This window comes from Stegodyphus dumicola, chromosome 2 (genome assembly GCF_044657685.1).
Source record: "Stegodyphus dumicola isolate Sdum_Otavi_A_Nest chromosome 2, ASM4465768v1".
NCBI lineage: Eukaryota > Metazoa > Arthropoda > Arachnida > Araneae > Eresidae > Stegodyphus > Stegodyphus dumicola.
This window is the reverse complement of record NC_140769.1, coordinates 126,574,134-126,862,491: the sequence shown is the minus strand read 5'-3', so window position 1 is coordinate 126,862,491 and position 288,358 is coordinate 126,574,134. Positions and strand designations below refer to the sequence as shown.

The following is a 288,358-nucleotide window of genomic DNA, read 5'->3' as shown; positions in this document are numbered from 1 at the left end:
GTATAGTATTTAGCTATCTGAATGTTTTGCTTCATTCAGGTTTCATATTTTTTCTCACTCAGATTACTTTATGTCAATTAAATTTAGCTTTATTTTATTCATTCTTAATTTTAGGCCTATTTCTTTTATGTGATTTATTTAGGCCATTGGCCTTTCAGTTTTACACGATTATATTTATTTATTTTTCTCGCAATTAAAAAACTTTTCTGTATTCTTTTTTTTAATTCTTACTTAATCGGTTTTTGATTATTTTCTCATAAATAAACGCCTCTCCTCACAATTTTTACGTAAAACACTTTTTATGCATTTGTTATACAAGAGTTGTTTTTGATGTTTTAAAAATTCTGCTTTGCCTTTGGTTCGAAATTTCATTAATATTTGTTTAGCACATTGCTTACGTTTACGGAATGGTTTTTCTGGTTTCTTACTCGACAATTCTTTTGCAAACATTTATGTTTATTAATATATGTTTAGCACTATAATTTTAATTTACCCAACAGATTTCTGGTTTATTATCCCAGAAACATAATGTAATTAATGTTTAATTAAAATTTTTAACAGGTAGCTTATGATTTATCAAATGTTATTCTAGTTTCTTACTCGAGAATTGTTTTTATAATTCTCTTAAAATGTTTATAGGTTTTCTGGGAGTCAGGTTATAGCTTAATGATTAGTTAAATTAGAAATTTCTTTTAAAAATATACGTTTTTTACAATTTTAAAGCACTTTAATTAATTTGAATTAAATTTGCCCCCAGTTTCATGGACTAATTTTGATTTAATGATTATCACTTCATTAGTTAATTGATTTCGCAGCATACTGTGCTACTTTGATAATATATATCATCTTAATTAAAAAATTTCTGAACTTTTGTGTATATACATATACACAAAAGTTCAGAAATTTATATATATATATATATACTTGAAACTGCAAATTGAAAGACAGCTGTAAATTAAGCAGAAATTCCAATGGCGAGATTTATAAATATTCGTAATAAAATTTTCGGCTAATTCAAATTTTTTTATACTAGTAATATCGAAACCAACGATACAGATTATATGGATAAAGCAAAAAAATAAAATTCCTTTCTAAATTTATAAAAGGGTGAGCATGATCAGCGAGTTTCATTCCATTTGACTTCAAAAGTTTTCTTATACAGGTGCTATGTAAATGTTTGGGTTCCAGAAAACAATAAAATGCACCATGCATCTACAATTAATCACTTAACAAAGTTAAATATGCTGTTAGGTCAATGGAAAAATTAACTTATGTCTAACGGTGTTTTCGTTTTGTAGTTGTTTCAAAATTAATTTACTTTCAATGTATAAGTTACTGAATGTGTTAATATAAGGTAATACTAAATAAATATGCTTATAGCCTTTTTGAGGGTCACATCAGGGCAGGGTATATCTTCATGATTAATTCTATTATATTTAAAAAATAAATTACTTTATTGCACGTTTAAAGCATTTTTATTAGTTTTCAGATTTTTCTGTCAACATCACCAACAGCATTATATTTCTTAAATCTTTTTAAAAGGGTCGTCATCAATCAGTAAGTGTACATACCAAAAATTATTTGCGCTAGCGATGATAGTTATATTTCTAAAAGCTGTTTAAAAGGATAAAAGAGAAAATAGCTAATGTAAATTTTAAAATTTAGCAGGAAACGAAACCGTAGTTTGGCGCAGGTTTTAAATAAAACACTGTTGATATAAATTTTCAAGTAAAAAATAAGTTTTAAGGATAGAGAAAATATAATTTTTTTATATGCAAAGCAAAACAAGCAATTCAAAAAAGAGCAGCGAATAGAAAATATAGAGCCATTAGGTCTCGGAATGAATTAAAAAAATACAAAATATCTCAGATATTATAGTTTTGAAAGCGCTGAGATAAAATGAGTTGGTATGAGTGTCGTTAACTAAAGAAGACATATTGCTTAATTTGGAAGTCTTCAAGGGAATCCACTTGAGAGCTTAAGGAAGCTTTTTGGATAATTTTCGCAGAAATAAAGACCGGGGACTAGTGCCAAAGTGTAATTAACTATCAAATAATCATTTATTTCTTCTTTCTGAACATACAGTTTGCGCTCTTTGATGTAAAATAAATGCATATTTAGTTTGGTCAATAAATGTGTAAACGCTCTGAGAAGACATGCTTCAGATTTTGCAGGAATTGAAGTCAAGTAGAGGGAATCTTTAAGAATGTACAATTTTAATGGTAGTTGAGACACTGACCTGAAATTTGAACCTATGGAGAAACTGCCAGTCTTATAACTCATGGAGGATGAGATTTTATGCTGAAAATGCTTTTAGGGTTTTAGTTATCATAGCGGTGTTATTGATTTTCTTTTTTTATTGAAAACTCATTCTGGTAGGGAATTGTAGGTGGCAAACAAGAGAATAAAGCAAAGTGTTTCAAAATTTAAAAAATTACTATTAGAGAATTAAAATAATACATACACATTATAGAGGTACGAGTACAAGGAAGCAACTTTTAGCTTAGCAGGCTGATATATCTAGAGAGGGAACCATGTCATCAGAAAAAGATTTAAAATGACGGTAATGCTGACGTCACACTAATTGCGGTTAATGCCAGGAATAAGGGGAGAATTTTTATATTCAGTTTCATAAGTTAACTGGATTAGTCGATTTCATAACAGAGCAAGTCTTTGGTTAATCTTATCTATTATCTTTGGAATGCGGGAAAATGTAATCAGCATAGAGATACCAGAATCGAAAAGGAATACTTTTTTCTAGTAATTTGATCTTAAAATATTGCATGTAAATCTCTAATTACTAATATTGTGGGGAGATAACTATAATTAATTCTCCAATTTGTCTACAGTGTATACAAAATCTATGCGAGTCTAAAATTGCTTTTCTGTATATAATTTTGATTATCAAAAATTAAGATATTAGTTATTTAGAGCGTGTTTAGGCAAAAATGTAAATTCATAATCCTGAATTAACGGAATCAGCATCTTTTGTAAGGTAAATATCTTAAAACTTGTTTTAATTTCCGAAATTTGTTGGGTATAGTTTAATAATATAATTTATCCACGTTTAGGAATGTGAATTTCATTTTTCATTTCAGCTGCCCTTCTATATGCATTTTTAATACTTTGTTCTGGCTTTTCTCCTTTTTTAATATTAAGAAATTCATTTTCCTCTATGTTATTTTCTCCACTTATAAAAATATCCTTGTTATATTATAGAAAAACATTTTGCTTAAAAATCAGGTTATAGGTAATAAATATAATATTAAAGGGTTGTTGTTTTCATTTTTCAAGTGTACCAGATAATAATGGTTATGAGTAGTATGAAATAATTCCTTTATTATTTATTTTATCCTCTGTAATTTTAACTACAGTAGAGAGTTATAACAGCCTATATAAATTACAGTTAATTTTATATTAAATTGTTTTCCAGTCCTTCCGTTTTATCGATAAAGTTATTTTTCCAACTCATTCACTTTTTGATATTAAAAATAATACTACTGACGGTATTCATATGATAAGAAACCAAGAAAAATAGTTTAACAGTTTTTGTATGTCTTTTCAGAAAAAAAAAATTTCTTTATTTCACGTTTAATCGTCTGGAAAAACTAAAATTATACTTAAGAGTATAAAAATTATAATCTCCTATCTAGTGTATAAGTAGGTATGCGTAAATATGAAGCCACGTACATCAATTGATGTATGTGGGCAATTCATATTTTATGAATCTTAATAATCTTCCCATTATTGTTGTTGAGTCCAAAAAATACACTAAATAATGATACATTTCTCACTTCAGACGACCACATTTATATAGGGGTAATATAAAGCTCAGCGCGGTGACAGTTAAAAAAAATCTTTATTCATTAACTCCACCCTATTACCGTAAAACTTCCTTTGGTTTAATATTTTTATTAAAAGCCCCTTTAAATCTATTTAAACGCCATCTGTTGCAGAATTAATGAATTGAATAATAAAATGTAGTAGCGAACCGTAAAAAATACAGATAAATAATAAAAAAGCATAAAAATATAGCGTTCGTTAGTGAGTTATAGCTTACAATAGAATTCAAAGTTGCCTTTCAATGCTTTTCAAGGAACAGCTTTTCACTAGATTTCAGCTATTTTATATTCTTTTTTTTTAGTTTTGATTTCCAAGTTCATATTAAAACTTTAATTTTGAGCCAGCAAGTTATTGATTTTCTTTTTTTATCTCCTTCTCATTTGCATAATAAGGGACTTCGATAAGTAACTCCATCCTGTACTTCAGAAATAAGGATAATGTAAAGAAACTTCATTACTTAGAGTTAAAATTCTCGTGTCTCAGAATGCTTGGAGATTTCAGGTAACAGCTTTTGCTTTCAAATTGCAAACTTTTTGGACATTTCTCATTCTATTAACTTGCAGTTTTTAAAGCAATATTGAAATGCAAATTCTTGTAGTTTCGCTGCACAACTGACGCCACGCTTTTAAGGGAAGTTAGTAGATCAGCTACTTTATTTTCCCTTTTTTAAAATAAAAATCTGTTTCATTTGTATGAACCAAAAATCACATTCAATAAAATCAAATTACGTATAATTACGTGAAAATATAACTCACTAATGTAAAATTAATTTTCAACAGATATTAATAAGCAACATTATTGAAGAACAAATATCTTTCCCAATTTCTCTTGAAAAAAATAGAAAGAATATAAAATATACTTTTAAATAAAGCAAGCTGTGTTTATTTTTACTATTAATTAATTAAAACTTTTAGAGTTTAAATATATCCTAAAACTAGATGGAATTCAATATGCTGGATGCCAGTGATCACAGAATTTCTATAACATTTATTGCTTGAAAGTTTTGTAATTAAATTTGACGCAATACAGGCTTTTTAAATTATAAATGCATGTTCCATCATATTTGCATACGTCTACACATGCACTGGAGAGGAAATTTTAATTGTTATACTTTTTAACTATGAATATTTCCAGATGAAAAAAGAATTACAAAAACTGTTCAGTTCTCTTCTCAGTTTCCTAGTACAGTGGGCGCTCATTAATTCGAATTCGGTTAATTCGAACTAATCCAAAGGCACCCAAGAACTTGTATTGGAATTAATATTAAAGATATCTCATTAAATCGAACTAAAATTTCATCAATTCGGTTAATTAATAAGTGAAAATTTGACAAAAAAAATCTTTTTCCTCGTTTAACTGAGAAAATACACGCTGTATTTATTAATTTTTGTGTCAAAAATCATCTATACTTCTTCTGTGTGAAGAGACATATGGCTGCATTCTTAGATTATTGCATTTCAGCTGAACGTGTCCTGTCCACCTTTTATTCGGGCATAACGAAAAAAGCTTCCTGGGCTAATATGTTTATTCAGAACCCTTTATTAATGGCTCGGGTTAGGGAAAGAAACATTTGTTTATTTGTTATCAATTTCCTTAGAATTTCAGAAAAACGGTCATTGCTACAGATTCTAGAGTCAGTTATGCCTGCAGTGCAGACAGGTTAATGTGCTGTAATTTTCTTCCTCAGTGTGTGATAAGAATGTTATGTTATGTTATGTTAGGGCGGATTTCTACACGTGGAAAGTAAAAACTCTAGGTTTGAAGACAAAGGTAGAAATTTTAAAGAAAGTGAAGAATGGCGAAAGTAATAAACGTTTAGCAGCTGATTACATAATTAAAAATATACCTTGTAAATGTTTAAAAAACAGAGAATAAATTTTAGATTCATGGGAAAAATTTACATTTGTTAGAAAATGAAATGCATCAAAAATGCGCCTCTTGAAAAAGGTCTACTGCTTTGTTTACAGGAGGCTAGATCTCGAATTTTCCGATAAATAGATCCCTATTACAGACGAAGGCTAATGAATCGAGTGGATACTGAAGATTTTAAATGTAGTGACAGATGTTCTCGATTTATATCAAGGCACAATATTTCTTATCAAACTGTACGTGGCCAAATCTCTGATGTAAACGAACATGTACGCAGTAATTTCAGCAACAAACTGTCAGGGCTTTTCTCTACTTACCTGCCGAAAGATAGTTTTAATGCGGAAGAAACTGCATTTTTTTTATAAACTCTTGCCAAACAAGACATTAATGGTGAAATCTACGACATTACTCTGCTGATAGCTATAAATGACCCATATGTGTCGTGGAAAGCTGAGAGACGATGACATTGTAAGAACTATCTGAGAAGATGGAAAAGAAGAGACCTTATCCGAGTCAGAAGAGAATGCAGAGACTGGTAAGCGTCCTAATGAACTCTATAAAACACTGAAAGCATCTATTCAGATTGAACCTTCCTGAAATGAAGTGAAAGATTTACGAATCGAGTAACTGGCTGAAACGTTTATTCATACTGAACAAAATCAAACGTCCATTTTACTGTTTTTCCAAAAGGTGTAATTCATATTTTTAATAAAAGTTTACTGCACATTTTCTGCTTCATTTTATGATTGATGCAAGACTTCATTGCTTTTTAATATGTTTAAATTAAATAGCATAATATAATACATTTTCTGGGACTACACCATACTAGGAGATTTTTTTTTCTTCTTCAGTGATACACATTTAAAAATATATTTGCTCTTATTATCGGATAATTCGAAGTCTTTCTAAGAATCTTTGAGTTCGAATTAACGAACGTCCACTGTAGTATACTTATACATAATTAACGACAGTTCTCACTTTATGATTAATATTCCCTTCAGTGAACAGAAAAATAAACTAGGATTACAAGGAAATGCGAGAAACATAAACTAATTGAGTACTTAAATGTATCTTTACACATTTTTTTCTGAACACATATTGAACACAAATTCTTGGTTTCTATAAAACGTCACCATCATATGAAAATATCACTTTTTAAAATTTCCTCTTATTATTTTATTTCTTCGAAACTCATGATATCTGCTTTCCAAACACTATATAATCCTATTTAACAATGCAGTAAGTTTGTTTTTTTAATTTACTTAAATTTATATTAAAACAGCAAATTTACTGTTATTAAAAAAAAATCCTCTTCTTGTATTAAGTAACATGATTATTGTTTTATGTTTTCAATAGATAAGCATTTAGTAGTGCATTGGTAATATTTTAAAGGAAATATCAAAAAGAAGATTGGTATTTGAGATCAGATATATTACTTCGGAGTTATAGTTCCTTCTCAGAAGGAAATAAAGGTGATATATTATTATTTGCGGTAAATAATAAATAATATATTGAGCAAAGTTGATTCTGGATTCTTGTGTAAACGGCGAAGACGAAATATAAAGTTTCGCAAAAATATAATGATTTAGTTGTTTTCTGAAGGCACATAAATTCAAGAATTTTATGAATAAGAAACGAATATAAGATTTTTGAGAACCATAAATCACATTACATAATAATATTTTATTTGCTTCGTATAGATCCTACGATAAGGAGGAATTATAGATTTAATTTTAACCAACAGTTATAAAGCGAAGCACTTTTATTCAAACAAGTATGCTTAGCCTGATTTTGAGTACCTAATGTAGCTAATGGTTGGTTTGTTTTCTATAATAAATTTAAAAAAGGAAAAAAGAAAAATAATTTAAAAATGAAAAAAAAAAAAAAAAAAAATCAAAACTTAAATGTAACATTTTAATTTTTTCTCCCTTTGAAGACAAGATAGGTTTAGGCTGTTTTATTTACTGAGAATAAAAACTGGATAACGGTAATACAATCGTTGGTTGTCTAAATAAAGGAAGCAATGCTTTATTGGAACAGTTTCTATGAGAAAGTGTTTTATACGAAAAAATTCTGATTAGAAATTCAGCGATTCACAAGATAAGAGTTATTTAAGCCATCTTTGTGGTACGAGGGAAATGATTATAATTAAAGATCTGTTCGACATGTGTAACGTAAAAGGAGATGACAAATCCGACGTCTTTTCCTCTCCATCACAGAGAGGAAAAGATATGTGTTGTAGTGCTGTGTTTGTACATACTTCTACGACAGATCGTGAAATTAGATCTGTTGTAGCCGCAGGTAGTCTGTGGTGGTCAATTCAGTGTGCTATTATCGATCATCAGTGCTCAATAGGCGACATGAATGCATAGAACAAACAGAAAGAAAACATACTAACCACCCAGTAAGCGATGAGTATTGTATGTCATATCCATTAAGGCACTTTCTGTTGGTAACCAGGAAGATCCTGCCTGTAATGGTAAAAACAGCTTGAAAGAATTTAATAATGCAAAGGTGTCTCTTCAACATACAAGGAATACTTACTAGTTGCAAATAGAATTCAAATAAAATGGCACTCTATACTATTACATCGTGTACAGGATTTGTGAAGAAATGCAGTATTCACTTTTTTAAGCCAGTTCTTCTAAAAAACAGTTGTGACAATCAATCTGGTGTAGACAGAAACAGGATTCTTCGCAAAAAGACGAGCTGCAAGGTTATTCATCTATTCACGACACAACACCGCAGCAGTCACAAATGCTTTGTTCAGTCGAAGCCAACTAAAGCGATGATTGCCTTACAGAAATTTTGTCATTGTTGCAGACGGCGAGGCGGCTTTGAACTTATGCACAGAGAAAGCGTATTCCTTTCCTATTTAAGGACGTTACATGAATTCTGATTTATAGAATTAATTGATAACATGCTTTCGCATCTGGAACAAAGAGCAGTTAGTTAATATTTTTTATATTCTTACGTTCAGACCACAAGTGGTTGGTCTCTGTATTCCGAAGTCCGGAAATCATTGTAAAGAGAGAAAAATAAAGGGTTTCGTATACCCTTCCTGTGTATCTTGTCTACTTCCCACATTTATTGAACATAGCTTTAGTAAGCTCCCTGTTCCGAGTCAGGTCATTTAATGTTCCCAAAGCAAGTAAGGAGGAACACTGAACCTGATAGTGGCGCCCGACGAAGAAGAATAACTATGGCCGAGTTTCAAGAAGAACCTGTGCTGCCTGCAGAAGCGGCTCAAAATCCAGAAATGCCAGCTGCCGCCCTGGAAGGATTTGGTTACATCGTCCAGACCATGCGCGCATCGATGAAAACAGAAGCAACATTTAATGGAAACTCACCGGTAACCAGTTTTTTGGAAAAATTGGAGGACCACTTCATGATGTATCCCGTGCATGAGTTCCAGAAAGTCACCTTAGCTATCAGCGATTTGAGAGGCCAAGCGCTTAATTGGTTCAAATGTATAGGCAGAAGCCTCTTGGGTCAAGCGGGAAGTCCCACCTATGCTTACGAAAATTTCAAGACTGCATTAGCCTTCCTGTCGTAAGGGATCGTGCAAAATTAGAAGCGGAACTTTTCAGCATATATCAGCAACGAATCGAAAATCTTTCCACCTTTATTTTAAGAAAAATTCACGTCTTCAAACTCTTGTATGTAAACCGTCCGGATCCTGAGATAATTCAAGTGATTTTGCCGAGGTTACTTCCCGAAGTACAAGACTTTATTGAATTAAGGAATCCGACTGCACTGGAAAAGTTATTTGAGCTAGCAATCCAGTTTGAAAGTAGAAGAACGCGGACATTGAAAGAAGACGCCAGTATGAACAACGAAACCAATTTGGTGCACCAAGACCACAGCAAAGTCAAGAACACGGCTACGGAAGCAAAGCGAATCAGTGGCCAAGGAAAGCCGAGTATCCAAAAACAACCGGCGAACGTCGACAGTTTAATAGTAATCCAGGAAAAAGTCTGAAGGCCAGTGGAAAAAGAAGGAAAGCACGGAAAGGAAAAAACAAGATTTAAACTAAAACGGATTTCTGCTGACGGGAGCGGGCGGAAATAAGAAGGCCAAGAAAACCGATCTTCCTTCAAGTTAAATACAGTGATGGTGAAAAATTTGACTCTTCCAGAGATTAAAGTGTTGGTGAATAACGTCCCAGCCACCGCACTACTGGATACAGGCGCGCAGTGTTCCTGTGTGGCAGAAGATTTTTTAGGAAGTATTTTCGTAAATACCGCATATATAATTCGGATAATACGACGGTGTTACCTGCGCAGGGAGAAAGATGGAAGTGCATAGGTAAATTACCGCTATACGTTCGTATCAAGGACGAACAAGTAAAGATTATGTTTTTTATAGTAAAGAATTTGCTAGCACATATCATCTTAGGGATAGATTTTCTTTCAGAGGCAGAAGCAACGCTGGATTTTAACGAAGCGTCCCTTAAGCTGACGATGAAACCAGTTCGAGAATGAAAAACAGAACCACCAATGTTCAACCTTGACCACCTGCCTAAGGAAGACAACAAAAAATCCGACAAGTGGTAAGTGAATTTGCTTCGTTATTTAGTGATATTCCAGGATTTACTGAAGTTACTAAACATAGTATTGACACCGGAGATGCATTGCCAGTTGGCCACAAACCATACCGATATGATAAGAATAAAGAAAAAATTATAGAGTGGCACATTAGAGACATGTTACGTAAAAAGGTCATAACGCCCATCTCAAGTAGTTATGCTAGCCCAGTTGTTTTATGTAAGAAAAACAATGACTATCCAGTAACACATCCAAAAATGTGGCGTTTTGCGATTGACTATCGTAAATTAAACTCCATGATTAAATATCCGGTATATCCGTTACCTATTATTGAAGAAATTCCAAGGAATATAACTTCTACCAAATACATGACGACTTTAGACTTAACGACTGGTTATTTTCAAATAGGGGTTAGACCGGAGGACGTGCCTAAGACTGCTTTTATAACCAAGTCTGGCACTTATGCATTCCTGCGTATGCCGTTTGGCCTTTCAGGGGCACCGGCAACATTTCAGCGATGTATGGACATTGTGCTAAGGCCTGTTTTTGGAAAGTCCACATTTATCTATTTAGATGATATCATTATTACTAGTGATAATCTGGACAAACATGTACAGGATTTAAGACAGGTGTTTTCATTATTAAATGAGGCCGGTCTAAAAGTTAATGTCGAAAAGTGCAAATTTCCAGCCCCTGAATTAAAATACTTAGGTTACAAAATATCTCAGAAAGGAATCGAGACAGATGAATCAAAAATAATCGCTGTGCAAAGGTATCCGCCGCCAAATACGAAGAAGAAGCTCTCTTCTTTTCTAGGACTTTGTTCATATTATAGGTCCTTTATAAAAGATTTTGCAGCTATTACTGAAGCATTGTTAAAATTAAAAAGGAAAAAGGCAAGATTCTCGTGGACGGCCGAGGCCAATAGTGCTTTCGAAAAATTAAAGCAAGTATTAACGCAAGTCCCTATTTTGAAATTTCCTGAAAAGGATGAGAATTTAGAAATTTCAGCGGATGCTTCGGGTTATGCGGTAGGAGCGGTACTTTCGCAAAATCAGCAGCCCGTGGCATTTTTTAGTTGAACTTTAAATCAAACACAAAGAAATTATTCCGCGACCGAGAGAGAGGCACTTGCAGTTCTGTTAGCAGTGCAAAAGTTCCGAATCTATTTTGGAAAGGCGCCGATAACAGTGTACTCTGATCATGCGGCGGTAACTGGATTGTACTCAGGGAAAAACTTATCCCCAAGGTTAATAAAATGGCCATTCAAGTTACAAGAATATAATCTGGTAATCAAGCACACCCCCGGAAAGGAAAATATCGTAGCAGATGCCCAATCCAGAATAAAAATAGATGAAGAAGGTAATATTGTAAAGGTGGCAATGCTCACAGCATGTACAATAATTTCCCGAGAAACTGTAATAACCGAACTGGGTAAGGATCCTGAATTTAGAAACATTTATGAGTATTTAAAGGATCCTGAAAATTTTAGCCACCAAGATATTGTGGCGATAAGAAATAGGGCGACCCATTACGAACTAATAGATGGTCTATTATTTTATACAAAAACTACGAATTCCAACAACGAATTTCGACCTGTTATCCCAGCTAGTCTTAGATTAAATATCCTGCAGGAGTTGCATGACAGCCCTTCAGCTTCTCATGCTGGTATTCGAAAAAACTATACAACGCGTACGCGAGGCAGTCTATTTTCCTGAACTGCAAAAGTTAACAAGGGCGTATGTCCAGTCCTCCCCAACATGTCAAGCAGTTAATTATATTAATTTCCGCCCGGCCGGGTTTCTAAATAGTATTAAATCCGAATTTCCAAATGAAATAATTGGCATCGATTTATTGGGCCCTTTCCCAAAAAGTCAGTTAAATAAAAGCGCTATCACCTTGTTATGGTTGATCATTTTAGTAAGTGGACCGAAATTGTTCCCTTAAAACGAGCCTCCGCGAAATTAGTTACTGATTCTATTTTAAATAAATATATTTTAAAATACGGAGCGCACCTAAAAGTTATATCGGATAATGATCCTCAATTTGTAAGTAATATATTTGAAGACACGTGCCAAAACCTGGGCATACGTCATTTAAAAATGGTCCCGTATCGGCCGCAATCAAATATAGCAGAACGGGCCAATAGAAATATAGTGAAAATTATACGTAGTTATGTTAAAAATTTTCATGAAAGCTGGGATAACTATGTCAATGAATTAGCTTTCGCCGTTAGGACCGCAAAACATGATGCAACGGAGAAAGATTATAACGCCGTTAGATAAATTATTTTATGTTCAAAAAAGAGCCCCAGAATTTAAAATGGGTGATATAGAAAAATAAATTATAGAAGCAAAAAAGAACACTGAAATAGCACAGAGAAAACAGAAACTGTATTACGATATGAAACGACGGAGAGTAACTTATAAGGTAGGAGATGAAGTATTAAAAATTAAGCATTCACTTTCTTCGGCACCAGAAGATAAAACCGCCAAATTTTTTCCACGATTTGAAGGACCATATGTCATAGAAAAAATAACTCAGGCTGTAGTGGTGTTAAAAGCCAGGAATGGTGAAACATGCTCCGCAAACATTGACCATATAAAACCATTCTATGACCGTAATAAAATGCAAATATTTAAAGATCTTTTGCAGGATCCGGCACGGCAGGCACAAGCTCCAGAGATGGAACAACGACAACCACAAGGGCAAGCCGTTAGGAGGCAGGAGCAATTGAAAAGAAAGTTTCCCCGTTCAAACCGCCAAATTTTTTCCACGATTTGAAGGACCATATGTCATAGAAAAAATAACTCAGGCTGTAGTGGTGTTAAAAGCCAGGAATGGTGAAACATGCTCCGCAAACATTGACCATATAAAACCATTCTATGACCGTAATAAAATGCAAATATTTAAAGATCTTTTGCAGGATCCGGCACGGCAGGCACAAGCTCCAGAGATGGAACAACGACAATCACAAGGGCAAGCCGTTAGGAGGCAGGAGCAATTGAAAAGAAAGTTTCCCCGTTCAAAAATTGAAGGTAAGAAGAAAAAGAAGCTGTTCCACCGACCAGAAAAGAGAGACACGACCACCCCCAGGATGAAGAAGGGAGAAGTGCGACGAATGCAAAGAGAGCCAGGAGAAATAACGGCAACTATAACCCGGCTCCCAAACGGAAGATCGGACAGGAGTCTACGCAGCAAATGTCGACGAATTGCGGAAGGAACACCAGCTGCGGAGGCAAAGAAACAAGGAAAATTTGAACGGCCAGCAACGAGATCCAAGCAGGAACGAGAGAGAAGTGTCCCGGTTCCGCCAAGACCAGCTGCCATCAAACGGCAAAGACCACAGGCAGAGGCTAAAAAGAAGTCTTCAAGGGTGACCGAACTGGCAGGAAAAGAAAGCTCATAGAGGAAGGAACTGAAGGGCGAACCCACACAAGAAGGAAGATAAACCAAACGCTAATCTTTGCTACCTTCCAGGACTGGGCATAAAAAAGGATGTCCGAATATCACAAAGAATAAATGTTTGGAAGGAACCAGCTTTCAACTAAGAGCTCCTGTTTAGATGAAGTACAGATGAAAAGTAATTGTCCATGGAATTGATAATGTAAAAACGATTTTTTTTAAATTTCTAGTATCTAGTGAGAAATGTTTGTAAAAGATTGGCCTCGCGTTAGATTCTAGAGCTAAAAGTTTTCAACAAGGTCGTTTTAGACCTCAGTTTCAAACTAATTAACTCTGGCGGGAAGTATGTAAGGATCTTAAGTTTTACTAACGTTTATTTTATTTTAAATCTTTACTATTACTTCTTATTTTCTACTTCCGCCCAGAATTAAAAGCTTTAACTTATTTATGCAAATTTGTCTTGCGAACGCCAAGTACTTAAGTTGTGGCTTTTTGCCAAGCAAGAGAGAGGAAGGAGCTATTAGGAGCAGGCCTCTTGCCATAGCAGTTTTACTCGGTTGCTGGTTGCCTTCAAGGCCAGTGGTTTAATCCTCTTGATAATTTTAAACGTATCGTAGTGTTAACAGTTCTCTGTACTACATACGGCCTTTCTGTTAATATACGGCCAATCTTCAAGTAGACACTTGTTTATTAATCCAAAGTTAGTTTAGTTAGAATTTAGTTAATATTTCTTACGTTCAGGTCACAAGTGGTTGGTCTCTGTATTCCGAAGTCCGGAAATCATTGTAAGGAGAGAAAAATAAAGGGTTTCGTATACCCTTCCTGTGTATCTTGTCTACTTCCCACATTTGTTGAACATAGCTTTAGTAAGCTCCCTGTTCCGAGTCAGGTCATTTAATGTTCCCAAAGCAAGGAAGGAGGAACACTGAACCTGATAACTGTTATAACATATTTTCTTTTTTTTTTTTTTTTTTTTTCGTTTGTCAAATATATTACTTAACATTTTTTTAATATACCTTGCCTTAATGACACAGCAACTCGCTTTAATGTACTTTCAATATTTTATACTATCTTTAATAATCATCGTTTTCAATTATGCTAGGTTAGGTCATTGAGTAAGGGGGTATCGGCCTGAGAAGAGGCACTTAGGGCTAAGCACTTTCTAAAAAACGTCTTTGTTGCATCACTTATATCGACCGATTCGTCAAACTGAAGGGAAATGCAAGAACGTCTATTAATGTCGTTAAGTATCTGGTCTCTTATATCTTATATTTTCATTCAATTTCTCAATCCGGCGAATCAAAGTATCAGGTTTGCAAGAAAATAATTTCGGTTTTTTAGAATGAAATAACTTGAAATATTTCTACAGAAAAGTGAAATTGAATCAGTCACCATTACGTTCGATGATCTTTTGCAATCTTTCTGGTAACTTCATGATTTTAAACTCATAGAACTTCTAGCCTTCACCAGAAAGAAAAGCAACTAAGTGTGATACCAGGTCATTGTTATTACTGAAATTTTGAACATTTGAGAAATTTTGTAAATTTTGAAATAAATGATAATACGATGATGCCAGGTCGGTGCTATATTGAAGATGCGACATCATTCCCCAATCAAGCTCTAAACATTTCGTGATGTTGCTAAAGATATATGGTTTCGCATTGTCCTGGTGGAACACGTTGCGTTTTCAATTTGCCAATTCTGGACTTTTCTCTTTGACTGATTTCTCCAATTTCGTAAGTTCTTGCCGAAAACAACTAAGTTGAACATTTGGTTGTTTGGAAACAACTCAAAATACACAACATTCCGTAATCCTATCTATCAAATAATACATTGCATCTATTAAATAATAGGATAATCAAAGTTCATGTAAATAGTAGGAAAATACAGCAAATAAACAAAATTCAGTGTATGTTGAACATTACAAAATTTAAAAAGTACGATTTTTTTTTAATTTTTTTTTTATCTGAAAGTTTCAGATTTTACACTACACTCGAAGGAGCGTTTTTTTAATGTTCTGTGTGTTACCTTTATTTATTAAATATCATGTTTTTCGCACTTAAACCATAAAACTCATTTCAAGAGCAATATCGCAATATCGGAAAATAATTTTAAAATCAGTATATCGTTAGAATTTCCGATACAGAGCGCTGGAGATCTTTTTTTCTGTATAACGTTGCCATTGCTCGCTTTGATATCCTTGAGTTTTTTTTTTTTTTTTAATAAAATGTTCGTTAAAGGTTTACAAAATATGAAAAATATAAACTATATTCTAAATTCCAAATTTGGTGTCCCAGATGCCCATATTCGGAGGAGGATTACGTTATTCAAAATTTGATGGCTCTAGGTACCGTTGTTTTATCACAATGCGAGAAACATACCTACATTTATGCAGAGTCTTCATTATTTAATTTCTTCAAATATAATATAATACAGTGCGATAGTATTTGGTGGCAACAGTTTGAAAAGTGAAGCGGACATTCACAGTGATTCGAAGCAGAATCGTAAAACAAAAACAACAGTCAATCTGGGCAAAACCTCTTTGGTCTGAAAAGAAAAAAAGAAATCTAAAGGGTTTCAGATTTTTAAATTACGTCCAAAGGGGCGTCTTTTTACGTTTTGTATGCTACCTTTATTTATTAAGTATTATGCTGCACGTACGCAAACCATAAAATTCAGTTCAACAGCAATATAGCAAAATAATTGTAAAATGAATATATCAGTAAAATTTCCGATACAGAGTCTCGCGCGCTGGAGGTAAAAATGTTCTTTTTTCGTAAAGTGTTGCTATTGCTCGCTTTGAAATCGTTTAGTTTTTTAATGAAAAACTCACTGTAGTTTTACAAAATATGAAATCGATAAAAAATTTCAAATTCAAATTAAAGCTTCCACATGCCCGTATTTTGTGGAAGATTATGTTATTCAAATTTTGATGGATCTAAGTACCGTTGTTTTATCACAATGCGAGAAACACACATACATTTATTCAGATTCTTCATTATTTAATTTCGCCGTTTATAGTTTTCTATGCAAAATGTCAAAACGAAATTAATATGCCTTCAGGGCAAATTGCCCCTTTAAACTTATTAAAAGTTAAATTTTCATCTAAAACAATAAAATAAAAATGTGTATATTTAAATAATTACCTTATAAAATGTAACACATATATTAGCATTGAGACTATGCTAGAAATTACTAGAGCGTATGAAAAAATCTATATAAAATTAAATAAAGCATTAAAAAGTGGTAACGGTAAGTATTAAAATTTAGGAAAATAAATACATCATTAAAAACAAAAAATAAGTTAAATGCAAAGTATGATGAAAATTGCAGCGTTTAAAATGTATGGGAATTTTTTTAAAAAAAATAATATCTAAAAAAATTCATGCGAAGAAAAATTAAGGTCGGAAATAAGAACTTGATGAAAACTGCTAACTATAAATATGAATGGGGATTAATAACTATGCAGGAAAATGGTTAAAACGCGACGAAAAATACAATGGCCGAAATTGTAAAAATTAAATTAAAGGCACTAAAGGAAATTACCGGTGAAAAAAAAAGTATTTTTAACACCTAATCTCTTACTAATTTCCAGTTTATCAGCTAGCTGACTCTTGCTGGCTTGCACCGAATGCTGCCTCTTGGCGGTGAGATCGGGATTTCATATTCTAACTTTGCTTGAAACTATGTCGAGAATTAAGTAACATTTCTAAGCAGAGAAAAATTTCAGTTCCATATCAGATTAAATTACTCCTAAATCTACTGTTACGAGTATCTGGATTTCAAACAAACGGTAAATCATTAACAATATGCAAAGCTTTTAAACGTTCTCATGAGTCATTGATGAGGGAATAGAAAATATACCAATTCATTATTGCACGATAAAGTAAGGCAAGTAAGGCCTTATCGAGAGGACTGAAGACAAAAGAATTCGGTATTGTAATAAATCTACCTCGTTTTTCGAAATTAAATCGAAACTTCTGTGCTTGTTTCCTTAGCTGAAAAATAAACAAGCTGTGTTGCATCATTTCTGATCAGTTTTGTTCCATCTTTTATCTAATGTAAATTTATTGCAGCACTCTTGGTTTCAGGAATTTAAAAAGAGAATCAAAATGTTAAATACTTACTAGTTGGAATGCTGCTGCATGAGTGGAATGGTGCAAAAGGGATATCTGAAACTGCAGTGTAAGTAATAGGGGGACCGGAAAGAATGCCGTTTCTGCGCATTTCGACAAAAACATGTTAAGGGCAGAAGTGGAAGCAAATCCATGTCAAACTTAGATTTGACATGGAAGTGCGGGAGCAGCTGTAAACAGTCGTTTCTCCGCATGTCTACAACAACATGCTAAAGGCAGAAGTGGAAGCAACTCCATGTCAAACACTCTTTTAACCAACCTTGGTCGACCATCCAAGAACATTTAAAGCAGAATGGAAAAATAAGCAAAGGTGTTTGTGTCCCCCATAATCTGTCCGAAGAGAACAAAGAGCTAACCGATCCATCACATGCAACGTATTGCTTCAACGGCACCATACACAACCGTTTTTTGATCATTTGATTACTGGACACGAAAAATAGGTCTTATATGATAATCCAAAACGCAAAAGGCAGTTTTAATAGGGCTTACAAAGGGTTTAATCCCGAAAAAGGCGCTTTGCGTGTTTGGTAGAGTATTCGGGGAATTGTTCATTTTGACTCGCTGAAACCTGGACAAACTGTTAATGCAGATCTTTATTGTGAACAATTGGATCGAGTGAACCAATATTTAATCGAAAAATATCCGGCGATTGTCAATAGTAAAGGCATCATTCTGCAACACGACATTGCAAGACGGACACTGGAAAAAATGAATGAATTGGGATGGGAGGTGCTGCATCACCTGCCATACTCGCCCGATATCGTAGCCTCGGATTTCCATTTATTCCGATCCCTACAACATTTTCTTAATGCCAAAAAAATTGAAAATTTGAATGATGTCCAAAATGCCATCTTGAGATATTTTACTCAAAAACGAATTCATTTATATCGGTCCGGGGATTGAAAATCTGCACACTAGATGGCAAAAGGTTGTTGATAACGAGGGTGATTACATTATTGATTAAAAATAAAAACGTGTTAAAAATTTATTCGTGTGAATTTAATGTAAGAAAGCGACATTACTTTCCGGTACCCCTATTATTTACATTAAAAATAACTCAAATGTTTAATCAATACTATCAAACGAAAGAAAACAGTTTTACTGCAGGTGAAAGACAGCAATACCTGTAGTGATAAGTTAATAATTTTAATATTAATACTAAAATGTAAGAATTATAAACTGGCGAAATGACATGAAAGATAAAATTGATAAATAAGATCAACCTGAGATAAAATTGTATTTCAATATAATTTTGGGTAAACCTATAAGAATTTTAAGTTTTACTAACGTTTATTTTATTATGACACTTTACTGTCCCCTCTTAGTTACTTCTTCCGGCCAGAATAAACGTGGTTAGTTTTAGTATGCAAATTGAGCCAAACTGTTAGGTATTCAAGTTGTGGCTTTTAGCCAAGAAGGAGTTAGAGGGAGAGACGTCTCGCCAACTTTTTTCACGCGCGCTTTTCAGTCAGTTGCTGTCCGCCTTGAAGGCCAGAAATTTAGTCCTCTTGATATTGAAGACGTAACTGTAGTTTTCCTCATTTATGCGTATTACATACGTAAAGATTAAAACGCCCATTCTCGCAATAATAATCTTTGTAAAGCCTTTGAATTTAGTTGTTACTTAATTTAGTTAATTTGTAGTTCTTATTTTTTTACGTTCAGACCACTAGTACTGGTCTTTGTATCCCGAAGTGCGGGAGCAGCTGTAAACTGTGAAAAATAAAAGGGCAATTAAGCCCTTCCTATCTGTGTTGTATCTTCTGCAATTTCAAAGAACACTGTAGTTTTTAGTAAACTCACCGTTCTACATCAGGACACCACCATGTTTGCCAAAATGATTAGAAGAAATAGTAGTCCTGATAAAACTTGTAAAGATACATTTAATTTATATAACAGTTAACTTTTATTTTTAAAGCAACTTTCTTTGCATTTTAAACCCACGCTTTCTTGCCAAAATGTTAATAAGCTTTCGCTCGTGTAGCCTGCTTGGAGGCCACGTTGCTATCTTGAAATACATGTTTTTTCGAAGCGCCGACACTAGTTTGTCTTTTTTGGACATTGGCTACCCCTAAAGCCAGAAGTGGTAACCATTTTACTGTGGAGGCACCTAATAGTCGGCCACCGTTACCTCCTATGAAGGGACGGACAGTTACAACTATAACCTTGTCCAGGATTCGAACCCGAGCCTTTTGGTATCGTAGTCGGCTCCTCTAACCGCTATACCATCTGAGCGGCTATATTGAAAATATAGATTAGACCTCTGTGGTACTGAACGCTTCTAGCCATTATACTTGTTTGCGCCGACTTCTATGTCTCAGAGCCTTCCTGCGCGTTACATTATCCTGTGTGTCGTTAGGATAAACATCCTGTATTTAATTTTTAATTAATAGTTACCTGTTTTAGTTAAGCCAAAAGTTTTGACTTTTTTGTATGAAGTCGTCTGTGAAATTATATTGAGTAAATAAAGAGTTCTCAACACCCTTCTTCTGACTTTTGTCGAAATTAAGACCTGAGGATAATTCCCTAGTTGTTTATGCTACCCAAGAAAACGAGATTCTATTAACTCTTTAATTCAATGTTGTGTTTACTATGTGAAGCGTTACTGTCAAAATCTGTGTGAAATTTCAAGCAATAGTTGGTATGATAAGTTTATTCAGTTATGATGCACCAAAGTTATTTAACAACTTTTAGTTTCAAAACAAATGAATGGAAAACTATTACCTAAGGAAAGTAAGCATATATCTCATAATTTTCAGCAATGGGACTAATATCATGGTTTATTGTTGATAAAACAACTACGAGACTTAAAGTGTAATCCAGAAGTTAAATATTGTTTTCTAACTAAAATTTACATCGCATCTAAAATTTGCGACATCATAAATTTTAAGCAGTGTTGTCGAGAACTAAAACTTCTGCTTACAAAGAGCGTCTTGGAACACAATGAAGCTTGAAATAATATACAATATTTTCGTTTTATCGCTGGAATATAATTTATTTAGGAAATGGGTGTTAAAATTCTAAAGAAGCAGTCATTGTAACATCAACACTGCGACCAAATAATATCTATGGCTTGAGCCATCTAATGAGCAAACTAGTTAATTGGTTACAGTATCCATCTTCAAACAATAAAAAAGGACCGAAGAAACAAAGTAACCCAATTACTGTATCCTAAAGTTTCATGGCGATAGGCCAAAAACTGATTAGATCAAAATAATGAAACTAACTAGAAAAAGTAATCATGTAGGAGAGGGAAGATTAAAAAATATCATAAAGATAAATCTCTGGAAGAGAACTAACTATAAAAGAAGTTTCATGGTAAAATTTCTTAACGACTATAAAACATTTAAAAAATCGGCTATTCAACAATTTTATGAAAGATACTAGATACTGTATTTTAAAACTAAATTTGTTCACTAATTCATTTTGAAGCTGATTACGAAAATGTTGACAGGAATAATAAATGAGATACGAATGAGTTTAAAACAGAACTCACAAATGACGATGTAAGTATTGCTGAATACATTAAATGAAAAAATAAACAAGACTGGATTGATAATTTGTAAAAATCAAAGCTAGCTCAGCATTTTACGTAATTTTTAATCGTATAAAACGTCAAAGTAATTTCGCATAGAAAAGACCTTTCTCCTTTGCCTTTCTTTTGAAAGATTAAGTAATCCTCTTCAGATACCATGAGCAAAGTTGTTTTGTCAAACTTAAGATCCTGTATATATTTAAATGCGTATAGATCTGAGTATAAGGTAGACACCTATGTGTGTGTATGTTTATAGATGTGAGTATAAGTTACACAATTATTTTAAAATATCTATTATTATGTGATATCGGAAGTGAAATAAGTCAATATAAATTTTATAATTCAGTCAAAAAAGCAGTTTTAGATTAGATTAAATTTTGAATAAACCTATCAATTTCAAGGACAGTCAAGTTAAGATAAGTTAATTTTCTTAAACTGCATCCGGAGCAGATTATATACTCATTTTTATTTCAATAATCATTTTGCGGCTACAAACAAATTGGCATCTGTAGCTTGTAGTAATTTTGGCAATAAGAAAGCGATTAATGTAGCAGTCGTAGTGGGGACAGTGACAGGGAATAGCTTAAAACTGTTGCGCAGGTGGAATTTTGGGGAGGGAAAAAAACATAAATAACTTAATAATCACAGGTTAACTTTTTTGGGGGCGACTAGACATAGCTTCTTGATTGGCACAGCATAATGAGAGTAATCTCCAGCCAACAATTTCATATATGCCGGTTATGTTTAAAATAATAGAAGATAGCTCTAGCGAAGAGTCATGGGTTATTCAGGCAAAGCAAGCAGTAAAAGAGATTGCGTCTATGAAAGCAGGAATACCTGTAAACTTGGCTCCTTTGTTTGAATTTTGAATAACGATTTGAAAAAAGCTTACAGCAATGCGGATTATTGCAGATAACTAATGTTGTTAGTGAGGCAGTAGAAGTGTTTTGAAGGAGATTGTATTTAAGTCAAAATTAGATTAAAATGGCTATTGCCCCATAAATTAGTAATTTTTTTAATAATTTTCCTTAATACTTTTTAATCTTGTATATATATATGGACTTGATGCAAATCTCAGCAATACCACCAATAGACAGTCAGAAGAGTCTATATATGGACAATTCAGATTTTTTAGTACTGTAACTCCCAGAGGTACAAAAGACGGAAATTCTAACCACCAAAAAAGTATTCTCCGCACAAGATCTGGAATTAATTATTAAAAATCAAAATTCCTTCCTTGGAATCAAAATTCCTTTCGCAAAAAATGCCATTAAACTTCTGCATACTTTTAAAAATGTCACCTTATGGAATCTTATTAAAAAACTCCATTAACTAATGTTACCAAATAGTCAAAGATCTAATAATAGACTTTTGCAATTTTAAATTAAAGAATAGTAATTTTTATCACAAAAATATATTTTGTACTGTACAATTCAAGCCCCCTTATTATGATTAGTTAAAAATTCCATGCATGTTCAAAAAATGTCAATAATTGCTCCCTGACCAACAACTTCATGTTAAAACCTGTTTTAAATTTGAAAAGACTATAGGTCAACTGATAATTAACCACCACAATGCAATAGATGATAGCATATGAAATTACCAGTTTCCTGTTTAAAATAAATTTGTAGATCCGTTTCACCAACATATTATCACAGGAGATCTCAATATCGTTGAAGATGTGCAACTGCGAGAACTATTGCAACTAGGTACCAAATTCCGTCCAACTTTCAGTATTAATAAGCCCTTTTGCCTAAAACAATTCAGTAATGATCTTGATAAATTTATTATTTTAGCTAGTAATAGCACCAACTTGCCTACGACTATTTTTCTTGAACGGAAAGCAGCTCTTATTAAAGAATTTCAACTTATGCTTTTCAAGTTACCCAGTTTCAATCATATCCACAATAAAAGTCATCTAGAAACTCTTATTCAGAAACTGCAAGATAACTTTATCATAACTAAGATTGACAAAGCTAGCACCAATTTCAGTGTCATTTGTAAAAAAATTTATTTCGACATTATGCATAAGGAATTGCATAGCACTTGCACCTATCAAACAATCTCTACCAGCTCTAAGATACTTTTCAATAAGTTTAATGCACTTCATAAAAAACTTTATCAGGTTCAATGTTCCTTCTAACCTTCTTCGGGAACATACAAGGACCTGACTCGGAACAGAGAGCTTACTAAAGCTATGTTCACTAATTGTGGTAAGTAGACAGGATACAGACGAAGGGTATACAAAACCCTTTATTTTTCTCTATATACAATAACTTCCGTACTTCGGAATACACTGACCCTCCACTCGGGGTCTAACGTAAAAAAGTATAAAAATAAAACTAAACTCTAATTTAACTTTAGAATAATACACGTGGAAGATTGGCCTTATAATAACAGGAAGCGTATGTAGCACAGAGACTGTGAACACTACAATACGTTTAATTTATCAAGAGGATTAAAACCTCTGGCCTGGAAGGCAAATAGCAACTGCGTAACTTCTAAGGTAAGCGGCCTGCTTCGAACTCACTGCTTCCTCTCTCCTTGCTTGGCAAAAAGCCACAACTTAAGTACTTGGCGTTCGCCAGACAAACTTTGCATAAAAACCTTCACGCTTATAATTCTGGCCGGAAGTAGAAAATAAGAAGTGATAGTAAAGATTTAAAATAAAATAAACGTTAGTAAAACTTAAGATCCTTACAACTTAAAATCCATCCTTGCAAATATAATAACAGGTTTGCTAATCTTTATGCACTTCCAAAATTTCATAAGACTCCTGTTAAGTTTAGATTCATAGCAAATATTACCAGAAGTTATTTAAAGGAGATAGATTATCTCTTTGCACAAAACTTCATCTTATACGAGACGTCATCAATAATTATGATTTTATAGATCAGCATTGCAACTGGATGATATCAAGCAACGAACAAATTCTTAAAACCTTAAATTCACTTAAAATAGAACATATTCAATGCTACGACTTTGAGAACCTCTATACTACTTAACCACTTGAAGAAATTTATAGCAGTTTACTTACTCTTCCAAAATTGTTTCCCCAAATTTCTACAATATTAAATGCTGAAAAAATGGCAACTTTTTCTTTCAAACGTACTTTTTAATAATTATATTCAATTTAACAACAACATCTTCAAACAAATACAGGGAATACCTAAGGGGGTAATTTTTCAACTGAAATCTGTGAATTATTCCTTTTTACACAAGAATTTACTTTTGTACTTTCGCTAAATAGCGAAGATCATAAATATTACCAACACATCTTTCGTTGTATTGATAATGTAATAGCCTTCAACAACTTCAACAAAATAGAAAAAGCTAATATCTATCCTTCCTGCATACAACTTAATACTACAAATACAGTGCAACATGATACAGTTTACCTTGATTTGCAAATTATAGATTACAATTTTTTTGAAAATCAATAAACGAAGAGATTTCAGCTTTCCTACACTTAAATTAACCAACTGGAATTCCAATATTTCTAAAAGAGTCGTCCTCAATACAATTTCCGCACAACTGCTTAGAATTAAAAGAATCTGCAATACCACAAAACACCTCCAAGAAGAAGCATACTTGGTAACAATCTTGAAGAACAACCTAATTCCTACAAAAGTAATTAAAAATGCGTTAAAAAAAGCTGGCATTAAATTTATCTTTTAGATTTTTTGAGTTAGATAATGAAATTTTATGCTTAAAGCCCTATGGGACGGTGTAAAATGGATGGCTGATTCAGAAGATCTAATGTATAAATGCAAAATTAATTCCTCTCACAGCTTCATGTTTTACTCTTAAAATTTGGCACAGTACTTTTAATTCTATTCTTAAATAGATTTTAAGCATTTTCTAGCCATTTCTTTCCTGTTATTTACTTATGGGCCATTTCGTTTCTGGAAGCTTGATCGCCCTCTAGCTTGAAGAATTACGACTTTCATTAACAGTTTACTATTTTTCCTTATTTCTTCTTACTTTTGTGGCCATATTTTTAACATATTGTTGAATTAGACATTTCTTCTTTCACTCGCGCCCAAATTTCTTCAAATTCGCAGAGCAAGACGCCATCTTGAACAGTTTTTGCATTCTTTAACACATTGCCTCCCCCTTTCACTGAGTTAGGTTTATGCCAACGGTCAGTCACTTTTCATTGGCTCTTTCCTCATGTCGCTTCTTCCGCCTTTTTACATCATAGTGCCTAGTTGGTTAGCAACGTACTAGCTCGAGGCTTTCTCCCCATATTTCAGTTTGCATCGTTACTGCAATGAAGACAGCGGCGATCCAGGTCTGATATTAAAAAATATTTTTTTTTCTCTTGTATTGATTTTTGGTCTTAGCAAGACCCTTTCAGAAATTTATTTTTTATTATAATTTTAAATTTTAAATTTAATTTTTGGTACTTTCACAAAGTTCAAACTCTTTAAGCTAGTTGGTACTCAGGGCCGGCGGAAGCGGGCCCGCAAGGCCTTCTTCGCAGGCGGGCGCCGACTAAGGGAGGGGCGCCGATCAGCGAACGACACAGAGCTTTTTTTTAATGAAAAAGAATGTGCACTTATCGGGGAAGAAGAAAAATATTCCTTGAATGCTTACACAGGACAGGGACCATGGGAGTTCGCGCCCCCTCCCAACACCTGACAGAAGGTGTTAGGAGGTGTTTCCCTCCCCACCTTTCCTCTCCAGCTCATCCATCAATGCCTTGTCACCCATCCGTCAATCGTCATGGATAGTATCATACAAAGAAGTTCGAGTTGGGAATTCACGCTGTGAGCAAGTTTAAATCTAGGTAATACCCTCAGACGTTGTTCATTACTCACAATGACCCTTCTGCGCATCTAGTAACAGATAACGGTCATTTTCAATGTGTCTAGAAAGCCACGTGTTATACACCATCTACACATTCCATTTTCGTATTTACTTAATATCACTGAGTGGTTGGCGAAGAAAATTTTAGATGCACAATAACCTTACTACCATTGGAAAAGAAAAGTCCATTTGATGAAGTGCGTTCTTATTTTATTTTACTTAATGTAATTTCTATTTATCCTTATTTTATCGATTTTATTATATTTTTATTTAAAATGTATACAGTGAACTACAGCGTTTTTTTTCTTGAAAATTTCTGTGAGGGTGGGAAGGGGGGAACGGATTAGCCCTTTCTATCAGGGAAAATTTGCCGTTTTGCCATATGTAAGAATGAACACAGGCACCAACTTTTCATATTTTCACGGGAGTTGGAAGGGAGGGCAAGATTTGCATGGACGAAAACGCAAAAGTCTATAGAGAAGTGCTTCTCAAACTTTTTTGGTCCGCTGACCGGTAAAACTTACGAAAAAATTTTGCGGACCAGTGTGATTTTTCCCTCCCCCCCAAAAAAACTTTACAAAGTATTCAAGAATTACTACATAAGTTAATTGTAATATTCTTATTACCATTTGCCTACAATCATATTTAAATATATGTGCCTTTCGTTTCATTCTTACTCATCCTGGTTACTGATTTTTAATCTACCTATAGTTAAAGAAATAATAGTTATAGCACAGTATTAAATTCCATGGTTATTAAAAACTTACGCTGATGTATAGTTTTCAGTTGTCCAAGCATGCAGAAGAATGTAAGCAAGATAAAAAGCGAAACCTGACCTAAGACGCCTTAAACACTGCGATAGACATTCATCGTTCAAGTAATCAGCGATACTCAAGGCAAACAGGAGCACACTAACTGGTGTACTAAGTGTACGGCACGGCAATTCATAAAAGACGATTAGGTACATAGTTGCCAGGTTGTTATATTTTTCATCACCGATCATACACTGACTACCAATAAGTATTTGGACACCTATGCAAATGACGATATCTGCGGTCCCCAGATACGCCACGGACTCCGCCGGTATATATCGTGTAGGAAACAGCATCGGCCTTAGTCGCATGCAAGATGGTTCGGAGCTCTCTGATTTCAAGAAAGGTATAATTATCGGATATCACTAATGTGGCCGATCCTTAAGGGACATATCTAGCGATCTAAAGTATCCAATATCGACAGTGGCCTATGTGATTAAGAAGTGGAAGGTGAGCGGTGATTGTCGGAATGTGCCCCGAGTCGGCAGACCAACGAAACTGGGGGATAGAGACCGACGAGTGCTGTTCAGAGAAATTCGGAAGCACCACACCCAACCAATAGCCCTCATCCGCGAGGAGTTTCAACAGGCATCCGGGAGTATTATTTCAATGAATACCATCCGTAAGGAAGCACATCTACTTGGTTTTCATGGTCGTGCTGCTGCCCATAAGCCTTTGATCACAAAGTCCAACCGTGCTGCTCGGTTAATGTGGGGAAAAGCACATCGAAATTGGACCGTAGATCAGTGGAAATGGGTTCTTTGGAGTGACGAATCAAGGTTCACCCTTTACCTTTTGGATGGCAGAGCCTGGGTCTGGCGTCTACCTGGAGAACGTTTCCTGCCAGAATGCATTGTGACAACAGTCAAGTTCGGCTGAGGTGGAATTACCTCTGGGACGAGTTGCATCGCCGAATTCCGGGGTGCACTACTCGTGCAAAATCGGTGAAGGAACTTCTATGTCTTCTCCAAGCCGAGTGGAAGAAAATACCACTAGCTGTCATACAAATACTTGTGGAAAGTATACCCTGGAGGGTCCACGCTGTAATTACCCCTCGTGGAGGCTCTACCAACTATTGATTTTGAATAAAGTTAGTTTTTTTTCTATCACAGGTGTCCAAATACTTATTGGTAGTCAGTGTATTTATTTTATAAACTAGTAAACTATTTTTATTGTAATGTTGCGTGCGTACGGGTTTGTTACGAAATGAATGCACAAGTCCAATAAAAAATGAAGAAAATTTATTATTGTCACAACAAATATGATTAAATATCCTCAAATAATCGCGCAGTATCACAATATATCACAGTAGTATCTTCTAACTACTCAAACGTTCAAGAGAACTTAATTCAAAACAGCTAAAGAAAGCTAATCCGCGAATTTGCTACAATCAACAAGAACAGTTGCTACAATCAACAAGAACAATCAACAAGAACAGTATTCAAACGTTCAAGAGAACTTAATTCAAAACAGCTAAAGAAAGCTAATCCGCGAATTTGCTACAATCAACAAGAACAGTTTTCTAAACAAACTCTTAAAACAACAACAAACTAACTAACTCTCGAATTGAGAGGTTTTCCTCCTATTTATATGATTTTAAAATCGCGCGCGAGAATTTTCTAGTACTTTCTCGAAATCAAAAAGAGATATTTATTAAATGTTACATGCACGCGCTCTTGTATTTTCAATTTTTCGACTTAGCTTTCTTTTAATATTCGTCACGCGCTGCACTGCGCGGGAAATAAAACCATTTAATTTACAATTCAACTAACATTAGCTATTTAAATACCAAATCCGTAACACTGCCTCCTTCCCAAGGACTGCACGTGGGACGTGCAATCCCTGGACAGGAAGCCAAACTTACAACTGTTGCATAAATACAATAAACGACATAAACACTAAATGCAATAACTAATTTAAACAAATCAAAGGCTAACTACAAGTCAAATCAAATACTAAATACAATTCAAATCAAATACAAAATACAAAACAAATACTAAATACACATTTAGAAAGAAAAAGGACCATGGTCTTACACTATTTACAATTGTTTACATTGGTTACGACAGGTTAGCTCATTACTATGGCCATAGTAATGAGCTAACCTGTCGTAACGAACGGCTTTAGGTTTAGAGTTTTAGAGTTCGAAGACTTACGGATCCGAACCACGACGTCATTCAGCCTGTTTAGGACTGTGTACGGACCATCCCAAGATGACTGTAATTTCGGACAGAGTCCCTTCCGTCGAGCCGGATTCCACAACCAAATCTTGTCTCCATCGTGGAATTGATGTTCAGTAGCTCTTGTGTCGTATCGGGTCTTCATTTTCTCCGTCGCCAAGTTGACTCGCTCTCGTGCAAATTTGTGCATCACTTTAAACCGGACCTGGAGATCTTGAAAATATTCCTCAGGCGATGAAGGAGCATCCGGAGGACGACCAAACAAGAGATCACAAGGCAGACGAAGGTCACGACCAAAGAGCATCTGTGATGGAGAATAGCCGGTAGTCTCATGAACAGCACTGCGGTAAGCCAGTAAAAACAGTGGTAATTTCTTGTCCCAGTCCTGTTGGTTTCTGGAAACCACTAATGAGAGGTTATTAAGGATGGTTCGCTTGAACCTCTCTACCATGCCGTCCGACAGGGGATGTAATGGCGTCGTTTGAGTTTTGTCAATGCCGAGTAGTTTGCAGAGTTCTTTGATTACTGCCGACGTAAAATTCCTTCTTTGATATCAACTAGGACCCTTTAAGATATCAACCCTTTAAGATATCAACTAGGAGAAATCTATGATGCTCTCTTTGAAATATCCGAAGATGAATGCTTTTCAAACGAAGTGCAACATGAAGCACGAAGTCTGTGTACCAAAATCAAGGATTATAAATTTATTTGTTCCTTGATAGTTTGGCACGATTTGCTTAACAGAATTAATTCTGTCAGCGAACAATTGCAAGAAAAGGGTTTGAGTGTTACAGTAGCCTTAAAGGCCATAAGTAACTTGAAACATTCATTGTAGAATATAGAAGTGATATCAATTACAAAAGTATTCTTGAGAAAGCCAAAGAATTTAGTGAAGAAGTGGATGGCGAGCTACAATTTAAAACTGTTGAAGAAGTCCGAAGAAGGAAAAAGAAATGTCACTTCGATTACGAACATGCTGACGAATTTGCTCAATGTCCAGAAGAGAAGTTTAGGGCAAATGTCTTTTTTAGAATTTTGGATACTGCTTGGACATCATTAAACGAAAGATTTGATTCAATGAAAAATCACTACGATAATTTTAGTTTCTTGGGTAATTTATCAGAAATCGATAACGCAAATTTGAAAATAAAATGTGATAAATTAGAAAAATTGTTACAGTGTGGTGACAATAAAGATATTAACGCAGAACTCTATGACGAAACAGTAGCTTCGAAAGGAATTTATACAGCCGGTTTTAATGACCCATTCGATATTTTGAACTTAATTGTGTCAAATAATTTGTGCTTCCCGAACTTGAAGATCGTACTGAGAATACTACTTAGCATTCCTGTTAGTGTTGCTAGTAGCGAAAGATCATTCTCCAAATTAAAATTGATCAAGACATATTTACGTTCAAGTATATCACAGGAAAGACTCATATATTTAGCTTTGATTGCCACTGAAAATGAAATCTGTCAAGAACTAGATGCGAAAGAAATTATAGAAAAATTTGTAAATATGAAATGCAGAAAAATAAATTATTCTCAATAAATTATTAAAATCAATTTCAACAAATGCTTTCTTCAAAACTTCCTTCTCCTATACAAAAATTTAGAAAAAGGGGGGCGACTTCAGGTATTTTGCAGGCGGGCGCCGGATAACCTTGCGCCGGCGCTGTTGGTACTCCCATAAAATCTTGTACATTTTGACTGAAAGCAAATAGCTATTTATTTTATTTTGTACATTGACATTACCAGTCCATTATCTATAGTTATTATTACACCTTAATGTGTTTCTTCAAGCGGACGCGTCGGGAAATCGGAACAGAGAATTGAGACAAAAGTTTATGGCGAAGGTTTTTCAATTAATTTATAAAAAGTGTTTAGTATACAGTTTCAATTGTCTGTTTCCGCAAAACGCGATATGGAGTTAGCTGGATTCAAAAATCATTAAAATTATTTTCCCTGAATAGCCTTCATGGGATTCGAATTGGGCTAATCTACCATTTACCGCTTCTTTGTTTTTGTATTTTTACTTTTGTCGCACTTTAATTTTAATGTTTAAATTATGCCTTACTTTGATCAGCATATTGCTTGCAATTAGTATTGAATTGTATTTGTAAATATTCAAGTGTTTATAATGTTTATTTAATCTTTTTTACACATTTCATTGCACTTTGTTTTACTTATGTTAATATTTTCACGGAACCACAGTATCTAAGCAACTTTTTAGCGTACGAACTAGGAATTTTCTTTTTAACCTTTTCCTACATTTTGCAGCTCAGTGCGCAAAGTTTTTGACCACATAGGACTTTTATAGTTTGTTAGTTTGTTATCTTTTCTTTAATTATATATATATATATATATATATAAACTTAAAGCATCTAAATTAATTAGTAATTGGAATGAAAGCAAGACAATTCCTCTATTTGAATTTACTAATTAATTTAGATGCTTTAAGTTTATCCTATTTCAATCTTGCAGCTGTAGCGCAGGACGGGTTTAAATTTTTTTTCAATTTTTAATTCGAATTTTTCGCCTATTCATATATTTCTTTATATATATAGTATATATATAAATTCCGTTTTATAGCTAATGCTATTAAAAATTGAAAAAAAAATCCTTTTTACAGCTAATAGTACTAAAAGTTACAAAAAAGGACGCCGTTTTATAGATAATGGCACTAAAAGTTAAAAAACGAATTCTGTTTTTTAACTTATAGTACTATAAAGTACAAAAAGGATTCCATTTAAAAGCTAATGGTACTAAAATCTACAAAAAGGCAACAGACAACATTTTTGCTCTATAATTTACAAAATTTGTTCCATTAGTTTTGAAGCAGTTAATTAAGAATACGGTTAAAACTGAATTATAAATAATAACATTGCTGTTCTTGAAAACTTAAAAATTTGAAATAAAAGAAATTGTTACAATTTTGAAAATCTATACGCCTCTTTTCCACGTGCTGAGATTTATCATAATTTGCTTTCACTAACTAAACTTTGCCCTAAAATTCTTATAATTTTTTTCAGAAGAAAACTGGAAAATTCACCTTAATTGTGAGTTTTTAATAATTTTCAATAACGGGATTCCTATGGGAACATCGTTCTCCACTTTTGTCTGCAACCTTTCCCTTTTCATCAAAGAATTTAACTTCCAGCAAACCATTAAACAAAACGATAGAATTGACTCAAAACATTTTTAGGTGTATAGACGATTAACCAACTGGAACTTGGGCTTCTTGGTATGCCCATGCTGAAGAGTTTTCGTAACACATTCAAGATAGAGTATTTCAGTAGTCAGAGTTATCAGGTTCAGTTTTTCTCCTTACTTGCTTGGGGAACATTCAAGAACCTGACTCGCAACAGGAAGCTTACTAAAGCTATGTTCAATAAATGTGGGAAGTAGACAAGATACACAGGAAGGGTATATGAAACCATTTATTTTTCCCTCTTTACAATAATTTCCGGACTTCGGAATACAGAGACCAACCACTTGTGGTCTGAACGTAAGAATATAAAAATATTAACTAAACTCTAACTTAACTTAATAAACAAATAATAACAAAGGAATAATAAACAAAGGCCTACGTGGAAGATTGGCCGTATATTAACAGGAAGCCGTATGTAGTACTGTTAACACTACAATACGTTTAAAATTATTAAGAGGATTAAACCTCTGACCTGGAAGACAACCAGCAACCGAGTAAAAACTGCTAAGGCAAGCGGCCTGCTTCTACTAACTCCTTCCTCTCTCTAGCTTGGCAAAAAGCCACAACTTAAGTACTTGGCGTTCGCCAGACAAATTTGCATAAATAAGTTAAAGCTTTTAATTCTGGCCGGAAGTAGAAAATAAGAAGTGATAGTAAAGATTTAAAATAAAATAAACGTTAGTAAAACTTAAGATCCCGCCATACTTCCCGCCAGAGTTAATTAGTTTGAAACTGAGGTCTAAAACGACCTTGTTGATACCTTTTAGCTCTAGAATCTAACGCGAGGCCAATCTTTTACAAACATTTCTCACTAGAAACTAGAAATTAAAAAAAAAAATGTTTTTACATTATCAGCTCCATGGACAATTACTTTTCATCTGTACTGCATCTAAACAGGAGCGTTTAGTTGAAATCTGGTTCCTTCCAGAGATCTGGAAGGAAAACTAGTTTAATGAAATGTTACACAATTTAATGGAAAGTCACATGAATATTTATATTTCTCCTAACATTCTTATTTCATTCATGACTTTATTTAATTCTCTTCCCGTGCTCTCTGACATCTGTTGTAAAAGAAAACACCAAACACGAATGTGTTTATGTATAAGTATTCAACACTGCCGCCTACAATCAAAACAGTAACGTGTTAAAATTCAACATAACAAGATTTCGTAACACACCTTATCCTCATCTCTAAACCCTAAGGTACTATTCTGAAAGTGGCTAACTCTAAAGTGTAGCGTTAGAGAGATTAACTACATTCATTCAACCTTTAACACATATTCACAATACTTTTCTCTTTTTTTCAGTCACACGAATAAGTTTAAAATTTTTGGCATTACTTTCACTTTTACCATATCACAGTATTTCTTAACATTTAAAATAACAGATCACATTGTATATAAGAACATAATAACATGCCGTTAATTTTACGCAATTTAAAACATACATTACTAGTACATTGTTAACTTCTATTCTTTTCCAAGCAAGTGCCAATTCTTCTACATTGAAACACTACATTTCAAAAGTCTTTCAGACTAAAATTTCTTTCTTGCCAGAATCTTTTAAATAAAATTTTATACAATAACTTTTACAATATTCAAGTATTTACACATTACTATTATACATCAACTTTAGTTTTACTCGCGAGTAATTGAAAAACATAATACCAAAATAGGTAACAACTCATTTCTCGCCTTTTTGGCGATAAAGGTAGACCTCACATGAGGTAAAACGTCTTGAAATCTGCCACTTGCAGTAAGAAGGAAAGATTAACTTAAGTTTGCAAAGTAACATAAAATTTTACTTATCTTTGTGATATTCGGACATTCTTTTCTCTGCCCAGTCGTGGAAGGTAGCGAAGATTCGTTATTGATTTATCCTCCTTCTTGTGCGGGCTCGCCCTTCAGGGCCTTTCTCTAGGAGCTTTCTTTTCCCTCCAGTTCGGTCACCCTTGAATACCTTCTTTTTCGCCTCTGCCTGTGTTCTTGGCCGTTTGATGGCCGCTGGTCTTGGCGGAACCGGGACACTTCTCTCTCGTTCCTGCTTGGACCTCGTTGCTGGCCGTTCAAATTTTCCTTGTATCTTTTCCTCCGCCGGTGGTGGTCCTTCCGCAATTCGGCGACATTTGCTGCGCAGAGTGCTGTCCGATGAGTAGATCTTCCGTTTGGGAGCCGGGTTTAGTTGCCGTTATTTCTCCTGGCTCTCTTTGCATTCGTCGTACTTCTCCCTTCTTCATTCTGGGGGTGGTCGGGCGCTCTCTTTTGTGGTCGGTGGAACGACTTCTTTTTCTTGTTACCTTCAATTTTCCAACAGAGAAACTTTCTTTTCAAATGCTCCTGCCTCCTAATGGCTTTTCCTTATGCTTGTGGTTGTTCCATCTCTGGAGCTTGTGCCTGCAGTGCCTGCCGTGCCGGATCCTGCAAAAGATCTTTAAATATTTGCATTTTATTACGGTCATAGTATGGTTTTATTTGGTCAATGTCTGCGGAGCATGTTTCACCATTCCTGGCTTTTAACACCAGTACAGGGTGAGTTATATTTTCTATGACATATGGTCCTTCAAATCGTGGAAAAAATTTGGCGGTTTTATCTTTTGGTGCTGAAGAAAGTGAATGCTTAATTTTTAATACTTCATCTCCTACTTTATAAGTTACTCCCCGTCGTTTCATATCATAATAGAGCTTCTGTTTTCTTTGTGCTACTTCAGTGTTCTTTTTTGCTTCTTTAATTAATTTTTCTATATCACCCATTTTAAATTCTGGGGCTCTTTGTTGAACATAAAATAATTGATCTAACGGCGTTATAATCTTTCTGCCTAAAAATAACTCAGCAGGAGTTTTGCCCGTTGTATCATGTTTTGCGGTCCGAAGGGCGAAAGCAAATTCTTTGACATAGTTATCACAGCTTTTATGAAAAATTTAACATAACTACGGATAATTTTCACTATATTTCTATTGACCCGTTCCGCTATATTTGATTGCGGAAGATACGGGACCATGTTTAAATGACGTATGCCCAGTTTTTGGCACATATCTTCAAATATATTACTTACAAATTGAGGACCATTATCCGATATAACTTTTAGTGGCACCCCGTATTTTAAAATATATTTATTTAAAATAGAATCAGTAACTAATTTCGCGGAGGCTCGTTTTAAGGGAACAATTTCGGTCCACTTACTAAAATGATCAACCATAACAAGGAGATACCGACTTTTATTTAACTGACTTTTTGGGAAAGGGCCCAATAAAACGATGCCAATTATTTCATTTGGAAAATCGGATTTAATACTATTTAGAAACCCGGCCGGGCGGAAATTAATATAATTAACTGCTTGACATGTTGGGCAGGACTGGACATACGCCCTTGTTAACTTTTGCAGTTCAGGAAAATAGACTGCCTCGCGTACGCGTTGGATAGTTTTTCGAATACCAGCAGGAGAAGCTAAAGGGCTGTCATGTAACTCCTGAAGGATATTTAATCTAAGACTAGCTGGGATAACAGGTCGAAATTCGTTGTTGGAATTTGTAGTTTTTGTATAAAATAATAGACCATCTATTAGTTCGTAATGGGCCGCCCTATTTCTTATCTCCACAATATCTTGGTGGCTAAAAGTTTCAGGATCCTTTAAATACTCATAAATGTTTCCAAACTCAGGATCCTTACCCAGTTCGGTTATTACAGTTTCTCGGCAATTTATTGTACATGCTGTGAGCATTGCCACCTTTACAGTATTACCTTCTTCATCTATTTTTATTCTGGATAGGGCATCTGCTACGATATATTCCTTTCCGGGGGTATGCTTGATTACCAGATTATATTCTTCTAGCTTGAGTGCGCATCTTATTAAACTTGGGGATAAGTTTTTCCCTGAGTACAATCTAGTTACCGCCGCATGATCAGAGTATACTGTTATTGGCGCCCTTCCAAAATAGACTCGGAAATTTTGCACTGCTAACAGAACTGCAAGTGCCTCTCTCTCAGTCGCGGAATAATTTCTTTGTGTTTGATTTAAAGTTCGACTAAACAATGCTACGGGCTGCTGATTTTGCGAAAGTACCGCTCCTACCGCATAATCCGAAGCATCCGGTGAAATTTTTAAATTCTCATCCTTTTCAGGAAATTTCAACACAGGGGCTTGCGTTAATGCTTGCTTTAATTTTTCGAAAGCACTATTGGCTTCGGCCGTCCACGAGAATCTTGCCTTTTTTCCTTTTTAATTTTAACAATGCTTCAGCAATAGCTGCAAAATCTTTTATAAAGGCCCTATAATATGAACAAAGTCCTAGAAAGGAAGAGAGCTTCTTCGCCGTATTTGGCGGCGGATACTTTTGTACAGCGATTATTTTTGATTCGTCTGTCTCGATTCCTTTCTGAGATATTTTGTAACCTAACTATTTTAATTCAGGGGCTGGAAATTTGCACTTTTCGACATTAACTTTTAGACCGGCCTCATTTAATAATGAAAACACCTGTCTTAAATCCTGTACATGTTGGGCCAGATTATCACTAGTAATAATGATATCGTCTAAATAGATAAATGTGTACTTTCCAAGAACAGGCCTTAGCACAATGTCCATACATCGCTGAAATGTTGCCGGTGCCTCTGAAATGCCAAACGGCATACGCAGGAATGCATAAGTGCCAGACTTGGTTATAAAAGCAGTCTTAGGCACGTCCTCCGGTCTAACCCCTATTTGAAAATAACCAGTCGTTAAGTCTAAAGTCGTCATATATTTGGTAGACGTTATGTTCCTTAGAATTTCTTCAATAATAGGTAACGGATATACCGGATATTTAGTTATGGAGTTTAATTTAAGATAGTCAATCGCGAAACGCCACCTTTTTGGATGTGTTAATGGATAGTCATTGTTTTTCTTACATAAAACCACCGGGCTAGCGTAACTACTTGAGATGGGCGTTATGATCTTTTTCCGTAACATATCTCTAATGTCCCATTCTATAATTTTTTCTTTATTCTTATCATACCGGTATGCTTTGTGCCGAATTGGCATTGAATCTCCGGTGTCAATACTATGGTTAGTAACTTGAGTAAATCCTGGAATATCACTAAATAACGAAGCAAATTCACTTACCACTTGTCGGATTCTTTGTTGCTCTTCCTTAGGCAGATGGTTAAGGTTTAACATTGGCGGTTCCGTTTTTTCTTCTCGAACTGGTGTCATCGTCAGCTTAAGGGACGCTTCGTTAAAATCCAGCGTTGCTTCTGCCTCTGAAAGAAAATCTACCCCTAAGATAAAATGTGCTTGCAGATTCTTTACTATAAAAAACATAACCTTTACTTGTTCGTCCTTGATACGAACGTATAGCGGTAATTTACCTATGCACTTGCATCTTTCTCCTTGCGCAGCTAACACTGTCGTATTATCTGAATTATATATGCGATATTTACGAAAATACTTCCTAAAAAAATCTTCTGCCACACAGGAACACTGCGCGCCTGTATCCAGGAGTGCGGTGGCTGGGATGTTATTCACCAACACTTCAATCTTCGGAAGAGTCAAATTTTTCACCATTACTGTATTTAAATTGAAGGAAGAGGGGTTTTCTTGGCCTTCGGATTTCCGCACCCTCCCGTCATCAGAAATCCGCTTTAGTTTAAATCTTTTTTTCTTTCCATGCTTTCCTTCTTTTTCCACTGGCCTTGAGACTTTTTTCCTGGATTGCTATTGAACTGTCGACGTTCCCCGGCTGTTTTTGGATGCTCGGGTTTCCTTGCCCACTGATTCGGTTTGCTTCCGTAGCCGTGTGCTTGACTTTGCTGTGGTCTTGGCTCACCAAATTGGTTTCGTTGTTGACATTGGCGTCTTCTTTCAATGTCCGCCGTTCTTCGACTTTCAAACTGGATTGCTAGCTCAAATAACGTTTCCAGTGTAGTCGGATTCCTTAATTCAATAAAGTCTTGTACTTGGGGAAGTAACCTCGGCAAAATCACTTGAACTATTTCAGGATCCGGACGGTTTCCATACAAGAGTTTGAAGACGTGAATGTTTCTTAAAATAAAGGTGGAAAGATTTTCGATTCTTTGCTGGTATATGCTGAAATGTTCCGTTTCTTATTTCGCACGATCCCTTACGACAGGGAAGGCTTTTACTAGAGCAGTCTTGAGATTTTAGTAAGTATAGGTGGGACTTCCTGCTTGGCCCAAGAGGCTTCTGCCTATGCATTTGAACCAATTAAGCGCTTGGCCCCTCAAAGCGCTGGTAGCTAAGGTGACATTTTGGAACTCATGCACGGGATACATCATGAAGTGGTCCTCCAATTTTTCCAAAAAACTGGTTACCGGTGAGTTTCCATTAAATGTTGCTTCTGGTTTCATCGAAGCGAGCATGGTCTGGACGATGTAACCAAATCCTTCCAGGGCGGCAGCTGGCATTTCTGGATTCTGAGCCGCTTCTGCAGGCAGCACAGGTTCTTCTTGAAACTCGGCCATGGTTATTCTTCTTCGTCGGGCGCCACTATCAGGTTCAGTTTTTCTCCTTACTTGCTTGGGGAACATTCATGAACCTGACTCGGAACAGGGAGCTTACTAAAGCTATGTTCAATAAATGTGGGAAGTAGACAAGATACACAGGAAGGTTATACGAAACCATTTATTTTTCACTCTTCACAATAATTTTCGGACTTCGGAATACAGAAACCAACCACTTGTGGTCTGAACGTAAGAATATAAAAATATTAACTAAACTCTAACTTAACTTTGGAATAATAAACAAGGGCCTACGTGGAAGATTGGCCGTATATTAACAGGAAGCCGTATGTATACAGAGAGCTGTTAACACTAGAATACGTTTAAAATTATTAAGAGCATTAAACCTCTGGCCTGGAAGGCAACCAGCAACCGAGTAAAAACTGCTAAGGCAAGCGGCTTGCTTCTACTAACTCCTTCCTCTCTCTAGCTTGGCAAAATCCACAACTTAAGTATTTGGCGTTCGCCAGACAAATTTGCATAAATAAGTTAAAGCTTTTAATTCTGGCCGGAAGTAGAAAATAAGAAGTGATAGTAAAGATTTAAAATAAAATAAACGTTAGTAAAACTTAAGATCCTTACAGAGTAAACTAGATATCCTTGTAGGATAGGAAAATTTAAGGGACTAGCCTCATTACTGCTAATATATCTCCCCAGTTGGCAATGACTCATTTTACACATCGTATTTTCTTCGGCCATGTCACTGCCTTTGATAACATACTTGCAGATGTATTTAATCGTTTTAAACATTTCAGCGCCGGTAAATAAAAGAATTTAAACTGCGGTAAAATTTTGTATGAATTGTAAATTATGGTGATTTAAAACCCAAAACTGATCAAAAAATATATAGTAAAATCCTGAATTTTGAAGGACGGTATCTATTACCACTGCTCCTGTAAGAGATTTTTTTCCACATAGCTGTCAATTGTTATTTTTTGTAACTAATCTGCTTTCCATACTTTTGATATGTATCTATAGAAATGGGTGCTTAAATGTATTTATTTAAGTTTGGGGTCAAAAAATTATAAAATTTCTGTAGAAATTTTAAATTTTAGATATAAAATTTACGTCTTTAGCCACATTGATGGCACCACTGAGTTGAACATACTTACATAAAATACTTGAAAAAAACATTTGAAAATGAATAATACATAAAAAGAACCTACTTCTTGCTATGATACCAAAAACTCACTCCTCACAGTTTCGATCATTTTGCCCCCGTGCCCCTTAAATAATTTTTGTAAAATAACATTTAAGATGTAATTTTGTTCAGGAAGAAAAGCCGTTAAACGATTTTATAGCTAAGACATCTCGAAGCCCTTGTTTCGAATTTCAGGGCCTTTGGCCGCCTAGGGAGCCTTTTTAATTTTTGCATAAATAATGTAGTAATATATGATTTTGCTCATTAAAAATATCTCTTCCCATATTATTTTTAACACACGAGCAAGTTTTTGGATATTCTTCGCACAACTTAAATTCTGATATGAATCTGACTCATATAAGATGTACTCCACTTCTTTGTTTTTTGATGAACATTTTTCATCATAAGTGTCAGATACTGCAAGATCGGATACATCAGGAGGAAGCTTTACGCAAAGTAATGATGAATGTAGCTGACAATTTGGTTATACTTTCTATATCGGCAACATTCCGGTCATTTGCTTCAGCATCCCATAAGTTAAAAGGATTGTCAAGATGCAGCTTGTGCTGATTTAGCTTTATGTGACGAGGTTTATTATCTTCATCCTTCTCGTATATTGTATCCAAGATTTATTGATGAAACAACTAGTGATTTTACAAGATGTGGTTTGAGGTTCCTTCTTACTGCGGTACTCATAAAAATTTACAGAAGACTATTTCTTTTATCACAGTGCTTCCTGATCAAGAATCAGTTTTCATGAAGTTAATGTGTTAAACATCTTAAGAAGTTTAGCAGATACTGCAGAGTGTCGTAAGAGCTCTGTATTTCTGGATTCTTCAGCAATCTTTTTCTTAGTTTCTGAATTATTATGACACGACAATCGTACTTTTCAAGACCAACAATGACTGTAGCTACATCGTTCAAGATTGGGGTGTTAAAATGTAGTACATGTCCATTAGATGACCACTTGTCTGATTACACGATTGATTTCTACTAGTCTCTAGGTATCCTTTTTGAACATTCTCACCATGGGTTTTGAGACTAAACTAATCTTTGTAGTTGTGAACGATGTGTTTTTTCACGCCAAGTATATAATTACATCATTGGCCAACCTAAGCGTTTTAATCTCCCATGAAGTAAACTTGTAGAAATTTTGGACTTCTGTCAGAAAAAGGAAGTATTGAACCAGCTTTTTGGTAAACACAGATTTGTATCTTAAGCATGAAACCATAGTCTTGAACTCACCAAAATTTGTCATTTGAAGTCTTGAGTGGCATAACCTTATAATTTAAAAAATGCTTTGAATCTGCTGTGGTGGCAGTTAAGTAATCTATTAGTGGCTCCGGAGATCCAAAAGTAGCAATAGCTTTACATATGACATTCTTCCGCGCTGTTAGGACTTTATCATGATTATGATAATCGTAATCTGAATGGAATTAAATGCTAATAATTTTAGGGCTGAATCGATTCATTATACTCTATTGCTATGCTGATCTTATTGTACATGCTGCTGTCTCTTTATCGAAGTTTCTCTTGCCCTAGACGTAGAATCCCTCACACGTCGATTTCGGCAATCTTGCCGATTTAGGCTAAATGAAAAAGCGTTTTTTGCTCACATTAGCCCTTCTGAGCTTGGGATGGCCATTAAGAAATTTTTTTTGCGTGCATGTTCCTAAAATTATTCATTTATATAGTATCGTTTCTTATATCAGAAACCATTCGAACCATAAAATTAATCCTAACTGACAATCTGCTTCGATGGAAGTTGTCCACGCCTCCGCTGTTTACCCCCACAGCCACACCTAAATCTGAGAAGCACAATATAATGCCCAAAGTATCCATCTTTGAAAGAGCATGAATGTCTAAATGGAGTAGACAGAGTAAGTTTTTCAAGGTCTAACATTTTCCTTTCCAACTTCCATTGTTTGCCGATATCATTGAGTTTGTTCATTCTACTTGATCCGGTGTTTAAGATTATACTTAAGATTATACTTTAAGATTATAGTTTAAGATTATACTTTAGAAACTATTATGAAGAAAAGAGAAAGAGGGCTGACTGAAAGAAATATGAAAATTTCTTAAAAGGCTCATGAACTAATATATTATACAACATTAGAAGAGTTAGAACAATAATGCAAACTACTGAAATAAAAAATTATCTTCTATGGAATATTTCCTACCGATTTGGGAGTTTCTGTTATAAAAATGTTGTCCTAATTTTACTAATATAGTAAAGCATCCTTATGCAGTAAATCATAATCTTTTAGTAAAGCTATGACATTGAAAAAAAAGGTGTGGTCAGCACATGAGCTTCTGCCACTTTCATGTTAGAGATGGAAATTCCGACATACAGTCAGCGTTATTTAAACTATTACTTTTGCTGAAAGTTTGTAAATAATATATAATTTGTTTATAAACAATCATAACTATACATATTCATATACACAACAATTCCCATAATTTGATTGGAAAATAACATCACCAGTCAATCTGATTTGACTTCAAGTGTATTATGACATCAAAAAATTAGGCATTGTGAGCTGTGGTAGAAGCACCAGCTCGGCTGTCCATGGATAAAAGTAGCTGGCCAAGAAAGAACTGATTAGTGTTAAATTTGTTTCGAAGAGTAAAACAGACTTTTAACTCTGAAAACCTGCCTACCAGAGATAGTAAGTATATCTCATTACGTGCAAAAAACAGGAATAGCACAGGTGACATAATTATATCTTGTCAAGATCCAGTGAACGCCATGCATGCGCACATAAGGAGCCCATCCGACAACAGCATTCGCCCCACTGCCACGCGATACCGAGTCAGAACAAGCATAACAATAAGTGCATGCCATGAAAAATGCTTATGAAGTCCAGCTCCAAACCAGGAGAATCTTATTAGCTTTATGGAAATTGTAAGGATCCTAAGTTTTGCTAAAGTTTATTTTATTTTAAATCTTTACTATCACTTCTTATTTTCTACTTCCGATCAGAATTAAAAGCTTTAACTTATTTATGCAAATTTCTCTTGCTAACGCCAAGTACTTAAGTTGTGGCTTTTTGCCAAGCAAGAGAGAGGAAGGAGTTATTAGAAACAGGCCGCTTGCCATAGTAGTTTACTCGGTTGCTGGTTGCCTTCAAGGCCAGAGGTTTAATCCTCTTGATAATTTTAAACGTATCGTAGTTTTAGCAGCTCTCTGTACTACATACGGATTTTGTTAAATAACGGCCAATCTTGAAGTTAGGCACTTGTATATTAATCCAAAGTTAGTTTTAGTTAGAGTTTTTAGTTAGTATTTTTATATTCTTACGTTCAGACCAGAAGTGGTTGGTCTCTGTATTCCGAAGTTCCGGAAATCGCTGTAAAGATAGAAAAATAAAGGGTTTTGTATACCCTTCCTGTGTGTATTGTCTACTTCACAATTTATTGAACATAACTTAAGTAAGCTCCCTGTTCCGAGTCAGGACTGTTCATGTTTCCAAAGCAAGTAAAGAGGAATACAAGTCCTGATAAAATAAGATCCGTTTCTTTATTTGTGTTGAAAATGAATTTAGTGCTTATTTGCGCGTTACAGGCATAATATAATTCTCTCTCTCAGATTATGAATGTCATTCAAACTTTCGGACAGGTTGTAAATTTAAACGCTTATGCATGTATGAATTAATAAAGAGGTCTTTCCGACCAAATCTTTCGTTAAGAATTTTAAGCACTCCGTCATAATTCTCTGGGGATAATAAAAATCATTCGACGGTTTTTAAAACTCCACCACCTAATAAATTAAGTAAATAATTTAACTTATCAAATTTATCTAAGTGCTGTCTTGTACCGCGTATGTATGATTTATGGAGTTACCCATATGTATATGTTCATACGCCAAGAACCTACAAAATATAATGGAAGTCTAACAGTGTGCAAGAAGTGGCATATTGGTGATGAATTACGTCTGTTGCAGTAAATTCTAAGTGATTCGTCAGAAAAGTAAGAAGTATTTCGTTGTTTGTTTTGGCGAAAACTGAAATTTGATCATAACAGAAATAGCTGAAGCAAAAGGTATAGAAGAGCAAATAGAAGATTGAAAAATAATTGCTGTTTCTTTGAAAGCGATAGATGAAAAAATTTCATATTTAACTGATATAAACGGCACTGAAATTGAAACCGAAAGTCCCTTAGATTCGAAGAAAAGATTATAAAATTAATTATCTGAGACACAAAATTTATAAAAGAAACAGGAAATGTTAACAATTCACTAGTTTCTAAAGATTCTTTTCATGATAATACTAATGTATCTACAAGAAATATTTGTTTTGTTATTAATAGGAGCTCTAATTACAACCCTAAATTGCCAAAAATTACGATTCATAAATTCTATGGAAATGTTGAAATGCGTCAAACATTTTACCATACTTTTGATACGGTAATAAATAAAAACGAAAACTTATATAAATTTGATAAGTTAAATTATTTACTTAATTTATTAGGTAGTGGAGTTTTAAAAACCGTCGAATGATTTTTATTATCCCCAGAGAATTATGACGGAGTGCTTAAAATTCTTAACGAAAGATTTGGTCGGAAAGACCTCTTTATTAATTCATACATGCATAAGCGTTTAAATTTACAACCTGTCCGAAAGTTTGAATGACATTCATAATCTGAGAGAGAGAATTATATTATGCCTGTAACGCGCAAATAAGCACTAAATTCATTAGAAATCAAAAATGAACCTACGGAAATTTACGTTGTTGATGAAATGTTTTTTTTAGTGACTTAGCGCTTGATTTTAAGAGTCAGAAAAAATGATGAAATTTTAATGTAGAAGATCTCATGAAATTTCTATAACGGGAAACGTTTTCATATTGGAATTTTCATATTGGAAAATATTGTCGCCAGTAACGATACTGGCGACCATAATTCCAATAAATTAAACAAAATTTCAGCTACTTGACATTTTTCTTGTTTGTCCTGTAGAAGCGAAGATTAAATTTGGTACTTTTCCGTTTTGCCGGCGCAAGCGATAAAGTCGCTAATAATGGTGCAACCGATGCCAAACGGCATATTCTCGCTGGTAACCTTTTACACCTCATTTTCAAAACAAGTCGCAGCTTCTTCTTATCAGATTGATTGTTTCTTTCAATACTGACATATAATTACATATAATTTTTATCAGATAGTTCAGTTTTATGTCCAAGGCCATTTTCGATAATTAAGTCAATTAGGATGTAATCACAGCGCTTACCCGAAGCCGAAAATATAGAAAAGGTAAAGTCAAGAGTTAAATTCATCAATTCTAATGAGAATGCATTAGCGAAGTAAAGTACTGCAGTTTTACATAATTTCTGAGTAAGCTATTCGTACGAATTGAAATATTTCTTGCATTTAAACTTGTGTTCCAAATTAAGATTTAACTTGAAATTAATGTAGATAATTACTGAGAGCATTAGATTTTTGTAGAGAGTAGTTTACGTGAGATGAGATCGCTTGGGGTTACGTGATATGAACCGGCGAATCAGGATGCTGAACCATGAAAGCGTAGTAAATTCTTAAATTAATGTCTTTTTACAAATTTATTGTCTTTATTTATCGGTTTTTTATAAAATTTTAAGCGATATTAAAATGTTTATGCCTTTAAAAAAAGAATTCTTAAAACTAACATTTTTTTAAATATTTTTTATGTGTATACTGTATGTTGTCGCCAATAAAGTCTGCTTGGCGAGATTTGCGCCGGCGAAACGGAAAAGTACTTTAAATTTCAGGCAAATATGTTATGTAAACGTAAGAGAAGAAAACGGGTTTAAAAAATTCTAACAGGTCATTTCTTTATTCCAAAATGACCTGCAGAACTAGAAATTGCTCTTCTCAACTGATATGTTCAAAGCGTAATTCTAGGTATAATAATATATTGATGCATGTATATAAGAAAAAACAATTATGAGGAAGAAATTAAGAATAATTATAATTTTCTATATTGGCCAAAAATTCATCTAAATATTTTAATATAAATCAAGAAACTAAAAGTGAATTAATCGATGACATACCGACTGCTAAGTTTATTTGTGATGGTAAATTAGTGCAGTGGCAAATACAGACATGCTATTAACTGCTGTTAAGGCTGATATTGTACTACAAAGGTATCATACGCCATATGGAACTGTTATGTTCAGGCGTCAACATTCGGACCAGTTTTAAATGCTCCTCTCAATAAATTACATTTATCGAAATACTCTAAAGATGCTAAACTTACGTCATCTGTTTTTATAACATGTGAAAGCGTTGATAAGTTATGAAGTGATTTACCCTTTTAAGTGCTTTTAATTAAGTAAATGGAGATGATAAGCGACAATTTAATTTTAAATGCAGAATTGCAAACATTAGTAATGATAGTATGGTTGAACGACTTTTTATGAAACCGGAAATTTTGGCGAAATATTTAAACATGATAGGAAAATGTAAACATGTAAGGGAACTGTTAAAAACACAATAGAATGTTGTGCGCTGCTACATGAAAAGACAGGTAAGGATGATTATTAAGATATCATGAGAAAAAAAATGGTTGTTTTTCGGATTCAGAAGTGTTTCGGGTTCAACAAATAAATAACCCATCTTTACAAACGTACTGGCATGATGCTAAGAACGAAAGTAATAATTTCATTGTTATTGACAATTCTTTATGCCTTAAAGATAAGATTTTAGGAGAAAGATTTCACCAATTAGCTGTTCCCAATGTGGCAAGAAAACACATTTTGTATTAGGTCATTCTAGCTTGTCGAGTGATCATTTGGAAAAAACTAAACCTGCTAAACGATTGAGATATTCCTCTTATTGGCCTGAATAAAACAAAAATGTGAATGAATAGCGAAACACTTGTACGCCCTGTCACCTTCAAGCTAAAAAGGTCTTTTTGATGAAGTTCCTATTAGGCCATTGCACTTCTTTACAAACCTTTTCATATCATTTGTGTGGATATGATCGGACCTGCGGAACCAAGATACTGAGGTTAGAAATATTTGCTGCGTGCTGTCAACCAGCCAAGAGATGGCCAGACGCTGAACCATTGAAGAATCTTAAAACAAAATCGACATGTGGTGCATAGTTGCAGACACGCACTGGATTCTCTTGACAAAGCAATACTGCGTCACTGACTCCAGAGTTTCTGGAAACGATCGGATTTTCACGAGGGTTCTACTCTTTAGCACCCAAGTGAAACGGCCTTGTAGAAATATTTAATGCTGTTTTGAAGGGAATGATACATCACAGCTTCACAGAATTTCGGAAAGAGTGGGAGAGAGATTTACCATACTTACTTCTGGCCTACGGGGAAGTCCCTAATGCTACGACTGCTGTTAGTTTTTTGAGATGCTGTAGGGAATATATCCTTATGGCCCAATCATATATCTTTAACACGTCATGGACTAATGGAACCCCTTTTCCTCTCCGCAGCTAAGCTTACTGAGTGATTAAAATTAAGACAAAGCTGCCGATGACGATATAGTGATAATTTCGAGTTCGCCGAATCTAGGATTTGGATTGGGCATGCACAAGGTAAAATGCATGAAGTACATGATTGTTGCACTAAATGGAGTACAAGAATTAATATTTAAAATTCCAAACTGTTGCTCATCGGCCTAAGCAGAAGGAGGAATAATGGCAAATAAATCGCGCTTTTTAAAAAGACAGTTCCCAAAGTCCTCAGGGCCACATGTACACGAGTGAGGTTCAATACCACATTTACGTGGAAACCACAAGTATCGGTTGCAATAGGCAAGCCATTTAAATTGCTCTAAAAGTAAATTTTCTCCTCAAAATTTAATTTCCACTTTACCTTGTACGAAAAAAGCAAATTTATACAGGTATTCTAAGACTCATTATGACGTATGCTTTGACTGCATGGAGCGCTGTGTTCAAACACATATTTTATATCAGAACAATAATATCACTCGCGCACCTTAGTTTGCTTGCAATAAACAACAACACAGTGATCTCAAAACTAAAGACTTAAAGATATTTATCAACGTTACGTCAGTTCCTTCAAGTTCATTGTTCACGTCAATTTCTTCACATTCTGTCAGTTCTTTCATATATAAGTTACGTCAATTTCTTCACAAAAGCAATCAGAAATAATTCAGTAAATTTTGCTGACAACTTCAAATACGAATTAATAGATACTAACGCGAGTTTAAGATCCTACAACCCCACCTCCTCTACATAACATCTATTAAGTTTCAAACCATTTTATGTCTTATTTTACCATTTTCTATAGGTAGCGCTGATCTTGCGCTACATGCTTATTATTGTGTATGTATTTTATTTTATTTTTGTTTTCGTTTTCGTGCCAACAGATATGAAACCAGGAGTTCAGCATTCAGTTAAAACGTAAGCGTGTGAAAGTTCTGCTAGCTCAATATAAAAGCTTACATCATATTTATTTTGTGCCCTTTTTATCGTGTCAAATGTCAGGTATAAGTAATTAATTATAAGTGTAAAAATTCAAGGTAAAATAATTAATAATTATTCAACTTACAAGCATGCAACACTTAAATTAGAATCTGCTTCATGTTCCATTCGTTTTAAGCCAACCAATGGCAGAGCGGTAAAATCCCTGAACACTGGTAGTTCCGACCTGTACTCGATTACAGGCAAACGGGCTGGCTGCATGGGCATTTTCGTGATTTTCCTCGTGTGTATATTCTCATTATAAAGTCTCAAAGAAGGCGTCTTTGCCCTTAGGCAGACAGGCAGCACTTGCTTTGCCATAATTAAATAAACCAATCAAACCAAACACATTATTTGTTTTAACTTACATAGATATTAAAGTATGTTCACATATATTTCCACACTGTACCAGTATCAGAGAATTTTTGAGTACCATATCACACAGCGCACGAAAAACTGACATAGGATAGCAACTATATTTTTACCTACACCAAATCAACCCTTAGGGTCCTACCCACAAAGGTTTCTTCGTGGGGTCTTCCCTAATCGAGGTACCTTTAGGTGCTAGCTGCAGCGAATAATCTTAACTCGCTGAAACTAACATACATAAAAAGTACCTATCAAAGATGGGTTCATGTTATTAGACACTCTCAAGAATGTCTGAGATTTTAAAGAAAGATAAGCAGCGCTTTTATTACGTTGTCAACAATAAAATTTATGAGATTCCGCGCCATTGTACTGTACGAAAGTTTTCGTTTACTAAGTAGAGGGATTTCACTTATAGCTAACAAAAGGTTTCAAGGCTTAAAATTAAACTGGAATAAGAAAAATCGCTTGTTTGTAGCACAGAGTAAATTAATTAATTACATTTAAAAATATTCGTGTGTTAATCTATGCTATATGTGCTTTTGTGTGTGCATTAATATACTAATTATGAATTGTTTGTACCTTATGTTTCTTCTTCTGAGCTGTGTGAACTATAACAATATCTGAAACAAAAATGTTCACTCTTCTCCGGCTGACCTGAAAAATGTGCTATTCGAAAGTTGTACTACGTACACTTAATAATACGCTCGTGTCTACATGTACTACGCTGAGAAAAGCAAACCACTTCAACCATTTCTTCTACACAGAGAGTATTATATTTTATAATATTTATATTATATTATTATATTTTATAATATTGTTACGAATTTTGTACATCGATACATGATTTTAGTGCAAATGTGAAATTTATTTTTCTATGCAATGTAATGCGAAAAATTTAAAGAGAGAAGAACACAGATGCAAGTAAATTTACTGTTGAGTAAATGAGTATCTCGGTAATTTGGAAAGATATCTCCAAGCTGGCAATGGTCTTATTTTGTCGCCAAATTTGGCGAGAAAGAGCGAAAACTCCCCGAATTTAGCAATTATTTGGCGACATTTAGGTCTGGTCTCTATATCACCATAATAGGTATTGTAATTGAATAAATGTAGTTGATCACAATATTAGCTGCAAATGTTATTCGAACCTCATATTGGTTTCTAGTAATTTCGAGAAGCAGAACGTACTAGAAATATCTCGGCGGCCTGTTGAAAACGGAGAGAGCATTTGTTCTCAGTAGTTGTTTAATTATGGTTGTCGCCAGTTGTTTGTTTGGTATAAACTGAGTTTTGTCCGGGTTAGCTTTCTCTGTAGGTGCACTTTGCATTACGTTGTGTTTATTGTTCTTAGTAGTTTCACGTGTAACTACTGATTGTACTCCGTGATACTGCGAGCACCTGTACGAGTATTCCTGTGAAAAATTACAGAATGTTGAAGTGTTTCGTTTAATAAAATAAAATTTTACTTACCTATCATCGGACCTGTGTGCATTCAATCTATTGCGAACCCGTACGCATACAACAATATTTATTTCTTAACATATTTTATTTTTTTCTATATTATTGTAATAACCTGATTCATTTACACCAGATTTCATGTCAGTAAAATAACTTTTCTGTGATATATCTGAACAAAGAATTATAAATAATGGATAGTTTTTAACTCATTTCGTAAATGATGTAATTTTAGGGCATGGTGAAAATTCATGTTTCCGGATATCAATTCAGTATATCAATTGTATTAATGATTGTATAATCGATTGTAATTAATGATTAGCAATGTAACTAATGATGAAGCAATGTAATTAATGTTTAAACAAAGTATTAATGTTTAATAAACAATGTAATTAATGGTTTTTAAGATGATCAACTTAGAAACAAAAGCAAAAGCATTTATTTCCATTCAACAAAAGACTTTATTAGTCACAATAATATTTTACACAACTTTAGGTGAGAAATCCCTTTCATAATAAACAGTTTACTCTCTTATACTATAATATACAGAGCTAAGAGTAAAAAACATCAGATGCAATCGTATATTTACAGATAATATTTAAATTTGTACAATTCTAATTTTTTTCTAATTTAGTATTCCTATTTGAATAAACACTGAGCAAGTCTAATGTGAGCATTATGTTTGCCATAAATTTATTTACATTATTTTTATTTTCAATTCATAGCTGACAGCCAGATTTTTAGAAAATTATATTCGAATGCAAATAAATAATTTGAGAAGTCTTGGAAGGAATTAGAATTTAGTATATTATTACACTAAGTAACTCTTAAAAGATTTCGTAACTAAACTATACATATTCAAGTGAATCACGTTTGAGTATTTTGTACTGAAATGTTTGATGTTAGAGCAATAGGGTAGGTTACTTGCATACTTCATTACATAATTTCTTTATTAAAATTGTCATATATTAGGAAATGTTAGTATAATTTAACTTGAATTTCCTCAATACCATTTCATTAATTACTTTTCTTTTCATATTCTATAAACCAAACTAATACGAATTTCCTCAACTACATTCCTTTTTTCCCTTTTCTTTCCACATGTTGTATATACCGGTACATTAATTGCAAATATGATTATAGTTGCTGGAATTTTAATTAGTTTGAAACAGTAGTTTTAGAAATGTATTCCGTAGAACTAGGAAAGTTCCAAACACTTCCTCTAAGAGTTCCGGAAATAAAAATTCAAATTCGAAAGAATTTTCGAGTACCACGCTGACAGAAAATTTGAATATCTAAAATATTTTTTTTTTAGTTCTTTCTGTTGTAAATTATACATTTATTTGAGTTGTTCTGTTTATTATCGTTGTCTAAAATAACACAGAGTGAATTTGTTTTTATACGTAAAATTATAATGAAATAACGTCTTTTCATTTCCCATATAATGTGCATGCAATATTAATATTTTTCATAGCTATTTTAACATTTACTTTTCTGAGGGTAGGACAAATTTTTTTTCAAAAAAGTGTATTTTCCAGATTTCCATGAAACAGTGAAAAAAGGGTATAGTTTTCAATATTCCACAAAAGGAAACTACTGTTTTACAGGTCTCCTAATCGCCAAAGTTTTAAGACCACTGATTTTTATGACATAAATTTAATACTTTGAAATCTTTACATACAATTCTGCATTTATAACTTTACCTATTGCTATCTTTAACTTTGTGTATCAATAATAAAAATCATAGCTTTAATTATGAAAAACATGCTTCAAATTATGAGGAAAATATACTAAAATCCTAAAGGTAAAAATAACAGTCTTTAAAAATGGGCATTTGTTACTATGTATAGGAATTCCAAAATCAGATATCCTTGAAAAATTCAGGAATTGATAAATTTGCTACATTAGAAATTTAATTGTCACTTATTAGATAATATATGTAAAACTTAACGGCGCATTCTTGACTACATTTGTTACATCACGCTTAATATAGATAATAGCACCAAATAATGCAATTAATTCGAGCTTAATAGTTCATGTAAACATTTCTGGTTATATTTAGCAAAAAAAGCTTGAAATGTAAAGAAGTAAATGCATGATGCCGGGTTTTGTTTCCTTAAGTTGTAAATATTTTTGGCAAGATAATAATTAGCTGTAAATGAGCTTTAAGCATCATAATACACTATTTCGTTTAGCTACAAATCTGTAAATTTCAATGCTGTGAAACACGTACATCTTGCGAAAAAAATAGTTCTGTATCTTCCGCTCTACTGTCGATTGTCGAAATTTAACTTGCGGTTTCCATGTCTCGAAAGCGCAACTTTGAATATTTATCAGATTTATATGTAGCATTGCTCTAATATAGGTATTTAGATACAAATTCGGACACTTTTCATAAAATAGTATCCCAGTTTTTTCCATATTTCGATTCTACGATGCAGATTGTGCCAAGATGTTAAATTCGGTAATTTTTGGTGCGAAATTTATGAAGAAATTAAAAAATTTATCTTGAGGCATATTTTTCAGTTTGCGCCAAGAGTAATTCGCTAGGCGAACTTCTTAATTTATAGCAACTTATTTACCTTTCTTTTTTCTCATTGTACACCAGCGGAAAAAAAAGTTCATCGTTCATACTTTCAAATAAACTTAACAAAGTGGCATAAACCACATTTGGCGTTATTATCGCTTATAATAAATATGCGAAATTAGAAAACGCGCTAATACGTAAATTCAAGTATATCTTAAGAAATCTTGAATAAAAACTCTAATTATTTGCAGGTATGCTTAGAAATACCTGCTACTTTAAGATTTTATAATTCAATTTTTTCGAGAAATTTGTAATAATTATATTAAAATACAACTTTAAAAATATATCATAAAAAATGGGCGAATTTTATTATTTGGTATGAACCTAAATTTCGAAATGTGAAAGGAAGAATCAAATAAGTTTAATAAAAGAGAGATACTAATAAATATATACCAAATTCAACTATCATGGGGAAGCCAAAATTTTTAGAGTTGATTTTTTTAAAACATATTCATGCGAGTTTTACAAACTTGGCAACTGGCATAATTTGAGTCGTAGAATAAAAATATGGAAAACAATTGGCACATTATTTCAGAATCAGATTTTGTGTCAAAATACATATGTTAGAACAAAGCATTATATAAATCTAATGTACACTGCGAAAAAAAATGGGGTAGTTCTGTATTTCCCGATCTAATGGGCCGGTTGAAGAAATTCAAATTACGTTTTTCATGACTCGAAAGCGCGCGCGTCTTAGATCATGTATTAGATTTACATATAGTATTATTCTAACATATGTATTCGGACACAAAATTGGACTTTTCTGAAATAAAAAATAAGTTTCTCCCCAAATTTCGATTCTATAACTCAAATTATTCCTAGATATTAAATTTTGTAATTTTTAGTGTGAAATTTTTGCGAAATTAAAAGTTTACTTTAGTGAATATTTTTCAGTTTACACCAAGAATAATTCACTTGACTGAATTAATTTATATTAGCCTACTAACTTTCCTTTTTTCTCCATTGATGCACGAGAGGAAAAAAAGGTCCATCATTCATTCTTTAAAATAATTTTAACAAAGAACGTAACCCAAATTTTCGTTATTATCGCTTCTATTGAAAACGCGCCAACATGTGAATTCACGTATATCTTATCAAATTTTGAATAAAAAATTCTAATTATTTGCTGGTATGCTTAGAAATACATCTACTTCAAGTAGATGTTAAAAATGTTATAGGCTTTGATACAAACATTTTTTTCGAAATTTTTATAAAAAAATATTAAAAATATAAATTTAAAAAATAAATCATAAAAAAAAAATTGGTGAATTTTATTTGGAATGAACCTAAATTTCGAATTCTGGAAGAAGGAATCAAGTAAGTTTAATAAAAAAGAGATATTAATAAATATATATCGAATTCAATTAACTTTGAGAAGCTAAAATTTTGAGAGCTGATTTTTTAAAAAATATTTGTGCGAATTTCTGAAAACGTCGATGTTTTTTCATAATTTGAGTCGTAGAATCGAAATATGGGAAAAAATTGGCATGTCATTTCAGAAAAAGTTCGATTTTGTGTCGAAATACCTATATCAGAATAATGCTAAATATAAATCTAATACGTATTTCTAAGTTGCGCTTTCGAGAGAAACTTAAATTAAATTTCGTCAATCGGCCCAGTAGAGCGGGAAGCACATAAGCATTCTATACCGCTCCACACAAACAGGAAAAATCCATCCTCGTGATTGGATGCGGCTTCCGATGACATCATTTTCTCTATGCTAAGGAATGCCTTTGCTTGGGCTCGAAAACACACCTTCATCCAGTTTATTTACATTTTGATAGCAGTACCGAAAAGATTACTATCGTTAATAACGTGCGTTGAATTTTTGTTGGGAATTACTCTTATTACGGCACTGTACTATGATGAATTTAATGTAAAAAATGTAGCGCTTTTCTTTCATAGAGAGGAAAATCAGTATTTCTTCTAGTACGCTAGCTCTGTAAATGTGTGCATTATATGTGCATATTATGTGCAGAGGTTTTTAATAAATGTATTCTTAATTTAAAATCTTTCATATGAAAGGTTTTGTGATTATTAATTCATTGTTTCATGTTCATTAAATGTAGATTCTTTGCAGATGCAATCTCCGGAATCAAGAGACAAGTCAATTTTCGCAAACAGCAAAAACAGTGGAAGCTAACATAATACACAGCTAATCCCCGATATTTGTAGTCAGTTTGAAAAAGTAAAATTTATTTTTGAAGTTAGACTACTACAGATTTGGGACACAGAGATAACTATGTATAAACTGAATATTTCCCATAAACATGTGCTTTATTGCCCATTTTAATGCGTAATAGCTTTTGTATCTTTGTATAAAAATAGTGTTTATCAGAGAAGAATGTTTCTTATACGCGTGTATTCAGCGAATATACTGAATGCGCTTTTTTCTTTCATTTAAGGCAATAGAATATTAGAAGTGTAAAAGACATGAACATTAACATGCAAATAACATATACTGTTGCAAAGGAAATATTTTCTACAATGTAAAAGGAACAGAATGCAACAAAATTTTAATAATAATATATTTACTAATACATATACCTTTACATTTGAGTCGAGATTTTCGTGTAATCTAATGTGTTTTGCTTTTTGCACTAAATTTATGAACTCATTTTTTATATAATCTAAGCATTTGAGATTGCGTCTGATATTAACAGCATCTTTGAAGGATTTTATAATTTTATTATTTCATAAACAGGATGCCATCTGCAGAAGGATGAATGTCAACTTTTACGTCTGGCATTATTATTCAAGGAATGCAAACAATAATGTTCATGCTTCCTTATCACTCATGCGCATCATTCAATAAAACTGTAAGAATTCCTACTAGACGTCATTACACCAAGAGAAAATGATGTCCTCGGAAAGTATGCCCAATAATAAGTACGGATTTTCCCTAATGCACGTGATGCGATACAGAATGCTTATATGCGAATAGGAAATATAGAACTGTCCCATTTTTTTCCCTCATTGATCATGGAACCATTCCCGTAAATGATGGATTCTGCGTGTACTTTTCTTTTTCTCTTTTGTGCATTGTACACCCCAGGTCGCGCTTTCAAGAAATGGAAAACGCAGACTAAATTTCGACAATCGGTCCAACAGAACGGGAGATAGAGAACTGTCCCATTTGTTTTCAAAGTGTAAATACCGTCTGTTTTACAGATAAAACAGCTTAGCATCGAATACATCATGAGTTTTCAACACTTAGCAGAGCATTGCAATGGCAAATAATTCTAATGATAAATTTTGGTATTTCCTTTTATTATACCAAAACTGGTTCAACGACTATCATAATGGGCAATTCTTAAAAAAAAAAAAAAAAAAAAAAAAAAAAAAAATCCGAAGTATGAATGTAAACGCAAGTTTATTCGCAAAGTTAAGATAAATTTAGAGAAATTGTCCGTAAGTAAGTTTCAAATAATACAATGACAGGGTCAAGAGATACGCTGTTTTAAAATTTAAGATCCAAGTTACATAACGTGAAATATATATGTAATAGAAATTAGGAAAAAGAAAGTCTTTGTTTCTTTTCGTTATCAGTGTTTATGAATGCGCTTAATTTTTTATGCCTTTGTTTGAATTTTTTGTCAAAAGGAATGTTTTAAAAATATATATGCCATAACAATCAAAAATATCGAAAACAATATTAAACTTAAAATCATAAGTTAGAAACATGTAAAACCAGTTACAGTTCAAAATCCACAAAGTAAGTTCTGATTTGTTAAAATCTTGTGAATTATAGGAAGCGTTGTTTGAAATTACACAGTCGAGTCTTTAAGAAAACTGTAAAACATGAGTTAAAACCTAATTTTGCTGCCAGTTGAAATTAATTAGTAAAATTCTTGAAGTTTCACTCATAGTTACAACATCATTAAGATTTCTACGACACTCATCATACTTATTAGAACGGGCAAATTCGTGCGTGTCACGATGTTGCCTCCTGTAAAAGAAAATGAAAGAATTAATTTTTGTTTTTAGTTATATAACTTAAATACAGAATCAAATTACATTTCAGTAAACTAAACTAAAACATATTAATTAAATTTGATTGGCTAAACAACCAACTCAAAACCCAGAGTTTCTAGAGTAAGAAAAGAAATAAAAGCAGAATTTCATGTAATCTCCGAAAATAAAAACATGTAATCTCCTAAGTTCTAGCCAAAAATGGCTGTGAAAATTTTATTTACGTTACTAATTTATATCTTCACTAGAAACAACTGGGTAATTTTCAAGCGTTTGAACTGATTTCTGTTGTACGTAGATTTCTGATGGTAAAGTGCAGTGCAGCATGATGAGAAATAAATAGGGAGAAAATTATTTTTTTAAATCGAAAATAAAAGTTATATACATTTTATACCCATAAGATTTAAACTGTTCCTAATAAGTTGACGCAATGACATATTAATTTAGGTTATATGAATATATAAGAGAAAATGAAGAGCTGAAATTAATTACCAGACTAAAAAGTAGATAGTTGAGAGAACTAAATGAAATTGTTCGCCCAGGACCCCTATTCACCGTGGCCGTCGAAGCAGGTCGTTTCGACGCCGACTGTTCGATGCCAAAGTTTCGACGCCGGGGCAGTTCGACGCCGTACGTTTCGACCCGGGGGCAGTTTGACACCATATTTTTTTTCGTATTTTTATTTATTTTTAGAATAAATAAGAAGTAATATAAATAAGAAGTATGACTGATTTTTTTATTTATTGAATTAGCGATTGTTTGCATGCATATTTGAAATAAATTATATGTGTGTATATGTGTGAAAGTGTTCTAGATGTTTTTTTTTTTTTTTTTTCCGTCCCAGATTAGTGAGAAGCCCCCTCACCAACGTCAAGGCCCCGGGATATGGAGGACATTTGCATCAAAAAGGCAAAATACAGAAATGGTAAATAAACATATGGTTACAAAGTTATATTGCAGACAAATATAATTACAGATAAATAAGATTACACATAAATAAGATTACAGATAAATAAATTACACATAAATAAGATTAGAGATAAATAAGATTACATCACAGAACTGTTATTATACTAATCCATTGCAAAATTATGCGCCACACCTTTCAGGTATTCCATTATCTCTTAATTTTCAAAATCTTCAACTATTACTTTAGTTCTCATATCATTTTTCAGATACCTATTCCGCTTGTGCGGCGGTTCATCTCCACGTACAAATTGTTCATAACATTGATCAATTGATTTTTGAACACGTCTGAGACCATCTATGAATTTCCATAATGTGGGGTGTGAAACACCAAATTCGGACTATAGACGTCTGTGCGCTGCTTCCGCGAAATTATTGGTGCGTCCTTCGTTATTTAAGGTTCTAGCATAACATGACCACATTTCTAGTTTAAACGTAGGAAGACGGCGACGATTATTTCTTTGAATCTTTGCAACGTAATAATTGTGGAGCAATTCATAACGGAGGCGATGAGGCTGTACAACTCCGACGTTAGTTTCCCCCCTCACCCCCGCTAACTGTGATTGGACTTGATCCCCCCCAAAAAAAAAGAAAAGAAAAAAAAAGAAAAAGGAAAAGGAAAAGAAAAAAAAAAAAAAAAAAAAAAAAAGAAGGAGAACATTCTCTCCTTGTATGACTCACTTCTCGCGTTATGCAATGGACAGTAAACAACGCTTGTAATCATCGCTATATTTTTTTTCTTCATATACCTAATAAATAAGTTATTTTTGTGTTTGCTATTATAATGATCGTGTTCCTTACATCGGCAGCTTGGATTACACTTTATTAAGGTAAGAACTTTAATTCTGTTTTATTCATCTGCTCGTCTCGATTTAGCGAAGTTGTAACAGTAAACAAACATGAACCACGAATACCTTCAACAAAAGATTATGAAACCGAAAATATGTTTACTTCAACTAAACGCATAAAATATGTCGAAACAAGCCATTAAGAATAAAAAAACAGAAAAGATACTTTACGATAAATTATCGCTGGATAATCCGAAAAAGGAAAAGCCAAGTCTGTCTTCAAAAGCGAAACAAAACTGCATAGTTGCGTACTGCGCATTCGAAATACAAAAGCAGAAATGGCTACTAGCTGCGAAAATAAATATTCGATCATGAAACTAAACAATAACAACTATCAAATATGGAAATACAAACTTGAAATGATACTGAAATAGAAAAATTTATGGGATTTAATAGCAGATGATACATCAAAAGAAATAAACGTCGAATGGAGAAAACAAGATGAACAAGCACAAGCTACCAGTAGTTTACTCGTAGAAGACAACCAAATTGTACACATAAGAAATAAAACGACAGCCAAAAAAATATGGAATGAATTAAAGAAAATACATGAAAGAAAGACTCTTTCCAGTAAACTTTACCTTCTAGAAAGCTGTATACGTTAAAAGCAGAAAACGAATACAAACTCGAAGAACACGTCAACAAAATGCTAGAAATCGTAGACGAACTGCGAGGAATCGGTGAAGAAATAAAGGACAGTCACATTGCAGCGCTCTTACTAAGCGGCTTACCAAAAAGCTACGAAAATCTCATTACAGCTTTAAAAGCACGCCCAGAAGAAGAACTAACGCTGGAATACGTAAAAACGAAACTCATCGACGAATGCCTGAGAAGAAAGGAAGTAACGCGAGCAGAAGAAACGACTGCCTTCAAAACGAATTTTAACACAAAATTCAAGCATTTAAATCAACGAAGATGCAATTATTGAAAAAAAAAAAAAAAAAAAAAAAAAAAGACACTTAGAAAAAGAGTGCAGATTCTTAAATAACCACAAAGAAAAAGATAAAAACGAAAGTAACTCATTTTTCAAGAATGAAAAGCAAACAAACAAAGGAAATTATGGAAATAAACAGAAAACGAAAATTGCTGTAAACGAGGATACACATAAAGATGAAATCGAAAATAAGAATCATGAGAAGACTGAGAATTACACGTTCGAAGTCACCAGAGAAAGAAAATCTCAAAACTCAAACTGGTCAGTTGACTCAGGTGTACTTGTCATATGAGCGATAACAAACTTTTTTACGAAATTGGATAGAAGCAAAACTGAGCAGATAAGAATTGCTAACGGCACGCAGATGAAGTCCGAAGGTATAGGAGAAGGATACTTATACTGTACAGACGACGAAGATAACGAAATAGAAGAGAGACTCGTAGATGTTCTGTACGTTCCTGACCTAGAAGGAGGATTGATATCCGTATGAAAAATTACAAAGAAAGGATTGACAGTTGAATTTAAAGAAGATATTTGCAGAATAAAGAAGAAAAATAAAACCATAGGAATTGCTAAAGCAGAAGGAAATTTATATACCGTAGTTGAATCGCAAAGAAGAAAAGCCACAATTGCAACTGCAGAAAGAAGAGAAAATAGTATAGATCTTTGGCATAGAAGGCTAGGACATAGAAATTATGAAGCAATCAAGAGGCTAAAGAATGATGACCTGGCAACCGGAATAAGAATTGACGGAGAATCCAAAAAGGAAAAAGAATGCGAATGCTGTATCAGAGGGAAAATGACTGAATTGCCGTATCCCAAGCTAAACAAGTATAGAGCGAAATCAGTTCTAGACTTGATACACTCAGATATCTGTGGGCCAATCGGTACAACATCACTAGGAGGAAAGAAGTACTTCATAACATTCATCGACGATCATTCGAGATACACAACGATCTATCTGCTAGCTACAAAAGATGAAGCTATCTCCAAGTTAAAACAATTTGTAACTATGACGAAGAACAAATTTGGAAAGAAGCCAAAAGTCTTAAGAACAGACAATGGAGGAGAATATACAAGCAAAGAGATTGAAGACTATCTTAAGGAAGAGGGAATCGAACATCAAACCTCCGTAGCATATTCACCGCAACAGAACGGTAGAGCAGAAAGAAAAAATCGATACTTAATACAAATGACAAGATGCCTGCTACTCGATTCAGGACTCAAAAGAGAATTTTGGGGTGAAGCCGTAATGACAGCCACCTATCTACAATGAACTATGGAATAATAAGAAGCCGAACCTAAGTCATATCAGAGTTTTCGGCAGCACAGCTTATTGTCGAGTTCCAAAGCAGAAAAAAAGCAAACTAGACGAAAGAGCAGAAAAGGACTTCTTGTTGGATATAGTGATCGTACTAAAGGATATAGAATTTACACGCCACATGCAAACAACGTCGTGATCAGAAGAAGCGTAATATTCGATGAAAACAAAAAAGAAGAAATGCCTTGTCAATTAAATGATCAGCATGCGGAAATAGAATGGCCTTTTAAAGAAAATAAATTGACAGAACCACGTCCAAATGCTATTACAGAGGAAGTAATTGAAACAGAAGAAATACCCCCATTACCGAGAAGATCCCACAGAACGACTAAAGAAATCCCACCAAACAGATTCTCATACATGGCTAAGAATGAAGAAATCAAAGTTCCTAAAGACTGGGAAGAACTTCAAACTTTTCCTACCAAAGAAAAGGAACTGTGGTTAAAAGCTACGAAAGAAGAAATGGAAGCCCTGAAGAGGAACAAAACATGGGAACTAGTCGATCTTCCAAAAGGAAAGATAGCAATTGGAAGCAAATGGACAGTTAAAACAAAATCCGACGCTTCAGGAAATATTATCAGATATAAAGCTCGTTTAGTAGCTAAAGGATATTGCAAAAAATTTGGGCACGACTACGACGAAACATTCGCGCCAGTCGTAAAGTATACAATAATAAGGACCATCTTGGCAATAGCAGCTCAAAAGAAAATGCACGTAAATCACTTCGATGTAAAAACAGCTTTTCTATATGGAGATCTCAAAGAAGATATATATATGAAGCAACCAGAAGGCTACATCTCTACTTCAGAAGCAAATAAAGTCTGTAAACTGTATAAAAGTATCTATGAAGCAACCAGAAGGCTACATCTCTACTTCAGAAGCAAATAAAGTGTGTATACTGAATAAAAGTATCTACGGACTAAAACAGGCAGCCAGAAACTGGAATCACAAGATAGCTGAAATCCTGCACAAACAAGGATACGTTCAAGGAAATGCTGATCCATGTTCCTTCACACTAATCGAGAAAAACGCAAGAACTTACATAATAGTTTACGTTGATGACATATTAGTCGCGAGCGACAAGTGTGAATCAATTCAAGAAGTTGAAAGAATTCTCAAATAATATTTCGATATTCGAAATCTTGGAGAAGTGTCTACATAATCTAGGAATTGAAATCGAAAGAGAAAAGGACGGAAGCTTTAAACTTCATCAAGCTAACAAGATTAAGAGTATGATCGAAAAATTCGACGGAGTGTCACCAAAGAAACTAAGTTATACACCCATGACTGCGAATTTTACGAAGAATCAAAACAACCAGGATGACGCTTTTCCCGATAATCGGAAGTATAGGGAAACAGTGGGAGCACTTTTATATTTAGCAACAGTATCAAGACCTGACATAGCAAATTCTGTTGGAATACTTAGCAGAAAAGTAGAAAATCCATCAACATCGGACTGGAACGGTATCATTAAAATCATACGATATTTGAGAGCGACAATTAATTACAAATTACATCTAAAATCCAATGGTGCCCCAGTTATCAAAGCTTACAGTGACGCTGATTGGGTAGGAGATACCTCTGACAGAAAATCCACAACCGGATATATATTTCAAATAGGAAATAGTACGGTATCATGGGGAAGCAAGAAACAAAACTGTGTCGCCCTATCTTCGACAGAAGCCGAATACATCGCTCTAGCCTTAACATTGCAGGAGCTACAATGGATTAGACAACTGATGGGAGATTTAGGTTTCGCTCAACAGGAAGCTAACATCGTATTCGAGGACAATATATCATGCATAAATCTTTCCAGAAAAGAGAAAGGAAGCAGTTACACCAAACACATCGATGTGAAATATCACTACGTATGTGATCTAAAAAATCAAGGGATTGTTAAATTAATACACTGCAACAGTAAAATGATGTATGCAGACATGTTCACAAAACCTTTGCCCAGACAACAGCTGGAGTTTTTATTGAAAGGAATCGGGCTTACTGTGGACAAAACAGCTCATCGAGTGGGAGATTGTGGAGCAATTCATAAGAGGCGATGAGGCTGTACAACTCCGACGTTAGTTTCCCCCCCTCACCCCCGCTAACTGTGATTGGACTTGATCCATAAAAAAAGAAGAAAAAAGAAGGAGAAACATTCTCTCCTTGTATGACTCACTTCTCGCGTTATGCTGTAAGGTTTATATTTATTTTAACTAACATTTATTTTAAGTTTAAACTATCTTTCCTGTCAAGCCTTACTTTCCCCTGGAACTGCCAATGCCAGAGTATGTAAATTTTAGTAGAACGCGCAAGGATTCAAATTATCAGCGGAAGTATTCTGAGTTAAATAGAAAGGAAACGAGTTCGAAGTGTGCTTTCTTGCTTCACGAGTGTGGAGGTGGCTAGTTAGAAATTAAAGAACCACGCGTTTCGGCCTGTGTGCTTGCCTCGGCAAATTGTTAATCTTTCAACGTAATATTCAGAGTTTGCTGAATTATCAGCGGTATTGTAAAACGCGGTGAGGTTAGTTACGTTTAGAGAGCCTCGTAGTTAGTTACTTGTTAGTATATCTTTTTAGTTTCTTATTTTTATTTTACCGCCGGGTCGGCGTAGTTTGTGAGCGTCAAGAGAACTCAAATGTAATTTCTAAAGTTAAATAAAAAGGGACTTAAACCCTTCTCAAGTCACTGTCTAATTTCCAGTTTTCAGCAGTCACCACTTTGTTGCGTGCAGGTTGGAGGCGCGCAACTCTACATTGGCGCCGGAACACTTATCGAACTGAAATGGCCGAAAATCGGATGGAAGCCGCGGGACAACACCAAGAAATGGCAAGCCAATTGGAAGGATTTGGATACCTGGTCCAGACTTTGAGAGCGTCAATCAAGCCAAACGTCAATTTCGACGGAAAAAATTCGGTGGCGATATATCTAGAAGGCCTAGAAAATCACTTTCAGGTCTACCCTGTGCCTGAAAGACAAAAAGTTGCCATCGCCACAACCGCACTAAGAGGACAGGCCGCGCTATGGTGGAAGAATATAGGCAAATTTTTATTAGGGGAATTTGGAAGCCAGACATATACATTTGAAAATTTCAAAAAATCGTTAGTAAAGGCCTTCCCCATATTGAAAGATCGAGCAAGGCTGGAAGACGAACTATATAGTTTCTATCAACGGGATATAGAAGAGTTGACGGACTTTATTCTACGAAAAATTAAGCTGACGGATATGCCGTATGGGAAGAAACCCGACGCGGAGATTATTGAAATAATCTTACCAAGATTGTTACCTGCTGTTCAAGACTACTTCGAAATTAGAAACCCAAGCACATTGCAGGAGCTCTTCGAATTGGCGGTGAATTTCAAAATCGCAGAATAGCGGAAAAAGCTAGAGGGGCATCGTATCCTCAAAGTTCCCGAAGGAAATCTTCAAATGAGCAAACCAGAAATGCAAACCGCTCTTATGGGGGAAAGAGCTATCAAGCTAACTCATCGAACCTCGAAGGTCAAGGCCCAAAACGAAAATTCGATAACAATTATCCGCATACCCAGAAGGCAGAATTTGAAAGGAAACCTTTAAACGAGTAGAGGGACCTGTGAAAGCGAGGGTCCAGACCCCGGAAGTTTTTAAAAAACCCTCAAAAAGACATTTAAATACGGTCATCGTAAAATACTTACATCTACCAATTATACAAATCCTGGTTGGCGATGTACCAGTAGAAGCCCTCATCGATACAGGAGCAGAATGAAATTTTATGAGCGAAACATTCTTCAAAAAGAATTTTTATAGGGTACGATTATTTAAAACCAAAAATACCGAAATTATAGCGGCGCAAGGAAAAACCTGTCACTGCATCGGGAAATTATCATTAAACATACAGGTAAAAGAGGAAAGCCTCAAAGTATTAATTTTTGTAGTGAAGAATCTGCAAAATCCTCTTATTTTAGGCATGGAGTTTTTAATGGCCGCGAGGGCCAAATTGAATTTTCAAGACAGTTTCGTTGTGCTGGAGATGGACCAGAGGGTGGTGGAACCTGTGGAACAACCGCAAGTGGACCTTAGCCATCTGAATGACCATGAAAGTCAAACCATCCAGCAAGTGGTGAGTAATTTTTCTAACTTGTTTTCAGAAAAGCCTGGTAGTTGTCAAATAGTTACGCATCAGATACAATTAACTGCCGAAAAATTTTGTAGGACTAAACCATATCGTTATGACAAACAAAAAGACGTAATCATCGAAGAACATATTCAGGAGATGTTAAAGAATAAAATAATAACGCCCATAAATAGTGAGTACGCGAGTCCAGTCGTACTATGTAGGAAAAAGGACGAGTTTCCTCCTTCGGATAAGAGGGCTTGGAGGTTTGCTATCGATTAGAGAAAACTAAATAGCATTACTAAATTCCTCCCAGTTTACCCTTTGCCGGTTATGGAGGAAATTATTAGAAAGATCAAATCTACAAGATACATGTCTACTTTGGACTTAACGTCTGGCTACTATCAAATAGCTATGAGACCCGAAGACATACATAAAACCGCGTTTATAACAAAATCGGGCACTTATGCATTTTTACGCATGCCCTTTGAGTTGTGTGGGGCCTCATCAACATTCCACAGAGCTATGGACATTGTTCTAAAGCCTGTCCTAGGAAAATCGACTTTAATCTATCTAGATGATATAATTATAACGAGTAGTACGTTGGAACTACACATTAAAGATCTAGAAGTAGTTTTTAAATTATTAAAAGAGGCCGGTCTTACAATTAACGCCTCAAAATGAAAGTTCGCAACTAAAGAACTTAAATATCTTGGTTATAAAATTTCGCAAAAGGGTATAGAAACGCAAGATTCAAAAATAAAAGCAATCAAGAATTTCCCACCGCCCAACACCGCCAAGAAACTTTCTTCTTTCCTTGGGTTATGTTCTTACTATCGGTCTTTCATAAAAGATTTCGCTAATATTGTTGAACCACTCTTAGTAATTATTATCGATTAAGCATTTTGAAGGAATTCCACGACGCGAAAACAGCGGGTCATTTAGGGGTCAGAAAGACTTTAAAAAGGGTACGCGAGGCTGTATATTTTCCGCAATTATACAAAATAGTAACTGCGTATGTCAGGTCCTACAATCAATGTCAGTTAATAAATGATATTAATTACAGCCCGGCCTGGTACTTAAATAGCATTCGCACTACATTTCTGAATGAAATTTTAGGCATAGATCTTCTTGGTCCCTTTCCCCAGAGCGAGTTAAATAAAAATCGTTTTCTTTTAGTAATAGTAGATCATTTTTCAAAATGGACAGAAATTGTTCCACTTAAACGCGCGTCAGCCACAACAGTCGCAGATGCATTCTTACACAGATACATTTTAAAATACAGTGCACCGATAAAAGTCATTAGCGATAACGGAAAACAATTCATTAGTCAAATATTTGAAAACATATGCAATGGACTTGGCATACGCCATATCAGAATGCTTCCGTATAGACCACAGGCAAACATAGCAGAAAGTGTGAATAAAAACATCGTAAAAATAATTCGCAGTTACGTTAGCACACATCACAAGCGCTGGGATGGCTACATAATTGAATTAGCTTATGCTTTAAGAACGGCAAATCACGATACTACGGGAAAACCCCCAGCAGAATTATTTTTAGGCCGAAAGTTAATTACGCCTTTAGATAAATTATTCTTTGTGCAACAAAGAGAGCAAGAGTTTAAACAGAAAAATGTGCAAAAACTTATTGATCAGGCGATTAAAAGCTCGGATACGGCAAGAAATAAGCAAAAAGTGTATTACGATAGAAAACGCCGTGAAGCAGATTTTAAAGTTGGGGATAAAGTATTCAAGCGGAAATTTTCTTTATCAAGTGCCCCAGACAATTTTACTGCAAAGTTTGCTCCAAAATTTGAAGGCCCCTACGTAATTCAGGAAATCAAAGGAGTCGTATTGTACCTTAAGAACGAGAGAGGGGAGATCAGTAAAGCAAGTCCCGACCAGGTGAAAAAATACTATAATCCAAATGATTTTGAAATCCTTAAAAGTTTCTTGCAGGACTCAAGTCTAAAAGAAGTAGAAGGTCCAGAAATAACGACAACTGTTCCACCACCCAAGAAGCAAAGAACTGAAGAGAGACCTATCCCTTCTACAACCCAGACGACGGTACCAAAAAGAAAAAATGAAAACTTTTAAACTCCAGCATTTAAGAAAAACAAGAATGCAGATCCACCGCGTAAAGAAACCTTGGTAAAGAGGAAAACCCCACCTACAACGTATCGCAGTAGAAATTATACCCAGAAGGCAGAATTTGAAATGAAACCTTTAAACGAGTAGAGGGACCTGTGATAGCGAGGGTCCAGACCCCGGAAGTTTTTAAAAAAACCCTCAAAAAGACATTTAAATACAGTCATCGTAAAATACTTACATCTACCAATTATACAAATCCTGGTTGGCGATGTACCAGTAGAAGCCCTCATCGATACAGGAGCAGAATGAAATTTTATGAGCGAAACATTCTTCAAAAAGAATTTTTATAGGGTACGATTATTTAAAACCAAAAATACCGAAATTATAGCGGCGCAAAGAAAAACCTTTCACTGCATCGAAGAGATGCTCCAGGGCCGAAGAGTCAGGTACAAACAAGGCCGCCGTTCCGGAAACTGAAAAGACAGCAGGAGAAACGAAAATACCAGGAACAACAGAAGAAATTCAAGAAGGACTCCAGACCGGAGGACGTCAAGACCAGCCGTCCAATGGAAAAACGAAAACGACATCAACCCGACGATTACTCCGCCAAGAGGCCAGCATGCAGAGGACGCAAAAGAAAAACTAATGTGGACGACACTCGGAGGTCAGTAAGGAGAAGATTGACGTCCATGAAACCTATAACGTGGGAACAATTTTGCCAGAAAAGAATGACGGAGTTTCAATCATCGAAAACTCAAAGATAAGTTAAAATCTTCTATAAAATTTTTCTTTTGTTCCGAAATGTTATGCATAAGTACGAAGTTCTATGTTTTGACGAAAGTCAATATGTCTCGGTTGAGACTTAGTTTTGTTTTACTTTATTTAGCTAAGGCAAAAGTATTATTTTCTTTAAGTATAAAAGCTAAGAACAAGCATTTTCTGTTGGTCGAAAGACTAATTCTGTTATGTTAAAGCCAAAATTTGGCCGAAGATAAAAATAACTTCGTATTCTTGTATTAAAAAGAATTTTAGTTTCAGTGCCGCCAGCTTGGCGAAGAATGAGTAAAGTAAAAATTTATTTTCTCTTATTCATTTTATGGTAAATTGTAAAAATCATATGTATTAAAATTTTGTAAATATACGTAAATACTTGAAAGTTATGTAAAAGTAAAATTTAGTCTAGAAGCATAAAATTTTAGATGCTAAAAGTAAATACTTAAAGCAATGAATTCAAAATTTAAGTATTAAACTGTAGATAAAATCATGCTTTAGAGCGAAAGCCTGCATGTCTAAAGATGAATGAGGGGGAAGTTAGAATGAATGTGTTTTGTAGGGTTCTCCACCTACACTTGAATTATTAAGAATGTTAAAGTAGCTCATCGAGTTATAGAATGTCGAGTAAGGTGTGTCTATTTGGTCGTTGAATTCTAACAAATCATGGTGGTTAGGGGAAGTGTTGTAAGACTAAAACACGAATATTCCCGTTTGACACTACACATGGTGGAGAGCCAGGGTAAAGTTAAATTAATGTTTGAATAATTGAATGAATGTGAATTAAGCAGTAACTAAGGAAAACGAATCGTTTAAAAACAAAAATTTATTCAGTGTCAAGAAAGTGTAAATTTTAATGTATTTAGAAAGATACTGGTACTTATTCCTTCCAGATGCTGGAAGGAAAAGAACAAGATTGATTGATGAAGTCCAGGAAAAGTTGCTGTAAGAAGAGAGATTTATATAAGTATCGACAGAAATTTAGTATACATTTTGTTACATAAGATTTTTTTTGTGTAAACGAGGCTCTTGAGAGTTAGTTCAGAATTATAGAAACTTTACAGCAGGTCGTTTGTAGGACCTGCTTCCAAGTTTTCCAAATTCTGGCAGCGGCAAATGTAGGGTTTATATTTATTTTAACTAACATTTATTTTAATTTTAATCTATCTTTCCTGTCAAGCCTTACATTCCCCTCGAACTGCCAATGCCAGAGTATGTAAATTTTAGTAGAACGCGCAAGAATTCAAATTATCAGCGGAAGTATTCTGTTAAATAGAAAGGAAACGAGTTCGAAGTGTGCTGTTGTTATTTCACGAGCGCGGAGGTAGTTAGCCAGAAATTGAAGAACCCCGCGTTTCGGCCTGTGTGCTTGCCTCGGAGAATTGTTAATCGTTCAACGTGATATTCAAAGTTTGCTGAATTAGCAGCGGTATTGTAAAACGCGGTGAGGTTAGTTACTTTTAGAGAACCTCGTAGTTAGAGTCTTGTTATTATTTCTTTTCAGGTTCTTATTTTTTATTTTACCGCCGGGTCGGCGTAGTTTGTGAGCGTCAAGAGCACGCAATTGTAATGTCTTAAGTTGAATAAAAAGGGACTTAAACCCTTAGCAAGACTCTGTCTATTTTCCAGTTTCAACAGTCACCTCTTGGTTGCGTGCAGGTGTGAGGCGCGCAACTCTACAATGCAATGGACAGTAAACAACGCTTGTAATCATCGCTATATTTTTTTCTTCATATACCTAATAAATATGTTATTTTTGTGTTTGCTATTATAATGATCGTGTTCCTTACATCGGCAGCTTGGATTAAACTTTATTAAGGTAAGAACTTTAAGTCTGTTTTATTCATCTGCTCGTCTCGATTTAGCGAAGTTGTAACAGTAAACAAAAATGAACCACGAATACCTTCAACAATAATCTCCAAAGTAATCTAAAATTTGGGTTAACTCATTAGGTAAATTCTCTCTCAAAACTTCTAAAGCATTTTCAACTTCTTCGATAGGAGCAAAACTTAACGTAGGAATCCATACGTACATAGAGTGCAAAACCAGTATCGGTATTATACCGTTGCATTAAATGAAATTCTGCTAATTTGCGCTTCATATTTTTCACAAGGTGGAACAAGCACCCTTGAATTTCTGCGTTTGGAAATTTGCTTGAAAAGGTGTTAATTAAGGCAATTGCAAAATCTAAAGAAATTTGTTTCGGCTTAAAAAGTGGCCAGTTGTCTTGAATCATTTCAATCATGAGTGTATATGTTTTTTCCGCCTTGTCGGGTAAGAGAACATAAATGATTGGCAATAAAAAACCTTCACGTTCGGCCATAATAACAAAATCTGGGAAAAAAAAGGAAAAAAGATGTGGTGCTAGACTAAAAGTTTCATCAACGTAAATTATTGTTACGCGGTGAATCCAATCGCTGACACTGTCTTTTCCGAAAATTAAAATTCGGTCTGGATCACCCGATCCCGAATCGCCGATAACAAAATTTTTATTATTTTTTCCGTAATATTTATAATTTTTTGGCAGTTCAATGGAAGCCTTGTCAATTGGTTGCGACGGGGCTGCATTTATGTCTTTTCTACGTCGTTTAATAACTAATCTTACAGCTTCTCCACTTGGAAACTGTCCTAGTGCTCTAACAGACAGCTCTTGCGTTTCTTCAATGCGAATTACTGCGGGAGTTTCTTGTGTTTCAACAGACCTTCACTTTATTGATGTTAAAGTGCGGACAACTTCCATGCATGCTGCATTTCCTTCATGAGACGGATTGCGAACACGTTTTAAAAATTCACCTGTAAATGAATCAGTGTAAATTCTTCCTTTACATTTATTGTTTTTGGAAAATTCAACTTCACAACACCACGATTTTGTTTGCTCCATTTTATATATATTTATCAAAACAGTATAAATGTCCATCGTGCTCATACTTTTCTTTGCCTCTCTTAGTCATATATTTTCCGCTTCCAGACATTTCTACCGCTGCAAGTGCTAACATTGAATTAAAAAATGTCCACTGGCGTCCAAATAGATTACGGGCTCTTTAGAGAAAATAAGAAATGCGCATGCGTTGATAATCGGCAATAGATAACGACAAATCTGAACGATTTCATAACCCCCCCTAATTGACACATACAAGTATCAGTAGCCTGACACATACGAGTCGATCCACGGGGAGGGTGATTTAACAATAGCTTCATACTCAGAGTGAGGGATTATATACTTAAGATGACAAATGTTTACTTACAAGTTAGGCACGCAATATTGTCAAGCGCATTTCCAATTCTGTAGTATGTTTGAGCAGGGAAAATGAATTATGTATCTTTCTCAAAAAAATCTATTATAATATATATTTTATCAGGCATATCGCATTTATTTGAATTATGATGCAAAGTTAATCTAAAAACAAATAAAAATACGAAAAGTATGGCGTCGAACTGACGCCGCGTCGAAACGACCTCGTGTCGAATTGACCACGCGTCGAAACGACCTCGTGTCGAATTGACCACGCGTCGAAACGCTGGCGTCGAACCGTTGGCGTCGAACTGACCTGTACCGGTGGCCATTTCGCCGTCGGGACGTTTCGCCGTCGAGACATTTCGTCGTCGGGATATTTCGCCGTCAATACATATTTTTTTCCTTACATGACTGTATTATATCTTGAAGTATTATATTAAGTTGATTTAGTTTACTAATTCTATTTATATATTGTATATTTAAGAGATATTTTTCTTTATAACCTTTATTTTTACTTATCACATTATATTATCAAGTTTATTTAATTTAATAATTTTATTTACCTATTGTTTACCTCTGGCTGTCTTAAATTGTAAAAGAAAAAAAATTGCAATTTCTTGCAAGTACTTTAAACAAATCGCATAAAACAACTTTCTAAATTTTTGCGATTTAAAGAACCAGATAGTTTGTCAACATTTACAGTTTGACATATTCCTCGTATTAAAAGCTTTTGAATAATATATAAAATGTTTTTGTATACAATTTTATACAAATACACTGTTACGCATTACATATTAAATTTAAGACAGTAATGTGCTGACAAGATACCTATATAATTCCGTTTCCAGATTTCATAAAAATGTTAATTTCCTGCTTGCATGAGGGTTTCTCTTAACTACCGATTAAAATTTCAAGAAATTTTGACTAATCCTGTAAAAGTTGTACCTGCATAATTTTAAATCGATAATATAACTTCTATTATATCGGAGGTTTAGCTTGAGTTCTCTTTGATACTAACATAATTTTCTAACTAACTATGTGCATTTTCTATATATCGCATATTTTGTTAACAATTATATGCCATTTCTTTATGTCTCATATTTTATAAGCAACCTTTATTACGTATACAAAAAGTAAACACAATTATTAAACTAAATATATTTAATACGAGTACAATACGGCGAGATATAACGCAGTCATGTAAAGAAGAATATATCTTGACTGCGAATCGGCCCGACGGCGAAACGGCCACGGTAAAATGGCGACGGCGAAAATTTCTAGATCCTTTGCCCACAGGTCTATTATTTTCGTTATGGCATTTTGCGTTGGTTCACCATAAATGTCGTTAACTTTTCAAATTGTTGCCACCAAACATTAGAGCCCCTCATTATATTTAAAGATATTGAATAATGAAGAATCTACATGAATGTATGTATGTTTCTCTCGCTGCGGAAAAACAACGCTACGTAGAGACATCAAATTTTCAATAAGTTGTCCTCCACTAGATTATGGGTATCTTGAAGCACAAAATTGGAATTTGGAGTTTGTTCTATTATCTATTTCACATTTTTAAAAATTTTAGCGAATTTTTGATTAAGAAACTCAACGATTTAAAAGCGAGCAATGGCAACACTGCACAAAAATAAGAAAAAACATTTTTATTTCCAGAGCGCGCGATTTAATATCGAAAATTCTAAAGATATGCTAATTTTAAAATTATTTTTCGATATTGCTATTGAATTGAATTTTACGGTTTTTTGCGATGAGCGTAATATTTAATAAATAAAGGTAACACACAAAATGTTAAATAAGCGCCCCTTTGGGCTAATATAAAATCTGAAAGCTTTCAGAATTTTTCTTTTACTATAATGCTCTATTTCAATGAAAGAGTGCGATTTGTAAAAAAATGAAAAATAACGGAAATTTTAGTTAGAACATCGTGTTTATTGTTTTCTGGAAGAAAATAACCTTACCTGAAAATATTTTATTGGCAAACACAGCTAACAAATTATTTCCAGATAAAAATCAAAGGAATACATGGGACGGGAGAAAACAGCCAACTAAAATATAAGCATAAGAAGAGAAAACTGACTAGGAGAAAAATTAAGATACGAAGCAATTGCTTGACTTATTTCTTCGAGGAGGATTTAATTAGATGAAGTTGAACCATAGAAGTGACGTAGTTTGGGTTGAAAAATGAATGGTCACATATGTGAAATGTTAATTTAGAGAAAAGCAAAGTATCGCGATTTTAAAGTTACTTATTCGCCCAGTTCGCAGGAATAATAGGAATTGAATTAAATATTAGTTACAGATCGTGAAATCAACACATATTTTTCGAAAAGATGGGTTTTAAGGTGAGGCTATTTCGTTAACTCGCTAGGCTATTTCTTTACTCGTTAGGCTATTCGTTACTCATTAGTCTCGACTCATTAGGCTATTTAGTTAGGCCATTTCGTTAGGCTATTTCGTTAGGCTATTTCGCTATTTTGTTAGGCCATTTCATTAGGCTATTTCATTAGGCCATTTCGTTAGGCTATTTCATTAGGCTATTTCGTCAAAGGGCGCTATTTCGTTAACAACGCATATTTCTGACAACATTTCGCTAAATCATTAAAGAAAAGTATTCTAATTTGTAGGGTTTTATTTGCTAATATTAGTTTGCCAGGTATTTTTTATAGTAGAACAGGTGTTCCGTTCCCTCTAGGGGAGAATTCTACAGTGTATAATTTGTGAGAGAATTTTACAGTGTATAGTTAGTGCCCAGCTTTTTATTTAAGTTAAGGTTGCGCAAGTCATCCTCACTCAGAAAAAATACATATAATTCGTAGTATCTTTGAACAGAAAAACAAAAATTATGAGTGGTAATAATATCTTGTGTTGCTGTTGCTGATACTTAATAAAATCCCATACAATTCTAAAGACCTTATTTTGTACTAATCAGTAATTTTGTATTTTAACAAAGCTTCCTTTCCCTTCCAATTTCAATTTCCTGCCAGAAGCCAGATTTAAATAACGTATATGCGAATTTAAATGAGTTCGGAAATAATATTTAAGTAGCAGAATTTAAGACTGTGCGGTAGAAGGAGCGCCACTTGTAGAGTCTCATTTTTTTGAAGAGCATAAAATGTAGTCCCTCCGAAGACGAAGTAGCGAATTCTCGCTATGTCTCAGCCTTTTATAACAGCCTTTTCATTTTAAATAAACTGAACAGAACCTGCACTTGCTTGGTGTTCCTAATTTAACCCCCCTTGTGGCTAGGTAACTTAACACAAAATAGCATATACAGTCAGAATGAATTAAATTTTAATTACTCAACAGGCTCCTACTTCAATCTAACCTGATTTATCGGCTGCACACAGCAAAGCCGAGGGCATAAACACGTAGCTAACTCTTCTACCGCGAACTCTTAAATACTGCTACCTAAATACTACTTCCGAACTCATTTAGATTCACCTATACGTCATTTAAATTTGCATTCTGGCAGAAAACTGGAATGAGAAGGGAAAGAAAAGTTTCTTAAAATAAAAAAAATAATTGATTAGTACAAAATAAGGTTTTTACACCGACTGCTTTCTGTTATAAAATTCATAAAATGTATGAACACGAACTTAGACAAGCACTTAGACAAGCAACTTAGACAAGCAACCGACTTAAACAGGCAATATTCTAAGATGTACGTACTATCTATAGCTTATAATATAACTTTTTTTTCCCAATTAATGTATTTATATATTTAATTACAAAAATTATCACAAAGAATTTTTTTCATTTAATTTTTAACTTCAGCTCATAAGTCGTGTACCCATTCCTTGTATTTTAGGCACTGAATCATATAATCTTCGCGATCTTCCTCACTAGTATTACATACGGATGAACACGAATTGAAACAATATGCTTGGCTAGGGGGTAACTCGTTTTTTCGGAACAGGCGCAGTTGGAGTGATGGCATGGTATTACGATTAATATTTAAATGGTGCGACTTACGCGGTGGTACGACTTCCGCAACTTTAGCCTACCTCTTAAGCCAAGACCGAAAACAAAATCCATGGTTCGATTCTTAAAGATTCGAATCTTGGAACTCAATTCTTCTATCAATAAAGTCCATATGGTTCAATTCTTAAGGATTCCATTTTTGACTTTAATTTTTGGGTAATTTGTAGCACACGCTATCAGTGTGGTTTGAGATACATCGGCAAAACTAAAGGAAAGTAAAAGTTTCGTATAACAAAACATTAATCTTTTATAAAAAAAAAAAAAAAAAAAAAAAAGGCGAAATTAACATAATTTCGATAGCTAATCATAGTTGGAAATTTAATCACAGTTTAATTTAATCACTTGCAAAAATTATCCCAAAAGGCTCTTTCCTTATTGAATTGAATTTTCTTTAATCTTTTCATACTCACAAAGTTTTGTTTTGTTTAATTAATGATTTAATTCAAATCCTGTTCTTCCTAATACTTTTAAGATGCGATTAGCTTAATTTTTCATGTTTCTGGACTATTTTCACCGACAGATGGCGCTACGTTCTCGTTCATTTTACTGCTTTTAGGTATAGATACAACCACCGCTTTGCCTTCGCTGCAGATTGCTTTGCTTCTGATGAAGACGGGCCCTTGAAATCGAAAGATTTTTGAATAAATCTACGCTAAATGCAAGGTTGTTGCTTTGTCTAATTTTATATTTTATGCCTGTTAAATATTAAGTTTTATTTTATGAGTATAAAAACTGCTTTTATTTACGCTTTCCGACTTATCAACATTTCCTACACCTTCTTTTATTTAACACATAAAGCTCATTAAAAATAATTTAAATTGAAATAAATGTATATGCATTTTTCGAGTTTGTGAAAGGGGGACAATGATCATCTAGCAATGGTTGGAAAGGGTGTCTGAGAAAGAAAAATCAGAGATATGCTGCTGTAGAGGTTTCAAAGTATTCACCCTTAATTTCCTATTACAATAAAATGCCATTTCTCACATTTCTTCTATTACAATTAACATGCCATTTCTGTGAAATTTCTATGTTTTTTATAAAAGTCGAACTATTTAAAAAGAAGAAAAGTTAATGAAATAGCGTGTGGGAATATTAGACAGTCATTACTTTTTCTTGTTTCAGTACAACAAAAAATACTCCACATTTTCTTTTATAATGTATCATATTTCGCAGTTTTATAAAACAGTTATTAGGGTCATAATTCCAATTTTGGATTTATCTGTTGTTTCTACATAGATCCTATGCCTTTGTCTTTTTAATTCCATCTTATTAAAAAAGACAATTTTAATAATAATATTGTAATACAAAAATCAAAAAACTGTTTAACATTTATTTCTTATGAATTTTAATAGAGAGAAATTCAAAATCAGTTAATAGGCATCGCTAGATTTGGCCTTCAAAGACAACATTTATTCTAAAAATCTATACTACATCGAATTAGATAACATAGAACATTCCCGAATAATATCTACGTTTTGTGAATGGTAATAACACAAAGACTACTACAAGTAATTATAAACCGATTAGAAGCTGCAATATCTTCACTAAGCATATGTCATCGCATGTATAGCCTTTTTGTTGCTGCATTCAGTTTAGTAATTTAAGCTCCATTCTGTTTTGTCGCAACCCGCCAAGAGGTAAGCATTAATTAAGAGCATACAATAAAACAAGAGGTAAGCGCATACAATAAAACGCCGAACAAATACTAATTCAGAAGTCAAACAACAAGAATCAGCGTTACATTTTCAATATTTTCACAGGGCTAGTTTCGATGGTTTTACCGAACCACCATCCTCGGCTGCAAAACCGCAAATGAACAAAAGAAAAAAAAAAAAAAAAAAAAAAAAAAGGGGGGGCGCATTTTTTTTTATTTGCGGTTCTGAATTAGGTAAGCATTAGTTTATACTAAATATCAGATATGAATATGCGATGCGAACACGTACGAGATGCAAACGCGTACGAGATGTAAACACGATAGAGGTCAAAATGAACAATCTGCCACAGACACGCGTAGGGTTTATGTAATGATGTGATGTGCCTTGAAGAGGGAAAAATCTGTGTGTTATTTAAAATGATGCAGGAACTAAGGAATAACAACGTATGAAATATGAAGGTGATGTTACAAGCTTTTATCTGTACGTCACAAAGTCACCCATGAAGGAGGACATACCATTGAAACTATCTATGTTTTCCTGCGTGTTGATCACACCCACTTTCGTCAACTTATGTAGCTATTCAGAAGATGTATTGCTGCCAATGTTTGTTATTCTGAGCACTTTTGTTATTGCTACCAATTTCATTTGTGTAATAATGGTCAGCATAAGTCCTTGACATTCATCGTGGCTAGGACTCAAATGCACCTGTCATTCGCAAGAGCCTTGAGCACAATGCATGTGACGGCAAGACTTTAGCTCAGTTTCGCCCCCCCCCCAATTTTGAAAGAAAGCACCCCCGTAAGGACGGGTTCGACATACTTCCTTATATAAATGTTGAGAGTCTTCCACCCATCTACCTCTACCGCTGAACTCTCGAGGGGACATTCGGATCGACACATATTTAGAGTGCCCCCTGCCGCACAGACACTATGCATTTACAAGCATCCATGCCTTGTCTGGGATTCGAACCCGGGCGCTTTGATACGACAGTCAGAGTTACTAATCACTATCCAGGTTGGGCAGCTGAACACTTCTAAATGTAGATACGTGATACCAAAATGTAATGTTTATTTATGACTTACGTTTACGTTCTAGTCTTTAGTTAACGTTCAAAGAGCTTGATCAAAATTTTGGAACACTCTATACTACATAACTTATATTACTACGAATACTAACTTAATATGCAGCATAAACATAAAGAGAAAAAAAAATCTTGATGTAAGACATGAAAAGTAGCTGTAAATGGAAAAACATAAATAGGAACATTAACTTAAATTTGTAAATTTGGTGAATGCTGAAAGATTCAAAGAAACGCTTACTATCACTTGAAGATATTGTCTTAATTTTTAGCAGAAAAACAAATGAAAAGTTGCTGACTAAAATTCACACTGATTAGAGATATGTGATTCGTTTTTAATCCTAAGGTTGTTTTATCAACGAATGCAAATGTTCAAAATTTTCTTTTTCGTCGAAACAGAGTTTACATGTTTCCTTCGTAAAAAGTTCAAAAAAGTTCGTAAAAGGTATTGTTACAATCAAAACGAATGAATTGTTGAATTTAAAACATTGCGCATTTTCTGACATTACAATATTTGGACTACAGATCTTAACTTCTAAAAGACAAATAAGTTATGATGCTTGAAAATAGCCGTTCGATTTTTAACTGCTCAAATTAATTAAAATTGTTAATTAAACTTCATTTATATAAGAAGTACTAAACTGAAATCAGCATTTTATTGATTAAATGTCTTTGGTGAAAGAACAAATCAGTTTGCCTCATATTTCGAAAATGAACAAAACGAATGGAGATTAAAAATTGTAATCATCGACCTAGTTCACTGTGTCATTATACATCACAACTGATGTCCATAATTAATCGAAAATTAATGAAAGATTGAGAATTAATTAACTACACAATTCTGAAAAAAATCAGTAATTGTCTATCTTTAATTGCCTTTATCCATTTTAATTTGTAATTGTTTTTGATTGCAAAGTAATTTTTTTTGGTGCCTGCGGCAATAAAATTGCTTTTATCTAATAAAACATTTATCTGATATCGATCCTCAAAAGACATAAGAATAAGGCAAACATTGCTACTGTATAAATTCAAAGAAAATCATTAGTATTAGTACAGAAAGAGAAAATATTACAACACTTATAATTTGCCTTCGAAAAACGATAGCTAGCGAAGCCAAACACATCACGGCTTTTTAATTTAACAGAAAAAAAAATCATACCTAATATAAGTTTTATCAATGTTTTCAATACATCGTTGTCTAAAATTCTTATTTAAAACTTAATTTTTATAAAGCGCAGATTTAAAGATTTTGAAAAATTTTTAATCAAAAACTTTTATATGTAAGGTTATTAGGTTTATTTTTGAAGCGAAAGATCTAAAAATGTGCACTAGCATCGAAGGGACTCGAATACGGACTTCTCAAATACACGCCGAGTGTGCTACCATTACACCTCGAAGGCATGTTGGCAGGAGGGAGAAAATACCTTATATATTCCCTCTTTTAAAGGCATGGAGGTAAGATACGAAGGAGTGGCCAAACCGGCACTGGAAGTGAAGCACTGCTCCGAAGCTTCTGTCGCAAGATTTTTTTTTTTTTTTTTTTGTTTGTTTGTTTACATTCAGAAGCTCGCTTGACAGCGCTCTGATAGTATTTCGACACACGACAGTTCCATACAAATCGAAAAAAAGGGACACTTTCGCATAAAAGAAACATTCCTAGTATGATGGATAATAGCAATTTATATAGTTTAGCGATATTTACTCAAAAATCACATCTTGGTTATTTTTCGATAACTAACAACAGCGATTTTGATTATGAATTTGTTTTATAAAATTCTAAGCTGTTGAACTACAAAAATATAGAGTTTAGCAAAAAAATTTTGCTTAAAGAATAAAAAATACCTCACCGTACCTTTAAAATTGTTTACATTTTTCGTACGTAATCTCACCTGTAAAATGTTCAAGGCCCATGCCAATGACAAACATAATCTTGCACTCTTTACCATGAAACATTTGTGGACTTTCTCTGATTAGGTCAGATAAGTGAGACAAGCCGAAACAGGTTAAGATTTCATTTAGGGAACAGTGTAATGTATTGCTGTTACAGACATTGCGTGTACACAGTTTTTAATGTATAATCCCGGCCAGCGATGTAAATGCCCCGTCCGCCCCAAGTCCGAACATAAGACGGGGCAACTGGTGACACCGTCAGTGGTGGCAAAGCATGTGATATCGATTGAACTAAACAAAGTAGCACCTCCGCACCAGAACGTCGTCACTTTTAGCCCAACGAAAGGCGATGTTAATCTGAATAGCTAGTGAAAGGGTCTTTTACCTGCTTACTCAAGGTAAACAGTAGGTGGCAGCTGCACCTGACTTATGAAGGATTCGAAATTTAAAAGACTGAAGAGCCTTTTAAGATTTGGATTCAAGAAAATTTAAGATTCATCCCATTTCCAAAAACGCTAATTTCAACAGCTGTTTCTATAAGTTATACGGATAAATGTCTTTGTATTAAAGCCATTACGAAATAGGAAAAAAAATAGGAATTAAGAAAGGTCTCTTCACAATGAGGCAGAAATAGCAGTGATTATTTTTTCATGCTCTCCTTTTATTAGGATCAACATAAAATGAGAAATATTTAGCTGTTAGATATTTGTGTTTGAAATACTGTCTACTTTGCAACAGATGAAACTTGTTTGTATTATTTATAAACATACTGCAAATTAAGCATTCGTTTTTATATCTTAATCTGCTGGGTTTCCCTTATTTTACATAACAAATCATTTTAAGTTTGGTACCTTTCCTAAACCTCTCATCTTTTCCTCGCATTTCCTCGCCAGGATGCAAATTTAAAATAAGGTGAAAAGAGTATTTTAAACGGACGAATTTTGTAGTTTCTTCAGAGCCTGATTTTGCTACCCAGTGCACGTTACTAGTTTATCCTTGTCGTGCTGAGTTGCTGATACGCTCTTTTGGCCATTTAATAAGTGTTAGTCGGGTAGGTTGTTGAGTCAGCCCAGCTAGCCTTAAATTAGATTGTTAGTCCAGCACTACTCTTTATCCTTGAGTTTATTGTGAAATTATTCTTAAGTTCCACCGCAATTCATCCGTATTTTTGTAAGCACGAAGTACGTGCATTTGGCGAATAATTAAAGGGTTATTTTACCCTTCTTCTAAGATGGTTTTCTTTTACGCCTGTGCGAGAATTGCCGGGTTTCCTTAGTGAGATTATTATAGGATAGCAAAGACAAGCTTGAATTCATAAATACACATGAATCTTGAAGAAATTTGTTAATATGAGATGAATGAGGAAATTGAAACTACAGGTGTTTATATTCTCTCTAATCACTTTAATAGGATTATAACTATCAAAATTAATTACACTATAAGATTATTTTCTGATATAAATACCGTCATTATCCAAGGATTTATCAAGTATGCGAACACGGTTTCCTCTTCTCGCATCATAACAATCTCTGGTCTGCTGTTTTAAGATAGCTTTTCATTTCATCTTTTCATAATCGTCGAATGTTTACCAATGAAATATTTCTTGAGATGAAGAATGATGTGAAAATCGCTAGACTGTAAATATGAGTTGCATGGCGTGGACTTCAAAATCTCCTATGTGTGTGCGTTTTAATTTCCTTCCCAGTATTTGCTCATGCACAGTCGTGCAGCGGATAAACACCACGTGTCAATATTTCGTTCCCGTCTGTTAGGATTGTTCATCAAAATCGTTGGACGTTTCCTGTAAGTCGGCATAAATTATTATTCTGTTAAGAATGAACTCAACAAGATCTCACTGGTTCTCTAAAAAAATAATAAATAAATAAATTTATAGGAAGAACATTGAGGATTTCATTTCGGGAGGGTGAGGCAAGATTAAATTAGATGTCTTTGAAGTTATTTTCTCAGATTAAGGCGTATGGCCAAAAAGCTAAACTTCATCTTCGGTTAAGATGTACTGCTTTTTTACTACGGAGTGCAGACCGGATTAACTGTTTTTTTCCTGCTCAGCGCGTGAAGAAGTTGGTGGCATAATCATCGTTTTCTCCTTAACTTTTAAATTGCCTGCTATACTTCCTCTTAAAAGATGCACGGTAAATGCAGCAGCGATTTTCTATATTCTAATTCTTCACTCATGGTCAAAATGTTCAAGATCTGAAGAAAATTGAATGCAAGGTTTCATGGCATCAGACAGCTTTACTAGATATTTCCTCCTTAGTTTTCTGCCGACAGTTCTCAGATATTAAAGATCCCTCCCCATTTATCTCATCATAAAAATCAACTACTCTTGGAATTCACTACTTCACCAGAATCAGGCATACTTTACATCCCTGAAAAGCTGTCGAACTCAAAATGCCACCATTAAAAAAACAATTTCCTATGAATTTTCTGTGGTTTGTGAAGTTTGGGGAGTTAAAAAACATGTATTGATATATCCGTAAATTTAGTGAGAACGTTTTTTGAACGTTCTGTGTGTTATCATGTTCTTTGCACTGAAACTATAAAATTTAGTTCAATAGCAATGTCGCAAAATAATTTTCAAGTGAGCATATCTTTAGAAGTTCCGTTACACAGTTCCGCGCGCTGGAGATAAAAAGGTCTTTTTTCCCCCCGTAGAGTGTTGCCATTACTCGCTTTTAAATCTTTGAGTTTGTTACTCAAAAATTCGTTAAAATGTTAGAAAATATGAAATCGATAATAAAACAAATTCAGAATTTTAAATTTGGTCTTCCACATGCCATATTCGTAGGAGGATTACGTCATTCAAAATTCGATGACTCTATGTACCGTTGTTTTATCACAATGCAACAAATATACATACATTTATGCATATTTTTCATTATTTAATTTCTTCAAATATAATGCAAGTTTATAACAGTTCGTGGCAACAGTTTGAAATGTGAAACGGACATTTATAGCGATTCAACGCAAAAACGAAAACAATAGTCCTTCAGGGACAAAGCCCCTTTGGAATAATAAGATAACATCCTAAGCTGAAACTTAAAAACAGATAAAACAGTCTGTACAAAATTAATAAACCGTTCAGTTATATACTTGAAAAATAAATGTCATAAATGATTTTACAATTTTGAAGATAAATAAATATTTTGAGCATATTTTGCAATTATAATTGCTCAATCATACTTTTTCATTTTAATCACTAGATGTACATTTTGTTCTTTTATTGGAACAATTTTCTTTAACCCATATTTCCTCATTGTCTTAAAAATAGGACAGCACACATAAATTGTCTTTGTATGAAATCTTTGAAATAATTTAATTCAAATTAAAGACGATTTATTATTTAAGACTCATTTAACTGTGCATTTGTCTTTATGGCAAGTTAGAATTAATTTAGATATTTTTTATAAAGTTTTTAAAATGGGGATTTTTGCAGAGATTTTTCTTTGTTTTCAACGTACATATTTTGTAAAGTTTTTAAGCTCCAAAAAACATATATATAAATTTATTGAGATAATATTCTATACTTTTATACCAGTAAAAATCATTGTCAAAACATTTTACCTAAAAGTCAAATTTTCCCTGCATTTTTAACTGTCCTAAAAATAGGATGACGGTAAAATCCACTACTACATAATACCCATTAGTTTGTAATGGAGATAATCCTCACTTTCTCTGTTACATTCCAAACATTGCTGTTCTAGAACTAAACCAAGCACTTTAATCCAGCTAGCAAGTGCACGTCAATTCACAGACAATGTGGAGTGTGGGGAAGGCGGGTTGAATAAATGTTTCAAACACTGACTCATGAAGTCAGTTTGTATTCTCAAATTCATCGATGTAGACTACATTTCTCTCGTTTTTACATGCTTCAATTTTGCGTTTTATTTTGAAAAATTATTTTGATGTTAGTATTATGTTGCGCACATTTTTAACTGGGCAGAAAGTTTTGGATTTTTTATAGACTTTAGATCTCTGTGTTTTACTTGACATAGATAATGAAATAGAGCTTTCCTCCCGGACCCCGATGCACTGAGTAACACAAAGAAGATTGATGATTTATCTACAAGAGAGATGGAAGAATATATAATGAAGGAAGACCTAAAGAAGTTGCCGATTGAAATTTTAGTTTCAAATAGCAATGGGGAACATGATATAAATCCCAAATGGCTAAAATGTGAACCCAAGTTCGAATGCATTCCGAAGGCTTTTCCTGATGAGACAGCATTTATTGCTTCATGAAAGCTCAAACGCTTATTTAGTGATGATAGTATCAGCCTGCTTGAGTTTCGAAAACGCATAACAGTTGCCTATTTGGGACTTTCTATTTCAAGAAAACCATCTTGAAGGAAATTGAGTGTTTAACAGGTTAAAGAAAATTTTCTAAATCTTCAACGTCAACATGTTATTGTAAAAAGTATGGAAATTAATTGGGACATTTTTTTTTAATTCTAAGCATCTCAAATAGTATAATCATTAGAAGACTTCTCGTTTCCTTTAAAATATTGTAATTCTCACAGCGTTAGTAGAAAATATAAACACTTCTTTTTGTTTTCTTATGTAATTTTATTTTGGAAAAATAATCCAGCAGCGTAAGATATCCTTCTTTTAGCTATAGAATTTTTCCTACTTATATGAACCATATTTGCTATCAAGATTTTTAAAATAATTTAATTTACCGTAATTTGTTTTACTTTCAGATCATGGGAATAATTTCTACTGCATTAAAGAAAATTAAAGCGTAACATTCTAAATAATAATGTAATGTATATTTGGCAACTCCTGCTGGAAGGCTTAGTTTTGGCAAAAGAAACATATTTAAATGCAAATGGCTACGCTATTATAAATACCTCATTTATAGCTTAAAGGTAGTATGTGGATGGTTCATTTACCTCCATACTGGAGATGTATGTGCTTTGCAAGTAAATTAAATATTCCTGTAAAACCTTCAAATTTTTCAAATTTATTCAGAACTTCCTTCAAAATACAGTAGAATAAATTAAAGAATGAAGAATCCTTTTTTTACTTATGTTCCAGAGCAAAATATTTTGTCTGCAACGTATTATTAGAGTGATAAAGTTCGTTTTCGAGGTATTATTAAATCAAAAGTCTTTGTTTTTGGCAGTACAAAAAAAGGAATATAGAATCAGATTTCATGTACTGTTCAAAAAACATGTACTGTTAAGTGTATTTATCCATTTTATGTTTGATTTAATAAAGAAATTACTCCAGATTTACCAAACTTCTAACATAAGGCAAGTTACGTAAACTTGCCTTATGTTAGAAGTTTGGTAAATCCAGGTAAATCTAACTTAACTAAGTAAACGTAACTTGCCTTATTTTTGAAATATATGAGGAAACCAAGTAAATACTAACAAGTATATTTAGAACTAAAATGATATTAACTTAAAACACTAGATTACTTTCATACCATTATCTGGAGAACCTTGTAAGGGTCTGCTTGGCATGGTGTCATCCAGAGTACCAGATTCTGGTATTGATGATCGCAAGTTTTTTTCTAGAAGATAAATGTCATTTATTCATTTTATAACTTATCAATTATTCATCATAAAATATTTTATTTAAGTAAAAGGTCATGCATCATCATAAACTATACTAGAGAGATCTTGTAGAGACATTAGGTATTTTTGGAAGCAGGAGTCATGAAAAATTAACAAGGCCTTCGTCGGAAATCGAACCGCGGACCTCTCAATTACGCGCTGAGCGTGCAGACCATTACACCACGAAAGCTCGCTAAGAAGGCGAGAGAAATACCTTATAATCTATACGAATGAATCTTGAGTCACTGATAATAGGCTGGTGAGCACTGTGCTCGGATATACCAACTGCCCTGTTAGTGGAATAAAGTAAAGTAAATTATTCATACCTATAAAATATAGGTTTATTTTATCTTTAAGCTGACTAATTCTTTTCTTCTAGAAATCTTCTGCAGTTATGGTTAACCATATATCATGTATTTGGTTTCATGTTTATTGGTGTATTTGGTGTATTTAATTATGGCAAAGCACACTAGGGCTATCTGCCTAAGAGGAGGGATGCCTTTCGTGGAGGACTTTCTAAGGGAAACTGGCTCGTATACACGTTACACATGGGGAAAACCACGAAAACACCCATGCAGCCAGCCCGTTCGCGGGATTCGAACCTCGGACCGAACTACCAGTGTTCAGCGACTTTACCGCTCGGCCGCTGATGGGCTCATGTTTATTGGAAGAACATGTTCAGTATCTTAACATCACCAAAAAGATTTTTAATAAATAAAATTTAGTTTATCTGTAGTTATCATTAAATGAATGCGTGGTTAATAACCATGTATTCACCAGCAAGTTCTTTATTGTCGTCATACACACTCCTGTACAATGATTGCATCATTACGTGGATGTCTATAAATGAATTAAAACCTTGTCAGTTTGAACATAAGTTTACAGTTCTTATATAAATATCTGACAGACTAATGATCCCTTATGCTTAATGAGATTGGATATCACATTACGCTAAGGTAAAGATTTTTTTATTTTGGCTTTTGTATCATATTAATATTTTATACAATTTATAACATATTATTTCAATTTGAATAGGTTATTAAGTTCCCTGACAAAGGGACATGGTATTTCTGAATAGGGAATAATAGTGGATAGATGGTTATTTAGGAGCTTCTCAAATTCATAATTTTGCTAAGAGGAAATAAGAACTCAGCCTAAGTACGAAGGAAATGCAAATGTAGCGATTTTTAGTTAAATATGAACAGTGTGTTACAATACTTAGAATAATTTTTAATGAAAAGGGTATATTTTAAAATTTTACTCAAAACTAGAAGCATGCCTTGCGAAACTGTTTACAACGTGTGTCATATTCTTCTTTTTCTTGGGCGTGTAGTTTCTGGATATGTATATACTTCCTACCGTAGACGTAGCGTATTGTGTGCGTTGCATAAAACAGCCATTTTAACGGCACAAAACTTTATTAACACACAAATAAAAATAATAAGTACAAACGATGAACACACAAGTATCACTTCGTTTCTTGCATCTAAGCTGACATACAACACATTTCCTTCGTTACTTCGCTACTACCTACTAACTACTCTTCTCTAGTCAGTTTCATGAGAGAGAGGCGTTGCAGGCCGTTCGGCTAAACTGCGCATGCGTGGTCATCACGTCATGACACCTCCCCTCGAAAAGATTTGATTGCGTCTTTCAATGACCTGTCAAATCCACATATATAAACATTTCTTGAAACAAAATAAAATAACATTCATGAAATTTTCGAACTTAATTAACTAATTCTTACCATTTTAAATTAAAATTACTTCAACATAAATTCAGTAATCCTATTCATTTAAAAGGATGTAACATTCAATTAACATTTCAAACTTAAATCTTTCACATAATCATAATCATATAAGCAGTTATCATATAAACGAGACAATACAAATCAATCATTAACATTAAACATAATACTTTAGCAAACCCTAGCTAAATCTTTAAACAGATTACCTAACGTTAAAACAAAAAATTTAGCATTTTAGCTAAAAAAAAATCAAACTAAACAGTCAAAATGTCTTATAGTTCATAGTTCATAACTTCAGTCATGGTTCACTCACTAGAAAATATAATCATGTCATTTTAAGTCACGTCATCAATAAACTCAGCATGGTCTTTTAGTCTGCACATAATGTTACTGTTCCATTTTGTTAACGCATAAATTACTGGATGCACATATTCACTTTCTGATTCACCGATTAGCTTTAGCTGTAAAAGCTTATCTATTTGACGATCAGCTTCATTTCTTAGAACTTCAGGTATTCGATACGGTTTCTGCTTCCTTGGCATACTTCCAGGTTTCAGTTTGATGCTGTGTTCTCCCACATTGGCGATTTTCGGAATACCAGTTCTTAGGTTCTTATGCCATCTTAAAATCTCCATAAGTTCTTTCTTCTTATGCGGTTCAAGGTGTGTAAAAGCACATTCCTCATTAGAATAGGGTTCTTTTGCTTTCCGTGGAACAATTCTTGGAACGTTTTCAACTTCGCCGAAATCAATATCTGTATCATATATCACACCGACATTATTCACAGCGGTATTGAACTCTCGTATCTTGTTTGCGTGAACGTGCTTCGATGAATTGTCAGACATTTGTACTATGTAACTATAATCAGTATGCTTTTTGATGATCGTAGCAGGTCCCGTCCATCTGGCATAAACTTTGTTTTGGCTATCAGGGATTAAAACTATAACCCTGTCACCTTCCTTGAATTCTTTATGACGAGTCTTTCGGTTACGGTAGAATGCATAAGCTTGTGGCTTTCCAACATCTGTAAGTCCTGCGTATTCAGCAGCTTTTTCCAATTTCGTCTTCAAATCCTTCAGATAATCGGTAACTGAACTTAACTGTCCATGAGGAACAAGAGTTTCATTAGTCCATGACGATTTCAAAATAGACAACGGGCCATTAGGACGTCTTCCATAAAGCATTTGGAACGGACTAACACCAGTCGTAGCATTAGGAACTTCTCGGTAAGCCCAAAGTAAATACGGTAGATGTTTCTCCCAATCTTTCGAATGTTCTCTAACGGTATGATGTATCATTCCCTTTAAAACAGCATTAAATCTTTCTACCAGGCCATTTGAACTTGGATGATAAGGAGTCGAGAACCTTGGAGACGATCCGATCCTTTTCAAAAACTCTTGGGTCAACGAAGCAGTAAAATTAGTTCCTTGATCTGAAGCAACAATTTGAGGAATTCCTGTACGTGAAAAGATTTGCAACAATGCCTCGCATGTTGCTTTGGCATTCAAATTCTTCAATGGCACCGCTTCGGGCCACCTTGTACATTGATCAACAGCACACAAAACATATTTGTAACCTCTACAGCTTGGCTCTACAGGTCCTAGGATATCCACATTAATTACCTGGAATGGTTCTTTAGGACGTGTTACTGGCGTAATCGGAACTTCATCAAAGGGACGCTTTTTCGGTTGAAGTTGACAAGAAATACAAGCACTGCAGTATTCATTTACATCTTTCTTGATTTCAGGCCAATAGAACGAATATCTCAAACGTTCAGCTGTCTTCTTGGTTCGCAGGTGACTTCCCCACAAGCTAGAATGAGCTAAGTCCAAAATCTGTTTTCTTCTTTCTTTTGGTACGACTAACTGGTAAACTCTTTCTCCTAGAACTTTATCTTTATGATACAAAAAGTTGTCAATAACAGTAAAGTTATTACTTCCGTTCTTAACATTTTGCCAGCATGTTTTTAAAGATGGGTCATTCATTTGTTGCACTCGAAACAGTTCTGAATCCGAAGCATATTGATCGTGTCCCGTGCTACCTTTGGAATCATCTTTACCTGTATCTTCATATACAAGAGCACAACATTCTATTATCTTCTTAACAGTTTCATTACATTTTTCATTAATTAGGTTTTCCCTATCATGGTTAAGTATTTCGTCAAAATTTTCAGTTTCATGAAAAGGCATTTCACCGAAACTATCAGTAGCAATGTTTACATTTTTACATTCAAAATTAAACTTCCTTTTATCACCTCCCCTTAACTTATTAAAAGCACTTAACGACAAGAGTAAATCATTACATAACTTATCCACCATTGCACATGTTATAAAAATAGGTGACATAAATTTATCATTTTCAGAACATATTACTAAAGGTAGGTTAATGAGAGGAGATTTTAAAGCTTGCCCGAAAGCTGACGTGAGGATAACACTTCCATGTGGCGTACGGTATTTTTCTGGTACAATGTCGGTCTTGACAACGGTCAACTGCGTGCCGGTATCTGCTACTGCATTAATTAATTTACCATCACATATAAGTTTAACGGTTGGCAAGTCATCTATTAATTCTTTAACCTCTTGATTCGCAGTAAAATATTTAGAAGAAATCTTTGCAGTTACGGCGTTAGAATTATTCTTAATTTCTTCTTTATCAACCCTTTCCTTATCTTCATGCAACAATATATTATGATACTTAGAATTACATTTTGAACATTTTAATTGAGAAGGGCAAATTTTTATTCTACAATTCCTTTCGAAACAAAGAAAGCATCGATTAGAAGCCCTTAAACTCTTTTTCCTTTCTTCCGGAGACATAATGCATTTTTCCGAAGCATGATTTTCGCTTTCGCAAAATAAGCAAGGGAAAGTTCGAACTGCTATTTTGCTTACATTAGGGGAATAGCTAGCGCCAAATTTGTTGGCGTTGAATGAATTCCGAGTGTGGAAGTTGTTTCGCTTTTCATTTGGTTGTGAATGCCTTCCAAGAGAATTAGCGTCACTCTTAGAATAAAATAGATTTAATGAAGTTCGTTTGCGACTTTCAATTTCCCGTTTTAGAAATTTCATGAGGTTCTCGACATTAAAAGTTTCCTCATCTGCGTTTTGACGAGCAAAATCAAGCGTTATATCCTGAGGTATGCATTTCATTAACAAAGGGTATAGTAACTTTCCATACGATTCGGTCTTGACCCCTATCGAATTTAGTGACCTTACTTGTACGTTGCAGGTATCATATAATTCCCTCAAAGAATTAATGTCATTAGAACTTCGGACAGGCCGTAAATTTAAAAGTTTATGCATGTAAGAATTAATAAGGAGATCTTTTCGACCATACCTCTCCTTGAGAATTTTAAAAGCTTCGTCGTAGTTTTCTGGAGATAAAGAAAAGCCTTCTATTGTTTTTAAAGCTGCACCGCCTAACAGGCTAAGCAAGTAATTAAACTTATCTACTTTAGATAGTTTTACGTTTTGATTTATTGCCGTATCAAAAGAATTGTAAAATGTCTGCCACATTTCAGCATTTCCATAAAATTTATCAATCATAATCTTCGGCAATTTAACATTATAATCAGAACTTTTATCGACACCAGAAATAGATAAATTGTTACTATCATTAGAAGAACCATTAGAAACTAGCGAATTATTGCTATTTCTTTTTTCTTTCAATAATTTTGTGCCTCTAAAGCTCCATTTCGAAATTTTTTCTTCGTATTCCAAGGCACTTTCGATTTCGGTTTCAATGTCATTAACATCAGTCAAAGTTTTAATTTTTTCGTCTAACGCTTTCAAAGAAATAGCTTTTACTTTTAAACTTTCCAGTGATTCTTCAAGGTCTTCAAGGTTACCGGCTGCAATTAATGATTCAATAGCATTTGTTACTTTAGTAATGGCTGAACGCATAACTTTCCGTTCTTTCTTAGATTTCGTTAGCTCTTCAGCCATTTTTGTAACCTTGAATTCCACTTTACCACAAAATAAATTGAACAAATTTCTTACCTTTCTGAAGACTCACTTACGCATTTAACCGTGAACTTTGCAGAATGACATATCCTCCTGTTCTGACACCACTGTCATATTCTTCTTTTTCTTGGGCGTGTAGTTTCTGGATATGTATATACTTCCTACCGTAGACGTAGCGTATTGTGTGCGTTGCATAAAACAGCCAATTTAACGGCACAAAATTTTATTAACACACAAATAAAAATAATAAGTACAAACGATGAACACACAAGTATCACTTCGTTTCTTGCATCTAAGCTGACATACAACACATTTCCTTCGTTACTTCGCTACTACCTACTAACTACTCTTCTCTAGTCAGTTTCATGAGAGAGAGGCGTTGCAGGCCGTTCGGCTAAACTGCGCATGCGTGGTCATCACGTCATGACAACGTGTATTGCATTTTCGTTTATATAGTGATATGACAGGTCTTCTTATGTCATTTATGGTTGCTGTGAAAGTGACTCCAACTGATGCAAATAAAATTTCAAAAAGCACAGGTTATTCACTTCTATTAACATATCACAATTAGGAAAAATACCATTTCAGTTTTCAAAACTAAGCACGCCAAATGTTAATATATACCGGTTAGATAGTAGAGATCGTGTTCATAATTAATTAGTTCTAATTTCTCAATTCTCACTCCACAGACATTTTCCTTAAACATTTCTATCAAAACTTGTTATGAAAACAATAATTAAAATGTCTGATGTGTCCACCACATGACTTCTATGTAGGGAAATATAATTATACGGATTTATTTCCTGTATTTCATTTAAACTCATTTTCTCGAATTACATTAGATACATTTCTTATTCAATTATTTCCGTTCCCACTTCGCGGCAAGGCAAAAATACATAAAAACACAAAGCAAATGTTTTACTAAAAATGGAAAGATATAGAAAAACATAAAACACCAAATACAGTTAAAACGATTAAAAAAAACAATTTTATCAATTGAAATTAACGTTTCTACGCAAAATAAAGCAATTCGGCCAGCAAGCATCAAGGCAGATTTTTCAGTGAACAAAACTAAGCTTCCTTTTAGTCCCACTCGGCAAAAAGGCACTGAAGGTGCAGAAAGACTTACTTCACTATTCAACTAAGTTCCAAATGTAAGCAAATATGGCAGCTACAGCAAAACAAAATAGGCTTAGCAGCACTTACACAGCTTTCAAATTACTAATAATTCTAGAACTATTGCATACAGATTAATTAATGGCCTAAAACCCTTAAACGGAAGATAAGAACAATGTAATTCAATCGTTTTCAAAGCAAAAAATGCACAATTTTCCAACATATGAGAATAAAAAGAAATAAATCATTTCACTGAGTAGAAAAAAAGAGTGGGCATATATGTATATATATATATGCATGCATATTTTTGGTGTGGCCCGATCGCAACCCAAAAGGGAGGTGCACAACTACATATTATAGCAGTCATATATAGAAAATTTAAACATTCTGAGGCTACTCGTTTTTAAGTTATGTGAGATACATACATAAATACGTACCTACGTACAGGCGCCACGAAAAAAATCTCTTCTGAATCCATTTTAAATCAGTTTTATAATTCGTTTGGGAAAAAAAGAGTCTTTTATTCTGTCCTAATGGACAAATATCATGCAAAAACATCGTTAAACTTCATTCGATAGCGGTCAAAATGGATATTTTCGCTGAAATATGATACGACGAATTTTAATAAGGGCGAATAAAAACAAACGTAGATGAACAAAAGAGGAAAAATTATATTTATTAATATTACTTTAACACAGAACTAAAGCAGTTTTACTGAAATTCGGTGTGCTTGTTAGATAAGAGATTGGATATTTTCGCTGAAATATGATACCCGAAAATTTTCGAGATTGCAATACTTCCTTTACTTCGTACAAGGAATTAAAAAAGCAGGAATTGCAGTTTGAACCATGATTGCAAAAGTATTGAAAAAGAAAGAATATTTGAACTAATTTAAGTTTCATGTTATATAACGTTCAAAGCACTAGAACTGTTTACAAAATCTAAACCAACAAACAGCTGAGGAAATTATTGAAAGCCAGGTGTTATTAATAACACATGGTTGTAGCTTAACGCATTATTTGCATGTTAATTCACTCTGCAGTTATGTTTTTCAAATTTTTGAAGTGCAGTAAAAACTGCATGCTTAAATATACGATAATAATAAAATAATATAGACAACAAAATTATACAAAAAAAAAAAAAAATTAAAATCTGCAAGCTTCAGATTTTACGTTCCGCCCAAAGGGAGAGTTTTGTCAAAGTTTGGTGTTACTTTTATGTATTAAATATGATGTTCTCCGCACTTAAACCATAAAATTAAGTTCAAGAACAATAGCGCTAAATGATTTTTAAATGAATTCCGATACGCAGTCTCACACGCGGGTGATATAATTCTTTCCCCCGCAGATTGTTGTCATTGCTCGCTTTTAAATCGTTGAGTTTGTTAATCAAAAATTCGTTAACGTTTTACAGAATATGAAATAGATAATTAAACAAATTCCAAATTTTGGCTTCCAGACGGCCATATTCGGGTGGAAACGTATATGTTATTCAAAATTTGATGGTTCTAGGTACCTTTGCTTTATCACAATGCGAGAAACATGCATGATTCTTCGTTATTTAATTTCTTTAAACATAATACATGGCGATAATATTTGGTGGCAACAATTTGAAAAGTGAACCGACATTTATACTGAACCAAAGCAATATGCCAAAACGAAATAAACAGTCCTTCTGGGCAAAATTGGCCCTTTGTACTAATTACTGTTCATTAAAATGTATTCATTAACAAAAGAGCATATTAGCAAAGAAAATAAATCTCTCTTCATAACTAGAATCTGCCGATAGTTTTCAGATGTTACACAAAAGATTGTTGTGCAAAAGGAGGTGAAAGTATAATGGATGATAAGAGAAGGAGGTAAAAGACTTATTTAAACACTACAAAAATAAGGTAGACGAATTTTAATAAGGGCGAATAAAAACAAACGTAGATGAACAAAAGAGGAAAAATTATATTTATTAATATTACTTTAACACAGAACTAAAGCAGTTTTACTGAAATTCGGTGTGCTTGTTAGATAAGAGAACACCTTTCAGTATCAGCATATCAGACTTTTCGAAATCTTATGCAGGAAGACGATAAATGAAGAAAATGTTTCAGAAATAAACAATCCCTAATAGTATTTTTTTTAAGAAGTATATAAGAATTTACTTGTAGATCGCTCTATTAGCACACAACTCTTCTTTCGGAGTCAATGTAAACAACACAGTAGCAGCAACCGATGGATGAAATGAAACATTATGTAAATGCATGAGATCGAATAGTTGGAATCAAGGAAAAACTATTAAACACTCAAATTCGTTTAACTTGGAGTATAGTAAAAATGTATATTTAGGCTTTTTATAATTTTTGCAGCTAAAATAACATATCGTTAACCTCGTATTTTTTATCATCACTATAATCAAATATTTGCCTCAGAAAACTGCTAGAATAAATCACTTAAATAACTTTATTAATGTAATTATCCTTATGATCGTCATATCATCAACCTCGTCATTGTCTTTCACAAGGTTTAAATAATTTACTTTTAATATACCTCATATCTTCGGTTCTAAGAGATACCTTTGAATTTCAACTCCACAAAGAAAGAATAGGCACTGAAGCTCCGAACATAAGGAAATAAATCTAACGCTTTAAACCTGTAGCAAATATTTTTTCCAATAACTGAATTTAATTTATTAACAACAAGGCGTTAATATTTAAGTAGCAATTTGGAAACATTTATTACAATAAATAATAATAATGATTAATTATAAAAATTATTACTTCGGGAATGTCGATGGTTCTAACAAAGAATCTCTAAGGAAACTCTCTCTAATCCTTAGAGATTCTTTGGTTCTAAGCTATCATCAGTTCCAGGGTCACTACTTTTGCTACGCTTATATGGGAAAAGGGATACGTCTTCATTTCGAAGAAATATGGTACATTGACGAAGGTTTTGATTATCGATTGAAAAAAAAAATGTGTTAGAAGTATTTTTTTAAATCATGTGGTTATGAGACTAAGAATAGTTTCTATATTTTTATTTATTAGACATAATTTCTTCTTTCTCTTTATTAATTAAAACTCAATAATATGCTATACTTTTACTTTTATACAATACTTTATAAATTCACTACATAATAAAACATTAGTAACCAATAACAGTTAAATTTTCTTTTTAACCAATAACAATTACATTTTCTCCCAAGCTGAAATTTCGAGCTTTATGTCTTTAAGGGTTTATTCAGTCTACCGACTAATGTGAAATAATATACATATTGTTAACTCTAATGCCATCTCCTAGTAAACCACAGAATATACGACGAAGCTTACACAATTATAGCACCAATAGTTTAAGTAAATACATCTAGAATAGCATTGCAAATGGGCAAAATTTATTATTCGATTAATTTCCGGGGGCTTTATTTAATAGCCATTAGCCTTGCGCTTTAGGACCCGAAAGTGGTAGCCACCGTTCCCTCTTATGAAGGGACGGGTAGTTACAACCATGCCTTCTCCGGGATTCGAACACCGGCACATCGCTACGGCAGTCATAGTTACTAACCACTATACCAACTTGGTGTCGGGGTAAAAATTAAAAAAAATAATAATAAAGGAAATAAAATAAAATAAGAAGAACTCAATAACCTAAATTGAGAAATTCCGAAAAGCAGAAATTGTTCAAAAATGTTCAGAAAAAATTGGCGATCAAGATACTGACAAGTGCCTCACAGTTGCCTGAAGTTGCTGTGTATGATGCTGGACATGATGAACGCACTCAAGAAGAAAATACTTAACATCTTCGTCTTCGACATCGTAGCCGCAAATAGAACTTGAAGAAATTCCAGATCGCTTTAAATAGCTCTTAAAATTACCTTGTCGAATCAAAAATTGAGTTACTTTAAAAAACCTGTTGAAAAGTGGTAAATTTTTTTCTGCGAAAAAAATGAAGGAAAAAAAACCTTTTGGTACATTGCGATTTTGATAAGGCCAGATATTCTCTGCTTCAAATACAGCATAAAAGTGCTTTCAGTGAGAAGCAGGAACACGGAGATTTAAATCAATCTGAAGTTTTGTGGCTCCCTTTGCTACAGCATCAATTTTCTCAATTCCAAAATTTCCACAGTGTCCACGAACATAAGCAAAATGAATGTCGATATCAAGGTCTTTCGAGGTCGTAATAATAACCTGAATTTCAACAACAAGTTTCTCTGTATCACTAATTTTCCGTAATAATTGTAGCGAAGAAATCGAATCAAATATTTCTTCGATGACATTTTCAATTAAAGTTCATGAATGTTCTAAATCAACTGATGCTGTAATATTTCACTAAATATGTCACCGAAACAAAACCAGTAAATGTAGGCATTTTAAGTTTATAAGTGATTTAAATTTTCATTTATATTTATTAAAATATTTCTTTGAGACATGATTGCTCAAATTGCTATGAAAGAAACTGCAGAAGCAGTTCTTAAAAGGGAAATAGCTAAATCACGCAATTAATCAGGACCGGGATTTATTGATTTGAGGCCATTGAAATTATAACTTAAATGTTAACGAATGAAACTATTCGTTATAATAACCAAAATTAAAAAGATATCCTTTAACTGATTCACTTACACAATAACGCAATTATTTGTTTAAGGCACCAAATGGGTTGGCAATGAAAAGTTACATTTTTAAGAATAAATGCAAAAGGGAACAATCTAACATTGTTACCCAGCCGCCTTAAAAAATATATATAAGATGTATTATTCCAGAATTTCGAAAAATCCGAATTAGACTTGGGTTGTGATCTTCGTTTGATTTATAGATAAATATTACTTTAGTATCATTCATATGCTGAAAGAAACAAATCCTCTAATGTCTCTTGTGCATATATTTAGTGTGAATGTTATGCGATTACAGCAAAACCTCGTGGGTTATCTGCTTAAATAGAGGGATGCCTTCGTGGAGGACTTTCTAAGTGAAACTGCCTGGTATACATGTTACACATAGGGAAAACCACAAAAATGCCCATGCAGCCAGTCCATTCGGGGGATTCGAACCTCGGACCGAACTATCAGTGTTCAGCAACTTTACCGCTCGACCGTTAGTGGACCTTTCGCATACATAATGGTAATAAAACATATGCATCTCAGAACCATAAGCTAGAAACCGCTTTATATTTACGGTCAGATTAAAGGTGTTGATAAGTTAATCATCTGCATGCCCCATTAGCAGATGCTACTTAATCTCTAAATGAGATAGAAAAAGTAGCCCTGAGATTTGTTATAGATTATTTGCAGTTGAAGCATAAATCCATTTAACTTATTTAGACACAAAATCTGTCTTACGTAAAGGATACAAAAACTCTTCAGTCCCCTTTAATTTCTTTAAGAGACAATAAGGGGATCAACCGAAAGTACGTGGCACTTGAAAATTGCAAACCATGTACCTAAGATTGAAGAAATCAGTTTAAAAGTCATAAATATTAATATCGCTGCAAGGACAAGCACAGACAAATACGAAATATTTCGAAATTGCATGCCGGTAAATAATAGTTAAAGAAATCGGGCAATATTCGTCGTCCACAAAATTCGTCGTGCCAAGGAGAGCATGATTGTGTCTGTCGTTGACAAGAGCCATGAGCACTATACAGACGACGGTACGAATCTGTTCAGTTTCGCCGCCAATTTTGATGTAAAACACCTCGGACGGGTTTGAGAGTCACCTACCTATCTTCCCCTACCCTCAACCTATCCAGAGGACTTTCGTCTCGTCAGGCTCGTCATATATTTAGAGTGTTCCCATGACGCAAAGACACTATACATTTACAAACATACATGCCTTCACCCAAAATGGAACCTGGGCCGTTCGGTACCGCATCAGGCTCCCCTAATCACTATACCGTTTGTGCGGCACTCATAGGGTGGTAATTTTATTAAATAAAAGATGTTAATTCTGAGTTAAATAAATGTAATTAATACAGAAAACTGACTTTCAGGCACGATACTACAGTATATTAACCTAGAAGGCTAACGATCGATTTTGAAAACTGTTGTAGTTCCCAAAAATTAATATTCAGATTACAAATGCTGGAAGATATTTAATAAGAGTAATTTCAACTAACAATCATCTTATTTCATAACGTGATTATTTTACTAAATAAAGGCACATGATTCTGAATAAAATAAAAGGAGTTAGTGCATGAGGTATTTCTCCCACCTTCTTGACGTGCCTTCGTGGTGTAGTGGTCAGCACATTGAGCCGGTATTTCAGAGGTTCGTGGTTCGATTCCCGGCGAAGGCGATTGCTCACTTTTCATCTCTCCGGCTTTTACAATTAACCAAATGTCTCTACAAGTGAAGATGAGCTGAACTTTAGTCACGATACTACAATATATTATACGAGAAAGCTAACGATCGATTTTGAAACCTGCTTTACTTTGAAAAACTTAATATTCAAAAGAAACAAACAGTGAATAATATTCAATCAAGATAAATTCTGATCTAAAATTTACTTTACAATCTTTGATCCTAAAACATTGTTTGTTATAATAATTAGTAATTAAGTAAGTAAAAAACAAAATTTCTGCTTCAAAATGAAGTCTATAGATACTAATACGGTAGGGAATAAGGGAACAGCATACAAAGAACAATATGAGTTGTTCCCAATTTTCTTTCATTCGACGAAACCAAAGAAGAGAAGAAACTCCAACTTATTTGAACTAGATGAATAATTTTACAACGTAAAATCAAAATAACTTGATTTAAATTTAGAAAATCTTGAAAGGAAAAAAATACTCGTAAGTATAATACTTGTCTCAACGGGGATTCAAGTTTTACAGAAAACTCTCAAACAAGTTGATTAACAAAACGGAAAGGCGAACTCCAAACCTGAGAGGGACTCTTGCGATTCATCCATTAGTGTATTAGTTGCTGGGGAATTCTTTCTTAGAGAAGAACTGCCATTGTGGTGTAAATGTTCTGGAAAAAAAAAAAAAAGATCTGTGTGTTAAACGCAAAGGGAAGAAAAAGTCAATGGTTAACAAAGTTAAGAATAAATAAATATATCTGAAGTTAATTTAATAAAATAAAACTTAAAGGAAAATTCGATATTTTTCCCATGCTAAAACAAATGAATGCAGACTATATACAACTACTAATTAGTGAATATATATTATGTATATCCTTTTAAAAATAAAGAATTTGGGCTGAAAATGTGAAAAATTGTAAAAAGAGCCAGATATCAAAGGGCATCGCATGTGAACTCAGGCAGTAGGTGATATTGAAGTAGAAGACATGAAAAATGAGCAGTGCCCTCACCAGGACTCGAACCTCGGACTTCTCGATACGCGCCGAACGTGCTGACCATAACACCACGAAGGCATGCTAAGAAGAAAGGAGAAATACATTATGTGCTCCCCCTTTTAAAGGGCGACTGGGGATTAGGGGACCCAATAGCAAAATCCTGGTGGTGGGTAATCAGCACCCACAACCCTTAAGTTCGGACGCCACTATAGAGATATTAGGTTATTTAGAAGCAAGAGACATGAAAAATGAGCAATGACCTAGCTAGGACTCGAACCTCGGTCCTCTCGATACGCGCCCAGCGTGTTGTCCATTACACCACGAAGTCATGCTAAGGAGGCGGAAGAATTACATTAGAAACCCATATCTTATAACTCGCCAACTAGTTAACAATAGCATGAAATATTACGTTCACTATTTTATCTATCCATTCTTCGATATCTACATATCCATTGTTGTAGGGAATTGGCCTTTTGCTTCAATTTTCACTACAGTTTAATTAGAATGTATTTTTCTTTGCCATTTATTTCTAATATTTATGTTTAATTCTTATTTTTTGGGTTAAACGCTTTTATCGAGTCAACCACCTGTGGATGAAGAAATTTAATACTTTTGAAACTACGTTTTCGCTTTTCAAAAGCAAGTTAAATCTATAGCTACATATCTATGTAAATATGATCTATATCTACATATTTATATCAATATATAAAGCATGTGTTTATATACGAGTACATATACACACACACACACACAAGGTCTTTTTTAGTTTGTTCGCCTTTCTTAAATTATATATATATATATATATATGTATGTATGTATATAAACACATGCTTTTAGAATATCTGTTTTTTGGTGGCCTTTGGTATGATAGTAAGTATGATTTTTTTTCATTCTTTATTTTGATGGAAATGAATCTGAGAAATAAAGATAGTTATAATAACGATATTTGTTTATAGATAACTAATTATACAAAAACAACAAAATGGTACTGTTTAGGGGATGGGGATAAACTATTTTCCCCTGAAAGAAATGAAATCATTCGATTGCGGTGTTAAATACTACAACACCGCATACAATACCGCAACAATACCGCGGTGTTAAATACACTGCAATTTGAAAGATGCTGCGATAAAATATATAAACAATAATATATATATATATGGCCTCTTCTATATGGCCTCTAAAAAAATGGGCCTCTTTCATAATCTTTAGTCTGTCTAATAGTTCTTAGACAGTGAAAATTCCCTTTTTTCCTTTCTTAAATTCTTAATCATTGCGACACGACAATTAGCCAGAAATTAATTAATTTCCATTCGCTAGTATTTTCAAAAAAATCTTAACAGACAGTTTCACTAAAATAAGAAATCCACATAATACATCCCTCAAGAATTCCGAGTCCCACCCTCTACCATAAATTACTTCACCCAAGTCTTATCGACTGATATTATTCAAAGCCCCACTGCCGCAAAGAATTTTTCGGACACCCTACACTTCTGAGTCAGACACGAAGAGAAACACTTTGCCGACTCCCTACTAGAAGGAATGTAAGTTACTTAATACTTTTTCTGGCCTTTATATCTTCATGTACATTCACTATTCTTATTATATTTTTACTTTTATATTTTTGATTTGTTTTTACAAAGTTTGCATTATTTTATTTTGTAATCTTCTATGTTTATTTCAACTTTATACTTTGAATTCTATTTCATAATAAAAATTTCCAATGTTTAATTTTTACAAATAATATAGAACTCAAATGCATAAACACAGGGGTGTCGGTGACGGTTACTCGAGTTTGTTACTCTACAGAAATTGCTTTTCACTCAAAATTGAATTGGCTTAAATGCTTCATAGGAATAAGTTCTTTGAGTATCAACATTGGTTCATAATCCCTTCTATTCGCGGAAATATTTGGCTTGAGTAGAATTGCCTGTTTGGCTTAACCTTATTACTTGAGTAAAGACGAAACACCTTCGTATTTACGTATTTATTTATTAATTATTGTTCATTGAACGGGAGTTGGTTTGTTCCCCTTGAAAAGTCAACTAATTTCCGATCAATGACAATGACTACATGCTTTTAATTTAATTTTTCCTTTTAGCATTGAAATTTTGTTCTTCATGATGATTTAATTCCAGTCCCCGTTAAAACATTACTAACATTACTTTCAAGTTACTTCAAAACATCTTTCAAAATATAACTTACTAGTATGGATTCACTCTTTTAAAATAATTCTACTTTAATTAAACTTAGGAGATAATATAATCAATTAATCAATATTGTTTAAGAAATAAATTATTATTAACTTACTTTGCAGCAATTGCGCAAGTAGTAGTAACTTGTTTTAGCACTAAATGAATTTAAGATCATACAACATATATATATTAATATATATATATATATATATATATATATATATTTGTCAGATTGGTAACCTAATTTTGCCGAATAATGTATGAAAGGAACTTAAAAAAAAAAAAAAAGATCAAAGGTGTTTCAAAGGTTAATAAAAAAATTCAAAGGTGTTCAAAGGTTTTCTCAACATTTGCAGACCTTTTACCCTCTTATGTTGTTAAAATTATACTTCATGTCCTTGGAAATGTAAACATACTTCCAGTTAATTTTGTGTATTATTAATAAATCATACTTCACATTTTTCCTACTCTGCATGTAACAGAACTTAATCAAAAACATCGAAGTAAAATATTCTTTCAGGCTGTGCAAATTATATGAATTTTAACGTAATCATTATTTACGTATCTGAAAAACGTTGGTTTCTATGTTCCTATTTTACGCTTAATATAAATTATTACTGCGAAGGTGGTGTGGTGTACTGAGAATACGGCAAAGCACACTAGGGCTATCTGCCTAAGGGGAAAGATGCCTTCATGGAGGCCTTTCTAAGGAAAACTGGCTTGTATACACGTTACATATGGGGAAAACCACGAAAACGCCCATGAAGCCAGCCCGTTCGCGGGATTCGAACCTCGGACCGAACTACCAGTGTTCAGAGATTTTACCGCTCGGCCGCTGGTGGGCCCTATTACTGCGAAGGAGTGCGACGTTGTATACTTCAACCGAACACGTGTCTTTAGGTTTATTTTCTGCAAGCGTGAAAGTACATCTAATTTCGTAATGATGGACTAAATACAGCTTAACGGGTTGTTAAACGAAACGGTTAACAATTCGTTTCGTTTAAAACCGAAATCTCTCCGATCGATCGCAATAGCTAAACATAACACTTAAAGCACTTGCAAAATGCATTAAAGTATTTGTTATTTTATTTCATTACATTCCTGAAGGTGAATTTAAAATTAAAAACATATTACGTTCATCTCTAACCAGAAAGTTTGACAATAATTAATGCATTTTATCCTTCCTCGAAATAAATGTCGCAGGAAAACAATTAAATGTAGTTGTAATAGTAGTATTTGAAAATTTAAATTATTTGTTATTTGTTACTAATAATGTTAAGTCTGGTATTTTTAGCCCAAATTGTGTATTTTGTAAGATTTTAACGAATTTTTGATTAGCAAACTCAATGATTTCAAAGCGAGCAGTGGCAATATATGTGAATGTAAATGAACAAAACGCCCCTTTGGCAATAATATAAAATCTAAAATTTTCAGATTTTCATTTTTATTACTTTTACAGTTTTTATTATTTTTAAAGTATTTTTCTACTCTGTCCAAAACAGGTTAATTACAACTTATCTATAAGCGTTTCAAGCATTGATATAAATAACATATCTTCCTACATTTAAATTAACGGAACTTGTTCTTTACTTTCGAGATGAAGAAATATATTTTAGAATATATAAAGAACTGTTCTTTTTTACAATTCGAGTTGTTCTTTATCTGTGACACAGCATTAGGCTTAACTCTTTAATAACATGTTTAAAGGCATGTACATGATACAAAAACGTGATGTGGACACCACTTGACTTCCTTGTATGTCCTATTAAATTATGCACAATTTTTGCTGCATTTCATTTAAACTTATTTCCCCGAATTTTATTAGGGAAATGTTTCTCATTCAATCAATCGAGTTCTCACTTCACGGCAAGAAAAAAAATAGATAAAATCTCAAACAACTTCATAAAAAATTGTAAAATACAGAAAAGCTTAAAACACCAAATAGAATTTAAAATTGTTAAGAAAAACTTTTACAATTAAAATTAAATTAAAATTAGGCAGAAAGATAGATGTTTCGGTTCACAAATCTTTTGGCGCAACTCTGCAGAAAAGACGCTGAAGTTGGTGCTCAATCTAACTTGATTCAATATGCTACGAAGTGTCAAATGTAAACAAATGGCTGCGTTCTTAAACAACTTGTTGATAATTCAACAGCTATTGAATACAGATTAACTAGAAGCATAAAAAACTTTAATCCGAACATAAGAACAATATAAGTCAATAACTTTTAAACCAAAACGTGCAGAATTTACCAACATATAAGAATATAAAAAACTAGCTCACTAAGCCGGGAAAAAGTGTGGGTATATATAAATATATTTATAAAAGTAGCAAGACAACATGAATTAGAGAGGCCTTAGTGGTCAAGAATTTTGCGCATTGAGCTGCAAATTTTTTTTAATTTTAGAAGTAAGAGGAACTTTTAAAAGCTTATGCTAAAAAATACATTCGACTCTATAGTTTCTTGGCAAAAATGTAAGATCATTCAACAACTAGAAACAATAATAAAGTAGTAAAAGCTATCTCGTAAAAACTGAATGTTGAAATTACAAATCGAGATGACTTCAAAATCAAAATAAAAAAAGGGTGAGAAAAAATTAGTAAATTTTAACGCACAAATAATTTAAAAGTCTATTGTAAAAATTTAACATATTTCAAAAATACATGATATGTACAGTTGGAATTAGCGAAATTGCGTTTATAATCTCAATTATTATCGTTTGACGAAACGCGCTATAGGTATTAACTTGATTCCAGTTTTGATCTGCTTTTCCCTTGATACATCCGGCTCAAAACTCGAGTTGAGCAATTTACCACTTATTGCAATTTTTTGTACATATCATGTATTTTTGAAATATGTTAAATTTTTACAAGAGTCCTTTTAAATTATTTGTGAGTTAAAATTTATTAACTTTTTCTCATCCCTTTTTAATTTTGATTTTGAAGTCATCTCGATTTGTAATTTTAACATTCAGTTTTCACGAGACAGCTTTTACTATTTTATTATTCTTTCTAGCTGTTGAATGATTTTACATTTTTGTTAAGGAACTATAGAGTCAAATGTATTTTTTAGCATAAGCTTTTAAACGTTCCTCTTATAAATATATTTATATATTTTTTGTGCGGCCGATTGCAACCAAAAAGAGAGGTGTACGTATAAATAATATAACAGTCCCATATTCAAAATTTGAACATTCTGCGGCTACTCATTTTTGATTTATGCGATATACATACAAACGTACGCACGTACATACGTACAGAGGTCACGAAAAATTCTCTTCTGAATCTATTTCACAATCCGTTTTGGGAGAAAGAGTCCTCTGTTATTTTATTTCATTACATTCCCGAAGGTTAATTAAAAACATATTACGTTCATCTCTAACCAGAAAGTTTGACAATAATTAATGCATTTTATCCTTCCCCGAAATAAATGTCCCAGGAAAGCAATTAGTTATAATACGTAAAGACGTAACTTAAAAACATGGTTGAAATCGAGAGTAGCCAAAATGGATATTTTCTTTGAAATGCGATACTTGCAATTTTTCGCGATTACAATACTTCCTTTCATTTGCACAAGGAAGTAAATATGTCACAAGAAAAATAGTATCTGCAAAGTATCTTTAATTTAGAGCATGTGAAGAAAACTTGGTAGTAAATTTATAAACGCAAAATATGAATGTATCAATTCTAATTATTGTTGCACACTTCAGAAATTATTATAAATACATTACAAGGAAATGAACGTACCTGAAGAACAGAAATCCAAAAGTAAACAAAAATAAAGAAGTTTTATCAAATGAAAGGAATGTGGATGCTTCAATTCTATTAAATAAAGTATAAACTAATATTTACTTTGAAATTTTAGAAAACCTGAATTTCCATCGAGACAGCACTTGACGAAAATCACATTCATATTTAATTATTGTCTAGACGATATTCCGATTACCTTAAAATTTCTAAAAGCATTTCGTGAGCGCTTTTCTGAAGATCTATCTTCTCATAGATTTATAAAAGAAGCACACAATACAAGTGGGAACTACATGAAACTTCTCTGCTCTTTTTAAACAAAAATGTGTAAGATTGTAAACTCATTAGTTGTATAACTGAAATTCGGAACTGCCTTTATATTTCAAAAACAATTTCCCAAACTGCGTGGTATGTAATTAAAGCACGTTTTACTGTCTTGATTTCCTCACGCCGTGCAGTTTGAAACCGGCGAAACATAAGAGATTGCAAAATTAAATACACTGAAGTGACAAAAGTCATGGGATACCTCCTAATATTTTGTCGGTCCTCCTTTTGCCCGGCGAAGTGCAGCAACTCGACGAGGCATGGACTCAACAAGTCGTTGGAAGTCCCCTGCAGGAATGTTGAGCCATGCTGCCTCTATAGATGTCCATAATTGTGAACGTGTTGACGGTTCAGGGTTTAGGGCACGAACTGACCTCTCGATGATATCCCATAAATGTTTGATGGGATTCATGTTGGGCGATCTAGGTGGCCAGATCATTCGCTGGAATTGTCCAGAATGTTCTTCTAACCAATCGCGAACAATTGTGGCCCGGTGACATGGCGCATTGTCATCCATAAAAATCCCATCGTTGTTTGAGTACGTGAAGTCCATGAATGGCTGTAAGTGATCTCCAAGTAGCTGAAGGTATCCATTTCCAGTCAATTATCGGTTCAGTTGCACCAGAGGACCGAGTCCATGCCATGTAAAAACAGCCCAGACCATTATGGAACCACCACCAGCTTGAACAGTGTCTTGTTGACAACTTGGGTCCATGGCTTCGTGGGGTCTGCGCCACACTCGAACCCTACCATCAGCTCTTACCAACTGAAATCGTGTCTCATCTGACCAAGCCACGGTTTTCCATTCGTTTAGTGACCAACCGATATGCCCACGAGCCCACGAGAGTCGCTGCAGGCGATGTCGTGCTGTCATTAAAGGCACTCGAGTCGGTCTTCTGCTGGCATAGCCCAAGGAAGACAAATTTCGCCGCACTGTCCTATCGGATACGTCCCTCGTACGTCCTACATTGATTTTTGCGGTTATTTGACGCAGTGTTGCTTGTCTGTGAACATTGGCAACTCTACGAAGACGTCGCTCGTCTCGGTCGTTAAGTGCAGGTGGTCGGCCACTGTGCTGTCTATGGTGGGATGTTATGCCTGAAATTAGATACTCTCGGCACACTCTTGACACTCTGGATCTCGGAATGTTGAAATTCCTCACGATATCCGAAATGGAATGACCCATGCGTCTAGCTCCAACTACCATTCCGCGTTCAAAGTCTGTTAATTCTCGTCGTGCGGCCATAATCACGTCAAAGCCTCCTCACATGAATAACTTGAACACAAATGAAAGCCCAGCCAAAGCAGTTCGCATTTATACATTTTCTACGCGATACTACTGCCATCTGTATATTTGCATATTGCTATCAAATGACTTTTGTCACTTCAGTGTATATCCAATATTTTTTCTGAATTTGTGGAACTACTCCACTTTTTGAGCAAATATTAATTTGTTGTGTTATACGTCTTCGGATAAAATGGTAATGTGTTTATTAAATATACAGTTTTATTATACATAATTTGTATGGAATCTATTTAAATTACTGATTAATTTACCACCTAGTAGTGCTAATATTTTTCCTCTTCCAGAATGTTAAATTTTAAACACTACGTGCTTAATTTTAGATTATTTTTTTTTTATCACGGCGTTACACGTTAGGAGAATAATTATCATTGTGGTTTTAATTATTTCCGTAATTGTATTTATCCTTGCGTAATTTATATGTTGAATCAACGTAATGCATAGCAATGTAATGTAATAGAACGCTGTTAATGACAGATTCATGATTAGAACGCTATTAATGACAGTGTAGTTTAAATTGGCATGACTTCAATTCTCCATAGCTTCAGAGATAAAAAAAATGTTTTTTTGTACACACAAATAGTATTAATTTATAACTTTGCGCATGATTATAGAAAATGTACAATATTTTGCTATATTTATTTTATTTAGAGAATAGAACTTTACGAAAATAAGCTCTGTGAGCAAGCGGGAGCATTATGTAAGACACGAACATCACACTTCCTGCAGAATAGTCATAATTTTGTTATATTCGAATGTTTAATATTTCTGTGTCCCAAAATTCTAAATTTGCTTAATAATATTGTGTTTTGAAGATTCAAGTACCATAGAACATATCCAACTGATTGCGATTTCCTTGATTATATTGACCAAGACATTTTGCTGTACATTTATTTACATTTTATATACAAGCCTTATGGCATGTTCACACGATACTCATATTCTGCCACCTGGCAGATACAGGACAGGACAGGACAGGAGTAAGTGTGGGAAGTACCAACACATCAGCATTGGCAGAACTGGTGTCGCTCCTTCACACTAACCGTCTTGAGATGGACACCTCCACAGGGCAATGTTTATTCTATCATTTAGCGGTAATAGGCCCGACATATTGGCGTGTCTTCTCCCTTTACGTTCTATAACGCAACTAACTCTTTGTGCGGTGCGCCCTCTGGGTACAAATCATCGCACTCACCAAGCAGGCCAAAACAGAAAGACTCAAACTCAGATGGGTGCTCCTCTAAACATAACTTATCGTTTTGAGTGACAGCCACTGTCTTATCAAAAGCCCTCCCGGGGGTTGACTCAGGCGAATGCTTGGGAAGTACTGATTAGGATATATATTAGATTTATAAATAAAAGAGTTCTAATATAGGTATTTTGACCCAAAATCGGAACTGGAGATATAGTCATTTATTTTATTTTCGAAGGGGAGATACAGTGCTCTTCTTAACTTTGTTGTCGGCCCTCGGAGTTTATCTAATGGTGGAAAATTTACGAAGACGTCGAACAACATTTGTAAAAAACGTAGTATCAAATGTTAATACAACTTATCATGTAATATATTCTTGCAAATGACAGTAGTCATGTTCATTCACCCTGTCACAACTTATAGTAGTTGATGAGCCTACATATATACCCATTCGTATCGTCAATTTGGTAAACACGAGGGCCTATGGTATTCATAATCAAATAAGTTATTATCTTGTTTTATTCCAGATAGTATAATTATGTTGTATTATGTAAATATTAGCTATTATATTTTAATTCAATATATATAATGCTGCAGAACGTATTGCTGCAGCGTTATATATTAATTAAATATTATATAGTACAGCAGGATGTACAGCTCAGCATTTATGAAAAACAACGAGAAACAAAACTGTCATGGCTGACGCTTTATGAAGAGTTGATGCCAGTATGAACGCGCCTCAAAACGTAAATAATAAACATCTCAACATGCTTTTTTTTATTCTTTTAGTAAATTTCTTTTAAAATGCAACAAGTTATTGCAATTATGGGTAAATTTAACCTATTTCAATTTAAGAGATGAATTGTGTATAGATTTTATAAAAGGGGAAAATGAGTAAATTTAACATTATCCTCGATTAGCACAAAAGCGGTATATTAAATAATACATGAAATGATCGTTGAATTGGGGGGGGATTTGCATTGAAATATGCTACATACATGCCAGAAAGTTGGTAACAATTATTTTTGCAATATATGTTGTTTAAATATTTATATACGGAACATATCAGAACGGCATTTTGAAAGTAAAAGAGATCAAAGTCTTTGTGGAACATTACATTTAAGCTCATTAACAAAGATTTATATAAAAATCAAAATAATTTCTCAAACTGGAATTCCACTTTTAAATGTATTACAATATAGCACTATAGCTAAGTTTGTTGATGCTGTTTAACATGTAATAAATATGTTACACGAAGTTAAAGTATGTATACCAAATGTGGTTAAATTATTCCAAGTGTAAAAGAAGTGAATAAAAATATAATTAAGCATTTAATTTAAACTAATATGCATTCTAGATTTTAAATATTGATGATAACTTTCGAACATATGTAAAGGTTAAAAAGTTGCATGAGCATTGACACAATATATTTTTAGTGTAAAATGATGCCACATTAAGCATAAAATAAAGATTACCTCGCAATCTGGGAAGATAAACTTCGTAATGCTGCGTTGCTTTTGGAAGAGCAGTGGCTGGTGGGATTTCTGCAAATTAAACGAACATAAATTATGCGAAAACCCCGAAATTAGCATCTAGTTGCACATCAGTAAATTTTTACACATAAGCGTATGTCCTTATATAGTATATATACAGCATCTAGTTGCACATCAGTAAATTGTTACACATAAGCGTATAAAATAAGCATTGATATTTAATACATAGATAGACAGATAGATATAGATATTTATATATTTAAAATTTTATTATGTATACATATATTCATAAGTAGAAAGTATTACTTTAACAAGACAGACCTATGTGGTTAAGAAATTTGCGCAGTGAACAGCAAAATTTTAAAAATATTTGCAAAGAAGAGGAAAGCTCTAAAAAGCTGTTGCTTAAAAGTACATTTGATACTGTAGTTCCTGAGTAAAAAAGTTACACCATGTAAAAACAATAATATAATACTAAAGAAGTAAAATTTATCGCGTGAAAACTTAATGTAAACATTACAAAACGAGATAACTTCAAAACCCAAAAGGGATGAAATAAAACTAATAAATTTAAAAAAAAAAAAAAAATTAAATGATGCCCGCAAATAATCAAAAACATTTCAAATATACAGTAGATATGTACAAAGAATTGTAATAAATGGTAAATTAGCCTAACTCGAGGTTTAAGACGGACTTATCAAGGGAAAAGCATCACAAAACTCGAATCCAGCTAATACCATTAGCGCATTTCATCAAACGAAAACAATTGAGAATGAAAGCGGAATTTCATTAATAGAATAATCAAGCTAAATTATCTTAATATAGTAAGTCTCAATTTTTTTTTTTTTTTTTTTTTCTTTTTCCGACGTGCCTGCAATTTAAAATTGCATATGTAAAACTTACTATTTAAGCAAGAAAAAACTATACAAGAAAGACTAGTTAGGCGAATGTACAAATTAAAATAAATAGCTAAAAAGCTATTAGTTAAAAGTTACACAATTTTAAGGGAGATAGCAATGAGCATGAAGAATAAAAACTTGTTAGAGAGAAGAATTAAAAGAAACATAAAAATAACATCTCAAAATGGGTCCTAACAAGACCAAAGGCAAAGAAAATAGAAGAATAAGACAAACCTACCTGCGTCAATAGCATTGGCCTGACCAAAGTTAAGTGAGCAAAAACTGCTAAAAACGTTTGCCAGAATTAGAAGAATTCCAAAGGAGTGCTACCAGAAACGAAAAGTAGTCAAATTTCTCCAATTAGGTGAGAAGACGTTGAAAGGGGAAACAAACTTAATGAAGCAGTAGCCAATAGAACGTAACGGCCAGTGGGGAAAACCTTGTATCCATAAATGGGGGGGGGGAGGTTTCGAAGGTGGAAGACGGATGCTATTCTTACAAAATGGCGTCTTGTTCAAAACTGAGTCGTATAATAGAGTTCAATAAACAAAGAAAGGTTCAAATTATTCATAACTCATTCTTGTGCCTTGAATAAGCCGTTAATTAGGTAATTAAAAAATAGTAAATATTATTTATAATTTAAATTAGAAATAGCCTTTTAATGCAATTTTAAGTATTTCCCCTCTCTATTCTAAAAATAGTAATAACGTTTAGTTCACATGTGAAACTAAAATTCAAGCAGCTAATAATAATTTTACATCATTTTCAACTATCCAATCAAATGCACTGAAACCGAAACTAACTTATTCTGAATTAAGATTAAATCCCGAACAAAAAGTATTTTTACTTCGACCTCTGTTGCCGTAAAGACTGGTGTTTGTTGTTTTCCTTTCTTCCGGAAAACAATATAAAAAATGTAACTGTTCAAGAAAAGGCACTGTTAATGCGCCAAGATTTTACGGCCGCAAACGTCAATTGAAACAAAAAAGACTATTTAATCTGCCTCTTAGCTGCTATGCTTGTTCTTCATATGGATCAACATCTCAATATCTATGCAATCATCATTTCTGCACCATTACATCTAAGTCTAAAACAATATTACTTACATAATACATTTTCGTAAATATCTTTCATTTTCTCAACTTTTATAATTCATTAATTTTGCAAAGATCGCATTGTTTACGTTCCTTAGGTTTATAAAAATTACTTTGGATAATGTTTCATAATTTTTACTAAAATTACATTCTATTTGTATGTTTATAAAGATTACTTTGAATTAACATGCATGAAAGCGAGGGTGTCGGGGGACACTTTACTCAAGTGAGAAAGAAAACATTTTACAACTACTACTCAGTTTAGCAAAACATTTTTACTACTACTAAATTTGGCAATAATCTCACGATATAAAAAGCTAAATGGAACTGCCATTTTAATAATGAGTTCTATAAAGTCCTCCTGTTTAAATCATCCCAATTTAAATCTAACTAATTGGCTAAAACTCAGCTTACCAGTTTGGCATCATAATTCTTACTCGAGTAAAAGACGAAACACTTTAGCATATATTAACTATTGTTGGTTGATGGGGAGTTGTTTTGTTCCCCCTTAAAAAGTCAACATATTTCCGATCAATGACAATAGTTTTTTGATTTATCGATTAATTTTTCATCTTCAAAAGTTTTCATTTTCAAAAGTTTCTATGATTCAAATTGAAGTTCCTTTAAAAGAATTTTCAAAATTCAGTTTTCAATGCTTCAAGTTATTTCATTCTACTATAATTCTACTAATCTTATCTAAGGAGATAATATATTCAATAATCCATTAGTAAATTATTATATATACAGAGGTATTAATGAATAATTAGTAATAAATTATTATATATAAAGAAGAAGAACTGCAATATACTATAGAGGTTTACTACGCAGACATAATGACGAAACGTGTACACACAGGCGCAGAGTCACATAGTTTTATCGCTTGACAATTTACTCTTGAGAGAAATATTCTTATTCATAGATAATTATAGGCGCAATACGCTCCCTGCAATTTGTGGAAGTTTGCATTTTAAAGCAAGGAGTAACGGACAGAAATTAGCTGAAACATATAGACAGTAGGAAAGCAAACGAGGAAAGTGTCTCCGCATACTGAAGAAGCGTAGGAGAACGAAAGCTTTTCAGTTCTTTCATAGAATTATTGATCTGTGATTAATAGATATCTGTATTGCGTGCTACACAGGCTGTAAGATACCGATTAATGATGCAGTTTGCACTGATATGTTATGAACTATATTTTTAGAACAGAAAAGGGTTTGGTTTGATGTATTTAATTACGGCAAATGACACTAGGGCTATCTGCCTAAGGGAAGGGATGCCTTCGTTGAGGACTTTCTAAGGGAAACTGTAAGGATCTTAAGTTTTACTAACGTTTATTTTATTTTAAATCTTTACTATCACTTCTTATTTTCTACTTCCGGCCAGAATTATAAGCGTGAAGGTTTTTATGCAAAGTTTGTCTGGCGAACGCCAAGTATTTAAGTGTGGCTTTTTGCCAAGCAAAAGAGAGGAAGCAGTAAGTCAACGCAGGCCGCTTGCCTTAGAAGTTACGCAGTTGCTGTTCGCCTTCCAGGCCAGAGGTTTTAATCCTCTTGATAAATTAAACGTATTGTAGTGTTCACAGTCTCTGTGCTACATACGCTTCCTGTTATTATAAGGCCAATCTTCCACGTGTATTATTCTAAAGTTAAATTAGAGTTTAGTTTTATTTTTATACTTTTTTACGTTAGACCCCGAGTGGAGGGTCAGTGTATTCCGAAGCACGGAAGTTATTGTATATAGAGAAAAATAAAGGGTTTTGTATACCCTTCGTCTGTATCCTGTCTACTTACCACAATTAGTGAACATAGCTTTAGTAAGCTCTCTGTTCCGAGTCAGGTCCTTGTATGTTCCCGAAGAAGGTTAGAAGGAACATTGAACCTGATAGTGGCGCCCAACAAAGAAGAATAACCATGGCCGAGTTTCAAGAAGAACCTGTGCTGCCTGCAGAAACGGCTCAGAATCCAGAAATGCCAGCTGCCGCCCTGGAAGGATTCGGTTACATCGTACAGACCATGCGCGCTTCGATGAAACCAGAAGCAACGTTTAATGGAAACTCACCGGTAACCAGTTTTTTGGAAAAATTGGATGACCACTTCATGCTCTACCCCGTGCACGAGTTTCAAAAAGTTATCTTAGCTACCAGCGCTTTGAGGGGCCAAGCGCTTAACTGGTTCAAATGTATCGGCAGAAGTCTCTTGGGTCAAGCAGGAAGTCCCACCTATACTTACGAAAATTTCAAGACTGCCCTATTAAAAGCCTTCCCTGTTGTAAGGGATCGTGCGAAATTAGAAACGGAACTTTTTAGTATATATCAACAAAGAATCGAAAACCTCTCGAGCTTTATTTTAAGAAAAATTCACGTTTTCAAGCTCTTGTATGGAAACCTTCGGATCCTGAAATAATTCAAGTGATTTTGCCGAGGTTACTACCCCAAGTGCAAGACTTTATTGAATTAAAAAATCCGACTACACTGGAAAAGTTATTTGAGCTAGCAATCCAGTTTGAAAGTAGAAGAACGGCGGACGTCGAAAGAAGACGCCAATATCAACAGCGAAACCAATTTGTTACGCCAAGACTACAGCAAGGTCAAGCATACGGCTACGGAGAAAAAGCGAATCAGTGGGCAAGGAAACCCGAGCATTCAAAAACAGCCGGCCAACGTCGACAGTTCAATAGCAACCCAGGAAAAAAGTCTCAAGGCCAGGGGAAAAAGAAGGAAAGCACGGAAAGGAAAAATAATTTAAACTAAAACGGATTTCTGCTGACGAGAGGGTGCGGAAATCCGAAGGCCACGAAAACCCCTCTTCCTACAAGTTAAATACAGTAATGGTGAAAAGTTTGACTCTTCCGAAGATTGAAGTCTTGGTGAATAATATCCCGGCCACCGCACTCCTGGATACCGGCGCGCAGTGTTCCTGTGTGGCAGAAGTCTTTTTTAGAAAGTATTTTCGCAAATACCGCATATATAATGCGGATAGTACGACAGTATTAGCGGCGCAAGGAGAACAATGTAAGTGCGTAGGTAAAGTACCTTTGTATATCCGTATCAAGGACGAACAAGTAAAGGTGATGTTTTTTATAGTAAAGAATTTGCAAGTCCATTTAATCTTAGGAATAGACTTTCTTTCAGACGCACAAGCTACACTGGATTTTAATGAAGCGTCCCTTAAGCTGACAATGAAACCAGTGCGTGTAGAAAAGGTTGAACCGCCAAGGTTAAATCTTGACCACCTGCCTAATGACGAGCAAGATAGAATCCGACAAGTGGTAAGTGAATTTGCTTAGTTATTTAGTGATATTCCAGGATTTACTCAGGTTACTAACCATAGTATTGACACCGGAGATGCATTGCCAGTTCGTCAAAAACCATACCGGTATGATAAGAATAAGGAAAAAATTATAGAATGGCATATTACCGATATGCTACGTAAAAAGATCATAACGCCCATCTCAAGTAGTTATGCTAGCCCGGTGGTTTTATGTAAGAAAAATAATGATTATCCTTTGGAGCATCCAAAAAGGTGGAGATTCGCTATTGATTACCGTAAATTAAATTCCATAACGAAATATCCGGTATATCCGTTGCCGATCATAGAAGAAATTTTAAGGAACATAAAATCAACCAAATTTATGACGACTTTAGACTTAACGACTGGTTATTTTCAAATAGGGGTGAGGCCTGAGGACGTGCCTAAGACTGCTTTTATAACCAAGTCTGGCACTTATGCATTTTTGCGTATGCCGTTTGGCCTTTCAGGCGCCCCGGCAACATTTCAGCGATGCATGGACATTGTGTTAAGACCTGTTCTTGGAAAGTCCACATTTATCTATTTAGACGATATCATTATTACTAGTGATAATCTCGACCAACATATACAGGATTTAAGACAGGTGTTTTCTTTATTAAATGAGGCCGGTCTAAAAGTTAATGTCGAAAAGTGCAAATTTGCAGCCCTCATGAATTAAAATATTTAGGTTACAAAATATCGCAAAAAGGGATCGAGACAGATGAATCAAAAATAATCGCTGTACAAAAGTATCCGACTCCAAACACGGCAAAGAAGCTCTCTTCTTTTCTAGGACTTTGTTCATATTATAGGTCCTTTATAAAAGATTTTGCAGCTATTGCTGAACCATTGTTAAAATTAAAAAGGAAAAAGGCAAGATTCTCGTGGACGGCCGAAGCCAATAGTGCTTTCGAAAAATTAAAACAAGCATTAACGCAAGCCCCTGTGCTGAAATTTCCTGAAAAGGATGAGAATTTAGAAATTTCAGCGGATGCTTCGGATTATGCGGTAGGAGCGCTACTTTCGCAAAATCAGCAGCATTTTTTAGCCGAACTTTAAATCAAACACAAAGAAATTATTCCGCGACTGAGAGAGAGGCACTTGCAGTTTTGTTAGCAGTGCAAAATTTCCGAGTCTATTTTGGAAGGGCGCCAATAACAGTATACTCTGATCATGCGGCGGTAACTAGATTGTACTCAGGGAAAAACTTATCCCCAAGTTTAATAAGATGCGCACTCAAGCTAGAAGAATATAATCTGGTAATCAAGCATACCCCCGGAAAGGAATATATCGTAGCAGATGCCCTATCCAGAATAAAAATAGATGAAGAAGGTAATACTGTAAAAGTGGCAATGCTCACAGCATGTACAATAAATTGCCGAGAAACTGTAATAACCGAACTGGGTAAGGATCCTGAGTTTGGAAACATTTATGAGTATTTAAAGGATCCTGAAACTTTTAGCCACCAAGATATTGTGGAGATAAGAAATAGGGCGGCCCATTACGAACTAATAGATGGTCTATTATTTTATACAAAAACTACAAATTCCAACAACGAATTTCGACCTGTTATCCCAGCTAGTCTTAGATTAAATATCCTTCAGGAGTTACATGACAGCCCTTTAGCTTCTCCTGCTGGTATTCGAAAAACTATCCAACGCGTACGCGAGGCAGTCTATTTTCCTGAACTGCAAAAGTTAACAAGGGCGTATGTCCAGTCCTGCCCAACATGTCAAGCAGTTAATTATATTAATTTCCGCCCGGCCGGGTTTCTAAATAGTATTAAATCCGAATTTCCAAATGAAATAATTGGCATCGATTTATTGGGCCCTTTCCCAAAAAGTCAGTTAAATAAAAGTCGCTATCTCCTTGTTATGGTTGATCATTTTAGTAAATGGACCGAAATTGTTCCCTTAAAACGAGCCTCCGCGAAATTGGTTAGCGATTCTATTTTAAATAAATATATTTTAAAATACGGGGCGCCCCTAAAAGTTATATCGGATAATGGTCCTCAATTTCTAAGTAATATATTTGAAGACATGTGCCAAAAACTGGGCATACGTCATTTAAAAATGGTCCCGTATCGGCCGCAATCAAATTTAGCGGAACGGGTCAACAGAAATATAGTGAAAATTATCCGTAGTTATGTTAAAAATTTTCATAAAAGCTGGGATAACTATGTCAATGAATTTGCTTTCGCCCTTAGGACCGCAAAACATGATACAACGGGCAAAACTCCTGCTGAGTTATTTCTAGGCAGAAAGATTATAACACCGTTAGATAAACTATTTTATGTGCAACAAAGAGCCCCAGAATTTAAAATGGGTGATATAGAAAAACTAATAAAAGAAGCAAAAAAGAATACGGAAGTAGCACAAAGAAAACATAAATTATATTATGATTTGAAACGACGGGGAGTAACTTATAAAGTAGGGGATGAAGTTTTAAAAATTAAGCATTCACTTTCTTCAGCACCAGAAGATAAAACTGCCAAATTTTTTCCACGATTTGAAGGACCATATGTTATAGAAAAAATAACTCACGCTGTTGTAGGGTTAAAAGCCAGAAATGGTGAAACCTGTTCCGCAAACATTGATCAAATCAAGCCCTACTTCGATCGTAATAAAATGCAAATCTTTTCAGATCTTTTGCAGGATCCGGCACAGCAGACACCGCAGGTACAAGTTCCAGAGGTGAAAAAACGACAAGTACAAGGGCAAGCCAATGAGAGACAGAAGCAAGTGAAAAGAAAATTGCCCCGCGGAAAAATGGAAGGTAACAAGAAAAAGAAGCCGTTCCACCGTCCAGAAAACAGAGTTCACGAACACCCCCAGAATGAAGAAGGGAGAAGGACGACGTATGTGAAGAGGACCAGGAGAAATGACGGCAACTATAACCCGGCTTTAAAACGGAAGATCTACTCATCCGACAGAACTCTCCGCAGCAAAATTCGCCGAACTGCGGAAGGGCCATCAGCGGCGGAGGAAAAAGTACAAGAAAAATTTGAACGGCCAACAACGAGGTCCAAGCAGGATCACGACAGAAGTTTCCCGGTTCCGCCAAGACCAGCTGCCATCAAACGGCAAAGACCACAAGCAGAGGAGAAAAGGAAAGTATTCAAGGGTGGCCGTACTGGTAAAAAAAGGAAGCTTCCAGAGGAAAGCACTGAAGGGCGAGCCCGTACAAGAAGGAGGATAAACCAAGCTACTATCTGCACTACCTTTAAAGACTGGGCCCAGAAAAGGATGTCCGAATATTACAAAGATAAGTAAAATTTTATGTTACTTTGCACACTTAAGTTAATCTTTCATTCTTACTGCAAGTGGCAGATTTCAAGAAGTTTTACGTCATGCGAGGTCTACCTTTATCGCCAAAAGGGCGAGAAATGAGTTGTGACCGATTTTCGTATTATGTTTTTAAAGTACTCGTGCGTAAAACTAAAGTTGATGTATAATAGCGTTGTGTAAAGACTTAAATATTGTAAAAAGTTATTGTATAAATTTTATTTAAAACATTCTAGCAAGAAAGAAGTTTTAGTCTGAAAGACTTTTTGAAATGTAGTATTTCAATGTAGAAAAAATTGGCACTTGCTTTGAAAAGAATAGAAGTTAACAATGTACTACTAATGTATGTTTTCAAATGTGTAAAATTAACGGCATGTTGATATGTTCTTATATACATGTGAACTGTTATTTTAAATGTTAAGAAATACCGTGATATGGTAAAAGTGAAAGTAATGTTAAAAATTTGTTATTCGTGTGACTGTAAAGATTAAATCATGGCGAATATGTGGTAAAGGTTGAATGATGTAGTTAGGCTCTCTGACGCTACACTTTAGAGTTAGCCACTTTTAGAATAGTACCTCAGGGTTTAGAGTTGAAAGTAGGGTGTGTTAAGAGGTCTCGTTATGTTGAATTTTAACACGTTAGTGTTTTGATTGTAGGAGGAAGTGTGGCACACGTAGACAGAAACACATTCGTGTTTGGTGTTTTTTTACAACACATGTCAGAGAGCACGGGGAGAGATAATTAAAATAGTCATGAATGAAATAAGAATGTTAAGAGAAGTATATTCTATATGTTATTTGCAATGTCATTCTGTAACATTTCATTAAACTAGTTTTCCTTCCAGATCTCTGGAAGGAACCAGAATTGAATAAAGCTCCTGTTTAGATGCAGTACAGATGAAAAAAAGATTGTTGTATATCCTGGGAGCTGCTATTGTAACAAATTTCTTTCTTTTAAATTTTCTAGTTTCTAGCTAAGTTTTGTTTGTAAAAGGTTGGCCTCGCGTTAGATTCTAGAGCTAAAAGTTTTCAACAAGGTCGTTTTAGAACTCAGTTTCAAACTAATTAACTCTGGCGGGAAGTATGTAAGGATCTTAAGTTTTACTAACGTTTATTTTATTTTAAATCTTTACTATCACTTCTTATTTTCTACTTCCGGCCAGAATTATAAGCGTGAAGGTTTTTATGCAAAGTTTGTCTGGCGAACGCCAAGTATTTAAGTGTGGCCTTTTTGCCAAGCAAAAGAGAGGAAGCAGTAAGTCAACGCAGGCCGCTTACCTTAGAAGTTACGCAGTTGCTGTTCGCCTTCCAGGCCAGAGGTTTTAATCCTCTTGATAAATTAAACGTATTGTAGTGTTCACAGTCTCTGTGCTACATACGCTTCCTGTTATTATAAGGCCAATCTTCCACGTGTATTATTCTAAAGTTAAATTAGAGTTTAGTTTTATTTTTATACTTTTTTACGTTAGACCCCGAGTGGAGGGTCAGTGTATTCCGAAGTACGGAAGTTATTGTATATAGAGAAAAATAAAGGGTTTTGTATACCCTTCGTCTGTATCCTGTCTACTTACCACAATTAGTGAACATAGCTTTAGTAAGCTCTCTGTTCCGAGTCAGGTCCTTGTATGTTCCCGAAGAAGGTTAGAAGGAACATTGAACCTGATAAAACTGGCTCGTATACACGTTACACATGGGGAAAACCACGAGAACGCCCATGCAGCCAGCCCGTTCGCAGGATACGAAGCTCGAATCGAACTACCAGTGTTCAACGACTTTACCGCTCGACCGTTGGTGGGCACAGGAAAAGGAAGTACTCAAATAGCTAATTAAAATCAGTAATTTGTTGTCATATATTTTGTCTTATATATATATGATTAAAAAAGAATGAACATATATTTAAAAATTTTAAGAACTTCCTCCAAAAGAATGTGTCGAAAGTATTAACACAAGAATGAGAGTAGATACGTCAGAAAACATTTCAACAGGAAAGTAACTGATGCACATGCTCAACGAAATTGTTCAAAAGACCTGACACCAGCTGTAATGCAGGCTTCACACCTGCAGGATAGGAACTGACGCACATTTGCGAAGCCACCAGACATTTCCTGAGTACCGCCGGCAACAACAGATCCAGGATCACCGGCAACAACGGCGATCCTGGAAACTAGATACATATTGGCTTCAACGTGGCACTCGTAAATTAGGTTTTTCATATAGCCCCACAGGAAAAGTCCAAATACGAGAGATCCGGTGACCTTGGTGGCCGAGCAATGTGACCGCCTCGACAAATTTATAGCCCTGGAAATTTCGCGGTTCGTATAACCAGCCGCCCTTTCGACAATCCGCGATAGAAAATGCCGTTGGGTGGCAACACTGACCCTTTTTATACCATTTACAATGCCAACTAGCTGCTCGCCGTTGCATTTCGCCCAAACGTTCTATGACGAATATTGCTCGTATATCTGCATTCTATCACCCCGTAATGTTTTGCCCACTTTTTCAGATTCATCCTGTATAAATATAATGAATCTTTATCACCGGATATTATCATTTCTTGGCCTTTATTTGTAAATAAATTGCAGTTAATAATCTGAATTCTCGCAACGTATGCTAATACATATAACACCTGATTGCAATTTTCATGCGTATCTAATTACCATTTAATTTTGTAGCAAAGTACATATAACGCCTAATTACCATTTTCATTTCATAGTTTCTAAGCACACTTCATATAACACCTAATTACTATTTTCATTTCATAGCTCGTAGCACACTATACATAAGACCATAATTACCAGTTTCATTTCATAGCTTCGTAGCACGCTACACATAACACCATAATTACCATTTTCATTTCATAGCTTCGTAGTACATTACATATAACACCTAATTATCATTTTCATTTCATAGCTTCGTAGCACACTGCATAAAATACCTAATTACCATGTTCATGCGATAGCTGTTTACTTTCGCGGCACCCGCTTTGCTCATCCTTTTGCTCATAGATGTGACTGCTTTCCTGACAATTTGAATCTACTATATTCCTAGAAGAGCATTTGACTGCTTTTATTGACTGCTGTTGTACCGTCATATTAACTCACACAATTACTACTTTTACAGTATTATCTTATTATTAAGAAGTTGGAACTTACCGTATAACCTTATGAAACCTTCCTTTTCTCCTAAGGTGTTTTTAGCCACACATTTATAGGATCCAAAGTCCGCAGCATTTAAATTATAAATTTTTATTTTCATATAAATTTTGTAACCTTCTGACTCTTCTGTTACATCATATTTCCGGTTGTTCAGCAGCATTATCCCATCATTGCGTATCCATGACGTTAAAGGAGCGGGAGATGCTTCCAGCCTACATTCTAAAGTTACATCTGTACCTGAAGCGGCGCCTACTAGTTGGTTGGGGACTCTTATCTTTGGCCGGACTGAAAAATATAAACGCACAATTTTAAACTATTTCGATTTGACAAAAATATATTACTGAACATACTATTTAAGTACATAATTGAAATTTTAGAAATTTTTTAAGTTAATAATCATTAAATTTACTACGTGTAGAAAGATTAGATTGGCTAATTTATATGTTGTTAATTTGTTTGAAAGATCTGATAATGAAGTACTACAGCTAAATTCTTTTTATAGCCAGCTTTTAATGTTAATGCACTTGTACCTATCAATATTTATCTTAATTTTTTATTTTAAATCAAATTTACTTTATGGTTTTAGTAGCGTATGTTCACAGCTTATTTGTATATTCAATTGTGCATCTTTGGAGCAGATATTTTAATAAAGAATCTAATAAGGGTTTCAAATGGAAATTTATAATTATAAATTACATTATATTATTATTATTATAAATTACATTATATTATTACATTATATCATTAATTATAATATAAATTACATAATTATAAAAATACATTCATTTTGGAGTTGATATCTGAATTAAAATCTTCTAAGATAAAACAGTATTTCCTTACTGTAGCGGCCCCCAACATAGAATCGCTATTCAATCGAGATATCACAGCAAAATCTCGTCACGTGTTCTAATACCTAGTAGCATGTTATATCTAGGTTGATTAGAGATTAAACTTTGGGGATTGCTATAATAAAAATGTACCTACAAACCTGAAAACACAAGTTTAGAAACTAAAATTTAATTTCGATCAAGAAATCTGACAGCAAATCATATATATATATATATATCATTTAACAATAAGCTGAAACTATGAAATATACTGGGCATGTGGGCAGATGACAGAAAAATATACAGAAGAATCATTAAACAATTATAGAACTGTATTTATATTTGTGGTTGCATGCTATGTTGAAAAACATTAAATTAAATTAACAATTTCATACTTTAGCTAAGCTAACTAAGCTTTCTACTCTTGCTGGTGCCAGCCAATAAAAAAAAAAAAAAAAAAAAAAAAAAAAAAAAAACTCCTACCTTTTTTGAACTGAGTGATAGACCTAGACTTAATTAAATCTAAAAACCTTCTAACTCTGAAATAAATTCAATTCAATATTCGAACAAAAAAATCTTGAAAGTAAAGGGAGATATATTTTCTCTGTTCAAAACAAAGCGTTGACCAACAGAAATGGAAATTACATTTCTTTACACAAATCTATAAATATGCTATCTCCCGTGAATATCTATATCATTACAGTCACTGAAAAATACATTCCAAATTAACCAGTTCACATATATTTAAAATTTTTTGTGATAGCCCTTATTTAATTGAAATGCATTAATACATATCCTGATGAAATACCAGGGAAGAGATAACCATAGATCATGAATGGGGAGTTCAATTTAATAATAATTCAATAAATACAATTATATTTACGTTCAATATACAATTTGTGCTTAGTATATGCAGTGTGTTTTTACAAATAAGCCCAAGTTCAGCGTAAGATTCATGCTTCAAAAACTTCCGGGCAAATAAACGAAGTGAGTGAATATACTCTATTCTAAAAATAGCATACCAAGTTACATTTTTAATACCTTTTTTATTGTTAGGTTATCACAAGCAATAACAAGTTGGGATAACTGGCTAGGTCCTAAGAACATTTTTTCTATTACATGCATAAACACTTATTTCAATTTTCAAAAAAAAGTATTCTTATATTTTGAACAATGAACAATTTATCTTTTAATTCATTATGATATTTCTATAATCCTTAAGTAGAGACTCAAAAGAGATACCAATATTTGCTCTTGTGTTATTATTAAAATTTACTCTTAAACGTCAAATTTTAATTTTTGAACATGTATAAGTAATTAATTTAAGTTACTAACCAGGGGGGTTATTAATCCGTTACCGCCCAGTGATCGATTTATAGATCACCTATTTTTAGAACGACCATTGAGAAAATTTCTTTTAATCACTCCTTTTTGTCACTGACTGATTTCCTTACACATGTGGCCATACCCCCAAAGGCGTTTGGGATTATTCGCTTTCAGAACCATCCAGCAGAGAACGCCTAAAGTTATCCAACTGATGCTTCATGGCGCAAGCTTTCGATTTTGTATCCAACGAGAAAAAAACCTTAAAAGTAAGTTATACACTTCTTACGTGTTCTATATTTTCAATACCTATTTATTTGTTCTGCGTTATTTAGATTAGAAAAATTGAATGTTCTTATAAGTAAAGTTTTAGCTTAAACATGCAGATCTATAAATAGATCGTTGGGCGTTAGCGGTAACTAATACTTAACTAATACAGGATGTTGACATTTACAGTGTAGGAAATATGTTTTTTATATTTCTTTTAGTGATTAAAACGATTAGCCTCCTGGCTATATTTCAAAATATAGCCTCCTGGCTATATTTTCAAAACAAAATGATTTCTTTTTCCGCTTATTTGGCCGCTTATTGGCTTATTTGGCCGCTAAGATTGAGAAGCATATCGATTAATTTCTATGGTTACAGTTTTAAACAAATCATCTGAAAATTTAAAAAAATGAACAGCAAGATGAGTTTCCGAAAATTCAGACTTTATACCAGGATTACTAACAAAGATCAATATGTTACCTTTGTCATGCTCATTTGGTTGTATCCATTCAAATAAATTATTAGCGTTGCTTTTGAAGTCATCGGCAGCATTATCTTCATTAAAAGATTGATTAAAACGTATTTCTTCTGTATCTGAACAGTGCAAATCTGTGTTAACAAAAGTTTCTCCTTCTAAATCTCTTAGCAATTTATTAATTTTGTCCTGACTAAGACCTTTGAAACGAGGTGCCATAATAAGAACTGAATAAGAGTGTGAGGAAAAAAGTCACACTGAAATCACAAGAAAAGCTCTAATGTTTAAAAGAGAGATAGCATCTGTTTTATTTTCAAGTACATTGGCGCGAGACGTCTTCGCCAAAACGTAGCCAATCAGATAAGAAACGGAACACAATGCATAGCCAGGAGCTGCTCTGACACAGGAAAATGGACCACCTAGAGATTCCAAAGATAAACGGTTACTCTAAAAAGGGGAAAGAAAGGCTGGTACAACAGTTGTACCATAGCCGGCTTAAAATCAAGTAAATTTTGTGGTACAACAGTTGCACCGCCAGCTTTAGAAAGTTAAAGCCAGCAGCATGTGAAGCCGCATGGTGAAACGATTGCTTGAAATTTCTTTTTATTTCTATTTATTAGCAGAGTGGAGAGGAGGGTCTCTGTAAAATTTTCTCTAGATCTCTTTCAGGAGTTTCCTAGTATTCTGTACGGGAATCCTCATTTACCTGGTTCAAAGTCTGAAGAGCAGAAATAGCATCTGGAAAAATTACGACCTGCACAAGAGAGGAAAAATGAACAGCATGTTGTTGCAGGGCTATATAAGTAGCTTCAATGTCTCCCTCAAATTGAGTTGTAAATGAGCCAACATGTAAGTAAAATGGAAAACGACCACTAAAAGCACCATCTAAGGCACCCTGAGCAGAATCCAAAAGACAGCCATCAATGTAGTTCTGAAACCACTTGTCAGAATAAAAAAGGAGTGCTAACTACAGCACACGTTTGGACAGCATTCGTCTAAGAAAATAATATGGTGTGGAATAGAACTATCGTCATGTTTTCTCACATTCAGAATAAAGTCCAAACTGATATCGAGTACCATGTATTCCAACGGACTCACAAAAGACTAGTTCGAAATGTTATAGTGAGTTTTCTTACGAACGCAATGGAAGAAGCACCTTTGAGTCTGTAGATTACATATTCTGCCGCTGTCGTATTCACACCAGAAAGGATTATTTATGAGTCTACTTAGTCTGTTAAAAGAATATCTGCATTCTTCTGAATTATTAGCCATTGGATATTGGTCAAAGTAACTGCATAGCAAACATAAACGTAGTCTTAATTCCCCCAGTGATCAAGCGTAGCACCTGGTTTTGGAAAGTATGAATGACTTTCAAGACTACATCACAGGCAGACATCAACATTGCATTGCAATCATTCAGAACCAGCTGAATTTATAACTTACAGGCTGTATTCAGCGTAGTCGTATTACACCCCGATTTAACTCCAGCCAACTCTTAAAGAATGCGAAGTTTCTTCCTTTCCCTTGACATGTTTGAGTGATTGTCAATTTCAATTTGCTATCAAAGATGCAACCCAAATAAGTTTAAACATCATTATGTTGCAAAAAAGTACACCTAGTAACAATGATGATAGGATAACGATGAGGTGTGGAAATTATGTGTGAGGGGCCGCCTTTTTAATGTAAAGAACTGGCAAGTAAATCTTCCTTAAATTTACGGTGACATTATTTTTCATACACTAGCAATCCCATCTTTCAAGAGTTAAATTCATAATTTTGCTGAGCCTGAAAGCTTTTTCGATGAACTAGTAAGGCAATGCGCAAAAAGAGCCACATCGGATAGCCAGTCAGAGTTCAAGGTATCGAGAAGATCATTAAAAAAGACATTGAATAAAGTAAGGTTATTCACAGTATCCTAGTGTAAGCCAGTTTCTATTTGTTTAGCTAGAGATGGAATCACTAAAGTGAGTGGCACAGAAGCGCTGGGAAAGATAATTCCTCAACCATAAAAGCAAATTGTTAAACACACCCACGATCTGTAATTTATGGATATAACTGAGCCGCCAAACACTATCAAAAAGTAGCACCGACGTCCACAGCTATAGCTGAGCATCTCCGGTCAAGGACATCCTTGACAGACTGGTTTAGAAAAGTAATTTGTTTGTTTGTTAACTGACATCTTCTAAATCCAGGCAGTGTTGGGATCAAAGTTTATAATTTTTAAGATACCAGTTTTGTTGGGATCAAAAGTTTATAATTTTCAAGATACTAGTTTATAGGAGAAGTAATCATTCTTTCCATGACCTCAGATAAAACACTCATCAACGAGACAGAGCAGTAGCAGTTTAAATCTTCAGGTGTCTATTCGTTTTAAGTATAAGTACAATTACTGTAATTTTACAAATCACGGAGACACCAAAATTCCAGTTGTAGCTATGAAGTTTCAAAAGCACAGAGAACGCACTGTTATCAAGATGTTTTATAAATTCCGGGTGAAAATTATCATGCTGGAATATAACAGTGCCAATAGCGATGTATATACTGTGGAAAAGGAACGAGTTTTTCTCCTTCATACCGCACGTTAGTTTCATGTCTAACTTACCATACAGTGAAGTGGATAAGAATAATGCAGTCTCGTATAAATTCGTCATGCAAAGTTGCCTTGCCAATGTATTCTCGAATAATTCTCCATATTATTTGTTTTGTTTTGTACTATTGTGACGGCATTATCTTAAAAAGTATTTTACAATGAAAAAAGCTATAAATGCTCAGTATTATTGTAAATTTTGCAACGAGCGTTGGTAAAGAATTGGTGCTTTTTTTCCGCACAATTCTCCTATTAATTTGAGGATAATGCTCGTGGCATTTCTGATATTTTGGCAGCTCAGTATACTCGCAACCACTTTATAGCACTCGTTTCGGAACATTTCTAGATATTCTTCATGTAGCAGATCGCTTCATTTCAATCACCAACATATCAGGCGTTGCTACAGGTATACTCTTACATTTTGCTGTCAACGAGTTGCTTCAACATAAGACTGATGACAACACTGAAGAATGGTAAAAGTTCTTAAAAAAATAGTTCCCACTATTAAAACTCTAGACCTCTCGCAAATTATCTACTTCAAATAACTAATAAGTAAAATAATATATATGAGGTCATTTACGCAAAACTACTTTTTATACACCTTTAAAAGAAAAAAGCAGTCTCTACTGTTGTATTAGAAACATAATACATCAAAAATGTACAAAATTTGATCTGCAAGTCTAAAAATTCTGAAATTGTCTATGCTCCAACATGGATAATTTATTCAGATATTTCATATAGTTTATCACATTCTTAAAATTATTTTATTTTTGATTATCGTGCAATCATATTTTACGATTGTTATTTTTAATATGAATAGACTTTTTTTAGGAATATCATTTGTATCAAAGTTAGCCATAAATATTACTAAAGATCTTTGATGTTTAAAAATATGCAATGGCATCAAAAGCCTGCTGAGCTCTGAGACCTTCAATAGCTTAATTTGAAAAGTATTGCTCATTAGGAATAACGAAACTGCACTCCAGAATGTCTATTTATACATACATAAGAGCACTTCAAATTTAGTTAAGAACTTATCTGAGGTTTCTGAGCTAAATAATGAATCCGTGGGTGTAACTTGTAAATCACTTCGAAAACACTTGGTTTGTTGTCATTGTTACGTTAAACAGGATAAATATTTTCTTCAGAAATACACTAGTGGATAATTTCCCTTCGTGTTTGAAACTCCTGATTTACTTCAACTGATTTTTCTGTTCATGAGCAATTTGCATTCATGTTTCGTTAAAATTATTTTCCTTTCACGATTCTGTGTAAAACATAATCTACATTTTATACCGTGTTAAATTGAATAAATTTTGAACAAATGGGTTAAGGGGTATCAGCAACCCCTATATCGACAATGTTAAATTGGCCATTTTTTATGTACCTTTTCTCAAAATTTGCTGTAGATACACGCTTGAAATTTTTTGTGTAACTAAGGTATATCTATCTGATTATACTGAAATGAGCTTCTGAAACGTTTTGAATTTTAGAGTAGTAATTTCCAGAATATTATGTTAGGCATAGTAAAATTTAGCACTTTTCTCATACAAAAAAAAAAAAAAAAAAAAAAAAAAAACTCAGTTTATCATAAAAAGCTCATTTCAGTAAGTATTAGGAAACCTAATAAATAAGCCATAAAATTTTAGATACCTGTGAGCAGTAGTTCCTGAGAAAAGGTACATCGAGTATAAAAAAATCACGTTTGGAGGAAAGCGCGTCTTTAATGTAAAAATCCTCATTGATCAAAGCAGTCGATGACAAATTAAAACTAAATTTTTTTACAGTTCTAATTTTCATAAAGATTGAAGAATAATATTTTTAGAAAGATAAAAGTGCAGAGAATTTGAAAATGCAAAAACAGGAAATCACAATTTTTTGAAGATTTTGGGGGTTCCAACACCCCTTAAACGTTTCCACGCTAAAAGGTTAATTTTACTTTAACTGTGCCGACGAAACATTTATGTTCGAAATTTTTATTAAGAGAAAGTTAATTTTCAAAATAATGAGTTATTTTTTTACTAAAAATGTTATACAATTCTAGATAATTTACGTGTCCTTGGGTACAAGAACTTTAATGAAGTGTCTATTGTTTAACGACTATTCGCTGGTCTCCTTACAACTGTAAAATATGAGTCCAAAGAAGGGCTAAAATGTCATTTTCAAACAGCAGTCATTTTCAGACAAATGTCATTTTCAGAACAGAAATACTACAGACAACCCCTCTCGGGCTGACAGGAAAGCCACCACTTTGGCTTACAGGAAAGCCTCCACTTTTCAACTTAAAATAGAAAATAAGAAACGAAATTAATTCTAACTAGCTAAAGTTTACCCGAAGCTGTACAAAAATAATAACTAAGCGAATTAACCCGTAGTTAAACCTCACCAGAGAATACTAACAAGCATGTAAAACTACGGCCAAACGTTGTAAGATAGGCTTAAAGCAACGACGTGGCCCGAAGGCAGAACATGCTCTACTGGGAAATTCTGAGCTCTTCTACGGAATTGACTAAACTTCGCAATAGATAATGGGTCTACTTCATAAAACGTGGTAGTGATATCTCATTCTGGCAGACTGTTTGTAAGCGGAAAACAAGAATTTAAAAAAGAAAGGGTTTCAAAATTAAAAATAACTATTAGAGATAATATTAGAGAATTAAAAATAATCTTAGCAATGTTATTCAGGTTAATTTATAAGTCAAACAACAAAAATCAGCCTTATATTTTTAAATTTTCACAGGACTAGTTTCGATGGTTTTACCGAAGCATCATCCTCAGCTGCAAAAGCGCAAATGCGCGAGATAAGATATAATGATTAGCGAAGATATAATGAATAGATTTTTGTTGTTTGACTTCTAAATTAATATTTGTTCGGCGTGTTATTTTATCTTAGTTATTCAGGTTGTTTAAATTTAAGAACACTTTCTTCGTTCTTGTGCTTTTCGTGCAATAATATCAATTATTTATTTATATCAGAACTAGTGTACATTTAATTTAGGCTATTAAAATATTAAAGTATTGAATCTAATTTAAAGAAAAAGCATTTTGAATTTTGAAAGCATTTTGAATCTAATTTAAAGAAAAGCTTAATATTCATGTGTTTATGAATATCTGAAGTACTGAAGTATTGGTCATAAAATGCGTAAATTTGTGCAAGTATCTTCTGTTTATAGCTAAAGAATAAACTCACGAATATCCATAACACTGAAGGAAAGTTGTAAATCTTAAATAAAGAATTGCAGGATGTATTTGAGAAATTCTCTGACGACACTGTTCATAGGAGCTGTACCGTTGGAAATGGGCCCATTATTCCCTTTAACAGATACTGGAACCTAAATGGGTCTATTTTATTTAAAAGACACAAAAGGCTTATAACGTGGATATCACTGAAAGAACTTGGAAATGCATTGGCAGACCTAAGGATGAATAGAGTGATGATGAGAAACTCTCAGGAACTTATAGGGATAAATACTTAATGCAGCTTTGAAAATGAAACTATTTAATTCGTAAAGATGTAAAACTTAAGTTCAGTAATGCATTACTTATTCTTTGTAATATTTGCAAATAGTTAATCTAAACATAATACTAAAAACTATTTGCTGTAAATTTTACTTTTTTATTTGATCAAATATTTTAATTCCATAGCTAACGTGCTTAGTAATTTATATTTCAATTACTTAACTATGCATACGCAGTCAGTATATAAAGCATACTTAAGTTGATAAAAATGAAAAGTTAATCAAATTTCGTTCTTACAATTTATTCCTCGAGATATAGTTTTGTGAATCTTGGTAACATTTGATGAGTTCATATATTGAATGTATTCAATCATAAAACTCATCTTTTGAAATAATGTTTAAGTTTCTGTGAGCGAATATCAGAATAGTTTCAAAACTATCAAAAGGATGACACTAACGTAAAGCTTAACTTTCGAAAAAAAAAAAAAAAAAAAAGCAATCTGCAATACCTCATCTAAGCGTATGAAAGCGTAGCAGAGAATTGTGTCTAAATTCTCTTGCAACAAAGTGTCCGCAGTGAATGGAATTGTTTAATGGTCAGCGTCGTGCAAAAGAAACCAATTATGCAAATGAGCATTTTTATGCATAACATGCTCATTTATTTTTACAAGGCTGTCCGTTACATCTTTATAAATACATAAATATACATGCATATATATATATATATATATATAGAGAGAGAGAGAGAGAGAGAGCAACTGCCTATAAATTAGGAAATTCCTTCTAAATTATTTCCTTAAAATCAAAAAGGTTTCTAACATCGACTTTAATCAAAATTTCTCAACTTAGTTTTCTATAACCATGGTGAATATTCTCCCACACCAACCGAAGGTTGCCATTTTTTCAGGATCATAATCAAAGCACAAAGTTTCATCTACAGACGCAGTCTACAGACACACTCACTTAAAGAGATTAAGTTAGGTTTTCCTAAGGAGGAGGATGATCTTGTGGAAAACTTTCTTACAGATTCATATTCATGCTACACTCGGAAAAAGCCACGAAAGTCAACTACCCAGCGTTTCCTGGATAGAAACCGAATCCAGGCCTCCAGGCCTGTCTGTATAGCTACCTGGATTAGCTTGGAATCAAACGAGGATCGAACTCCCAGTATTCAGAGTCTTAAACTATTCGGCCACTATCTTCGAGGAGACAGATTTTTTCAATTGTCAATTTTTTCGATGTTCCCATCAATCCAGACCTCCAGGCCTATCTGTATAGCTACCTGGATTAGCTTGGGATCAAACGAAGATCGAACTCCCAGTATTCAGAAACTATTCGGCCACTATCTTCAAAGAGACATATTTTTTCAATTGTCAATTTTTTTCGATGTTCCCATCAATTCAAAACTGGTAAGGGTTAAGATTAATGCATTTATCATCAGCACCTTCGCTTATATCATGAAATCATCCGTTGAAACAAAAGATATTTGGTCACGTCCATGCTGAATCATGTATCACTTGCACAACATTTCAAACGTATCAGTTACTGCTGCACTCCCTTTACAGCTAAATATTATTACTATTATTTATTCAGCTTTCGAATATGTGACAGAAAAATATATATGTGAAAGAAATGTTCATTAGTCTAAAATAATGATTAACAGCATAGAACTTTGTGCACGTATGTAAAGGATTTTAGGAAAAGAAAGTTAAGATGTCCTATTAGTAAATATTGTTAGGTAACATTTTGCGGGTTTGATAGAATTTGTTAATATATATAATCTTAAGAATTTGAAGATTCACTGTGTAATCTTACGGTTAATGTGTCTAATTTATTTGTATTTTATTATACTTTTTATTACATTTCCATGAGTAGACTGCTATAAAAATTTAACTTCTAAAATGTCCGTGTATCATTTTTTACGTTTTGTTCAGATTGAAAAATCATTGTTCATATATCATTGAATTCTGCTCAGATTGAAATATCATTGTTCAGATATCATTGAATTTTGCTCACATTTAAAGTACGACTATCCGAGTTTTGAATGTGAAGCTCGGTACAATATGTTATTCAAATCCACATTAATTTTACAAACAGACTGCAAACTAACTTCTAATTCCTGAAAACGACCAGGAATAAACTAATGGAAACGAACTGAAATAAAGTAGTTTCTATGTGGTTTTAATATCCCGGACGCGGAGTGAAGAGTTAAGCCTGCATAACTGCTATATTACTGTGTTGCCAGATTTATAAGACAAACTAAAGTAATGCGAATAATAAATGTTGGCTTCGTTTCAGATACATTCTTCGCACGATCTATGAGGGAAATTCTATGACAAAAACGGAATCCTCGACTGATGAATGCCGTAAAACGATACTTTGAGAAATGATGGAATCTATGAATAAATAAATGTTATTTAGTTAGGATTAGGATTTTTTCCGGAACTGGAAATGGCGAACGCTACATGTGAGAAAACGATCGTGGCGGGAACACTAGATTGAATCTGCTTTATCTTAAAACGCAAATGTTACAAGATAAACTCTTTTCAAAACAATTAATTTCAAGGATCTTAAAAATATGCATATCTTAAATTAGTATATTCAATATTTTTCTGTAAGTGGTGATGCCTAAATAATAATTACCATATGGTCAAATAGAAATAACTGCGAATTAAACTAAAAGAACAGTAACTGTATATTTGCTTATGTACACAGTTATAACATTAGGTTTTTGCAGCTGAAACAGATGCTTAAGTTTACATTCGAAAAGGATTTGAATCAAATTAGAAATATTAATCAAAACATTCATTAATACAAAATAATAAATTTAATTTGAAAACGAAAATTTATGATGTATCAGTAACTTACAATTAACTTGAAGAAGTATCCTTTTACTGACGGATGGCGGAACACCGTTTGCTGCTATGCAGAGGTAAGCCGCCATGTCTTCTCTTGTCACTTGGCTTATATTCAGATACTCTCCTGTTGTTTGTGGCACTGTTTGGTTAACATAAATAAAACATTTAAAATGTTAAAATAATGCAGGAAATTCAAATTAACTAAAATAGTAATTTTAGTAGCTAATTCAATCACCGAGATAAAAACATGCAATAATCAGCAAGAACTTCTAGAAAAAACGAAATGAAAGCTCGTATAATTTCAGACAACTCTTGATGAACGGGGAGTGGATTAGCTGAGCTCGAACTAAAGAGAAGTTAAATTCGTTTATTATGTAGAGATGAGGAAACTGCTATCACAAACTATCAGTGTAAACAAAACTGCCGAAGTAAAATACTAAAAGTAAAGAAGAATCCGCTAGATAATTGCAATGACTGAAAACCATTTGCAGTGATGCATGCCAAATGCAGTGAAAACCTGCACAGATATCTACCAAATGAGCTCTTTAAAATTCAAAAATTTCAAACCTTCGTATTTTACGTGAGTCTGAAACTCAATGACATTGTTCAAGGTCAAATAAAATATCGGTCATTTAATTCAGAAGTCAAACAACAAAAATCAACGTTATATTTTCAAAATTTTCACAGGACTAGTTTCGATGGTTTTACCAAACCACCATCCTCAGCTGCAAAAGCGGAAAAAAAAAAAAAAAAGAAAAAAAAGAAAAAAAAAAGCACCTCACAGCTACTAAACTGGAGCATATGTTGCCGGACGATGAAGGTGTGTATCTCTTGCGCTTTTGCAGCTAAGGATGGTAGTTCGCTAAAACCATCGAAACTAGTCCTGTGAAAATTTGAAAATATAACGCTGAATTTTGTTGTTTCACTTTGAATTAGTATACCTCTAGAGAGTTAGTATAAAGTTATCGTAGAAATTTCAGCTGTAGTTGAAAATTACGAGTTCCATACTCAACCTTAAAATTTCGAGCCAAGGAAAATGAGGCATATGTTAGAAAAAAGGAAACACAGAAGTCTTCTGTTGCTCAACATTGTTGGTCCGAAAATCACACTTTCAATTTTTCTGCTGCCAAAATTATTCAAAAAACATCTTCCATTGGAGAACTGGATTTTCTAGAGGCATTTCACATTCAAAAAAATATTTCTGTTCCAGTTAACGATCTAATTCCAATCCATCTTTGCCTTCGGCTTTGAAAGAATTTATGTTTTAGTTCTGGTTTCACCAACAGATGGCGCCACTTGCTTATTCTTGTCCAGGCTTTCTTATCTTATCTAATCATTATTTCCTATCTTGTTCATTTGCGGTTTTGCAGCTGAGGATGGTGGTTCGGAAAACCATCGAATTTAGTCCTGTGAAAATTTTGAAAATATAACGCTGATTTTTGTTGTTTGACTTCTGAATTAGTATTGATTGGGCGTGTTATTGTGTCTTAATTATTGGTCATTTATTCCATTAACAACTTAGTTTTTTTTAATCAGAAGAGAAACACTCCAAAGGGAAACTTAAAATTAGTAAAGAACAACCTTGTATTTGCCGTAGATTTAGAGAAAAAAATCAATCAATTTTAAGGGCAAACAGGTCTTTCTTCATCAGGAGCAAAGAAAATTGGAAAACCGAAAGTGGCGGACATGACGGTCTTAATTAAACCCTATTGCAGTAAAGTACAGAAGAAGATTGCGCCCTTTGTCGGTAAAATTAGTAACGAATTCTTTCTTGAAGCTTTTCAAATTCATAAAGATTTAGCTTGTTCAGCTAATGACGTTACATCTAATCAAGTCTTTCTGAATGCTTTTAAAATTCTATTAATTTAATTTTTCGTTGCTAATTTTGTCGACAGTTGGCGCTACCTAACTGTTCGGAGGGACCTGTTTGCCTTCGAAATCGATTGAGTTTTTGTCTAAGCCAAATACAAGTTTTTTTCCTTTACTAACTTAGTTTCTTCCTTTCCAATGTTTATTCTTCCATTATTTACAAATATTTCTCTTATATTTGTCACTGAATACGGAATTAGCTAACGTAACCAAATTAACGTATTCTTCAAATTAAACAGCTTGAAATTACACATATATTGTTACTAATATTTTCTTATTAAAGATAATATGGTTTATTCCACTTTTGGGGCCTTTTCAACTAGCCTAGGATTAGCTATTAAAATTTAGGTTAAGTGTGAACATCGTTCCAAGGATAACTGTGGTTAACCACTTGTAATATTACATATTATGCAAAAGTATGTAAAAGGAAAATTATAAAATTTTTCAAGCAACTTCGAGATTCTGAAACATACAATCAAATTTAAAAAGTAGACGTTAAATTTTCGGTAAAATATTTAAATACTCTTTCACAGAAAAAGAAGTACGAACTACTTTATTGATACAGATGAGACTTTCAATGAAGTAGTTATTCCCAAAATCACCGGATGTCTAAAAATAATGTCCCATAAAAAGTGAGAGAACGTTACACGAAGGATTCGAAAATTTAGAAGCAAAATGCTACTTGGAAGAGTTTCAGTGCATTGCTTTGCTAAGTACAAGGGCGATCTCAAAATCACTTCCACTGGATGAATAAAGGAGTACCCATGAATATTTCTGGGTGACATTCACCCAGTTTGCAGATTAGAAGAGTATGATTTAATATTTAAGTTGCTTATGTGAAAATGTCGCTTTGCATTGTGAAAATTTGCCTTGTTTTAAATTTTAAACTTGCTTAAAAATGTTTAATTTGAAGAATTGCTTCAAAATTAGATTTCATTTCTATCTGGAAACCTCCCTAAAATTTTGATCATTACCCGAGGGACTTGCCATATTAACTCTTTGAAGACCGTAACCCCCAGACGGCCTTTCACTCAAACGACTACAGCCGCCCGAAACGGAAGAAATTCCGATGTTGTTTCCTTCCCTCCCCTAAGGTATGCAGTAGCAGGTGCAGTTTTACCACATGCATTGTATCAGTTTATTGCAGACAATTTTTCCTAAAAGGATGTATTTGTAGTTTCTTATCTTTATTTGTTAGGAAGTAGAAAGGATGTCCTTTGAAGCCTTCACTCTTCTTTGTGCAATAATGAGTGGGGAGGGGAGGAAATTGCTGGGACTTTCCAAAACCTTTTCGGGCAGTTCGGTATTTTATGTATACAGGTTAGCGAAGATTTCGTTTTTCAAAGAGTTAATATTCGACACCTCATCGGTTCTGCAAAATAACCAGCTGCAGTCAGTATTATCTTCTTTTATGCCAGTCACTGGCTTCTGGCAGAGCTAGTTTGCTTCAAGGAAAACAATGATCTTGCTGTTTCCATTTTTTACTTGTTATTCTGTGCACAGGTGTTCAGTCTGCTGTTTTTTAATAATGTACATTTTAATGGAAAACCGATTATACCTTAAATTTATAACCTAAGTAAGTTAGCGCTTAGGACCTAATTGAATGTTTCATGCCTCCTGTTAGAGGCACCAAACTCATTCAGCGGGGATATTCCACTGACCCGGACGCACTCAAATTTAATTTCTTTAATCGAGAAGAATTTTTAATGAAATCTAAACATGAACACACTTTTGCTGTTACATTCTCGCCATCATGCTCAAACCTTTGTGAAAAAAAAAAAAAAAATTCCGTCGAATCAAAGAATGTGAGGAACATGAAGGAAGAAGTGAAACGTGTAGGAAGAAAATAATGTAACAATGATTTCGTTATTTTATTTCTTCACGTTCGTACGGGGTTCGTAGACTTGGAGCGAATAACGACGACACTTGAGACGTATCGAAACACATTTTGTTTAGCCAATATTAATCAGGACAGCTAAAAAGTCACTTTTTACAGTCGTTGAAGATCTACTATAAACACGCTGGAACAATCAGCGACACAGCCTTCAGGCTATCAGGCTATCACGCTGAGAGAGCTTCACGGAAAAGCACTAGAGTACAGCTCCGGACTCTCCTCAGTCGTTCTCGGAACTCAACGTACTCTCGAGACTCTCCAGGCTAAAACTCGCGGTGCACTCGACGACAAACAGAGCGCAGCTTCCGACTCTTCTTTTCAGTCGTTCTCAGAGCTCAACACACTCTCTCTAATGCACTAACCGCTATATAGGAAAAGACTCTCACGATGCACTCGACGACCCACTCGGCGGTAGACTTCGTGACACTCGCTCAATGACTGACTATCAGCTCGCTAGACGCGGCACTTACTGACTGCGGACTGCAACAATATTAAATGAAATAATTTTATAGGAATTACCGCATCATTAAGAAAGGCTTCGAAAAAGGCATTGAATTTAATACTTCAAAAATATTAGTCTCATTTAAAGAGTAAATTGTAACATCATATTCATATTTCCTTGCATAAATGCGAAGTGCTAGTAAAATATTATAAAAACTTGCTGATATTTCATTGTACAAATGCAAATTGATAAAAATAAAAAACAACCTTATGCCTGCAATTCTAAGAAATTTTTCTAACTGATTATACTTAGACAAATGGTCATTGCACAATCCACAGTTTCCCTGTGGATTCTTGGAAAGAGGTTTTAGTATAAGACCAAGTCGGAAGACAGAATATATATTGATACATAAAGACTGCTGAATTACAGACACGTTATTAGACGTTTAGTTTGTAATATATCCAACTGATAACCGAACATCTCTAACTTCATTTCATATTGGTAAGTTAGCTGACTAGTAAAGCAAACTTCTTGGTCCTGAAGTTTACAGAGACATTAGGTTTTTTTTTTTTTTTTTTTTTTTTTTTTTTAAGCACACGAGATGAAAAATTAGCAATGCCCTCGCCAGGACTCGAGCCACGGACCTCTCGAAATCGCGCCGAATGTGCTGACTACTGCACCACTTAGGTATGTTAAGAAGGCGGGAGAATCTCCAGTCATTTCTTTTAAAGGGCGACTGGGATTAAGAGAACCAATCGCCAAATCCTGGTGGTGGAGAATCATCATCCACCACCTTTTTTAGTTCGGGCGTCACTGTAGAGATATTAGTATTTTTTTGAAGCAGGAAAATGTGAAAAATGAGGAATGCCCTCGCCGGGACTGAACCACGGACCTCTCGAATACGCATCGACTGTGCTGACCACTACACTACGAAGGCCTGCTAAGAAGGCGGAAGAAACACCTTATGCATTTAATATAGAGCAATGTTTCCATTAATATAGAAGAATATATAGAATATTATTATAGGCGGATATTTTAATATAGGAGAATATTTTTAAAAAATATATATTTAAATTTAAATAAAATAAATTAATACTATACAGGAATTTTGGTTTAATAAACAATGAACAAATAAAATTTGAAAACTGACTGAATTAAAAATGTGAATTATAAAATACATTAGTGTACAAAACTGAGGCAATATTTTTCAATATACAATGTGTAACCTTTGAAAAGGGCTTTTGATGATCAATGCAATGAAAAGCAAATTCAGCAGGCAAGTGAAGCATATGCAAATATCCGAACCGTAACTTCAGTTGCTCTCTGTAGTATGAATTGTATGTCTCCCATTTGCCTCTGTAGTATGAATTGTACATCTTCTAGCAGAGTTTTTTGTAGAATTAGGGCTTAATTAAAAAATTGCTCACGTTTCACACACTAGTGTATACATATATGCAATTTTAGTAATATCCTGATATATATGCACTAAACATAATTTTGCTATATCTCTCTCTATATATATACATAAAGAGAAAACATAAAGGACGTGCAATATAATCAAATATATAGATATATATGTATAGAGTATGAAGAAAGAATAAGAAATATTCCTGCTCTTAAGCTGCAAAGGACTGAATTATTTCGTCGTTTTCAATTAACATGAGAAAATTTTACTGCCCTACACAATTTTCCTCTGATAAGATAATCTTATAATATATCTTATAATACAGTGAAAAGTCTTTAATCCCGACGTCCATAATCCGGAATGATCTATGATCCGGAACTTAAAGCTACAAAATTTCTGCGCATGCGTAAACGCATCTGCGTTTTCGCATGCGCATAATACATTTACGCATGCGCATAGTACCTTTACGCATGCGTGTTTAATTATAACGGACGGTATCAGCTAAGCTAAAATTATCTAATTATCTATTTCAGTTAATGTTGCAGATTGCGTTGTTCCTTAATCTTCTAATTGGATAAGGCTTATTATTTTTTGCAGACAGTTAGAGCAATTTCATAAAAGGTAAGCTTGAACTTTCGATTATGTCAAAATGAATTTCCGATTCTGGAGCTTTCAAAGGATCTACAAAGCGAAAGCATGTTTCGATGTCCATCAAACAAAAAGTGAAATTGCTGCAAAAAATGGATAAAGCATATCATTTGTTTCTCTAATCATTCCGAAATCTGTTTATCAATTTCACGCTGCTCTGCGGGGATAGGGGAATGTCGCGGCTCGCAATGAACTGGAAGTTGACCTGTCAGCACTATCCTCATCTTCAGGGCAGATGTTTTTATTTTATTCGGCTATAATTGCTTACTAAATGTAGTATTCCATCTCGATGTACTCCATCTTTGATATGATTTAAATCAAATTCCTCACGAATACACATCAAAATAGTTTTCTGGTTGCAATTTTCTAATTTCGACTATGCGTAATGTATGCTTTACGCTTTACGCATGCGCGCGTTGAAAGAAATGTTTAATAAAGTAAACAAATAAATATTAAGCTTTTTTTTGTAAATTTTGATACCCTTTAGATCATAATTGATCTTTATTTCATAAATTACGGTTTCATATTTTTAATTTTATAATTTCTGCATGCCATCTTACCAATCCGGAAAAACCGATAATCCGGAATCGCCGAAGTCCGACGAGTACGGATTAAAGACTTTTAACTGTATTCCTTTATATATATATATATATATATATATATATATTAAAACCAGCATATCTATACATAGAGAGAGAGATATGTACATGTTGTATTGTGTGTGTACGTACTGATTTTGATACACTATATGTTCTTTATTTAGCAGTTTATATAGTATCTAAACACATGCTTCATAAATGAATTTGGAATCTGAATTCACGTTTTCCTAAGACTTATAGTTACGAATGCAAGAACATATTTTTAAGTTTATTATTCAATCAATATATCTCACATTTATTTGCTTTCGAAATTTCTTTACTTAATGCACATCAATTTAGTGGCTATATTAATGAAACGGTACAAATTCTCTAAATTGAATGCCCATAATCTCCATTAACTTCATTCTTCAAAATGAAAGGCATATTCAAAAAGGATGAGAGGTGAAATTTACGTAAAAGGAAAAGGAATTCCCAAACAAATGGTTTATTAATTTATTAATACTCAGTATTTCCCTTTATTCTTTCAAGCGTAATTAGTAAAGTTTGTATCTTTTCGGTAAGAAAGAGGCTTTGATCATTTATCAAATCACCGAAAAGGAAAGTTTAAAAATTGTTTCACTGAACTGTTTCTCTTTAGAAAAGGATTAGAATTATTCTTTACAATAATGTTGTAGATCGCATTATGCCTCTAAAGTTTAAGAATGAATATTGTTCATAATGAATCTTAAAATGTTTCGTTAGTCCGTAAAAGTTCAAGGCAGTGTGATGTACGTTACTAATAATATATGTATTTGTGTGCCTAACTTTATTTCCTTTCTCAACATAAAAGTTGTTTGTTTGAATTTCCTTTTCAAAAAATTCTTGTTAAAAGGAAATGCAAATTTTTGGCTCATTAAATGATGATATTAAGAATAATATATACATACTTTTATAGCTTGTGTAATGTAGATATGGCTACAGAAATAATAAAAGATAAATTAATTGCAAGATCTCTGAAATAATTTTACTTGCGTTTGTCTTTTAATGGATATCGTATATGTTTTATCTGAATTTTTTAAATGCATTTGGTCACGTATGTAACCAAATGCATAAAAAATGGAAATCAGCTTACCTATTTCGTGTACTTTCAAATTTTTCTTTCTGTATGAGTGACATATAACTGTATTTTAACAGTAATGTCTCTTTTAATCAGGTAACTGAATACAAGCAATTTTGATAGAATGTCGATAGCCTAACAGCATGGGTTAAGTACTGAGCATAAAGTACTGAGCTCATAGGATAAAATCAGCTTATATAAGGTATTCTCCCTCCTCTCTGCAGTGCTTTCCTTGTGTAACTGTAGCACAGTTACACAAGGAGTCCCGGCGAGGGCATTGCTAATTTATTTTTCATATCTTCTGATTCAAATTAACCTGACTTCCCTACACTGGCGCCCGAACTAAAAGGAGGTGGACAATAATTCGTCACCACGACGATTTGACAATTGGGTCCCCTATTCCCAATAGCCTTTTAATAGGGGGAGTATACAAGATAGTAGTATTAACGGGTGCAGCCCTCAGTCCACCTAGTCGGCATAAGCCGGCCATATGGACTAAAAGGAGGATCGGGCAAATGGAGCACATATTTTCTTCCACTTTCCTGCATGCCTTCGTGGTGTAATGGTATCCCTCTCAGTGCGTATTAGAGTGTTCTAGGTTCGAGTGCCGGCGATGATATTGCTCCTTTTCCATGTCTCTTGCTTAAAAAAAAAAGTAATCACCCTACAAGCTGTTATAAAACGCTGTTTGTTGCCCTAATATAAAACTTTTAAGAGAAATTTGGATGCTCGTTTTTTAATTCCAAATTGTACTATATTTCTATAAGCTATTGAAGTTATAATCTGAAGTATTTATTTTGTTAAATAACTAAACTTCAACTTATATGGTATTTTTCTCCTGCCTTCTTAGCATGCCTTCGTGGTGATAGTGGTCTGCATGCTGGGCGCGTATTCAAGAGGTCTGTGGTTTGATTTCCCGCGAAGGCATTGCTCATTTTTCATCACTCCTGCTTTCAAAATGCCTAATGTCTCTACAAGCTTCAAAACAGACATGTATTAAAACAAATTATACATGTAGTGTGCTAATGAGTTTACATTTAATGTACCAAATAAGGCCGAATTAAGGAGCAATTTATATGAACGTATTCTCGGTAGTAGCACGAAATATAGGGTTCAATTACTCTTTAAGGCAGCCACGACTATTCACTAAATACTACAAAGCAACTAAGCTTTATAAAATAATTAATTACGATTTTCAAAGTGACATTCCTACCAATTATCCTTATCGATAATTCGACGAGTTGATGAAAATAGGTAACGCAAGTGAAGTTTATCAGAGTTATTCAGGAAGTGAAGTCTCTGTAAGTATTATCTACTGACTTAAGAATATGAGCTGGGGTTAAATGGTCTGGAGATATCAGTTTCATATTATAAATGAAACATGTACTGCTTGCAATAAAAATTACGACACCATGAGGAGGTTCCCAACGGACGCTGTAATTTGAAAATCATGCATGTTGAAGTATGGAAATGTTTAGTATTTTCCGACTTGTGCACATTCCAGGTAAGAATAATGACAGTTAAAAAGAGTAAAACGGCCGACTAACATGCCAATGTTTTACTCGAAATTTACTTATTGATTTTTATGCTTGTGCTATATCTACTAGTAAAAGAGTTAGGAAATCATGCAAGCCGGCCTCAAAATTCGATCATGGGAGAATCATAATCTACTCGGAACTTGAGTTATCGCAATGGTCAGACGGTTAGGATTCGAAACTGTTATAATAAGTTTCAATCGATTGTCATAAAATTCTTTAATTTACCAAATAAATTTAAGGACTTAGCTTAGTAGTGTCTGATATAAAAGCAAATATGTAGCAATAAAATTTAAGATTCTCAGCGTGTTGCTATTCGATAAAGCATGGATTTTTATATCTATATTCTAAATTAGTGATTCTAAACTAGTACGCCGCGGCACTTTTGTGTACCACCAAATTTTAGAAATGTATATAGTAAAAATTATAATGATTTAATCCTAGTATACGGTACACATGAGAATTGGTGAAATTCGGTTTTTAAGATAACAATTTAAGATAACCATAAGCGTGCCATTTGTGGGTATCCAAGCTGATTTGGGTGCCGAAGACTAATACATTTGAATGAAGATGAAGAACTAATTTTGCTTCCTAATAATCAAGATTTAATTTTAAAATATTTGGAAGAATCAATTAATTCATTTTGGATTAACTTTAGATGCGATTTCCCCACGACGGCAAGAAAAGCTTTTTACAGTTACAGTTATATTATTACAGCTTTCTACATCTTATTTGTGTGAGTCCGGATCATCAGTTTTAAACAACACAAAAACGAAAAAAAGATCCAGAATTTTAAATGTAGAAAATTATAAATGAAATTATCAGAAAACATAAAGCTAAAATTTCTCATTAAAAGCATTCTTATTATTAACTTGTTTAATAAACGAACTGTTGTTTTTGTAGTACATTTCATTTTACTTTACATAAAAAATGATTATCATAAATTATTTTAAACAGTGTATTATAGGTAAGTAAACAACTTTTAAACTTATCTTTTTCTTTGTGTGAGGCCAAATTTTGAAATTGTTAAAAGAGTGCAGCGATAAAAAATGGTTGAGGGTCACTCTTCAAAGTTGATTAATCTATTTAAATTTCGCTTCTTAAATATTTTCAAACCGTATATAAACAACAACAATAATTTGCAAAAGAAAAAATATTACATTTTTATTTATCTTCTACTCTAAACCTGAAGTTTGCCACTAGTAAGATATTTTTGCTGGTTACACATCGTAATTTAATTGTATTGAGAGTAAACGTCAAATTCTTAAATTGACATCTCTTGCAAATAATTCGGCCCACCAGCGGCTGAGCGGTAAAGACGCTGAATAAAGGTAGTTCGGTCCGAGTTTCGAATCCCGCGAACGGGCTGGCTGCATGGGTGTTTCCGTGTTTTTCCTCATGAGTAACGTGTATACGAGTCAGTTTCCTTTAGGAAGTCCTCCATGAAGGCATCCCTCCCCTTAGGCAGGTAGCCCTAGTGTGCTTTGCCATAATTAAATACACCACACCACACCACACCATTTATTGATTTTCTGGTCTATTATTCACGTTTGGTTCTATTGAAAATTATATAAACTGCGACTTCATATAGCTAAAAATCTTGAGATCATTCAACACCATATTTGCCATAAATACATAATTAAAACACCTTCATGGGCCGCATAAAATTGCTTCGGGGTCGAAGGCCAGTAGGCTGCGTGTTTGAAGCAACAACAGTTTGAAAATACAGAAGATTATTCTTAAAAATTTTAATCTTTGCTTTATTTTTAATAATATATTTAATCTATGCTAATTAAAATAAACTGCCCTGCTTACTGCACCATGAAAAAAAAGCAATTAACGGATCACATTTATTTCAGAAATACACTATTAGAAAATAATGAAATAATTAATTTTTCATGTAATTGAGACTCAGAAAATGCAAACATCTGTGCTGCAAAACATCTAACTCTGGCAATGAATATCTACTATTATAGGATTAGAATTAGATTTAAACAGATTTTGGATGCTGTTAAGAACACTGCTATCCAAACGGCTTCAGTTATATGCCACAGTTCAGTTGTCAATTTTGCTGAAGGGTACTGTGATGCCAGTCTCTACTGCCACTGACCAAACGTTTCAAATTAATGAAAGATATGTAAAGACAGCGCTGGGTAGAGCTGGAGTCATGAGTTCTGTGTATTGAGGTAACTTAGGACAACGTCCGAAGCATGCGGTTGTAAGGATTATGTTAATTTTATTAACAGTTAAATTCTGAGTTAAACTTCCTTTCCTATAGCTTCTTAATTTCAACTTACCACTTCCGGCGGCCAGAACGTAGTTTTAGAATTACGTTTGAATGCAAATGAGGAAGAGTGGTATTTAACTGCGAAGTTCTACTGTCTTAGTCAGAGAGAACCAGAGATTCTGGATAGATATTTGTCAAGGAAAAAAATTGGTTGACCAAAAAAAGTATCTTGATGTGAGAAAGAGGTGGAAATAATCTATAAATATGGTGTTTATGTATGTTAACATATCCTTTAACGTAAATTTAACAATTTGAATTTAAAATCCATTTTTAATTAACAATTTAAATTTTCAACAATGTGAATTTAAAATCCATTATATGTCCACTACAAAAATTATGCCTCAAATTCTTATTTTTCTGTTTTTGCGAAACTCATTTTGCTTTGTCTTTCTATTATTTCCTAGTGAATGTTCTAAATGAAATTCGATTACATGAATTCTTTTCTAATACGGGCATTCGATTGAATTTAGAGATGCAACAGAATAAATATGCCTCAGTATGCTATAGATGTATATGTATATTTTGAATACCAACTTCGAACATTTCTGAGAATTTTCTTTAATACATTGTTCTTTAAATAATAGTATAATTGCCAGGAGAAAGCATATATTTTAATTTAGAGCTTTCGTTTTTCAAATAGTTTTCAATGCTTTATTTTCCATGAAGTGTTATAAGGTATTTCTCTCGCCTTTTTAGCATGCCTTCGTAGTGTAGTGGTCAGCACAATGAGCGCGTATTCCAGAGGTCCGGGGTTCGATTCTCGGCGAAGGCGTAGATCATTTTTTACTTCTCCCTGTTTCAAAAATCATGTTAATGAATCTACAGTGGCGCCAGAAATAAAAGGTTGGTGGATGATGATTCTCCACACCCAGGATTTGTTGACTGGGTCCCCTAAAGGAGTATATAAGGCATTTCTCCCGCCTTCTTAGCATGCCTTCCTAGTGTAGTGGTCAGCATACTGAGCGCGTATTCCAGAGGACCGCGATTCGATTCCCGGCGAACGGGTTGCTCATTTTTCACTTCTTCTGTTTCAAAAATATCCTAATGACTCTACAGTATTTTTGAAATGTTTTCCTGGATAATTTTATCTCATTTTTTCTTCTAGCAAAATTATAATGATTTATTTCAAATATTGATAGTTATCTTTGATAATTTTTTTTAATTTAAAGAGTTTTATGTTTATTAACATATAAATTTATAATTTCTGCTTTTACTGTAACTTCTATTTTCGTCGACTCCTACCAGGATGGAAATTACTTGCTGTGTATAAGTACAGAGTCCTTGAATTTAAGGAAAGCTTTTAGTAGCTTTCGCTGACCATCTTCATACTGTTTTCCCCAGGTTCTGAATTAATTTGGAGTCGAGTTTAGTCTAGCGAGCTGTTTCTGCTCGCCTGAGTAAAAATTTCTAGGCTAATTTGTTCTAGTAAATTTCATATTTTAATATCTAAATTTTGACTTCAATTTTGTTTTTCTTAAATCCCTTAAGTTACGCAAAATGTTATTATTCCAAGATTATTATTACACGATCTCTGTAAATTGTTAATTGAAGAACTAAATAAAAATTTTATCTTAATCCTTCTACCATGTTCTAGCTTACTTCACAGAGAGAACTCACTCTCTTCATCGAACCAGCGTTAACATTTTAACAACGTCAGAGCCGTGCCACCTAAAATATGTTGTATTACTTTCTATAATACTTTAGACTTATAAAAGAAAATGTCCGAACAAAACGGTCTTTAGGCAAACTTAAAACAGCAAATTACAAACTAGCTAAGAAAATAACATTTATACTGCTTAAGAAAGCTTTGTCACAGAATAAGTAAGTTATTTTTTTCTATATATCCACAGGAATCAGAATATTGGTGTTACCCACAATTTCTGGTTTCTGAATTTAATGTAATATATTGCCTGCAAGTGCCTAACAAATCGCATGAGTGTGCACCTAAATTTAAATTATTTCTACAGGTATGCTCAAGCTTAAATCATCAAAATGTGCTGTTATTTAAATTTATTAGTGCTTTTCAGATTTTGAATTCTTTTCGGAGTTCCTGTTAATTTGATCCACACACTGTGCTTGCTCTGTAGCGAAAGAATGCTTTAAGAAAATTTATTTTAGTATTTTTTGTTGTTAGTTATATACTTGTCTGTAGTGTTATGTGATCTGTCTTATCATTTTATAATTGGACTTAGTACACTACTATTCCTTTTACAGAACACATATATTTATGCTATATTTCTGATGAATTAACGTATGAAAAGTAGAAACATCGTGAAAATGAAAGATAGATATGGAAAATTGGAAATACTTCTACAAGAGATCCGTCATCAAGATCTACAAGAGATCTGAAAGTATTCATCATTAAGATACTCTATTGAATTCTTGTCGAACAATTCATCGATCAAAAACAGCAATTAGGGAAAATTCAGATAATTACCACAGGGAGATCATCGATTAAAAGCAAACTCTAAAGAAATGCAATTAAACACAGTTCAACAGCCAGAGAATGCAGGAGATATTGAATAATGTGAATTGTTTAGAATGTATTAAGTTTGATCATTTGAGAACCATTTTGGAGCCACTTACAAATCATTGACATACTTTCGGAATAAAATATACAATAAAGCAAACCTCATGAACAAAGTATCTTTGCGATTCTAGTTGAATAGAATAAATTACGAATTCTCCTACAAAAGTATAAAAGAGGGCGTGAATGCATTTCTGTACTTTGCTTTATTATGCTATGAGCGTAAAGGATATGGAAAACATTTATTTAACAAATTCTTTTAGTGTTTGAGGATCTAAACAGTGATAATTTGGAATATAAGAATTTTGAATAAATGTTATACAATTTCAGGAGTAGTTTTAGCAAGATGTAAGTGTCACCATACCTAAAGAAATAATACTATTTCGAAATTAAAAAAAAATATTAAGCTGAAATATTTATATTTTATTGGATTTGTGCTAACAGATACATATTAAGAGCTTTGTTTTCTTAGCGAGAGGAAGTGACATGGATAACTGTAACTAAAACATATTTACAAATGAGACTTCTTTTGTGTATACATTATTCTTTAGGCCTAAAAGCCCACCAACGACCGAGCGGTAAAGTCGCTGAACACTGGTAGTTTGGTCCGAGGTTCGAATCCCGCGAACGGGCTGGCTGCATGGGCGTTTTCGTGGTTTTCCCCATGTGTAACGTGTATACGAGCCAGTTCCCCTTAGAAAGTCCTCCACGAAGGCATTCCTCCCCTTAGGCAGATAGCCCTCGAGGCTTTGCCATAATCACAGACACACACTTGAGGCCTAAAATAATTTGCGTTTGTCTTAAAACACGAAATTCTTAATTTTATCCAACCCTTAAGAAAAACCTGTATATGAAATATAAATATTTCGAATAAAGTACGAAAATAATACGAAATATAAATATTTCATATAAATTACGAAAATAATACGTAATATGAATATTTCGTAAGTCCTTTAAGAAAGCTTATTTTTCCTAATGTTTCTTTTTATTTTGTTATTTTTGTAACTAATAATAAGCAACTAAAATTCATAATAACTACTAAAAATATTAGAAGTACTTTAATTCTTACTTCTTTAGTAAGGAATCTTTGCTTAATATTCTAAGCCTGAAATCAAACTATCTAATGTGTATTTGACTAAAATCCGTTTTTCAGCATATACTATACGACGAATGAATTCCTAGGAGGCTACTCAGAAACACAGGCTCCTTTTTACGAAGCATATAGAATAAAACTTCGCTAATCCCATGCAGCTAAACCTTTCCTACAAAACGAAACCGAAGCAAGCTGCTAGTGCTGCTGTTGTTGTGACGTGAACTTGTCGCAACCTCCCTTGTCAGGAAACCAGGAAATTCATCATGGCCAAGAGGCAATATTGCGCCTGTCGTTGCCAAGAACCTTGGGCACCATACATTTCACAGCATGACTTTGCTCAGTTCAGTCTCCAATTTTGAAGAACACCTTCGGTGAACAGGTTGAAAATGTCACCCCACCTCTTTTTCCACCATCTACCTCCCCAGAGGACTTTCGGTTCACCGCATACTGTGTTATTCTTCATGTCGCTCAGATATTATACATTAATAAACATCCACGCCTTCTCTGAGATTCGAACCCTGGCCCTTTGGAATGGCAGTCAGATTCACTAACCACTATCCTATTTGGGCGGCTAGTACCAGTACTTAATGTCCTAACCATTTGTCCACTAATAAGTATATTTCCATTAAGAAAACGTTTCTTCTTTCTAATTTCGGAATCAAGTGCAAACAGCAGCAAAACGTTACTGCAAATGTTCACATTTTGAGGCATTTCATCTGAAAATAAAATGAATTGGCAACATACTTTTAACAGTAGATGATGATTTTTGTGTAGACTTATTTAAATAGGGTAACCGTTTTATTTATAAAAAAAACATTTTGCGACGTTCTATTGCGTCGCGACAAAGCGGGGAGGAGGAGGACATTATTGTTTCAAATGATCATGTTGTTTAACTTAACACTAACTTTTTCTTTTCTTTCAGGAACTATATTTGGTATGATACCAATTTTCCCATGGCCTCTTCTTGGAATAATAAGTATTATGATATATCTGTTTACACATTATGACCACATAATTACCGAAACAGATGTTTAGCTACATCGAGGATATAATTGTATCGAAATCACGTAATTATTCATGTTTCTAAACAGCGAGTTTTGGGAATTGCATGTATTTTATCATAAAAGTAGACTATCCAGATTTAAAGTATTATATAAAAATTAAATTTTGAATGAAACATTACAGCTTCTGAAAGCAACAGATAAAGAAAATAAAAATTTTAAAAACTGAATTGAATGAGAGACTCACATTAGGCAAGATAATGTGACGGACGATTTTAGAAACAAAAATAAAAACATCAGTGGCAGACTTTAATATCACCAGACTGCAGGGTACAATATCTTTGGGCACACTTTTAAATGTGTTACTGATGTGTAAGTAATTATAACTTTTTTTTTTTTTTTTTTTTTTTTTTTCCGAAACAGCTTACGCGATTTTACTTGAGTAATTGGGCATGATTTTGGAGAAGTTTGTATCTTATACTCACTTAGTCAGTCACAGCCCTCTGTCCGTGAGAGATTTTCTGAGCCACAAAGGCAGTTATTTAAGTAACATTACCCTGCATCTTAACTTACTTTACTGTGATATCTGTCCGTTCCTGAAAGTAAGAGCTGGGCTGAAGAATAAAAAAATTTATGATATAACTCGCTCCGAACCAAGTGTGAATCATATAAACTATAGTATAGGAAAGGTATGATTTAAGAAACGGAAATGACAAATTAATCCATGTATAGCTGTATAATCCATGTACACAAGGGGGGCGCTTCGAAGGCAATAGAGGCAGTTGCATATTTTAATGGTTCATTTCATAAAGTAAATTGTTTAAACTTTTAGACGTTTTTAGTAAACTCATTAATGTTTTCATTATCTCTTTTTCCTTTTAAAAAAGTAAACTTTTATTCTATGACGAGGCCGTTCTTGCAAATATGTCAAGAAATTTTGTTGTTAGAAAACATGCTGTTATCCAAGAAAAGAAAAATAACTATGTACAATAAACTGCCGTGATCCAAAGGGACCATGATGTACAGCTCACAAATGAAACAACATAGCAAGGAGTAATGCCAGATTTTCAGGGTAACGATCAGGTCGCGTTTGCTTCAGAAAAGCGTCTGTGGTCATATTTGATTGATAAATGAGTGAGCCTCTTGGCGTATTCCATAATTACCTTAAATTCTAAAAATCCCTCTGTCAACTTAGTGTTTCTTAACAAGCGATTTTTATAGGATCATTTAATTGTTTATTTGCCAGTATCTAAGAATGATTTGCCGTATAACAACAATTATCCTACTGATAATTGCATTTTTTCCCAAGCCAAGGAGGCAGCATCATGGCATATTTATTATCCAAAACCAGCACTTTGGCCATGCTCATAGTTGAAGAAACAAATGAAATGCAAGGCATAAAAAATTTCAAACAGAGTAGGATGAATGTGGCCAAAGCTGCCACACTTATGACTGCATCACACAAACAGTCGACAAACATAATTTTCCGGCAGTTAACAAGATTTATTACAGGTCATGGTCCCTTTTTCGAATATTTTAATAGGAACAACGTCCGCAACACCGAACTGTCTGTCTGTCGAGAAACTGGTACCCCAGATCATCATGTTACCGTCTGACCACTCACAAGAGAACACAAATTTAAAATCGCCAGTAACAATACCCAAGCATTCTGCAAGTTTACAGTAAAACACGTCATCTGGTGGCAAGGATAGCCTAGATTATCGACAAAATTGCAAAACTCGGACCGGTAAATGCCTTGTTATATATATAATTATATTAATTTTTTTAATATTACCATTCTTTTTTGAGAGGGAGGGATGTGAATAAGAACAGTGCCTAGAGTAAGAATTTAATATTCATTTAGTTTGTTTGTAGAAGTTTAAACTTCTGTAATATTACTGTATTTGGATGCCCCGCAATATGCCTTTGTAAATTTCTGTAAAGTTTGTGTTTTATTAGTTATTTATGTGTTGTTTGTAAATTTATGTTAGTTTGTGTTAGTCTGTAAAGTGTTTTATTTACAATGTATGCTATTGTAAGAGTACGTTAACTGGAAAGTAATTTGAGTATCTGAAGTAATATAATAATTATGCAAAATACGTAGTCCTGAGCCACACTGGCAAAAAATATCTTCCAATGACATATGATGCCTTTCCCAGAGTTAGCCATGCGGGGAAGCGAGACAATATCAACCATTTTCTTTGTCGAATGACGGTGTCTCCGTTTTCCGCCACTTCAGCTGTATGTATAATGTCAAGAAGCGAAAACAGAAATACTGGTGACATTTCAGATTTAGAACTAAAGCTTAAGCAGTGTTATAATCATCAGTTCAGCCAACATTTGCTGTATAAAATAATGCAAACATTCCTTATGATTTATTTAGTGCATTTATTTCTTGGAAAATGATATTTAGCGCATTAATTTCTTGGAAAAATAATTTCCAATCAATCATTTCACTATATTATGATAACATTCTTTCCTAAAGTTTATTTAAGTAAAATGGAATCTTTCAGATCTATGTCGTAAATCTGTATTTACAAATGAATCCTCAATCTATATTTAACCAAGGAATTACCAATGCTAATTCTTATGTTATACTATTCCTACAATTATTACATTATATTATCGATATTCAACCAACACAGAACAACAGAAAGTTTCAGAAATTTTGTGGATGAAAATTTTTATGTGTTTTACAGTACTCAAATTTTGTGGTAGAATTTCAAGTAAAGAGCTTCAAAGAATTTCGAAGCTTTATTTCCACAAGTACGCAGGAAGTCGGATGTAAGTATGCACAAGTAAGATGCAAGAATTAAGAAAATATACGAATCATTTCAATATTCTCTTACATATTCATATTTTGGTATTTGATTTAATTTCGAGCATGTACGTAAAATAGATTTGTGTTTTATTAGAAGTACTTGGATCGTGAAGAAATGATTGACACAACGGCTCTCACAACGAAACTATTCACTATGCGAAGGGAAAACAGGTGAAATAGACACAAGGGAGGCGTGAGCTACTCAATGCATAGATGGAGGTAGTAAGTGAACTTTATACGTCAGGCTCGTCCTTTCCGCCGTCGTCATTGAGAGCGTGGACAGCAATGGTGGAAGGTGATTATCACGGTCAGCGTTTGACAGCGTGGTCCTTATGGAAGGAAGGGATACAAGGTAGTGAGATCGATTGTCGCATGATATCGGTGGGCGGGAACAAAGCACTCTCAGGGCATACCGTATCCCGCTGGATGGCAAGTTCAGCAGTGGAGTGGAGACTACAGCCAAAAGTGTCAGCGCGGGACGACCCGCAACATGGTATATAACAGCAAATGTGGTTACCGTGTCGGATTTTATCATGGCGAACAGGGGCATAACGTTCACCAAGACGAAAGAAGTGACAGGGCTTGCACCAGGAACATTGCAGGCGATTGTGAATGTGATTTGGATACGATAAATGTGTGTGTGCAAAGTGGGTGAACCTCGGACTACGCCTTGCCTAACAAGATGAAGGACGGAGTCAGAGGCCAACACGTTGAATTTTCTGCCGATTTGCATGTAATTGTTCATAGGTGGTTAACTTTAGCCCTTCGGGACCTCCCAGCCAGATAACAGAAGTGTATTGACAGGGGCGAGAATTATTTCTAACCGATGTGCTATCAGTTTTTTGTTAATAAATTTTATTTCGCTCTGTGGCAGCATTTGTGCCATTCATTTCCGTACGAACTAAATATATATTCAGTCATGCGCAGATCATGATTGAATTAGTTATATGCTTTTCCGAGAAGCAAGATAGCAAGCACATCAAACATCATTTAAATTATATTCGTTCCCTTCTTACGTACACATGAGCCGAATTAGTACCGGATTCTTCGTAAGAAGGAAATACATTTTAAGCACCTTATAAAGGTTATTTCTATGTAACCTTTTACATGCATTAAACACTGATTTGAAAACAGATTTCCACAAAAGCATGTCAGTGGTCATATATAAATTAGGTTTTACAATAAATTTAAGTAAAGGTATTAAAAATTAACGAAAAATAAATATTCATAAAACTGATACTATAATGTCACCTTCATACAAATGATATCTGAATACACTTGATTTCTGAATATCTATCTAAACCAAATCTATACAGAATTACAAGAAACAAAAATTTTCCTTTCATTCATCAATATTCTATGAAACATGCGAAACAAAATCAAAGGTCTCAATTAAAGCAGAATTCAGAAAGAGCTGTTCTAAATACGAACTTTAATAGCATATAAATATTGCTTACAATGAAACTTATGACCACCAAAGGAACCCGTATTTATTTGTTTTCCATCTTCTCTGCGCCATGTGATGTTTGGCATAGGATAACCGGAAGCCTCGCATCGTAAGCTGACTTTGGACCTTTCCTCAACAACAGTATCGGAGCTGGTGCCACTGTCTATTATAGCTGGAGGTACTAAAAGGAGGGAGAAAAAGACATATAATAAATTTTTAACCATATATTAATAATAACTATCAATCAATAATTAATGATTTCATCTATAAGCTTTAAAATTGTGAAAAAGCAAAAAATCTGAAAGAGTTCTCGAATTTTAACAATTTAAAGCAGTACACAGCAACATAAGTTTAGAACTACCGATATAGTGTTATATATTAGGAATATTATTATTTATTGTAAGAAAAGTATTTTTTTTAAAGATTTCTTTGAGCATTTTTTCATTCAAGATTAAGTCCAACTGCAGAATTAGGTGCTCCTTGACCTTCTCAAGGAATTACACCTTTTAATCCATTTCAAGTACCTTTATTAAATACAATTGTGTTATTGTCTTCTGGAATTAGAGTAACTTGGGCCCATCAGTCTATTTTAAGTGAAAAATGGGGAAATATAAGAAAATCATTGTTTATATCATGAATATTAGGGTTATATTTTTTTATTTTTACAGGTTTTATGGAGTAGTAGGATCTTTTTCTCAAAAAAGAATTAGGCAATTAATTGCTTATTCTTCTATTCATCATATTGGTTGATTAATTATATGTCAAATTGAAAAGATAGGGTTATGAGTATATTATTTAATTATTTGGGAAAATTTGTGAAAAATGGGGAAATATAAGAAAATCATTGTTTATATCATGAATATTAGGGTTATATTTTTTTATTTTTACAGGTTTTATGGAGTAGTAGGATCTTTTTCTCAAAAAAGAATTAGGCAATTAATTGCTTATTCTTCTATTCATCATATTGGTTGATTAATTATATGTCAAATTGAAAAGATAGGGTTATGAGTATATTATTTAATTATTTATTCTTTTATTTTATTAAGAGTAGTATTCTTCTTCTAGAAGAAGAAATTGTAAGAAAAATGGATGTAAGTAAAATTAAAAATAAATCATTGTTTGTGTTTAGAAATTAGCATATTTTTTTTTTAGTCTTTTTCTCAGTTCATTACATCACAGTTCGATTTTCTTACTAAGATGGCTTACAAATTTTTTTTTTTCTTTTTTTTTTTTTTTTGTCTTTTTATTAATAACGTTTTGTGTGTTAAATTTATTTATTAAATATCACGTTCTACACCCTTACGCCACATAAAATTAAATTCAACACCAATCATTAAATATTTAAAAATAGCATATCTTTCGGATTTCCGATACACACTCTCGAGTTAGATTTAAAAAAATGCTTTATTCCGTATAGTGTTGCCACCGATCCCTATCAAATCGTTTAATTTATTAATAAAAAATTTATTTTAAAGTTTTACAAAAGAGAAAACATAAAAGTTAAAAATTTGGGCTTCCAGGTGCACATGTCCAAGTGGATGACTAAGTTATTCAAAATTTGATGACTCTAGTACCGTCCACTTTTTACAATGCGAGGAACATACATACAAACAGGCAGATTCTTTATAATTTAATTTCTTTAAAAGTAATACAGGACAATAATATTTGGTGGCAACAATTTGAAAATTGATACATCCGTTTACAGCTGACGACACAATATCCATTTAAAAAATAATGGCCCATTTGGGTTAATGTCCTGTTGGTCTAATAATAATGCGAAGATTGGTACTTTAAAAGCGAAAATTATTTATTCATAACTGAAATAAAATCGATACATTTGTTAAGTATTTACTGTTCTTGTGAGAAATCTCCTGACTTTTGTGCATAGAAATGCATTGCCAATGATATGATACCCCTGAAGCAGTGAGAGTTGTACTGAATCCCTATAAACGGGCTACCTGAAAGAATGTTTTCGTATTTTCTTCATTTGTAACGCACATTAGGAGCCACAGTTGTTGAAGCATTTTCGAAAATGCTTTTGAGAATTGATGGCTCAGAACACAACTTTATTTGAAATAAGGCCATAAAACTTATGTAACAGTGAGAATCTAATTGGATCATCATAGAGCATCAATATGTTTTCAGTTATATGCATTTTATCGAAAGTTATAGCCAAATAACCAGAAGAAAATAACTGCAAGTTTCTTAAGCTCATTTTAAGTAGCATTCCTTCATTTGAATATAGGCAGTGAGTATGAGAGTTTAGTGACAGCCAATGAGGTGTCATCTTGTTTTGTAAATGAACCGATTAGATCAGAACACGATTCAATAATTGATTCATGCATTGGAGCTTAGAGGAAGATATTTGCCATCATGAAATTATTAACAAGTTTTTTTAATGATTTTGCAGATTTAAAATTTTATTATTTTTTATTTTTTAAACGTATTACAGTTTATTATTTATCCTTCAGAATTATTGCTGGAACATGGCGTATGAGTCCTCGAAGAAACGGCACAAACACTAGACAGTGTTTGTGCCGTTTCTTACGTCCGTAAGATGCCAGAATTGTACCCATCTGCGCTCAAATTATCGTCGATCCGAACTAGACATGTACGTGACGTGTACCCAGTGGATGCTCAAACCATTGCCCAGGTGCAGGGCCCCTATGCCGAAATCGGATGCATGCAGGCGACGTGCGGTCTCCTAGGACACTCCAGACACTGTACAGCCATCAGAATACTGCATATACAAATGGGACTCGTTTGAAAAGGCGACATTGTGCCACTCCTGTACCCAGCTTTCTCGTTTGGAGCATCAGAATCGCCGTCTCTCTCTATACTGCATTGTTAAGGGAAGCCGAAGTAATGGTTACCATGCTGATAGTCCACAATGATGCAAACGTCAATGCAGCCTTACTTGCTGATACTGGGCGTGCTGCGAGCATGCCCATTTCCGGACTAATGGTCCGTGATGTGGTCGTTTTACAGGGTTTTACAGGGCTGACCTCACTATATGTTTGACCTCTTTGGCGTTAGTCATGGAAGGGCGTTGATCCTGTATGCCATTCAGTATGACTCTCTATAGTTTCTATATTCGCAAGACAGTAGTTGGGCGTCCACCAGTGCAACGGGCGATATCACGGAACGATAACCTACACTTTCAACAGGCAACGATCCTGCCTCTATCGAATTCCGAAACTTGCTGGTAAGCATTTCCTCTTTTTATTCGAGGCATAACTCGATATTCGGAGCAAACGCCAACCTTACAAAGCCCATTCCGAATGAGAAATCCATTGCACATCTTTTCTTTTATGCAGTGCTTCAGATGTCGTTTCTCCTTGCTGCGTCGTCTAAATGCGCTGAAATACTAATCATTTGCATATCCCAACTTCTTCCTTTCATATGATCTTGACTTGCGTCAGATCATTCCTTCCTGATATTGCAATTTTAATGGCCAGCTGTGCATTTGACTGCTAGAAATAACTTAAATTTAGAAACTTGTCTTCATTCCTTTTTATCCTTCTATCAATTATAAAGATACTCACATTCTTTAGAAGTTCAGTCTCTTTCAATTTTCTTACCTATCAGTAAAATTCTTTCTTCGACTTTTAAATCTTCCCGAGGTTACTTAAATTTTTGAGGCATTTATAACATATATTGTCAGAGTGGCTTGAGCTATATAGGCCAGTGCAAAAGTGTGATAAAAGCTCATCACAGATGTTATATATGAAAGGATAAATAGACAAATAGTTAATTTTAAGTCACAGTTGGGAACTCAATCATTGTTTTGTCTTTGGCTCTGCGAAAATTATCAATAAAACTTCAAACTTTGTTGAAACTGAGTTTCTAGAAACTTTTCACATTCACAATACTTTTTTTTTCAGTTCTTTTTAACATATTCAGGATTTTAAGGTTTTCCAATTTTATTTGAACTTTCTAAAAAAAATGTTGCTAAGTTTGTTTTTCCTTTTGTCGTTGTTTTGCTTGTACTTCTCCCATATTTTGCAAACACTGGATTGCGTTTTCTCGAGATTTTGCGGTTTTCTGGTTTGCGTTTTCTCTGGTTTGCGTATTCGAGAAGTCTTTTGGTGGTCGTGTGCTTAATGCATGATATACTTAAAGAAAATAAGAGTAACCAATCTCCTATAACAAAAGAATATATTAAGTACTAAATTACAATTTAAATTACATTGCAGAGATCAACGCAGAGCTCGGAACACAGTTCATGCTACCGTCACGTACAGTTGTCTGATGAGAAGTCTGAGTGAGTAATGACGTCGCTTTGCTGCTCTGATTAAGAACTGGATTTTACACGTGGCGCCATCTCATGAATAGAAGTTGAAGTATCTGTCGGAACGCCACAGTACTCCCCCCCAAGTACCATCGGTACGTTATAAGTACTTTGGGTTAAATTTAACCTTTCTTCCAGATCTGGTAGTTTTAGGTTGCTCTTTAACGGGATGTAAGCTTCCTTCCGGGAGTGATGTTGATGAGGAAGTTGTTGGATCTTGCATGAGAAATGCTGGTTTGAGACGATCGATTCCAATCACTGATTGTTTGCCATTGCAGATGATGATGAAATGTTTCGGTGTTCGTTTGACAACTTTGAATGGACCATTATATGAAGGTGTTAAAGTTCGCTGCGCACGAATACGTGCGAAGATGTCTCAAGCGCAGGATGTACAAAATAGCTTGGCTGGTTATGCGAAAATGCTGGGGTTGGCGAGATATTGCTCATGGTCTCACGTAAACGTTGAAGGAATGTTGGAGGGTCGATAACTGGAGTAGATTCTGGGTGAAAGAATTCACCTGGCAGACGGAGGGTTGCACCATATAACATTTCAGCACAAGTGCTACCAATGTCTTCTTTGAATGCTGTGCGAAGACCAAGCAAGACTAGGGGTAAGGCTTCTGTCCAGTGTGTGCTACTGTGGCACTTCAGACCTTGTTTGAGAGATCGGTGAAAGCGTTCCACCATCCCATTTCCAGATGGATGGTATGGTATTGTGCGAATATGGCGAATGCCAAGAAGAGAGGTGAGGGATGCGAACAAGTGACATTGAAATTGTCGGCCTTGGTCAATAGTGATGGTGTTAGGCAAGCCAAATCTTGAAATCCACTGGGAGATGAATGCTCGAGCTACAGTTTCAGCGGATATATTTTCAATAGGAATGGCTTCAGGCCATCTTGTGTACCGATCAATACAAGTGAGGAGGTAAGTGTAACCATTTGAAGGAGGCAATGGGCCAACCAAGTCGAAGTGCACATGATCAAAGCGTCTTGCTGGAAGGTTAAATTGTTGAATAGGGCTGTGAGTGTGACGGGATACTTTACACCGTTGACATCTAATACATGAACGAGTCCATTCTGTAATGTCTTGATTCATTGCTGGCCAGACAAATCTGTCTGCGATCAGCTTTTTGGTGGCACGGATTCCAGGATGTGCCAAATTGTGCAAGGCATTAAATACTTCACGTCTAAAATTGACAGGAATATAGGGATGTATTCTATTGTTCTCTATGTCGCAGTAAATTTTAAGCGTTGGATCAATGTGCAGCGGTTGTAACTGAAGGGAGGTTTGTGGATTTGAGATTAGGTTCTTGAGTTCCTCATCATGCAATTGAGCTTTTGCAATTTCAGAGAAATCTGGGGTAGTGAGGTTGATATTGTTTACCCGAGACAAGGCATCAGCTACACAATTATCAGTACCAGAGACATATCTGATATCTGTACTAAACTGGGCGATGAAATCCAGATGTCGAAGCTGACGAGGAGAACATGAGTCAGAGTTTTTTCTAAAAGCGAAGGTTAATGGTCGATGATCGGTGAAAATGATGAAGTCGTGTCCTTCCAAGTTGTGCCAGAAGTATTTAACAGCACAGTACACAGCAAGTAGCTCCCTGTCATATGTGCTGTATTTCCTTTTTGCAGTAGTAAGTTTTCTGGAGAAGAATGCCATTGGGGAAAGTCCTTTAAGGTCCGTTCTCACTAGGGTTTATCTGCCTCCCCGGGGGTCGACGTAGAGAATTCTGCGAAGCTACTGGCTAGGATCTGTACCTAGGCAGTCTCGGCCACGGGGGTATAAAATTTATGGTGGTTCTGAAGGCTCTGGGAAAGGTCACTTATTGGCCGGCCCCGGAGTCTGGCACGTCCTAGCGCGGCGTGGTACTAGTAACCCGGGGGTCTCCCCCGGGGTCGCTGGGTAATGTCCCGCTGCGACGGGCTTGCCCAAGCGACTGGTAGAAGCATTAGACGACCGGTGCTGCCTGGGGTACTTCCCCAGGTGGTGCGCTGCTCTCCTTGAGGGTAATAGTGGAGGTTGAACCACCACGATGTGCCCAAAGGGGGAGTGGACCCGGAATGAGATTGAGTTCTCGATACGGGGAATGCCCTAATCTTCTTCTTCTTCTTCTTAGGGTTTATCTGAGATAACGGAGACAGTTCCCTATGTCGACTAGCTCCGCTATGCCTGCAGTTCAGATTTTTCAACTTGCTGTCCTATGGGAAAAAACTGGTTTTGGAGATGGGTCGGCTACGTCAGTTGTGTCCGTTAGCTCAGATAAACCCTAGTGGGAACGGCCCTTTAGTGGTATGGGCTTGAAGCACTGCTCTTATGGCCGTCTCAGATGCATCTACCATTATAGAGAGCTGATCACTAGGTGAGTGATAAGAAAGTGTGGCTGCATTTGCCAGATCGTGTTTGCATTGCACGAATGCTGCAGATGCAGATTCAGTCCAAGGGACAGCTCGTTGATCGTTTTTCTTGCTATTCTTCAGAAACTCATGTAGGCAGGCTTGTGTTTTTGCGGCATTTGGCAGAAAGCGTCGGTAGAAATTTAACATTGCTAGAAAACGCTTCAGTTCAGAGATGGTTTTGGGCTGAGGTAGGTCGTTAATTGCTTTGACTCTTTCCGGTAAAGGTTTGACTCCATTCTGAGTGATAAGACATCCAAGAAAGGAAACTGAGGGTTGACCAAGTACACATTTGGATGGATTTAGTTTTAATCCATGATCTTTAAGGCGAGTGAAAATCTGACGCAGATGTTGAAAATGTTCTTCCGCATCTGTAGATGCAACCAGGATATCATCAAAATATGGTATGCAGAAATCGAGGCCAGATAGTACTTGGTGTATGAAACGTTGAAATGTTTGGCCAGCATTGCGAAGGCCAAATGGTATATATAAGTACTCAAAGAGACCAAATGGTGTAGTCACTGCGGTCTTGGGCACATCTTCAGCATGCACTGGGATCTGATGATATGCTCTGGCAAGATCGAGGGTAGAAAATATGTTTGTTCCATGAAAAAGATGGGTACAGTCTTGGATATGTGGGACTGGATATCTGTCAGGGACTGTGACGGCATTAAGTCGACGATAATCTCCACAAGGCCGCCAGTCACCATTAGACTTTTTAACCATGTGAAGTGGACTGGCCCATGGACTTTTAGATGGGCGAATGGTTCCCTGTGCTAGCATGAGTTCAAATTCTTTGCGAGCAGCTTTTAGCATCTCCGGAGAAAGACGACGAGGCTTGGAAAATACAGGTGGGCCATGTGTTTCAATGTGATGATACACTTCTGGCTGATGAGTATGCTGCCCTGATTTGGATGGGTTTAAAATGTCAGGGAATTCTGCTAATAACCGATGAAACCGTGTGCTGCCCGATACAACACTTATGTTGGTAGGTACGTTCGATATGTGAGAAGCTTGGCCCTGTGATGTCAGCTGAGTTGTAGCATCAATTAAGCAATTATTCTTGACATCCACTAGAAGGTGGAAATGTGTCAAGAAGTAGACACCAATAATTGCTTGAGTTACATCCGCAATAATAAAAGGCCAGTTGAAAGTCCGGCGCAAGTTTAAATCAAGTGTCAATAGTTTGGTGCCGTAGGTTGCAATTTGGGTACCATTGGCTGCATTCAGTACAAGTTTATTAAGTTGGTGAGCATTTGTTTTAGTTCTCGGGAGCACTGATATGTCAGCTCCAGTATCTACTAGAAAACATAACTGAGTTGAACGATCAGCCAGTACTATTCTGTCGATGTGGCGGACATTCTGTTGGCCAGCAGAAGACCGCCCATTTAGTTTCCCGCTTGTTCAAAAGTGAATGGAGGGGCACACTTGCGAGCTCGAGGGCCAAAATTCATATGATAAAAACATATGCCACTTGTGGGTTCTTTGTACTGCGTTCGAGTATTGTGACGAGATCGACTCCTGTTTCGGGCACGAAATTTATTACGTGGGCCCTGATTTGATCGATTGTATCTCCGTGAAGCATGAAGACTTGTAGAGAGTTCAGGTACTTTTTTGGTCAATTCAGCCACTTGTTGTTCGAGGGATGAACTGGAAGGTGCAGCATTAGCAGCACTGACATAAGCTGGAGTAACAAGTTCATTAATTTTGTCAGCCACTGCTGCTAAACGGGTTAGATCTTCATTGGAAGCAGCAAGAATTATTTGTATGTTATTAGGGAGACGCGAAAGCCATAGTGACTTCAACAAGTCGTCACTAAAATGGCTTCCTGCCAGATCACGCATTCGTGACAGCAAGTATGAAGGTCGCTGATCTCCAAGTTCAAGTCCTTGTAGTAAAGTACGTATTTTTGAAGATTCACTTTCTGAATAGATTTTAATGAGCCGCTGTTTCAGTTTGGAGTATTTATCACAACCAGGTGGTTTGAGAATTAAGTCATGCACTAAATTTAGAATATCAGACTCAATTGCTGCAACTACATGGTTGAATTTTGTAAAATCCTCACTAATGCGAGCGATAGAAAATTGTGCTTCGATCTGAGCGAACCACAATGAAGGATTATTTTTCCAGAAAGGCGGTGGCTGCACCGCAACGCGTGTGATTTGTGGCTCTGGTGGAATATCGTCGGGCATACTCATAGATAATTTTCACTTTAATTAATAAACACTTAACAGCACAAATATTGTAGCATGAGGATACACTATTGATATTTTACCATGATAACAATAAATATTTTAACCATGCAGAAAAAATTTACGTAACAATACACACACAAATAAGACAGGGTCAGCAATTACACACACAAATAATATTTTACCGAAATGCATTTGAAAAGAAACCCCTATTTGAGAAAAAAAATGATGCGTTCATTTTGTATAGCGAACACACAAAATCACCACTTCACACTGTTAAGGCACTTTCGAAGGAAAAAGGAAATCACTCCTGTAGCACATGGGAAAAAAATCACTACTTTCGAACACTGAGGGAAGAATTTTGCCGTAGCACGTTGCAGAAAAATTACTGATGTAGCACATTTAGCGAAAATCACTATTGTATCACATTTGTCACAAAAGTTGAATGATCGAAGAATTATTGCACGACTGGCGAAGTCAGCGGAACGGAACAGATCACATTGATGATTTGCTGAAGCTCCTTGCGATGATATGCACGACTTTGAAAGAACACAAGCAATATATATCAATACTTCTAGAAATAATTGTAGGGGTACGTTGTAGCATACGTTTAATGTCCATATTCGTTGTTATTTTTAGTCAGTTCTTCAGAATGCCTTGGATGCACGTGGCTTAGGGTCGTTGAAAATCCAGTGTCAGTAGCGTGCTCAGTCAAAAGGTCACCACTTTTGGTGGTCGTGTGCTTAATGCATGATATAATTAAAGAAAATAAGAGTAGACTATCTCCTATAACAAAAGAATATATTAAGTACTAAATTACAATTTAAATTACATTGCAGAGATCAACGCAGAGCTCGGAACACAGCTCATGCTACCGTCGCGTACAGTTGTCTGACGAGAAGTCTGAGTGAGTAATGACGTCGCTTTGCTGCTCCGATTAAGAACTGGATTTTACACGTGGCGCCATCTCATGAATAGAATTTGAAGTATCTGTCGGAACGCCACAGTCTCAAGAGGTGGTTTATTCGAATGTTTTTAAAGGAAGTTCCAGTATATGTGATTTCAGTGACTACATATTTGGCAAAGTCATAGCATTAGCAGAGGGATGCTTCTACAGCAAATCCATCCTCGCGGCTGATTATTTTTTCCCTCTGGTTGAGATACTATATTTCACTTTCAGATTTTTCATTGGTTGATTTCTGAGTTGTTCACATTCCTTCAATTTACCTCTTTTTCAACAAAAATATTACCACAATATCTCGGGATATGTTAAATGTTAAAATTCGTTTCTATGAAGATCAAAAAATCAAAACTCAACATTTATTCTAATTGAATTCTAGCTACAGAAATTCAACATGTTGAGACACTGCTTGATCACAGTTACTGAAGATAAATATGATTCCTGACTAATTAGAGTAACAGCACTCCTCATGCAAATGCCTACTGTGAAGAATATAAAGAGCTCCCTCAAAGTGATGCAAAGTGATATCCTGCTGATGTTTTACAGCAGGTCCCACATAATCCGGAACAAGCGCCTAAATTTCCTACTGGTAATAAATTTGCCGTCATCGAACACGACAAAAGTAAATGTCATTCATCGGATGATGAAGTCAGTAAACATTGATAAGGTACTAGAACTCACAGAGTAAAAGAGCGTAAGTTTATCAAACCTGCTAAATTTAATACATTTACTAAGACCATTAAAGTAAAAATTCGAAATCATCTGATGCTTCTTCACCCAATTTAAACAATAAAGCTAACTTCCTGCTCAAAATAACTGCCACAATAACCCTTGCTGCGTCAATTGTTCTGGCAGTTACGTCTCATATGACTGTCCAAAAATAAAGCAAAATACCAACATATGCAAATTGTGGATTCAGATTTACTGCCACTTATAAAGTTACTGTCTAATTACCAACTACTACACGTATGTCAGAAATCTCAGCCATATAGTACCACGATAGAAATTTTTACAAAAAATGTTGTCATTTGCTTTAGCTGAACCTATTTCCAATTTTAAAACTTAAAGTAACAAATTTTCAAATTTTGCAACTGCTCGTAATCCTTCTCAATATAATTGGAATACCTCAGATGGCCCAAAACATTAATGCTTCATGGACCATAAGTTCACTAGCTCACATTAATAAAATTCAAATCCGAATAGTGTATTCCACATATTAGCCTGACTATAGAGATACGGTCGCATTTAGCTTTAAAAATAAACTTGAAATATTTCATGATTTTCTTACGGTCCATGATATACAGATATGTCTAATTACAGACACTGCAGCCAACGTGAATGATACATTGGACCTCAAAAGTTACAGATCTTATCGTTGTGGTAGAACGTGACTTTCTATCAGAGGCGAACTGATCTACTTATATGCTCATCATTCAGTTCTAACCTGTTTATTGATGCAAGACAGAGTTTGTAATTATTAGCTTGTCATGACTTCTATAATCGTTTACGGAGATGTATCTTTTGCTGCTTTTAATAACCTACGGGAATTATGCTTCCTGGTTCTACTGAAATCCACGATGTGTAATTACCTTATTATTAAGGATGGTGATTTTAATCATCTGGATGCACCGACCGTGGATGCTTATGTACAGCCTTCAGTAGAAGAGTTCTCCATCAGTTTGTTCTCAATTATCTCACTTCTTGACGCTTCTACATGTTTGTCTAACCATCCTCCAAACAGACATGATACACTGGATCATATTATTACCAATATAAGTATTCCTATGCACCTAGATATAAACTATTTCTTTTTACTGATCATATACATATTAATTAATTTTACACACTCGGTGCTTTAAAATTATTCTAGATTGAAAGAAAAAAACTAGTACAGATGGAATGCGTCTCTTTCACAGTCTTCTTTACAACAATCCACTTAAATTGCAAGAACTTGTTAATAATTCTAACACAGACCCCGCAATTAAGCTTTATCTTGCAGGCAACGATGCCTTTCATGATGCTACCGGTAGTACTGACTACGTTGGAAAAAATGTGTCTTTCTCAAAGAAATCAAATAATCGTTAGGAACAGAAATAGACAAAGAAACAACTATCAATTTTCATGAGATTCTTGTATGTAAAGGAAAGTAAAAACAAAAAAGTCAGTAAAAATATTAGTCAATAAACTATTCGGGGGGAAATCTAAATTGGAAGATAAAATAGTCGATTTGAACGCCAACGACGGTACTTTCTAATAATTTCTAGAAAAACTTTCCTATAATAAATATATTTTGCTGGAAATCAAATTTCCTTTTTAAGTTTGATTTTCCTTTTTAAGTTCCTTTAAGTTTAATTACAGTAAGTCGAAACCTCCACAAATCACTTTCAGACTAAATTCTCTATAAATAACGTCGCTGCTGATTTTCTATTTATCCACAAAATCAATGCAGAAGTCGAAAATGGCTTAATATGTAAACGGTAAACAATATTAGATGTCTAGCCACGGCCACGGACGTTAAGGAAATAATCAGAAAGTTCTTTACTAAAACATCTGGAGAACTGATGGTATTTCTAATACTATGATCAACAATACGCATAAGTATTTAATCACTAAATGTATGAGCATTCTTAACGCAAGCATCGCAAATATTTACTTCTTCTTCTGTCTGGATTTGTGCAAAAATATGTCTCTTTCCTAAACCAAGGAAGGAAAATAACCAACGTCGAAATCTGAGGACTTGTAAATCTTCTATCAAACTTGAAAAAATCTTGCCAACGAATTATCCTAAATAGATTGTTGTCTCTTCTCACTCAGTTCCCAGGTGAACAATATGAGTTTCAGAAATATTACTCAGAAACCATACAGCTAACCCACAATACATAATTGAAGGCTAACGCTCTTCACCATAAACAATCAACAGCGTTCCTTGGGCCAAGATGTGCAAAAAGCATTTGACTGTAATTGGCGTAAGACATTAATTCATAAACTTATCAGGATGAATAAGTCTTGTGAACTAAATATGCTCATTCACTCTTTTTTTTTCCGATAGGACATTTACACAAACAGCTAGTCAACTTTATAGAATTGAATACTAGCGCCCTTCCTCATAAATAATACACAGCGCTCTTTATACAACCTAGGCAAAAAGGCCTTGACAGTATTTGGCATAAGGTTTTCATAATACAATTATCAGGATGAACAAGCCTTGTGAACTAAAATTGCTCATTCACACTTTTAGGATTTCTACGCAGACAGCTAGCCTACTTTACAGATTTAAAAGTTAACGTTCTTTTTCACTAATAATGCACAACGCCTTATAAAAGATGTGCAAAAAACATTTGACATGTATTCAGTATAAGGAATTAATTTATTTATTAAGTTGGACAATCCTTGTGAACTTAAATTGTTCATTCACCCTTTCTTTTTAATCCAACAGAAGTTTTAAGGTTAATTACAGTAATTCTTTTTTCACTTAGATGGAGATAGATGCTGGAGGACGCCAAGGCCTCTGCCTAAGACCAATTCTTTGTTCTTTTTATGCAAGTGACTTTCTCAAGTAACATCTCGACCACCATTCAATGCTGTCTTATTTTGCTGACGATATAGCTCTGACGGTTGAATTAATTCAACTTAGATTGCAGTAAATGAAAAAGACTCCAAATTTATGTTTACCGCCTTGAAGCCAAATTCAAAACTTGAGAATATCTAATGGCTGCACTAGCTCCCAAGAGTCTAAAACCGCTGAATGCCAAGAATTCGATCCAGGCGAACGGATTGGCTGCATTTTATATGTTCCAAGTGTTTATATGTAGTAACGTGAAAGTAACACAATTAAGAATCAATAGCGCTCAGCCGCATTAGAGAAAGCACTACTATTGGTTACAGTATTGCTTACAGCCTTCAGTGAGTTCTTTCCTTGGACACCGTACCGTCAGCAGCCCGCTCTGTACATATATCAATTTACTTAATGTCTTGTTTTTTTTGTTTTTGTTTTGCTTTTTTTATTATGTTTAATATTATGATTAATCCTGAACTCATTTAATGTACAATATTTCACAATTTGCGATGTATTTGTTCATGTTTACATCTGCACCTGAGTTTATACCATATCCTTAAGTTGCCTAGCATGTACCAAAATACTAAAAAACGTTCCTCGTTTATCGTGGGCAATTCCCGGAGGACACAGTACTAAGCTCTTTATTTTTATTTATTTATTTTTAACTCCATTGACGGGATCCAACAGGCTGTAAAGTACCTAACCCAGTGGGCCAGTCGATGGCGGAAAAAAAGAAAGTAGCGTAAAACTGAATATGACCCAGTCTTTCATTAGAAGGTTCTTTTACGAAGCCATCTTTTCTCTGAGCCCTTCTTCAACTAGCCCTCCTATTCATTTCCATATTCAAATAACCTAACCTAACCTAACAAAAAGGAGAATATCTATTAAAGCCACAAATCTCAGCCACAAATCAAACCAGGAACCTACGTCTGATCTTCATCAAAATCTGTGGTTTTATTCAAACTCTATGCTATGTTGAGCTTGTTGTTTCGCTCAGATTTAAATTTTATACTGGCATGTTTCCTATGTAATTTAATATTATGCTACAACCAGCTTTTTCAAGAAATTTCTTACAATATCATCCGTTTGCTGTTTTCATTCTTTATGCTTTTTTTAATCGCATTTTACGTTACTTTTATTCTACGAAGCATCGAAATATTCCATTTCAGTTTTATTTCTTCTTAAGTCATTTAAGCCCTGTGATAAAGTCTTAATGCTTCTTATTATGTTTCTACAATTTTGCTACATTATAAGTGTCGATTCATTTTATTGTCGTCTTAAGCTTATATAATTTTGGACAAATTTATTTATTTATTTTTTTTTATTCATTTCGTATTTTAACAGTTTCTTTTTTTTTTCTCTTCGATGATTTTGTAACATAACCTTCTTTTGCGTTTTTTCACATAGTTTATAATGCCGTACAAAACAACCGGTTTTTCTAAATTAAATCTAAACCGTAGGCAAGATTTGAACTATCTCCGTTTTTGCTCTTTTTTACTTCCTTGTACGAAGTAAAAAGGAAGCATTGTAATCGCGAAAAGTTTCAGGCAGCATATTTCAACGAAAATATCCATTTTGACCGCTATCGAATGCAATTTAACGATGTTTTTGCGTGATATCTGTACGCAAGGACAGAATTAAATACTCTTTTCCTTCAAAAAAATTATAAAACTGCTTTAAAATTAATTCTGAAGAGAATTTTTCGTGACGTCTGTACGAACATATGTACGTACGTGCGTACGTACGTATCTCGCATAACTTAAAAACGAGTAGCCTCAGAACGTTGAAATTTTGTATATAGGACTCCTATAACATGTAGATGTGTACCTCGTATGTTGGTTGCAATCGGCCGCACCAAACGTATATAAATATATTTATATATATATCCCCTCTGTTACCCGGCTCAGTGATCTCAGTTTCTTTACTCTTATATGTTGGTAAATTGTAAATTTTTTGCTTTAAAAATGATTGAATTATGTTGCTTTTATATTCTGGTTAAGGATTTTATGCCTTTAGTAAATCTGTGTGCAATATTTTTAGAATTATCAGCAAATTTAAAGTTGTTTAATGCCGCTAAGCCTTTTTTAATGGCGACCATTGATGTTTACATTTGAAACAGTAGACTAGTGGATTTGTTGCCAATCTAGGGAAACTTAGCTTCGCAACAACAAAGATAACGCCTTCATTTATTATTTAAATCATGCTTAATCCTTTCTGGAATTTTTTCGAGGAAATAAGCGTTTAAGATCTACTTCGTAATTTTTAATATAGATATTTTGAGTTTTTATGTATTTTTGCCTTCTCGCGAAGTGAGAGCTGAATTAATTAAATGAGAAATTCTCAATCGTCTGGGAAAAACTGTTCCTTTTTTAGTTTTGTTTGCTTAGTTTCTTTTATACATCATTCTAGCTTTATTATAGTATTTGAATAGAACATGTGGCAACGATTAGATAATTATATTCTTTAAATGATATAAATTTTGTGCATTATGAGTTATAATATGAACGAAATATATAAGTTAACTGTTATATAATTATTGGATTATATAACAGTTAACTTAATTTCCGTTATAAAATTATTATATAAGTTAACTGTTATATAATTATTAATATTGTTAAATGAATCTAGCGCCAGAGTGTCGCTATGGTAAACAAACACTAGAGTGAATTTTAAAGAATGCATTTATTCTATTGTGGTTTATGCGCTGTCGGCGAAGTAGATTTAATTCAATCCAATAAGTTTAAATGAAATGCAAGAAAAAGCGTAAAATTTAATATTCCAATACAAGGAAGTCATGTGGTGTACACATCAGATTTTTTAGAAAGAGTTTGGAAATCCTGTCGTTTATCACTACCCTATGTAAACTTTTGAAATAATCCTTACTTCTAAAACGTCTTTGAAAAAGCATGAAAATCTAAACTATTTCTCAAATAAGAGTTCGCAAGCTTCACTGAGAAAATGACCCTAATGAAGAATTTCTAATATATACATTGTTTACAAAATTTTATTTTTATTTTTTAACAGAAAAAGGTATATATTTTTATTGTTTTCTTAAAGTTGGTTTCCATTAAACGTGGATTTCAAAATTCTGATTAGTAAAAAAAAAAACAAAAATTAATGATAAACAATAATGTTTTTTATGTAAACATATTTGAGATTAGAAAGATTCTAATCATAAAAGAACCTTTAGGATTCGAATTAGGGAAAACTCATTTTTAATAACTATTGAAAACTTGAACGCTTACAATATGATTGTAAGTTATTTTGATACTGGAGACGTGAAAATGTGCTATGCCCTCGCCGGGGCTGGAACCTCGACATCTCGAATACGTGCCGAGTGTGCTAACCGTTACACTACGAAGGCATGCTGGTAGGAGGAAACAAGTATTCCTCCTTTTAAAGGGTGACTGGGGATTGGGGGACCCAATTGCCAAATTCTGGTGGTGAAGAATCATCATCCACCACCTTTTAGTTGGTTAGCTACTGTAGAATTATTAAATTATTTTGAAGCAGGTGACGTGAAAAATGTGCAGTGCCCTCGCCAGGACTCGAACCTGGACCTCTCGATTACGCGTCGAGTGTGCTAACAGTTAGACCACGAAGACATGCTGTAAGGAGAGAGAAAATACATTATCTTTTGCTTCATAATTATGCAGTCAACATTTTTTATTAGATAGATACGTCAAAGAGAATACAACTGCAATATTAATGATAAAGTACAGGTATCTAATAAATAAATATTTTCTACATTTTCCAGTGCTTTCTAAGATGTAATATGAAGGAATGTACAACGGAAATTGTATAGTTTTGTGTGAATTTTTAAGTGCTTTTAAAAGTAACTAGAAAGGTTATGCAAATATATTTATTTATGATGAATAATTTTACGATTATTTGCTGTATGTACGATAATTTAGGGCATAAATTTACAATCTAGATTCAATAATATGTGTTTTGATAACAAACCTTTGTTAATACCTTTAAGACAAAATATTACGAATGCTGAATGTTTGGCTGTTCGCTGTTTATAATTACCATTTTCTCTAACTACAAATATTTATTTGAAACTCTATTTTTAATAGAAAGTACAGACAACGCATTATAGTTTAAATATTTCTTTTCAGGTCCTAAAATACTCTTAATGCTTAAGAAATATTATACTTTTAAAATATAAGAAATATTATATTTTTAAAGTAATTTTTGTTAGGTTCTGCGTAACAACTGAAAAAAAAAGGGAGCGATTTGTATATCCAGACATTTTTCATATCTTACAGTCTATATTACTTCAAATATATCCATTAGCAAATTTCAAAGATGTCGCTTAACCATATCGCTTTAATATTGGATTTCAAACACTATCAAGATGCAACCCATACTCATATTTATTACTGAAAAGGCCTTTTTATTTACTTTACATAGCGAAATATTTGTATAATATCTATATATGCGAAATATTAGTATAAAGAATATTCTTATTTTGTATCACATAGCTAAACATTTTGAATTTTTCTTCTTTTTTTAAAACTATGCTTATAATATGATCTACTCTATTGTTCAAAGTATTGCACTATACATTTTTGATAAAGCATGACATGTTTTCGGCAGTAAAACTAATACACTAAAAAGTGAAGGAGGACAAGGATACGTAAGACGCAGTTACTATATTTACAAGAAATTTTGCACTTGTTGTTGCTATAGAAAAATTAAGATGAAGCAGGAAAGAAAACAACCTTTACATCTAGAACTATAACTACTAATATATGCGAATAACTATAACTAATATATTCAAATAAAATACACTGCAAGTACTAATTATGTGTACTTAGTACTGCAAGTACTAAGTATTTGAATAATTATCCTATTAATTAACTACACTTTTACTCAAGTAAGAAAATATATTATGCATTGATAAACCAATACATATTTATATGTGCCCTTGTTGCATTCGAGGGAAAAAAATAACTTTATGTTTAAAGTTAATTTTTTTCTTTACTTTGCGCTTTAGAATAATAATTGAGGTTGCATTTTGCTTTTAAAGGTATTCATTATTAATATAGTTGTTTTAGTTGATTTTATATCCTGGTCATTTTGTTCCTGGGAATTGTTGCCTGTCAGTAACGTATCAAACATTATGTCTAGTCTATTGAAAATCTGCAAGCAATCATGAATATGAATAATTAATATTGTTCCACACCTTTTTAACTGACGTCCATCACTTTATTGAAATCCTTCTTCGCTCGTTATTTTATAAATTAGTATTCATGGACAGTATAGATATTCATCATCGCAACCAATTTTTAATGCCTACAGTTAAGAAATCAGTGATTCATTATTTTTATATTACCTAGCACAACTCACTTTTTACTGACAGTTTCATTTGCTGAGAAATTTATACACAGGGAAACATTTTTATTAGTCCAAAGGGGCTTTTCCCTGAAGGACTATTGTTTTCGTTTGCGATTTGGCGTTGAATCACTATAAACTTCCGTTTGACTTTTCAAACTTGTGCCACCAAATATTAGATTCCTGCATTATGTTTGAAGAAATTAAATAATGAAAATTCTGCATTAATGTACGTTTATTTCTCGCATTGTGACAAAACAACAGTACATAGAGCCATCGAATTTTGAATGACGTCATCCTCCTACAAATATGGGCGTGTGGAAGAGCAAATTTCAAATTTGAAATTTGTTTTATGATCGATTTTATATTTTTTAAAACTTTAACGAATTTTTGAGTAACAAACTCAACGATTTAAAAGCGAGCAGTGGCAACACTCTACAGTGAAAAAAAAAAAAAAACTTTTTGTCTCTAGCGCGCGGAACTATGTATCGGATATCCTAAAGATATGCTCATTTTAAAATTATTTTGCGACATAGCTACTGAACTGATTTTTATGGCTTAAGTGAAAAGAACGTTATATTTAATAAATAAAGGTAACAAACAAAACGTAATTTAAAATCTGAAATCTTTCAGATTTTTTTTTTTTCATTTTATTTTCATTATTTAATTTATTCTTAAATTTGTTGAGGCTGAGCATCTATTGTGTCATCGAGTCTGGGTCCAAATTTTGCGTTAAATTTCGTTGCTTATTCTTATCTAATCTGTACAAAGTTGGAATCAAATAGAGTTGGAATAAAAGAAATTCCCAGGTTTTGGAAATTGGTCCTTAGATTACAATTATTCATCAAAACTTTGATGGTGTGTCACTCGAAGGTCCGCCATTATTTTAAAGGTTATAATTATTGATATAACATGAATTCAAACAAATGCTGCATCACTAAAATGAAAATTCCATTTTGTTTTATAAAATAACAGTTATTATTCCTATAGTTAGTTTTAAAGAAACTGCACGCAATTACTATTGAATCAATTGCAGCCACTGGCCTTCCTTACATTATAGCATCGGATCCAATTTTGCGGTAGAGTACCGAGTCGAATTTTGCTGTAGAGTACCTAGTCAAATTTTACTCTCACATTCAATAAGAAAATCCTATTAAAAGTCTCATCAGAATACAATTTAAGACTAATTGTGTGAACCATATTATTTATCTTTTTATGTTATTATTTTCCTTTGCCATTTTGTATGACCGTTGCCGCTTCAGAAGGGACCTTCTTTTTTCATACTTGTCATTCGTAATCTTTTCATTCCTTCTAAATGATTCTGTCACATCGCAATGTTTACTAATTATTATCTTTCATTTTTCGCATAATTTTTGTATTCTTTCATTTTCATAAAATTTTTCCAAGAATATTCTTCTTCATAGTAGTAATTTTCGTTCATACCAAACATATATGATTTATGTAAAATATGAAACAATGAGACCTCAATTTAATGTATGATTTTTTTATTCTGTTAAGGAGCATTTTGTGATAAAAGTGTAGTAATACTTTCAAGGCCATTTTTTATTAATAATTTAATTTGATTATATACCACAATGCAGTTTTATCGCAACAAAAATAAACTACGCAGTATGTTATTGAATGTTTAACGTAGCGATGTATGTTCTCTTGTTCTACATGACACCGTCACTTTAATTGCTTTTATATTTATTACTTTGAAATATTACAATACATGTATGCACAAATTAAAAATAATGTTGGAAGTGAATTCAAATGCTTGTGAGCTTTTAAATTTTACTAATTCAAAATTTAAAATATTTTTCTTCCTAAAGCACAAGAGTTCTTCCGGATCAAGTCAAAACTGACTTACATCAATATTTCCCTCAATATCCCCATCCATGTTACCTGACTCGAAAATTCTTTTCTTTCCTCTACTTTTATCGCTAAGCAAAGAAGGAGGGGAAAAAAACTAAATAAAACCGCGACCTTTTTCTATCTCTCCGCCTTTAATACCCACCCTGTAATACGTAAGCCTTTATTCTCAGCCCTACCCCCGCCCTCAGCCTACTCTATCAGAAAATTAAACGAAACGGTTCTTCTCTATTGAAGAGCAGCCGTTCCTCTTTATTTGTAGAAAAATACAGGTACTTTTCGGCTCCCCCGTTTGCGGAAGAGTCGCACGTAAGTTTGGAGCTATCAGCTAAAGAATGGGACTTGGTCACGAAACACTTAAGAGACGCGCGAGGACGCTTGAAGTGAATTACATTATTGCAGGGACGCTGATATGGAAATGTCTCTCCATCACGTGTGCTGAGCCGCATTTGATAAATCCTTTCTAATGCTGCGTGCACTAGAGTCTCAGTGGTAAGGACTCAAATGAGATCGTGAGCATGCGGAGTTTGCTAAATCAGGAAATGATATATTTGTTAAAATTTGTAGTGTCATCAATAAGCTTAACGAGTTTTGTCTTCATAATCGTGGTATTTCTCAAGTAGGGCGTGAAAATGCATTGCTCATGCGTGTTAGCTCTAACTAATTATAAACGTTATTAACAATGCGACGCACTTGGCCTGAGCATCTTTGTGGAGATAGATCTAAAAATCACAGGCTTAATATTATACATCGCAAGTGTTTGGCAAATTAAGTTTCCATCTCCTGTTTCCGCATATAATATGTCTTTACATAAATTCGCAAATATAATCATTTGAAACGCTCAAATTCTGGATCAATCTATCAATCTAGGTCTAGATCAGGTCAATCTAGATCTAGGTATCAATCTAGATTTTGAATCAATCTCTCAATCTAGAATCTCTATCAATGTCTTATTTATCAGGACTATTCGCTACCCGATTCTTTAAGACTAGGATCCGAATTCTTGGGAGTTTACAACAGATCTTTTATTGGGAAAACTGAAAGAGCTTTGAAATTTCGCATTAAGGTGCGGGAATCCCATGTCCGAAAAGAAGATTATAGAGATCTTCCATGTATAAGTTCTTAACTATAACTTTCGATTTGGTCCTGTGAAGATTACCCACAGATTTTCTACACTTATAGAACTGCATTCCCTAAAAGCTTTTTGAATTCACAAAAAAATTATAATCTTTAGTTAATGACGTTAATTTCTCCAGTTTTTTTTCAATGCTTTGAAACTATACCTTATATCTTTTTACGTTCGATTACTATTAACCTCGATAGATGGCGTTAAATCGTTTTGTTTTTGTTCCGCCTATTCATCTTCATATAAAATATTCGTCGCGCGTTTCATCTTTGCAAAATATTTTTGCTGTCGAAAAATAGAAATTTATATCTGATCGTTCTCGAATTAAATAAAGTCTAATTCAAAATCTACGCTAACCTAAGAATATTTTTTTGGCCTGATTTAAAATTTTACATTAGCGTCACGCATAGAGGTTAATAATTTATTGTTTCTCTCAGGTATGAAGAAACACAATAAGTTTCTAACTAACGTGGGTTTTGCAAAATGAAGCATTTAAGTTCTGCTAAAATTATAAAACCTGCATAGCTTCTAAAATTATTAATTATATTAACTTCAAGTAGTTATTTAGAAAAAAAAATAATTTAGAAAAAAAAGAATTGAAAAGTTTTGTATATTAGAATTTATTAAGTCGCTGAAATAGTTATATGACTTTTTGTTTTGGCGGCCCACCAGCGGCCGAGCGGTAAAGCCGCTGAACACTAGTAGTCCGGTCCGGGGTTCGAATCCCGAGAACGGGCCAACTGCATGGGCGTTTTCGCGATTTTCCCCATGTGTAACGTGTATACGAGCCAGTTTCATTTAGAAATTCCTCCACAAAGGCATCCCTTCCCTTAGGCAGACAGCCTTCGATGCTTTGCTATAATCACACACACACACCGTTTTTGTTTTGTTTTTGCTTTACTTTTTCAACTCTAAACTCGAAATAAGTGATAACGAAATAAAACACTCTATCATTCTAATTTTCTTTTAATCTTTGCTTTACATAGCAATATACATTTTTTTCTTAAATCTACATTTCCTTCTCGGATTCTTGACTTACGATTCATATTTGATTGACGCATCCCATGACTTTAAACAAAGTTCCATTTCTGACTCTCGACTGCAGTACGGTATCAACGGTATCACACATCTGGAAATTTCATATCATTTTGAATTAAGTTATGACGATTAAATTCATAAGGGGGACTTCATTATACATTTTGAACATTATGTTATGGAAGAAAACATGATCGCCCTACTATTTTATCCTTACTGCTTACATAAAGAGTTTTAGTATTGTTACCAGATTACCCTCGTACGACTTTAATCAGGCGAGATGTTAGTTAAACCCTCCGAAAATATTCATTTTCGCTCTCATTTTTCCGTGAGGCAACAGTCTCCCACACTGGAGATAAAACTCTGCTTTATTTCGAAAAGTATTGCCACTGCTGGCTTTCAAATCGTAGAGTTTGTTAATAAAAAATTTGTTAACTTTACAAAATTTGAAATAAAAATAGCATTGCCAAATATTATATACATTATTTGTCCGAAGGGCAATTTGCCCAGAAGGACTATTAATTTCATTTTGCCATTTTGCGTTGGTTCACTATAAATGTCGGTTCAATTTTCAAATTGTTGCACCAAATATTATCGCCCTGTATTGCATTTAAAGAAATTAAATAATGAAGAATCTGCATGAATGTATCTATGTTTCTCGCATTATGATAAAGCAAAGTACCTAGAGCCATCCTATTTTGAATAACGTAAACCTCCACCGAATATGGGCATCTGTAAGCCCAAATTTGGAGTTTTTTAATTATCTATTTCATATTTTTTAAAAAGTAATGAATTTTTGATAAACAAACTCAGCGATTCCAAAACCAGCAATAGCAACACTGTACGGGAGAAACATTTTTATCTCCAGAGCGCGAGATTGTGTATCAGAAATTCTAAAGATATGTTCATTTTCAAATTATTTTGTGATATTGCTGTTAAACTGAATTTTATGGTTTAAATGCGAAGAACGTGATTTTTAATTAATAAAGGTAACACACAAAACGTTAAAAAAACGTCCCTTTTTTCTTATTTTTATCATATTAAGGTCATGTTTTTACGTTGGAGAAAGCACAAGATTTCATGTGACGTCACTGTATGTCGTAAACTTGTCATTAATGTCAGCATTTTAAATAAATAGCTGCTGTTGGCACCTTTTTTGTTTCAGGTTAGGATAATTGAGAACATATGTTATAGGCACGTTAATTCTTTTATTGATATTGAGAAAATTTTGTTATTTTAAATAAAATTTAAATCACGACTTCACATATGCGCGTATTAACATCAAATGGCAAACTTTTTATTCCTTACTTTGGCAACAAAAATATTATTTACGAATTGGTTATTGCTTGGAAAATATAAACTGACTTCACGCATATTGGAATGTTTTTATGCACTTTCTTTTCAGGTGTTCATAGAACTGATTAATTTTGCTGTGGGCGAAGCTAATATTTTGTGTACAGTGCATTAAATTAATAGTTCATTTTATGTTCAAATTTTTGGTGTATAGAACTTTTAAATATTGCTTTGTATACAGCCCGCTCAATGGGAGGGCTTGCCTGCTCGAAAATACTATTAAAATTTGTGCTCATCTGTCTGTTTCTTTGTGGCATCATCTCTTCCGGAACAGTGGGGATTTGAGTTTTCAGAGAGGTACCTTCGGATTCCGAAAATTCGTGGGAACCTATTTCTATCATTCTGATCATATAATAAAACCTCTATCCAAGACTCGCATTTTTAATGCTGTACTAAAATTTTAATTCCTGCAATCTAAAAAATTGCTATAATTGCTACATATATTTATATATTTATTACATTATGTATGCAAGCTACAATGGTCTTAGAAACTGCTTCTGTAATTATACATTTTTAATAGAGTTCACAGCGACAGTGATAGGCATTTATGTATAAAAAATAAGACTGTAAATCAGAAACTGTTTTGTGGTTATTTTGCAAACAAAACAATAAAAGGCATCCCATTTGAAAACTATGAATATAATTTATGAGTTAAATTTAGTAGAACACTTTTTCTTGCAAATCCTGTACCATTTACATTATTCTTTCATAATTTAATTTGAGAAATTATTCATTTTCATTAAAAATTACAAAAAAAAAATACATCTCCTCCTTTGAAGTAAACATTTTGCTGTTTATAACTTATTACGTGCTCCGGCCTTAGGAGCACAGAAAGGGAGAGATACCCAGGAGTAAAACCACGATAACACCCATGCAGCCAGCCCATACGTTTCGAACTCCGAAACCGAATTACCAGTGTTCAACGGATTTTACCGCTCGCCGCTGGTGAGCCATTTTCGGCTGTGGCAGATCTGCCGGTGTCGTCCCAGATGCGGTCAAGAAGGGGAGAATGACGTCAATTGCGAAGGGAAAAGTAAACGGATGTGTTACAGGTCAGTTACGGTGTAGAGTCATTAATTTAATTGGAAGCAGAAAAGATGAAAAATATGCAACCGCCTTCGCCGGGAATCGAACCACGGACCTCTGGAATACCGGCACAGCATGCTACCGCTACATCACGAAGGCACGCTGGAGAAGTGGAAGAAATACCTTATATACTCCCCTTTTTAGGTGACCTAATCGCCAAATCCTGGGTGCGGAGAATCATCATCCATAACCTTTTTAGTTCAGGCGCCACTTGTAGAGTCATTAGGTTAATTGGAAGTAGAAAAGATGAAAAATATGCAACCGCCTTTGCTGGGAATCGAACCACGGACAAAGAATATGTATTGTTTAGAAGGAAAGCTTCGCAGCAGCAGGAGTGGCTCCCTCCGAACGAAAAGGGACACAACTGCGCATGCGTGAAATATCTGTCGGCAAAAAGCGCCTAAGCTCGAAGCTGATGTCGAAGTTCGAACAGATTCGACGGTCACGTTAATCAAGAGTTTAGAGCTGTGTGACTCCATTTTTTTCCCCTACATATTGACAGATATAAAATCAGACATTAAACTGCGATATGGATAATACAAGTTCAACTAGTAAAGCAAAAAAGCACGAAAATTCGAGTTTAAATTATCGCAAAAAGTCAAAGAACGATTCATCTTAACCCGTGTTCCTCAATTTCCTGTACACGTGGCGGAGGTGGAAAATCTCGGTCAGGTACATCACAAAGGGGAAATTCTCTCCAACAGGTTCTGTCGCCAAATCCCTTGGCGAATTTTTCCTCTTCTTTCTAGCGGCGTAGAAGACAAACTGATTTACATTACGTCTATGGAGCCTTTCCTTCTTTACATAGATTTTCTTTGCCACGGACCTCTGGAATACCGGCCCAGCGTGCTACCGCTACACCACGAAGGCACGCTAGGAAAGTAGAAGAAATATCTTATAACGGTAGGCTAGCCCCTTACTATGACCAATGTACAAATACCCCATATTGTATATAACGTAAATAGAATACTGAGACCATGGTCCTTATTGTACATAAATTTGTACATTTTTGCATTTATTTATTGATTTAGTATTTGATTTGTATTATGTTATTTATTGAAACTGTATTGATTTTCCTTAATTGCAAGTGTGGGTTCCTAACCAGGGATTGTATTGCCTCGGACGTGCAGTCCTGGAGAAAGGAGCAATGTTACGAATTCTGCATATATTTAAATAACTTCAGTGAAATTATATTTAAAATTGTATTATCTTTCGTAGAAACTGACAGTAACATTTTGAAGAGTGCGAAGCTCTGCTGGAAAAATAAGTTTACATGGGCGATTTATTTATCATTGAGTAAATATCTACCTTCTTAAATTGGCGAGTTATCGCCAAACTGGCAATGCTTTCGGCGACAGTGTAACTACTGATTGTGCTGTGTCATACTGGGATGAGCTGTATAAGTACTTTTGTGGAAAGCTCCATAACTGTAAAGCATTCCTTTTGTTAAAATAAATTTTAATAAGCTATCATCGGTTTTGCATGCATTAATTTATTACGAACCCATACACAAGTAAAAATAATTTATCTAATCCGCCGGATATTAGTATCATCTTATGGCAGAAAGAGTATGTTTCTGAGCCATAGCAATTTTATCTGTCATGGTATTGTGTGTCTAATATGATTTATCAATATAACATGAAAGAGTGATTCTGAAAATTTACTTGATTATTTCATTTACGGATCAAAGCTAAAGGCTGTATTTGAAAGATGATTTGTTCAATACTTCAAGGTCGCTTTTGTAAGAAATGAACGTCAAATGATAGTTTTGAAATGGAAATACGGGAAAGCACTGCATGTGCTGCAAGTAAATTTATATAATTTCAGCGTTAAGTAATGAAATCTTACTATTCTGGAATACGGTAATTTTAATTTAGTATACCAAAGTAGTAAAGATAAAAGTAAAGATTTTTTTTTTAAATTCTAGTTTGGATACAAATGTATTATTTCTAAACCTAAAAAAAAAAAAAAAAAAAAAAAAAAAAAACTGCCTGCCTAAAAACTGAAAGTGATTTAGACAAAAGACAATACAGTGTATGTGAAAGTATGGGAAAAAAGAAGCTATTGTTTATGTTTAATAAAAAAATAAGTATATACGCAAATATGTAAAGCAAAAACCAATTTCTTAGATTGTGTTGTTCACAGTTGCAACCTCATCATAATCGAGTTAAAGGTTACACCAGAAATGCGATAAAGAATTATTTTACGGAAAATTCAAAACATAGAACCTCAGTGATAACAATTCTTCATTATAACAAATAGATGCGCATAGAAGGTCCAAAATGTATCATATTTTCACAAAATTTTCAGCTAAAGCTCAATAAATTACAAGAAATGTCCGTGAATTGGAAAAAATCTCAAGAATCTGGAAGTGCCTCACAGAAATTACTTTTTTTTAATATTTATTTTTTGCTTAGTTATAATATCAAAATATTTTACCATTTTTCGAACCAGTAACTCAGAATTATTACAAATTATAGACGCAGGTTTATTGTCTGCTTAATTGAGGACTTAATTAAAACATCTGCGTCCTATAGGAGATATTCTGAATAATGTGATGCGCTTATTTAGGAGACGCAATCTTGAAATCATCCCTAAAGATAATTACCGGCAATCAATGTTTATCCCACTCTTTAATTTTATGCTTTAAATCAAGATTGTTTTCGGATAGTGAAGTAACATTTTCAGTATATGAGTTTTAACTCTAGAATAATCTAAACATGCAAATAAAGTTCCAAATTAACGTGCAAACGAAAATGATTATTTTAATTGATAACATTCAGAAAGAAAGGATATAACACGATATTTAAAACAGATAAATTTTTCTCGAATTGATATTATCCTTCTGTCATAACTATTAGTATAATTAAGCTATTATATTTACTGCGACACTATCTATTACGATGTGTATCACTGAAAAATTTTTCAGCTGCTTGAGACGAAATGAAATATGATTAATGTCCACTCTATCATAAATGCTCTAATCACGTATTAGTATGCACAGAAAGAAATCAGAGCCAGAAGGCGTAAAGATGAATGTTTTGAAAACAGCATCAATCAAATTGCTAATGAGCGAATCTGAATTAAATTTTCATATGATAAGAGATTACTAAAATTTTATACTTACGAGTAAATACTAAAATTTTATACATACGATTTTATACATATTTATACATACGTAAATTTTATACAATTTTATACTCGTATGTATTGATTCTTGTTTTCTTTAAGTTAAAAATTAACATGCGGTATGTATTGTACTTTTACACTAAATCAATACTGTGTTACGTAAACCTGTATTATTTTTTGGTAGAGAGGATACAAAATTAAACATTAAACAAACCTTTCACTCTTACAAAGCTCTTTCTAAAAGCTTTGAACTTCCATTGAAGATTTTTTGCAAACGATCATATATTATATATGTGATATATAAGCAGTAAAACCAGTCAATATGAGTAGTAAAGCTTCAAACTAACTGTTAGTTAAAAATAAATAGATAAACCTCATATAACGAAGAGCAATATTTGAACTGTAATAAAGTACATATTTTTTAATGTGTACTTCTGTGCTTAAACTATATGGTACATTCTCTGTTTGCGAGGAGAACTAATTTATGCCGACAGAAATTCCCAATCTTTTACGTTCTTCTGCCTGGCTTACAGTCTGGCATTTGTGAACTAATGGCATAAAAACATTCATATATGTTATGAATTTCAATTTATTATTTAACCCGTATTTATATAAATAAAAGCAAACTGTAAAATCTTACACTAGATTTTCCATGTTTAAATTAATTACACAATTCTTTCATTTACTGAATTTTTTCCACGATTTTAAAAGTTGTCATGTTATCAGGATCAATGTTCCTTCTAACCTTCTTCGGGAACATGCAAGGACCTGACTCGGAACAGAGAGCTTACTAAAGCTATGTTCAAAACTGTGGGAAGTAAACAGGATACAAAAGAAGGGTATACAAAACCCTTTATTTTTCTCTATTTACAATGACTTCCGTACTTCGGAATACACCGACCCGCTACTTGGGGTCAAAACGTAAAAGTATAAAAATAAAACTAAACTCTAAATTAACTTTAGAATAATAAACGTGGAAGATTGGCCTTATATTAACAGGAAGCGTATGTAGTACAGAGAACTGTGAACACTACAATACGTTTAAAATTTATCAAGAGGATTAAAACCTCTGGCCTGGAAGTCAACCAGTAACTGCGTAACTTCTAAGGTAATCGGCCTGCTTCGACTCACTGCTTCCTCTCTCTCGCTTGGCAAAAAGCCACAACTTAAATACTTGGCGTTCGCCAGACAAACTTTGCATAAATACCTTCACGCTTATAATTCTGGCCGGAAGTAGAAACTAAGAAGTGATAGTAAAGATTTAAAATAAAATAAACGTTAGTAAAACTTAAGATCCTTACATACTTACCGCCAGAGTTAATTAGTTTGAAACTGAGGTCTAAAACGACCTTGTTGAAAACATTTAGCTCTATAATCTAACGCGAGGCCAATCTTTTACAAATATTTTTCGCTAGAAACTAGAAATTTGTTTTTACAATAGCAGCTCCCAGGATACACAATTTTTTTCACCTGTACTGCATCTAAACAGGAGCTCTTATTCAAATCTGGTTCCTTCCAGAGATCTGGAAGGAAAACTAGTTTAATGAAATGTTACACAATGAAATGGCAAGTAACATGTATAATTATACTTCTCTTAACATTCTTATTTCATTCATGACTATTTTAATTATCTCTTCCCGTGCTCTCTGACATGTGTTGTAAAAGAACACCAAACACGAATGTGTTTCTGTTTACGTGTTCCACACTTCCTCCTACAATCAAAACACTAACGTGTTAAAATTCAACATGCCAAGACCTCGTAACACACCCTAATTTCAACTCTAAACCCTGAGGTACTATTTTGAAAGTGTCTAACTCTGAAGTGTAGCGTCAGAGAGCCTAACTACATCATTCAACCTTTAACACATATTCACCATGATTTAGTCTTTTTACAGTCACAGGAATAAAAAAAAATTTTAACATTCACTTTTACCATATCACGGTATTTCTTAACATTTAAAATAATAGTTCACATTGTATATAAGAACATATCAACATGCCGTTAATTTTACACATTTGAAAACATACATTAGTAGTACATTGTTAACTTCTATTCTTTTCAAAGCAAGTGCCAATTCTTTCTACATTGAAATACTACATTTCAAAAAAGTCTTTCCTACTAAAACTTCCTTCTTGCTAGAATGTTTTAAATAAAATTTATAAAATAACTTTTTACAATATTTAAGTCTTTACACAGCGCTATTATACATCAACTTTAGTTTTACGCGCGAGTAATTGAAAAACATAATACCAAAATCGGTAACAACTCATTTCTCGCCCTTTTGGCGATAAAGGTAGACCTAGCATGAGGTAAAACTTCTTGAAATCTGCCACTTGCAGTAAGAATGAAAGATTAACTTAAGTTTGCAAAGTAACATACAATTTTACTTATCTTTGTGATATTCGAACATCCTTTTCGGGGCCCAGTCCCTAAAGGTATTGCAGATAGTTGTTTGATTTATCCTCCTTCTTGTACGGGCTCGCCCTTCAGTGCCTTCCTCTGGAAGCTTCCTTTTTTCACCAGTTCGGTCACCCTTCAATACCTTCTTTTTCTCCTCTGCTTGTGGTCTTGGCCGTTTGATGGCAGCTGGTCTTGGCGGAACCGGGAAAATTCTTTCGTGTTCCTGCTTGGACCTCGTTGCTGGCCGCTCAAATTTTCCTTGTAACTTTTCCTCCGCCGTTGATGGCCCTTCCGCAGTTCGGCGACATTTGCTGAGAGTCCTGTCGGATGAGTAGATCTTCCGTTTTAGAGCCGGGTTATAGTTGCCATTTCTCCTGGTTCTCTTCACATACGTCGTCCTTCTCCCTTCTTCATTCTGGGGGTGTTCGTGAACTCTCTTTTCTGGACGGTGGAACAGCTTCTTTTTCTTGCTACCTTCAATTTTTCCGCGGGGAAATTTTCTTTTCACTTTCTCCTGCCTCTTAATGGCTTGCCCTTGTACTTGTCGTTTTTCCACCTCTGGAGCTTGTGCCTGCGGTGTCTGCCGTGCTGGATCCTGCAAAAGATCTGAAAATATTTGCGTTTTATTACGATCGAAGTAGGGTTTGATTTGATCAATGTTTGCGGAGCATGTTTCACCCTTTCTGGCTTTTAACACTACTACAGCGTGAGTTATTTTTTCTATAACATATGGTCCTTCAAATCGTGGAAAAAATTTCGCAGTTTTATCTTCTGGTGCTGAAGAAAGTGAATGCTTAATTTTTAAAACTTCATCCCCTACTTTATAAGTTATTCCCCGTCGTTTCAAATCATAATAGAGCTTCTGTTTTCTTTGTGCTACTTCCGTATACTTTTTTGCTTCTTTTATTAGTTTTTCTATAGCACCCATTTTAAATTCTGGGGCTCTTTGTTGCACATAAAATAATTTCTCTAACGGCGTTATAATCTTTCTGCCTAGAAATAACTCAGCAGGAGTTTTGCCCGTTGCATCATGTTTTGCGGTTCTAAGGGCGAAAGCAAATTTATTGACATAGTTATCCCAGCTTTTATGAAAATTTTTAATATAACTACGGATAATTTTCACTATATTTCTATTGACTCGTTTCGCTATATTTGATTGCGGCCGATACGGGACCATTTTTAAATGACGTATGCCCAGTTTTTGGCACATGTCTTCAAATATATTACTTAGAAATTGAGGACCATTATCCGATATAACTTTTAGGGGCGCCCCGTATTTTAAAATATATTTATTTAAAATAGAATCAGTAACTAATTTCGCGGAGGCTCGTTTTAAGGGAACAATTTCGGTCCATTTACTAAAATGATCAACCATAACAAGGAGATAGCGACTTTTATTTAACTGACTTTTTGGGAAAGGGCCCAATAAATCGATGCCAATTATTTCATTTAGAAATTCGGATTTAATACTATTTAGAAACCCGGCCGGGCGGAAATTAATATAATTAACTGCTTGACATGTTGGGCGGGACTGGACATACGCCCTTGTTAACTTTTGCAGTTCAGGAAAATAGACTGCCTCGCGTACGCATTGGATAGTTTTTCGAATACCAGCAGGAGAAGCTAAAGGGCTGTCATGTAACTCCTGCAGGATATTTAATCTAAGACTAGCTGGGATAACAGGTCGAAATTCGTTGTTGGAATTTGTAGTTTTTGTATAAAATAATAGACCATCTATTAGTTCGTAATGCGCCGCCCTATTTCTTATCGCCACAATATCTTGGTGGCTAAAATTTTCAGGATCCTTTAAATACTCATAAATGTTTCCAAACTCAGGATCCTTACCCAGTTCGGTTATTACAGTTTCTCGTGAATTTATTGTACATGCTGTGATCTAAGACTGCTGTTCCTTGGTAAGACTCAGGTCCTGGGTAACACTCAGGATCCTTACCCAGTTCGGTTATTACAGTTTCTCGGGAATTTATTGTACATGCTGTGATCTAAGACTGCTGTACATGCTGTTAATCTAAGACTAGCTGGGATAACAGGTCGAAATTCGTTGTTGGAATTCGTAGTTTTTGTATAGAATAATAGACCATCTATTAGTTCGTAATGGGCCGCCCTATTTCTTATCGCCACAATATCTTGGTGGCTAAAATTTTCAGGATCCTTCAAATACTCATAAATGCTTCCAAACTCAGGATCCTTACCCAGTTCGGTTATTAGTTTCTCGGGAATTTATTGTACATGCTGTGAGCATTGACACCTTTACGGTATTACCTTGTTCATCTATTTTAATTCATGATAGGGCATCTGCTACGATATTTTTCTTTCCGGGGGTATGCTTGATTACCAGATTATATTCTTGCAGCTTGAGTGCCCATCTTATTAACCTTGGGGATAAATTTTTCCCCGAGTACAATCTAGTTACCGCCGCATGATCAGAGTACACTGTTATCGGCGCCTTTCCAAAATAGACTCGGAACTTTTGCACTGCTAACAGAACTGCAAGTGCCTCTCTCTCGGTCGCGGAATAGTTTCTTTGTGTTTGATTTAAAGTTCGGCTAAAAAATGCCACGGACTGCTGATTTTGCGAAAGTACCGCTCCTACCGCCTAATCCGAAACATCCGCTGAAATTTCTAAATTCTCATCCTTTTCAGGAAATTTCAACACAGGGGCTTGCGTTAATGCTTGTTTTAATTTTTCGAAAGCACTATTGTCTTCGGCCGTCCACGAGAATCTTGCCTTTTTCCTTTTTAATTTTAACAATGGCTCAGCGATAGCTTCAAAATCTTTTATAAAGGACCTATAATATGAACAAAGTCCTAGAAAAGAAGAGAGCTTCTTTGCCGTGTTTAGAGTCGGATACTTTTGTACAGCGATTATTTTTGATTCGTCTGTCTCTATTCCTTTCTGAGATATCTTGTAACCTAAATATTTTAATTCAGGGGCTACAAATTTGCACTTTTCGACATTAACTTTTAGACCGGCCTCATTTAATAAAGAAAACACCTGTCTTAAATCCTGTACATGTTGGTCGAGATTGTCACTAGTAATAATGATAATAATCGTAATACTAGTAATAATCGTCTAAATAGATAAATGTGAACTTTCCAAGAACAGGTCTTAACACAATGTCGATGCATCGCTGAAATGTTGCCGGGGCCCCTGAAAGGCCAAACGGCATACGCAAAAATGCATAAGTGCCAGACTTGGTTATAAAAGCAGTCTTAGGCACGTCCTCAGGCCTAACCCCTATTTGAAAATAACCAGTCGTTAAGTCTAAAGTCGTCATAAATTTAATTGATTTTATGTTCCTTAGAATTTCTTCAATGATCGGTAACGGATATACCGGATATTTAGTTATGGAGTTTAATTTACTATAATCAATAGCGAAACTCCACCTTTTTGGATGCGTCAAAGGATAGTCATTATTTTTCTTACATAACACCACCGGGCTAGCATAACTACTTGAGATGGGCGTTATGATCTTTTTACGTAGCATATCGGTAATATGCCATTCTATAATTTTTTCCTTATTCTTATCATACCGGTATGGTTTTTAACGAACTGGCATTGAATGTCCGGTGTCAATACTATGGTTAGTAACCTGAGTAAATCCTGGAATATCACTAAATAACGAAGCAAATTCACTTACCACTTGTCGGATTCTTCCTTGCTCGTCCTTAGGTAGTTGGTCAAGATTTACCATCGGCGGTTCAGCCTTTTCTGCACGAACTGGTTTCATTGTCAGCTTAAGGGACGCTTCATTAAAATTCAGTGTTGCTTGTGCGTCTGAAACAAAATCTATTCCTAAGATTATATGTGCTTGCAGATTCTTTACTATAAAAAACATCACCTTTACTTGTTCTTCCTTGATACGGATATACAACGGTACTTTACCTATGCACTTACATTTTTCTCCTTGCGCCGCTAACACTGTCGTATTATCCGAATTATATATGCGGTATTTGCGAAAATACTTCCTAAAAAATCTTCTGCCACACAGGAACACTGCGCGCCTGCATCCAGGAGTGCGGTGGCTGGGATATTATTCACCAACACTTCAATCTTCGGAAGAGTCAAATTTTTCACCATTACTGTATTTAACTTGAAGGAAGAGGGGTTTTCGTTGCCTTCGGATTTCCGCACTCTCCCGTCAGCAGAAATCCGTTTTAGTTTAAATCCTTTTTTGTTTCCATGCTTTCCTTCTTTTTCCACTGACCTTGAGACTTTTTTCCTGAGTTGCTATTGAACTGTCGACGTTCACCGGCTGTTTTTGAATGCTCGGGTTTCCTTGCCCACTGATTCGCTTTGCCTCCGTGGCCGTGTGCTTGAGTTTGCTGTAATCTTGGCGTACCAAATTGGTTTCGCTGTTGATTTTGGCGTCTTCTTTCGACGTCCGCCGTTCTTCTACTTTCAAACTGGATTGCTAGCTCAAATAACTTTCCCAGTGTAGTCGGATTTCTTAATTCAATAAAGTCTTGCACTTGGGGCAGTAACCTCGGCAAGATCACTTGAATTATTTCAGGATCCGGACGGTTTCCATACAAGAGTTTGAAGACGTGAATTTTTCTTAAAATAAAGCTTGAGAGGTTTTCGATTCTTTGTTGATATATACTGAAAAGTTCCGTTTCTAATTTCGCACGATCCCTTACAACAGGGAAGGCTTTTAGTATGGCAGTCTTGAAATTTTCGTAAGTATAGGTGGGACTTCCTGCTTGACCCAAGAGACTTCTGCCTATACATTTGAACCAGTTAAGCGCTTGGCCCCTCAAAGCGCTGGTAGCTAAGGTAACTTTTTGAAACTCGTGCACGGGGTAGAGCATGAAGTGGTCATCCAATTTTTCCAAAAAACTGGTTGCCGGTGAGTTTCCATTAAATGTTGCTTCTGGTTTCATCGAAGCGCGCATGGTCTAGACGATGTAACCAAATCCTTCCAGGGCGGCAGCTGGCATTTCTGGATTCTGAGCCGTTTCTGCAGGCAGCACAGGTTCTTCTTGAAACTCGGCCATGGTTATTCTTCTTCGTTGGGCGCCACTATCAGGATCAATGTTCCTTCTAACCTTCTTCGGGATCATGCAAGGACCTGAATCGGAACAGAGAGCTTACTAAAGCTATGTTCAAAACTGTGGGAAGTAAATAGGATACACAAGAAGGGTATACAAAACCCTTTATTTTTCTCTATTTACAATGACTTCCGTACTTCGGAATACACCGACCCGCTACTTGGGGTCAAAACGTAAAAGTATAAAAATAAAACTAAACTCTAATTTAACTTAAATAACGTGGAATAATAAACGTGGAAGATTGGCCTTATATTAACAGGAAGCGTATGTAGTACAGAGAACTGTGAACACTACAATACGTTTAAAATTTATCAAGAGGATTAAAACCTCTGGCCTGGAAGGCAACCAGCAACTGCGTAACTTCTAAGGTAAGCGGCCTGCTTCGACTCACTGCCTCTTTTCTCTCGCTTGGCAAAAAGCCACAACTTAAATACTTGGCGTTCGCCAGACAAACTTTGCATAAATACCTTCACGCTTATAATTCTGGCCGGAAGTAGAAACTAAGAAGTGATAGTAAAGATTTAAAATAAAATAAACGTTAGTAAAACTTAAGATCCTTACAATGTAAGTTATAATTTAATAGATAAGGTCTAAGAGCATAAAAATTTTGCTTTCATGAGTAAATTTCAATTTGTTTTTATGCGCAGTTTTTTAAATTACAGTTATTTTACATTACAGTTTTCTACTTTCTCCAACATTAATCGAGAAAGCAATCAGAAGTAAAGGACATAACTACACTTTAGTTTACTTGAGTAAGTATAAACCAGACATTCAAACGTTTATCTTAAATTGTCGTATGATGAAATTAAAGTCACATTTTCAATCAAAATACTTTCGCATTTTATTTCCAGTTTGGAAAAAGCACCGAAAGATATTTTAATAGCTTATAAAAATATAAAAATGATACGCTGCCCAGCTCTAGATTCGACTATCTGGAGCAAATCTCTAGCTGCCATATCTCAGAACGAGCAAAAAGTTCCAAGAAGTATTTTATAATGGAATTTAATACCAATAAGATTCATACAAATGATGATAATTTGATAATTCATTATTGAAGAAAGCGGTTAATAATTTTGAACTAAAAAGGGGTTTGTTTGATAAATATAAACACATTTTATCAAAGATATCTGCGTACTGTAAACATGGTTTTAAGCAAGAAATTCCTCATCCATGTGAATAATGTTATTTACATTAAAAAACTTTGAACACAATTCTTGATCATATTTCAATGTTATACAATTTGAAATTTTAATATCATACACATCAAATATTATGATATTAAAATAATATCATAATATTTTAATATATTATGCAGAATAATTATTATTCTGCATGCAATAATTGCAGAAAGCAAGAGTTTAAATACTAATGATTGTTTTGTATGATAATAAAAATTAATTGGTTTAATTTTAATTAAAATTTTATTAAAATTGGTGAGCCATTGCACCTTCAGATTTTGAGTTATCAACTCAACCCCTAGTAGGAGGACTTCTGACTTAAGTTAACACGTGACAACAAACAGAATAATGTCATCCTGCGGAAAAGAAGTCTATTATCTACCAGGCACCACAGAAAAGTTGAGGGTAGTGGATCAAAAAACCACTACCCTCAACTCCATGAAACCTAAGGATTCCAGGCATTTATTTTCAAATATCAAGTTAATTTATTATGAGGTGTTAAAACTAAGACATTTTTCACGAGAGTGCGATTTTCAAGTTCTCAGTAAGTTTGTAAGATAAACTTAGTGCTAAAGTTGCCAGCTGCTTTAAATAATGGCAATGGTTCAAAGACAACCGAGTAACCACAATGTCTGATTCAAAATGTGCTAAAGCGTTAATCGGTTCAACTTGTTTGCCACTGATAAACGTAAATATAACATCAAATAAATGTTGTAGTCACACAAGCTAGACGCAGTGTCATAATAGTACATACTCGATCACATGATTTCCTATAGGCGAGATATTAGTCCATGTTAAGTTTTTTTTTAAAGTAGTATAGTCACAAAAAGTGTCTACTAATTGTCTGGAGTTAGATACATTCATATGATCGTTGCATTCTTTGATTGTCTAATAACTCGAACAGCGTATTAACCCTTTCGCCGTCCTCTCCTGTCCGGGGAAATCCCCCCCAGCGGCCGTCTGTTTTTCGTAGCGTGTAATGTTGTTTTCTCTATACATCATAACTTTCGATACATGACTTCGTAGTGATGAATGTCAATGAATATTAAGTAAAATTATAAGGAAATAAAGCATAATGGAAAAATAATAATACCTCTGCTTATTTCTAACAACAGGATTTGATAACATCTCATCCAGGCGGTCCACTCCTCCCATTTTGTTGTTTACAATCGTTTACAATTATTGGTTTTTTTACAGTTCTTTTCCGTGTTCCAACATTAATCAGCGAGTTATTATGGACTACACTCATCAAACGTATAGCCTTCTTGTCTTTCCAATTCACAACCTCATTTTTTCTCATTTTCTGCTGAGTAGACGTTGAAGCCTGCTCTCACTGTCTTGTATCTTATGTAAAATGGAGCGAATATTCATAAAACCCGGGGCAAATTTAATTAGAAATAAAATTTTTGATTAGTGCTACCCTCTAGGAGATATTAGAACAAACAAAAAGGAAAACTCAAACAAGTAAACAGTTAGAAAGCGTTTTACACATTTAAAAGTTTTAAAATGTAGAAGAACGCTTCAGGCGCGTTACGGCCACCCTGCGGAAGTTTCACTTGAACGCGCTAGACGCGTTACGGACGACGAACAGGCTAAACTAGTGAGCAATGAGTACCAGGAGTAAAATTTATTCCAAATTTTTAGATAGAGCTCCTAGTGCAGTGTTTCTTAAACTGTGCTCCATGAAACCTAAGGATTCCGTGGAGCAAAGTTTAAGATGTGTCAAAGATTCCACTAAATTTACGTGCTTTTTTCATAACATTCAAGAAATTAACTTAAACAAAGCAACAAAAATTAACATCTTTACAAAATTAAAATAGTAAACAATAAAAGCTAATATTCCACTTACTATTTTGGATAGTCGATGCAAATGGGACGCGCAAGTTGTCATGGCGCCATCGTTACGGTCTGAGGTATTTTACAGCGTCCAACCTGGGAAATGCCCCGGAATCCTTATATCAAAGATTCCTCGGCTCATTTCTTTAACGATCGCTGCGCATGGGGAATCCCCAATTTTAGATATACACAGGAATCACGTGTACTTGAATGGAAAAGTTACTGTGAGTAGCCGAGTCAAGAAAAACATAGAGGTAGAAGATCAAAACCTGTGCCCCCTTGATTTTGAACAGCCACGAAATCCTTACCTAAGTCACCCTGTAGTACATGCAAAACTCAGAATATCTACAAAAGAAGACACCCTCAGTGTACCTTCATTTCCAGTCGTGTACACAGATGGGTCAAAGTTAAACGAAAAAGTAGGATGCGCGTTCTTTGCACTCCTCTCAGAACAAGAAACAACAGAATGGAAAGGACACCTAAAGAACAACAACAGCGTTTTCCAAGCTGAGCTTTCAGCCATAAAACACGCTATTCTATGGTCTCATCAAGATATCTACGATTTATTACCACAGAACAACAGAACATCTATAAAAATAAAGTGGGTAGAAGCGTATGCTGGACAAGCCCAAAATGAAAGGGCAGATGTGCTTGCTAAGAATGCAGCTCAAGACCTATCTCTCTCTCCAGGCTTTTCAACTTCTACAAGAAACCCACATATGATCCAATCTCTTATAACTTCTTCATCAACATATTCTTATCTGGACATGGTCCTTTCCCCACGTACTACTTTGCACGAAATTTGAGAGATTCAGACAAGTGCGTAAGGGAGACACAAAACACTATATTTTCAAGTGTCAGCTCACAAAAGAGTTACACTGCAAAGGAAGTTACGCCTTACAAATTACGCCTGAGTACATTAAATGCATGCTAACGATCCCTCAATTACAACAAAAGGTTTCCTTGATTATGAAGAAACTTTTCGCATATAAAAGAGAAGACATATGTCAAGATGCTATCACATCTGTATAAATACCTTTTATTCCACAACTTGCAAAAATAATGCAAGATTTCAGAAATATTGCAAATGTCTGAAACAGGCTAAATATGGTATGAATAGTTTTTATAAAATAGTTACATTAAGAATTTGGACTGTGTTAGGAGATAAGGGGGAAAAATCTTGTAATAATTAAATCACTAATTAAAAAATAATATAAATAATATACGACTCTATTAGATATATTAGTGTAAATGTAAGTATTATGTGATTTTCTAATGTATATTTTCTGTATTTATGATACATTAATTTACAAAACTAATAATGTAAGACTTCAGTGCTGATGCAGTTGTGTGTAACAAGTTAAAAATGAAAGGAAATGTATTAATAAGATAATTCGCCTTAGTAATTCAACTAAGTATAATCAGATGCACACACAAAAAAATCTTCCCCAATTAGTTCCTTAAAAAGGTGTTTATTGTAATTCGATGTAACTAGATATACTAATGTAAATATATTGTTTGTATGAAGTACAATGTATAATGAAAGTGTGTATGTATGTTCGAAGTAATTATGTTATATTAATCTGCCATAATCCAACTTTTGTTAATAGGTTAATTTCTTTGTAATAATTGTATACTGTGTCTTTGTAATTGTATATTCAATACGTAAGTCTAGTATTAATGTAAAATTACTATGTAAATGTCTTGGTAGGCTAGCATCCGATGCAGGACAACTGAAAGCCCAGCAGGGTACAGTAGTGCGGCGGAGCAACACCTGTAAAAGTCACTGACGAAGTTCTGGTGTTCCGTCCACTTTTCCCTGTCCATGTCCCTGTGAGTAGCGGGGTATAACAGCCACTTGTAAATGTGCGTCTTATTTTATATAAATTGACTGAAATTTTCATTTTTTTCTTATTCATTTATTTTAAGTCTATGCTTATTGATTAACTTTACTCTTATAACATCGCACCGCACATACTATTTCAGAAGATCAGAATAAAACACAATATGTCAAGGCCATAATATAAATTATAGGGACATCAAATCAGGATAACAGATAAACATTTATTTTTAGACTACACACAGAGATACAAGAATTATCGAAATCGCGGCTACGCTCTATCGCGTGCACGTTCCAACTGAAAGACTATCCTATCATGTAATCCGCAGCAGATGTTGAAATTCGCATCGTGAATTACCGTTATTTATTAGGTACCACATGATCCACTGTCTGTTTGCTTTGTGACTGAAGTTTTAAAACCTCGAAATTGTATAAATACTTTGGTTTTGGGTTTTTTGTTTTAGTTTTGGGTTTACATTTCGCGTTAATAATGTTATCAAATTAAGTAGCTATTTAAATTTTATTCAGCGTTGAAAAGGTAAATCCCACCGTAAGTTTTGATACATAGTTGCAGGATGGAGAGGCGGTTTAAGAAAGCGTTCTACTGCAAAACTTGGTTCTTCTACTTCGGACTCAAGAACTAGCTTTTTTTGCTAAATATAGTGATGATAATAATGTGAGCGATAAAAATTAAATCGATTCAAAGAAGTTAGGTGAGTTTATGTTTCTACAAATAATCAAACCAGAGCAGTTACTAAAAAAAATAAGAAGTATGATAAAATTTATATGTTTGGGATTCATGAAAAATAATGTTAATACTCAGTGTGTTACTTACTATGCAGCAAAGTGCTGCCAAATAGCTTTATGGCTCTAGCTAAAATACGTCGCCATTTGAAATCTGTTCATGATAAATATCTTCACTTATTTATTCGAAACTTACGAACTCATATAATGATAAAGGTTTATTATTCAAAAAATAAAAATAGTTAATGAGAAAGGAAGTGAATCTTCTTATTTAGTCAGCTATCAGATAGCTCGACGCTGTTGGAGGCCTACTCAGTCGCGGGAAATCTTTTTAAACTTTCTTCTGTAGAGATAGTGAAATGTATGCTAGATGAAAAGTAACAGCAAGCGAAATAATGTAGTTCCCACTTGTGAATGACACGATAGCTCAGGAAATCGGGGATTTAGTAGCCAAACTAATGATTGAACTTACTTTTCAACTAAAATAATGCAAACTATCTTTAGAAATGGATGAATATACCAATGCAGCTTCAGTCAAAATATTAATTCTCACTGTTAATTACCAGCACGAACATACATAACTGGAGTATTTTCTGTTATGCAAATCTCTACGAACACGTATTACTTAGAAGGAAATATTTAAATTTCCTAAATTCTTTTCTTCAATAGAATAAAATATTATGAGGCAACTGCATTGATATCTGCAACCGATAGAGCAAATACTATGAATATCATAATTAATAGGACTGCACTGGTTGTACGATCTAATCTTCTTGGCTACCATACAATATTAGATCTATTTATCCATTATGTCAAACTTTGGCAAATTCTCGCACAGGCGTGCAGGTGAACAAAACATTACATTATCCTCAGAAACATCATTTTGAACCATCAAATGGACACTGTTTAGGGAAGTTTTGGATGAGTGCAAAAGTTCTACCCGTTTTGGGATATGCAAAGGGAACTGACGTCACACATGACATTGTAATCGCAAAAATCGTCAGCCAATCAAACGTGTGTATGCCTCACATATAAATGCATCGTGTATCGCATAGTTAATCATCTACTTCTTGAATTACTACTTTTGTATGTTCGACCAATCAGATTGCGACTCTCAGTCACATGTACTTTAGCTACTCTCACGTATCCATGCTCATTCTTAGTCGAATAAGTTCCTCGGTATGATAAACTGCTCCAGCACCTAAGCATAATTTTTTAGACTTTTTACTGATATGTTTTACTGTGAATTAATTCAACTATTAAGAATATCTTCCTCGTATCACTTACCAACTCTTCATTATCGCCTGCGGGCGCGGTGCTACAGCACCCTAACTGAATTTAATTAAAAGTGAGCGGCCTCCGGCCTTATTTGAACTATAGGCTAAAACTTATATGTAATTGTAACCTAGATTATGAAAAGGATGATCTTGATCTAGTTAATCATCTCAAAATAATCTCAGAAGGTGTAACATGGAAAGCGAGAAGGATCATATAAGACAATATTTGTTATACGAGTTCGATAAAAAGAGTACGGCAGCCGCAGCATGTCGCAATGTTTGTGAAGTTTACGGGGAGAATGCAGTAGACGAAAGCACATGTCGTCGATGGTTTCGTAAATTTAGAGAAAGAGACAGAAGCTGCCAAGATCAGGCTAGGAGTGGACGGCCATCACACATTGGAGAAAACAATATTGACCAAGCTAATAAGGAACAACCCGAATCCAACCGTGCAAGAATTAACGGAGACCTACAACGTACACCGGAGAATGGTCGAGAGACAGCTGGTTAAGTTGGGTTTTACGAGAAAGTTGAATCATTGGGTTCCACATAACCTGACAGCTAATGAACGGGATGACCGAATCGCCACCTGTGTTTCCCTGCTTTCCTGGTACAAAAAAATGTCCATTCTTGACACGAATTGTGACAGGAAATGAGAAGTGGGTTATGTACCGTAACATAAAACTCCATAGGAGTGTGTGTCAACCTTCTGATCCGCCTGCATCAACTTCGAAAGCCGAACTTCACCCCAAGAAGGTGTTATTGAGCGTGTGGTGGGATTTGCAGGGAATAATTCACTGGGAGGTCCTACCACTTAACCAAACCATCACTGCTGCCTTCATCTGTCTACAGTTAGACAGGTTGCATTCAAATTTCGTAACAAAGCGGCCAGGTCTCGTTAAATGTCGCGGTGTTATCCTTCATCAAGATAACGCCAGACCATATGCAGCTATCATCACTCGGCAAAAGTTACTCGGTTTCGGTTGGGAGGTTTTACTCTATTCTCCCTAGTCTCCTGACTTGGCACCAACTGACTATCACCTATTTCGTGCGTTAAACAATTCCTTCAGTCAGAAAATCTTTGATAATCTTGATTCTGTGAAAACTGTCATCAAGAATTTTTTGACTCGAAACCGCTAGAATTTTACCGACGTGGGATACATCTCCTACCAGAAATATGGCAAGAGGTCATAGATAAAAATGAGGATTATGCACAATAATAGGTAGTGTTCATTTTGCGTTTATTTGCTCTTCATTATGGGTAATGAAAACGGGTAGAACGTTTTCACTTACCCAATATTTAAAACAGAAAGAATGATTATTTACTAAATGTATCTAATTATTTAATGGATTGTTTTGCATAGATCTGAAAGCAATATGTGATTTTTTTTTTCAACTTAATCTGATTTTTTATGTTATTTGCACTATATGACTTAAATCCTTTGTAAATGTTCAAAGCTACATATCTCATCACATTTCATATCCTAGAGGGATCCGAAGTGAAGAAACCTTGATTTTAGTTTTAGATAAAATAATGAAAATTCAAATCACATGCTTGGAAACGGATAACATATTTTAAGCATTTTACTTTTTACATAAAATTTCAGTGAAAGTAAGATTACCTGCTACAATTCCTTATAGTTTTTACCGAGCTTTACATATTCTAATTAAACGTTTACGTATAGCTTCATTTAAAACTTAACAGCGAGAGTTGATTACTTACAGAATCGGTATAGTTCAGTAAACATGTTTACATTCTACGTTATTTCATCATCAGCAAATTTATGAGAATGAGTGAACATATGGTTAAAGCATAATACAGAAATGAAGGCTATTGTAATGTCACAAAGTAATAAATCAATAATTTAGAGGGATCTTACTGTTGAGAAATATTTACTAATAACATGCTACGTAAAAGATATTTCATTTTAAAAGCAACATTGATTTTAATAAAATTTCATCAAGTACGTTACGTACTCAACACACACACACACAAAAAAAAAAAAAAAAAAAATCTGATCTGGGCATCACATGACTTCCATGTACGGTCTGTTAACCCTTTCCGGCACGCTACCTTTTAAAGTCGGAGTTTTTATAAAAAAAAAAAAAAAAGGGGGGTAGGCAGTCTAATTAGGCCTAGAGGAGTACACAAGTAAATTTTTTTTTGAAGATAGCATTTATCGTTTTAATTCTGTGGGTGTGCCCAACGTGACAAACTGATTGAATAGAGCTTCGAAAAGAGTGCTGAAACGAGCATTGTTGTCAATGAACTGACCGATGAGATGCGGAGAAACAAAGAATATAGACTCTCAGTTGTCCTAGATGATCGGTGAGCCCGGCCTGGGCAAACCTAGCGTTCGCCGTTTGATTTTAGGGAAGATATCAAGGTAACAATTTAAAACTAATATAGAATAAGATTAGCATACAGTCAAAAAAATAACATAGAAATTTCTTTTCAAACAATTCCTTTTACACCCTTAAAAAATCTGGAAGTTTTCTTTGAAAAATGAGGGTCTTAAAAAACTAAACATGGCTAAAATATACGGACTGGTTTGTGTTGAGCTGCCATCTACTATAAATAAAGAAGGTTCAGAGTAACGTATATTTATAGGTTATATTTATACCGATTCTGTATAAATATAACCTATAAATGTAACCGATAAATCCTTTTTCATTCAATTTTTCTGGCGTACAGAAGTAAATTTTTAGGTGTGTGCAGACCGGACACACTGTGCCGCAAAGGGTTAAATTATGCACATTTTTGCTGCATTTGATGTAAACTTTTCTCCTCGAATTTCTTAAGAGATATATTTCTCATTCAATCAATTCAGTTCTCACTTCCCAGCAAGGAAAATTACATAGAATCTCAAAACGTCTTCATAAAAAATTGTAAAAATGCAGAAAAACCTAAAACACGAATTAACCTTAAAAACCGTTAAAAAACAATTTTTAGAAACATAATTAAAAATAATTCAAATTAGACAGAAAGACAGGGTTTTTTTTCGGTGCACAAAACGTTTGGTCCCACTCGGCAAAAAGGCACTGAAGATGGTGCTTTTCTGCTCCTAAGTTTCAAATGTAAACAAATGGCGGCTTCGTTAGGCTTAGTGGAACTTAAACGATTTTATTCCTATTTTTTCCGTGCCCTTCAAGTTTGCTCCTCCAAACTAGCCCTTGATGAAGAACTAAATTATTTAAAAGCAATAGCTATTGACAGAGTCTTTTCACCCAACATTATTAATCAAGCAGTTAAAAAATTCTCATCTCAACACACTAAAAGGCACACTCTTGTTTTAGGAGATTATAAAAATTCTGTTGTCATTCCCTTCTTTCCATCAATTAGCTATAAAGTTGCACGTATTTTGGCAGAAATTTAACTTTCGGGTTGTTTATTCTCCCATCAATAAAATTCAGAGTTCCATACTCAAGGACGCCATTCCGGATATGAATTCCTCGGGTATTTATATGATTCCTTGCCAGTGTGGTTTAATTTACATTGGCCGAACTAAGAGAGCATAAAAATTTCGCTTCAAGGAACATGAGGCATATGTTAGAAAAAAGGAAATACAGAAGTCTTCTGTTGCTCAACATTGTTGGTCCGAAAATCACACTTTCAATTTTTCTGCTGCCAAAATTATTCAGAAAACGTCTTCCATTGGAGAACTGGATTTTCCAGAGGCATTTCACATTCATAAAAATCTTTCTGTTCTAGTTAACGATCCTAATTCCAATCCAAATTTGCCTTCGGCCATTAAAGAAATTATATTTCAGTTCTGGTTTCACCAACAGATGGCGCCGCTTGCTTATTCTTGTCCAGGCTTTCTTATCTTATCATTATTTCCTATCTTGTTCATTTGCGGTTTTGCAGCTGAAGATGATGGTTCGGTAAAACCATCGAAACTAGTCCTGTGAAAATTTTGTAAATATAACTCTGATTTTTGTTGTTTGACTTCTGAATTAGTATTTATTCGGCGTGTTATTGTATCTTAATTATTAAAATGTCATTAGAGTACTTCTCGCAAAACCATTTATACCTAAGAGTTTAATGAACTTATATTAGAAAAAGCAGATATATGTCCCGTGAACGCAGCGTTCATAGTGTTGCCATACCTTTCTTCGTTCGCTTGTATGGATGTAAGATTGGATTCATTCGGATGCAAACGCATCTACTTGTTATATACGCATCTACTTGTTATAGCACTCTCATGTACATAATTTGAACGTTCTGAGGCTACTCACTTTTGAGTTATGGTGATACATTCATACGTTCGTACAGACGTCACGGAAAAATCTCTTATCTCTTCTGAATTCATTTTAAATCCATTTCACAATTCGTTTTGGGAAAAAGAGACCTCTTTCTGTCCGTACGTACAGATAACTGAAGAACGTCTTTCAAATGGAATTGAGAGCGGACAAATTGGATATTTTCGTTGAAATAGTTTACCCGAATTTTTTTGTGATTACAATAGTTCCTTTACTTCTCACAAGGAAGTAAAAATGTTCGGCTTTTTTCATTAGAAGTGAATGATGTTAAAATGATGCTTTCCGTAGTATACGTATGGATAAAATCTAGTTACTATGGAATCTTAAATTATCTGCTTCAATAACTAAGAAACTTAATCATGCTAAAACAGTGTATATACCAAATGAAGTGTCTGTATTTCGCAAAAATTTTACTTTACATTCTGTAATAAACTTCAGTAGATCAAATTTTATATGAGTAGTTTAAAACTAATTAATCTCGCATTCAATCTATTTATATAAGTATAATTTATAGAAATGGAAACAAGGAAGAGTTAAATTTATAACACAGTTATTTTAAATGCATAGACATAGTAATCATCACTAAAAGAGTAATTAAAAATCAAATTACAGTAAACGAAAACATAAATGAGGATTACTCACCTAATACATCAAGATATCCTAGCTGACTGACCATGGGCTCTGTGTTGATTTGACACATGTAATAACCTTTGTCATTTACATCTACTTCTTTGATATGCAGATTCCATTGTAAATTATTGTTAGTTACTTTTATTCTTTTATCACGTGTAATTACACGCTTGTGAATAGTGAGCAAAGTCTGAGTGTCCATTTTTATCCAGGCTACCTGTTAAAGTAAACACATACATTCAAATTCTGCAATTTATATAATAACTGTTAATTATATATAAAATGGGTATTAAATGCATTTAAAAAATCATACAAAAATATAACTACTCGCATTGGCAATTAAATGCACGTAAAGTTACACTTTTATCTGACGCAATATGAATTGCATATAAGTAATGAAAAGTGTTAGAATTTATCTGATAATTTAAAGTAATAAAAAAAGAAACACAAAAAAACAAACTGAAAAATTTTTAGATTTTATATTATGTTTAAACGGGAGTTCTTTTGCTTTTTTTTCATTTACAGACACATACATGTTTCCAGATCATTTGTGATAACCCCGCTTTGGGCTGAAAATATTTAAAAACAACATATCTTTAGAATTTCTTTTTCTCTGCAGTTTTGACACTGCTCGCTTTGAAATTGTTGAATTTTTTAATCAAATATTGGTTAAAGTTTCACAAAATATGAAATGAACAATAAAACACATTTCAAATTCGTTTTCCAGGTTCTTATATTTGGATGGAGGGCTACGTCATTCAAAATATGATGCCTTTAGTCTACGTTGTTTTCTCCCCCCCCCCCCAATGCGAGAAACATACATACATTCATGCAAATTTTTTTTTATTATTTAATTTATTTATATATAATACAGACGGATAATATTTGGTAGCAGCAATCTGAAAAGTGATTCAAACTTTTATAGTGATTCAAAGCAATATTCCGTTTTGTCACTAATAGGCCTTCTTGGGTAATGCCATTTGGGTTAATACAAATTGAAGTTATTGGGCAGAAGGCATATCCTGTAATACATCCGATATTCTATTAGCATATGCTATAATAGATTCTATTGATTGCAAAAATGCTGAAGTTAACATAATTTATAAAAATGGCATCATTTTATAAAAACCTTCATATATAAAAAAAAGAAAATCATTGCTTATATTATTTTTCTTTTACACACCTTTGATATTTTGAAACCATTTCATATCTTTCCAGGTACATTCATTTTTATGTTAATAGTAAAATATTTCATTTACAAGAAGCACATCTTCCGTTGCACATCATTTATACCTGACATAGTCATCGCCGTTTCTTTTCGCTGTTTAAACAATTTCTTAAGTCATTTCTTTCTTTGTGTAGTAATTAAAAATTTTACATTAGATCACAGGGGAAAGGAATGGGCTATCGCATGACAAAGATTTGAATCTGGATGATGGTTGGAGGGATGATTCTCGAAAAATTAGAAGAGATCAAATTTAAGTGCCATGACCAGTAACTTTTGTGATGGGCCATACTTCTTTCCTATGTCATGTGTACACATATTTTAACTTTACTATTGTGTAACTTTTGCGCTCTTATTGCTTTGCTTAAAGCTCATACTTAATGGGCATCAAGAAACACCTGAAAATTGCTTTTACATTAGATAAAACTAAAATCCGCATCTATGTTAAAACCTTCCTAAGGTAGAATGGATTTCATTTTAAAATTAAGTACCATACCTTTTGAACTTTTAAGATTTTTAAAATGGATATGTTGTTATTAGCTTGTCCATGAATATAATTTAAGAATGGTTGCCAGAGCCCTAAAGAGGTTGAACTTTTACTTCCACCCCAATTTTGAGGAAAAAGACCCCGGGGGGGATTCCAGGCTCTCCCCTTCCACCAAACCACAGGAGAGGACTTTCGGCTCGTCATATATTTAGAGGGTCTCCATGCCGCAAAGACATTATACATTCACAAACACCCATGCCTTCTCCGGTATTCGAAACAATGCCCTTTCGGTACTACAGTAGCCTGTCCTAATCACTATACCGTCTAGGAGTGTAGCTGTGTAGTGTGGTATCAGCAATAAAATTCAGAAGTAGATGTGTCACAATTAAAGTAGATGTGTCAAACTGGACGGTCTACTATGCGTCTTTCTCGTTTATGCGATTTTAATGATAGGTCCTTGAGTGAATTACAAGCAGCTTTTACATATTATGATTTTATGAAAAAAAATATTTTAAAACCCTGTCGGTGTATGTCATTTCTAAAGTTTGATATATAGAGACAGAAGCATAGTATTAAAAGCACTCTTTATTTATTTCATCAATTTGAGATCTGAGGGTGAGCTCCATTTTCTAGATTACATTCAGAGAAAATGCTATGTGGCCCATTATCTGTTAATAAAAATATCTCAAGCAATCTCTTATATTAGACTTTAAATATTTGGATGCCTAAAATAGCTATTATTAACATCAAAAGGAAGATACATTTACAATGATTTTAATGAATCTAACGAACATAATTCCAGAGAGTTCCTAGTAATTAATAACAATTAAAATGAATCTGCATTTAATAGCTTAATTTTTTATTGAGCAACATAGTAAATTTGAGAGAAAAATTAAACAAGTTTGCTGAAAACACCACACTGCCTCATAGAAGATGAAAATATTTTAATTTGAGTATTGGCAACACAATTCTTTTAAATCGCTGAATTTGTTGATTCAGTGATAAAAACTAATACGTTGCGTTTTGCCGAGGGGTTGAATACTTCTTTTCTATAGCTAAGTTTTCTGATTAAATTTGAAACATGATCTTACTTCTAGCAGACTGGCAACAAAAATCTTTCAAATGGCTGACTCATAAATCGAAAGTTTTACACAAATACGAAATAAATGGAAAAAAAAAATTCGAAATTCGGGCCTCGAGGTGCACATGTTCAAGTGGAGAAATACTTCTATTCAAAATTTGGCGGCATAAATACAATCCTACATAATTTAATAATACAGATATATAGATATCCGTTAATTAGTTTGCAACAGTACTGGAAATTAAATCTGCACTTTGTTGTCTCACAGTCTCTTAAATAGGAATATTTCAGAGAAATAATGTTGTGTCGCGAATTTTTAAAATTAACGCTTATTTTTGTTGTTTGACTTCCGAATTAGTATTTATTCGGCGTGTTCTTGTGTCTTAATATTAATGTTTAAGTTTTTTTTTATTTCATTATTCTAGTTTTTTTTTTTTTTTTTTTTTTTTTTGTACTCATGTATATTTTAATCAGGAAAAAGGAGTATTTTTTAAGTTGTTAAAAGCCTTATTTAGCTGGTAGCTCCTGATACAGTTAGTGTAACAAAGACAGGAAATGGTTGCAAGAGCCACCTGGTTTATGGCCTTTTTACTAACACTGGATTCAGTAGGCTGTTGTGTTGTCGCCTCTTACTAACGGCGTTGTAACAAAAATCGTCTTCCTTTCACTTTGTTATAGTTGCAGTTTTGTTAACTGTGCTGTTTCCTTGGAGAACAGACTTGCTGTGTGATTGGTTTTCGTGGATTTCCCTATTTTTATTGTAAATCTGAGTCAGTTCTCCAAAAAAAAGTCCTCCACGAAGGCATCATTCATTTAGACAGAAAGTCTTCCAAGCTTTGCCATATTCAAATAGCCTAGTCAAATATTATTCAAGTTACTATAATGTCCATTTAATAAAGCTACCTATTACGTTTTCAAACTGATAATAATAGGACTTTTAATGATACCGCACGAATGCATATGTGTTGTATTGTGTTGTGACTTATCTCATTCACCTGACACTGACATCAAGACAAGACCACGAAATTCATCGCGCCAAGGGGAGCAAGATTGCCCCTGTCGTTGACAAAGTCTGAGCAATGAAGTCACTTATTCATATATCTATTGAAAGCAGAGTACAGAACAATTTATTTGCTAATAATAAAGGGTCATTAAAATTTTTATAAAATGCATAAGTAAAATGTTGATATTTATCCTTTTTATGTCTTTACTATAATGTTCTTTGCTTGTCTTAATAATCATATTTGCGCATAGAATTCATAAGAACATTAGATAATTAATCTTTTGAAAACAATTGTAGGGTTCCACCCTTTTATCTAACACTAAAATGAGTGTGGAGGAACCTAGTGAAGAGCTAAGCGAATAATTGCTTACGTTCAGTAACAAAAACTTAAACTCAAGAAGTGTTAGTTACCCTTTATTGTTCAAAATAAGAATGAACAGCTGGTCCCTTTCTCAGGGCGTACAGCTAAGCCTCCACTTGGGCTTGAACTCAAAAGTAAGAAATAAAAACTTAGCTAGAGATATAGCCGAAGCTATCGCAATTCTAATTAGTTGGCCCTTTATATATCGAAGTAGCTAGCGAAGCCTATCAAGGGCTCCTAATACAACCAAGCGTAGTAACAACTTAGAGAGATATGGTCAAGAGGCAAACGCGAGCTAGTCAGAACTTCTAAGGCTCTCTCTCGAAGTCAGGGGAACTTCGACTTGAATATTACTATTACTCATTTGCATTAAACGCGATTCCAAAAACACACTCTGCTAGGAAATTGTAAACTGAAATTTGAAATGGTCAAAAAGGAGCTTAACTTAAAATAACTGTTAAAAACTTAACGATAAACCTTACAAAATCTTTAAAAAAAATCTTGCATTAAAAACTTTATCATGTTTTCCATAGTTAATAAAATTCAGGAAAGAAATTCTTGAAAAACATATTATAAGAAAAAAGTGTTAAAAATTTATCACTGATTTAAGAGGAGAAATTTATTCGTCTCTGCATATAATAAAAGAAAGAGTCTGTATATGTGTCAGCGTGTGTGTGTTTCGTTCGCGCTGCGCATAAGCTAACAGACCCACGATTATGAAATTTGGTACATAGGGTGCATCTAGACAAGAGCCAGTGCACCTCGAGGCGATTTTTTCGAAATTCGAATTATAATCTTTTTTATTTTATGTTTTGTGACGAAATAGCGTCATTTTGAGACATAATGGGCTTTAAGAAAGCGAGATTTTACTCTACATACTCCATTTTCACATCGCCATGAAACGTAGGCACTTAGCTATTTTACGAACTTAAAATAAATTCCGTGTTTCAATAAATCGATTAAATACGAATTTATTTAACAAAGTGAGCTTAACAACTTTTCAACGGGATTTTTCTAAAAAAGTTTATTTTTAAAAATGTACAGTTTATTTTCTTTGATTTTTGGACACGTTAAACTTTCATCCTTGCGACTGCTTTTACAAAAAGAATTTTGGAAAAATGATAATATTTTGCATTTTTCAAATTATTTTTAAATGAAGCTTCCGAGTACACTTCTCACCTGCAGAGTAAAATTCTGAGTGGAATTTTTTGTTTTTTAAGTTTCTTTCATGTTATTTTTTGCTTATTTCACTATTTGTAAGATGTTGAAAAGTTTTGCATGATTCTTTTTCTTCAACGGAAAGTTGGTTAATTTTTCTGGTTAATCTTCGGATTATGGTGGCTATTTTCTTGGCTATTTTTTGGCGAAACTTTGGCGACCAACCCTGCTACAGCAACCTGCTAGTTTTTTTTTTTTTTTTTTTGACGCCATTTTGTTTTTACGAAGTAAAGGCATTTTTTTTTTTTTAACTCAACATTTTTTTCTAACAATCTGCTAGCCGAATTACGTTTATGCTCGAACTTTTATGGAACAAAAGTGCTTAATCATGACGAAGATTAGGTGCGAAATTGGGAGAAAGTGCAGAATCGCCCACTGCTTGCCGTGTTTTTAAGAATTGCACATACACGGTATCAATGTACACGTCGACCTATTTTCACTTAAAAAAAAACATCCCAGAATTGCACAAAAATGGCATTGCGCACACTCTTGACTTTATCCATGTACACTGCTAAAGTCCTATCTAGTAACCTTTATCGCCTTACCAAAATGTCGCCAAACTACCTGTTACCATATTCCAAAGATTAGCGATATTTTTATTAGGAAATTAATATTTGTATTAAGGGATATAGCTTATTTCATTATAATTTTTTTTTTCTCTTGAAAATATAAGATAAAATATCATTAATTATACTTTCCTTTTCAGATTTTTTTTTTTCTATTTTGTATTCTTTTATGTTATTTATTGCTCATTTCAGTTGTCTTTAAGATATTGAAAAGTTTTGAGTGATTTTTTTAGGAAACAGAGTTCTTAACCTCCTTTATACGATTTGAGTTCTTAAGATTTTTCAAAGGGAAGTTGGTTAATTTATTTATTACGATAATTAATATTTGTTTTAAGGGATATTGCTTATTTCATTGTAATCTTGTTATACGTAATAACTTTTTTTTATATAAATTTGTTCTGCAGAGTAAAATTCTACGCAGTTTTTAAATTTAACGTTTGGTGTTCCCTTCAGCCATTTTTCCGGTACATTTAAAAGTCAGACGAAGGTTGGCAGCGAAGCTGCTAGTATATAAATATTTCAATCACTTTCCGAAATCTGTAAAAGTAACTTTCTAGCTTACGAGATGAATGCGAATTGTTCCGGGTTACAGGGTCATTAAGAAATACAATGGTTTTATATTCGCACAAGCTGATATACTCCAACAGTAATGAAGGACGAAAATGTACATAATTTTATTAATTTTGAAATCTTTCCTATTTTGCCATTATATTTATCAATTTATAAATATAAAACGGAATTTCTAATCAGCATGATTTCAGACGTCGATTTCTAAATTATTTCTATATAACTATCTTTAAGTAAACATTTATGAATATTTTAATTTAAATTTAAATAAACAAAAGAAAGTTATCTTTTAAAATTAAATGCCATACATATTTCTATAATTGATGCAATAGAATACATTTTAACAGGATTTTTACTTATGAAATTTGAAATTTAGATACTTTAAAATATTTAAGAGACACTTCAAGAAAATATGTAAGCTTGCTACAGTATGTATAAAAAGAAATAAATAATTAAAAAATAACATAATGTAAATTTAAATGTGGTATGTTTTAATTACACGTGTATAGATATTTTAGTAATACTGCCCAAGTAGCATGTCTCCAAAAATACACGTATAATTTTGGTGAAATTAGGGTGTGCTACTCGTATTTTTTGCACGTTATTTTTGCGAATAAAAAAAGCTGATGATATTATTGACCCTTTATCATATTTTACGCACGTTATTTTTACGAAAATTATACGAAATGAAATAGCATAGCTATAGTTATCCTATTAAAGGCACTAGCAGAAAGTGCAATGGGCAAATGAATGTATAACAATATGTAGCTTATTGACAGGTCTTCTTTCATTAAAAATGAATATAAATTCAAAAGAGAAATACATTTTGCAAAATATAAACTTTTGTTTCCGAAACCGGTTACACAAATAAGAAAAAAGTATGGATTGGTAGAAAGAAATTCCTTCACTTTTAAAAACATAAATTTCTAAAAGTTTATGCATATCACTTCTCAGGGTTTTGAATAAAACGTTTCCCGAAATCTGTTGTGAAACCCAAACAATTCCAATGTGACCAATTTTGTATTGTATTATGCACGAAGGGAAATGAAAAAGTTTGGAGAAAAACTGCCAAAGAAGCAAGTATAACCTAAAGTATAAGTTTGAAAACAAATTTTCTCTCCTTGAAAGGAAAAAAAATGAATTTCTTATTGTTATTTTTATTGAATACGAAATACTCTTCAAATTCATTCCTTTTTCTTTTACCCGTTACACATAGCACAGAGATTCGGAGAAAAAGCTATAATCTTCTGAATGCAAATTTGATTCTGAATTTATATTTTATTTTCATACGTATCTGATTCTTACAAATATATAAAATAAAAAGTTTTTACAAATTTTCTGCGTTTAAAGAAAATTTGATTGATATGAAGATTCATGTGATTATTGCTTTTCAAATAAAAACGAGTGCCATTATTTTTGATGATATTCATTTAATGATGATGATTTGTCGCAAAATGTGAACATATATATAGATATATACTTATTCTTTCAATGATAATTTGCATATAACCGTACAATTTCTTTATCTTCATCCAAGCTCTTTGCCTTAAATGGCTCAATTTTCCTTTTTATATGCATCTCTATTTCGGTTTGATTTTAGATACATTTCTTTTAATAGACGATATTACCTTCTGCATTTTTATCGTTACATTAATAAAATGACATACATTTTATAAGATTTTAAAATACTTTTAATGAACTGTGTCGTCATAAACGCAAAAGACATAAATTTTGTTTCCTTATCATATGACTTATCCCATTAAAGTAAAATCCATAAGAAGGCAATTGTGCATTTTAATATTAATTATAGAATGTTTGAAAGCAATGGAATACTAAGGCTTCATGCTAGTTCGGCGTTACTTTCCCATAAATATACCTTTCCAAATACCTCTCCATATTCTCAACAAGACATGTTCCATACCCTTGCATATTAATTTCATATATAATCTTAAAAGACGTTAGGGAAAACAATTTCGTTTTTTGCATACGCTGTTGTGAAAAACCATAAAATATTTTTGCATATAACATACTTTCACATAAATATATTCATGTAAATGAAGAATTATAGAAAGCATTACAGTTTACATTATTAAATGCATAAATAAAATATTGGATAATTGGGTAATTCAACTTTATTGGATAATTCAATAACTAATAAAACTTATAAGTTTATTGGATAATTCAATAACTAATAAAACTTATAAGTTTATTGGATAATTCAATAACTAACATAAACTAGCTGTATTCAAGATAATTTTACCTTTGTAAAGAGCTAATCCACGTCTTAATACTTTGTATTCTAACATGGAAAATTGTTAGAGGAATAGATATTGTTTTTGTTCATGGGAGTTGAGCACCAATATATTGCAATTGATCCAATATATTGTGGAGCAATTTTGTTCAGGGGAGTTGAGAAGGAGTAACATTATAACTTTACCAACTTCTTCTTGGTCTTGATTAAGAACATCTGCAGAGAAATAATCTTCATCCTTGAATCCATTGTTTTCCTACAAGCAGCCTTTCGAGAGGACTTTGGGACTGATGAATTTTCAGTGCCTGATTCAACAAAGCATGACATTCATTAATGTTCATGTCGGTGACCAGACAAAAGCCCAGTGGACGAAAGCGCACGCGACAAAAGCCCGCAAAAAAGACTCCACTGGGATAATTGCCCACGCGACTAATACCCACACCCATGAAAGCACATATTGATAAAAGCCCACACTGATAAAAGCCCACGTTGATAAAAAGCCACATAGATATAAGCCCACATAATCGAAAGGGACTTATGCTTTTTAATTATTTTTATATATTTATAATTTTAATTATAATAAATGGAGTATTCAGATCTGAATTTTAATGTCTCAAATATATCTGTTTGTATATTTTATCACTACTTTGTTTGTTTATTTTATTAGGTTGAAAGCAAACTTTCTACTAAACTAGAATACTACTTTCTTTCTACTCTCTGATTCTGAAACTTTCTACTCTCTGATTAAGTGATTAGCTATAACGTTTCGATGATAAATCTGAAATTGCATTTTATTATTTATTTACTTATTTAACTTTGGTATGTGTATGTGAAAATGACAAATATTATTGTGGATTTTCTCACATGCTATTTTTAAGGTAATATGGCTGAGATTAAATTTGAAATAATCCCTAAATTTGAAATAATTTATATATCCCTGGCTTCTAACATAGATATCAACTTAGTTATCTCCTTCCAAGAGCGAACATTTTAACATAATTCAGTCCTGCTCATCATTTTCTAAACATCTTTTCTGCAATGATTTTTAAAAGCTTTTATAGCCCTAAATAGGTTTTTTAAAGCCCTAAAATGAAATATACATTTAAAGTTTTATTTGAAAGAAGAAAGGCTATTGTTTTCACAAAGGTATCAGAAATCTGTACACCGCATAGCTTTCAAATTATTAAAGATATTTTTTGCTTTTTTCTGTTCATTATCCCATTTCAAAAGAAAATCGGTAAAAGTACTGTTTGTCATCAATGTGTTATTGTTGCTTTGGAAAAGTCGGAAGTAAATTCTTGACGTCTTACAAAAATTGAGATTTTTTGTTTTCGTCTGTACGCAGTGGCGCCTTCTTTATTGTGGGGTCCATACTGCACACGAATAACACAATAATACCTTTGATTTGTTTTATTATTATGCGCCCTAAGAGATTAGCTTAACATACCTCACAAGAACCTTACTAGGGCTCGGTAAGCATAGTGAATTTGTATTAAAGTATTAACTCATTCAGTAGGACATAAAATTAAGAAAGCAACAACGATGTGTTTTACAAGGATTTAGTCAAGATCTCAATCGATTTCGAGGGCAAACAGGTGTAGGAAGAAACAATAAAAGCAGGGAAAAAATCTGCAAGACTAGAAAGTAGCGGGCGCCAACGGTCCCATTTATACCATACGGCAGTAAAGCGAACGAGAAAGTAGCGCTATCTGTCGGCAAAAATAGCAATAAAATTGAAACATTGTGTTAACAGAATTTTAAAAGCAATAGGAAGGACTGAATTGGACTTAAAAGGTACTAACTAAACAAGGTAAATCTTTGTGAATGTAGAAGGCTTCATGAAAATCCAATTCACACATTCAAGAAGCTTTTTGAATATTTTTTACAGAAACAAAGTGGAAGTTATGATTAAATTTTCAACTATGATTAGCTATCGAAGACTTCTTACTTTTGCCTTTTCGTACATAAGATTCGCATAACTTGATAGGAAACTTTAACACTGCTTTAGTTTTGCTCAGCTATCTCAAACCACACTGAAACGATATGCTATACATTATTCCATCAGTTTCTGAAACCAATTGCTGTTTCACTTTAAATATTAATGTCTGTTTTGGTAATCTTCTCCAATGCAGTCGAGTTTCGTCTGTATTGTAAATTCCGAGTAACTTGTATTAATTTATCAGTCCAAGAAAAACTTTTTTTTTTTTTTAATCCAGTTATCAGCTGCATGGTAATCTGCTTCATTCCCTCTTATCAGGTATTTTCTGATGAACGACGTTGCATTTCTCTTTCTCCAACTTGTAAACCATCAGTCAGTTTATACGAAATTATCTTTTTTAGAGAATTAGTGAAAAATCTCTAAAAATAGAAATAAATTTCAGTTTTATAAAACTATTCTAGAAGAGTAATTTCAACATATCTCCCTTTTCTCTCTTTTTTGAGGCCTCCTTGAGACATCGCATATTTTATTAGTCCTTTATTAATTATCCCCCTTTGTTTAAGTAAACTGCACAATGCTGTTTGGGAAATTCTCAGGTCAAAAGCATTTGTTCTCTGACTGCAGTTACAAAGAACATTAAAATCTTTTAACAGCTTATTCTTTTCTATGAGGCCTTATGTCTTTTCGCTCAGCATTTTCAACATGTTATGCATTCGCTATGCATTTTTAACACATGAGATGTTAAAAATGCTTCTCACAGTGATTTATTAAAATTTCAAAACTTACGTTTCTAGCCGGCAGAAATATTTCCCTTTGTTTTATTCGATATGCCGCTTCCCCACTATAAGCATGGCCAATGCTTTTCTTACTTTATCTTCAACCCACAATTACCACCTCCTTTCATCCAAAGACTCTTAAATGTACCGTAATGCTAAGAAGCATTTCATGAATTTTTATAACTCTCTGTCAACACAATGTATCTACCTCCATCTGTATGTTGTACAATGTATCTGTATGTTGCGTGCGTACGGGTTCGTTACGAAATAAATGCACAAGTCCGATGAAAAATGAACAAAAAATTTATTATTATTACAAAATGCTTAAATTCTCACAGATATTCTTTCAGTTTTACAATATCTTACAGTAGTTATCTTCTAACTACTTAAACGTTCAAAAGAACTTAATACAAAACAGATAGAGAAAGCTAATCCGCAAATTCGCTACAGTCAACAGTTTCTAAACAACAACAAACTAAGCAGTTTTCTAAACAACAACAAACTAAGTAACTACTACGAACTGAGAGGTTTTCCTCCTTTTATAAGATTTTGAAATCACGCGCGAGAATTTTCTAGTACTTTCTCGAAATCAAAAAGAGATATTTATTAAATATTACATGCACGCGCTCTTGTATTTTCAGTTTTCCGGCTTAGCTTTCTTTTAATATTCGGCACGCTCTGCACTGCGCGGGAAATAAAACCATTTAATTTATAATTGAACTAACATTAGCTTTTTCAATACCAAATTCGTAACACTGCCCCCTTCCCAAGGACTGCACGTCTCGGGCAGTACAATCCCTGAACAGGAAGCCAAACTTACAACTAAGGCATGAATACAGTAATAAGCATTACATTACAGTAATAAACAACATGAACAATAAATGCAATAAATAAACCAAATCAAATGCTATCAAATACAAATGAAATACAAAATACAAATGAAATACAAAATACAAATCAAATACTAAATAAATATTTAGAAACAAAAAGGACCATGGTCTTACACTATTTACAATTATTTACATTACGTACTATGGCCATAGTAATGAGCTAACCTGTCGTAATAAACGACTTTAGGTTTAGAGTTCGAAGACTTACGGATCCAAACCACGACATCATTCAGCCTGTTTAGGACTGTGTACGAACCATCCCAAGGTGATTGTAATTTCGGATAAAGTCCCTTCCATCGAGTCGGATTCTACAACCACACCTTGTCTCCTTCGTGGAATTGATGTTCCTTAGCTCTTGTGCCGTATCGGGGCTTCATCTTCTCCGTCGCCAAGTTGACTCGCTCTCGTGAAAAGTTGTGCATCACTTCAAACCGGGCCTGGAGATCTTGAATATATTCCTCAGGCGATGAAGGAGCACCCGGAGGGCGACCAAACAAAAGATCACAAGGCAGACGAAGGTCACGTCACAAGGAACATCTGTGATGGGGAACAGCCGGTAGTCTCGTGGACAGCACTGCGGTAAGCCAGTAAAAACAATGCGAGTTTCTTGTCCCAATCCTGTTGGTTTCTGGAAACCACTAATGAGAGGTTATTAAGGATGGTTCGATTGAACCTCTCTACCATGCCGTCCGACTGGGATGTAATGGCGTCGTATGGGTTTTGTCAATGCCGAGTTGTTTACAGAGTTTTTTGATTACTGCCGACGTAAAATTCCTTCCCTGATCGGAATGTAACTGAAGAGGCTCTCCGAACCTGGATATCCAGTGTTGTATCATCACCTCAGCTACTGTGACAGCCTCCTGATCAGGAATAGAATACGCTTCAGGCCACTTGGTGAAGTAATCAATGACAACGAGTATGTATTTGTTGCCATCAACAGTTCGCGGCAGAGGTCCCAAGATGTCAAAAGCGATACGTTCAAAAGGCGCACCTACGTTGTAACGTTTCAGCTTGCCTCGGCTGCGTTTACTCGGTCCTTTTCTACTTGCACAGGCATCGCAAGATCGGCACCACTTTTGCACGTCATCCTTTGCATTATTCCAGTAAAAGCGCTCACGAACTCTCTGTAAGGTCCTCATTATTCCAAAGTGACCTCACGTAGGGCTGTTATGTAGTTCTTTAAGGACATCAGGAATGCGATATTTTGGAAGTATCAGCTGCCATCGGACCGTCTTCCCATCATCCGATTCGAACTTCCGGTATAAGACGCCGTTTCGAATGTGAAGTGAATCCCAGAGTGCCCAATATTGTTTTGTTGTAGGACTACAGACAGAAATGTCCTGCCAGGTAGGATTTCTGTTTGATGACTCCATTAAATCAATTATGGGTTTAATGTCGCAGTCTTCCAGCTGGTCTTTCCTGACTTCATCAACACTCCACGGTTCTCGATCAGCCGATGTTGATGTTGTAATTTGTCTTGCGACGGGAGTCAGCAGCTCGTATTTCGCTTCCAACCTGGAACAATATCGGCAGCTTTCTGGGCAAGGTCTTCTAGACAGGGCATAGGCGTTCCCGTGTGATGATCCCTTACGATGACGGACAGTGATGTCATATTCTTGGAGAAGGAAACCACACGCATTTACACTGCATCTATTCTAGAGGGCTGTTTTATTAACATCAAGTTAAAGAAATTCTGCTCTTCTGAAATGCAGTGCGGATAAAGAAGTCTAAAATAGTGTCTCATAGATGCAGAGACCAGTTTCCAACCAAATTTCCTTCAAACAAGTTAGAGGGCCCACCAGCGGCCGAAAGGTAAAGTCGCTGAACATTGGTAGTTCGGTACGATGTTCGAATCTCGCGAACGGGGGGCTGCATGGGCGTTTTCGTGGTTTTCCCCATGTGTAACGTGTATACGAGTCAGTTTCCCTTAGAAAATCCTCCACGAAGGCATCCCTCCCTTTAGGCAGATAGCCCTAGCGTGCTTTGCCCTAATTAAATAAACCAAATCAACCAATCAAACAAGTTAGAATCTTTGCAAACTGAATGATAAAATTACGGTCCTTACTACGAAAAGCTTTGATGGGTACAAGTAGAATATTCTGGCACTGAAGAATCAGACTTTTGCCGTTCTGAACATAATAAACTGCGAAGATGTGTATAATAAAAGACGATTTCTCTATTGATTAGTGTATATTTTGTTTGGTTCCTTGAAATTCAAACATAATAAGCGGCTAATTTTACTAACAAGATAGTAAAATAAGTGGTGGGTACTGTATTCTGTAATCCATAAAACTGGATTCTTTTTCTGGAGACCAATTGCCTACTAAGATATTTACAACAAAGCAAATAAGGAAACATTTATCGTGCACTGACACTGAAAACAAGAATTATTGTATGATTAAATTGATTGCTTATTGTTGCGAAATGCCCAGCTGTGATAAGATAGCTTCCCAGCAAAGCGGGGTTAGTATTGCTAGAAACTGACAGGAGAAGACAGGATGCCAAATTTGGCGAGAAATCATTGATTTGCGACATTTGGCAACAAAATTGACGTTATGCCATAAACGGAACAAGAACATTCTAGAACTCATTCTTAGCGGTTTTCTCGGGAATATTCTTAGAAGCTATATATATCCTGTTTATACGCGGCGTAGGAGTATCTCGAATGTAGAGTAGTGTCTTGAGTTCAGAGAGATTAGCTTGAGAGCAACGACCGAGTCAGGAACTATATTTTTGTGCCTTGCCGTGAAGCTGTCTTTACCGTTATAGCATGAAGGCTGCTCTGCTGATTGTTTCCGCGTGTTTATCGTAGTTTTCCGTAGTTTTATCGACCATAAACGTGTATTTTGTGTAATACTGGCGCATAAATTGTGTTTTGATTCTTCATCAAGTATTATCATCAATTAGCCGAAATCCACGAAATTGTAGATTGCAACAATATTTTTAAATGGATTTTACAACAAAGGATGGATGGATGGATGGATGGATGGACTTCTTGGTTCAGAGCACCAACAGATGTGATCAAACAGCACTTGCTAGATTCCTTAGTGGCCATATGTTATCAATGAATTTTGTCGGTGGTGGTAAACGCTTCGAAATATGCATTAAGTGTTCTTCCGCACAGGCTTCTCCTGACCACATCTTATCTTGTCTAGGGCTTACCAGGCAGGACCTAGTTCAAAATCCCCTTTTTGTACTGGACTCTTTCAGAGTGAATGGACTCATGGACCTGATCTAGCTCTGCTGGTCACGGGGATGAGAAACAACAGCAACACAACAATATTTTTTTTTACAAAATTTCGTTTTTTTATTTTATTTTATTTTTATTTTTGTAAAGCAAGTACAAATTATTTTTTCCACAACAATATTAAATAACTAAAATTATCTTGATTTGCTTTTACTTAATCCTTTTTTCTTGAATTTAAATAAAACACTGAAGCTCATTTATATTTATGCAGGTTCTGAAAATAATTAGATTATTTTATTTTAATTTTTCTACATTAAACTAGAAGATAATTTTTATCTTTAATTTGTTCTAATGAAGAGTCGTAACCTACTTTTTTTAACTAGGTTTAAACTAAGACATTATATTGATTATTATTGATGCAAAGTATATTATTTAAAACTATTGATGTAAAATAGCTTTATTGATGCAAAATAGCTTTCTCTGCTTATGCAGGGAATATTGGGGTATACTGATAACAAAACATACTTTATACTATTTAAAAGTATTGAAAAGTTCACAAAAAGTAAATGAATCAATATATGAACTTAGTTCTCATTTGATTTAGAAACAAAGATTAAAGTCGGTAGAGGTATTTTACCTTGTTTCTTTAAACTCTTGTAAAAATTGCAACTGAACAGGCATTGCTAACTGTGCAATTAGCAAATTTACACTAATATGTCTGCAAATGCATTTTAAGAGCAGCCATTTAATGTTGCGAGAATTTGCTGTACCTGGAACTCTTTAAAATTCCTCGTTCAAAGACATGTCGAAATTTTTTCCTGCTCTTGACAACTGTAGTTTTTTCCTTCAACAATACGTGACTGCTGTTTCCTTTGTCATAGGTAATGACTTTACTGTTTCTGACATAGTAATAAAATGTTTGACAAGAAATAAATGTCTAACTAAATGTAAAAACTGCAAATTTCGTCAGTGGTCGAATAAAACACAAAATTAATGTTAAAAACGAAACTATTCACTTTGTAAAAACTGGATATTTTCGTTTAAGCAGAATCCCCATGTAGTTTGTCAAAAAAAAAAAAAAAAAAAAAAATGTTCTCTGACAATTCTTAGGTTATTTCTTCTTTTGCTTATTGCATAATGTTCAAAAACTTATAACAGCTACATTTGTGCATTTATCGATCAGATGTGCATATTTATGCATTTTGTGGTATATATATATTATTTTCATTAAAGATCAAGCCTTTCATTATGTCAAAAAATGTAATGTCTCACATAGTTACCGTCATTCAGCGAAGCAGATTTTAAAGACAAAATCTCATTTAGAACATATATCAACTTCTAATATCTATGCTAACATACAAAATTATAACTTTCCGTAACATAAAATCAGCAGTTTGAATTCCTTTTTAAATTACATCACTGATTAATTTTCTGTATCAACATATTATGCAAAATTTAAATTAGTTTAAAAATTTTGAAAAATAAATGTTATTCAGAATTTTTTGAATTTTTGCCTGACAACCATAGAATCCTGACACACGCAAGAAACAGTATCGCAAAATGATAAAAATCTGATGCATACACCACATGACTTCCTTGTAAGAAATATTAAATAATGCGCATTTTTTCTTGCATTTCATTTAAACTTATTGGATTGAATTAAATGTACTTCGCCGACAGCGCATTAACCACAATAGAATAAATGCATTCTTTAAAATTCACTCTAGTATTTGTTTACCATAGCGACACTCTGGCGCTAGATTCACTTAACAGTATTATATTTCGTTCATATTATAACTCATAATGCACAAAATTTATATCATTTAAAGAATAGAATTATCTAATCGTTGCCACATGTTCTATCCAAATACTATAACAAAGCTAGAATGATGCATAAAAGAAATTAAGCAAACAAAACAAAAAAGAAACAGTTTTTCGCAGACGATTGAGTATTTCTCATTCAATTAATTTTCTCACTTCGCGAGAAGGCAAAAATACATAAAAACACAAAATATCTATATTAAAATTTAGGAAGTAAATCTTAAACACTTACTTCCTCGAAAAAACTCCAGAAAGGATTAAACATGATTTAATTAGCAATAATAAATGAAGGCGTTATCTTTGTTGTTGCAAAGCAAAGTTTTTCTAGATTGGCAACAAATCCACTATCCTGCTGTTTCAAATGTAAACAAGCAATGGCCGCCATAAAAAAAATATTAGGCTTAGCGGCACGTAAACAACTTTAAAATTGTTGATAATTCTAAAAATATTGCATAGAGATTTACTAAGGGCATAAAAACCTTAACCGGAAGATAAGAACAACATAAGTCAATCATTTTTAAAGCAAAAAATGTACAATTTGCAAACACATAAAAGTAAAGAAACTGAGTTTACTGAGCCGGGTAACAGAGTGGATATATACAGGGTGATCAAAAAGTCAGTATAAATTTGAAAACTTAATAAATCACGGAATAATATAGATAGAGAGGTAAAAATTGACACACATACTTAGAATGACATGGGGTTTTATTAGAGAAGCAATAATTAGAAAAGCAATAATCTGATCAGAAAAGCAATAATTAGCATAACAAATTAAGACAAAGCAAAGATGATGTTCTTTACAGGAAATGCTCAATATGTTCACCATCATTCCTCAACAATAGCTGTAGTCGAGGAATAATGTTGTGAACAGCACTGTAAAGCATGTCCGGAGTTAAGGTGAGGCATTGGCGTCGGATGTTGTCTTTCAGCATCCCTAGAGATGTCGGTCGATCACGATACACTTACGACTTCAGGTAACCCCAAAGCCAATAATCGCACGGACTGAGGTCTGGGGACCTAGGAGACCAAGCATGACGAAAGTGGCTGCTGAGCACACGATCATCACCAAACGACGCGCGCAAGAGATCTTTCACGCGTCTAGCAATATGGGGTGGAGCGCCATCCTGCATAAAAATCGTACGTTCCAGCAGGTGTTTATCAGCCAGGCTGGGGACGATGCGATTCTGTAACATATCGGCGTACCTCTCACCCGTCACGGTAGCAGTTACAAAACCAGAATCACGCATTTCTTCGAAGAAAAAAGGCCCGATAACAGTATTTTTTTTGGGGGGGGGGCTTCTAATAAAACCCCATGTCATTCTAAGTATGTGTGTCAATTTTTACCTCTCTATCTATATTATTCCGTGATTTATTAAGTTTCCAAATTTATACTGACTTTTTGATCACCCGGTATATAAATATATTTATATACGTTTGGTGCGGCCGATTGCAACAAAAATACGAGGTGCACATCTACATGTCATAGCAGTCCTATATACAAAATTTCAACGTTCTGAGGCTACTCGTTTTTGAGTTATGCGAGATACGTACGTACGCACATACGTACATACGTTCGTACAGACGCCACGAAAAATTCTCTTCAGAATTATTTATAAACCAGTTTTATAACTTTTTTGAAGGAAACGAGACTTTTATTCTGTCCTTACGTACAGATATCACGCAAAACCATTTTTAAATTGCATTCGATAGCGGTCAAAATGGATATTTTCGATGAAATATGCTGCCTCAAACTTTTCGCGATTACAATACTTCCTTTTTTACTTCGTACAAAGAAGTAAAAAACGCAGTCTCTCTAGTCTCCAAACCTCCCGCGGTCGAATCCTAATACTTGTTCGTAGCAGTTTTTCCTTCTCACATAAGGAATAACACGAACAATGAAACTTCAAATATAATTTCCAAACCCACCAATTATGGGTTAGTTTCATAATTACCCACAGTTTTCCCTATATTCCTCCACATCAAAAGAGTAGAAAAGAGCAGAATTAGGCAAAAATAGAAAAGAGGGGGTAGCGGAAGAAAGGGGAAAGCCAGCATAGCTAAAGCAAAATAAGAAAAAATTAGACAAGTGTCAGAAGAGGACAGCAAAGTAATTGTAAAAAATCAAGACTTCGTAAAAAAGGGAAATAAGAATCCTTGGCAATGTTGCATCCAGCATAAAATATAGCAGGTGAAGGAGTTGTGAGCCACGTAGCTGTGACTAGAAATGCGAACAGGCGATGATTATGTCGATCCGGTTACAGGTGGTTAGTACATAGGTCAGGCGGAACGTTTGTTGCACTACTGCGTAAATCTGTTCCGTCTAAGACTATTTGGATGACACTGTGTGGTAACACTTCAGACATGTACCTTTATCGCGTGACACAGCGACGCTCCCGAAGCAAGTTTAGTTTTTCTGATAATCAGTCGCAAACGTGTCTCGACAGCTCCAAATAGCGTCCCAAGTCCCAATTTGAAATGCGTGCAGTGATTCGTTTTTTTTTTTTTTTTTTTTTTTTTTTTTTTTTTTGTGGGCAAAATGTTGCAATTGCAAAACAAATTATGGGCAGCTGCACAAAGTGCATGGTGAAAATGCAATGTCACGTCATGCTATCGCGAAATAGTGCAACATGTTTGAGAATGGACGTACAGATATTGACGACGCTAAACGCGAGGGAAGACCATCAACTGCAACAAATTCGGAAGTCGCTGCTCGCGTGATTGAATGCATTCTTGAAAACAGACGCATAACGATAGACGAAATCTCAAATGAATTGGATATTTCTCATGGAAGTGTGCATAAAATTATTGCCGACCACCTTAAATTTCGTAAAGTTTGTGCTCGATGGGTGCCATGTCTATTGACAGAGGAAACATAATGGAAAGCGTTTTGAAAGTGCATTTGCATTTCTGCAACGTTACCAAACGGAAGGAAATGAGATTTTGAACAAAATTGTGACTGAAGATTGAACTTGGATTTACCACTTCTCACCTGAAACGAAATGCAGCTCGCTCGAGTGGAAACATTGCAGTTCCCTGACACGAACAAAGGGTCGAACTTTTCCATCTGCAGGAAAGCTGATGCTGACGCAGTTTTTCGACAGAGAAGGCGGAGTGCATACAGAGTTCATGACGAAGGTTGCCACAATTAATGCATTTTCTTATTGTGAAACACTAAAACGATTACGGAAATCACTTAAACATTAACGGCCACGTAAACTGTCGAAAGCCATTGTGCTCCTGCATGACAATGCAAGACCGCAAGCAGAAAAACAAACGTGCGACCTTTTGAAAATATTTAGGTGGGAAGTGTGGAATCACCCTCCTTATAGCCCAGACATTTCACCTGAATTCCATGTGCTTGGTCCCATGAAACAAGAACTTTCAAAAAGACGGTACTATTCGGATGCCGAAGCTGCAGCTCAACTATGGTTACCGGACATTGGACAGGATTTCTTTGCAGAAGGCACCGAAACACTTGTACCACGCCTCGACAAATGCTTAAAAAAACGAAGGTAATTACGTTGAAAAGTAGATTTTGAATAGAACTTTAAGATAGCAATAAAATTACTGTAAACGTTTGCTCCTATTTTGTTTTCTTAGGCAGTGCAACTAACTTTTTGACTGACCCTCGTAGAAAAGAGAACACAAAACCATCACTTAACACTCCTGAAACTCTCAGTGAATCAGATTAAACTTCTATTTCGGAGAATTTATAGAGCTTGGAGACTTAATATTAGCTTATGAACCTGTGATCTGCCAATTCGCATTTCTAGAACAATTTCCAGAATATTTTGTACAAAGCTAAGCTTACCTTTCACTGGCGAATACTTAGCATAGAGGTTTCTTTAGTTAAAATAAGCAAATAAACTTCAGATTTGCTATGAACAAGTTTCTGTTTCTCTATTTTCTTTTGTATTTCGGAAAGCTTCTTCAGATATACCTGACATCCACGATATGAACTCACATGATTGTGAGTACAGAAAATGCATTTCGGTTCATTTCCTTTTTTTAAGAGAGAGTTTTTTAAGAGTTCATAGGAAGTGATGTTCCTAGGAGCTCCTATGAACAGCATATACTACATCAATAGATTCATATGCAATCCTATATTAAAAAAGGAAAGTAAATATGTTTACCACGAACGCAATCTACTGCTCAAGGGTCGTTTTTAAACAGTATTATAGTATTACCACACGTTTCTTGAATATTCGCTAAATTAGTTATACTTGGGACATAACCTGATGAAAGCATCCGGATAGTTTCATCTATAAATCCTTTACTAGATTTATAGACAGGTCCACATTTTTCGTTAATTGTTTTGCTGTTTTAGCATGCGTATTTATGCCAGAACAGCATGTTTCAGCAAACAAGCATGTTTAATCAGAAGAGCGAAGTTTCTTCGAACTGTTAACATCCAAAAATTCGACCATAGTATTAGCAAACGCTGGAAAATATCAAAATGTTCAGTTTAATTATTCTTTGCTTGGAACTTGTGGGTGGTAACTGTTTGTAAAGCAATTTAAAATGGAATCTTTAGTTTTAAAAGTTTTATTCAAAAAACTAAATACATGCTATGTTTTATATATTTAAAATTGTGAATTTTGAGATTCCAATAATATAATCAATAGAAAGTTAGGCTTTATTATTATGACCTATTCCTAAGATTTGCATTCTGCGAACTGTTTTGATGCTAGTTTTAAAGTATTATAAGATAAATGAGCTTTGAGGCATGATTTGACTACTTTACATATTATTTACTGTTACTTGAATTATTATTTTCAGATTTATAACTGGCGTCAGCATCTTGGTCAGTATGAATCAGAAAGCTGGAGAGAAAAATGTGAGGAAGAAAGAAAAGAAATGTGTAGTGGCATGGGCGCATTCGATTGATCAATGTTTACGTTTCCAAAAATTTTTTTCGAATATGAGAGTAATCAGGCATAATCTGAGCGAGATCTTTGATCAGTCAAAACATGTCAGTTCTCAACGTGCGCTCGACGAGATAACATGAATTTTGAGCAATCAAAACAGTACAGCTGTCGTCGAACGCTTGACGAGTTATAAATAATAGTAAAAAAAAATATTCGAGACAGGTCAGTTTGGATTGAAAACAAGAACTGAACAAGAACAAGAACAGGACACAAGTACATTGTTTTTTTAGCACAAAGGGGTAATTTACTCATTAGGGCTATTGATTTCGTTTTGCATTTTACGTAGTATACTATAGAAACCGCGTTTCAGTTTTCAATTTATTGCCACCAAATATTAAGTCATGCATTACATTTAAAAAAAGGAAATATGAAGAATCTACATGAAAGTATGTACACTGTTAAAAAAAAGGGGGGGACAGTGCTGTATCTCCCGTTCTACTGGGCCGATTGAAAAAATTCAAACTGCGTTTTTCATCTCTCAAAAGCGCGACTAAGGATATATATTAGATTTATATGTAGCACTAGTCTAACATAGGTATTTTGACACAAAAATCGGACTTTTTTTTAAATAACATACCAAATTTTTTTCATATTTCGATTCTACGACTCAAATTATGCCAGAATACCAAGTTTTGTAAAAATCGTACGAGTAGCTTTTAAAATATTAGCTCTCAAAATTTTAGCTCCTCAATGTTAATTGAATTTGGCAAATATTTATTAATATCTCTTTTTTTATTAAACTTTTTTGATTTTTCTTCTCACATTTCGAAATTTAAGTTCATTCCAAATAAAATTTACCCATTTTTTTGTGTTTTATTTTTTAAATTTCTATTTTTAAATAATTTTTATAAATTTTTCGAAAAAAATTTTGAATTATAACTTATAAAATTTTTACCATCATCATAAAGTAGGTGTATTTTTAAGCATATCTGCAAAAAATTAGACTTTTTTATGCAGAATTGTCTAAGATATACACAAAATTACATATTTTCGCGTTTTGAAATTTGGCATCTTTTTTTTGAGCGATAATAACGCCAAATGTGGTCTATGGATTTTTGTTACACTAAATCGAAATCGAAATCGAGTCAATGGCTAGGCGGCAATTAGTAGCCAACCGCTACTTTAACCGTCTCTGTTGGTAAATTGCCCTAAGGCGTTGGTACTTAAGTTTTTAATTAAGGCGATTTACGCCGCGCCAACTAGGCGAAACTTGTCAAATTTTGGGAAATGTAGGTGGAGTAAGGGAGATGATTGGCAGGAGCCTGTCACGTGGATGGTCACCAGCTTACGCGTACAATGAGAAATATTGGAAATATTAATAATTATCAAGTTTTGAAACAGGTTATCTAAATTGGAATAATTAAACTAATATCGCGATCTAAATGAAGACAAATGGCACAACTAAGTGCAACAGATTAGCTAAACAAAATATTCAAATTCATCCTTTCTGTAAAACACAGATTGGACAGTGGTAGTCACGTGGGAGTCACCCTCCCATGAACTGTCCACAGCCCAATGCATCTTGAAATAGTAGATATCACAATTCTGTTACACTAAATTGCCACAGCTATTTTTAACCTTAAATTTCAAGTAAAATCTTACGGAGAATTAATTATATGAATTTTTTTCCCTCAATAAGGCGTAATAAATATTTATTAATACTATATGAAAAGCTATTTTTTTAAATTATAGATGATATTATTCCAATTTTAACAATTTTTTTAATTTCTCTCTTTCTTCCTTTTTTTTAAAAAAATAAGAGTACATTTTTCTAAGAGTAAATTTTTACCTTCGGCGTTTTATCGTCTGCTACTTTACTTCGTTTAAATCTAATTGTCTAAAACTGAGAATTTTCGTTTAATGTTTATTTGAATTTTATGAAAATATTTTATGACATTAACTGCATAATTTATTTCTAAACAAACTGTTGCTTTTGAAGTGGCTGAAAGAGCGGCAGATACTATCATCCATATTTTTAAAGCACGGTTTATTTTTATAGAAACATAAGATTTAGAATAATCATTTATATAAGTCAAATTATGATATAAACATACAACCCTCAAGAGACTGAATTAGTGGAAGTTCAATGGTTATGTAGAAATGATCTGAAGCTACTTAATGGCTGGATAAGTCAGCAGCTTCTGTGGACAAGTAAGAATAATTATATAAACGACACACAACATTCATTCTGGATTCAATTAACAACGAGGATACGATGTTTATTAAATGAATTTAAGAAGTTTTAAAACATAAAAAATCAACTCATTTTTTATCCTAAAATGTATTTTTGTGCGTAGCGTATTTTCATTATATCCTTAAAATTCTAATTTAGAATATAATTGTCAAGAACTGAATCCTAATCATCAGTAATATAAGTAATTATTACGGTTATTAATAAATCCTTCTTATAAAGTAATTACAAATATTTCAAAAAAAACTTTCTGTTTGAATGCAAATATTTTTCTATGCAAAATTTTTAATTTTATATTAATCAAGATTGCACACATTATTATTTACTTGCACTTCAATTTTTACCGTCAGCTCTAGTAGAAGTTACAAATCAATTATATTTAATTAAGGATTGGATTGGATTATTTAATTATGGCAAAGCACACGAGGGCTATCTGCCTAAAGGAGGAGGGAGGGATACCTTCGTGGAGGATTTTCTAAGGTAAACTGGCTCGTATACACGTTACACATGGGGAAAACCACGAAAACGCCCATGCAGCCAGCCCGTTCGCGGGATTCGAACTTCAGACCGAACTACCAGTGCTCAGCATCTTTACCGCTCGGCCGCTGGTGGGCTATTTAATTAAGGAATGACCATCTAAATTTAGAAACAGCGTACCGAAACACCAATTTAATTATTGGCGGGGTATCTTTCATGTTACTCCCGATTGGCAAGTTACAGGATTTTTAATGAGTATTCGGGTTTTGCTAGTAAGTTCATTTGGAAATCGCGCTTAAACTAGGTTAGTTGGTTATTTGAACATAGAAAGAATATGGGAGCTATTTGGTTAAGATGCTTTCATAGAGAACCGTTGTAAAGAGAACCTAAAAAACTACGAAAACCAACCATGCAAGCCTGGGTTAGACTTCGCAACAAACAATTAGTATTTAACAATCTTCAAATGCTAGGCAATTGGTAAGGCTCCAATTAAATCTCTGATTTAATATTTTATTTGTAAATATTTAAAATATTGTTGTATACTTAGACACAAAAAGTAGAATTTAAGTTTTGTCAACTCGGTTAGTAAACTACCAAGCGTAGTGCAAATGAATATTCAATTTCTTTTGCAATAATTGTATTCACTTAATATTCTTGGAATATGAGCTAAAGAAGGAACGTTCTCGGAAGATTAAAGAAGTGTTTAAATCCAGTGATATAAGGTTTGTCTTACAAGCTCAGGATCAAAACGATTCTGCAATTGCCCCAGTAGTTGAATTGTAAATGGCTGTGAATTAAGCAGATGACTTTTAATCTTACGTTTTCAGACAGACAACGTATTCCAAATGTTTTGTATTGCATGATAATGCATCTTTTCATTATTCAATAACCAGTCGGAGAACTGCTTGTGTTCCGAAAATAAGTGTGTGTACTCAATTGTACTGCATGTTTTTCAAATTTGTCTTTTTGTGGTTTTTTTTCTTTCCCAAAAACTAACGTTGCCTCTCAAAGGAAAGTTTTTTGATATTGAAGAGACAAAAGGAGTATGACATCTACTTTTAAAGGCATGTCAAAAACAGATCTCTACAAGCCTTCTCTTCCATTACATGTTGTTCAGTCAGACAAAAAGTTGGATCAGCGTAAATTCTATAATCTATTTTTATTACACTCTAATTACTTTATTAACATACAGTGAATATATACTAAATCTTTTACTTCAGCTTAAGTAATTCGAAATTTTTGACGGAATTGTTGTCGGAACTAGGACTTAGAAGATAAGTCAAATTAAATATTTCGATAACCCAATAAATTCAAGGTCGAATTTCAATATTTTATTTTCGAAGGGAGAGGACATTTTTTCAGTTTTGGTCCATTATCCTAAGTATATTTGCTTCGATTCTTTATTTTTCCATAAAAGCGAAAAATTTACGTATGGTATACATATAACGCACAGCTTCAAATGAAAATTTAATAATATACGGAGTGGTTATAATTGAAGTTCCACATTGAAACGGTCATAAATCGAAAACTACTGGATCAAATGTTATCAAACCTGGTAATCGTGTAAAGGAGGTCATAGGAATTTATTTTCCGCGAAAAAAAGGAAATTCCAAACCTCACCACCAGGGAGGAAATGGCGCTGTATGCAATATTTTTAAACGAAATATGGGTCGGAATCTAACTTAACCTTTTGTTACACGGGTTTAATATGTTGTATACCCTTAAGAAATTTTGAAGTAAGCAAATTACCATTTAAAGGCGTTAAATTCGATAAACGTTGAGTGCGCCATCCGTGTAATTGAGAAATTCGTCCGTGAAAACCACGAATTAGCGATTAGAAAATGTGAGATCGCAAATCACTCGCACAAGTGCGTACAATCTGGAAATCGTTTTCTTACAGATCGCTAATTTGTAATTTTTGAAGCCTGAATTCGGCCCTAAAACATGAAGATACTGATTCAAAACGCTTTTAATCGATTTGGGCCAAAGAAATCCCTCATGTTATCTATCTAGTTCCATTGCATTCTCCTACTGCATTCGATTGCATAGCAGTCATTCCACACCGTTTAGTGTAGAATGACAGCTAGTTTTATAACTGAACCATTTTTCTTTGAAGAGCAGTCGACAGCTGGACCACTGTGATTGCAGCTCCCTTAGAGTCAATTTTAAAATGTTTCGTGATACATGAACTGCAGTAACGTGGCATTTTAGATACTACGATTTTTATGCAGGGCTGGGCCCCACCTCACGTGTGTCGCTCAGTTACTTAGGCAACATTTCACTAATGAACGTCTTATAGGCCAACATTTCCCCTCTTCCTACCAGACCTCAACCTCTGTGACTTTTAGCTATGCGGTTTTCTCAAAAGCACTGTTTATGGTGATAATCTAAACAATTTGGCAGAAATGAAAAATGTGATACACTGACATGTCCGTAACATTCCTTCTGGTATTCTAAGAGGTACTGTTGAGAATGCAGTAACAGGATTTAACTTGCTTTCGGAAAATGCTGGACGCTACATTGAACATGCTTTGTAACACGTTTCGGAAAATATTAAACACATTTTTTTAAACAGATGTTTTCGTGTCTTATGTACAGTATACAGCGTATACTGTACTCATACTGTACTCTGTATACTGTATACAGCGCCATTTTTCCCCTGGTGGTGAGTTTTTGAACTCTTTTTTTTCCGCGGAAAATAAATTCCCATAACCTGCTTTACACGATTCCCAAGTTTGATAACATTTGGTACGGTAGTTTTCCTTTTATGACCATTTCAAATTGTAACTTTAATATAACCACCATGTAAATTAAACTTTAAAAGTTTGACAGTTTGGTTCAAGTCCCAGCTTTAAGAATATATATAAAAATATAATCTTTTATACTAATCCTCTTAGAAAGTATGTTTTAAGAAGCTAATTTTTCTTTCACGTTATAGATTGTATAAAATAACATGATCTTTAATATGATTTAGATTGTTTCAGCCGATATAAGAATCGGGTTACTCGTCGGTAGACAATAAACCCTGCTGGACTGTTTTATTTCTTTGTCATTTAGCAAAAATCTTTTAATTAAAATATTTATCCTTTGGACTTCGCTTTAAAACTTTATTTATAGTTAAAATGACTAGAAAATGAAAAGCTGTCTTCAGCTGAAAAGCAATTCATGTCATTGATATTTTAAAAAATTGACAAGAATGCAAAATTTATGGAAGTCTAGCAATCGAAAAATCTTAATTTTCTTGTGTGTGCACTGAAAATAACTGTAGAAGGAAAGAAGAAAATTAGGGAGAAAAGTAAGCAAACGTTTGCAGGGAAATTTGGCTGTCAGACATACCAAGATGTTTCAAAAAGTTGGACACTTTTGAATATACTTTCAGGATACTTCAAAGAATTTAGGTGTTCAAAGAAAAAACACTTGGACGTGTACACCAGCAAATACCATCAATTGAGCTCGTGGTTAACAGAAAAGACAAAAACGATTTCATTGCAGAGTCGATTGAAGAGCGACTGGTGTTAGACTCTATGGTTGTATAAATTTAAATTACGTTATAGAACATCATATCGTATCATAAATGGAGAATCTCATGATTTTCTCATTCGAATTATTTGAAGATTCAAGAGTTTATCCAGTGATGTATGTGGATGTCACCTAAAGATGTTTTTTTTTCCTCCTGATGAAACAGCGGCCGAGCGATAAAGTCGCTGAACGCTGGTAGTTCTGTTCGAGGTCTGTGTGTGTGTGTGTGTGTGTGATTATGGCAAAGCCTCGAGGGCTATCTGCCTAAGAGGAAGGATGCCTTCGTGGAGGACTTTCTAAGGGAAACTGGCTCGTATACACGTTACACATGGGGAAAACCACGAAAACGCCCATGCAGCCAGCCCGTTCGTGGGATTCGAACCTCGGACCGAACTACCAGTGTTCAGCGATTTTACCGCTCCCGCTGGTGGGCCTGTCCGAGGTCCGAATCCCGCGAACGGGCTGTCTGCATGGGTATCTTCGTGGTTTTCCCCATGTGTAAAGTGTATGCGAGCCAGTTTCCCTTAGAAAGTCCTCCACGAATGCATCCCTCCCCTTAGGCAGATAGCCCTAGTGTGCTTTGTCATAATTAAATAAACCAAAACCTCTTGATGAAACCAGTCTTTCCTTTCATCTCATACCTTCAAAATGTTTAGCCTCTAAAGACTGATAAAGGCTCTGACCAAATATTAATGAAATGGATTGAATTGAATTATTAAGTTACGTCAAAGCAGGGCTATCTGCCTAAAAGGAAGGATGCCTTTGTGAAGAACTTTCTAAGGGAAATCAGCTGGCATACACGGTACACATGAGAAAATCCACGAAAACGTCCATGCAACTAGCCCGTTTACCGGGATTCGAACCCCGGAGTGAACTATCAGTGTTCAGAGATTTTACCGCTCGGCCGTTTGTGGGCCTTTATGAAATGGAAGGCGATAACTTTATTTAAAAATGATTGTCTAAAAGAAAAAGAGCAAGAATAAAGTAGAATGCCTGAAGAAAAAGAGACGAAAAAATAAATTTTACGGTAAAATTTAGTATTTGTATTTTTTTTTTTTTTTTAATTTAAAACTTTTTAATCTTATGATATCTGATTCTTACGATTTCAAAAATAAAATATTTGACTAAAATATGAATAACATTTAAGAAGCCAAATGTAGGATAAATTTGTGTAAAGCAATGGGCACAATGATAAAACTGTTTAAGGCAGTGTATGCAAGTCATCCTAAGTTAAATGTCTCTCTTATTTATATATATCTTTTCTGAACGGAACATTGAAAGGCGTGTTAAATGTGTTTTACTGTATTTTCTCTTTTAATATATGCAGTTTTCAAACGCATCTTAGTCTGGGTTACAAAGTATTCCTCGGAAAGAAACGCAATTCAAATAAATAAAACCAAATTCTGGAAAATTTATATTAATAAATATATTTAAAATGCTCAATTTGAAGGAATAAATAGAAAACTTTAAAACAATTATCTGAAGAGACAATGAAACACAAACAATTAAAATAAAAGTTAAGAATTTAAAAATTACCTAAAATAATAACTATGACAAAAAATATATATAAAGAAAACTATTTGAAAAAAAAATAAACGCTGCACCTTTATTTACGCAGTTCGAATAGGTAAGTAGAAATTTTTAAAACAGTTATTCGAAAAAAACCATGCAACTTAAACAATTAAAATGAAATTCGAAAAAGAAAAAATTACTTAAAATAATAAGTTAGAATTAAAAATATAATATAAAGAATATTATTTGGAAAAAAGGAACGATGGTGACTTTTTTTCCTCTCACGGGAAAGGAAACTAGGTTACCATATATTAAGAAGTTCGCCAAGTGAACTATTCTTGGCGCAAACTGACAAAAAAGTGGCAACATAAATTTGTGAATTTCTCCGTAAATGTCGCTTTAAATTTTACACAATTCCATATTTAGGCGTAGTTTGAGTCGTAGAATCGAAATATGTAAAAAAATTGGTATGTTATTTCAGAAAATGTACGATTTTGTGTCAAAATACCTATGTTAGAATAGTGCTATATATAAATCTAATATATATTCTAAGTCGCACTTTCGAGACATGAAGAACGCAATTTGAATTTTGTCAATCGGCCCAGTAGATCGGGAGATATAGTATTGTCCAATTTTTTTTTTTTTTTTTTTTTTTTTTGAGCAGTGTACATTTCTCTTACTGTTAAAAACTAACGGTACATAGAGACATCAAATTTTAAATAACGTACTCCTCCAAACGTATATGGGCATCTGGAGGCTCAAATTTAGAATTTGTTTTATTATCTATTTCATATATTTTTAAACTTTAATGAATTTTAATTAAAAATGTTAACAATTTTACTGCGAGCAGGGGCAACACAATGTACGGAATAAACAGCAATGTGCGAGCTTGTTCGCAGGAAATTCTAAAGCTATGTTCTTTTGAATATCTTATGATATTGAATTTTATGGTTTAAATAAATCTGGAAGCTTTCAGATTTATTTTTAAACATTATTCAATTCGTTTGAGAATCGTGAGCTTTCCCGTTTTTTAATAAATCACAATCGAATATGTGTAACTGAAATCATGTTATATTTTTTTTAATATTTCATGTTTTAGAATAAGCATTGTATTAAAATAACAGTATTAATATGTTAAAAATTCAGTTTATAAATGAAATGTGAGTAAAAGTCATATGTACACTGCGGGGAAAAAAAAAAAAAAAAAAAAAAAAAAGAGAGAGAGAGACATTTCTATATCTCCCATTCTACTGGGCTGCTTGACGAAATTCAACTTACATTTTTCATGTCTCGAAAGCCCGACTTAGGATATATATTAGGTTTATATGTAACATTATTCTAACATAGGAATTTTGACACAAAATCGGCCTTTTATGAAATGGCATGTCAATGTTTTTTCCATATTTCGATTCTGCGACTCAAATTATGCCAAACTGCCATGTTTTGTAAAAATCGCCCGAACAATTTTTAAAAAATTAGCTCTCAAAATTTTAGCTCCTCAATGTTAATTGAATTTGATATATATTTATTAATCTATCTTTCCTTCTTTAACTTACTTGATTTCTTCTTCCAGAATTCGAAATTTAAGCTTAAATATACCTGGCACATTTTTTTATGATTTACTTTTAAAACTTGTTTTTTAAAATATTTTTTATAAATTTTCCGAAAAAATTATATTATAACCTATAAAATTTTAACATTCCCTTAAAGTAGCTGTATTTCTAAGCACTCCTGCAAAAAATTAGAGTTTTTCATTCAAAATGTTCTAAGATATAGATGAAATTACTGGTACGTTTTGAAATTTGATATTTTTTTGAGCAATAATAACGTCAAATGTGGTTTACGTACTGTGTTAAAATTGTTTTAAAATACGAACGATGACTTCCTCCCTCGTCTTCAATGCAAAAAAGGAAAGGAAAATTAGGTTGCTACCAATTAATAAGTTAGCCAAATAAACTATTCTTGGCGCCAATTCAAAAAAAAAGAAAAAAAATACGCCAAGTTAAACGGTTGAATTTCTCCGCAGATTTGGTAGTAAATTTTAGAAAATTTAATACTTAAGCATAACTTGAGTAGCAGAAACGAAATATGGAAAACAAAATGTTATGTCATTTCAGACAAGTCCAGTTTTGTGTAAAAATACCTATTTTAGAATAATGCTATATATAAATCTAATTTATATCTTAAATCGCGCTTTCGAGACATAAATAACGCAATTTGAATTTCCTCAATCGCTCTAGTACAACGGGAGTAGAACTGTACCATTTTTGTTTTTACTTACAGAAAGATTAAAACACATTGAGCAATCAGGTTTATGTTCAAAATCAAAAGTATTTCCTTACGCATTGTTTTTTACTTTTAATTCATTTATTGCATACAATATAATTAATAATATAATTCAGTAGAATGTCTTTACACTGTTTTCATTACAATGAATTTGGCTTGTTAAAATAAAGTAGTCTTCATCTTAACTTTTATTAAAGTATATGAAATGTAATGAAATGAATTATGAAAATGCATGAAATGTAAATGTATTCATTTTAGAAAGATGTCAAATAATTTATGACATCAAAGCTTACATTTTATCTCAAATTGAAATTTTATAAAAAACTAATTAATTTTTAATTCAGTATAACATTTAATAAATTATGAAATTAACTTTTTATTACGATACTGTGTACGACTTAACATGTGTACTTTTAAAATATCCTACAGCAACAAATTTTCATTTTATATAGCATCTGAAAAAGAGTTTAAAGGAGTTGAAATAAAAAGTAATTTAGAGGCATAAAGTTACAAAACTCAGCAATATTTAAACTTTGGAAATCAAATAAAAATTTAAATAATCTTTCCCCATCGTAAATTCTGTTTTAAAAAGAATATTTATCGCAAGTAATTAGAATAAGTTACTTAATATGATATTTATTCTAAGAGTTCTAAAGTTCTTTCCAAGAAAGGTAAACATATGAAAACTTTTATAAATTTGTTTTCATTTTTGTGATATTAAAATCTGATCAAACTTGCATTTTAAGTTGCTTATAAATATTCTTTTACAACTCTAGTTTCTTTGCTTTAATAGAAAAAGATAAAAACTTATTTTTATACTCTTGACTAAAATAAACATGTATGTAAAAACTGAGTAACATATAAAAATTTGAAAGCATGTGTGTAAGGTAATAAACAAATAAATACACATGCATGTATCTGTGCATGACTGTGTAATCTGAAAGTTATTTTGAATGTACGAACTTTTGAAATTTATTTTACCACCAGAACTAAAGTTCTAGATTAAAAATATATTTATTTATTATTACGGAAGCTTATTTTACGGAAGCCGCCATAATAGAATTTTAGAAGATACAATCGTCTGTTAATTTTAGATCTTACAAAGAAGACGAAACGACTCTTCATTTTTCCCTTTTAGTAGAGAGAAGTTTGTCATCAATAGTATTGCTGACTTTCACCTATCAGTCACATCTAACACCACTTGCTATTAAACATCTCGAAGCTAACATCTTCAAAGGGTCTACTGTTTTCAGTTGACGAAATTTATGTGCATGTTAAATACCAAGCATTCTACTTGAGGAAAATATTTGTCCCAAGCAACGTCAGCAAACGCCCCGTTTCAATGAATTGCTATCTTTTGAGTAGTTTAATAACTTGCCATTTTCAAACTCTTGTTTCCCATATCTTTAATTTCAAGGGAACTAATTACTGAAATAACATGCCTATTATATCTCCTTAGCGTAAAATGATTGAAGGTATTAAAGTGAAGTCTCCATATAACCATCAGAATTCAGTTTCCTTTCCTTTGTAATCTGATTACTTTTCTATTAGAATTACACACACATGCATATATATATATGTAAGATAAAAAAAAATATGTGAATCAAAATTATAATTTAAACTAACGGTAAAACATTAATTCTCCCTGTCTATTTTAAAAATGGCTATAACTTCTCTAGATTGCGTCATTCTAGACCACTGAATGGCCTGCGCAGCTCTGATGACGTAATAATTGGGAACTGAAACTACCATTGTAAACCAAAACTTTTCTCTTCGCGTGCTTCCGTCTTTCATAACTACGCACTTCAGCTTCTGTCTGTGTCGTGCTTGAACGCAATTTCGCTACGCTGCTTCCTATTGCAATAATATCAATAATGTAAATGTTCTTTTTGAACAGGCACGATTATTGTGCCAAGCGATCTGTGGCCGTAAATGTCAATTGGAAGTAAAAATGTAATTAAAATTTTATTTACGAAGTCAACATATTAGCTGAGGCCCAGTGGCGCAGTGGCTAGCGCATCGCGCAGCAGCACCACAGGTCCGGGGATTGATTCCCGGGCTGGGCAAGGTCGACTCAGCCTTTCATTCCTTGATTTCCAGCATTTGGGTCGATAAAATGAATACCTAGTTCGCTTGGGGACTAAACACTAGGGTCTTGCGACAAGCTGACCACTTGTTCAGGGAATATGCTTACTCACACCGGGGCCCACGATCAAGAAAGCATATTTCGGGCACTGCAGGCCTTGGCCCGTTAGGGCTGTTACGCCACTGAGTTTAGTTTTTTCAACAAATTAGCTTACGACGCAATCAGAATACATTCCTCTTCGATATAGGATAACTACGCATCAACAGTGCTCCGTCGTTTCCCTTCCTATATATATACATATTTTTTCTACTTAGTATGGATTTTGATTTTTATTTTACATCGCTCGGAATCTTAATAGCCTTTGACACCTTAATGTGTTTTTCAGCGGACGCGTCGGGAAAAGAGACAGAGCAGTGGAGCTACTAAAAAGGATTTATTCCAAAAGAATTTTTTCGGAAATACTAATATACTTTTGTAAAAAGTTTTTTTCGCATTAAACAAGAGCTTCAATGGTCTGTTTCGGCGAAACGCGTAATGGTAATTAGCCTATTTCGTAGAACAGTTTTTTCCCTTGAAAAGCCAACAGAGAGTACGAGTGGGCTAATATACCATTTTTCCGCTATTTAATTTTTGTTTTTGTAGCTAGATTTTGATGCTTTTTGTGCCTTTATTATATTTTTTAATTTTGATTTTAATTTTTATGTATTGGCATATTATATATTGGCAATTTTCATTTTCTTTTTTTATGTATAGGCATTTTATATATTGACATTTATAATCCATGTTTTCTGTAACTTCCTAATATATATATATATATTTTCCCTCCATCTTTTTTACATGTGAGTTAACTTTTCACATTACACAATGGTCAGATTAATTATTTTTTTCGTGCAATAGCAAGTCTTCCAGCACTAAAATTTGGCAGTTTTATCGCGCTTATACAGTTTTTCCAGTTTTACCAGGCAAATTTCTTATTGTTTATGTAGTACTATGTTACAACATTTCGTGGAGCTACAGCTCCTGGTAACTTTTTAGCAAAGTTGCTGCAATGTTCCTACCTACTACTATTCTTTCAAATCTTTTTGCAGCATTATGCGCAAAAGTTTTTGAGACCAGATATGTCTTTCGTCTAATTACCAGTTCGCTTTACATTTTCTTTTTCAATTAATATATATTATACATAGATAGATAGATAGTAAGGCGCCAAAGACACGTCGAGGTAGTTATGGTCATTATGGGTTTATTAGAAATATTATTTTTAGCATTTTGGGAGACAATAGGTTAGCGGCAATTTCAGTCTCATAATGGAAGGAAGAACAAAACATGTGCTCAGCACTCATTAATCAACCGAGTTTAGTGTTTTAACTACTTACTCCTAGGAAAGTTCTATTTGAAGCATTAAGCAGAGAGTGATTAAAAGTTTTTATTTAGTTATAATACTCTCATATATATCTTACTCACATTTTTTACAAATTCGTCTATCTATTCACAGTTGCCCTTTGAAGCAAAATGTTTTCGAGGTGTAATATTAAATTTCATAATTTCGTATTTAACACCAATTAAGAGGCAGTGTTAATAACCTAAACAATCTTTCCTAGTATGGAATAATCTTTTCAATAAGAAATTCTAAATAACATTTGTTAATTTCTTAAAATTTCATTTCTTTGCTGTTCAAGCGAAGGAATTTATTAATATGATTTATTAATTATATATATTTCACTTGTTGTTATGCAGGTTGTATTTCTGGCGTTGAATTGAAGAGCGGCGCAGACACAAATTTGTTATGTTTTTTAAGTGTGCGTTTGGAGCTTCAAGGTTGCTTGGAATTACTCATGTTCCAACGAAGTAGAGGTTCTTTGAGTTGCGCTTCTGAAGTTAGAGGTTTGCCATGTTCTGTCGCCGTTCCTCAGCCAACGGGATGTTTAAAAGACCAGTAAAGAGATTCGCTCAACATTAACTCTGAAGTTATTGGAGTTCTAATATGGTTATCGCAAGTCACCTTACAGTCCACTTTACATGAGCAACGGAATATACAGTATATAATATATACATAGAGAGAGGGGAATAAAAGTAACAATTTTAAAAACATAAGAAACTAGTTTCAAATTTAAATTCATGTTTCATTGAAAGAGTAAGACTTAAGGAACTAACACTATTGATAGAATGATATTAGTTCAATTCGTTTCAAAATTTAATGATATTTTTCCACACCAAAATTGTATTTCTCAAGTCATTTATCATTCATATTTAAAGTAAACATTTCATTTGAAATAATCACACATATGCACACATATATGTGAGAAAATTAAAGCAGACAGAAACAGAAATGTTTCCGTATTACTAATTGATTCTTTTTTACTTTGAGTACATACAGCCTCCCCGTGCACTACGAATGTACAACAACAGGCTTACAAAAATAATTTAATTAAGACATTAAATATTACATGCATAAATAAAACGAACAAAAACCGAGAACCAGCAGTCTGGACATTATGAAAACAGATATGTGCACAGTCCAAGTCACGCCAAGCTTTTTCAAATCGTTCCACAGTTGTATAATCTATGACCATAGAAGGTAGAACAGGAAAAAATTTAATGTTCCAAATCTTAAGGGTGCTATTTTTTAGCACTCACGTAAATTATTTGATCTTAGATTGAAACGAAACAGCTAACTGGCAAATTTACCATCACCAGATTAAAACTTACATACATAAAAATTATTAAAGAGGAATCTGTCTATTGTAATGGAGTCTATTGTCCTATGGATTGGAATGCTGTCTGTTGTAAATTAAAGGAAAGGTCTTATTGCTACCCTCAGGATTACAAGATGAAATACATACTTCATTTCACTTAGATGAAAGTTTCGTTTAGTAAAAGGATTTCCAATAGCTATTTGGAATGCTAATATTGATATCAATGGGTAAATTTAAAGCATCGTTAGATAAGAAATCAGCTCTTTCATTTCCACATCGATTACTAGTTTGTCACTGCTGGCAATACTGTTCAAAAGTTGAACCGAAAATGGAGAATCAGAACGTATAAGGCACCTTGAAGTTGCTGTCCCATTATTCTTGATACACGTGACAACAAGATAAATTCCAAGACGTTCTGCTTGACAAACTCTGCATTCATTTCGAATATGGTGCTAAAAATAGCAAACTCAGATTGGTCTTCAAAACGAGCAAATGCTAGACCAACCTTATTGTGCATTTTCTGCCATTTGTAAATTAAACATTGCCATTTAAAATTATGAAAACACTTTTCAATATTCTCTCCATAATAACAGAAATTTATGAGCTCTAAAGTAGGTGTATTAAGAATACCGCGAAAGGGGGCATTTCAATTTATTTCCAGTCTTCCAAAGTATCAGTTGCCAATGCCTGGAAAATAGTATTCTTATATTAAATTTCGAAATAGATAGGAGGAACTCCTGCAAGAATGAAAGTAGACTCAGTATTCCTTAATCACTCATAATGCTAAAAAATAATTCTTAATTGAACTTTTCTATGATTTCTTTTGTTAAACAGCTTTGCAAGAATATGTCCCCAAGCACGAGAGCCGTACGAAACGGAAGGCACAATACACTGCTATCAGTTACTTGACTTCATAGCTTACTTCAAGGCAATTAGGTGAAAGCCTTTTTCACATTTCAGAGAAAGGAATTCGATGTGCTTTTTCCATGTTAAATTTTAGTCAGGTATCACACACCAAGACACTTTCTGTGAATTCCAGGGAAGAATCCTAGAGTATCGGAAGAGCAATATGTTTTTCATCAAAATTTCTGGAAACAATCACATCTTACTTATGAAGGATTGCAAGTGAGTTCATGAGAGATCGCCCAGTTGGATACAAAATTAAGTACTGCATGTACTCGCAAAGGAAGTTTAGCCAAAACATGGGAATTTTCGGTGTGATGATGAAGTAATTATAGTAAAAAGCTTCAAGAAAAACAGGGACATCTAATGGTCTTGATGATTCTGATGATAATTGCACGAGGGAAGACTGATATAACGATGACGAAGACAATGAATGATAACAGTGACAGCAGATGATATAGACATCATTTCCAGCAACACTGAATGATTAGAGGCCTAGGGAGTATAATAGGACAACAACAACAGCGGACAAAATTCAAGATGCAGAGAAGTAGAAATTAAGATATCTTGTTAGATATTGCAATGTTAATGTTACTCTTTATTCTTATAAGAATGTATGTTTCTTTTAAATAAATAATACTATATCACCACTTCTCACATTGACAAATGCTTCGCATTATCTCTTTTTAGCTGTTTTAGGGAAACTATTGGACAGCACGCAGCCTAATGAGCTAGTGGTCAACAGGCTGACATTTGCTAAATAAAAAATAAGCAATAATTACAGGTAGTTTATCCATGAACACTTTACTATATTTGTAACGCATTTTCTCCAACCGCACGATTCAGACAGCAAATTATTCGCATAATTTTCCCCTCTCGATTTTCGCATAATAAAATTAGTAGAAAAAGGGTGGGAGACGCTCGACTAAATACTGTATTTCTTTCATAAACTTGGGCCATGCTTCATCGAGAACACATTTTTTGAATTCCAGTGATTAGTTATTAGGTAACTAAGAGAAATCGATTAAGAAATTCTGCACTTTATCTGTAAGTTTGCACTAATAATGAAATCTACCATTTTACCTTGTAAGTTTCTAAATTTTCTACTGTGCACTGTAAAACAGCATCTCTGCCAATGGGGACAGTAACATTAGGGATGACATCAGCAAATTCCGGCTGTGGAGAAACTACTGTAAAAGGAAAAAATACATATTAGAATTTTTTTATCTGTGCATTACATATTAATAACATAGTATAGTATGTACATTGTCATTTAATTTTCTTGATATTAAAATTCTAAATTTTGATTGCAATGTTTTTTGATAAGGAAGCTAGCAATTTTTTATTCTTTTCTTTTTAAAAATAATATAATAATGAGAATATGAACTGCCAAACCGAATATTTTATATTTGGTTTGGACAGATGAAAAAATGACAATAGCATTAAAATTTATACAGCGAAGTTATACGTAGTATAGATACTCATTTTTTCATGTGTCCTATACACAGCAAGGAACAGTTTGTGCGATGGAGTGATGTATAGAATGATTCGACTTCCTGTATTAGACATGTATATTTAAAAGTGTGGTAAATGAAAATGATGTTCGGCTCCAAAATTCTATAGTAATGAGTGAATAACATGTTATCAAACTCCTTTCTATCAGCCATACGCAATATGTGAATGAGATTTGTAGGAGAATGGTTTCAACATATACAGAAATTGCACATAAGAGGTATACACTTATATTCAAAGTGTTGGAAATTCTTTTGATAATGCAAGATCCATCCAGTGAAATATAATTGTTACGGAATGAACTGGATGAATGCGTTAAGTTAAAGTAGACTGTAAGTTCATTGCTCTCTATCTAATTGTAGGAACCTTTTTCGTTCCATCACATCCGCTAAAGCGAAGACTACATTTGAAAATGGATGGATATTCCGTTTCCACAATAAATTTTTAGTACCATCGTCTTCTTTTCATACGAGGAGAGAAAATGTATGTCTACTATTAACCTTCACGTGAGACACCACAAAATTAATTTAAAAAAAAAAAAAAAATTGTTGTTGGAAAACTTAGGGGGTGAGCAATCGTACGCCTTAAAAGTCTTAGGATCTTCGAATATGTTACTGTTACAAGAATTTGGATAACGTATTTATTTTAAAAGCAATAACACCCATTTTGTACAGCTAACTACATAATATAGCTGCTTTAGGAACTAATAACGGAAAATTTTGACTTGCCACAAATATTTTTATAACTTTATCTGCTTTGTGACATAATTTTTATGTGTTCTCATGATGTTTCCATCTTAAGCGTAAACTTTAAACATTCTGTTATATAATTTAACTAACTTTACAGGCGGCTTCGATCGCGTTGTTTATCCATAAGTTTCAACTCCGCATGAATTTAAAAAATACACTCCGCGTAAAATTTCAAAATAAAAGAACATTCGAGCGCTTTAAAATGATAAAACAAAATTTTTTATCGTACACAGTAAAATGTAAAGAATATAAAATGTAAATGCAATTTTTCAAGCAACAATAACAGAAATATATAACACGAATGAATAGAGCTTTAAAAAAATACGAAGAAAAACATTAAATGTACTCCAAAAGTCAAAATGTTGATAATAGTTTCAAGTAAGTTAATTAGAAATTATTAATTTTAAAATGATTTTCCACGTGTAAATCCGTGAACTTTGACCTTTTCGCCAACCCAACGGTCGACCGGATAAATCAGCTCCCCCTCCCCGTTGCTTTCGAATCGCAGCCTGTCAACAAAGAGTTAAGTACAGCAAGCGGAGTATTGTTTCATCTGTGATTAAGCTGGAAATAATTAAGCGACAAAAACAGTTATATTAATGAGGAGGAGCGGTATTTAAAACACGAAGTTACTTACCGAGTCAGAGAGAATCAGAGTTTCTGATTTACGCGCGTCTGCCTTTTTGGCCACTCTCAAAGCTGTTATTACGCTCGGCCGTAACTTGCTAAGCTTCGTAGTCAAATAAGTTAAGGGGACCAACTCGTTTTGAGCCTTGATAGCTTCGGCTATACTTCTTTAGTTAATCTTAGTTTTAGTTTAGTTCTTAGTCTTTTAAGTTCAAGTCCATGTGCGGGCTTTGCTTGTACACTCCCAGGCGGAGTTTTGTTAAATCTTACTGAAATAATAAAGGGTTAGTTACCCTTCTATCTTGTTGTTTCTTGTCACCGAACACAAGCGATTATTCGCTTATCAGTTCTTAGATTTTTCACTTCCAACATTAACATAGAATTCCAAAGTGAGGTACTCTACAATACTATAACACGATAGATGAGTAATTCCTATTATTATTAGTAATTAAAATTAAGCGATATTCATCGAACAATTTAAACTAAGCTTACAGAAATATTAAGTTTCCCCCACTCCGACAAATTGTTTTTGTCTTCATGAACATGTTTTTGCTTCTTCAATTTAAGCGATTCAGAATGTTTTTTAACAAGAAGTGTCCATATGGGTCTCCTCAGGAATGTATAAAAGTTCCTAAGGAAACAATGCAAGTCTAAGACTGGATATTGCCAAATTTTAAAACAAACGGTTTCACTTACATGACTTTTCTTTTTAATACTAAAGCATTAGTTCTTAGAAATCATATATAAAACTGCAGTGCTTTTATAACTATCCCTAAGAAATATGACAGAGAAATATTAAAAATATGCGAGTTTCGTGATGAACTAAAATTTCTTATTCGAGTTTAATTTCAATGAGGATGAATATGCATAAAATGCTCCTTCGTATGCTACTGAAAATTAAAAAAACGAAAAATGTGAAAATGTGCATTTAGAATAACCCCTGGGAAAACATATTTAATTGTGACATAGTAAGTACCCTGGGATGGGTACAGTGGGTTGAATTGTTTGCATTTTGCATTTCCTTCTCAAAGGAGATTTTCATTTATTTTTTATCCGTTCTCTGAGGGCATTAAAAAAGTAGTTCTTTTTAAGGTTTGAAAAGTTTAATTTTAAGGAGCCACATAAGTTTCTCATCACTTAGATTACGCTTAATTATGTTAGAAAATTAATTTATTGGTGCGTTAAAAATTTTTCAAATGACATACAGGTCTGCATTTTAAAATGAAAAAAATCATAATCAAATATTAAATTATAAGGCATTTTCTCCCTCCTTCCACCATGCCTTCTCTGTGTAACCGTATCATACCCGGCGTGTGTTCGAGATGTCCAGGTACGAATCCCGGCTAGGACATCGCACATTTTTCAACTCTTCCTTAGGAAGGTACTGTCTGTCTACGAGAAGAACAGTTCGAGCCACAGTGTCTGGCGTTTGGCAGTTGTTATAGCAACAGGGCTAGTATATTTCAATAGGGAGAACCAAGGGTCGCTTTATCGTTATTTTGTTTTTGGCGACTGTTTGCTGAGGGGAAAAGAGTTTATCATTCGTCTTCAAGACACCCCAACGGAAAATGAGTCAAGGCTCGTTTCTACGGCAACAGACAGCTTCAGACTAACTAGTGAGAGCTTTTCCTGTGATAGACACACCATAGATCTGAATAAGTATTTTTCAAAGTCAGAATGGCACAGCATCGAAAGCTTTCAGCAAAGATCCTCAAATCCCACGAATTTTGGAAAGGAATTGAGATTCAAAACCTCAGATCTTGGCAATAGTTTTTGCCTCTCCCCCTCATTATTTAAGTCTTCCTAACTCTTAACTCAGGAAACAGCTAAGTATTTGAAATAAGACAATTTGGAAAGGTAATTCTTTTTTACGTTTTAAGTCTAATTAAAGCGTTTTATTAAGTTAACGTTAAATAAGAACCAGGGTTTTAAAGTTTTAATTATGTTCCTCATTTCCTAATTTACTAAATTTCATCTTCTAGATAACACATGTTTATTTAAGAAATGTATAGTTAAAGGTTTTATTATATACAAAATTCGAGATTTGATAAATTCAGGTATTTCAAGAAATATTTAGGGTTCGGATTTGGATTTAGAATTCTTCTGTAAGTTTATATTTTTTTATCGCTTACAGTCTTACAGTTTATATATAGCAAAATATACTTTCATCTGTTAAAGATACTATTTAGTAACAACAGTTAGCGTAAAGCAGATAAATATGCAATATTATAATTTTGAACTTTAAACAGAACCAGCTTCAGCTGCAGGAGTTAAAATAAAATTACAGCGCAGAAATTCATCGACATTATGACGCCTGCAGCTGAAAAAAAAGGCCCTATTTCACATATAAAACTGGTATTTCTAATTTATATTCATTACACTGATTTTTTTGCTAATTAGGATCTCTAATGTATGTTCCACAGCCTGTTTATTTTTATTATAAGGTTTACACATGTTTTAAGTCTGTAGCGCGATTATTTCAATTATTATTATTATTATTATTATTATTATTATTATTATTACTATTATTATTATTATTATTATTATTATTATTATTATTATTATTATTATTATTATTATTATTATTATTATTATTATTATTATTATTATATTATATCTGGGTCAACATATATGTGGTAAAGATAAGCACGCAAACCGCACAAGCATACACCCTAACAAATTTTTTCTAAGTCTCATATGAACTGCAAATTATAATAGTATAATATACATTTATAAAATTTTCTTATCTTTTTTGTTTCGATTTTTGCTTTTAATCCAATAAAACTACGTACTATTACACTGTATCAGTTATTCATCTCAAACTCATTATTTCATTTATTCATTCCTATAACTGCTCCCTTTTACGAAAATAAAGTACTTCAATTGCGAAAAATTTCGGATATCATATTTCAATGGAATAACCATTTTGACCGTTCCCAGATCCATAATTTTATTGATAACTCCAGGTACGGACAGAATAAGAGACACTTTTTTCTAAAACTGGTTGTGAAATGCATTTAAAATGGGTTCAAAAGGTGTTTTTTCGTGACGTCCATACGTATGTCTGTATGTATAAAACGTAATTCAAAACGATTAGCCACAGAAGGTTTAAATGTTGTATATGGAACTGTTAGTTGCGCAACGTCATTTTTTATTGCAATCGTCAGTACTAAACGTACATATATACAGGGTGTCCCGTTAATGTAGCGACAAACGTGTGGGGCAGGTAGGGCACATCATAAGTATTAAGAATAAAGATAAGAACTCATGCCAGTTGAGATAGAAGATGAATCTATCAGTTGGGATAGAAGATGGAAATGAATAATTGGAAACACTTATTGGACATGAATACATACAGTGTCTCACAAAAGTGATGGGACACTTGTGCTTTACAAAAAGAAACTGTAATAAAATAAATTTAAAAAACATGTAAAAATTTTTTGTGGGTGTGTTTCATACTTAAATTTAGTAACAATTATTACATAACATACATTACCTCAAAATATTAAAATATTAATTTAATAAAAATACAATTGTTCAGAACGGAGCAAAAAATGGCTCACATAAGTGATGGGGCACCATTAGATACTACTACGTACTACAATAAAAATACTTTTTGGGTTTTTATTTTTTACTCAAAAGCAATTGGCAAAAATTTATAAAATCGTCTGCAGTATTTCTCTCCAGTTAGTTTTGGAAATTTTGTGTTTTTTAGCTCTGTGCAGCCATGATTGCTAAACAAAAAGAAACTTTGCCTGAAATTCGAAATTTAGTTATTAATTTGCATATTGAACGTGGAAAATCTATTAAAGAAACTTCTGAAACAGTTAACTTGAGTCATTCAACAGTTTTCTATATCAATAAACGATATAAAATGAATCATATGATTCAGGATAAAAGAAGACCTGGCCGACCATCAAAGCTATCCAATGGAATAAAGCGAATTATCGTTCGAAATATTAAAAAAATACAATAATGAGTGCTCCTAAAGTTGCTGCTGATTTACAAGTATTATATGGAGTAATTGTTAATCCTGAGACTATTGGAAGAGTAATTCGATCTGCTGGATATCACGGTAGAGCAGCCAGGAAAAAATTCTTCGTAAGTGAAAAGAATAGAAAACTCAGACTGGCTTTCGCAAAATCCAACATAAATAAGAATTCTGATTACTGGAATGAAGTTATATTTGCTGATGAGAGTAAATTTAATATATTTGGTTCTGACGGTAGAATCTTGGTGTGGAGAAAATCCAGGGAAGAATTTCGCAAACAGAACTTGGTGCCAACAGTAAAACATAGAAACATAGTGGAGAAGGAGTTATGGTATGGGGGTGTATGTCGTCCGCTGGAGTTGGTAATCTCGTTTTTATTGACAGTATAATGGATCAATACAAGTATATTGACATTTTAAATCAAAATTTGAAATCTTCAGCACGAAAATTGAACCTTCATTACGATTTTAAATTCTACCAAGACAATGGCCCCAAGCACACTGCTTTGAACGTTAGACTCTGGCTGCTGTATAACTATCCTGAAATAATAAAAACACCACCACAATTTCCAGACTTAACTCCCATACAGAATATTTGGTAAGAATTGGAATTAAGAATTCGCAAACACACCATTTCTTCAAAGCAACAATTAAAATCGGTGCTTCAAGAAGAATGGGGTAAAATCGCTCCAAAAATCATAAAAAAAATTAGTCGAATCCATCCCAAGAAGATTAAATCATGTTTTAAAAGTAAAAGGAAATCCAACAAAATATTAAAACCTTTTAAAAAGCAAAATTTTTGGATAAATATTTGATGGAAAAGTAAGTGTCCCATCACTTATGTGAGCCATTTTTTGCTCCGTTCTAAACAATTGTATTTTTATTAAATTAATATTTTGAGAAAATGTATGTTATGTAATATTTGTTACTAAATTTAAGTATGAAACACACCCACAAAAAACTTTTACATGTTTTTTTTTTATTTATTTTACTACAGTTTCCTTTTGTAAAGCACAAATATCCCATCACTTTTGTCAGACACTGTATGGTGTACGACAGCTTGAAAGTTACAACAGATGCTCGATGTTTGCACCATCAGATGCCAAACATGCCTGACACCGATAGACCATTGATTGTCGGACATCTTCAAACAAACCGGGAGTTTCTTTGATTGTATGTAGCTTATCCATTGTAGCAAATCCGATGAGCGCGGGGGGGGGGGCAGGTGACAGGTGACGGAGGACGGGGACGCCTGATGTTTAACAGAGATAAACAGGCATGTGTCCCACACCCTCCCCTACCTAGAGGCAACAAATCCCTGGAGCCGCAAGAGGCCCGCCCCGGGAGTTTATTGAAATATTAAAATGAATTTGTTCACGTGGTCAAACAGGGGCGTCTTAAGTGTACAATGGATACTCGGTAGACATACGATTTGGCATCTTAATGGTAAGTCATACATGCAGCTTAAGCATACACATTTTAAATACATGACAAATAAATATACCTAGAGTAAACACAGTTCAACACAAAACATACAAAACATAACAGTACACGATTGGGGGAGGCAGGAAACCGGTCCACCACGCCCAATCCATCGACGCGGGAATGATCTGTTCAAATGGCTACGAATATCCAGTTCAAAATGAGCAGGCACCCCGTCATGTTGTAACCCCATGTTAACAAGCTCTCCATTCGTATGGTGTTCCGTGCTCCTTGTATGGTGCCTACCGCTCGAACGAGGTAATCCTCACTTTCCTATAGCTCTCTTCTGTACAACATTCTCTGGCGGCGTACAGTGACCTTTCTGGGCAGGGGTTCTTATGAAATTCTTAATCCTTACGATGTTCTGTACCTCCGCTAGAAGTTTGTCTCAACATTTACTGGACGCCCTGTATACATACATCTCTCTCTCTCTCTCTCTCTCTCTCTATATATATATATATAAAACCATAAATTTGTAAATTAGAAGGGATAAAAATAGACCATCCTGGGAACATTTTTGAAATTGAATTTAAAAAAAGAAAATTGAATTTTATGTATTGAATATATACACAGACACATATCCTTACACGGCTTAAAAGTCTTTTCTTGACCTTTATTTTCGCGATCGTTGATCGTAGTCGTACACCTTCAGCTACAGGTTCAGGTTCAGGTGGAAGTGTAGTGGGAGACCCAATGTTTACTGTATGTATATGTTATGTAATGTAGGTATAGTCCCACCACACTTCGGTTTATTTTTAAAGTTAGAATTTACAATTGTACATAAAAGTATATTGACATTATGATTGATATTATATCTATTACATATAATTATCACCTTCAGTTACAGAGGCATTTTAAATGACTAAAATATTCACGTTTCGGCTATACCAAATATTTAATTTTCGACAAATAACGAAATCTAAGTTTTAATGCAATCTCATGTTTCTGTATTTTTATCTGGAAAAGCTATATACTGGTTATGAAAAAAATAAAATTATAAGAAGTGTGACCTTCCGTTCGACGAAACGTGAATGCGATATTTGGTTTCAAAATTTGCTGTTTTTGATGTCATTTTTAACTTGCCTTGAGGGATCGATTAATTAAATCAGAATAATTCCAGATAATATGTTTAAATAAAGTGCAGCAAAAAATATGCATAATTTAATTGGCCGTCATGTGTGTCTGCATGAGCCTTTTTTATTACTATAATTTTATATACGTCAGATAGCATTTAGTGAATTAGAGAGAGACTATATACGTAGTATAACATAATTGAATTTCTTTTTTCATAAAATAATCAATCTTCTTGTGAAGCCTAGGACAAATTTGTACCATGCATTCATTATGTTAAATATGGCTCGGAGAATTTTATCCCACTGTAAAGATTAAACAATTATTACTTAATGCAGGAAGGAACAACTAGTCATTATTATTTAGAATTGTTACCACTTCACTCTTTCGTAACCTGAATATTTTTGATTATATTTGAAATATTTTTTTAATATTTTTGAAATATTTTGAATATTTTTGATAATATATATTTGAAAATAACCCGAAAAAACAAACAGAAATATCTTTTTTATCCAACATGAAAAAATTAGTCATAATAGCATTAGTCTCAGTTTTATACTATATATACTTACTTTACTTTGCATCTTATAGTTTTACTTTAAGTGTAAGATAAATTTTCTAAACATAGAGTAGTTTATTAGGAATGGAATCAAGTAGTTTCAAGCATTTTTAAGTGAACTCAGCCTATTTACCAGAAATGCGATAATTATAATAACTAAGCAGATTTAGTAATTTTAATCGTTTCTTTACATTGCTATTAAATACCAACATGGCATTTTTCATAAGTATTATAAACAATTGAGAAGCGATTTTGCTAATTTAAGATTTTTACAGCAAAATTAAATTAACAGTGTATTTACCAAAAGTATGATAATTACCGTATTTTCCGGCGTATAACGCGCACCGGTGTTTAACGCATATCTATAATTTCGATCTACATTTTTTCAAGGTATATTCGCCGTATAATGTGCACCCAATTCGAAATAGGAAAGAAATGAAACACAGTGCTGTTTTCGAATGCAAAGCCATTCATTTTGCGAAAGAAAATGGAAATCGTGTTGCAGCAAGAATGTTTGGTGTTGGTGAAAGATGGAACGGATAATGATTATTTATTTATGGATCAAAATAACAATGATGGTGAAGATGAAACGAAGTTTGATGATACGTTTAAAAAAGGTATAACAAAAGACGAACAAGACGAACTCTTGATGTTATCTGATAATGAAAATGCTTAATTACATGAGGTATGTTATTTCTTTTAAAGCAACATTTTGGTGCATGTAAAATTCAAATTTTTAAATTATTTTCAAGCTATCACTTTTATATCCGGCGTATAACGATCTCGTAAATTTCGGTCCTATTCTTTGTATTAAATGTGCGCGTTATACGGTACTGTAATTAAGATAAAAGTTTAATATACGGTAATTAAGATAAAAGTGTAATAATTATATACGGTAATTACGATAAAAGGAATATACCGTAATTAAGATAAAAGTGTAATAAATTTAAACATTTCTTCACTAAAGTTAAGCATTAATAGAGCCTACACAAAATCTTATATCTTGGTATCTTCCTTTTAAGTATACAACTGCATCCATCATCTCTTGAGTCAAAAAAAAAGTTTAGTAAAAGTATAAATAAATCTTAAAATACGATCATTAGAACATGGCAGACTAACGTAGCTGAGTGGGGAAAAAATCTATGGAAATATATTAACTTCTTGAAGATGTATTTTTTCATAGTAATTAAAATGATTTGCAGTATTTTGTTGATATTAATCTAAATTTAAATGAGTCTGAGGTATTTCCATTTACAAGCAGATGGAAATTTGCATAAAAGGAACGATTTCTTCTCTACATATATTTGAACTTTGAAATCCACTTTTTTCAACTCACATAAATTTTGAAACTTTATCCTTCTTGCGTTAACTCTCTAAATAATGCATATCTTTTATAAGATGCCCAGATTTAAAACTGCTTCAAGATGACCTATCTTGTTTACATTAAGATAAAAAATAAAACTATCGCTTTGCGTCGTTATAAAATACCAAATAAGTCTTACTTACTTATTTATTCATGGTTCCTCTTATCTCAAATCTGAATAATTTTAAAACATTTTGTTTTTAAACACATTACAGCTTAAAGGTCTAAAAATCTAAAATCCTTTATAGTATTATAAAAGACATTTAGAAGAAAAATGCCTAACTTATTATTAGTCATACTGCCTACGTTTTAGAAAATTTAAAATTATGAAAGATCTAGCTTTAAATCACCCATTGTGTGAAAGGACAAAAATGGATTACAAGATTTAGAGATCTTTCGGTATGATCTAAAGTAATAATTGCCTTATTAATATCTTACAAATACCCTACGTCACGTGCTTGCATTATGGTCACGTGTTTGCATTATGATCTACCATAAAATGAGAATTTATCGAAACACAATACAAGAAGATTCTATAATATTCGTTTAACTTACGATGTTCATTGAAAAAAAAAATTATTTATTTATTTATTTATTTATTTGTGTTTGTGTGTGTATAAGTTTAAGATTAATTTTTAGATTTAAATTAAATTCATTTATCCTCTATAATCTAAAATGAAAAAGTCTCGAACATCATAGAAATTATCGTTTTAAATTGCTGGAATTCTTATCGTATAACTCTTTCAATATTTTTAATGGTAAAATACAGCTTAAATCCCAGTTGAACATAATACAGTGGCAAAAAGACGCATCTATTAAATAAACATACTAGGTATTGTTGTTTCTTAAACTAATTCTTTCATTTGCTGTAATGCTGTATTATACCAATGTTAAAAAATAAAACTTTAAAAAAAATTAAAATTGTGAGAAGACAAAGATAAAACTGCGAGAAATAAAGAGATTCCAACAATTTGAAAAGACTGAATTCCTACGCGAATGTAGCAGTTTCGAGATTTTATTTTTTTAATGTGCTATGTTATTTAGCCTGCAAACTATAAATAAATTTTATTTAAAGTGTAAGCATTTTGAAACGTAAAGAATTAAATTTGCATAATTCAAAAAATTTCCAAAGCGGAACCAAATTTATGCAAAAGTAATCAGCTTGTGAAGGTCCTTGACTAAAAGGTAAAGTCATGATTTAACAAAAGGTAAATACATAAGAGAATTAATAATTGTTCCTATCTTTCTATTTTTCTATTTTATTAATTCTTTCTAATTCTAATTGGATATTTTAAAAAATCCCTGAAATTATCAGATTTCCGAGCCAGAATGTTGATTTCTTATAAGGATTTATCACAGAAGATAAGGTTATTTTTTTAGATTTTATTTTATCACAAAAGGTGAGGAGGAGAAAAAGGTACATTTTAGTGCACATTTTAAACAAGAGATGATGCTGTTATAACCTATAATATCGCGAAAAAGTATAAATCTAAACTCTTTGAAAGCTTATTTCTAACATGAATTTTATCCATTTCCTTAGAATTCTCCATGAAAGCATCCCTTTTCATAGGCCAATAGACGTATTGAGCTTTGCCATATTCAAATATAATAAGCTCGACAATATGACAGCATAATAAGCTAATATGATAATAATAACCTAATATGACAGCATAATAAGCTCGAAAACATGTATAAAAGAATAGTCTAGAGCCTTACAAGGTATTTCTCCCGCCTTTCTAGCGTGCCTTCGTGGTGTAGTGGTTCTGCACACTTGGCCGTATTCCAGAGGTCTGTGGTTTGATTCTCGGCGAAGGCAATTGCTCATTTTTCATCTTGCCTGCTTCCAAAAAGTACATAATGTTATTACAACCTTAATATCCGTCATTCTGTTTACAGTGATGTACTAATACCATAATCTGTTTGACGATATTCTGATCACTAACACGCCAACTAGTTGAATTTATGTGATATTTTTCCAAAGTGTCCGAATTTAAGGAAATACTTTACGTCATCTAAATCATCTAAAATCTTAGAATACCGTATGCATTGAGCGAATCAATTAAACAGAAAAATGTTTTTTAAAGAAATTGCATAAAAATAATTTTTTCAGTATCTCAGAATAAAATAGCCTTAATTATATGTATGATTTTACAGTTAATTAAAGCCTATTTCTAAAAAAGAAAGTTACTAATTTTTGGACATTATATTGTTACGTTTTGTGTATTGATTTATTTAGTTTGCTATTTTTAATATAATTTTTATTAAAGTGTTACATTTCCCCGTGCAATGCTGCATGCGATTTATTTAAAGAAAACGCTACGCGGGAAAAATTAAAAATACAGGAGCACACGCATTTAATAAATAGATATCTCGTAATTGCACGCTTTTTCTTTTCGGGAAAAATCGAGAAAATACCAGAGTATGCTCGTGCGTGACTTAAAAAGCTTATAACAGGAGGAAAACATCTTAATTCAGTAGTTGTTTTATGAGTTTGTTTAGAAAACTGTTGTTGGTTACTGTAGAGAATTCGCTGTAAAATCGGATTAGCTTTCTATGTTTTGAATTCAGTCCTGTTGAACGTTTCAGTGGTTTAAAAGATAACTATTGTGAGATATTGCAACACTGTATGCATATCTGTGGAAATTTAAGCATTGTGTTTTATTTGTTGTGATAATAATAAATTTCATTCATTTTCATCGGACTTGTGTATTCAATTTATTACGAACCCGTACGCACGCAACAATATAAAAAAGTAATATCTAAAATTCAAAGAAATATAAATATATAGCGATGAAATATTGGAATACATTTTAGTCAGCATTTTAAGTATAAGGAATATAGATTTCTATTGTAGTAAAAATATTTTAATAAGCTGTATAGAAAAATATTATTTTAAACTGGAAAAATTCCAAACAATAAAATTAAAACGCAAAATTTAAAATATCAAATAGGTAGCCATTGTTATTGACCAGAGATTAATTGACCTTTCAAAAGGAACAAACCAATCCACTATCAAATAACAATAACCAAATTAAATGAGAGTGTTTCGTCTTTTCTCCATGTAAGGATATCAGTTATTTTGTTAGAGTTAAATCGTGCGCTGCGAACAAAACTCAAAAAAGAGGAAGATAATTATTTTTCTTGAATCAAAATACTTCTCATAAACAAAACCGAAAATGAGCACCTTTTAGCCCGAATTTCGAATTTATATATATATATATATATATATATATATATATATATATTATGGTATATATGTCAACACTTTTGGTTTACCTCAGGTTAGGTCAATTTAGCTGAATATGGTAAATCACACAAAGGCTTGATGAAAGATGAAAGATACCTTCATGGAGGACTTTCTAGTGGAAATTAGCTTTTTTCGCGTTACACATGTAGAAAATCACAAAAATTAAACATACAGCTCTCCCGTTCTTTTAGGAATGAACAGAGGACGAACTCACAGTCTTCAATAGTCTTAACCACTTGGCCACTGTTATGTCCGGTTCACCTCACAAATAAAATTTATTTTTTATGGTTAAAATATAATTTCTTTTGATAAGATTTGTACTGGATTAAGATGAATTATGTCACAGAATAGAAGTAAAAAATAGGGTAAATAATTTGATCAACACATATTTTTTTTAATAACGCAATGATGTTAAATGATGAAATCCTCATAAAATTCATAAGATTTGGAAACAAGCATTTTAAATAAAAAGGAAATGGAATTCTTAAGTCTAAATATCATGTTTGCTGCAGCATTTTAAGGATAAGGAATGGAATACTAAATACTACATTAAAATGTTCGAAAGAATGTTTCATTAATAGTTTATGGAACCATTTTTGCCACAAAACTTTGCAAATAATCACAAGGCAATCAACAATTAATTTTAATGATTAGGTAATATTCTATATTTCTGCAAATTATTCGCATTTTATTAAAATATATATTTTTAGTTTATTATTAATTTTTTAAGTTCAGACAATATATATTTTAAATATAATATGCATTTATCCTTCTATTAACATGCGCATTTTAAATATAGATTCAAAGGAAATAGGTAAGAGTAATCTTTAAAATTAAACCTGGTCAAAGATCTTTTAAGTATAAGATATAAAGAACTTGTAATAATTATGATATGCAAAGCAGCTGTCAGTAAATTAAAATTTTAAATATTAATCGGAATATGTTAGTAATTTAATTTAAGAAAAATATTTTCTTGTAATTTAAGGGCATCTGAAAACTGCTTTCTGTAATTTACTCTAAATTCAAATTTATGATCGTCTGAATAACAGTCAGGATCCAAAGAAAACTTTTACAGAGGAAAAATACTCTTTTTGTTGTAAAGTGAGAAAAGTCAATTCAGTAGTAAGCAAAAATAATAAACTCCGTTTACTTGAAGCGACTTCGCAAAAGAAGCTACCAATTTTAGCCATTTATTTATTTATATTGTTTGTGCCAGCTCTCCGAAACGTCTGCTGACATTTCGGTGTCTTTATTCTTTCTCGAAAATAATATCGTTATCGAAAGCACAACGTGCTAGTCTTTCTGCGTGTCTTCGCATGCAACAATTTATTTTTATAATAAATAAAGGAGTTGTAAAAACATGTTTTTTTTTTATGTATATTTTAATGTTCTTCTGAGGCACTTCGTCGTACTTAAAAATGAAGATGATACATGTGAATAAAAATAATAACTCCGCTAGATGAAGAATACTTTTATTAATACGATTTTGCTTGCATTTGCGATGAAATTGTTAACGTTTTTTAAATGTATTTTGAGAGTTTTGGCAGGAAGCTAAATAATTTCGTATCGCTTCAGAAATGATTATATTTTATTACATGGCTCAAAATAAATAATTTTTTTAAGATTTCAATAACTACGTTTCATTTTTTATTCAAAATAAGGGCACCTAAATAAGATTCTAAAGTTTTAAAATGTAAATTTTATTGTGTGCCTCTTTTGAAACGGTCTAGAGTCTTTAAGTTAAATCGATGCTGAAACGAGAAAAATGTACAATGCCCCAGGCGAGATTCGAATTTCGAACTTCTTGAATACTTGTGTAGCCTGCTTCCAGTTACACAACAAAGGCAAGCAGGTGACGGAGGACGGGGACGCCTGATGTTTAACAGAGGTAAAGAGGCATATGTCCCGCGCCCTCCCCTATCTCGTGGCAGAAACTTCCTAGAGTCTCATAAGGCCACCTCGGGAGTTGATTGAAGAATTTTACGTAATTGTGCATTGCCATACAGGAGCGTCTTAATAATGCATTAGTTTTGATCGATAGGCGAATGTTTTGTTGCATCTTGGTTTGTTAGACACTAATTACAGCTTATACAAGCACATACACTTGCACATATAAAGACACATACAAAACACTTGTAAAACACATATAAAAGCACATATATAACACATATAAAATATGTAAGCACATTATAGAATAATAGAAATTAGGTGCTAGTTTGCACACACTTATACAAGTAAAGCATATACTTATAATGAAACATAATTAAGCTAATACATATTATACACTTACACTAAAGGCACATATAGATCACATGTAAAATGCGCATATAAACATACATAAAGCATGCAGACACACTGTAGAATATTAAACTTTGTTATTAGATTGTAGGAGAGAGGGAAAAATATTTTATACACTCCCCATTTTTAAAGAGCGACTGGGATGAGGGAATCCCATCGTCAATTCCTGTTGGTGACGAATTAACATCCACTACCGTTTACGTTTGGGAGGCACTGTAGAAATCTTAGGTTATATCGATGCAGGAGCATGAAAAACGTGCAATGCCCTCGTCAATATTCGGACTCCGGATCTACCGAGTACGCGTCGAGCATGCTTTCAGCTCTACTACGAAAGCATGAGGAAAGGTGAGAGAAAATACTTTATAACTGTGAGAATGCGTCTGATTCAAGAAATTCCAAACAGGCATATTAGGAAGAGACGTCAATATATTTGTCAGTTTCAAACAGGCAAATAAAAGAATTATTGCTAGCAGCTGAAACATTTCTGGGTTTGCTGTTGTTGTTGCTAATACTCACTTGCCTGACATATAGTCAGCCCAAGTCAACCATGTCAACCAGCCAACGATCGCAAGTTTACAAACATCGCTGGCAACAGCCTTAAGCAGAATACAGGTGACAGAGCGATTTAGCTCAGTTCCGCCCCCAATTTTGATGGAGAGCACCCCGGGGGAAGACGGATCTGAGTGACTCCCACCCCTCTTCCTTTACCAACAATTTCTTGAGAATACCTTCGGCTGGCCACATATTTAGAATGTCTCCATGCCGCACGGACACTATATATTTACAAATATCTTTGTCTTATCCGAGATTCGAACCCGCGTCCTTCGGTACGGCAGTCAGCGACGCTAATCAGTGTACAGGTTAGGCAACTTTCTGGGTTTAATTCCTGTCAAACTGTTAGCTTTTATAAAACAAATTACAAACTTTTAAGAAAAGACAAATCGAAGTACGCTTTTGCTGTTCATGAATTCGTGTTACATGTTAACGCCTATCATGATAAATTTTCGATTGATAAATTTCATACGAATATGAATGATAAATTTTATACGGATATGAATGATAAATTTGAAATGAAAAATGCAAATAATAAATTTCCATTTGTCATTCGCCTTTACACATTTGTTTCAGTTACAATCATCCTCTCAATCGCTTGTATTACATGCTTCTGTTATCATTCAGTTTGACATTTTAAGTTAATTGAGATGTTTTTTTTTTTTTTTTTTTTGGGTGTGTGTGTATTAACTAAACTTTAACAACCGTGAATTAATTAAATTTCCATTAAATTTCCTTTCGAGTTTAATAAAGGATAGGCCCTAAAACCATAAACAAATAAAATTATTGTGCAAAGCTGAGGAGTTTTACTCTTTCGAAACCACAAATAGTTCCGATCTGCAGTTTCAAAGTGAGCTTCTGAAGTATTTGAAATTAGAGATATTTTTAGATACTTAAAGGCTTAAATATCCGAAATTAAAATACATAAATTTTCAATTAGAAATATAAGCAGTTTAAATTTACCAATTGGAATAAAATGTGGTTTTGCGAAAATATGGAAAACCTTGTAAAATTCCTATCGACAAAAGCAGCGAAATAACTGAATTTGACAAATGTGCTGTGTATGAAATCCTTAAGAAAGCTATATTTCTAAGAAGATTCTAAGAAGGTTGTAGAGTCATTAGGATTTTTTAAAAGCAGGGGACTTAAAAAATGAACAGTCTTCGCCGGGAATCGAATCGCGTACCTCTGGAATGCGCGCCCAGCATGCAGACCACTACAACACGAAGGCATGCTAAGAAGGCGAGAGCAATACTTTATAAGATAAATTTAAATCATCTTGTATTCGATGATGTTTTCCTGGAAAACATGCAAGAGCAAAAGCAGTGTTCTCAAGAACACTTTATATTTTGTTTTGGAGATATATTTACTTATGAGAAATGAGAAAACACTTCGGATAAAAAGCAATTAAATTGTCTACATTTTACACATTGATGGTAACATGTGCCGACGGTAACATAATGTTAAAAAAAACCATAAGCAAAATGACAGTTTCGGCAGTATAAATAAATCTTGAATGTAGACTTATGTAGTATATCAGTTCTCCAACAGAATTAGTTCCAAGAACTTAACCAAGAGCTTGGTTAGGTAAAGAAAGGAAATTACAAAATCAGATTAGAGAAATTTGAGAATTCACATTGGCAGTTTTCCGATATGTTATAGGGAAATAGTTTTGAGGAACTAGAGAACCGAATTTGTTTGAAAAACTGAAGAACTCGCACCCTTCTACGAGATGGACTTGCAGATGAGATACTGATTCAAATGGCAGTAGCGATTCTAATTTTGATAAGTGGAGATAGTTCTTTCGTCAATAAAAACGAGTTCGAATAGTGGACGCAAACATTTCTAAATAAAGATAAGTAATATTTGAATATAACATCAAATAAATAAAACATCAAAAAGTAAGCTTCAAAAGTTCCGGAGAAGTTTGGAGTTCTCGACAAGGGAAGAGAGTGTATAGGATTTCTTAGGCTCCTTTAAGTGGGTGGAAAAATGTCATAACTATTTCAGCTGAGCTTCGTTGCCAGATAACAAAAACCTCTCTACGTCACAAAAACTGGTTTGGGGGTTTTCGCATAAAGTTCGAAGTCTTCAACTCTATGCCGACTTTGTATTGTAAGGATCCTAAGTTTTACTAACGTATATTTTATTTTAAATCTTTACTATTACTTCTTATTTTCTACTTCCGGCCAGAATTAAAAGCTTTAACTTATTTATGCAAATTTGTCTTGCGAACGCCAAGTACTTAAGTTGTGGTTTTTTGCCAAACAAGAGAGAGGAAGGAGCTATTCGAAGCAGGCCGCTTGCCATAGTTCTTTACTCGATTGCTGGTTGCCTTCAAGGCCAGAGGTTTAATCCTCGTGATAATTTTAAACGTATCGTAGTTTTAGCAGTTCTCTGTACTACATACGGCTTCTTGTTAATTTACGGCCAATCTTGGAGTTAGGCACCTGTTTATTAATCCAAAGTTAGTTTAGTTAGAGTTTAGTTAATATTTTTATATTCTTACGTTCAGACCACAAGTGGTTGGTCTCTGTATTCCGAAGTCCGGAAATCATTGAAAAGAGAGAAAAATAAAGGGTTTCGTATACCCTTCCTGTGTGTATTGTCTACTTCCCAAATTTATTGAACATAGCTTTAGTAAGCTCCCTGTTCCGAGTCAGGACATTTAATGTTCCCAAAGCAAGTAAGGAGGAACACAGAATCTGATAGTATAAGAGTCGGCCAATCAGAGCGAACGCGCGAAACCTATTGAGCGGGAAAGCTGTAAACGCATGCGCTAATTATATAGACGCACGCGCAAATTTAGATTCTTTAATTGGCTGCTGCTTAGACCTTGTCTCGCAGATGTGTAGGCAATTCCCGAATTTTATGCCTTATGGCTATGCCTTTATGAAATTTATACCACCATCTGAATGGAGCCTTAAATGCCACATCTTAAGGTGGATTAATTAATACAGGAATTATTAATACAGGAATGGAGTTTGCCAGAAATCTGAGTGATTGATTCCTCTTGCGGTCATGGTGTATATTTAAACGACATTAACGCATGATGCATTTTCTTCATGGGCAGCTAGGAGGCAGCAACAGTTAAATTATTTCTTACGGTTTCAAATGCTAAATTACAGGAGACTCTAAATTATACTGGCTGATGCCGGGGAAGGAAGTGATGGATAATTGAAAAACAGGGATAATCCAAACTACCAATTTTTCATGCAAGTTGTACGCGTTTATTTCATAAAAATCAGTAGTTACTTTAATTTCGAAAACGTTTAAATATGTGTTGGGTTTCATTTAGTATTTTTCGAAATGGTAGTTTACCATTTTAATTGAACCATCTTGGTCGTTGAAGTCTTCCGTTTTCAACAGTACCCACTGCTCATGTGACATTTGAAAAGATACCCACATCACTGAAGCACTGTAGATCGCTCGCATTGCTATCGAACAAATCCTGTATGATTTCCCCAACGACATGTTTGAAAAATTTTACATTTTCTGTTTACATTTCTTCATAATTATTACCTCGACGTCTTTATAATTACATAAGCCTCCGATTTTCATGTTATGATAAATATTTCTTCGTGATCGGACTTGCACATAATTGTTTTCACTCACTCTCGAGCATAGCGCGGAATGTACGTGCGTAGACACTATCATGCACGGATAATTTAAAAATCGAATAATTCGAACCGAGATAATCGAGAGTACACTGTACTTTAAAACAAAAATTCGAGAGCTTATAGAAAGTAGATATCAGCAAAAGAGAAGCAATTCAGCTAACTTGCGTTTTTATTCAGACGAGAAAAAAATGGCACTTCTTGCTCAGACTTACAGATAATTGCGCAGAAAAGATCTTATCTATTTGAAGATGCGACTCTGCGAAACAAGGATTTGAACCAAAACGAAATGGATAAAATAGCTTAAGTTAAAAAATGTGAAGTGCAGAATTACAGAAGAAGTGTACTAATAATAGCAAATGAATGAAACAATAATTTTAGGAACTGGCAAACAATTAAATAATCGGCTTAAGAATAAATTAGAGCAATATAGAGTTTGATTATATTTAGAGTTACTCGAAATACTTTCTTAGAGCTGGCAACAAGAAGTAAAATTCAAAGCTAGATGCAAGACGTCAGCAGTTTTCTATTATTATCTTTCATTTTGTATTTCGTTTGCCGTATGTGTATTTGGTGTACCTTCTGGTCCATTAAAATATCATTCTAAACCAAGAAGCCCCATAGATTTAAATTCTACCGCCGACACGGGCTCTACACAATTATGCTTGGATATAAAATTTGAAAATGGTTCATAAAACTGCTGAAGAAGACAAGATGTTTTCGCTACTAACATTATTAAATGAATTACGGGAATTTGACAAATCTTTTTATAGAAGCGAAGGAAAGAAAAGACGCCTGAACGCTCATTTCATGTTGAATAATGAAATACGTTTTAATAAGAAAGCCACTGAATCCCTTAAACCACAAGACAGCCGACATATGAATGCAATAGTTCCTTATATTATCTCCCACTTAGAGGGGTGACTGAGAAAAGGCGCGATGACCAGTCCACTAAATACTACTTACGATAAGTTTTTACCACCGCATTTCCGTTCGGCCGCCACTTTAGAGGCTGTTAAGCTTGTCAGAGCAAGAATTATACGAAACGTACAGTGTTCTATCCGGGATTCGAACTATGAAATTTTCAGATACTAGCTGGACGTGTTAACCACTTACATTACGTTAACACTCAAAGAATGCGATAATATGTTATAAAGTATATGTTCATAAACATTAGTTTGACGAGTCATTTTATTATCAACGTGAAATTAAAGAGAAAAATTCGATCTTCGTTAGAGACAGTTATATGTCTTGACTTGTTAATGACTAAAACTGCCATCATATTTTTGCTGAAACTCTTAAATTGAAATAAACACTTTGGACAGAAAAAAAAAAAAAAAAAAAAAAAACTTATTTATCCGACTAAGTTGTTTTTTTTTTTTTTCTGTCAAAGCCAATGACTTAAGAAGATGTAATGAAAAATCAAATTTATTTTCCTTTCCCTTAAACTTCGAATTATTCACATGCATTCACACATACCTATGAGCTCTCAAGTGAGGTACAGGAGTCGATATTCTTGCCTCGCAGCATCGGAAATCTAACGTTTATCAGGAAGTTGGCAAGCTTCCGAGAGCATTTCCGGACGAGCGATATTATTGTGGGATTTATTTTCCAGACAAATAAAAACGGATAAGACGAACTCAAAATCCTTCAGTACTGACATTTGCGGAATTTTTCAGTCGGATGGAATATTTCTGTCAAAAATATTTTTAAAGTCACTTTTTATGAGAGTGAAAATTTCCTATGAACGACAAGTATGTAATAATCGCTGGGTTTTGAGAAAAATAAAAATGAAGTGCATCACAGGAGATATGTATTTTTTGACACGAGCTTACAACTTTATTATTTTTTGGATAAAACTCATTGCACCGAATAAGATTTATGCCTAGTTTATCCAGGATTCTCTTTAAATTGTTGAGTACGTTAGCTTGGTTTACATTTATTGAAACTGCACGGGTAACTCTCTATGTTTTATAATAAACGCAGAAATACAAAAAAGATAAAAGGTTATTCTTCTCTGAAAAATATTTCAGATATTTGAATTGTAATTTTTTGCTTAAGCTCAAAACTCTATGCTCACCTAGTAGCATTTCCATAATAGCTACTTGCTACACATCGGCGAATAATCGCCCTAAGTTAAGGTCAACTTTTAAAGACTAAATCCTACAATTTTATTAATACGCTTTTAAAATTAAGCAATCAGATAAACCTAGCGTTCATTTGGTATAAAACGCTTTAGATTTCGAGACCAAGCATATACAGATCCTTCTTCTTGAGAAGCAAGATTTTTTTTCATTTTCATTTTAGTACTAACCAAAACATTGGTATTTAATTCTTTCGGAAATAAGGCCTATCATATTTCTACACAAATATATAATGCTATATATAACAATACAAAGTCTTCTCTCAAATCATATATTAATTGTTTTTAATCATGCAACGGGCTCTACTTATAAAGGCTATATTTAGCCTAAGATAGCTATATTTAGCCTAAATATAAAAGCTATATTTACTCAAACAAGCATTTACTCAAAATGTTATAGCTAAATTTATCTTACTTATAAAAGTTATATTTACTTAAAAATATATTTAGGAACATTTATTCATAGTCTTCAGCATAGTCAGGGATCCCGTGGTCATATTTGTTTACACATGATTAATTGTTTCAATGAAAGCTTATTCAAGGAAAATGTTTAAGAATATAGAATCAGAAATTAAACCAAGATATGGGTATTTTTATTACCTTTTATAGGATATCTATAGATATGAGTGAAGTGGCATAATTAATTAAAGGAATGTAATTAACGACAAAAATTGAATCAAAAGTAGATCTCGCTGCATGTACATAATGATAATTATCAGATATTTCTCTCAGGAATATAATAGTCTTAAAAGTAGTTCTTGTGGTCATAAAAATCTCATGTTTCGTGCTCATTAAAACAGTATAACCCAGCCCACATAATGGTTAGTGACACTGCAGTACCGATGGGTCAGGGCTCGAATTCAGGACAAGGTATGGATGTCTGTATGCGTATAGAGTTTCTTGCGACATGGGGGGGGCACTCAAAATATACAGCGAGCAGAAAGGCCTCTCAAGAGGTTTATCCAGGAGGAGAGGGATGAGAGGCTCGCCCGGAGTGTTTTTCTTCAAAACTGGGGCGGAAGCTTAACAGTTAGCTAGGTTCAACAGTACCTCAATTACCTGTGGTACTACAAAGTAGCTAGCCGATCTTCTACCTGTACCTGTCTCGTTAAAAATTACTAAAACACACAATACTTAGTGAAATTTTGAAATCATATCAGGGGCTCATGAGATTAAGTGCAATAATCAGCAACAATAATCAATCTGAAAAATAAATCTTAACAGCAAAACTGATATAGCTTGTGATATTTATTATATAATACTCTGCATATTGCCAGTGTTTTCACAGTAATTTTAGTATCAATGTCTATTCAAAATTACATTATACTCCATTCCAAAATCTTATGCATACTTAAAAATAAAATTTCTTTCCGATATGTTTAAGACATTCACAGAAATGGCAAAATCTCTATTGTTGCTCAGCATCTACTGTTGCTGAGTTAGATCTCTTTAAGGATAACAAACCCTTTTAATGCATATTTTTTAATTTAAAATTTAATGTATGTCATTCAAATGTGGAACCAAGTGTGATTATAAAAATAATTAAATCATCAATTATATTTTAATAATTTTGCACATCATTTTAGAGTATTCTATGTATGATCTTTCAGTCTTATTTCACTTCAATCAAAACATTATTGTCTCTAATTATGTTTATTCCAACTTTTATTAAAACTTTTCAAAACTTTCTTTCAGTTTTTAACAAAACAGCTTACTTATGCCTCATGCAATTAATGTCTTTTTACAAATTTATTGTCTTTATTTATTGTCTTTATTTACAAATTTTTAAACGATATTAAAATGTTTATGCCTTCAAAATAAAAATTTAAAAAAAAAAAAAAAAAAAAAAAAACTTAAAACTAACATTTGTTAACTTTTTGTATGTGTATACGTATGTTGTCGCCAATAAAATTTGCTTGGCGAAACGGAAAAGTACTTACTATTATTTAGGAAATTAAATTCACATGATAAATAGCCATATATAAATGAAAGATCAGATTTTAGTGTTTAATAACGTACTTCAAAAAGTTTTCAAGAAGGTGAGAAGTTTCTAACCAGAATTTTGTGATCTATTCTTAAGCAAGAGAGTTTGTGAATTTGGCGAGATATTGGCCAATACGACAGTAAATGGAAATGAAAAATCCTGCTAATATTGAGAATTTTGCCTTTTCAATTATATACAGGAGACACCTAATGATCTGTTGTACTATCATTACAATGTTTCAGTATTAGCACTTATTACGTGGTACTATGCGGCATTTTTTGAAAAATTCAATTGATATAATTCAATACATTGGTGAAACATTACATAGACAAATTACATAAACTTTTGATACTTTATACACAGTTTTTATATATAATTACAATTGCAATTTTTACACGCGGTTTTTAGACTATTTGGCCGAAACAGAAATGTTTTATCCAGAAAAATATGTCATCAAATAATTGGAGGTGTGTAAGTCATGTAGTATGTACAGAAATATTGGATATCAAAAGATAAATTAATTATATACATTGAATATATATCAATTATATACAATTATATCCTTAATTATATACATGAAGAGGCTCATAACTTTAGCAAGAATTTGTGAAAATTGTTTGGTTATTGGCTCAGTAAACGGAATTGTAATTTTTCATGCTGCGCTATATAATTTTTATGCCATATGATGTATCTCTTTATAATGCTTATTTTCACATTCTTCGCCTTCGCTGTTTTAAATTTAAAGCAAGAGCTGCGGAATTATTTTCTGCCTATTCAATATTTTCAGGAAATCAGTTGCGATAAAATTACTTTCTAATGTTCAGGACAGTTTGTATTGAAGGTTATTAGTGTGTAACTTGAATAAAAGATAATCCTTCGCAAGCATCAAACTACAGTTCAGTCAGGAGATTCAGCGATATTTATAATGCAAAATTTAAGTAAAGTTCTCTGTGAATTTTACTTAGCTTTTATGTGTAGCCGTCATTTATGAATAAACTTATATATAATTATTAATTTCTAATTAATCTTAAGATCATTATGATTAGTTTGCAATGAAATAATATATTTTTAGCAAACATCTGCAATTCCTGTGTAATCGTTCTATTGTAGTATCAAAACAGGAGGAACAGATAATTTAAATCTGCCTGCAAGCATAGCGATTGTTTTGAAAAAAACTAAAAGATATCCTTTTAACAATCATTTGCTCATACATCATTAATGCAATTAAAGGGCTCAAAGGGAAGGGATACACATGTAATTAAAGAAATTATCTATATATCTAACTTAATTAGCAAAATTGTTTCTTACAACATACCGCGCCAAAGCAAATGCAGATAGAAAATAATTAGAAAAGCTATTATGCTAATTATACATATTTAACAAAATTCACGAAGTAAAATTTGATTAAAGTCCCTGCAATAGATTTGAAAAAGTATATAATCTTAGTAGAATGAAACGAAATGTATATATCTTAATAAGAAACAAATTTTGGAGGAGAATATTTGCTTGAAATTGCTTTCTTCTAACTTGCAATTGTTTTATAAACAAACAGCATTTACAAGATTACGAACGTTTTTAATTACACAGAGAACATTTTATACCTTTTACAATAAAACCTCGCCAATCCCGAGTGCTACGTCATTGATATAATGCCCGTGCGCCCAAATCGCATTCCGTGGAGTAAACTTTCATGATAAAAAATGAGTTACGCATAATTCAGGCTAAGCAAGTATGTATAATTAAAAATAAACCGAAGTATGTATTATCATAATTAATAGGAAAAAAGGAAGCAAATGCTAATTGAAAGGGTTTTATTACTGCTTAATAGGTTCATCATACAATTATTTTTATGAAAAAGAACTGGTGATTTTTGCTTGTGACAATGACATACGCAACCCTTTAAAAGTTTCGTGGTAAGAAGCGCAGAGTTTGTCAATGCCTTCTCCATAAGGCTTCATTTATCAGGCTTTCTTTATTCTCATAAGGCTTTTCTCATTCATTCTCATAAGGTTTCTTCATTCCTTTTTCCTTCCTTCCTTCATTCATTCATTAATTCTGATAAGGGTTTCTTCATTCTTCTCATAAGGCTTCTGATAAGGCTCTTAGGCTTCACTCATAAGGCATTCCCTTTGTATTCATTTGGGTCAATTTTTATGTAAAAATCAGACAGCTATTGTGCCTTTCTTAACAATTGGCTTAACCATCTTGCAAATTTTGCAAAAGCACTCTCGGCTGGTATTATGAAGTCATCCAAATTTTCATTCTTCATTTCTCGATTAAATCTTGGCTTTCACCTTCTTCTACACTGAAAACCCCATCGCCCTCAGCTGATTTTTGGAATTTGCACGGTTTTTTTTGGCTTCAGTTTCAGTCACTGGAAATCTTTTAAATTTATTGATTACGTCAAACCAGAGCTAATGTCAAAGCAACATTCAAGTGATGAATGAAAGTTGAAATACATAAGAATTAAATTTTAGCGTTTCAGAAATAAATGGAAACATTTAAGATGATGCGTATGTGTGAAATTGCGCTCTCAAAATCAGGGCTCGTCAAGGGTTTATTTTAATTTATTCTTCATATGCACCTGAGTAATAATCATCACGTAACTCATTTCTCTTTATTTATATTTAATTTTACGCGAAATTTATATATATTTTTATTAAAAGGTTTGCAAATCATTAAAAAAATATTTGCCATTGTGAACGAAAGAGAAAAATGAATGGAAGTTTGCTGAAGAAAAGAAGTATGCTGTAAAGAAGGAAATATTTCACCCGCAATAGCACACCATAGACGTACTCCAGTTTGTTAAAATTTCAATACAATCAAAGCTTTATTAAAATTGATTCAAACGCATTCCCATTGTAGAAGTAAACAGCTAAATATACAAAACAATGCAAGAAAATTGTAAGCCCCAAATCCATATTTGAAGAAGTTTGATGAAGCCATAATGCGTTGCGAAAGAGTCGTTGCGTTGCGTTCCTGTCGTGGCATTGGAAGCAAACAGGCTTTGTATGTGTGTCTGAGGAATAGCATTTCCTATTTCTTCTGTCAGAGTCCAAAGTTGATTTATGTTGACTGCGGAACGAGTGTCCCGAGCAAGTTGCCTGTGCTGAAAACACTGCAAAAAGTACGGGTGCAATTTTTTAAGCGGCGGTTTCATGGTTTACGCAGAGATTTGCAGTCGGAAACAGCACTGGTCTTCACGTTTTCTGGTGTTACGACTACAGCCACTGGGCCGCTGAAGTATAAGAACCCATTCTTGAAAATATTGGCTTAATCATTGCGGCCGTAAGTCAAAATTCTATTATTATTAATGATATTGTGCATTATGATATTATCACGCAATACATAAAATCAGTAAAACTGCTCCACAAGGGGTGATAATGGATATCACCCGATTTGACACACATCCAGCACGTATGGAAAATTTGAAGATTTTTAATGTATCTCATTGATTCTTCCAGAAACTCTGAGGGATACAACTACGTCTGCTCTTGAATGACGCACATGTTCCAAACCGTCATCGATGGCTTTATTTTGACATGAACTGGCACTTTCGCTCAGAGTAATGCTTAGGCTTTTTCCTTTTTTATTTGCTGCCCGGGGAAAAGATACTCTTTCGCTCAGAGATGTGAATAGTTTTTTTTTTCCCTCCCCAAGAAAAAGATACTTTTATAAGGAAATAGTTGTACAGAATTTCTACTGATACGTAGTACATTCCTGTAACCGGATATAATTCAATAATGGGCATGATAAGTTCATGATGAAATTCACGCAAAGGGAGGTCAATACGAGCCTCTATAAAGACATATTGTCATAGAAATTTAGGCATCAAGAAGTAATTATCCAATCGTACCGAAACTTGGCATGAATGCAAGTGTCAAGCAATACATAATTAGGAATGCAGCCTGATTTCGCAAAGCATAACGCTACTTGGGAAAGTTGAATTTCGTTCTTCTTGGGGCATAAAAAAGATATTCAAAGGTATTTTGGTTCCTAAAACAGCAGACATTGTTATTCGAAACCTTTACAGAACAGGCACTGTTAGAGAAAATACTACAATCTCCTTATCGCTGACAAACTCTTGTACACGGTGCTGATAACACCAGTAAAGAACTTCAAACTTTTCCCAGAAATATTTTCTCGGAGGGAATGAATTTAAATAAATGATCTGCTTTTTTAAATTTCAAATCCCTGTATTTGTCAGTATGAACACTAGCAGCAAAATAATGTGACTAAAAATTGATTGGAAACAGAATTTTTTAGATTTCTTTAATTTGAAGCCGATTTGTTTCAAATTCTTTAGAAAATGAAAGCAGTCTCTAATCTTTCTTCTTATTCTAGTTTCTGAGCAATATGAGTATGTTTCATTCTAAAATCTGTAAAGCAGGACTTTTGTAGATATAATTTCCTTCCCGTGTTTACTCAGCTGGCATTTATACGTTTCCCATGTTAATCAGCTATTATTGAAGATACTTATCCTTTCAGAATATAAAGTCTGTAGATCTAAATCACGTTATCCATGGTCAAACAGCTGCTTCTAATACTAATTACAGCATGTTACTGAATCTTTATTAGCTCATCATACCCTTTCGGAGATTACTTTTGCTGAATGATCTCCTTGACATTATTTATCATTTATTTCAAACCTCGCAATATTAGACAATGACTGAAAATTGTTAAAATTAGGTACATTTACCATAATATTGTATTAAATTAATAATCAAAATTCATTTCGGAGTGCGAAAACAGATTGGAAACTATTAAATTTTCTTAATTATTCTTAAGAATTTTATAAAGATATTTATTTAATTATTTAGGACGCAGTCCGACCCGCCTGACGAGCAATAATGCTACTTAGGAGCGTTGAACTTCGTTCTTCTTGGAGCGTAAAAAAGATATGCAAACGTATTTTGGTTCATAAAACAGCAGATAATTCGTAACCTTGACAGAACAGGTACTGTTAAAGAAAATACTACAATCTCCTTATCGTTGACAAACTCTTGTACACGGTGCTGATAACACAAGCGAAGAGATTCAAAATTTTCCCAGAAATATTTTTCGGAGAGAATAAATTTAAATAAATGATCTGCCTTGTTAAATTTCTTGTTAATTATTTGTTTTATAAAGATAGATGATTTTAGTTAAATTTCTGTTTTTTTCTGTGTAATGCAATATGAAAAATCTAGAGAGACAAGCTATGCCGGAAAAGTAAGGCGGGTCCATTTTACATTGCGTAAATGAGTATCTCGGTAATATGGCCCGATATCACCAAGATGGCAGCGGTTTTGGAAACTAATTTTCGTAGCTAAAAGTCGCCAAACTTGACGACCGTTTACCAGCATTAGGGTCAGGTCCTTATATCACAGTAATAAGTACTGTAATTGAATAAATGTAAATGAGCACTATATTAGCTGTAACGGAATGTAACCTTCATAATGTCTTCCAGTAATTTCGAGAAGCAGAAAGCACTAGAAATATATCGGGAGTGGATTTTCATCCACTCCCGATCTCTATTTAAGGCATCTTATTTAAGGATCTCTATTTAAGGCCGGAGGGAGCATCAACTCTCAGTTGTTGTTGTTAGCTCGGCGTGAGTTCGGAGTACTGAGGTATCTCTGGGTACTTTTCACTTCAGATGCGCTTTACATTGCGTTGTGTTTAACGTTCATATTAGATTGAATTGTAACTACTGATCGTACTCTGTGATATTGTGGAGAGTTGTTTGACTATCTTTCTGGAAAGTTTCAGATCTCTGAAGTGTTCATTTGATAAAATAAATCTTATCTACCTATCATCGCAGCTGTGTGCATTCAGTCTATTACGAAACCGTACGCACGCATCAGTATTTGTAGCGATGAATCTCACAAAATATACTTACATTCCCACGGCAGCATGAGAAGCAATACACTGTCTTCCAAAAGTTAAGGAACAGCATGTTTTTCAAAGCTCACCATTACAAAATTGAAAGTAACGTATAAATTCACATTTCATGTGCATGACAGTAACGAAGTTTAAGAAATAATAAATAAGAATAATATTTGCAAAAACAATAGTTACCACTTTAATTTTATAGAAATGTATATTTGTATAGGAGTTGGAGAAAAAATACAAAAATTGTAATTTTTTTTTCACAAATGTTGATCTTCAGTTGTTATTACAGTTTTGCGGACAATATCCAGGAGAAGTCGTTCGCCCGATTCGTTGAGGTGGCGGACGATCGGATGGATAGAAATGGGTATGTCACAAGCGGATGCTGCTTGACATCACAATGCCTCTCCTAGCATGGTCCACTAACTATAGAATCAATTTGAATCCGAGGATTCTGTGTCTACAAGACATATTCCAGGCAGAAACAGAGTTACAACACCTGCGGGAGAGGAGACAGTTATTTAGCTATTTCGGCCCGAAGGACGAGTGACATTACTGTACCTCAGCTCGTGGCAGATTACTTAGTGGCAAAAGGAACAAGAACCTCAGCTACTATAGTGCGCACTAGCCTGCAAAATGCAGTTCTGTACGCAAGACGACCAGTTCTTTGTGTCCCTTTGACCTGAGGGCATAGAGGTGCCCGTCTGGCAAGAGAACACGTCTCCTGGACCAGTCAACAATGGGCATCTGTTCTCTCCACAGACGGGTCCAGTTTCACATAGGAGAGTGTTTCAGATCGTCAGCTGATCTGGAGGGAACAACGCACAACATACAACCAATCCGACATTGTGGAAAGACACAGTTACAGAAGTGATGGAATAATGGTTTGGGCTGGGATCTATCTCAGTAATGACACTGACCTTCATGTGTTCCATAGAGAAACTACGGCAGGTGTGAGATATTGAAACGAGACCCTTCATCAAAATATCCGCCCATATGCCGCTGCTATTGGTCCTGAATTTCTTCTGATAAACGATAATGCACAATCGCACTGAGCTCGGGTTGTTGAAGAATATCTTGAGGTTACGGTATGGAGCGGATGGAATGGTCATCTCAATCCCAAGACCTGAATGCGATACATCTTTGGGACTACCTTGGGAGACAGATTGCAGCTTTAAATCCCCCTCCAAGGTCGTTAGATGAGCTTGAACACGGCTTACTCCGTGTCTGGTCATTGCTTCCCATTTCACTGACCGACAACTTACTTGACAATACATAACGTCCCTGCCGACAGTGTATTGCGGCTATGGATGGAGACATTCTTTATTAGAACCCATTTTTGTAATGTTACAGTCCCAGTTTTCCTAAAACCACTGTGATATATTATTACTTAAAGATATGATGTCTCTGCCAAGAGTGCAATTTTTTCTTGCAATTCATGTTTGTGTTGAACTTTTGAAACATTCTATATTGCATTCATTAAAGAACTTTTTAGTGAATCTGTCCTGTAAATTTCTTGTTTCTATATTACTTCGTTTTCAAATTATACACAAAAAACTTGCTTTTCCGTAACTTTTTTGAGACAGTGTATACATCGAAAGAATATGCTATTTGAATGGAATGACTACCATTTAAAATTCGGCTTGAAATTATAGTTTGAGAATTTTAGACTGATATTTTGTAACGTCTATTCCTTTTAAATAAGAAACGAGCATGCTATTCGTATCCAAATATGGGAAGAGTGAACTTTTATGATTTGATATGATTATTGTAAGGATGTGTTGCGTGACGGTAATATTTCCATATTGAAGCAAACATTTAAATATTATTCGAAAGATGTGCAAGCAACTAAAATTTTCAACCATGTTTTTAATGTCCGCTTTCCTCTCACTATCTCCCTTACTATCCCTTTAAAAAGAAACGAACCTCAGTACCCACTAGTAGGTGATAAAGCCCTGCATTACGGAGTGAAATATAATTATTGAAATCGTAAAGTTTACAGACTTATTCGGAATGAGTTATGTGAGAACCTAGAAAAAAGCTTAAGATTTAACATTAAACTGATTAATATTTGGTTAGAGCTGTATTTCAAGCGACTACATTAATAACAAAAGACTTTTGTTTTTCAAATTTGTTGAAATAACCTTTATGTTTGGCTCAAGAGAAAACTCACAGCTATTATAGCATACTAAAGTTACACGTACTTTGCATTTACATTCGCTCTGTAGGCTCTGAAAGTGACAGAGAGATAGCGTCAGCGTTATAATACAGAATAGAGAATAGTCACTCGGGAATTTTTAAGAACATTGATGCGTTTCCGATATTCGACGCAAGCCCTCGCCAAGTCTTATAGCCTGAGTTGAAAAATGGAAATAAAAAATGATGATAAAAATAATATAAAGTTTGAGAGAGGTGAAGGGGAAAGACTGAAATACGATGATGAATGGAAAACGAAAGCTTCAAAAAGGCAACTTCCGCGTCGTATTTTATACAAACGTACAACTCCTGTAATTCCTGCAGGGGTGTTCCGTTTTTATTTCCTGTTTTTATTTTATTCTTTACTTTGCTTTCTAGAACCTTATGATCGATGTTAATAAGGTGCATTTCCTTTGTGAAGAGAAATTCAATTCTTTCTTATCCCCATCAACCCCCTCTCCTCTTTTAGAAAAAGGGTAATAATAAAAAAATGACTTCCTCAGCCTCCAATGGCATTGATGAAATGTTGTTCCTTTTTACTCACCGACCTTTAAAAAAGGTTTGGAAAAAAATAAAACTGTGAAATTGAAATTCTGAAGTAGAATTTACCCTTTTGTTGAGAGTTATCGACGCCGTTGTTTTTTTCTTTGAATTTTCTTTATTGGTAAACATCACCTTTGGATATAAAGAGTACTGAAATGACTTATTGAATTCAGCTCCTTAGATTTAAAACTTCTTTTCTGGAGAATGGAGTAACGAAAAATGCCATTTTGGAAGGTAATTTGAAGTGGAGTCAATGAAAATTATAGATATAGAATAATTATGTCTTAAATAATGCACGCAAAGTTGAAAGTTGTACATCTTACACGGAACTCTATTCCGGATATTCAAGATCATTAAATTACCGAGGTACCCTTCTGTTATAAGGACAAGATTCAGAAATGTATGTATGTACACATGTATGCATGGATATATGTGTTCATGTATGCATGTATATATGTACGGATGTATGTGTGTGTGTATACACATAAACATATATGCGCATACATGCATACATATATATACACGTACATACATATATACATTTCTAAATCTGGTCCCTATAGCAAAAGAGAACTAAAATCAATTTAAGAATGTTATACAGCATGCGTATAAGAGTCGGAAGAAAGAGAAAATGGATTTCGAATAATGGAATATAAATTATTTGTAATTCATTACTGGCACTCGTCAACAACGATTAACGTTGCTGATAATTCTTTTATCTGGTGCTTTTCATTCACCTTTATTTTGTTTAGTAAACAAAAATAATAGTTGCACATCAGTATATCAAGCTGAATTCAATGCATTTAAAGTACATACGAGTATGTTACTACGCCAAAACCATGAATCTCTAATCATAATGTTTTGAACATATAGCTTTTAAAAATTTGCACACATTTGATTATAAGGAAAATCTAGTCATGAACCTATCATATAAAAAAGGTGCCTTTTTCGCTTTTAGTATAGCCTAAAAGGAGGAGAAAGTGCGGCCTCCGTGAGTTTCATTTGTGGCTTTTAGTTCTTATATTAAAATCAGCTCTTGTAGTAATTAATATTTAATTACATAGATTGCGAGGTACTGTTCTGTTATCGAGACTGTATTAAAAATGTATGAATGTATGAGCATGTGTATGTATGTATGTGCATTTATGTGTATATGCATACGCATACATACATTCTTTCTTACATACGAGTATATACATGTTACATGAACACATGCATCGTAAATTTTTGTATTCGATCCTGATAAGAGAATAGTACTGATTACGACCATTTGAAAATTGATAGAATTAAATAATGTACTGTCATCTATTGAGTACAACATGTATTAGAATGTTGCAGTGTTGCAGCTCTGGCGGTCGCTCATAGCCTGTTTATATACTTCCATTTCCCCCTTTGCCCTCTGCGTCCCTCTGTATGTTGCGAAGTATGTGACCTGTAGTCATAAAGGGGTCAACACATATAGCGGCGGTCCCCGCTAGACGGGACTTTTCTGAGGAACGAGATTCTGATAGAACTAGTTCAAGCTGGAGAATTCCTAGAAAAAACAGCTTCACTGGAAGCGAAGTCCAGTCTATCTGCAGAAACGATGTCCCAGCTACGCAGGATATTTTGAAACTTCGCCGAAAATGTTCCGCCTGCAGCTCGGTCCTGGATACAGATCAGACAAAAAACCTGTTTCTGAAGGATCATGCGATCCCTGTCTGAGCGATAATCGATTACTGTTTGACTTTCAAGTCTGTTTAGTAAGTAAAAATGGTAACCTAGCTATGTAGATTTCGTGGAAATGTGCGGGTTTTGAGAAATGTCCCTTTCTACGTCCGCTCCCATGATAGGGACTTAACAGTCTCGTCTCGTAATGCTATCAGCCATTGTGAAAATCATTTTTTTATTGTTTTACTTAGTCTGTGGTTTTACTAGCTAGACGGTTTTATTTTACGTCTAGCAAGTATACCCTTTCTTAAAGATCTTACTTGCCATTCCTTTTTGCTCACTCATGTATACTGTAAGAGAAGAAAATTAAACGAGGAAAACAGAACTCTTAATGTTAGTTAGAGTGGAAGTTAGATTATTTCGTTACTTCTGTAAAAGATAAAATAGTGTGTTTGTTGTGCAATAAATTTTAAATACTTCGAGAAAGTAAATAAATACTATTTGACTCATACAAACATGCATATTTCAGTTTAGAAGGTGAATCTGTACAAGCTGCAATACAAAAATTGAAAAACGAATATTAAATTAAGCATTTATAACATAAATTTACATTGAAAATTAAAAAAAAAAAAAAATGCTCTTACCTGTGGAAAAAGCGAGTGTTGCGTTCGCGCAACGTCAGCGGAAGACTACGGATATTTAGTGAGTAGGATTGTACTCGTGTGATGTTTCTTTCGAGTGGAGCGCAGGATTACTTTTTAGCTGCATATCGTTTTATAAATCTACAAATCACTTTACTTGTAATTAATTTAATATTAAAATATACATTGTATTTCTTTTACAAATACTGATTATTTCAATTGAAAGATTCAAGCATGAAAAGCTTGATCACAATCATGATGTAAAGCTACATATCATAGTTTGCGTCTATAAACAGTCTGGCTATGGTACTCTTTACAACAAAGTCTTTTGTTATCAACGGACTTTACGATAAAATGTCTACCATCTCCATGCAATGGGTTTTGAATGCTGAATTTACTAGGTCTTCCTGTTGCTGATCTATTTCTGGCTAATTCTACACTCTCAATATGAGTTTTCAAAAGGAATAATGCATTCTCGCGTCTAATATCTAAAAGAGACTTTATATTTCCAGTAGTAGAAAAAGTGGTGATATTTAGTAAGTTTAGATACGGACTCACCTCATATAATTTATCAGTATTGTCAAATGCAAATTCTGCTTCATATTCCTGTACTGTAAACGTGATATCGATTCCCGTACAACAGGAACAGAAATGTTCTTATCAAAAGACCAATACATTTTTTCTTGAGGTAAAGGATGATATCCTGTAAGCAATAATATTCCAATAAATCTTCTCATATAGGCTTCAGATGCAATAAATTCTTTTTTTTTTTTTTTTTTTTTTTTTTTTTTTTTTTTTTTTTTTTAATTTTTCTCAGCGTATATATTTTTCTGTTCAACGAGAAGAGAGTAAATGTCTAAACCAAAAAGAAAATCGAAAATCTGTACACTAGTTTTACCTTGTATTTTGTCTTTTATAATTTCTCTTCTATCTCTTTCTTCATGTTCTTCCTGAGACATAACTAACAGTTCCTTTTTTATCCACTTGAAGATTTCAGTCTTCTGCTCTTTAAACTTTTTAGTATGACTATAATTGCTTTTAGAAGGCTGAAACTTACTTCTTACGTGAATTTCAACTTCCCCAGCAGTATCATTGGTAAAATATCATTATCATTATTTAAAACATTGCCATTTTTCTTCGTCACAAGCTTCTGCAATTTCTGGGGGGGACAACAACAATATCAGTTTCATTCTGGTCATTATTAACATTATCATCATCTTTCTTCATCAAAAAAAATCTTTGAAGGGCTTCTTCTAATGTAAATTACCTCGTTCTAGGCATATTTAAACAACCAGAACATGAACCAGAACATCGAAAGTAATAAGTGAAAAAGGAGGTTGACTACCCGTTTCCTGCTGACGTTGCGTCAGCGCAACACCTGTTTTCCCTTCCTTTTCAACACAAATATAAACATCCGACTGATGTAATATTCTGATAAACGGTGACCTTGACTAAAAATAGATCACTCATAAAGACGGCGATTCTTTCGTTAAATATTTTCAGCAAAAATACTCGGTCGAAAATTTTGCTTAAATTTTGCTTTAAGTATGAGATTAATTATTATAAACAAAATTATTGTTGAAGGCAAATATTTTTTTTACAAAAATAATCTTCATAATATTCCCTACACAAAACCATCTTCTGGTATAAAATATCTTAAGTAGTTATATTTATATACGCATTTCTTTTGACCGTTGCGTCAACGCAACACCAGCGGCTAATGGGTTAAATAATTTAATTAAAGCAGTAATTTTTTTTCGTTAAGGTTTTAATATCAGGTGCAATTAATTGAGTTCATTACTACGCTGTTGGAATAAGTTGTCTGTTAAGATGTAAAGCCTCATTTTATTCTTAAAAATTTTACCCGGTTTATTCTCTCATTTCATAAATTAAAATGTGCAATAATAAATCAGTGTTATTTTGTTGGGTTTTGCTCAAATCTGTAACTAAGTTCCTAAATGCTTATTCAGTGTGGATTCTATTGCCAAAGTGCCTAATTGCTAAATATTTTTTTTTTTTTCTCCCCGGGGAGGGTATGTTATTCTATCGTACAATTTAAATGATTATGCTTGCCAGGTTTTATTCACTATAATGTTTGATTTTGTAGAATCTTTTTGAGGGAAAATTATGAGTTTATTTTGTAAAGTATATTTTTTATTCTATTATTACTCCCTAACTTGTTAAAATTTGCAAAAATATAAATTGCATAAGTTTTAAATAAACAATCATATTTTTCCGGATCAATCAATTGTATGTTTATTTGAATTGTTCATGTCTTTCACCAGTCCACTACTTATTTTTATTTCAGGGTTAATCCGGTTAATACACATTTTATTTGGATTAGCTTATAGGTCAGTTTGATAGGAAAATTTTTGTGAGTTGCTTTGTGTCTCTTTAAAAGGCACATGACAAATATATTTATTTTCTAATGACTTTAGATGAAACACTGATAAAACTGATTCAGCGCATGTTTCATATTTTATTCGTGCTTAACTAAAGATTTTCAGGTTTATGAAGAACATTTTGCGCTGGGTAATTTCGCAGATTGGACGTTTATGAAAACTTTATCGAATACGATTAAATGTTCGTAATTTAGTCAATGTCTGCACCGATAACGCACTTTTCATGCGAAGTATAAAAGAAGGATTCATTGCTTTATTTAAAAAAGGAAAAATTAAACCAGTTTTCTGCATTTTGCCTCAGCAAATCTTTGCGCAGAATCCACCATTTTGCAAGACACTCTGGACTACGCAAGACTACGGCAATTATATTCGCATAAATGCAATGCGTCACTGTGAGTTTCGGAGTATGCTAAATTTAGATAAGGAAATGTACAGTGTTGACCTGCTATAATACTGCGAGGTTTGCTGGCTATCAACAGGACAGGTTTTTAAGTAAAAGTTTTAACTCTATAACTACAGATTTTAAACTTTTATCGAGAACACGGAAAAGTATGTGATCTATCAGATAAATCAGTTTGCAGAAACGTATTTTTGTCAGATATCATAACAAACAAAGCAATTTAAATATTTCCCTGTATTTCAAAGGTAAATAAATTTGCGCCATCTCAGGATTAACTGCTGTTAAACTTTTAAGTTGTTGAAAATTCTACATCTATTGCATGTAGATTAACAAAAGGCATAAAAGCACAAGGCATAAAAAGTATGAAAACACATAAAGGCACAATAACACTAAAAGCATAAAAACACATAACCGGCACAGAACAACATAATTTAATCATTTCTAAAGGAAAATAAAAACAATTACCAACATATAAGAACAACAACAACAAACACAACAAAAAACACAGAGCGTGGGTATAGATATCTGTTTGGTGCGACTGATTGCAAAAAGTGGGAGATACACAACTAGATGTTATAACAGCTCCATACAAAAAATTTCAACTCTCGATGACTAATCCTTGAGTTAACACGAGATTTCGTGATGTTTGTATTTCGTGATCCACGAAAAAATCCCATCTGAATCCAGTTTAAATCCATTTTGAGAAAAAAGGAGCCTTTATTTTGTCTGTACGTAGAGATGTCAGGCAAAATATCGTTCAAATGGAACAAGAGCGGTCAAAAAGGATATTTCCGTCATAACTTGATACCTAAAAATTTTCACGATTGCAATACTTCCTTTAATTCGTACAAGGAAGTAAAAATTGTACAATTCAATGAATTTTTGAATGCAATTAAATTACTAACAAGAAAATTTACATACCTTGTTACTTAAAAATTAAATTATTCATATGCAGAGACAATGCTCATTTTAATTTAATTTTTAAATATGTTTCAGAATCTTACTAGAAAGGTATAAATTTCCACAATTAATAGAATTGATTTCAATACTTTGTTAAAAACCTGTCAACATTTAAAACCTGATCAATTATAATTAAAAAAATTAAGAATAATAAAATCAGTTTAGTGTTTTAGATCTTCTTGTACCCTAATGTCCTTGTAAATAATGAATCAGTAATGAAACGCTTGTCTTGATCTTTAAATAACTAAAGAACTACGAATTACAACTGAATGAAAGGATTCAGTATACCTTAGTCATTTATACAGCTTAACTTAGATATCTATTCTAATTTGTCATAGACCTTTATGATGGATAAAAACATGTACAAATTTTCAATTTATTTATACTAAAGGGTCATTAATCCACATAGTACATATCTGCAATAAAGTTAAGTTATAGGTATTGAAAAATATGCGCACATACGTAACTTTAAACTTTCTAACACGTTAATGTTTAACTATTATGTATAAATAAATAACTGTGATGTTAAAAGTTCCATTTTACAAAGGAATATAATAATAATTATAATGCTGATAATAAATTTCATGACAAATGAGGTTTCGTCATGAGGTTTATCGTTAAAAATGTACTTTAATACAGAAGCCAATAAACTTGGAATTCTTAAATCTGAAAAGTAACGTTTCTGATAGATTTGATTTTTACTTCGTTTAAAACAAGATCTATAAATTTCATACACTTAAAATCATCTTGTCTTATAAATGCATTGTAATTCATATATATTTCTGTTTTAATTTTTACGGCTAATAATTTATTGCTCTCATATTTGTGAAACAATATTTTTGTTTCCTTTAGTTTGTGAACTAAAACACTTAAAATAATTAAATAATATTTGTCGTTAAACAAATCTCAAACAAAATGTAGTAACGACACCATTAAGTGAAGTGATGGGGGAAGGAAAGCTCAAATGCCTTTTTTTAAGGACTCATAAAAGTCGTCGAAAACCGAAAATAATAATAAAAAAATAAATTCAATTCAATGCATGCAACGATGATTTAAACAACAAAAGAAAAAAATACTTCTAGTGAAAATCAAACATAGCTGAATAACTATCTATTCATTAGAACAAGAACTTTCAGTGTGGAGATCACGTAGTCAATACAAAAATTGTACTTCCTGAGTGGCGGTAAATGTATATTCTTTACATATAAAACGCTCTAAAGTGAATCAATACCCTAGGTAATACGTTCTTCTCTTTCTGACTCTAAATTCCTTGTGAAGTATCCTCCCCTTTTTAAAGAAATAAAGAAGCAAAAGCGATGAAAAATCAGAATGTAAAGAAGCAAAAATTTAGGTAAATAAACCGAATTTGAGAAGAGCGTTAACAACTGATGCCAAAGAAAAAGGGAGAAGAAAAAAATTTTAAATGCAAAAGCATAGTTAAAAAATATAAAAAGATAGCATGGCTTGCTTTTTATGTACTTCGAAGCTTTTATTGAGTTTCCTCGGGTACGAAGATGTTAAAAACACTAGCGGACTAAAAAAGAAGGAGGAAAAAAATTGTTTCAGTAGATGCACGAAAACGATAAAATTCTCTTTTCTCTTATTGTGTGGTGCTGCACGTAAAAGCTGAAATGCAAAGTTTTGAATCAGCCTAAAGGAAAAAAGCATGCCTTTGTATCTCCTCTGTATCCTACGGGGTTCTTCTGCTTGATGCCAGGAGACATGTATTCTTGGCACGTGTTCCCCTGGCCCTGGATTGTATGCTGTGTAAACTCCAGCACTGCCGACTGCTGATTATCGGTCAATAAGTCTTTTCAAAGACGACTGAACTTTCCGATAAAGCTTCGTGAGAGGGTTTGCCTTTTGTAAGGGTAGCTGAATCTTTTCTACTTTGGTTGAGACGTGTTGGTCCCGAAACCACCCAAGAGCTTGGTGGAGGAAGATCCAAATTTGTTTGCCGGTCGCCGCCAAACTGTGTGGTAAAATCGTGATGAATCTTTTATCGCCTGTACCAAATACTTGAGGTGAATATCGTAGAGTAGAATGGAGGAAAGCTGTTTACAATCGATTTAGCTTCAACTCGGTGTAGATTGGAGTTCAGGTTTAGACAGAATTTGATTCGGATGTGCAAAGAAATTTAATGTTCGGAACCTATGGACATTTTGCTTTGATGAAAGATATTTGAATATTCCTGTTTGTTTGCGCTGTTTGCATTTTGCAGATGTCTGACTTTACCTTCATTACAAGCTTAACTTCGCATCTTCTTTGCTAAATACTAACTATATATATTTTTTTGCACTTTTTGGAATGTAGTTAACTGCGAACTTCATATTTCATCTCAGAAGAATGTTGCATAACCAATACTTTACATTTCATTCCAGTTTTCAGAAAATTTTGCTTATATTTAGGTGTTTTCTTACCCACAATTTTCGAGAAAAATATTAAAGCAGGAGAAAATTCATTTGCGATGGGTTTGAACAACGGCGTGCAAATTTCGCAGCGTACTGCATAGATTCTGATTCGTTGCATAAACGTTGGAATTTTTAAACTATAGAGTTTTATTTACGCTTCAGTCTTCAATCATTATTTCGCGTTTTCTAAAATGTTGAATACTGTGGAGTCCGCTTTGGCATAGACAAAAGAGATTTACTGACATTATGCACCTTGATAATCTTTATGAAAGATGTTATAGATATTATTTCCGAATCTTCCCAATCTTTTCGTTATTCAATTTCTTAAGGAACGCTACACAGTAAGCAGGTGTTATATTTAAATGTTTTCGATATGTCATTAGACCTTTGTTATGTGCAAAGTATAATATTAAAGAATTTAAAAGAGTAACGTAATTGCCATAATTTTTAATTCTTCCATCTATGTCAAATTTTCTGCAATGTTCTAGGTACTTAAGAATTGAAGGAGAGAAAGTAGAAGTGCATATGGAGTCTGCGAAGATCAAGCCTTAGAGATTCCTTTTTGTCAGTGTAGTTTATGCAAAGTTTTGATGGAATGGAAGTCCTCCTAATTACGCAGGAAAACAGTTTTTCGCAGTCAATTGCAGGACTGTCTTTCTTTAGCTGAGTCAATTGCAAATGGGGTTTATACTCTTTTGTCTTTTGTCTGCGGCAGAGTTCGGTTTTCGATTTCTACTAATTGAAAGCGGGAGGCGCTTTGCAAAAATTCATGATTTAGATGTCTTCTTCCTAGACTCTGATTTCTTTTACGTGGAGGGAAGGCTAAAATTAAATAATTGGTTAAAATATAAACAAAATTAATTTTTTACAAAATATTTTATTATTCTAAGTGAACCAATATTATATTATGTTAAATATAAGTGTGGAGGCCATTTATTATACCCTACGTAAGGAGGTATTAGTACTTTACACTATTTAGTGATGCGGGGCTCCACTGGCCATCCGTGCCACAGATCATGTTAGGACATGCCGGTTGAGTGGTAGAAAGGAAAAAGAGACAGGCATAATATAAATGTTGTTTTCATTAAATCTTAAGCTAAAAGATTTTCTTTTGAAGATATTAAACATTGCATTACTTCATACAAGAAGGTCTTGACGCTCTCAAAGAGCTCGGTTTGGGGAAGTTGAATATATGGACAACATATATGTACCCACTATTTCATCTGTGTCAATGGCTGGTATCAACAATGGGTGCAGAAAGTCTTGAAGTTCATCAGCGATCCTTGCCACATTTACACTTTTCTCCTCTCCCATTATTCTTCATTAAAACTAGAGACTATATTTCCATCTAGTGTTTCATTGAGGAAGAATATATTAACTAGCCGCCTTGTATAATATGCAACTGAATCTTATGAAAGATCATGTCTTGAAGTAATAGTGCCAAACGATACAGAATTCTTCAGTGCAAGAATATTGTTCAGATCTAGAATTTTATTTAAACAGTATGGGCATTCGACTTAATAAAAGGCAATGGAAAATTAACTCTATTAAAATTAATCATTACTTTTATGAAATTATTTTTATTAGTAATTGACTGTAATTGTAATTTAACGTTAAAAATCAGTTTAATTACTATTAATATAATGAATGGAAATTGTATTTAATACTTTAAAAGGTTTTACATTAACTACTTAGTGAAACGATTAGTTTTAATGCTGAATTGAATATTGATACTAAAGGTTAACTGTATATTTGAATGTACTTAACAATAACTTTATTCATTTAAAGAAGAATGAACTCGGTGACTAGAATGCTTTACAATGATTTAGTAATGGAGTGAAATATGAATGATAGGTATCGGAATGTCTTGAAATCAACTGATGAAATTCTTGAAACGATGGATGACCATCTGTTAAAAAACTGTAATTAATTAAAATATTTAACAAATTTGGGGAAAAAGGGGAAGACCTTGTCTTTTTGTATGTGTGTGCTTTATTAAATAGTGAACACGAAGGGACTTCCTGAATTTTTTCGTAACTTATTTTATTAGCCTTACAGCTTCCAAAATGAAAATTTCTAGATTTTTCAAAGCTTGCCATGTTAGATAAGTGACTGTATTTGTTGCTAAACAAAACGAATTTCAATAAATGATATATATAATACCATTAGATATACTCAGTTTCACAAAATGATATGTAATTAAATAACGGTGCATATAATTTGAAATCTATGGGTGTATTTGGTTTCTTATATTTCACATCTCTAAATATGGAACTTATAAACATATCACATTTTGTTTTTGTTAATTCTTACAATATTAAATTGGATACAACTGTTAAGTCTGAATTAGTATTCCAAGAACTGATTATTGATTTATCAAGCGTAAATAATTCTTTCTTTAATTCTTATAATTTACATAATGGATTTCTATGAGTATGGTGTAAAGGAGTATTGAGAGTTAATATAATTCTGTTATCGGAAAAGGCTGAGTATGGATATTTTATGTTTTTAGATAATTCGATCTTAGAAAATTTACATAAAAATAGTAGATTGTATATATGTGTTAATACGAAGTGAAATGAATTTATAATATATATCTCGTTTTTTATTTTATACGAAGACACTAGAGAGAAATGCAACTTTAAGAGTAATGGAGCTTTAAATGTTTTCAAATATTTCCTCAATGAAATCTTATAGAAAATATATATAGTCCTTACAGGACTTGTGGAAGGTATAGAAGTGTTACAGCAAAAAATATATATATAGTAAAATAAATTCATTATTAAAACAATCCTAAAACATAACGGTCATTTTAGATTTATTGCTAAATTTAAATTTATTGTTACCTACCAAACACGCGTTTTTATAGTTTACTATTACTGTTATTATTAATTCGGATTATGGCATGCAAATGTTGAGCGTAAAAAAGTAATGCCTTTGTAGTGAACGTTCTCAAAAATAATTGCTTGTATTCACATTAGACGTAGAGAAATCACATAACATTCGTGTGAATACTTTAAAGTGGAAAAATGGCTGAGATTGATGAACACTGAAAGATGTTCAGAGCTATCATAAGAATCGAACGAGTTACTTTCTTTAAAGTTTTTATAATTTGTTGAATATAAATGCAAGCTACCTTGCCTCCATATATATGTATATATATATATATATATATATACATATATATGGAGGCAAGGTAGCTTGCATATAATAAATAATTCCGCATATAATACAGATATATATATATATATATATATATCTTTATTATATGCGGAAGTGTCTGTTTGTCGCAGATAGTTTATTGGTTGCTTGCGTACCTGTACTAGCCAATGAGGTGAAGTTGTCTCGGCATTCAAATAGTCCATATACACTGATACCATACATGCACTTATAATTGTTTTAATTAAATTATCATGATATTTAAGAACATTTAAATATTTTTAATTCATACAACTGTTCCTTATTATGCATTTAACTATATTTACATAGGAATTACCTAGACACTTGCAAACGTTGAGAAATTAAAGGAGACGAAACCAACTAACGAGTTGTGCGTAATATATCTCATCAGGTAGATTTACTCAAATTCCTATGCTAAATATCCTTTCGCTTAAAGAGTTTAAAATTTTGCCCGATTTTATTACGACATTGTATTTTAAGCTGAATTTACAGCTGAACGCAAATTGAGCGTGTAGGGGGAACGTGAATATTTGTTTGCATTAGCAATCATCTGTTTTTGAAATTGTTTACAAATGAACGCAAATCGAGCGTGTAAGGGGGAACGTGAGTATTTGTTTGCATTAGCAATCATCTGTTTTTGAAACAATTTAAGGCTGAATGCAAACTGACCTTCTGCACAAAGAACTAAATAGTAATGGCACTTACCAAAAAATTACCACCAACACCAAAATTCTTACCAATAAATTTAACGCACTACATAAAAGACTTAAGATACATCCACGGAAATATAATAACAGATTCGCAAATCTCTATGCCCTTCCAAAATTTCATAAGTCACCTATTAAATTCAGGTTCATTGCCAATAGTACCAAAAGTTATTTTAAAGAAATAGATTATCTTTTTGCAAAAAAACTTCGTTTAATACGTGACTTGATTAATAACCATGATATTCAAGATCTGCATTGCAATTGGATGATTTCAAGTAACAAAGTAATTAAGAAAATTAATTAAGACAATTAATCAAGTAATTAAGACAATTAATTCAATTAAAATCGACCATATACAATGCTACGATTTCGAAAACCTTTATACTACCTTACCGCTTGAAGAAATTTATACCAGCTTACTTGCTCTACCAGGTATAATTCCTCAGATTTCTACAATAATTGATAACGAAATATGGCAACTTTTTCTTACGAGCATGCTTTTCAATAATTATACTCTCTTTAACAATTGTATCTTTAAAACAAATACAAGGGATCCCACTGGGTGGAAATTGTTCGAGCTCCGTCTGCGAATTATTCCTTTTCACAAGAGAATTGACATTTGTCCGATCTCTGGACGTAGCAGAACAAAAAATTTTTTCAACACAATTATCGTTACATTGATGATATCATAGCCTTTAACAACCATAACAAAATAGAAGCGGCTAATATCTACCCAACTAGCTTAAAGCTAAATAAAACAAATACGGTGGAAAATAATGTAGTATATCTTCACCTTAATATCATTGATTACAATTTTATTATAGTCTACGACAAGAGGAGAGAATTCACTTTTTTTACACTAACGTTAACAAACTGGAATTCTAATATTTCCAAAAGTATCATCATTAACACAATTTTTTCACAGCTTCTTAGAATAAAAAGGATCTGTAATACAACAGAACACTTACAAGAAGAAGTACTTTACTTCGTCACGATTTTGAAAAATAACCAAATTCCTAAGAAAATAATTAAAAATACTTTAAAAAAAGCTGGCATTAGCCTTACCAATTTTTAGATAATTAGTTTGGGATAATGAAATTTTCTGCTTAAAGCCTATTGGAGGGCAGATGATGGATGGCTAATTCAGATTATCTAAAGTAAAAATTGTATAAATGTAAATGTACAGTTAATTCTTCTACAAACATTTTCTTTCCTCCAAAGTTTTTGGCACTCTACTTTAATACTATTATGTAATAGTTTTAAATTACTTAGAAGGCCACACTCTGCTTTTATTAACCAAATGGGGCCTTTTCATTTTTCATAGTAGCTTGAGAGCCCTCTAGCTTGAAGAATGACGACTTTTATTAACAGATGATTATTTTCGAATTTATACTTTCTTTTGTGGTCGAAAATAAGTAATTTTAGCTGAATTAGCCATTTTCACTTATTTTTAACAGTTTTGTTCTTCCTACAACTTCACTGACGCCATTTTGAGTTCTTTCCGTTTCTTTTCTCATCTGTCATCCCCTTCTGTAAAAAAGAGGGGCACAAGACTTCCCGCCAACATACTCTCTGAGCCCATTGGCCTCTTCAGTTTTAATAGCTTCGCACGATGACGTCATTGTACGATAAGGAAGGTTGGTTTGAACAAGAAGGGATTTTGCGCCCTTTTCCAAAAATTTTTTCGAAAGCTGAGGACGGAACCTCTCATGTCAGTTTTTTCGTTTTTTTGTATAAGTTTTTTGGTCCTAATAAGACCCTGGGACGTTTTTACTTACTATATTGAATAAATTTTTTTACTTACAATGTTGATTACATTTTTATCTGTTTACAGCACATTTCTTCTAATAAAAGTTACGAAGTCTTTAAGGTCTAAAGGACCAGCCCGTACGTTGATCTGTATTTTGACTAATAGCAGACCGCTATTTATTTTAATTTATTATTTTTCTACTTTGATTTTGATTTTTATGTTACATCGCTCGGAATCATAATAGCCTTTGGCACCTTAATGTGTTTTTCAGCGGACGCGTCGGGAAAAAGACACAGAGCAGTGGAGCTACTAAAAAGGATTTATTCCAAAAGAATTTTTTCGGAAATACTAATATACTTTTGTAAAACGTATTTTTCGCATTAAACAAGAGCTTCAATGGTCTGTTTCGGCGAAACGCGTAATGGTATTTAGCCTATTTCGTAGAACAGTTTTTTCCCTTGAAAAGCCGACTGAGAGTACGAGTGGGCTAATATACCATTTTTCCGCTATTTAATTATTATTTTTGTAGCTAGATTTTGACGCATTTTGTGTCTTTATTATATTTTTTTAATTTTGATTTTAATTTTTATGTATTGGCATATTATATATTGGCATTTTTTAACTTTTTATGTATAGGCATTTTTTATACATTGACATTTATAATCCATGTTTTTTGTAACTTCCTAATATATATATATATATATATATATTTTTCCCGTCCATCTATTTTTCATGTGAGTTAATTTTTCACATTACGGAACGGTCAGATTAATTAGTTTTTTTTTTTTTTTTTTTTTCGTGCAATAGCAAGTCTTTCAGCACTAAAATCTGGCAGTTTTATCGCGCTTAGACAGATTTTCCAGTTCTACCAGGCAAATTTCTTATTGTTTATGTAGTACTATGTTACAACATTTCGTGGAGCTATAGCTCCTGGTAACATTTTAGCAAGGTTGCTGCAATGTTCCTACCTACTACTATTCTTTCAAATCTTTTTGTAGCATTATGCGCGAAAGTTTTTGAGACCAGATAGGTCTTACGTTTAATTACCAGTTCGCTTTACATTTTCTTTTTCAATTCCGGATACGGTTTACAGTTCCACTTTCACGATAGGTTAGTCTTCCTTCCAAAAAACACTGT

At 33.7% G+C, this 288,358-nt stretch overlaps 1 protein-coding gene across 1 annotated transcript; it reads right to left on the bottom strand.

Annotated features, from left to right (window-relative positions):
* Nucleotides 1-50,662: 50,662 nt before the first annotated feature.
* LOC118200687 (lachesin-like) lies at nucleotides 50,663-282,898 on the bottom strand. The gene is made up of 10 exons (XM_085810219.1): nucleotides 282,796-282,898; nucleotides 240,400-240,506; nucleotides 201,362-201,566; nucleotides 153,778-153,948; nucleotides 133,114-133,242; nucleotides 121,306-121,593; nucleotides 109,573-109,641; nucleotides 98,923-99,012; nucleotides 85,107-85,193; nucleotides 50,663-56,755 (listed from the first exon to the last, which is right to left on the bottom strand). Exons 1-10 carry the CDS (start codon nucleotides 282,896-282,898, stop codon nucleotides 56,676-56,678), a joined length of 1,329 nt encoding a protein of 442 aa, XP_085666345.1. The 3' UTR covers nucleotides 50,663-56,675.
* Nucleotides 282,899-288,358: the final 5,460 nt, after the last annotated feature.

Excerpts from the sequence above, each read along its gene's own strand:
- LOC118200687 (XM_085810219.1), bottom strand. The coding sequence starts at position 282,898 with ATGGGAGAGGAGAAAAGTGTAAATGTGGCAAGGATCGCTGATGAACTT. Across the intron at positions 240,507-282,795 it reads TGACACAGATGAAATAGTGG|TAGTTTCTCCACAGCCGGAA; the intron begins GTACATATATGT and ends TTCCTTTTACAG. Across the intron at positions 56,756-85,106 it reads ACAAGGTTCTCCAGATAATG|GAGGCAACATCGTGACACGC; the intron begins GTATGAAAGTAA and ends TTTCTTTTACAG.